The 255,082-nt window shown below is 36.3% G+C and overlaps 10 protein-coding genes, 1 long non-coding RNA gene and 12 pseudogenes across 12 annotated transcripts; 14 read left to right on the top strand and 9 right to left on the bottom strand.

The window, feature by feature from the left end:
- Positions 1 to 6,839: 6,839 nt before the first annotated feature.
- Positions 6,840 to 11,710, top strand: LOC129351388 (microfibril-associated glycoprotein 4-like; annotated as a pseudogene).
- A 12,814-nt stretch (positions 11,711 to 24,524) lies between these two features.
- On the top strand, positions 24,525 to 39,836 carry LOC129351387 (microfibril-associated glycoprotein 4-like; annotated as a pseudogene).
- A 4,769-nt stretch (positions 39,837 to 44,605) lies between these two features.
- Positions 44,606 to 55,904, top strand: LOC129351342 (microfibril-associated glycoprotein 4-like; annotated as a pseudogene).
- Positions 55,905 to 57,060: 1,156 nt separating this feature from the next.
- LOC129351341 (microfibril-associated glycoprotein 4-like) lies at positions 57,061 to 61,793 on the top strand (annotated as a pseudogene).
- Positions 61,794 to 68,716: 6,923 nt separating this feature from the next.
- On the top strand, positions 68,717 to 73,798 carry LOC129351362 (microfibril-associated glycoprotein 4-like; annotated as a pseudogene).
- A 3,725-nt stretch (positions 73,799 to 77,523) lies between these two features.
- On the top strand, positions 77,524 to 79,494 carry LOC129351340 (ladderlectin-like; annotated as a pseudogene).
- Positions 79,495 to 82,724: 3,230 nt separating this feature from the next.
- On the bottom strand, positions 82,725 to 86,174 carry LOC129351420 (type-2 ice-structuring protein-like; annotated as a pseudogene).
- Positions 86,175 to 90,243: 4,069 nt separating this feature from the next.
- Positions 90,244 to 91,794, bottom strand: LOC129351419 (type-2 ice-structuring protein-like). Its single transcript, XM_055020279.1, has 6 exons — positions 91,736 to 91,794; positions 91,544 to 91,637; positions 91,119 to 91,219; positions 90,870 to 91,004; positions 90,675 to 90,786; positions 90,244 to 90,477 (listed from the first exon to the last, which is right to left on the bottom strand). Exons 2-6 carry the CDS (start codon positions 91,602 to 91,604, stop codon positions 90,410 to 90,412), a joined length of 477 nt encoding a protein of 158 aa, XP_054876254.1. The 5' UTR covers positions 91,605 to 91,637; positions 91,736 to 91,794; the 3' UTR covers positions 90,244 to 90,409.
- A 5,138-nt stretch (positions 91,795 to 96,932) lies between these two features.
- LOC129351301 (microfibril-associated glycoprotein 4-like) lies at positions 96,933 to 202,524 on the bottom strand. The gene is made up of 8 exons (XM_055020194.1): positions 202,318 to 202,524; positions 99,604 to 99,732; positions 99,466 to 99,520; positions 98,864 to 99,022; positions 98,585 to 98,623; positions 98,207 to 98,303; positions 97,893 to 98,063; positions 96,933 to 97,291 (listed from the first exon to the last, which is right to left on the bottom strand). Exons 3-8 carry the CDS (start codon positions 99,469 to 99,471, stop codon positions 97,038 to 97,040), a joined length of 726 nt encoding a protein of 241 aa, XP_054876169.1. The 5' UTR covers positions 99,472 to 99,520; positions 99,604 to 99,732; positions 202,318 to 202,524; the 3' UTR covers positions 96,933 to 97,037.
- LOC129351339 (ficolin-2-like) lies at positions 109,642 to 111,497 on the top strand. The gene is made up of 4 exons (XM_055020218.1): positions 109,642 to 109,657; positions 109,900 to 109,938; positions 110,220 to 110,316; positions 111,355 to 111,497. The coding sequence occupies exons 2-4, from the start codon at positions 109,912 to 109,914 to the stop codon at positions 111,495 to 111,497; spliced, it is 267 nt and encodes an 88-aa protein (XP_054876193.1). The 5' UTR covers positions 109,642 to 109,657; positions 109,900 to 109,911.
- LOC129351305 (ficolin-1-like) lies at positions 120,943 to 132,539 on the top strand. Its single transcript, XM_055020196.1, has 3 exons — positions 120,943 to 120,982; positions 121,261 to 121,357; positions 132,380 to 132,539. The coding sequence occupies exons 1-3, from the start codon at positions 120,956 to 120,958 to the stop codon at positions 132,520 to 132,522; spliced, it is 267 nt and encodes an 88-aa protein (XP_054876171.1). The 5' UTR covers positions 120,943 to 120,955; the 3' UTR covers positions 132,523 to 132,539.
- LOC129351304 (microfibril-associated glycoprotein 4-like) lies at positions 122,410 to 123,677 on the top strand (annotated as a pseudogene).
- On the bottom strand, positions 136,685 to 138,833 carry LOC129351338 (ladderlectin-like). The gene is made up of 8 exons (XM_055020217.1): positions 138,782 to 138,833; positions 138,590 to 138,640; positions 137,994 to 138,035; positions 137,864 to 137,914; positions 137,749 to 137,790; positions 137,084 to 137,193; positions 136,862 to 136,996; positions 136,685 to 136,780 (listed from the first exon to the last, which is right to left on the bottom strand). The coding sequence occupies exons 1-8, from the start codon at positions 138,831 to 138,833 to the stop codon at positions 136,685 to 136,687; spliced, it is 579 nt and encodes a 192-aa protein (XP_054876192.1).
- Positions 142,653 to 143,959, bottom strand: LOC129351337 (ladderlectin-like). The gene is made up of 5 exons (XM_055020215.1): positions 143,752 to 143,959; positions 143,327 to 143,427; positions 143,078 to 143,212; positions 142,851 to 142,994; positions 142,653 to 142,685 (listed from the first exon to the last, which is right to left on the bottom strand). Exons 1-5 carry the CDS (start codon positions 143,810 to 143,812, stop codon positions 142,653 to 142,655), a joined length of 474 nt encoding a protein of 157 aa, XP_054876190.1. The 5' UTR covers positions 143,813 to 143,959.
- On the top strand, positions 176,419 to 180,485 carry LOC129351336 (microfibril-associated glycoprotein 4-like; annotated as a pseudogene).
- LOC129351335 (type-2 ice-structuring protein-like) lies at positions 182,240 to 188,150 on the bottom strand (annotated as a pseudogene).
- On the bottom strand, positions 189,446 to 190,967 carry LOC129351303 (ladderlectin-like; annotated as a pseudogene).
- Positions 199,442 to 202,295, bottom strand: LOC129351300 (microfibril-associated glycoprotein 4-like). The gene is made up of 7 exons (XM_055020193.1): positions 202,206 to 202,295; positions 202,068 to 202,122; positions 201,465 to 201,623; positions 201,183 to 201,221; positions 200,805 to 200,901; positions 200,489 to 200,659; positions 199,442 to 199,891 (listed from the first exon to the last, which is right to left on the bottom strand). The coding sequence occupies exons 2-7, from the start codon at positions 202,071 to 202,073 to the stop codon at positions 199,638 to 199,640; spliced, it is 726 nt and encodes a 241-aa protein (XP_054876168.1). The 5' UTR covers positions 202,074 to 202,122; positions 202,206 to 202,295; the 3' UTR covers positions 199,442 to 199,637.
- Positions 202,525 to 208,739: 6,215 nt separating the features above from the next.
- Positions 208,740 to 211,528, top strand: LOC129351302 (microfibril-associated glycoprotein 4-like; annotated as a pseudogene).
- A 5,614-nt stretch (positions 211,529 to 217,142) lies between these two features.
- Positions 217,143 to 221,103, top strand: LOC129351405 (ladderlectin-like). 2 transcript variants are annotated; one of them, XM_055020269.1, is made up of 6 exons: positions 217,143 to 217,609; positions 219,615 to 219,708; positions 220,067 to 220,167; positions 220,282 to 220,416; positions 220,500 to 220,611; positions 220,809 to 221,103. In XM_055020269.1, the coding sequence occupies exons 2-6, from the start codon at positions 219,648 to 219,650 to the stop codon at positions 220,874 to 220,876; spliced, it is 477 nt and encodes a 158-aa protein (XP_054876244.1). In that variant the 5' UTR covers positions 217,143 to 217,609; positions 219,615 to 219,647; the 3' UTR covers positions 220,877 to 221,103. The 2 variants fall into 2 exon arrangements, with proteins under 2 accessions (XP_054876244.1, XP_054876245.1); XM_055020270.1 differs by lacking the exon at positions 217,143 to 217,609 and adding an exon at positions 219,478 to 219,515.
- A 16,794-nt stretch (positions 221,104 to 237,897) lies between these two features.
- Positions 237,898 to 239,657, bottom strand: LOC129351380 (microfibril-associated glycoprotein 4-like). Its single transcript, XM_055020253.1, has 4 exons — positions 239,618 to 239,657; positions 239,239 to 239,335; positions 238,925 to 239,095; positions 237,898 to 238,355 (listed from the first exon to the last, which is right to left on the bottom strand). Exons 1-4 carry the CDS (start codon positions 239,642 to 239,644, stop codon positions 238,102 to 238,104), a joined length of 549 nt encoding a protein of 182 aa, XP_054876228.1. The 5' UTR covers positions 239,645 to 239,657; the 3' UTR covers positions 237,898 to 238,101.
- A 3,577-nt stretch (positions 239,658 to 243,234) lies between these two features.
- LOC129351269 (uncharacterized) lies at positions 243,235 to 244,205 on the top strand. The gene is made up of 3 exons (XR_008604719.1): positions 243,235 to 243,266; positions 243,921 to 244,032; positions 244,119 to 244,205. It is a non-coding gene; the product is annotated as an uncharacterized LOC129351269 (long non-coding RNA).
- A 3,855-nt stretch (positions 244,206 to 248,060) lies between these two features.
- On the top strand, positions 248,061 to 250,454 carry LOC129351396 (ladderlectin-like). Its single transcript, XM_055020263.1, has 6 exons — positions 248,061 to 248,090; positions 248,166 to 248,277; positions 248,971 to 249,083; positions 249,172 to 249,330; positions 249,404 to 249,515; positions 250,084 to 250,454. Exons 2-6 carry the CDS (start codon positions 248,202 to 248,204, stop codon positions 250,149 to 250,151), a joined length of 528 nt encoding a protein of 175 aa, XP_054876238.1. The 5' UTR covers positions 248,061 to 248,090; positions 248,166 to 248,201; the 3' UTR covers positions 250,152 to 250,454.
- The last annotated feature ends 4,628 nt before the right edge of the window (positions 250,455 to 255,082 follow it).

Here is a 255,082-nt window from a genome sequence, read left to right as displayed (position 1 = left end):
TAAATCCAGAGTTTGTTCTTATGGTTCTGAAGCAGGAAGATTGATGTTGGTAGTTAACAGCACAAAGTAAATTTAAATTGATCTCATTGATAATATCCCAGTAAGAAATTAACATAACTCATAATTTTTTTCACAAAACATTATCAACTTTTCACAAAGTCAGCATTTTTGTTAAATATTGAAATTACAATTTTATTGATGTTGGATCACGCAGAATTTGTATTTTTTTTTCACTATTCAAGCTTTCAACTGAATGTCTGTTTTATTCATATAGTTTTTGTATCCTATTATTATTTCTGCAGGAGACAGCCTTTCCTATCACCACCAACAGAAATTTACCACTTTTGACAAAGACCAGGATGAGTTGAGCGGCAACTGTGCCAAAAATATCTCGGTGCTTTCTGGTACAATAAGTGTCACTATACAAACCCTAACGGGGTTTATCGCTGGGGGGCTGACAACACACTCTATGCTATTGGAGTGGAATGGGGTACATGGAAGGGAGTTAATTACTCCCTGAAGAGCATCACCATGAAGATCCGTCCTGCCAAGTAAATCTGCAGGTCAAACATCCAGCAAAAAATAATGAGATGCTTTTTCTTATAATCAACCATCAACTTTTAGCTTCAAACATGAGTCAAAAGTTCACTTGATTTCTAATAAATATAATCCAGTTGATTAAATCATTGGAGAGAGTTTGCTACCTGTAATCAATTCATCTCTGATAATAAATAAGATGCCAGCAGCAATATTTGTGTGTCTGTATTTTTTTATATGTAAGAATTAAAATAAGCCAGTTTTAAAAACAAATTGGGCCAAATGGAAACATTTTTAGAATCAAACCTCTTGGTTAAATGCAATTAATTGAAAAACAACCAGGTCTTCCATAATTCTAAATTTTATGCTCAACTGTGTCAATGTCAACATCTATGTCTATTTAATGATCTGTTTATGTCACTCCCAGAGAAAATAAAGTATATCTGGTGTTAGCTAAGACAAAGAAATGGAGTGTAATATGATTTTTATCAGAAAACAATCAGGAAGTGAAACAAGAACAGCAGAAAGTCATCAATTAGTTTTTTCTTGCAATAAAATGTAAAAAAAAAAAGCACAAGAACTTGATCTAATAATATCAGGAGAACAATAAAATATTTATAGTTTGACCATTTATAATGACCATATGATGTGCGTCAATGTGTTGAAAAAACAAATTACATGATTTTTAGACTCTGGAGATGTGTTGATTGATTTGATCAGGTTGAAGAAAGTTTTGTTATTATATGAAGTGAAAGACTCACTGAATGCTCAGGCGTAGTGGATATTATACAATTCACTGATTGTTCCTTTTCTGATACATAGTGCAGATGTTTGGGAAATGCCTGTAATAATATTCAAATTCTATTTTTACTTTTGCAAATTATAGAAATTAAAAGCAGAAAATGCTGCAGAGCTCCAACAAATGCATTGTGCTTCAACTTAAAATTGATATTTATTGGTGGACTACTATATCCAAAGTAATGAAATGTAGTTTGAATGTTAATGGAAACTCCAGGTGTTAATCTGAAAAGAAAAAGTAATTTTGTTAAATGACTTTTAAGTTCTGATTATCAAGAAACTGGTGTTGGGTCTATTTTGGTTCCCAACCAAAGACACAAATTACTTTTCTACCACCGTCAAACACCGTGTTGTGTCTCCTCCACCGGCTCTCAACTGCCTTTTATTATGTTTACAAGAAAAAAGGTTGGGCTTTTTCACACAGTCACACAAACAATTGATCAATAACCTTAACCACAAGGTGTTTTGGGACCTTCTGTGAACATGCCCTTACCTGGACACAAGGCTGACCGTTATACCTGTGTTAGCAGGTAGCTGTTGGCACAGCTACCTGTGTTATTACCTGTGTATTATTATAATAATAACAACAACAACAAATAATAAATAATAATAATAATAATAATAATAATAATAATAATAATAATAACAACAGGTAGCTGTTAACACAGACAGCTAATGATCAAAGCAGCTGGTATCACAAGCATGTATAAACATTTCCAACCCCCAAGCAAACTTCTGAAAAAACAGTTAATATTGTACCACAAAAGAAAGGAGTCAAGTAAACAACACACAGAATAATAATATAAAAACATAGCCTTTCAAATAAACTCATAAGTAAATGAACTTAGACAATTTTTCTAAAAACTGGGCATGGGTCATTCTTTCAGAAGCTATTTATGCATTTTAATAACTTGGGAAGTTGCATATGGATCCATATGAATGAACCAGCTGGGCCTCAAACCCGAATTTGTATTTTTTCCAAGCTTATATGTGCCAATACAATTTATTTTATGGTTTGATTTGCAAACGCAACATGTAGTGCATTAATGTAGTGCATTAATACTAATTGAAAACCCTGCATTTTTTCAACAGTCTTATAAACAATTAAAAAGTATGGAATATATTGGTATAATTAGCCTTTTAAACATATAATTGAACCAAATCTCCAGTTTATGTTCATTTTTTGTGTAATATTTCACAATGAAGCTGCAAAGGTCTGGAAGAATTTTTACCTTTCAGTGCAAATATAAACTTTAAATGTTCAACTTTCATTGCAACTGGAAAGTTTTTGCAGCATAAATGTTGTATATCTGAATATTTAAGATAAAACAATAGGAACAGTTTTAAAGCCTGCAACCATATATATTGAATATATATGACTGATATATATTACAACCATTATCTAGGAAACTTGACACCTCGTAACTGACATTGGAAAAAAGAATTGAATGAACAGATTCACCAAGCGTGACTTGCTTAGTGAAAGTCGCAAATCTTCAAGTCATGCTGTTTCAATTTGACCTCTTACTCAGCATCAGTTCCCAATTTATGGACTCGAAATTTGAAATCAACTCTGCTTTATGTACTAGCTTCCTCTCCTGTGCTTCCATCTGAAGGCGAGGTAAAGGCCAAGGAGGCAACTGAGGTTCTGCAACCATTTGGGCAAAGCAAGACAACTTTATTTATTCATCTCCTTTCAGCCAAAGACTATTCAAAGTGCTTGTACAAGAAAGTAAAAACAACATTCAGCAAGAAGAGTCACAAAATAATAATAATAATAATAATAATAATAATTTAATAATAATTAATAATAATAATTTTAGTAAACGATCAAGCGGAGTAGAGAAAGTAAATTTTAAACAGTAAACGAGTAGAAGTTAAAAAAGAAAAGGCTAATTCAAAAAAGGTTTTAAATAAACTCAAGGTAGAGGTAGCCTTACAATGTGATTAGTATTAGTGTAAGCATTAATTCTTTAAGATAACATACAAGTTATACTAATTAATTTCCCAGTGATTGTTGTTATTCTGTTTTAAAGATATCTTCCTCTCATTCCATTCAATATGTTCACTATGTGATCAATTCAGTCTTTATGAGTTCATCCTTAACTTAATAGTGATTGATGAAATTATATTTCATTTAATTAGATTGGTATCACTAAAACATTGCAGAATTTCTCTGAGATTGTGAGAGCTTTTTATTAGACTTCATCTACATCCTGTCCCATTATTCTGCAGATTAGAAAAATGTTCCAAACATCTGACAGAAAATCAAACAGTTACACTTAGTGGTTATAAAACGGATGACAGCAACCTCTTCTTTCTTCCTTTCTTCCTTTCTTTTTCTTTCTTTTTTCTCTCATTGTTTGTGGTCAAAATCAGTGCATCTGTTTTCACCTCCTTATTTATTATTAAATCACACCAAATGCTGAATTATAATTGCGTCAATTAATTCATTATGTAAAGCTGCAAAGTTTAAACTACATTTTAAAGACTTAAGTTAAATGTTATGTATTGAGTGAAGCCATAAGCTTCATACAAAAAATACCTCTAACAGATTTCACTTGAACATTTTTCATTCCCCAGTTTCTAAAGATTGAATTTGTCTGATTTTCTGCAGTTTATGTGCAGAAATCTTTGCGCAAACATGTGATAAGTAATAACAGACACATCTTAGCAATATTAAAATGTCTCAATGTTTTTAAAACCTACCTGTCAATATCAGACATACACTTTTCCTGCTGTTGGATGGGAACCTTTTTAACTTTTTACAAGTTTTTAGTAAGAAAAAACAAAAGTGTAAATGTTCTGCAGATTGTTTTTCTGTAGATCATATATGTCACCATTAAAATTCAACCGTTCAGCATGACCTCCAGTGAAATATGATAAACCTGAATGAAAACAAACAGGTTTTATCCTCAGAGCTTCTTAGTTCATGACCTTGATCTGAAAACGTCTCTGCAGTCATAAACATTTACAGCCCACAGCAACATATTAAAGCACAACCTGCATATGCAGTTCAGGAAACTCATGAAAACCTTCATAGATGACATACTACACATTTATATTTCATCAATTTTCTTTTTACATTGATCATTCTGATATTAATTTATTCTGAGGAATCTTTTTTTTAAAACATTGCTTTATATCTGGATTTGCATGAATATTTAAACCGAATCTAAAGACCAGCTTTATTCCAGAAACCATCAATGTGAGCTATAGTTTATTATTTTATTCATTTCCTAACTTTTCCTCATTTTCTTTCATGGACCTAAACATAATAAGTATAAATATTTTCCTTCCATGGAACCGCAGAATAACCCTGTTCATGTTAACATTTACTGAGATTCTCTGAAACTCAGGTATCAATAATCAGCTGCAGGTATTAATGAACAACCTGACTGCTCTGACAACCATTTGAACTCCAGAAAAAGAGTTCAAAGCCACACACAAACTCTCTCCAATACATACGCACACATACACACACACCTGCCTCCGACCCCCCCCCACACACACATTAAAGAAACTGGATTGATGCACAAATTGAACTTGCATTTGACCTGCACCTGCCTTCTCAATCTGCTGCCAACCCCTCACACCAAGCTCCTCAGCACAACAAAAAACACTGAGACATAATGAAAACAAAAGAAGTATAGGAGAAGGGGCATAAATAGAAAATTAGGAACGCCCGAGGGTTAATGACATTGACCTGAAAATCTCTGGAGTCATAAACATTTACAGCCCACAGCAACAGATTAAAGCACAACCTGCATATGCAGTTCAGGAAACACTTGAAAATCTTCAAACATGGCATAATACACATTTATATTTCATCGTTTCTTTTCACATTGATCATTTATTTCTGAATATTTAAACAGAATGTAAAGACAGTTTTATGCCAGAACAAATCCATATGATCTGTAGTTTATTATTTTACTCATTTCCTGTGTTTTCTTGTTTTTTCTTTCATTCAATATAAAAAGTTTTTCCTTCCATGCGACCGTAGAAACACCCTGTTCGCGTTAACATTTCCTGAGATTCTTTGGAAACTCAGGTATCAATAATCAGCTGCAGGTATTAATGAACAACCTGACTACTCTGTCTCCAGAGTAACATGGCGAAGGTGCAGGCACTCAGTGTGTCGCACTCAAAATAAATTAAACAAATAAACATTTTCTTTGTTCGAATTTAATAAAGCAATTTAAACTAAATTGTGTTGATATTTATGTTTCTTTGAACAATTAAATTCACTTTTTGTGTTTTGCCCTATGACAGAAGAACCTCCTGACCAACCAGTCCTGGTCACCAATCCTTCCTTTGATTCCTGATTGTTGGGGCAGGAAGTCTTCCTGGTGTCCTGCAACTTTTAGATACTTAAGCACACCTGGCTCCAATAGCAGCTCATCAACAGAGTTCTGCAGAGCCTCACTGCATGCCAGTGAGACAGTTAAATTAAAGTCTTTAGGTCAAGGGACACATCTGAAACTTGCAGGACTCGGGTCCTGGAGGAATGCAGACTGAGGCCACTGCCTAGAGGAACCAAAGCTAACGTTCTGTTTTCTCAGAGCTCACAGGAAACACAGCACAGCTGAGACAATGTGGTCCCACAACATGCCTGATATAAGATGAGAGTTTTTATGGCAATATTAATTATTCTACATCAACAAACGGCTGCAGTGAATTGCAACAACTGAATCAAAGTTGATGATTCAGTTACATCTCTGTTTAGATGTAACAAAGATGTTACATCTTAACATCTCTGTTACTTTTTGACATTAGATGTTAAGTTGTAACAAATATGTTACATCTTAACATATTTGTTAAAATGTAACAGAGCTAAACATGTCAGGCTATCCTACAGAGATCTTTCAAGATCATTTACAGAATTAGATTCTTTTGGTCTCGACACACAAGAGGCAACATCAACCTGTTCATTTATGCAAAGAGGAGAAAATTGCTTTTCCCTCTGCAGCCAAGTGAATGGAAAATTTGGACATGTGAATTTTCAGGCTTGTATTCATAAACTAGCATAGTGTGTGTGCTAGTGAGCACACACTAGGAAATATGAAAAACGGGGCATTTTTTTAACTTTGTCAAGAAAGTTGAAAAATAACATTTTGTTCCTGTTGTTACTTCCTGCTTTGTATGGATCTATTTGTAACTTGGGCTTGTTAGGAATAAAATCCTAATTTCGTCAGATTAATATGTATCCTGGGACTTTTCACTGAAAACATCACAAAGGATTCAAAACATCACAACTCAGAACACAAAAACAGGAAATGAATTAACAAGGACAGGAAGTACAAGCTAAATCCTTTTTCCAAAAAATGTCATCAGTGAAAATAATCCCTGATGCTGAAGTCATAAAGTAAAATCACATCTTTGCTTTGATTTCACTGAAACATTATAGAGTCACTAGTGTATTATTGACAGGTCTGTCAGTGACTGTGTATAAGAGCAGCTGTTTCCAGGACCTCCAGACAGAAGAGCTGAAGCTTGTCTGATGCTGAAGTGAAGGAAAAAAGGTAATTTTGATTCTGCTTTGGTAAAAAGATTTGATCTAACTTCAACGACTTCTTTATTGAGTTGAGACTGTTTGTGTTTTTGAAGGTGATCTTCAATGACTCTGAATGTTCTGATGTTTCTTTGAGCTTGTTACACTGCATTATGTAATAATGTAATACAATTGGGTTTCATAATTATGTTATATATTGAATTATTATATTATTATAATGAACTATAGTTAACAACATATTTTACTGTATATTCACAAAAACTAATCAAGAAGAGCCTTTGCATTCAGATCATCGACCATTTCAGATTTTATGTACTTTCTTAAAATCCCTCAAATATTAAGTCCTTTTTTAAGCCAGAAGGGCAAATTATTTCACAAAGTTGATGGAAGAGCAGGAGAACATTTTTGGAAATTTCTACTAAAACTCTCAGAAAACAGTAAGTGGTTGCAAAACATGATTGAAATAATTTTACTACAGATGAATTTGAGGTGGCTCTCATCCATCAATTCAACCGCAAAATCCATGCAAGCCGCATCTCCAGTTATATTAATGTTACATTTTATTTTGCATTATTTGTGCAATTGAGACTCATTATCCAAAGTTCAGAAAGAAGTAAAATGTAAAATGAAGAAACCAAGCTCATGTTTTTCATCAGGTGATGTTTGATTTAGATTCCTGATCATCAAGGTGAGGTGACACATCAGCAGGTATAAATAACGGAGTCTGAACGTCGGAGACACAGAGGAGAAGCAGAAGTTTGGAATCAAGTTCATTCCAGCTGCAGGTGAGAGATGAACACATGAATTCATTTACAACTGAGTTTGTCCACTAAAGTTTCTCTATGTTTTACATTAACAGGGAATTTCATTGTGCTGCAAGTCAAACTCCAGATTTTCATCAAGTTTGATCAATTTATCCAGATCAACAGTAAAGATGAAGGTAAGCCTGTAACTTGCACTGTAAAAAAAAAAAAATAATTCATCTATCTTTATTTATTTTAACAAGGAAAGGTATTTTTAATGTTTAAAATCTTGTTAACAACAAATGACCAAAATAAAAATCAGCGCAGAGACATTGTACATAAAATGTACAAATTATGAAACATCAATAATGATTAGAATATGAACACAAACAACAACAAGATATTTCACTATGTAGTCAAAAAATGTAAAAATTAAACAACTTCTAGTGAGTTTGTTAATTATTTAAAATGTTTGATATTTTGTTCAGTCACTGAAATGTTGAGTAAATTTGAGTGTTTAAATTTATCCAAACACTCAATGCATGTAAACACTGTACATAGTTTTGGCTCTGGAAATAACATTTGTTAACAGGACTGATGAAATGAGTTGTTAAAAAATGGAGGATCAAACCAACCAGAAACCTTTGTTAAGGCAGAATTCAGCATAATTCTGACTGAAAATCTGGCAGCACAGCTTACAGGCCACATGCAGGACAAGATCAGGGATCAGGTTTAATCTGACTAAATGAACATTAATCAGAGTTTCTCTGATGATGTTCAGAAGGTGTCATGTTCTGTCTTCCAGCTGTTATCACTTCTCTTCCTCCTGGCTCCACTGCTGATCAGCTGTGAAGCGGCTGAGGACCAACTGCCACGTGATTGCAATGACATCTACAATACGAACAAGAACTTCCCAGTGGAGTTTACATCATCTATCCAAGTGGATATTCATCTGCTGTTAAGGTGAACTTTATGTTTGGTTTGTTCATAAAAATGAAGATCCAGATTAAAGTTCTGTGCAGGACCAAGACTGGAGGTTTATCTGTTAACAATGCTGAGGATGTTTTTACTTAATCTTCATACACATTACATAAACTGACTCTTTGAAACTGAACTTTCTTGATGTTTAGTATCTTGTTTCAGTTCAAGCTCCAGTTTTTTCTTCCTATAACCAAATCAGTTATTCATGGAGAAGAAATTTTATTTAATTATACGTTCACTTATTAGTGAGGCAATGATAGTATTTATTTTTCCACATAAAGTGTGACATTGCATTACATAATAAAAACTGTATCAATGTGTTTGTGTGAAGGCTTACTGCGACATGGACTCAGAGGGAGGACGCTGGACGGTGAGTCCATCTCTACATGAACTCTCTCTGTTTACACTTCAACTTGATTTATCTCAGGATTCTTGGGGGTTTTCATCCAACAAACATCAAGTTCTGTTGAAAGAAGAGTCTTTATTGTCCTTCCATTTTCACCTGCCTGAGATAAGATTTGATCAGTTTTGTCATGTTAAATATTGATTATTGATACCAATTCAGAGTTGGTACAAGCCACTTCCTTTTCACCCTGAGTGTGTCAGTGAGAACGTTGTTCACTTCTTGATCAGATTCCTTTGTTGTTCCAGGTTTTCCAGAGGAGGATGGATGGCTCTGTAAACTTCTACAGACCCTGGGCGGAGTACAAGAGAGGCTTTGGAAACGCTGCTGGAGAGTACTGGCTGGGTGAGACACCGACCTAAACAGTTAGTCAATGAATGGTTGGTTTATTTATTTACGATATTTATAACATAGTTATAGCCACATTTTTCAACACCTGTTTATTGTCTCGACTTTCTATATTACTATTGTGTTACTAAGTGATGGTGTGCAGGTGCAGGTCAAAAACTGTGAATATTATGGAAAAGTTTATTTCAATCAGTAATTAATTCAAAAAGTAACATTTGTATGTCATATTAATTCATTTCATACAGCTTGATATATTTAAAATGTTTACTTATTTTAGTGTTGATATTTGTTTCTGACAACTCATGAAAACTACAAATTCAGTATTTCAGAAAATTTTAATATTGTGAAAAAGTTCAATATTGCAGAGCTCTGGTGCTACACACTAATCAGTTTAAGTCAAAACACCTGCAAATGCTTCCAAATGGTCGCTGAGTCCAGGTCTGTAGGTTATTCAATCATGGGAATGACTGCTGACCTGACAGTTGTTCAAAAGATGACCTATGACCCCTTGCACAAGAGGTCAAGACAGAAACATCACAGCTAAAGAAGCTGGCTGTGCACAGAGCTGTTTTCACACACATTCATAGAGAAGTGAGGCAGAAGAAAAGATGTAGTGGAAAAAATTGGACAAGCAATCAGGATAACTGCACCTGGAGGGGATTATGAAACAAAACCATTTAGAAATGTAGAGTCGGCTGCAGATGGAGTCAGTGCTTGAAGAGCCACCACACACAGATATATGCAACATAGATTTCAGCTGTTGCTTTCCTTGTGTCGAACTGATGCTGATGCTGATCTTGAAGAAGAACCTAAACGTCGTAGAAAATCTGTCTTATTGTGAAGAGGAAGACGCGACAGTCAAGACCCAACAAGAGCTGCAGATGTTGGTCAGAGCCATGTGGGTTCTCATATCACCTGAGCAACACCACAGAGTGATCGACTCCATGCCACGGTGCATTAATGCAGTGATCTGGACAGTAATGTGTGTGCAAAAATCTCAGTAAAAATCCAACTTTAATAGTTTTCATGTCTGTGCAGGTCTTGATAACATCCATGAGTTGACATGGTATAAAGACTGTGAGCTGATGGTCGATATGGAGGACTTTGACGGAAACAAAGCCTTTGCCCGTTACTCTTCATTTTTCATCTCTGATGAGTTTGATGGTTACATTCTGCATGTGAGTGGTTTCAACAAAAAAGGGGGCGCTGGTGAGTCATGAGAAAAAACACATTCTAACTTTACTAGTCAGGATGAATTTATGGATGGATGGAATGATGCCCATCACTAATTATGTCTTTTTAAAATAAATAATTCAACTTGTGCTGGGTCTGAAAGTCGTGCAGTGAGTCTGGAAATGTAGAGCAAGGCACTGAGCATGGATCCTGGTGTGTAATATACACCAGGAGTGTATTATTACACACTCCTGGTGTATAATAATACACCACGAGTGTATTATTATACACTCCTGGTATTATAAGATATTATTATACACTCCTGGTGTATAATAATAATAATAATAATAATAATAATAATAATAATAATAATAATAATAATAATAATAATTAATAAAGCTAATTTACTGTTTTTAGACAAATCAGGATTAAGAGAAATAGACCTTGATTGGATTAAAGTTATATCTAAATCCAGAGTTTGTTCTTATGGTTCTGAAGCAGGAAGATTGATGTTGGTAGTTAATAGCACAAAGTAAATTTAATTGATCTCATTGATAATATCCCAGTAAGAAATTAACATAACTCATAATTTATTTCACAAAACATTATCAGCTTTTCACAAAGTCAGCATTTTTGTTAAATATTGAAATTACAATTTTATTGATGTTGGATCACACAGAATTTGTATTTTTTTTTCACTATTCAAGCTTTCAACTGAATGTCTGTTTTATTCATATAGTTTTTGTATCCTATTATTATTTCTGCAGGAGACAGCCTTTCCTATCACCACCAACAGAAATTTACCACTTTTGACAAAGACCAGGATGAGTTGAGCGGCAACTGTGCCATAAAATATCTCGGTGCTTTCTGGTACAATAAGTGTCACTATACAAACCCTAACGGGGTTTATCACTGGGGGGCTGACACCACACTCTATGCTACTGGAGTGGAATGGAGTACATGGAAGGGAGTTAATTACTCCCTGAAGAGCATCAGCATGAAGATCCGTCCTCTCATTTAAATCTGCAGGTCAAACATCCAGCAAAAAATAATGAGATGCTTTTTCTTATAATCAACCATCAACTTTTAGCTTCAAACATGAGTCAAAAGTTCACTTGATTACTAATAAATATAATCCAGTTGATTAAATCATTGGAGAGAGTTTGCTACCTGTAATCAATTCATCTCTGATAATAAATAAGATGCCAGCAGCAATATTTGTGTGTCTGTATTTTTTTATATGTAAGAATTAAAATAAGCCAGTTTTAAAACACAAATTGGGCCAAATGGAAACATTTTTAGAATCAAACCTCTTGGTTAAATGCAATTAATTGAAAAACAACCAGGTCTTCCATAATTCTAAATTTTATGCTCAACTGTGTCAATGTCAACATCTATGTCTATTTAATGATCTGTTTATGTCACTCCCAGAGAAAATAAAGTATATCTGGTGTTAGCTAAGACAAAGAAATGGAGTGTAATTTGATTTTTATCAGAAAACAATCAGGAAGCGAAACAAGAACAGCAGAAAGTCATCAATTTGTTTTTTCTTGCAATAAAATGTAAAAAAAAAGCACAAGAACTTGATCTAATAATATCAGGAGAACAATAAAATATTTATAGTTTGACCATTTATAATGACCATATGATGTGCGTCAATGTGTTGAAAAAACAAATTACATGATTTTAGACTCTGGAGATGTGTTGATTGATTTGATCAGGTTGAAGAAAGTTTTGTTATTATATGCAGTGAAAGACTCACTGAATGCTCAGGCTAGTGGATATTATACAATTCACTAATTGTTCCTTTTCTGATACATAGTGCAGATGTTTGGGGAAATGCCTGTAATAATATTCAAATTCTATTTTTACTTTTGCAAATTATAGAAATTAAAAGCAGAAAATGCTGCAGAGCTCCAACAAATGCATTGTGCTTCAACTTAAAATTGATATTTATTGGTGGACTACTATACCAAAGTAATGAAATGAGTAGTTTGAATGTTAATGGAAACTCCAGGTGTTAATCTGAAAAGAAAAAGTAATTTTGTTAAATGACTTTTAAGTTCTGATTATCAAGAAACTGGTGTTGGGTCTATTTTGGTTCCCAACCAAAGACACAAATTACTTTTCTACCACCGTCAAACACCGTGTTGTGTCTCCTCCACCGGCTCTCAACTGCCTTTTATTATGTTTACAAGAAAAAAGGTTGGGCTTTTTCACACAGTCACACAAACAATTGATCAATAACCTTAACCACAAGATGTTTTGGGACCTTCTGTGAACATGACCTTACCTGGACACAAGGCTGACCGTTATACCTGTGTTAACAGGTAGCTGTTAACACAGCTACCTGTGTTATTACCTGTGTATTATTATAATAAAAATAACAACAACAACAACAACAACAACAACAATAATAATAATAATAATAATAACAATAATAATAATAATAATAATAATAATAATAATAATAATAATAATAACAACAGGTAGCTGTTAACACAGACAGCTAATGATCAAAGCAGCTGGTATCACAAGCATGTATAAACATTTCCAACCCCCAAGCAAACTTCTGAAAAAACAGTTAATATTGTACCACAAAAGAAAGGAGTCAAGTAAACAACACACAGAATAATAATATAAAAACATAGCCTTTCAAATAAACTCATAAGTAAATGAACTTAGACAATTTTTCTAAAAACTGGGCATGGGTCATTCTTTCAGAAGCTATTCATGCATTTAATAACTTGGGAAGTTGCATATGGATCCATGTGAATGAACCAGCTGGGCCTCAAACCGAATTTGTATTTTTCCAAGCTTATATGTGCCAATACAATTTATTTTATGGTTTGATTTGCAAACGCAACATGTAGTGCATTAATGTAGTGCATTAATACTAATTGAAAACCCTGCATTTTTCAACAGTCTTATAAAAAGTATGGAATATATTGGTATAATTAGCCTTTTAAACATATAATTGACCAAATCTCCAGTTTATGTTCATTTTTTGTGTAATATTTCACAATGAAGCTGCAAAGGTCTGGAAGAATTTTTTACCTTTCAGTGCAAATATAAACTTTAAATGTTCTTAACTTCATTGCAACTTGAAAGTTTTTGCAGCATAAATGTTGTATATCTGAATATTTAAGATAAAACAATAGGAACAGTTTTAAGCCTGCAACCATATATATTGAATATATATGACTGATATATATATTACAACCATTATCTAGTGTTAGGTTAACACCTGTTAAACATACATTAACAAAGACAGAAAAGACAAAAGAGTTAGATTTTTTTTCACTCGCGAGGAGAAAGACAGAGATGTGCTTCAGTTACAATCTCCTACCGCTCTGAAGCACATTTTGTCTGCTCCTCTATTTTATTTTCTAGGATCCCTAATCACAAGGACGCTGTAGCTCTAAAGGGAGGGGGCAAACAGCTACAGCGTCTAATGTTATTCACTAACTAACACACAATCATTCTGTACTAGATAATGTCCTTCCAGGCACAAAGATTAATAAAATATGTAGTGATCTTAGCAATGATGGTTTTATTGGAGGCAGCAACTCACCGAAGCAGAGCTCTTCACCAAGAGGTAAACCTGCAGGAAGATTTTGTTTCTGCTCTTTGTCAGTGAAGCCTTCTGAGAAAAGAATCAGAGTAAATCAACAATACAAGAAACATTCTTAATTCTATAATGAGATTAACTTTAAGGAAAGCATCAATTAAAGATACATTATAAAGATCAATGAGAATAACAAATAATTGATTAATAATATCACAATTTCTCCAACATTTGCCCCCTGTTTATCAAATATTTGTTCTAATTCTCATATCCTTCCTAAACAGCCACTTCAAAACAATTTTCAACTAGAGTCATTTTTAAGAAAGCAAAACATGTTTACATTCAAGTTTATACTCAGTCCAAAACTTAGAATCAGGATACACATCAAAAGAGTCCTCATCAGAGCTTTCTCTGTCAGACTCAGGATCTTTTACTAGTAAAGGATACATCGACGTCATCTGGTTCCCCATGGGCTAAATTGCTGTAGTGATGAGACGATTAAACAAAGAACGCAGGCAAGGAATCAACAGCATCCACACAAGGTTAGAATGGCAGCAAAGACTGCCATCGACACTAAAGCAGAGGACACAAGGGTTCGGTACTTTCAAAAACATTCATCCAGTCATCCCACCTGGAAGTATTCACTCCAGTGAACTCCCTCATCTTACCATTAGGGTACGGAGCCCCTCAATGGCCTTCGTCAGGCTGCCAATCAGCCGCTGTGTTGTTGGGTAGAAAAGTGCAGCATCTTTCACCAAAGATTGCACACACTCCCCTCGTTCAGCCAGCACCATGTCAAGTGCAATACGGTTCTGGAAAGCCATCAGTGATGTAGCGGTCAGCTGCTCATGCACCGCCTCGAAGCCTGCCTGTGTCCAGTTGCCCAGTTTTTGTACATGTAATGGATGTAGTTGATTCTGTCAACGTTTTGTTTAATGTACACCACCAACAAATTGTGGACTCAAATCCTGCTGCAATTTGGTCGGCCAATTTATACTCATCTGGTACACCACGGGAACACCAATGGCATCGATGATGTATGTAGGATCATTGTTCCTCCAGGTCAGGTCTCGCTTCTGCAAATGACGCCACTGCTGAGGCACACATCAGTTAAAGCATGAATTAGATGATCAGCAGTCATTGGATAAACAGAAACAGGCAATAATAAAGAAATTAATGCAGACATCCCTGTTACCTTCCTAGGTAATCTATTAAAAATTTTGTCACCACTGCCACCACCACCAGACATCTGCACGAAAGACAGGGTTAAATTCATTGTTCACAGAGAGAACAGTCCAGTGTTAAAACATCATTTGTCATACATCAAGTTTAATCTCTGTATTTTGCCGAGTCCATACTTGCCCAGGCAGGAGACTAAAACAATGATAACAGAAACTAGGTGGAAACACACCTGAATACTCATCCTCATTCTGTAAACAGTGTTACAAGAAAACATTTTCATTTAGACATGAATTGTTCCCAGATAAAAACACAAAATAAAAAACAAAAAGATATTCACTTGTTATTTTCATTAATGTGCAAGTTCGTTCTGCTCCTAAAGACACTACAGGGTTGTGGACAATCTTCACCAGTTTTGAGACGGAAAAACTATTTGGTTTAACCCCCTTGTGTAACCTGGACTTTGCCCTGTAGGTCGGTGAGCGTCTTGAGCTTGCTTCCCAATTACTTTGAAATTAAATTACTTTTTGCAGTGTGTTAAATGTATCCAAGTGGCTTTTCTGCTGCATCTGGGTTTTTAGTGAAATGTTCAAACCATTTAGAAAAGCATCAATTATTTCTAAACAATACTTCACTTTTATTCAATTCTATGAAGTCCATGTGCATTATTGAAATGGATATTGCAGAGTAGGAAACTTTCCTCTAAGTGATCTTAGATTGCCTGAGAGTTATGTTTTGCACATATCAAACAGGTCCTACAGAATTTTTTTTAAATAAGAAATAAATCCATAAGTAGTGTAATGTGATGTATCCTACCATCCCCCCTGTTGAGACATGCGAAACGCCATGGCTCAATATTGCAGCCCATTTATACACATCTTTTTCTTGGTAAAATAGGTTCAGTTTCATATAATTTTCCAATTTTGCTCCATTTTTTTTATCCATAAATCCTTTTCATTTTGAGGACTTAATTGTTGCATGTCTCTAAAGTTTCTTTCATAAATTAATTTTACGTCCACATGTAATACATTTATCTCTCCCTCAGCTGCTTTTTTTTTTTTTTTTTTTGTCTTCGAAAGCATTCCCTAGGGGACACCTTATCTGTCCCTGCAGTGTGCGCCGCACATTTACAGATTGCTAGTTGTTTTGGTAGGTGCACGACTTGTAATAATTCTTTTAATAATTCTGCATGTGTTACATTTTAATGTTAATGGGTGAAACAGAACTGTAGGAGCTCTAACTTCTACTGCCATAGAAGCAGCAACTACAGCTCTCACACAATGTGGTAAGGCACATGCTACACTATCAAGTCTGGAAGAGAATATGCTATTGGTCTCATTTTATCACCATGCTGTTAGACTAGCACCGAGGTCATGGACATGACCTTTACAATCCACCATCTGAACAAAAGTTTTTTTTTATTGATAATCTGGTAACGCTAACACAGCGCATGACAAGCGGGCCTGTTTTAGTTTGCAAGGCTTCTTCTGCTTCATCTGCCCACAACAAAGAAGAAGACATTTTAAAATCTTTTTATACATTAATTTATTCAGAGCTGCACAATTTCTGCATAATTAGGCACCCAGTTTCGACAATAGTTAGTCAACCCAAAAAGGACATCATCTGTTTTTTTGTTTGTGGTTTGGGAGCTTGGAGAATTGTTGTTTTTCTATCCTCCACTATGGTTCGTCCTCCTTCACTCAAATTATGACCCAAATATTTTACTTGTCGTTTACACAGTTAAAGTTTATTTTGTTAACCTTATGACCTCTTTAGCTAAATGTTGCAGAAGCGCTAAAGTGTTTTGCTTACAGGTTTTCCTCTCTGGAGAAGCAATAAAACATCATCTATGTACAAAAAACTTGGCTCCCTCCTGGGGTTGAAAAGTTGACATACTTGCACTCATTACTTGAAAGAGAATTGTAGGGCTTTCACAGTAGCCTGAAGTAGTCTGGTGTATGTGTATCTTCCCCTTCAAAAGTAAAACCAAAATTGGCTCTCTTTCCAATTGGTATTGAGAAAAAGGCATTACTGATGTCTACAACGTGAATACTTTTGCATCTGATCTAAGAGAATTCAACAATGTGTGTGGATCAGGCACATGTTTTGTGTCTGTGTACAGATAGGTCACAGTTATCTTGGCTGGGGTGACCTTGTTGAGTCTGGGCTTCATAGTTCCTATCAGGCCCAGGAACTGTTTTGAACCAAAGTGTGACGTGCAAATCATCAGGAGACATTTGATCCCGTGGGGGCAGAAATGGCTTTATGCCCCTCTGCCAGAAGTGTTTGTGCAGTGTTGTGTGGGGGTTTGTTGGGCACATCCAATGAATAAAAGTAATACAGTTTCCTGTGTCCCTGGACAACAAGAAATCCCCTTCTTTTATTCCTGTAGCTGATCTTGACATTTTCACCACAAAAATTTATTTATTTTTTTTCTTTTTCTCGGGCAATCTCTGGCTAAATGTCCTTCCTGCCCGCAACACCAGCACCCCGAGTAACTGTGCCTGTAGTTTCCTCTCCCACGTCTCCCTTTTAACCTCTAAGGTTCTGACCTCTGCCCCTAAAGCCTTCTCTTCTCTCTCTCTCCTGATAGAACATTTGTTCCTCATCTGGAAAAAGGCTCTGGAACCTTTTCCTTTTCTTTGTAATTTCTTTCTCCCCACTTTCTCGTTTTTGCGCTACTTCTAACCAAAATTGTACATCATCATACCCTTCCTGTACAATTTTTTATTGAATTTGTTTTTTTTATCCTGATCTTTAATAACTTTCCAGTTATTTGATTTTAGACTGTCTGTTGGCTTAGTTTTACTTATTCATTTCCCCATTTTTTTTATTTAAATTTGGACCAGTTTTTGCCGACTCCTAGGGAGTCCTAGAAACTGGAGATCTGATTCAGTAGGCCAGCAATTGAAAGAACTGTTGTGGTAACTCTCACTTCAACTCTTTCGAGTGGAGAGTTCTTGCCTGTGCATCCACAAGAGGTTTGATGCTCACAATCCTACTGTTTTACATGAGATAAAATACCAAGTGGTATTTATACCTCCAATCACGCTCACATACACACACTTTTTTTGTTTCACGGATTTGAAGCGCCTGTTATCGCCGTCCGTTTAACCACGGGTATCGTCGGGCCCCGTTCCCACAACAGGTGGGGTTCGTAAGATCTCAAACCACGTGAGGTTGCAAAACCCGAACCAGGTGAGGTTTGCAAGTCCTCGTCCCAGTAGGGTTTTACAAGACCTCCAGCGAGGTAAGGTTTACCAACCCTTATTTCTAGTTATTTTATTTTATTTTTTTTTGTCTTTTATTTATTTATTTTTATCTCTTACATACTGATACGGAACTTAAGCGCCTGTTTTCGCCGGACTCCGCAATCCGTTTAGCCTGCAGGTACTAGTTGAGCTACTGTACTGCTCACAATAGTACAATTAGTAATTGGGCTGCTGTTACTGCCCAAAACAGTGCAGGTTTTGTTGGGCTACTGTCATTGCCCACAATAGTACAATTGTTGGTTCCCCAGAACAGGACAAGGCCTCCAGCCTTGAAGCACCAGGCTCCGTTAGCCTATCCACGGATTTGTGCATTACTTTTACCTGTTAGAGTCTAGAATTGACAGGGTTTTCACTTGTGCGCGCAACAACCTTCAGTCAAGAAAAAGTCACTCTTCTCTCACACAGAAGAATGACTTACTCTCTAAAACGTCATTCGCCACTTTTTAAAGAAGAATCATCACCCTCTCTTGTCTTTCCCTGGAGTGTCGTCAACCTTCAGATCCCAGCAGGCAGGCCGAACCCAGTCCTTTAAACAGGTTCTCTTGCCGTGCGCACGGTCTTACTGGGGTCCGCCACACCTGCCGGAATCTTTCCAGTATATGACATCCGGCTCGAAGGACCAAAAATGTTAGGGTTAACACCTGTTAAACATACATTAACAAAGACAGAAAAGACAAAAGAGTTAGATTCTTTTCACTCGCGAGGAGAACGGACAGAGATGTGCTTCAGTTACAATCTCCTACCGCTCTGAAGCACATTTTGTCTGCTCCTCTATTTTATTGTTTCTAGGATCCCTAATCACAAGGACGCTGTAGCTCTAAAGGGAGGGGGCAAACAGCTACAGCGTCAAATGTTATTCACTAACTAACACACACAATCATTTGTACTAGATAATGTCCTTCCAGGCACAAAGATTAATAAAATATGTAGTGATCTTAGCAATGATGGTTTTATTGGAGGCCAGCAACTCAACCGAAGCAGAGCTCTTCACCAAGAGGTAAACCTGCAGGAAGATTTGTTTCTGCTCTTGTCAGTGAGGCCTTCTGAGAAAAGAATCAGAGTAAATCAAAATACAAGAAACATTCTTAATTCTATAATGAGATTAACTTTAAGGAAAGCATCAATTAAAGATACATTATAAAGATCAATGAGAATAACAAATAATTGATTAATAATATCACAATTCTCCAACATCTAGGAAACTTGACACCTCGTAACTGACATTGAAAAAAGAATTGAATGAGCAGATTCACCAAGCGGTGACTTGCTTTAGTGAAAGTCGCAAATCTTCCAAGTCATGCTGTTTCAATTTGACCTCTTACTCAGCATCAGTTCCCAATTTATGGACTCGAAATTTGAAATCAACTCTGCTTTATGTACTAGCTTCCTCTCCTGTGCTTCCATCTGAAGGCGAGGTAAAGGCCAAGGAGGCAACTGAGGTTCTGCAACATTTGGGCAAAGCAAGACAACTTTATTATTCATCTCCTTTCAGCCAAAGACTATTCAAAGTGCTTGTACAAGAAAGTAAAAAACAACATTCAGCAAGAAGATAGTCACAAAATAATAATAATAATAATAATAATAATAATAATAATAATAATAATAATAATAATAATAATAATAATAATAATAATAATAATAATTTTAGTAAACGATCAAGCGGAGTAAAAATAGAGAAAGTAAATTTTAAACAGTAAACGAGTAGAAGTTAAAAATTAAGAAAAGGCTAATTCAAAAAAGGTTTTAAATAAACTCAAGGTAGAGGTAGCCTTACAATGTGATTAGTATTAGTGTAAGCATTAATTCTTTAAGATAACATACAAGTTATACTAATTAATTTCCCAGTGATTGTTGTTATTCTGTTTTAAAGATATCTCCTCTCATTCCATTCAATATGTTCACTATGTGATCAATTCAGTCTTTATGAGTTCATCCTTAACTTAATAGTGATGATGAAATTATATTCATTTAATTAGATTGATATACTAAAAACATTGCAGAATTTCTCTGAGATTGTGAGAGCTTTTTATTAGACTTCATCTACATCCTGTCCCATTATTCTGCAGATTAGAAAAAATGTTCCAAACATCTGACAGAAAATCAAACAGTTACACTTAGTGGTTATAAAACGGATGACAGCAACCTCTTCTTCTTCCTTTCTTCTTTCTTTCTTTCTTTCTTTCTTTCTTTTTTTTCTCTAATTGTTTGTGGTCAAAATCAGTGCATTTTTTTCACCTCCTTATTATTAAATCACACCAAATGCTGAATTATAATTGCGTCAATTAATTCATTATGTAAAGCTGCAAAGTTTAAACTACATTTTAAAGACTAAGTTAAATGTTATGTATTGAGTGAAGCCATAAGCTTCATACAAAAAATACCTCTAACAGATTCACTTGAACATTTTTTCATTCCCCAGTTTCTAAAGATTGAATTTGTCTGATTTTCTGCAGTTTATGTGCAGAAATCTTTGCGCAAACATGTGATAAGTAATAACAGACATCTTAGCAATATTAAATGTCTCAATGTTTTTAAAACCTACCTGTCAATATCAGACATACACTTTTCCTGCTGTTGGATGGGAACCTTTTTAACTTTTTACAAGTTTTTAGTAAGAAAAAACAAAAAGTGTAAATGTTCTGCAGATTGTTTTTCTGTAGATCATATATGTCACCATTAAAATTCAACCGATCAGCATGACCTCCAGTGAAATATGATAAACCTGATTGATAAACAAACAGGTTTTATCCTCAGAGCTTCTTAGTTCATGACCTTGACCTGAAAACGTCTCTGCAGTCATAAACATTTACAGCCCACAGCAACATATTAAAGCACAACCTGCATATGCAGTTCAGGAAACTCATGAAAACCTTCATAGATGACATACTACACATTTATATTTCATCAATTTCTTTTTTACATTGATCATTCTGATATTAATTTATCTGAGGAATCTTTTTTTAAAACATTGCTTTATATCTGGATTTGCATGAATATTTAAACCGAATCTAAAGACCAGCTTTATTCCAGAAACCATCATGTGAGCTATAGTTTATTATTTTATTCATTTCCTAACTTTCCTCATTTTGTTTCATGGACCTAAACATAATAAGTATAAAATATTTTCCTTCCATGGAACCGCAGAATAACCCTGTTCATGTTAACATTTACTGAGATTCTCTGAAACTCAGGTATCAATAATCAGCTGCAGGTATTAATGAACAACCTGACTGCTCTGACAACCATTTGAACTCCAGAAAAAGAGTTCAAAGCCACACACAAACTCTCTCCAATACATACGCACACATACACACACACCTGCCTCCGCCCCCCCCACACACACATTAAAGAAACTGGATTGATGCACAAATTGAACTTGCATTTGACCTGCACCTGCCTTTCAATCTGCTGCCAACCCCTCACACCAAGCTCCTCAGCACAACAAAAAACACTGAGACATAATGAAAACAAAAGAAGTATAGGAGAAGGGGCATAAATAGAAATTAGGAACGCCGAGGGTTAATGACATTGACCTGAAAACATCTCTGGAGTCATAAACATTTACAGCCCACAGCAACAGATTAAAAGCACAACCTGCATATGCAGTTCAGGAAACACTTGAAAATCTTCAAACATGGCATAATACACATTTATATTTCATCCTTTTTCTTTTTACATTGATCATTTTATTTCTGAATATTTAAACCGAATCTAAAGACCAGTTTTATGCCAGAACAAATCCATATGATCTGTAGTTTATTATTTTACTCATTTCCTGTGTTTCTTGTTTTCTTTCATTGACCTAAATATAAAAAGTGCAAAGATTTTCCTTCCATGCGACCGTAGAATAACCCTGTTCGCGTTAACATTTCCTGAGATTCTTTGGAAACTCAGGTATCATAATCAGCTGCAGGTATTAATGAACAACCTGACTACTCTGTCTCCAGAGTAACATGGCGAAGGTGCAGGCACTCAGTGTGTCGCACTCAAAATAAATTAAACAAATAAACATTTTCTTTGTTCGAATTTAATAAAGCAATTTAAACTAAATTGTCTTGATATTTATGTTTCTTTGAACAATTAAATTCACTTTTTGTGTTTTTCCCTATGACAGAAGAACCTCCTGACCAACCAGTCCTGGTCACCAATCCTTCCTTTGATTCCTGATTGTTGGGGCAGGAAGTCTTCTGGTGTCCTGCAACTTTTAGATACTTAAGCACACCTGGCTCCAATAGCAGCTCATCAAACAGAGCTCTGCAGAGCCTCACTGCATGCCAGTGAGACAGTTAAATTAAAGTCTTTAGGTCAAGGGACACATCTGAAACTTGCAGGACTCGGGTCCTGGAGGAATGCAGACTGAGGCCACTGCCTAGAGGAACCAAAGCTAACGTTCTGTTTTCTCAGAGCTCACAGGAAACACAGCACAGCTGAGACAATGTGGTCCCACAACATGCCTGATATAAGATGAGAGTTTTTATGGCAATCTTAATTATTCTACATCAACAAACGGCTGCAGTCAATTGCAACAACTGAATCAAGTTGATGATTCAGTTACATCTCAGTTTAGAGTAACAAAGATGTTACATCTTAACATCTCTGTTACTTTTTGACATTAGAGGTTAAGTTGTAACAAATATGTTAAATCTTAACATATTTGTTAAAATGTAACAGAGCTAAACATGTCAGGCTATCCTACAGAGATCTTTCAAGATCATTTACAGAATTAGATTCTTTTGGTCTCGACACACAAGAGGCAACATCAACCTGTTCATTATGCAAGAGGAGAAAATTGCTTTTCCCTCTGCAGCCAAGTGAATGGAAAATTTGGACATGTGAATTTTCAGGCTTGTATTCATAAACTAGCATAGTGTGTGTGCTAGTGAGCACACACTAGAAATATGAAAACGGGGCATTTTTTTAACTTGTCAAGAAAGTTGAAAAATAACATTGTTCTGTTGTTACTTCCTGCTTTGTATGGATCTATTTGTAACTTGGGCTTGTTAGGAATAAAATCCTAATTTCGTCAGATTAATATGTATCCTGGGACTTTTCACTGAAACATCACAAAGGATTCAAAACATCACAACTCAGAACACAAAAACAGGAAATGAATTAACAAGGACAGGAAGTACAAGCTAAATCCTTTTTCCAAAAAATGTCATCAGTGAAAATAATCCCTGATGCTGAAGTCATAAAGTAAAAATCACATCTTTGCTTTGATTTCACTGAAACATTATAGAGTCACTAGTGTATTATTGACAGGTCTGTCAGTGACTGTGTATAAGAGCAGCTGGTTCCAGGACCTCCAGACAGAAGAGCTGAAGCTTGTCTGATGCTGAAGTGAAGGAAAAAAGGTAATTTGATTCTGCTTTGGTAAAAAGATTTGATCTAACTTCAACGACTTCTTTATTGAGTTGAGACTGTTTGTGTTTTTGAAGGTGATCTTCAATGACTCTGAATGTTCTGATGTTTCTTTGAGCTTGTTACACTGCATTATGTAATAATGTAATACAATTGGGTTTCATAATTATGTTATATATTGAATTATTATATTATTATAATGAACTATAGTTAACAACACATTTTACTGTATATCACAAAAACTAATCAAGAAGAGCCTTTGCATTCAGATCATCGACCATTTCAGATTTTATGTACTTCTAAACTCTCTCAAATATTAAGTCCTTTTTAAGCCAGAAGGGCAAATTATTTCAACAAAGTTGATGAAAGAGCAGGAGAACATTTTTGGAAATTTCTATAAAACTCTCAGAAAACAGTAAATGGTTGCAAAACATGATTGAAATAATTTTGCTACAGATGAATTTGAGGTGGCTCTCATCCATCAATTCAACCGCAAAATCCATGCAAGCCACATCTCCAGTTATATTAATGTTACATTTTATTTTGCATTATTTGTGCAATTGAGACTCATTATCCAAAGTTCAGAAAGAAGTAAAATGTAAAATGAAGAAACCAAGCTCATGTTTTCATCAGGTGATGTTTGATTTAGATTCCTGATCATCAAGGTGAGGTGACACATCAGCAGGTATAAATAACAGAGTCTGAACGTCGGAGACACAGAGGAAGCAGAAGTTTGGAATCAAGTTCATTCCAGCTGCAGGTGAGAGATGAACACATGAATTCATTTACAACTGAGTTTGTCCACTAAAGTTTCTCTATGTTTTACATTAACAGGGAATTTCATTGTGCTGCAAGTCAAACTCCAGATTTTCATCAAGTTTGATCAATTTATCCAGATCAACAGTAAAGATGAAGGTAAGCCTGTAACTTGCACTGTAAAAAATAAAAAAATTCATATCTTTATTTATTTTAACAAGGAAAGGTATTTTAATGTTTAAAATCTTGTTAACAACAAATGACCAAAATAAAAATCAGCACAGAGACATTGTACATAAAATGTACAAATTATGAAACATCAATAATGATTAGAATATGAACACAAACAACAACAAGATATTTCACTATGTAGTCAAAAATATAAAAATTAAATAACTTCTACTGAGTTTGTTAATTATTTAAAATGTTTGATATTTTGTTCAGTCACTGAAATGTTGAGAAAATTTGAGTGTTTAAATTTATCCAAACACTCAATGCATGTAAACACTGTACATAGTTTTGGCTCTGGAAATAACATTTGTTAACAGGACTGATGAAATGAGTTGTTAAAAAATGGAGGATCAAACCAACCGGAAACCTTTGTTAAGGCAGAATTCAGCATAATTCTGACTGAAAATCTGGCAGCACAGTTTACAGGCCACATGCAGGACAAGATCAGGGATCAGGTTTAATCTGACTAAATGAACATTAATCAGAGTTTCTCTGATGATGTTCAGAAGGTGTCATGTTCTGTCTTCCAGCTGTTATCACTTCTCTTCCTCCTGGCTCCACTGCTGATCAGCTGTGAAGCGGATTACGTCAAACTGCCACTTGATTGCAATGACATCTACAATATGGACAAGAATCTTCCCAGTGGAGTTTACATCATCTATCCAACTGGATATTCATCTGCTGTTAAGGTGAACTTTATGTTTGGTTTGTTCATAAAAATGAAGATCCAGATTAAAGTTCTGTGCAGACCAAGACTGGAGGTTTATCTGTTAACAATGCTGAGGATGTTTTACTTAATCTTCATACACATTACATAAACTGACTGTTTGAAACTGAACTTTCTTGATGTTTAGTATCTTGTTTCAGTTCAAGCTCCAGTTTTTTCTTCCTACAACCAAATCAGTTATTCATGGAGAAGAAATTTTATTTAATTATACGTTCACTTATTAGTGAGGCAATGATAGTATTTATTTTTCCACATAAAGTGTGACATTGCATTACATAATAAAAACTGTATCAAGTCATGAATGTGTTTGTGTGAAGGCTTACTGCGACATGGACTCAGAGGGAGGACGCTGGACGGTGAGTCCATATCTACATGAACTCTCTCTGTTTACACTTCAACTTGGTTCATCTCAGGATTCTTGGGGGATTTCATCCAACAAACATCAAGTTCTGTTGAAAGAAGAGTCTTTATTGTCCTTCCATTTTCACCTGCCTGAGATAAGATTTGATCAGTTTTGTCATGTTAAATATTGATTATTGATACCAATTCAGAGTTGGTACAAGCCACTTCCTTTTCACCCTGAGTGTGTCAGTGAGAACGTTGTTCACTTCTTGATCAGATTCCTTTGTTGTTCCAGGTTTTCCAGAGGAGGATGGATGGCTCTGTAAACTTCTACAGATCCTGGGCGGAGTACAAGAGAGGCTTTGGAAACGCTGATGGAGAGTACTGGCTGGGTGAGACACCGACCTAAACAGTTAGTCAATGTATGGTTGGTTTATTTACTTAAGATATTATAACATAGTTATAGCCACATTTTTCAACACCTGTTTATTGTCTCAACTTTCTATTTTACTATTGTGTTACTAAGTGATGGTGTGCAGGTGCAGGTCAAAAACTGTGAATATTATGGAAAAGTTTATTTCAATCAGTAATTAATTCAAAAAGTAACATTTGTATGTCATATTAATTCATTTCATACAGCTTGATATATTTAAAATGTTTACTTCCTTTAGTGTTGATGTTTGTTTCTGACAATTCATGAAAACTACAAATTCAGTATTTCAGAAAATTTGAATATTGTGAAAAAGTTCAATATTGCAGAGCTCTGGTGCTACACACTAATCAGTTTAAGTCAAAACACCTGCAAATGCTTCCAAATGGTCGCTGAGTCCAGGTCTGTAGGTTATTCAATCATGGGAATGACTGCTGACCTGACAGTTGTTCAAAAGATGACCTTTGACCCCTTGCACAAGAGGGCAAGACAGAAACATCACAGCTAAAGAAGCTGGCTGTGCACAGAGCTGTTTTCACACACATTCATAGAGAAGTGAGGCGGAAGAAAAGATGTAGTGGAAAAGAATTGGACAAGCAATCAGGATAACAGCACCTGGAGGGGATTATGAAACAAAACCATTTAGAAATGTAGAGTCGGCTGCAGATGGAGTCAGTGCTTGAAGAGCCACCACACACAGATATATGCAACATAGATTTCAGCTGTTGCTTTCCTTGTGTCGAACTGATGCTGATGCTGATCTTGAAGAAGAACCTAAACGTCGTAGAAAATCTGTCTTATTGTGAAGAGGAAGACGCGACAGTCAAGACCAACAAGAGCTGCAGATGTTGGTCAGAGCCATGTGGGTTCTCATATCACCTGAGCAACACACAGAGTGATCGACTCCATGCCACGGTGCATTAATGCAGTGATCTGGACAGTAATGTGTGTGCAAAAATCTCAGTAAAAATCCAACTTTAATAGTTTTCATGTCTGTGCAGGTCTTGATAAACATCCATGAGTTGACATTTTATAAAGACTGTGAGCTGATGGTCGATATGGAGGACTTTGATGGAAAAAAAGCCTTTGCCCATACTCTTCATTTTACATCTATCCTGAGTTTGATGGTTACCTTCTGTATGTGAGGGGTTTCAACAACAACGGGGGCGCTGGTGTCATGAGAAAAAACACATTCTAACTTTACTAGTCAGGATGAATTTATGGATGGATGGAATGATGCCCATCACTAATTATGTCTTTTTAAAATAAATAATTTAACTTGTGCTGGGTCTGAAAGTTGTGCAGTGAGTCTGGAAATGTAGAGCAAGGCACTGAGCATGGATCCTGGTGTGTAATATACCAGGAGTGTATTATTACACACTCCTCGTGTATAATAATACACCACGAGTGTATTATTATACACTCCTGGTATTATAAGATATTATTATACACTCCTGGTGTATAATAATAATAATAATAATAATAATAATATAATAATAATAATAATAATAATAATAATAATAATAATAATAATAATAATAATAATGATTAATAAAGCTAATTTACTGTAGTTAGACAAATCAGGATTAAGAGAAATAGACTTGACTGGATTAAATGTGTTGTGTCAGTTATATCTAAATCCAGGTTTGTTCTTATGGTTCTGAAGCAGGAAGATTGATTTTGGTAGTTAACAGCACAAAGTAAATTTAATTGATCTCATTGATAATATCCCAGTAAGAAATTAACATAACTCATAATTTATTTCACAAAACATTATCAGCTTTTCACAAAGTCAGCATTTTTGTTAAATATTGAAATTACAATTTTATTGATGTTGGATCACGCAGAATTTGTATTTTTTTTCACTATTCAAGCTTTCAACTGAATGTCTGTTTTATTCATATAGTTTTTGTATCCTATTATTATTTCTGCAGGAGACAGCCTTTCCTATCACCACCAACAGAATTTTACCACTTTTGACAAAGACCAGGATAAGTTGAGCGGCAACTGTGCCAAAAAATATCTCGGTGCTTTCTGGTACAATAAGTGTCACTATACAAACCCTAAGGGTTTATCGCTGGGGGGCTGACAACACACTCTATGCTACTGGAGTGGAATGGGGTACATGGAAGGGAGTTAATTACTCCCTGAAGAGCATCAGCATGAAGATCCGTCCTGTCATTTAAATCTGCAGGTCAAACATCCAGCAAAAAATAATGAGTTGCTTTTTCTTATAATCAACCATCAACTTTTAGCTTCAAACATGAGTCAAAAGTTCACTTGATTACTAATCAATATAATCCAGTGATTAAATCATTGGTGAGAGTTTGCTACCTGTAACCAATTTATCTCTGATAATAAATAAGATGCCAGCAGCAATATTTGTGTGTCTGTATTTTTTATATGTAAAAAATAAAATAAGCCAGTTTTAAAACACAAATTGGGCCAAATGGAAACATTTTTAGAATCAAACCTCTTGGTTAAATGCAATTAATTGAAAAACAACCAGGTCTTCCGTAATTCTAAATTTTATGCTCAACTGTGTCAATGTCAACATCTATGTCTATTTAATGATCTGTTATGTCACTCCCAGAGAAAATAAAGTATATCTGGTGTTAGCTAAGACAAAGAAATGGAGTGTAATTTGATTTTTATCAGAAAACAATCAGGAAGTGAAACAAGAACAGCAGAAAGTCATCAATTTGTTTTTTCTTGCAATAAAATGTAAAAAAATAGCACGAACTTGATCTAATAATATCAGGAGAACATAAAATATTTATAGTTTGACCATTTATAATGACCATATGATGTGCGTCAATGTGTTGAAAAAACAAATACATGATTTTTAGACTCTGGAGATGTGTTGATTGATTTGATCAGGTTGAAGAAAGTTTGTTATTATATGAAGTGAAAGACTCACTGAATGCTCAGGCGTAGTGGATATTATACAATTCACTGATTGTTCCTTTTCTGATACATAGTGCAGATGTTTGGGGAAATGCCTGTAATAATATTCAAATTCTATTTTTACTTTTGCAAATTATAGAAATTAAAAGCAGAAAATGCTGCAGAGCTCCAACAAATGCATTGTGCTTCAACTTAAAATTGATATTTATTGGTGGACTACTATATCCAAAGTAATGAAATGAGTAGTTTGAATGTTAATGGAAACTCCAGGTGTTAATCTGAAAAGAAAAAAGTAATTTTGTTAAATGACTTTTAAGTTCTGATTATCAAGAAACTGGTGTTGGGTCTATTTTGGTTCCCAACCTGCAAAGAATCAACCAAAGACACAAATTACTTTTCTACCACCGTCAAACACCGTGTTGTGTCTCCTCCACCAGCTCTCAACTGCCTTTTATTATGTTTACAAGAAAAAAGGTTGGGCTTTTCACACAGTCACACAAACAATTGATCAATAACCTTAACCACAAGGTGTTTTGGGACCTTCTGTGAACATGCCCTTACCTGGACACAAGGCTGACCGTTATACCTGTGTTAACAGGTAGCTGTATTAACAGCTACCTGTGTTATTACCTGTGTATTATTATAATAATAACAACAACAACAACAACAGCAACAACAACAACAACAACAACAACAACAATAATAATAATAATAATAATAATAATAATAATAATAATAATAATAACAGGTAGCTGTTAACACAGACAGCTAATGATCAAAGCAGCTGGTATCACAAGCATGTATAAACATTTCCAACCCCCAAGCAAACTTCTGAAAAAACAGTTAATATTGTACCACAAAAGAAAGGAGTCAAGTAAACAACACACAGAATAATAATATAAAAACATAACCTTTCAAATAAACTCATAAGTAAATGAACTTAGACAATTTTTTCTAAAAACTGGGCATGGGTCATTCTTTCAGAAGCTATTCATGCATTTTAATAACTTGGAAAGTTGCATATGGATCCATATGAATGAACCAGCTGGCCTCAAACCCGAATTTGTATTTTTTCCAAGCTTATATGTGCCAATACAATTTATTTATGGTTTGATTTGCAAACGCAACATGTAGTGCATTAATGTAGTGCATTAATACTAATTGAAAACCCTGCATTTTTTCAACAGTCTTATAAACAATTAAAAAGTATGGGATATATTGGTATAATTAGCCTTTTAAAACATATAATTGAACGAAATCTCCAGTTTATGTTCATTTTTTGTGTAATATTTCACAATGAAGCTGCAAAGGTCTGGAAGAATTTTTTTACCTTTCAGTGCAAATATAAACTTTAAATGTTCTTAACTTTCATTGCAACTGGAAAGTTTTTGCAGCATAAATGTTGTATATCTGAATATTAAGATAAAACAATAGGAACAGTTTTAAAGCCTGCAACCATATATTGAATATATATGACTGATATATATAGTAAACCATATCTAGGAAACTTGACATCTCGTAACTGACATTGGAAAAAAGAATTGAATGAACAGATTCACCAAGCGGTGACTGCTTAGTGAAAGTCGCAAATCTTCCAAGTCATGCTGTTTCAATTTGACCTCTTACTCAGCATCAGTTCCCAATTTATGGACTCGAAATTTGAAATCAACTCTGCTTTATGTACTAGCTTCCTCCTGTGCTTCCATCTGAAGGCGAGGTAAAGGCCAAGGAGGCAACTGAGGTTCTGCAACCATTTGGGCAAAGCAAGACAACTTTATTTATTCATCTCCTTTCAGCCAAAGACTATTCAAAGTGCTTGTACAAGAAAGTAAAAAACAACATTCAGCAAGAAGATAGTCACAAATAATAATAATAATAATAATAATAATAATAATAATAATAATAATTAATTAATAATAATAATAATAATAATTTTAGTAAAAGATCAAGCAGAGTAAAAATAGAGAAAGTAAATTTTAAACATAGTAAACGAGTAGAAGTTAAAAATTAAGAAAAGGCTAATTCAAAGAAGGTTTAAATAAACTCAAGGTAGGCATAGTCTTACATTGTGATTAGTATTAGTGTAAGCATTAATTCTTTAAGATAACATACAAGTTATACTAATTAATTTCCCAGTGATTGTTGTTATTCTGTTTTAAAGATATCTTCCTCTCATTCCATTCAATATGTTCACTATGTGATCAATTCAGTCTTTATGAGTTCATCCTTAACTTAATAGTGATTGATGAAATTATATTTCATTAATTAGATTGATATTACTAAAACATTGCAGAATTTCTCTGAGATTGTGAGAACATTTATTAGACTTCATCTACATCCTGTCCCATATTCTGCAGATTAGAAAAATGTTCCAAACCTCTGAAAGAAAATCCAACAGTGACACCTAGTTGTTATAAAACGGATGACAGCAACCTATTCTTTCTTTCTTTCTTCTTCCTTCCTTTCTTTCTTTCTTTCTTTCTTTCTTCTTTTTGTTCTTTCTTTTTTCTCTCATTGTTTGTGGTCAAAATCAGTGCATCTGTTTTCACCTCCGTATTTATTATTAAATCACACCAAATGCTGAATTATAATTGCGTCAATTAATTCATTATGTATAGCTGCAAAGTTTAAACTACATGCAGGTTGGGAACCAAAAAAAAAGACTTAAGTTAAATGTTATGTATTGAGTGAAGCCATAAGCTTCATACAAAAAATACCTCTAACAGATTTCACTTGAACATTTTTAATTCCCCAGTTTCTAAAGATTGAATTTGTCTGATTTCTGCAGTTTATGTGCGGAAATCTTTGCGCAAACATGTGATAAGTAATAACAGACACATCTTAGCAATATTAAAATGTCTCAATGTTTTTAAAACCTACCTGTCAATATCAGACATACACTTTTCCTGCTGTTGGATGGGAACCTTTTAACTTTTTACAAGTTTAGTAAGAAAAAACAAAAAGTGTAAATGTTCTGCAGATTGTTTTTCTGTAGATCATATATATGTCACCATTAAAATTCAACCGTTCAGCATGACCTCCAGTGAAATATGATAAACCTGAATGATAAACAAACAGGTTTTATCCTCAGAGCTTCTTAGTTCATGACCTTGACCTGAAAACGTCTCTGCAGTCATAAACATTTACAGCCCACAGCAACATATTAAAGCACAACCTGCATATGCAGCTCAGGAAACTCATTAAAACCTTCATAGATGACATACTACACATTTATATTTCATCAATTTTCTTTTTACATTGATCATTCTGATATTAATTTATTCTGAGGAATCTTTTTTTTAAAACATTGCTTTATATCTGGATTTGCATGAATATTTAAACCGAATCTAAAGACCAGTTTATTCCAGAAACCATCAATGTGAGCTATAGTTTATTATTTTATTCATTTCCTAACTTTTCCTCATTTTCTTTCATGGACCTAAACATAATAAGTATAAATATTTTCCATCCATGGAACCGCAGAATAACCCTGTTCATGTTAACATTTACTGAGATTCTCTGAAACTCAGGTATCAATAATCAGCTGCAGGTATTAATGAACAACCTGACTGCTCTGACAACCATTTGAACTCCAGAAAAAGAGTTCAAAGCCACACACAAACTCTCTCCAATACATACGCACACATACACACACACCTGCCTCCGCCCCACACACACACACATTAAAGAAACTGGATTGATGCACAATTGAACTTGCATTTGACCTGCACCTGCCTTCTTAATCTGCTGCCAACCCCTCACACCAAGCTCCTCAGCACAACAAAAAACACTGAGACATAATGAAAACAAATGAAGTATAGGAGAAGGGGCATAAATAGAAAATTAGGAACGCCCGAGGGTTAATGACATTGACCTGAAAACATCTCTGGAGTCATAAACATTTACAGCCCACAGCAACAGATTAAAGCACAACCTGCATATGCAGTTCAGGAAACACTTGAAAATCTTCAAAAATGGCATAATACAATTTATATTTCATCCGTTTTCTTTTTACATTGATCATTTTATTTCTGAATATTTAAACCGAATCTAAAGACCAGTTTTATGCCAGAACAAATCCATATGATCTGTAGTTTATTATTTTACTCATTTCCTGTGTTTTCTCGTTTTCTTTCATTGACCTAAATATAAAAAGTGCAAAGATTTTCCTTCCATGCGACCGTAGAATAACCCTGTTCGCGTTAACATTTCCTGAGATTCTTTGGAAACTCAGGTATCGATAATCAGCTGCAGGTATCAATGAACAACCTGACTACTCTGTCTCCAGAGTAACATGGCGAAGGTGCAGGCACTCAGTGTGTCGCACTCAAAATAAATTAAACAAATAAACATTTTCTTGTTCGAATTTAATAAAGCAATTTAAACTAAATTGTCTTGATATTTATGTTTTCTTTGAACAATTAAATTCACTTTTTGTGTTTTTCCCTATGACAGAAGAACCTCCTGACCAACCAGTCCTGGTCACCAATCCTTCCTTTGATTCCTGATTGTTGGGGCAGGAAGTCTTCCTGGTGTCCTGCAACTTTTAGATACTTCAGCACACCTGGCTCCAATAGCAGCTCATCAACAGAGCTCTGCAGAGCCTCAATGCATGCCAGTGAGACAGTTAAATTAAAGTCTTTAGGTCAAGGGACACATCTGAAACTTGCAGGACTCGGGTCCTGGAGGAATGCAGACTGAGGCCACTGCCTAGAGGAACCAAAGCTAACGTTCTGTTTTCTCAGAGCTCACAGGAAACACAGCACAGCTGAGACAATGTGGTCCCACAACATGCCTGATATAAGATGAGAGTTTTTATGGCAATATTAATTATTCTACATCAACAAACGGCTGCAGTCAATTGCAACAACTGAATCAATGTTGATGATTCAGTTACATCTCTGTTTAGATGTAACAAAGATGTTACATCTTAACATCTCTGTTACTTTTTGACATTAGAGGTTAAGTTGTAACAAATATGTTAAATCTTAACATATTTGTTAAAATGTAACAGAGCTAAACATGTCAGGCTATCCTACAGAGATCTTTCAAGATCATTTACAGAATTAGATTCTTTTGGTCTCGACACACAAGAGGCAACATCAACCTGTTCATTTATGCAAAGAGGAGAAAATTGCTTTTCCCTCTGCAGCCAAGTGAATGGAAAATTTGGACATGTGAATTTTCAGGCTTGTATTCATAAACTAGCATAGTGTGTGTGCTAGTGAGCACACACTAGGAAATAAAAACGGGGCATTTTTTTAACTTTGTCAAGAAAGTTGAAAAATAACATTTTGTTCCTGTTGTTACTTCCTGCTTTGTATGGATCTATTTGTAACTTGGGCTTGTTAGGAATAAAATCCTAATTTCGTCAGATTAATATGTATCCTGGGACTTTTCACTGAAACATCACAAAGGATTCAAAACATCACAACTCAGAACACAAAAACAGGAAATGAATTAACAAGGACAGGAAGTACAAGCTAAATCCTTTTTCCAAAAAATGTCATCAGTGAAAATAATCCTGATGCTGAAGTCATAAAGTAAAAATCACATCTTTGCTTTGATTTCACTGAAACATTATAGAGTCACTAGTGTATTATTGACAGGTCTGTCAGTGACTGTGTATAAGAGCAGCTGTTTCCAGGACCTCCAGACAGAAGAGCTGAAGCTTGTCTGATGCTGAAGTGAAGGAAAAAAGGTAATTTTGATTCTGCTTTGGTAAAAAGATTTGATCTAACTTCAACGACTTCTTTATTGAGTTGAGACTGTTTGTGTTTTTGAAGGTGATCTTCAATGACTCTGAATGTTCTGATGTTTCTTTGAGCTTGTTACACTGCATTATGTAATAATGTAATACAATTGGGTTTCATAATTATGTTATATATTGAATTATTATATTATTATAATGAACTATAGTTAAACAACACATTTTACTGTATATTCACAAAAACTAATCAAGAAGAGCCTTTGCATTCAGATCATCGACCATTTCAGATTTTATGTACTTTCTTAAAATCCCTCAAATATTAAGTCCTTTTTTAAGCCAGAAGGGCAAATTATTTCAACAAAGTTGATGAAGAGCAGGAGAACATTTTTGGAAATTTCTATAAAACTCTCAGAAAACAGTAAATGGTTGCAAAACATGATTGAAATAATTTTGCTACAGATGAATTTGAGGTGGCTCTCATCCATCAATTCAACGCAAAATCCATGCAAGCCGCATCTCCAGTTATATTAATGTTACATTTTATTTTGCATTATTTGTGCAATTGAGACTCATTATCCAAAGTTCAGAAAGAAGTAAAATGTAAAATGAAGAAACCAAGCTCATGTTTTTCATCAGGTGATGTTTGATTTAGATTCCTGATCATCAAGGTGAGGTGACACATCAGCAGGTATAAATAACGGAGTCTGAACGTCGGAGACACAGAGGAGAAGGAGAAGTTTGGAATCAAGTTCATTCCAGCTGCAGGTGAGAGATGAACACATGAATTCATTTACAACTGAGTTTGTCCACTAAAGTTTCTCTATGTTTTACATTAACAGGGAATTTCATTGTGCTGCAAGTCAAACTCCAGATTTTCATCAAGTTTGATCAATTTATCCAGATCAACAGTAAAGATGAAGGTAAGCCTGTAACTTGCACTGTAAAAAATAAAAAAAATTTTCATCTATCTTTATTTATTTTAACAAGGAAAGGTATTTTAATGTTTAAAATCTTGTTAACAACAAATGACCAAAATAAAAATCAGCACAGAGACATTGTACATAAAATGTACAAATTATGAAACATCAATAATGATTAGAATATGAACACAAACAAGATATTTAACTATGTAGTCAAAAAATATAAAAATAAATAACTTCTAGTGAGTTTGTTAATTATTTAAAATGTTTGATATTTTGTTCAGTCACTGAAATGTTGAGTAAATTTGAGTGTTTAAATTTATCCAAACACTCAATGCATGTAAACACTGTACATAGTTTTGGCTCTGGAAATAACATTTGTTAACAGGACTGATGAAATGAGTTGTTAAAAAATGGAGGATCAAACCAACCAGAAACCTTTGTTAAGGCAGAATTCAGCATAATTCTGACTGAAAATCTGGCAGCACAGCTTACAGGCCACATGCAGGACAAGATCAGGGATCAGGTTTAATCTGACTAAATGAACATTAATCAGAGTTTCTCTGATGATGTTCAAAGGTGTCATGTTCTGTCTTCCAGCTGTTATCACTTCTCTTCCTCCTGGCTCCACTGCTGATCAGCTGTGAAGCGGCTGAGGACCAACTGCCACGTGATTGCGATGACATCTACAATAGGACAAGAAACTTCCCAGTGGAGTTTACATCATCTATCCAATGGACATTCATCTGCTGTTAAGGTGAACTTTATGTTTGGTTTGTTCATAAAAATGAAGATCCAGATTAAAGTTCTGTGCAGGACCAAGACTGGAGGTTTATCTGTTAACAATGCTGAGGATGTTTTTACTTAATCTTCATACACATTACATAAACTGACTGTTTGAAACTGAAATTCTTGATGTTTAGTATCTTGTTTCAGTTCAAGCTCCAGTTTTTTCTTCCTACAACCAAATCAGTTATTCATGGATAAGAAATTTTATTTAATTATACGTTAACTTATTAGTGAGGCAATGATAGTATTTATTTTTCCACATAAAGTGTGACATTGCATTACATAATAAAAACTGTATCAAGTCATGAATGTGTTTGTGTGAAGGCTTACTGCGACATGGACTCAGAGGGAGGACGCTGGACGGTGAGTCCATATCTACATGAACTCTCTCTGTTTACACTTCAACTTGGTTTATCTCAGGATTCTTGGGGGTTTTCATCCAACAAACATCAAGTTCTGTTGAAAGAAGAGTCTTTATTGTCCTTCCATTTTCACCTGCCTGAGATAAGATTTGATCAGTTTTGTCATGTTAAATATTGATTATTGATACCAATTCAGAGTTGGTACAACCCACTTCCTTTTCACCCTGAGTGTGTCAGTGAGAACGTTGTTCACTTCTTGATCAGATTCCTTTGTTGTTCCAGGTTTTCCAGAGGAGGATGGATGGCTCTGTAAACTTCTACAGACCCTGGGGAGTAGAGAGGCTTTGGAAACGCTGCTGGAGAGTACTGGCTGGGTGAGACACCGACCTAAACAGTTAGTCAATGTATGGTTGGTTTATTTACTTAAGATATTTATAACATAGTTATAGCCACATTTTTCAACACCTGTTTATTGTCTCGACTTTCTATTTTACTATTGTGTTACTAAGTGATGGTGTGCAGGTGCAGGTCAAAAACTGTGAATATTATGGAAAAGTTTATTTCAATCAGTAATTAATTCAAAAAGTAACATTTGTATGTCATATTAATTCATTTCATACAGCTTGATATATTTAAAATGTTTACTTCCTTTAGTGTTGATGTTTGTTTCTGACAATTCATGAAAACTACAAATTCAGTATTTCAGAAAATTTGAATATTGTGAAAAAGTTCAATATTGCAGAGCTCTGGTGCTACACACTAATCAGTTTAAGTCAAAACACCTGCAAATGCTTCCAAATGGTCGCTGAGTCCAGGTCTGTAGGTTATTCAATCATGGGAATGACTGCTGACCTGACAGTTGTTCAAAAGATGACCTTTGACCCCTTGCACAAGAGGGCAAGACAGAAACATCACAGCTAAAGAAGCTGGCTGTGCACAGAGCTGTTTTCACACACATTCATAGAGAAGTGAGGCGGAAGAAAAGATGTAGTGGAAAAGAATTGGACAAGCAATCAGGATAACTGCACCTGGAGGGGATTATGAAACAAAACCATTTAGAAATGTAGAGTCGGCTGCAGATGGAGTCAGTGCTTGAAGAGCCACCACACACAGATATATGCAACATAGATTTCAGCTGTTGCTTTCCTTGTGTCGAACTGATGCTGATGCTGATCTTGAAGAAGAACCTAAACGTCGTAGAAAATCTGTCTTATTGTGAAGAGGAAGACGCGACAGTCAAGACCCAACAAGAGCTGCAGATGTTGGTCAGAGCCATGTGGGTTCTCATATCACCTGAGCAACACCACAGAGTGATCGACTCCATGCCACGGTGCATTAATGCAGTGATCTGGACAGTAATGTGTGTGCAAAAATCTCAGTAAAAATCCAACTTTAATAGTTTTCATGTCTGTGCAGGTCTTGATAACATCCATGAGTTGACATATAAAGACTGTGAGCTGATGGTCGATATGGAGGACTTTGATGGAAAAAAAGCCTTTGCCCGTTACTCTTTTTTAATCTCTGATGAGTTTGATGGTTACCTTCTGCATGTGAGAATTTCAACAACAAAGGGGGCGCTGGTGAGTCATGAGAAAAAACACATTCTAACTTTACTAGTCAGGATGAATTTATGGATGGATGGAATGATGCCCATCACTAATTATGTCTTTTTAAAATAAATAATTTAACTTGTGCTGGGTCTGAAAGTCGTGCAGTGAGTCTGGAAATGTAGAGCAAGGCACTGAGCATGGATCCTGGTGTGTGTAATATACACCAGGAGTGTATTATTACACACTCCTCGTGTATAATAATACACCACGAGTGTATTATTATACACTCCTGGTATTATAAGATATTATTATACACTCCTGTGTATAATAATAATAACAATAATAATAATAATAATAATAATAATAATAATAATAATAATAATAATAATAATAATAATAATAATAATAATAATAATTAATAAAGCTAATTTACTGTAGTTAGACAAATCAGGATTAAGAGAAATAGACCTTGATTGGATTAAATGTGTTGTGTCAGTTATATCTAAATCCAGAGTTTGTTCTTATGGTTCTGCAGAAGATTGATGTTGGTAGTTAACAGCACAAGTAAATTTAATTGATCTCATTGATAATATCCCAGTAAGAAATTAACATAACTCATAATTTATTTCACAAAACATTATCAGCTTTTCACAAAGTCAGCATTTTTGTTAAATATTGAAATTACAATTTTATTGATGTTGGATCACGCAGAATTTGTATTTTTTTTCACTATCAAGCTTTCAACTGAATGTCTGTTTTATTCATATAGTTTTTGTATCCTATTATTATTTCTGCAGGAGACAGCCTTTCCTATCACAACCAACAGAAATTTACCACTTTTGACAAAGACCAGGATAAGTTGAGCGGCAACTGTGCCAAAAATATCTCGGTGCTTTCTGGTACAATAAGTGTCACTATACAAACCCTAACGGGGTTTATCGCTGGGGGGCTGACAACACACTCTATGCTATTGGAGTGGAATGGGGTACATGGAAGGGAGTTAATTACTCCCTGAAGAGCATCAGCATGAAGATCCGTCCTGCATTTAAATCTGCAGGTCAAACATCCAGCAAAAAATAATGAGTTGCTTTTTCTTATAATCAACCATCAACTTTTAGCTTCAAACATGAGTCAAAAGTTCACTTGATTACTAATAAATATAATCCAGTTGATTAAATCATTGGTGAGAGTTTGCTACCTGTAACCAATTTATCTCTGATAATAAATAAGATGCCAGCAGCAATATTTGTGTGTCTGTATTTTTTATATGTAAAAATTAAAATAAGCCAGTTTTAAAACACAAATTGGGCCAAATGGAAACATTTTTAGAATCAAACCTCTTGGTTAAATGCAATTAATTGAAAAACAACCAGGTCTTCCGTAATTCTAAATTTTATGCTCAACTGTGTCAATGTCAACATCTATGTCTATTTAATGATCTGTTTATGTCACTCCCAGAGAAAATAAAGTATATCTGGTGTTAGCTAAGACAAAGAAATGGAGTGTAATTTGATTTTTATCAGAAAACAATCAGGAAGTGAAACAAGAACAGCAGAAAGTCATCAATTTGTTTTTTCTTGCAATAAAATGTAAAAAAATAGCACAAGAACTTGATCTAATAATATCAGGAGAACAATAAAATATTTATAGTTTGACCATTTATAATGACCATATGATGTGCGTCAATGTGTTGAAAAAACAAATTACATGATTTTTAGACTCTGGAGATGTGTTGATTGATTTGATCAGGTTGAAGAAAGTTTTGTTATTATATGAAGTGAAAGACTCACTGAATGCTCAGGCGTAGTGGATATTATACAATTCACTGATTGTTCCTTTTCTGATACATAGTGCAGATGTTTGGGGAAATGCCTGTAATAATATTCAAATTCTATTTTTACTTTTGCAAATTATAGAAATTAAAAGCAGAAAATGCTGCAGAGCTCCAACAAATGCATTGTGCTTCAACTTAAAATTGATATTTATTGGTGGACTACTATATCCAAAGTAATGAAATGAGTAGTTTGAATGTTAATGGAAACTCCAGGTGTTAATCTGAAAAGAAAAAAGTAATTTTGTTAAATGACTTTTAAGTTCTGATTATCAAGAAACTGGTGTTGGGTCTATTTTGGTTCCCAACCTGCAAAGAATCAACCAAAGACACAAATTACTTTTCTACCACGTCAAACACCGTGTTGTGTCTCCTCCACCAGCTCTCAACTGCCTTTTATTATGTTTACAAGAAAAAAGGTTGGGCTTTTTCACACAGTCACACAAACAATTGATCAATAACCTTAACCACAAGGTGTTTTGGGACCTTCTGTGAACATGCCCTTACCTGGACACAAGGCTGACCGTTATACCTGTGTTAACAGGTAGCTGTTAACACAGGTACCTGTGTTATTACCTGTGTATTATTATAATAATAACAACAACAACAACAACAACAACAATAATAATAATAATAATAATAATAATAACAACAGGTAGCTGTTAACACAGACAGCTAATGATCAAAGCAGCTGGTATCACAAGCATGTATAAACATTTCCAACCCCCAAGCAAACTTCTGAAAAAACAGTTAATATTGTACCACAAAAGAAAGGAGTCAAGTAAACAACACACAGAATAATAATATAAAACATAACCTTTCAAATAAACTCATAAGTAAATGAACTTAGACAATTTTTCTAAAAACTGGGCATGGGTCATTCTTTCAGAAGCTATTCATGCATTTTAATAACTTGGAAAGTTGCATATGGATCCATATGAATGAACCAGCTGGGCCTCAAACCCGAATTTGTATTTTTTCCAAGCTTATATGTGCCAATACAATTTATTTTATGGTTTGATTTGCAAACGCAACATGTAGTGCATTAATGTAGTGCATTAATACTAATTGAAAACCCTGCATTTTTTCAACAGTCTTATAAACAATTAAAAAGTATGGGATATATTGGTATAATTAGCCTTTTAAACATATAATTGAACGAAATCTCCAGTTTATGTTCATTTTTTGTGTAATATTTCACAATGAAGCTGCAAAGGTCTGGAAGAATTTTTTTACCTTTCAGTGCAAATATAAACTTTAAATGTTCTTAACTTTCATTGCAACTGGAAAGTTTTTGCAGCATAAATGTTGTATATCTGAATATTTAAGATAAAACAATAGGAACAGTTTTAAAGCCTGCAACCATATATATTGAATATATATGACTGATATATATAGTACAACCATTATCTAGGAAACTTGACATCTCGTAACTGACATTGGAAAAAAGAATTGAATGAACAGATTCACCAAGCGGTGACTTGCTTAGTGAAAGTCGCAAATCTTCCAAGTCATGCTGTTTCAATTTGACCTCTTACTCAGCATCAGTTCCCAATTTATGGACTCGAAATTTGAAATCAACTCTGCTTTATGTACTAGCTTCCTCTCCTGTGCTTCCATCTGAAGGCGAGGTAAAGGCCAAGGAGGCAACTGAGGTTCTGCAACCATTTGGGCAAAGCAAGACAACTTTATTTATTCATCTCCTTTCAGCCAAAGACTATTCAAAGTGCTTGTACAAGAAAGTAAAAAACAACATTCAGCAAGAAGATAGTCACAAAATAATAATAATAATAATAATAATAATAATAATTTTAGTAAAAGATCAAGCAGAGTAAAAATAGAGAAAGTAAATTTTAAACATAGTAAACGAGTAGAAGTTAAAAATTAAGAAAAGGCTAATTCAAAGAAGGTTTTAAATAAACTCAAGGTAGGCATAGTCTTACATTGTGATTAGTATTAGTGTAAGCATTAATTCTTTAAGATAACATACAAGTTATACTAATTAATTTCCCAGTGATTGTTGTTATTCTGTTTTAAAGATATCTTCCTCTCATTCCATTCAATATGTTCACTATGTGATCAATTCAGTCTTTATGAGTTCATCCTTAACTTAATAGTGATTGATGAAATTATATTTCATTTAATTAGATTGATATTACTAAAACATTGCAGAATTTCTCTGAGATTGTGAGAACATTTTATTAGACTTCATCTACATCCTGTCCCATTATTCTGCAGATTAGAAAAATGTTCCAAACCTCTGAAAGAAAATCCAACAGTGACACCTAGTGGTTATAAAACGGATGACAGCAACCTATTCTTTCTTTCTTTCTTCCTTCCTTCTTCTTTCTTTCTTTCTTTCTTCTTTCTTTCTTTCTTTTTCTCTTCTTTTTTTCTCTCATTGTTTGTGGTCAAAATCAGTGCATCTGTTTTCACCTCCGTATTTATTATTAAATCACACCAAATGCTGAATTATAATTGCGTCAATTAATTCATTATGTATAGCTGCAAAGTTTAAACTACATGCAGGTTGGGAACCAAAAAAAAGACTTAAGTTAAATGTTATGTATTGAGTGAAGCCATAAGCTTCATACAAAAAATACCTCTAACAGATTTCACTTGAACATTTTTAATTCCCCAGTTTCTAAAGATTGAATTTGTCTGATTTTCTGCAGTTTATGTGCGGAAATCTTTGCGCAAACATGTGATAAGTAATAACAGACACATCTTAGCAATATTAAAATGTCTCAATGTTTTTAAAACCTACCTGTCAATATCAGACATACACTTTTCCTGCTGTTGGATGGGAACCTTTTTAACTTTTTACAAGTTTTTAGTAAGAAAAAACAAAAAGTGTAAATGTTCTGCAGATTGTTTTTCTGTAGATCATATATATGTCACCATTAAAATTCAACCGTTCAGCATGACCTCCAGTGAAATATGATAAACCTGAATGATAAACAAACAGGTTTTATCCTCAGAGCTTCTTAGTTCATGACCTTGACCTGAAAACGTCTCTGCAGTCATAAACATTTACAGCCCACAGCAACATATTAAAGCACAACCTGCATATGCAGCTCAGGAAACTCATGAAAACCTTCATAGATGACATACTACACATTTATATTTCATCAATTTTCTTTTTACATTGATCATTCTGATATTAATTTATTCTGAGGAATCTTTTTTTAAAACATTGCTTTATATCTGGATTTGCATGAATATTTAAACCGAATCTAAAGACCAGTTTTATTCCAGAAACCATCAATGTGAGCTATAGTTTATTATTTTATTCATTTCCTAACTTTTCCTCATTTTCTTTCATGGACCTAAACATAATAAGTATAAATATTTTCCATCCATGGAACCGCAGAATAACCCTGTTCATGTTAACATTTACTGAGATTCTCTGAAACTCAGGTATCAATAATCAGCTGCAGGTATTAATGAACAACCTGACTGCTCTGACAACCATTTGAACTCCAGAAAAAGAGTTCAAAGCCACACACAAACTCTCTCCAATACATACGCACACATACACACACACCTGCCGCCCCCACACACACACACATTAAAGAAACTGGATTGATGCACAAATTGAACTTGCATTTGACCTGCACCTGCCTTTTAATCTGCTGCCAACCCCTCACACCAAGCTCCTCAGCACAACAAAAAACAGAGACATAATGAAAACAAATGAAGTATAGGAGAAGGGGCATAAATAGAAAATTAGGAACGCCCGAGGGTTAATGACATTGACCTGAAAACATCTCTGGAGTCATAAACATTTACAGCCCACAGCAACAGATTAAAGCACAACCTGCATATGCAGTTCAGGAAACACTTGAAAATCAAAATGGCATAATACACATTTATATTTCATCCGTTTTCTTTTTACATTGATCATTTTATTTCTGAATATTTAAACGAATCTAAAGACCAGTTTTATGCCAGAACAAATCCATATGATCTGTAGTTTATATTTTACTCATTTCCTGTGTTTTCTCGTTTTCTTTCATTGACCTAAATATAAAAAGTGCAAAGATTTTCCTTCCATGCGACCGTAGAATAACCCTGTTCGCGTTAACATTTCCTGAGATTCTTTGGAAACTCAGGTATCGATAATCAGCTGCAGGTATCAATGAACAACCTGACTACTCTGTCTCCAGAGTAACATGGCGAAGGTGCAGGCACTCAGTGTGTCGCACTCAAAATAAATTAAACAAATAAACATTTTCTTTGTTCGAATTTAATAAAGCAATTTAAACTAAATTGTCTTGATATTTATGTTTCTTTGAACAATTAAATTCACTTTTTGTGTTTTTCCCTATGACAGAAGAACCTCCTGACCAACCAGTCCTGGTCACCAATCCTTCCTTTGATTCCTGATTGTTGGGGCAGGAAGTCTTCCTGGTGTCCTGCAACTTTTAGATACTTCAGCACACCTGGCTCCAATAGCAGCTCATCAACAGAGCTCTGCAGAGCCTCATGCATGCCAGTGAGACAGTTAAATTAAAGTCTTTAGGTCAAGGGACACATCTGAAACTTGCAGGACTCGGGTCCTGGAGGAATGCAGACTGAGGCCACTGCCTAGAGGAACCAAAGCTAACGTTCTGTTTTCTCAGAGCTCACAGGAAACACAGCACAGCTGAGACAATGTGGTCCCACAACATGCCTGATATAAGATGAGAGTTTTTATGGCAATCTTAATTATTCTACATCAACAAACGGCTGCAGTCAATTGCAACAACTGAATCAATGTTGATGATTCAGTTACATCTCTGTTTAGATGTAACAAAGATGTTACATCTTAACATCTCTGTTACTTTTTGACATTAGAGGTTAAGTTGTAACAAATATGTTAAATCTTAACATATTTGTTAAAATGTAACAGAGCTAAACATGTCAGGCTATCCTACAGAGATCTTTCAAGATCATTTACAGAATTAGATTCTTTTGGTCTCGACACACAAGAGGCAACATCAACCTGTTCATTTATGCAAAGAGGGAAAATTGCTTTTCCCTCTGCAGCCAAGTGAATGGAAAATTTGGACATGTGAATTTTCAGGCTTGTATTCATAAACTAGCATAGTGTGTGTGCTAGTGAGCACACACTAGGAAATATGAAAACGGGGCATTTTTTTAACTTTGTCAAGAAAGTTGAAAAATAACATTTTGTTCCTGTTGTTACTTCCTGCTTTGTATGGATCTATTTGTAACTTGGGCTTGTTAGGAATAAAATCCTAATTTCGTCAGATTAATATGTATCCTGGGACTTTTCACTGAAACATCACAAAGGATTCAAAACATCACAACTCAGAACACAAAAACAGGAAATGAATTAACAAGGACAGGAAGTACAAGCTAAATCCTTTTTCCAAAAAATGTCATCAGTGAAAATAATCCCTGATGCTGAAGTCATAAAGTAAAAATCACATCTTTGCTTTGATTTCACTGAAACATTATAGAGTCACTAGTGTATTATTGACAGGTCTGTCAGTGACTGTGTATAAGAGCAGCTGTTTCCAGGACCTCCAGACAGAAGAGCTGAAGCTTGTCTGATGCTGAAGTGAAGGAAAAAAGGTAATTTTGATTCTGCTTTGGTAAAAAGATTTGATCTAACTTCAACGACTTCTTTATTGAGTTGAGACTGTTTGTGTTTTGAAGGTGATCTTCAATGACTCTGAATGTTCTGATGTTTCTTTGAGCTTGTTACACTGCATTATGTAATAATGTAATACAATTGGGTTTCATAATTATGTTATATATTGAATTATTATATTATTATAATGAACTATAGTTAAACAACACATTTTACTGTATATTCACAAAAACTAATCAAGAAGAGCCTTTGCATTCAGATCATCGACCATTTCAGATTTTATGTACTTTCTTAAAACTCTCTCAAATATTAAGTCCTTTTTTAAGCCAGAAGGGCAAATTATTTCAACAAAGTTGATGAAAGAGCAGGAGAACATTTTTGGAAATTTCTACTAAAACTCTCAGAAAACAGTAAATGGTTGCAAAACATGATTGAAATAATTTTGCTACAGATGAATTTGAGGTGGCTCTCATCCATCAATTCAACCGCAAAATCCATGCAAGCCGCATCTCCAGTTATATTAATGTTACATTTTATTTTGCATTATTTGTGCAATTGAGACTCATTATCCAAAGTTCAGAAAGAAGTAAAATGTAAAATGAAGAAACCAAGCTCATGTTTTTCATCAGGTGATGTTTGATTTAGATTCCTGATCATCAAGGTGAGGTGACACATCAGCAGGTATAAATAACAGAGTCTGAACGTGGAGACACAGAGGAGAAGCAGAAGTTTGGAATCAAGTTCATTCCAGCTGCAGGTGAGAGATGAACACATGAATTCATTTACAACTGAGTTTGTCCACTAAAGTTTCTCTATGTTTTACATTAACAGGGAATTTCATTGTGCTGCAAGTCAAACTCCAGATTTTCATCAAGTTTGATCAATTTATCCAGATCAACAGTAAAGATGAAGGTAAGCCTGTAACTTGCACTGTAAAAAAATAAAAAATAATTCATCTATCTTTATTTATTTTAACAAGGAAAGGTATTTTTAATGTTTAAAATCTTGTTAACAACAAATGACCAAAATAAAAATCAGCGCAGAGACATTGTACATAAAATGTACAAATTATGAAACATCAATAATGATTAGAATATGAACACAAACAACAACAAGATATTTAACTATGTAGTCAAAAAATATAAAAATTAAATAACTTCTAGTGAGTTTGTTAATTATTTAAAATGTTTGATATTTTGTTCAGTCACTGAAATGTTGAGTAAATTTGAGTGTTTAAATTTATCCAAACACTCAATGCATGTAAACACTGTACATAGTTTTGGCTCTGGAAATAACATTTGTTAACAGGACTGATGAAATGAGTTGTTAAAAAATGGAGGATCAAACCAACCAGAAACCTTTGTTAAGGCAGAATTCAGCATAATTCTGACTGAAAATCTGGCAGCACAGCTTACAGGCCACATGCAGGACAAGATCAGGGATCAGGTTTAATCTGACTAAATGAACGTTATCAGAGTTTCTCTGATGATGTTCAGAAGGTGTCATGTTCTGTCTTCCAGCTGTTATCACTTCTCTTCCTCCTGGCTCCACTGCTGATCAGCTGTGAAGCGGCTGAGGACCACTGCCACGTGATTGCAATGACATCTACAATACGAACAAGAAACTTCCCAGTGGAGTTTACATCATCTATCCAAATGGACATTCATCAGCTGTTAAGGTGAACTTTATGTTTGGTTTGTTCATAAAAATGAAGATCCAGATTAAAGTTCTGTGCAGGACCAAGACTGGAGGTTTATCTGTTAACAATGCTGAGGATGTTTTTACTTAATCTTCATACACATTACATAAACTGACTGTTTGAAACTGAACTTTCTTGATGTTTAGTATCTTGTTTCAGTTCAAGCTCCAGTTTTTTCTTCCTACAACCAAATCAGTTATTCATGGATAAGAAATTTTATTTAATTATGCGTTCACTTATTAGTGAGGCAATGATAGTATTTATTTTTCCATATAAAGTGTGACATTGCATTACATAATAAAAACTGTATCAATGTGTTTGTGTGAAGGCTTACTGCGACATGGACTCAGAGGGAGGACGCTGGACGGTGAGTCCATCTCTACATGAACTCTCTCTGTTTACACTTCAACTTGGTTTATCTCAGGATTCTTGGGGGTTTTCATCCAACAAACATCAAGTTCTGTTGAAAGAAGAGTCTTTATTGTCCTTCCATTTTCACCTGCCTGAGATAAGATTTGATCAGTTTTGTCATGTTAAATATTGATTATTGATACCAATTCAGAGTTGGTACAACCCACTTCCTTTTCACCCTGAGTGTGTCAGTGAGAACGTTGTTCACTTCTTGATCAGATTCCTTTGTTGTTCCAGGTTTTCCAGAGGAGGATGGATGGCTCTGTAAACTTCTACAGACCCTGGGCGGAGTACAAGAGAGGCTTTGGAAACGCTGCTGGAGAGTACTGGCTGGGTGAGACACCGACCTAAACAGTTAGTCAATGTATGGTTGGTTTATTTACTTAAGATATTTATAACATAGTTATAGCCACATTTTTCAACACCTGTTTATTGTCTCGACTTTCTATTTTACTATTGTGTTACTAGGTGATGGTGTGCAGGTGCAGGTCAAAAACTGTGAATATTATGGAAAGGTTTATTTCAATCAGTAATTAATTCAAAAAGTAACATTTGTATGTCATATTAATTCATATCATACAGCTTGATATATTTAAAATGTTTACTTCCTTTAGTGTTGATGTTTGTTTCTGACAATTCATGACAACTACAAATTCAGTATTTCAGAAAATTTGAATATTGTGAAAAAGTTCAATATTGCAGAGCTCTGGTGCTACACACTAATCAGTTTAAGTCAAAACACCTGCAAATGCTTCCAAATGGTCGCTGAGTCCAGGTCTGTAGGTTATTCAATCATGGGAATGACTGCTGACCTGACAGTTGTTCAAAGATGACCTTTGACCCCTTGCACAAGAGGTCAAGACAGAAACATCACAGCTAAAGAAGCTGGCTGTGCACAGAGCTGTTTTCACACACATTCATAGAGAAGTGAGGCAGAAGAAAAGATGTAGTGGAAAAGAATTGACAAGCAATCAGGATAACTGCACCTGGAGGGGATTATGAAACAAAAACCATTTAGAAATGTAGAGTCGGCTGCAGATGGAGTCAGTGCTTGAAGAGCCACCACACACAGATATATGCAACATGGATTTCAGCTGTTGCTTTCCTTGTGTCGAACTGATGCGCTGATCTTGAAGAAGAACCTAAACGTCGTAGAAAATCTGTCTTATTGTGAAGAGGAAGACGCAACAGTCAAGACCCAACAAGAGCTGCAGATGTTGGTCAGAGCCATGTGGGTTCTCATATCACCTGAGCAACACCACAGAGTGATCGACTCCATGCCACGGTGCATTAATGCAGTGATCTGGACAGTAATGTGTGTGCAAAAATCTCAGTAAAAATCCAACTTTAATAGTTTTCATGTCTGTGCAGGTCTTGATAACATCCATGAGTTGACATGGTATAAAGACTGTGAGCTGATGGTCGATATGGAGGACTTTGATGGAAAAAAAGCCTTTGCCCGTTACTCTTCATTTTACATCGATGATGAGTTTATGGTTACCTTCTGCATGTGTGGGGTCAACAACAAAGGGGCGCTGGTGAGTCATGAGAAAAAACACATTCTAACTTTACTAGTCAGGATGAATTTATGGATGGATGGAATGATGCCCATCACTAATTATGTCTTTTTAAAATAAATAATTCAACTTGTGCTGGGTCTGAAAGTCGTGCAGTGAGTCTGGAAATGTAGAGCAAGGCACTGAGCATGGATCCTGGTGTGTAATATAAACCAGGAGTGTATTATTACACACTCCTCGTGTATAATAATACACCACGAGTGTATTATTATACACTCCTGGTATTATAAGATATTATTATACACTCCTGTGTATAATAATAATATAATAAATAATAATAATAATAATAATAATAATATAATAATAATAATAATAATAAATAATAATAATAATGATGATAATTAATAAAGCTAATTTACTGTAGTTAGACAAATCAGGATTAAGAGAAATAGACCTTGATTGGATTAAATGTGTTGTGTCAGTTATATCTAAATCCAGAGTTTGTTCTTATGGTTCTGAAGCAGGAAGATTGATGTTGGTAGTTAACAGCACAAAGTAAATTTAATTGATCTCATTGATAATATCCCAGTAAGAAATTAACATAACTCATAATTTATTTCACAAAACATTATCAGCTTTTCACAAAGTCAGCATTTTTGTTAAATATTGAAATTACAATTTTATTGATGTTGGATCACGCAGAATTTGTATTTTGTTTCACTATTCAAGCTTTCAACTGAATGTCTGTTTTATTCATATAGTTTTTGTATCCTATTATTATTTCTGCAGGAGACAGCCTTTCCTATCACAACCAACAGAAATTTACCACTTTTGACAAAGACCAGGATAGTTGAGCGGCAACTGTGCCAAAAAATATCTCGGTGCTTTCTGGTACAATAAGTGTCACTATACAAACCCTAATGGGGTTTATCGCTGGGGGGCTGACACACACTCTATGCTATTGGAGTGGAATGGGGTGCATGGAAGGGAGTTAATTACTCCCTGAAGAGCATCAGCATGAAGATCCGTCCTGCCATAAATATGCAGGTCAAACATCCAGCAAAAATAATGAGTTGCTTTTTCTTATAATCAACCATCAACTTTTAGCTTCAAACATGAGTCAAAAGTTCACTTGATTACTAATAAATATAATCCAGTTGATTAAATCATTGGTGAGAGTTTGCTACCTGTAACCATTTATCTCTGATAATAAATAAGATGCCAGCAGCAATATTTGTGTGTCTGTATTTTTTTATATGTAAAATTAAAACAAGCCAGTTTTAAAACACAAATTGGGCCAAATGGAAACATTTTTAGAATCAAACCTCTTGGTTAAATGCAATTAATTGAAAAACAACCAGGTCTTCCGTAATTCTAAATTTTATGCTCAACTGTGTCAATGTCAACATCTATGTCTATTTAATGATCTGTTTATGTCACTCCCAGAGAAAATAAAGTATATCTGGTGTTAGCTAAGACAAAGAAATGGAGTGTAATTTGATTTTTATCAGAAAACAATCAGGAAGCGAAACAAGAACAGCAGAAAGTCATCAATTTGTTTTTTCTTGCAATAAAATGTAAAAACAATAGCACAAGAACTTGATCTAATAATATCAGGAGAACAATAAAATATTTATAGTTTGACCATTTATAATGACCATATGATGTGCGTCAATGTGTTGAAAAAACAAATTACATGATTTTTAGACTCTGGAGATGTGTTGATTGATTTGATCAGGTTGAAGAAAGTTTTGTTATTATATGAAGTGAAAGATTCACTGAATGCTCAGGCGTAGTGGATATTATACAATTCACTGATTGTTCCTTTTCTGATACATAGTGCAGATGTTTGGGGAAATGCCTGTAATAATATTCAAATTCTATTTTTACTTTTGCAAATTATAGAAATTAAAAGCAGAAAATGCTGCAGAGCTCCAACAAATGCATTGTGCTTCAACTTAAAATTGATATTTATTGGTGGACTACTATATCCAAAGTAGAAATGAGTAGTTTGAATGTTAATGGAAACTCCAGGTGTTAATCTGAAAAGAAAAAAGTAATTTTGTTAAATGACTTTTAAGTTTTGATTATCAAGAAACTGGTGTTGGGTCTATTTTGGTTCCCAACCTGCAAAGAATCAACCAAAGACACAAATTACTTTTCTACCACCGTCAAACACCGTGTTGTGTCTCCTCCACCGGCTCTCAACTGCCTTTTATTATGTTTACAAGAAAAAAGGTTGGGCTTTTTCACACAGTCACACAAACAATTGATCAATAACCTTAACCACAAGGTGTTTTGGGACCTTCTGTGAACATGCCCTTACCTGGACACAAGGCTGACCGTTATACCTGTGTTAACAGGTACCTGTTAACACAGGTACCTGTGTTATTACCTGTGTATCATAAAAATAATAATAATAACAACAACAACAACAACAACAACTATAATAATAATAATAATAACAGGTAGCTGTTAACACAGACAGCTAATGATCAAAGCAGCTGGTATCACAAGCATGTATAAACATTTCCAACCCCCAAGCAAACTTCTGAAAAAAACAGTTAATATTGTACCACAAAAGAAAGGAGTCAAGTAAACAACACACAAAATAATAATAAAAACATAACCTTTCAAATAAACTCATAAGTAAATGAACTTAGACAATTTTTCTAAAAACTGGGCATGGGTCATTCTTTCAGAAGCTATTCATGCATTTTAATAACTTGGGAAGTTGCATATGGATCCATATGAATGAACCAGCTGGGCCTCAAACCCGAATTTGTATTTTTTCCAAGCTTATATGTGCCAATACAATTTATTTTATGGTTTGATTTGCAAACGCAACATGTAGTGCATTAATGTAGTGCATTAATACTAATTGAAAACCCTGCATTTTTTCAACAGTCTTATAAACAATTAAAAAGTATGGGATATATTGGTATAATTAGCCTTTTAAACATATAATTGAACCAAATCTCCAGTTTATGTTCATTTTTTGTGTAATATTTCACAATGAAGCTGCAAAGGTCTGGAAGAATTTTTTTACCTTTCAGTGCAAATATAAACTTTAAATGTTCTTAACTTTCATTGCAACTGGAAAGTTTTTGCAGCATAAATGTTGTATATCTGAATATTTAAGATAAAACAATAGGAACAGTTTTAAAGCCTGCAACCATATATAAATATATATGACTGATATATATAGTACAACCATTATCTAGGAAACTTGACACCTCGTAACTGACATTGGAAAAAAGAATTGAATGAACAGATTCACCAAGCGGTGACTTGCTTAGTGAAAGTCGCAAATCTTCCAAGTCATGCTGTTTCAATTTGACCTCTTACTCAGCATCAGTTCCCAATTTATGGACTCAAAATTTGAAATCAACTCTGCTTTATGTACTGGCTTCCTCTCCTGTGCTTCCATCTGAAGGCGAGGTAAAGGCCAAGGAGGCAACTGAGGTTCTGCAACCATTTGGGCAAAGCAAGACAACTTTATTTATTCATCTCCTTTCAGCCAAATACTATTCAAAGTGCTTGTACAAGAAAGTAAAAAACAACATTCAGCAAGAAGATAGTCACAAAATAATAATAATAATAATAATAATAATAATAATAATAATAATAATAATAATAATAATAATAATAATAATAATTTTAGTAAAAGATCAAGCAGAGTAAAAATAGAGAAAGTAAATTTTAAACATAGTAAACGAGTAGAAGTTAAAAATTAAGAAAAGGCTAATTCAAAGAAGGTTTTAAATAAACTCAAGGTAGGCATAGTCTTACAATGTGATTAGTATTAGTGTAAGCATTAATTCTTTAAGATAACATACAAGTTATACTAATTAATTTCCCAGTGATTGTTGTTATTCTGTTTTAAAGATATCTTCCTCTCATTCCATTCAATATGTTCACTATGTGATCAATTCAGTCTTTATGAGTTCATCCTTAACTTAATAGTGATTGATGAAATTATATTTCATTTAATTAGATTGATATTACTAAAACATTGCAGAATTTCTCTGAGATTGTGAGAACATTTTATTAGACTTCATCTACATCCTGTCCCATTATTCTGCAGATTAGAAAAATGTTCCAAACCTCTGAAAGAAAATCCAACAGTGACACCTAGTTGTTATAAAACGGATGACAGCAACCTATTCTTCTTTCTTTCTTCCTTCCTTCCTTCTTTCTTTCTTTCTTTCTTTCTTTCTTTCTTTCTTTCTTTTCTTTCTTTCTTTTTTTCTCTCATTGTTTGTGGTCAAAATCAGTGCATCTGTTTTCACCTCCTTATTTATTATTAAATCACACCAAATGCTGAATTATAATTGCGTCAATTAATTCATTATGTAAAGCTGCAAAGTTTAAACTACATTTTAAAGACTTAAGTTAAATGTTATGTATTGAGTGAAGCCATAAGCTTCATACAAAAAATACCTCTAACAGATTTCACTTGAACATTTTTCATTCCCCAGTTTCTAAAGATTGAATTTGTCTGATTTTCTGCAGTTTATGTGCAGAAATCTTTGCGCAAACATGTGATAAGTAATAACAGACACATCTTAGCAATATTAAAATGTCTCAATGTTTTTAAAACCTACCTGTCAATATCAGACATACACTTTTCCTGCTGTTGGATGGGAACCTTTTTAACTTTTTACAAGTTTTTAGTAAGAAAAAACACAAAAGTGTAAATGTTCTGCAGATTGTTTTTCTGTAGATCATATATATGTCACCATTAAAATTCAACCGTTCAGCATGACCTCCAGTGAAATATGATAAACCTGAATGATAAACAAACAGGTTTTATCCTCAGAGCTTCTTAGTTCATGACCTTGACCTGAAAACGTCTCTGCAGTCATAAACATTTACAGCCCACAGCAACATATTAAAGCACAACCTGCATATGCAGCTCAGGAAACTCATGAAAACCTTCATAGATGACATACTACACATTTATATTTCATCAATTTTCTTTTTACATTGATCATTCTGATATTAATTTATTCTGAGGAATCTTTTTTTTAAAACATTGCTTTATATCTGGATTTGCATGAATATTTAAACCGAATCTAAAGACCAGCTTTATTCCAGAAACCATCAATGTGAGCTATAGTTTATTATTTTATTCATTTCCTAACATTTCCTCATTTTGTTTCATGGACCTAAACATAATAAGTATAAATATTTCCTTCCATGGAACCGCAGAATAACCCTGTTCATGTTAACATTTACTGAGATTCTCTGAAACTCAGGTATCAATAATCAGCTGCAGGTATTAATGAACAACCTGACTGCTCTGACAACCATTTGAACTCCAGAAAAAGAGTTCAAAGCCACACACAAACTCTCTCCAATACATACGCACACATACACACACACCTGCCTCCGCCCCCCCCCCACACACACACATTAAAGAAACTGGATTGATGCACAAATTGAACTTGCATTTGACCTGCACCTGCCTTCTCAATCTGCTGCCAACCCCTCACACCAAGCTCCTCAGCACAACAAAAAACACTGAGACATAATGAAAACAAATGAAGTATAGGAGAAGGGGCATAAATAGAAAATTAGGAACGCCCGAGGGTTAATGACATTGACCTGAAAACATCTCTGGAGTCATAAACATTTACAGCCCACAGCAACAGATTAAAGCACAACCTGCATATGCAGTTCAGGAAACACTTGAAAATCTTCAAACATGGCATAATACACATTTATATTTCATCCGTTTTCTTTTCACATTGATCATTTTATTTCTGAATATTTAAACAGAATCTAAAGACCAGTTTTATGCCAGAACAAATCCATATGATCTGTAGTTTATTATTTTACTCATTTCCTGTGTTTTCTCGTTTTCTTTCATTGACCTAAATATAAAAAGTGCAAAGATTTTCCTTCCATGCGACCGTAGAATAACCCTGTTCGCGTTAACATTTCCTGAGATTCTTTGGAAACTCAGGTATCAATAATCAGCTGCAGGTATTAATGAACAACCTGACTACTCTGTCTCCAGAGTAACATGGCGAAGGTGCAGGCACTCAGTGTGTCGCACTCAAAATAAATTAAACAAATAAACATTTTCTTTGTTCGAATTTAATAAAGCAATTTAAACTAAATTGTCTTGATATTTATGTTTCTTTGAACAATTAAATTCACTTTTTGTGTTTTTCCCTATGACAGAAGAACCTCCTGACCAACCAGTCCTGGTCACCAATCCTTCCTTTGATTCCTGATTGTTGGGGCAGGAAGTCTTCTTGGTGTCCTGCAACTTTTAGATACTTCAGCACACCTGGCTCCAATAGCAGCTCATCAACAGAGCTCTGCAGAGCCTCACTGCATGCCAGTGAGACAGTTAAATTAAAGTCTTTAGGTCAAGGGACACATCTGAAACTTGCAGGACTCGGGTCCTGGAGGAATGCAGACTGAGGCCACTGCCTAGAGGAACCAAAGCTAACGTTCTGTTTTCTCAGAGCTCACAGGAAACACAGCACAGCTGAGACAATGTGGTCCCACAACATGCCTGATATGAGAGTTTTTATGGCAATCTTAATTATTCTACATCACAAACGGCTGCAGTCAATTGCAACAACTGAATCAATGTTGATGATTCAGTTACATCTCAGTTAAGATGTAACAAAGATGTTACATCTTAACATCTCTGTTACTTTTTGACATTAGATGTTAAGTTGTAACAAATATGTTAAATCTTAACATATTTGTTAAAATGTAACAGAGCTAAACATGTCAGGCTATCCTACAGAGATCTTTCAAGATCATTTACAGAATTAGATTCTTTTGGTCTCGACACACAAGAGGCAACATCAACCTGTTCATTTATGCAAAGAGGAGAAAATTGCTTTTCCCTCTGCAGCCAAGTGAATGGAAAATTTGGACATGTGAATTTTCAGGCTTGTATTCATAAACTAGCATAGTGTGTGTGCTAGTGAGCACACACTAGGAAATATGAAAACGGGGCATTTTTTTAACTTTGTCAAGAAAGTTGAAAAATAACATTTTGTTCCTGTTGTTACTTCCTGCTTTGTATGGATCTATTTGTAACTTGGGCTTGTTAGGAATAAAATCCTAATTTCGTCAGATTAATATGTATCCTGGGACTTTTCACTGAAACATCACAAAGGATTCAAAACATCACAACTCAGAACACAAAAACAGGAAATGAATTAACAAGGACAGGAAGTACAAGCTAAATCCTTTTTCCAAAAAATGTCATCAGTGAAAATAATCCCTGATGCTGAAGTCATAAAGTAAAAATCACATCTTTGCTTTGATTTCACTGAAACATTATAGAGTCACTAGTGTATTATTGACAGGTCTGTCAGTGACTGTGTATAAGAGCAGCTGTTTCCAGGACCTCCAGACAGAAGAGCTGAAGCTTGTCTGACGCTGAAGTGAAGGAAAAAAGGTAATTTTGATTCTGCTTTGGTAAAAAGATTTGATCTAACTTCAACGACTTCTTTATTGAGTTGAGACTGTTTGTGTTTTTGAAGGTGATCTTCAATGACTCTGAATGTTCTGATGTTTCTTTGAGCTTGTTACACTGCATTATGTAATAATGTAATACAATTGGGTTTCATAATTATTTATATATTGAATTATTATATTATTATAATGAACTATAGTTAAACAACACATTTTACTGTATATTCACAAAAACTAATCAAGAAGAGCCTTTGCATTCAGATCATCGACCATTTCAGATTTTATGTACTTTCTTAAACTCTCTCAAATATTAAGTCCTTTTTTAAGCCAGAAGGGCAAATTATTTCAACAAAGTTGATGAAAGAGCAGGAGAACATTTTTGGAAATTTCTACTAAAACTCTCAGAAAACAGTAAATGGTTGCAAAACATGATTGAAATAATTTTGCTACAGATGAATTTGGTGGCTCTCATCCATCAATTCAACCGCAAAATCCATGCAAGCCGCATCTCCAGTTATATTAATGTTACATTTTATTTTGCATTATTTGTGCAATTGAGACTCATTATCCAAAGTTCAGAAAGAAGTAAAATGTAAAATGAAGAAACCAAGCTCATGTTTTTCATCAGGTGATGTTTGATTTAGATTCCTGATCATCAAGGTGAGGTGACACATCAGCAGGTATAAATAACAGAGTCTGAACGTCGGAGACACAGAGGAGAAGCAGAAGTTTGGAATCAAGTTCATTCCAGCTGCAGGTGAGAGATGAACACATGAATTCATTTACAACTGATTTGTCCACTAAAGTTTCTCTATGTTTTACATTGACAGGGAATTTCATTGTGCTGCAAGTCAAACTCCAGATTTTCATCAAGTTTGATCAATTTATCCAGATCAACAGTAAAGATGAAGGTAAGCCTGTAACTTGCACTGTAAAAAAATAAAAATAATTCATCTATCTTTATTTATTTTAACAAGGAAAGGTATTTTTAATGTTTAAAATCTTGTTAACAACAAATGACCAAAATAAAAATCAGCGCAGAGACATTGTACATAAAATGTACAAATTATGAAACATCAATAATGATTAGAATATGAACACAAACAACAACAAGATATTTAACTATGTAGTCAAAAAATAAAAATTAAATAACTTCTAGTGAGTTTGTTAATTATTTAAAATGTTTGATATTTTGTTCAGTCACTGAAATGTTGAGTAAATTTGAGTGTTTAAATTTATCCAAACACTCAATGCATGTAAACACTGTACATAGTTTTGGCTCTGGAAATAACATTTGTTAACAGGACTGATGAAATGAGTTGTTAAAAAATGGAGGATCAAACCAACCAGAAACCTTTGTTAAGGCAGAATTCAGCATAATTCTGACTGAAAATCTGGCAGCACAGTTTACAGGCCACATGCAGGACAAGATCAGGGATCAGGTTTAATCTGACTAAATGAACGTTAATCAGAGTTTCTCTGATGATGTTCAGAAGGTGTCATGTTCTGTCTTCCAGCTGTTATCACTTCTCTTCCTCCTGGCTCCACTGCTGATCAGCTGTGAAGCGGCTGAGGACCAACTGCCACGTGATTGCAATGACATCTACAATACGAACAAGAAACTTCCCAGTGGAGTTTACATCATCTATCCAAGTGGATATTCATCTGCTGTTCAGGTGAACTTTATGTTTGGTTTGTTCATAAAAATGAAGATCCAGATAAAAGTTCTGTGCAGGACCAAGACTGGAGGTTTATCTGTTAACAATGCTGAGGATGTTATTACTTAATCTTCATACACATTACATAAACTGACTGTTTGAAACTGAACTTTCTTGATGTTTAGTATCTTGTTTCAGTTCAAGCTCCAGTTTTTTCTTCCTACAACCAAATCAGTTATTCATGGAGAAGAAATTTTATTTAATTATACGTTCACTTATTAGTGAGGCAATGATAGTATTTATTTTTCTATATAAGTGTGACATTGCATTACATAATAAAAACTGTATCAATGTGTTTGTGTGAAGGCTTACTGCGACATGGACTCAGAGGGAGGACGCTGGACGGTGAGTCCATCTACATGAACTCTCTCTGTTTACACTTCAACTTGGTTTATCTCAGGATTCTTGGGGGTTTTCATCCAACAAACATCAAGTTCTTTGAAAGAAGAGTCTTTATTGTCCTTCCATTTTCACCTGCCTGAGATAAGATTTGATCAGTTTTGTCATGTTAAATATTGATTATTGATACCAATTCAGAGTTGGTACAACCCACTTCCTTTTCACCCTGAGTGTGTCAGTGAGAACGTTGTTCACTTCTTGATCAGATTCCTTTGTTGTTCCAGGTTTTCCAGAGGAGGATGGATGGCTCTGTAAACTTCTACAGACCCTGGGCGGAGTACAAGAGAGGCTTTGGAAACGCTGCTGGAGAGTACTGGCTGGGTGAGACACCGACCTAAACAGTTAGTCAATGTATGGTTGGTTTATTTACTTAAGATATTTATAACATAGTTATAGCCACATTTTTCAACACCTGTTTATTGTCTCGACTTTCTATTTTACTATTGTGTTACTAAGTGATGGTGTGCAGGTGCAGGTCAAAAACTGTGAATATTATGGAAAAGTTTATTTCAATCAGTAATTAATTCAAAAAGTAACATTTATATGTCATATTAATTCATTTCATACAGCTTGATATATTTAAAATGTTTACTTCTTTAGTGTTGATGTTTGTTTCTGACAACTCATGAAAACTACAAATTCAGTATTTCAGAAAATTTGAATATTGTGAAAAAGTTCAATATTGCAGAGCTCTGGTGCTACACACTAATCAGTTTAAGTCAAAACACCTGCAAATGCTTCCAAATGGTCACTGAGTCCAGGTCTGTAGGTTATTCAATCATGGGAATGACTGCTGACCTGACAGTTGTTCAAAAGATGACCTTTGACCCCTTGCACAAGAGGGCAAGACAGAAACATCACAGCTAAAGAAGCTGGCTGTGCACAGAGCTGTTTTCACACACATTCATAGAGAAGTGAGGCGGAAGAAAAGATGTAGTGGAAAAGAATTGGACAAGCAATCAGGATAACTGCACCTGGGATTATGAAACAAAACAATTTAGAAATGTAGAGTCGGCTGCAGATGGAGTCAGTGCTTGAAGAGCCACCACACACAGATATATGCAACATAGATTTCAGCTGTTGCTTTCCTTGTGTCGAACTGATGCTGATGCTGATCTTGAAGAAGAACCTAAACGTCGTAGAAAATCTGTCTTATTGTGAAGAGGAAGACGCGACAGTCAAGACCCAACAAGAGCTGCAAATGTTGGTCAGAGCCATGTGGGTTCTCATATCACCACCCACAGAGTGATCGACTCCATGCCACGGTGCATTAATGCAGTGATCTGGACAGTAATGTGTGTGCAAAAATCTCAGTAAAAATCCAACTTTAATAGTTTTCATGTCTGTGCAGGTCTTGATAACATTCATGAGTTGACCTGGTTTCAAGACTGTGAGCTGATGGTCGATATGGAGGACTTTTATGAAAACAAAGCCTTTATCCGTTACGCTTCATTTTTCATCTCTGATGAGTTTGATGGTTACATTCTGCATGTGAGTGGTTTCAACAACACAGGGGGCGCTGGTGAGTCATGAGAAAAAACACATTCTAACTTTACTAGTCAGGATGAATTTATGGATGGATGGAATGATGCCCATCACTAATTATGTCTTTTAAAATAAATAATTCAACTTGTGCTGGGTCTGAAAGTCGTGCAGTGAGTCTGGAAATGTAGAGCAAGGCACTGAGCATGGATCCTGGTGTGTAATATACACCAGGAGTGTATTATTACACTCCTCGTGTATAATAATACACCACGAGTGTATTATTATACACTCCTGGTATTATAAGATATTATTATACACTACTTGTATAATAATAAATAATAATAATAATAATAATAATAATAATAATAATAATAATAATAATAATAATAAAATAAAATAATAATAATATGATAATTAATAAAGCTAATTTACTGTAGTTAGACAAATCAGGATTAAGAGAAATAGACCTTGATTGGATTAAATGTGTTGTGTCAGTTATATCTAAATCCAGAGTTTGTTCTTATGGTTCTGAAGCAGGAAGATTGATGTTGGTAGTTAACAGCACAAAGTAAATTTAATTGATCTCATTGATAATATCCCAGTAAGAAATTAACATAACTCATAATGTTTTTCACAAAACATTATCAGCTTTTCACAAAGTCAGCATTTTTGTTAAATATTGAAATTACAATTTTATTGATGCTGGATCACGCAGAATTTGTATTTTGTTTCACTATTCAAGCTTTCAACTGAATGTCTGTTTTATTCATATAGTTTTTGTATCCTATTATTATTTCTGCAGGAGACAGCCTTTCCTATCACGGTGCAATGAAATTTACCACTTTTGACAAAGACCAGGATAAGTTGAGCGGCAACTGTGCCAAAAATATCTCGGTGCTTTCTGGTACAATAAGTGTCACATACAAACCCTAACGGGGTTTATCGCTGGGGGACTGACACCACACTCCATGCTACTGGAGTGGAATGGGTACATGGAAGGGAGTTAATTACTCCCTGAAGAGCATCACCATGAATCCGTCCTCATTTAAATCTGCAGGTCAAACATCCAGCAAAAAATAATGAGTTGCTTTTTCTTATAATCAACCATCAACTTTTAGCTTCAAACATGAATCAAAAGTTCACTTGATTACTAATCAATATAATCCAGTTAATTAAATCATTGGTGAGAGTTTGCTACCTGTAACCAATTTATCTCTGATAATAAATAAGATGCCAGCAGCAATATTTGTGTGTCTGTATTTTTTTATATGTAAAAATTAAAATAAGCCAGTTTTAAAACAAATTGGGCCAAATGGAAACATTTTTAGAATCAAACCTCTGGTTAAATGCAATTAATTGAAAAACAACCAGGTCTTCCGTAATTCTAAATTTTATGCTCAACTGTGTCAATGTCAACATCTATGTCTATTTAATGATCTGTTTATGTCACTCCCAGAGAAAATAAAGTATATCTGGTGTTAGCTAAGACAAAGAAATGGAGTGTAATTTGATTTTTATCAGACAATCAGGAAGCGAAACAAGAACAGCAGAAAGTCATCAATTTGTTTTTTCTTGCAATAAAATGTAAAAAAAATAGCACACGAACTTGATCTAATAATATCAGGAGAACAATAAAATATTTATAGTTTGACCATTTATAATGACCATATGATGTGCGTCAATGTGTTGAAAAAACAAATTACATAATTTTTAGACTCTGGAGATGTGTTGATTGATTTGATCAGGTTGAAGAAAGTTTTGTTATTATATGAAGTGAAAGACTCACTGAATGCTCAGGCGTAGTGGATATTATACAATTCACTGATTGTTCCTTTTCTGATACATAGTGCAGATGTTTGGGGAAATGCCTGTAATAATATTCAAATTCTATTTTTACTTTTGCAAATTATAGAAATTAAAAGCAGAAAATGCTGCAGAGCTCCAACAAATGCATTGTGCTTCAACTTAAAATTGATATTTATTGGTGGACTACTATATCCAAAGTAATGGAATGAGTAGTTTGAATGTTAATGGAAACTCCAGGTGTTAATCTGAAAAGAAAAAAGTAATTTTGTTAAATGACTTTTAAGTTTTGATTATCAAGAAACTGGTGTTGGGTCTATTTTGGTTCCCAACCTGCAAAGAATCAACCAAAGACACAAATTACTTTTCAACCACCGTCAAACACCATGTTGTGTCTCCTCCACCGGCTCTCAACTGCCTTTTATTATGTTTACAAGAAAAAAGGTTGGGCTTTTTCACACAGTCACACAAACAATTGATCAATAACCTTAACCACAAGATGTTTTGGGACCTTCTGTGAACATGCCCTTACCTGGACACAAGGCTGACCGTTATACCTGTGTTACCAGGTAGCTGCTAACACAGCTACCTGTGTTATTACCTGTGTATTATTATAATAATAACAACAACAACAACAACAACAACAACAACAATAATAATAATAATAATAATAATAATAACAACAGGTAGGTTAACACAGACAGCTAATGATCAAAGCAGCTGGTATCACAAGGATGTATAAACATTTCCAACCCCCAAGCAAACTTCTGAAAAAACAGTTAATATTGTACCACAAAAGAAAGGAGTCAAGGAAACAACACACAGAATAATAATATAAAAACATAGCCTTTCAAATAAACTCATAAGTAAATGAACTTAGACAATTTTTCTAAAAACTGGGCATGGGTCATTCTTTCAGAAGCTATTCATGCATTTTAATAACTTGGGAAGTTGCATATGGATCCATTGAATGAACCAGCTGGGCCTCAAACCCGAATTTGTATTTTTTCCAAGCTTATATGTGCCAATACAATTTATTTTATGGTTTGATTTGCAAACGCAACATGTAGTGCATTAATGTAGTGCATTAATACTAATTGAAAACCCTGCATTTTTTTCAACAGTCTTATAAAAATTAAAAAATATGGGATATATTGGTATAATTAGCCTTTTAAACATATAATTGAACCAAATCTCCAGTTTATGTTCATTTTTTGTGTAATATTTCACAATGAAGCTGCAAAGGTCTGGAAGAATTTTTTACCTTTCAGTGCAAATATAAACTTTAAATGTTCTTAACTTTCATTGCAACTGGAAAGTTTTTGCAGCATAGATGTTGTATATCTGAATATTTAAGATAAAACAATAGGAACAGTTTTAAAGCCTGCAACCATATATATTGTATATATATGACTGATATATATAGTACAACCATTATCTAGGAAACTTGACACTTCGTAACTGACATTGGAAAAAAGAATTGAATGAACAGATTCACCAAGCGGTGACTTGCTTAGTGAAAGTCGCAAATCTTCCAAGTCATGTTTCAATTTGACCACTTACTCAGCATCAGTTCCCAAATTATGGACTCGAAATTTGAAATCAACTCTGCTTTATGTACTGGCTTCCTCTCCTGTGCTTCCATCTGAAGGCGAGATAAAGGCCAAGGAGGCAACTGAGGTTCTGCAACCATTTGGGCAAAGCAAGACAACTTTATTTATTCATCTCCTTTCAGCCAAAGACTATTCAAAGTGCTTGTACAAGAAAGTAAAAAACAACATTCAGCAAGAAGATAGTCACAAAATAATAATAATAATAATAATAATAATAATAATAATATAATAATAATAATAATAATAATAATATAATAATTTTAGTAAAAGATCAAGCAGAGTAAAAATAGAGAAAGTAAATTTTAAACATAGTAAACGAGTAGAAGTTAAAATTAAGAAAAGGCTAATTCAAAGAAGGTTTTAAATAAACTCAAGGTAGAGGTAGCCTTACAATGTGATTAGTATTAGTGTAAGCATTAATTCTTTAAGATAACATACAAGTTATACTAATTAATTTCCCAGTGATTGTTGTTATTCTGTTTTAAAGATATCTTCCTCTCATTCCATTCACTATGTGATCAATTCAGAGTCTTTATGAGTTCATCCTTAACTTAATTGTGATTGATGAAATTATATTTCATTTAATTAGATTGATATTACTAAAACATTGCAGAATTTCTCTGAGATTGTGAGAACTTTTTATTAGACTTCATCTACATCCTGTCCCATTATTCTGCAGATTAGAAAAATGTTCCAAACCTCTGAAAGAAAATCCTACAGTGACACCTAGTGGTTATAAAACGGATGACAGCAACCTCTTCTTTCTTCCTTTCTATCTTTCTTCCTTCCTTCCTTTCTTTCTTTCTGTCTTTCTTTCTTTCTTTTTTCCTCTCATTGTTTGTGGTCAAAATCAGTGCATCTGTTTTCACCTCCTTATTTATTATTAAATCACACCAAATGCTGAATTATAATTGCGTCAATTAATTCATTATGTAAAGCTGCAAAGTTTAAACTACATTTTAAAGACTTAAGTTAAATGTTATGTATTGAGTGAAGCCATAAGCTTCATACAAAAAATACCTCTAACAGATTTCACTTGAACATTTTTCATTCCCCAGTTTCTAAAGATTGAATTTGTCTGATTTTCTGCAGTTTATGTGCAGAAATCTTTGCGCAAACATGTGATAAGTAATAACAGACACATCTTAGCAATATTAAAATGTCTCAATGTTTTTAAAACCTACCTGTCAATACCAGACACACTTTTCCTGCTGTTGGATGGGAACCTTTTTAACTTTTTACAAGTTTTTAGTAAGAAAAAACAAAAAGTGTAAATGTTCTGCAGATTGTTTTTCTGTAGATCATATATATGTCACCATTAAAATTCAACCGTTCAGCATGACCTCCAGTGAAATATGATAAACCTGAATGAGAAACAAACAGGTTTTATCCTCAGAGCTTCTTAGTTCATGACCTTGACCTGAAAACGTCTCTGCAGTCATAAACATTTACAGCCCACAGCAACATATTAAAGCACAACCTGCATATGCAGATATAAGATGAGGAAACTCATGAAAACCTTCAAAGATGACATACTACACATTTATATTTCATCAATTTTCTTTTTACATTGATCATTCTGATATTAATTTATTCCGAGGAATCTTTTTTTTTAAAACATTGCTTTATATCTGGATTTGCATGAATATTTAAACCGAATCTAAAGACCAGCTTTATTCCAGAAACCATCAATGTGAGCTATAGTTTATTATTTTATTCATTTCCTAACTTTTCCTCATTTTCTTTCATGGACCTAAACATAATAAGTATAAATATTTTCCTTCCATGGAACCGCAGAATAACCCTGTTCATGTTAACATTTACTGAGATTCTCTGAAACTCAGGTATCAATAATCAGCTGCAGGTATTAATGAACAACCTGACTGCTCTGACAACCATTTGAACTCCAGAAAAAGAGTTCAAAGCCACACACAAACTCTCTCCAATACATACGCACACATACACACACACCTGCCTCCGCCCCCCACACACACACACATTAAAGAAACTGGATTGATGCACAAATTGAACTTGCATTTGACCTGCACCTGCCTTCTCAATCTGCTGCCAACCCCTCACACCAAACTCCTCAGCACAACAAAAAACACTGAGACATAATGAAAACAAATGAAGTATAGGAGAAGGGGCATAAATAGAAAATTAGGAACGCCCGAGGGTTAATGACATTGACCTGAAAACATCTCTGGAGTCATAAACATTTACAGCCACAGCAACAGATTAAAGCACAACCTGCATATGCAGTTCAGGAAACACTTGAAAATCTTCAAACATGGCATAATACACATTTATATTTCATCCGTTTTCTTTTCACATTGATCACTTTATTTCTGAATATTTAAACAGAATCTAAAGACCAGTTTTATGCCAGAACAAATCCATATGATCTGTAGTTTATTATTTTACTCATTTCCTGTGTTTTCTCGTTTTCTTTCATTGACCTAAATATAAAAAGTGCAAAGATTTTCCTTCCATGCGACCGTAGAATAACCCTGTTCGTGTTAACATTTCCTGAGATTCTTTGGAAACTCAGGTATCAATAATCAGCTGCAGGTATTAATGAACAACCTGACTACTCTGTCTCCAGAGTAACATGGCGAAGGTGCAGGCACTCAGTGTGTCGCACTCAAAATAAATTAAACAAATAAACATTTTCTTTGTTCGAATTTAATAAAGCAATTTAAACTAAATTGTCTTGATATTTATGTTTCTTTGAACAATTAAATTCACTTTTTGTGTTTTTCCCTATGACAGAAGAACCTCCTGACTAACCAGTCCTGGTCACCAATCCTTCCTTTGATTCCTGATTGTTGGGGCAGGAAGTCTTCTTGGTGTCCTGCAACTTTTAGATACTTCAGCACACCTGGCTCCAATAGCAGCTCATCAACAGGGCTCTGCAGAGCCTCACTGCATGCCAGTGAGACAGTTAAATTAAAGTCTCTAGGTCAAGGGACACATCTGAAACTTGCAGGACTCGGGTCCTGGAGGAATGCAGACTGAGGCCACTGCCTAGAGGAACCAAAGCTAACGTTCTGTTTTCTCAGAGCTCACAGGAAACACAGCACAGCTGAGACAATGTGGTCCCACAACATGCCTGATATAAGATGAGAGTTTTTATGGCAATCTTAATTATTCTACATCAACAAACGGCTGCAGTCAATTGCAACAACTGAATCAAAGTTGATGATTCAGTTACATCTCTGTTTAGATGTAACAAAGATGTTACATCTTAACATCTCTGTTACTTTTTGACATTAGATGTTAAGTTGTAACAAATATGTTACATCTTAACATATTTGTTAAAATGTAACAGAGCTAAACATGTCAGGCTATCCTACAGAGATCTTTCAAGATCATTTACAGAATTAGATTCTTTTGGTCTCGACACACAAGAGGCAACATCAACCTGTTCATTTATGCAAAGAGGAGAAAATTGCTTTTCCCTCTGCAGCCAAGTGAATGGAAAATTTGGACATGTGAATTTTCAGGCTTGTATTCATAAACTAGCATAGTGTGTGTGCTAGTGAGCACACACTAGGAAATATGAAAACGGGGCATTTTTTTAACTTTGTCAAGAAAGTTGAAAAATAACATTTTGTTCCTGTTGTTACTTCCTGCTTTGTATGGATCTATTTGTAACTTGGGCTTGTTAGAAATAAAATCCTAATTTCGTCAGATTAATATGTATCCTGGGACTTTTCACTGAAACATCACAAAAGATTCAAAAATCACAACTCAGAACACAAAAACAGGAAATGAATTAACAAGGACAGGAAGTACAAGCTAAATCCTTTTTCCAAAAAATGTCATCAGTGAAAATAATCCCTGATGCTGAAGTCATAAAGTAAAAATCACATCTTTGCTTTGATTTCACTGAAACATTATAGAGTCACTAGTGTATTATTGACAGGTCTGTCAGTGACTGTGTATAAGAGCAGCTGTTTCCAGGACCTCCAGACAGAAGAGCTGAAGCTTGTCTGACGCTGAAGTGAAGGAAAAAAGGTAATTTTGATTCTGCTTTGGTAAAAAGATTTGATCTAACTTCAACGACTTCTTTATTGAGTTGAGACTGTTTGTGTTGTTGAAGGTGATCTTCAATGACTCTGAATGTTCTGATGTTTCTTTGAGCTTGTTACACTGCATTATGTAATAATGTAATACAATTGGGTTTCATAATTATGTTATATATTGAATTATTATATTATTATAATGAACTATAGTTAAACAACACATTTTACTGTATATTCACAAAAACTAATCAAGAAGAGCCTTTGCATTCTGATGGAAGAGCAGGAGAACATTTTGGAAATTTCTACTAAAACTCTCAGAAAACAGTAAATGGTTGCAAAACATGATTGAAATAATTTTGCTACAGATGAATTTGAGGTGGCTCTCATCCATCAATTCAACTGCAAAATCCATGCAAGCCGCATCTCCAGTTATATTAATGTTACATTTTATTTTGCATTATTTGTGCAATTGAGACTCATTATCCAAAGTTCAGAAAGAAGTAAAATGTAAAATGAAGAAACCAAGCTCATGTTTTTCATCAGGTGATGTTTGATTTAGATTCCTGATCATCAAGGTGAGGTGACACATCAGCAGGTATAAATAACGGAGTCTGAACGTCGGAGACACAGAGGAGAAGCAGAAGTTTGGAATCAAGTTCATTCCAGCTGCAGGTGAGAGATGAACACATGAATTCATTTACAACTGAGTTTGTCCACTAAAGTTTCTCTATGTTTTACATTAACAGGGAATTTCATTGTGCTGCAAGTCAAACTCCAGATTTTCATCAAGTTTGATCAATTTATCCAGATCAACAGTAAAGATGAAGGTAAGCCTGTAACTTGCACTGTAAAAAAATAAAAAATAATTCATCTATCTTTATTTATTTTAACAAGGAAAGGTATTTTTAATGTTTAAAATCTTGTTAACAACAAATGACCAAAATAAAAATCAGCACAGAGACATTGTACATAAAATGTACAAATTATGAAACATCAATAATGATTAGAATATGAACACAAACAACAACAAGATATTTAACTATGTAGTCAAAAAATGTAAAAATTAAACAACTTCTAGTGAGTTTGTTAATTATTTAAAATGTTTGATATTTTGCTCAGTCACTGAAATGTTGAGTAAATTTGAGTGTTTAAATTTATCCAAACACTCAATGCATGTAAACACTGTACATAGTTTTGGCTCTGGAAATAACATTTGTTAACAGGACTGATGAAATGAGTTGTTAAAAAATGGAGGATCAAACCAACCAGAAACCTTTGTTAAGGCAGAATTCAGCATAATTCTGACTGAAAATCTGGCAGCACAGCTTACAGGCCACATGCAGGACAAGATCAGGGATCAGGTTTAATCTGACTAAATGAACGTTAATCAGAGTTTCTCTGATGATGTTCAGAAGGTGTCATGTTCTGTCTTCCAGCTGTTATCACTTCTCTTCCTCCTGGCTCCACTGCTGATCAGCTGTGAAGCGGCTGAGGACCAACTGCCACGTGATTGTATTGACATCTACAATAAGGATAATATCTTCCCAGTGGAGTTTACATCATCTATCCAAGTGGATCTACATCTGCTGTTCAGGTGAACTTTATGTTTGGTTTGTTCATAAAAATGAAGATCCAGATTAAAGTTCTGTACAGGACCAAGACTGGAGGTTTATCTGTTAACAATGCTGAGGATGTTTTACTTAATCTTCATACACATTACATAAACTGACTGTTTGAAACTGAACTTTCTTGATAGTATTTATTTTCCACATAAAGTGTGACATTGCATTACATAATAAAAACTGTATCAAGTCATGAATGTGTTTGTGTGAAGGCTTACTGCGACATGGACTCAGAGGGAGGACGCTGGACGGTGAGTCCATCTCTACATGAACTCTCTCTGTTTACACTTCAACTTGGTTTATCTCAGGATTCTTGGGGTTTTCATCCAACAAACATCAAGTTCTGTTGAAAGAAGAGTCTTTATTTTCCTTCCATTTTCACCTGCCTGAGATAAGATTTGATCAGTTTTGTCATGTTAAATATTGATCATTGATACCAATTCAGAGTTGGTACAACCCACTTCCTTTTCACCCTCAGTGTGTCAGTGAGAACGTTGTTCACTTCTTGATCAGATTCCTTTGTTGTTCCAGGTTTTCCAGAGGAGGATGGATGGCTCTGTAAACTTCTACAGACCCTTTGCGGAGTACAAGAGAGGCTTTGGAAACGCTGCTGGAGAGTACTGGCTGGGTGAGACACCGACCTAAACAGTTAGTCAATGTATGGTTGGTTTATTTATTTACGATATTTATAACATAGTTATAGCCACATTTTTCAACACCTGTTTATTGTCTCGACTTTCTATTTTACTATTGTGTTGCTAAGTGATGGTGTGCAGGTGCAGGTCAAAAACTGTGAATATTATGGAAAAGTTTATTTCAATCCAGTGGCGGAGCCGGAGGGGTGGCCGGGGTGGCACTTGCCTCCCCCAACAGAGCCCTGGCCACCCCTACTGCCACCCCACTGGAAATGGTCATTTTAAAATATAATACTTATGAGATCGGCAAAGATTTGCCAGGAAAACTGTGATTTCCGACTGTCCCTGAAGGCAACTCGATGCCCGATGCTGTTCATTGGTTAAACTGACATGTGGTTCCTGCTTGATCCAAAACACATCCGTGGCTTTAGAGTTACACCTTAAGGAGTTTTGCAGGTATTTACAACATTTTACTGCTCAGCAGTAACCGCTGTTACCTTCCTAATGAGAGGTGGCATTTTTCATACATTTCTAAAAAGAAAAAAAATGGTTGTGCACCGCTGCGTAGTGTCTCGTTTATTATATTAGCCATGCTAGTGCTGGTAGGTCGTGTTTTAGACAGATTCTTTTAACATAATGTTTTAGTGACATGCTGCCCTCTAATGTTTTATATCTCCCAGCTCTTGCTTGAAATGTGTGGTAAGAATATGTGAAAAACCATTAAGTTTTATAATAACTGAAATGTAAGCAGGCTATGTCATATGAAAGCTTTGAATTATAACCTCACTAGTTATATTAATTCATTTTGATCGAAAGGAAACAAATATTTGTTTCCTTTTGTTCCATGGAACGGTCCATTTGTATATGGACCCCTCTGATAAAGCCTTGCTCACCCTTTGGCCACCCCTTGAAAAAAAGTCTAGCTCCGCCACTGATTCAATCAGTAATTAATTCAAAAAGTAACATTTATATGTCATATTAATTCATTTCATACAGCTTGATATATTTAAATGTTTACTTTTTTAGTGTTAATGTTTATTTCTGACAACTCATGAAAACTACAAATTCAGTATTTCGGAAAATTTGAATATTGTGAAAAAGTTCAATATTGCAGAGCTCTGGTGCTACACACTAATCAGTTTATTAAGTCAAAACACCTGCAAATGCTTCCAAATGGTCGCTGAGTCCAGGTCTGTAGGTTATTCAATCATGGGAATGACTGCTGACCTGACAGTTGTTCAAAAGATGACCTTTGACCCCTTGCACAAGAGGGCAAGACAGAAACATCACAGCTAAAGAAGCTGGCTGTGCACAGAGCTGTTTTCACACACATTCATAGAGAAGTGAGGCGGAAGAAAAGATGTAGTGGAAAAGAATTGGACAAGCAATCAGCATAACTGCACCTGGGATTATGAAACAAAACCATTTAGAAATGTAGAGTCGGCTGCAGATGGAGTCAGTGCTTGAAGAGCCACCACACCAGATATATGCAACATAGATTTCAGCTGTTGCTTTCCTTGTGTCGGGTCAGAAGCGTCTCACTGGGCTAACGACTGCTGCTCTATGGTCCAAACTTATATTCTTTGATGAAAGTAAATTTTGCATTTCCTTTGGAAAACAAAGTCCTAAAGTCTGGAGGAAAAGAGGAGACGCGTAGAATTCATGTTGCTTGAGGTCCAGTCAAAGTTTTGGGTTGCCATGTCATCTGCTGGTGTTGGTCCACTGTATTTTCTGAGGTCAAATGTCAACACAGCTTTATACCAGGTAGTTTTAGGGCAATTCTAGCTGCTGACCAACTTTATGGAGATGCAGATTTAATTCTCAAACAGAACCTGGCACCTGCACACAGAGCCAAAACAACAGTACCTGGTTTAAGGACCATGGTATTCCTGTTCTTAATTGGTCAGCAAACTCGCCTGATCTTAACGTCATAGACAATCTTTGGGGCTTTGTGAAGAGGAAAACACGATAGTCAAGACCCGACAATGCAGAAGAGCTGCAGGTTACGGTCAGAGCCATGTGGTTCTCATATCACCTGAGCGACACCACAGAGTGATCGACTCCATGCTACGGTGCATTGCTGCAGTAATCTGGGCAGTAATGCTTGTTGAAAAATCTCAGTAAAAATCCAAATTTAATGGTTTTCATGTCTGTGCAGGTCTTGATAACATCCATGAGTTGACACGTTTTCGATCCTATCATCTGATGGTCGAGATGGAGGACTTTGAAGGAAACAAATCCTTTGCCTTTTACTATATATTTGATGTCGAATCGGAGACTAAGGGTTACCTCCTGAGTGTGGATAATTTCAACAACAATGGGGGCGCTGGTGAGTCATGAGAAAAAACACATTTTCTACCGTTACTAGTCAGGATGAATTTATGGATGGAATGATGCCCATCACTAATTATTTCTTTGTAAAATAAATAATTCAACTTGTGCTGGGTCTGAAAGTCGAGCAGTGAGTCTGGAAATGTAGAGCAAGGCACTGAGCATGGATCCCTGAGGAACTCCTGGTGAATAATAATAATAATAATAATAATAATTAAAAAAGCTAATTTACTGTAGCTAGACCATTCAGGATTAAGAGAAATAGACCTTGATTGGATTAAATGTGTTGTGTCAGTTATTCTAAATCCAGAGTTTGTTTCTTATGGTTCTGAAGCAGGAAGATTGATGTTGGTAGTTAACAGCACAAAGTAAATTTAATTGATCTCATTGATAATATCCCAGTAAGAAATTAACATAACTCATTATTTATTTCACAAAACATTATCAGCTTTTCACAAAGTCAGCATTTTTGTTATATAGTAAAATTACATTTTCATTTCTGTCGGATCACGCAGATTTTTTTTTCACTATTTAAGCTTTCAACTGAATGTCTGTTTTATTCATATAGTTTTTGTATCCTATTGTTATTTCTGCAGGAGACAGCCTTACACATCACAATGGAATGAAATTTACCACCTTTGACAAAGACCAGGACCAATCGCCCGACAACTGTGCCAAAAAATTTCTCGGTGCTTTCTGGTACAGATCTTGTCACCAGGCAAACCCCAACGGGATTTATCGCTGGGGGGCTGACAACACACACCCTGGTGTTGGAGTGGAATGGCTTCAATGGAAGGGAAATAATTACTCCCTGAAGAGCATCAGCATGAAGATCGGTCGTCTCATGTAAATCTGCAGGTCAAACATCCAGCAAAAAATAATGAGTTGCTTCTTCTTATAATCAACCATCAACTTTTGGCTTCAAACATGAGTTAAAAGTTCACTTGATTACTAATCAATATAATCCAGTTGATTGTGCTTTAAATCTTTGATGAGAGTTTGCTACCTGTAATCAATTTATCTCTGATAATAAATAAGATGCCAGCAGCAATATTTGTGTGTCTGGATTGTTTTATAAGTAAAAATTAAAATAAGCCAGTTTTAAAACAGAAATTGGGCCAAATGGAAACATTTTTAGAATCAAATCTCTTGGTTAAATGCAATTAATTGAAATTAATTGTGTTATTATATGAAGTGAAAGATTCACTGAATGCTGAAGCGTAGTGGATATTACACAGTTCACTGTTTGTTCCTTTTCTGACCCATAATGCAGATGTTTGGGGAAATGCCTATAATGCAGATTCAAATTCTATTTTTATTTTTTCAAATTATAGAAATTAAAAGCAGAAAATGCTGCAGAGCTCCAACAAATTCATTGTGCTTCAACTTACAATTAATATTTATTGGTGGACTACTATATCCAAAGTAATGAAATGAGTAGTTTGAATGTCATTATAAACTCCAGGTGATAATCTGAAAAGAAAAAAGTAATTTGGTTAAATGACTTTTAAGTTTCGATTATCAACAGCCATTTGAACATATAATTGAACCAAAGCTCCAGTTTATGTTCATTTTTTGAGTAATATTTCACAATGAAGCTGCAAAGGTCTGGAAGAATTTTTTACCTTTCAGTGCAAATATAAACTTTAAATGTTCTTAACTTTCATTGCAACTGGAAAGTTTTTGCAGCATAAATGTTGTATATCTGAATATTTAAGATAAAACAATAGGAACAGTTTTAAAGCCTGCAACCATGTATATCAAATATATATGACTGATATATATAGTACAACCATTATCTAGGAAACTTGACACCTCGTAACTGACATTGGAAAAAAGAATTGAATGAACAGATTCACCAAGCGGTGACTTGCTTAGTGAAAGTCGCAAATCTTCCAAGTCATGCTGTTTCAATTTGACCTCTTACTCAGCATCAGTTCCCAATTTATGGACTCGAAATTTGAAATCAACTCTGCTTTATGTACTGGCTTCCTCTCCTGTGCTTCCATCTGAAGGCGAGGTAAAGGCCAAGGAGGCAACTGAGGTTCTGCAACCATTTGGGCAAAGCAAGACAACTTTATTTATTCATCTCCTTTCAGCCAAAGACTATTCAAAGTCCTTGTACAAGAAAGTAAAAAACAACATTCAGCAAGAAGATAGTCACAAAATAATAATAATAATAATATATAATAATAATAATAATAATAATAATAATAATAATAATAATAATAATAATAATAAAAAATTTAGTAAAAGATCAAGCAGAGAAAAATAGAGAAAGTAATTTTAAACATAGTAAACAAGTAGAAGTTAAAAATTAAGAAAAGGCTAATTCAAAGAAGGTTTTAAATAAACTCAAGGTAGGCATAGTCTTACAATGTGATTAGTATTAGTGTAAGCATTAATTCTTTAAGATAACATACAAGTTATACTAATTAATTTCCCAGTGATTGTTGTTATTCTGTTTTAACAATATCTTCCTCTCATTCCATTCAATATGTTCACTATGTGATCAATTCAGTCTTTATGAGTTCATCCTTAACTTAATTGTGATTGATGAAATTATATTTCATTTAATTAGATTGATATTACTAAAACATTGCAGAATTTCTCTGAGATTGTGAGAACTTTTTATTAGACTTCATCTACATCCTGTCCCATTATTTTGCAGATTAGAAAAATGTTCCAAACCTCTGAAAGAAAATCCAACAGTGACACCTAGTGGTTTATAAAACGGATGACAGCAACCTCTTGTTTCTTCCTTTTTTTCTTCCTTTCTTTCTTTCTTTCTTTCTATCTTTCTTTCTTTCTTTCTTTCTCTCTTTCTTTCTTTCTTTGTTTTGTTCTTTCTTTTTTTCTCTCATTGTTTGTGGTCAAACTCAGTGCATCTGTTTTCACCTCCTTATTTATTATTAAATAGCACAAAATGCTGACTAATAATTGTATCAATTAATTCATTATGCAAAGCTGCAGTGTTTTAAACTACATTTTAAAGACTTAAGTTAAATGTTATGTATTGAGTGAAGCCATAAGCTTCATACAAAAAATACCTCTAACAGATTTCACTTGAACATTTTTCATTCCCAGTTTCTAAAGATTGAATTTGTCTGATTTTCTGCAGTTTATGTGCAGAAATCTTTTGCGCAAACATGTGATAAGTAATAACAGACACATCTTAGCAATATTAAAATGTCAATGTTTTTAAAACCTACCTGTCAATATCAGACATACACTTTTTCTGCTCTTGGATGGGAACCTTTTTAACTTTTTACAAGTTTTTAGTAAGAAAAACAAAAAGTTTCAACCGTTCAGCATGACCTCCAGTGAAATATGATAAAGCTGAATGATAAGCAAACAGATTTTATCCTCAGAGCTTCTTAGTTCATGACCTTGACCTGAAAACGTCCCTGGAGTCTTAAACATTTACAGCCCACAGCAACATATTAAAGCACAACCTGCATATGCAGCTCAGGAAACTCATGAAAACCTTCATAGATGACATACTACACATTTATATTTCATCCTTTTTCTTTTTACATTGATGAATTTGATATCTGATATGGTCCCACAACATGCCTGATATAAGATGAGAGTTTTTTTGTCAATCTTAATTGCTCTACATCGACACACGGCTGCAGCAAAATGTTCAGATGGAACACAGGTAAATATGTCAGGCTATCCTACAGAGATCTTTCAAGATCATTTACAGAATTAGATTCTTTTGGTCTCGACACACAAGAGGCAACATCAACCTGTTCATTTATGCAAAGAGGAGAAAATTGCCTGTCCCTCTCCAGCCAAGTGAATGGAAATTTGTACATGTGGATTTTCATGCTTGTATTCATAAACATGCACACACACTTCCCAGTGATAACACAAGTGATAGATATTTTTCTCAACCTACATAAAAAGAGTTTATGAGTTTTCAATCAAGTCTTTAGCAAAGGTAGAAGACATAGCAAACCACTTCTTCAAGGTGTCTGCCATGCATTCTGACTTTCTGCATCAGAATTGGTCTTTTATTACAAAGCATAGTAGGAAGGAAAGAAAGTGGATGAATGACAAAGGAAGATCTACACACAGGCCGTTTAAGGAGTATCCTAAGATAAGAAGCAGCTGCTGCTTCAAGGTCTAACAAGTTCCTTCTCTCTGGGATGTGAACACTACATCTATGAATGAAAAACCAACTAGTAAAACAACAAATGTAAGAATCATAACAAAACATAATCATTCTAACAACAAGAAAGCAGAAAAATAAATTTTGTTGCTGTTGTTACTTCCTGGTTTGTATGGATCTATTTGTAACTTTGCCTTGTTTAAAATAACATTCTAATTTCTTCAGATAAATTTGTATCCTGTGACTTTTCAGTGAAACTTCTCACAAAGGACTTAAAACATCACAACTCAGAACACAAAAACAGGAAATGAATTAATCAGGACAGGAAGTACAAGCTAAATCCTTTTCCACAAAACTTTATCAGTGAAAATAATCCCTTACACTGAAGTCATAAAACACAAATCACGTCTTTGCTTGGATTTCCCTGGAACATTGTCCTGTTATCAGTGTATTATTGACAGGTGTATTTCGTGGTCCTCCAGTGACTGTATATAAGAGCAGCTGTTTCCAGACAGAAGAGCTGAAGCTTGTCTGACGCTGAAGTGAAGGAAAAAAGGTAATTTTGACTCTGCTTTGGTAAAAAGCTTTTCTAACTTCAATTATTTCTGCATTGAGCTGAGACTGTTTGTGTTTTTGAAGGTGATCTTCAATCTGCATCATGATGACTCTGAATGTGCTGATGCTTCTTTGTGCCTTGACGGCTCTGAGTCAAGCTGCAGGTGAGTTTCTCTGACTTGCTGTCGATTCACATTAAGGGAGACATTTATTTAGAATCAGAAGGAGATAAAACTGTTTGTGTTTTATCCAGTAAGCTAAAAAAACTGTTACTGATAACAATTCTTCATTTCTACAGTCTATAGTAATAACAAGAAATCTTTCAAAACCTATAATAAATAGATATAAATCCTTGAATGTTTTATAATTGTAAAGATATTCAGTGAACACAACCTGTACCTTTCCCAGGTGCCAGTGAAGAAACTAACATTGAGGAAACTTTTTATGAAGGTATGTTCATGGGGTTTATTTTCAAATGCGTCAATTTTACTTAAAATGAGTCAAATTAATTATTTTAGGGGATAAAGTCTAACTCTGACCTTTGCTAAACTAATCTCTTCTTCCTGATGCTGAAGCTGGAAACTGGACAGATTCAGCAGGTCAGCAACTTTTTCACCTCATTTTAGATATATTTGTTATTCTCTGCTATATTAAGATTAAAATAATGTTAGGCTTATTTTTTGTATATATTTTAGATGTAGAAAATGAACCAGAAGTGGAGGAGGCTGCTCCAGAGGGTGAGTTAAAGTTTCCATTAATATCTCTGATTTTACCCCTGGAATTACTTCCATCTACAGAAACTCTGAACTGTTGTCAGTCACTAACAGTCAATGTGGTCAACAACTTTGAATAATTTTGTTTCTCTACTCCAAAGAAAAATGGGAAATAAATATTTACATCTTTGATAAATTTGGGATCATCTCTGGCAGAAGAAAGTAGAAGAAAATTATAGCCTAAGAAAAAACTTTTATACTGCTGGAGTAATACATCTCATCCATATGACTTCATACCTTCCTTGTAGATTTTGGGTCTGGTGAATTATTTCTGTAATATTGTTGCATGCTATGGAGAATAATTTTGTTAAAAGATGCAATTATGAACTATTGTCAGTTTTACTGAGTTCCACAGCATCATAGATCCTCCTCCATGCTTACATTTTCCTTGTTTTAGCTCATATGTTGGAGAGTTGTAGCTTTGAGCCCAGTTGAGTTTAATAAACTCCATGTTAGGATGTTGTTACTCTGTCATTATGAAGTGTAATAAATATCTTTCTTTGTACATTATGTCTGGAATATGATGATCTATGTGAAGAGTTGGGCTGAGTCTGCATCTGTTTGTCTGCAGAAGCAAATAATCTGTTTAGGAGTTATTGTCCTGCTGGTTGGAGCCAGTTCAACCGTCGCTGCTTCATCTTCATCCCAAGAACCATGAGTTTGGGCGATGGCCCAGGTGATCTGAGTCTAAATGTTTCCTTAAACATTTTCTGATACGGTTTATCATTCCTGCTTTAACTCATGAACTCTCTGTTTGTCTCGGCTGCAGAGAAACTGTGTGTCTTTGCAGGGAACCCTTGCATCCGTCCACAGCTTTCAGGAGTACCATTTCATTCAGAGGGTGATAACAGCTGCAACTCACAGATCACCAGAAACATGGATTGGAGGCTCTGATGCTCAGGAGGTAATTTCACCCAGGATTAAAGGACTGTCAGGTAATCTGTGAAATTGATTTTCACATTTATAATTTGTTAAATTCCAGGAGGGCGTTTGGCTGTGGAGCGATGGGAGACCCTTCTTCTACTCAAACTGGTGCAGTGGAGAGCCAAATAATTACAGAGACCAGGATTGCCTTCAAATGAACTATGGAGGTGAATAAAATTAATTTCCACATGAGGTTTATGATGCCTGGCATCTGGTGGATGGTAAAAATGACCCATTTTTGGATGAGCTGTGCAGAAAGCTTCACAGCTTTGCTTTGAGTGATGTTTCAGTGACTGTTGTTGTTTCTTGCAGGATCCAAGTGCTGGGATGACGTGTGGTGCAACAATCATCGTCCTTCAGTCTGTGCCAAAAACATCTGAGGTCACAGCGACACAAATCCAACAAACAGGACTGGATGTCTTGTTATGTCTCTGCTTTTTACATTTTAAAGATCAACTTGATTCAAAATTGAAAACGTTTTAAATGATTTTCTATGTATGACAATTAAATAATCAAGAATCAACTTGTATTTGTATCTAAAACAGACCTATATGTATTTGTATTTGTGTCATTATGTCTCATGTTTCTGGTATGTATTTTAGAAATAAAACCTTTGGCTGCACTGTACATTATAGAAGCGTTTTTAATTAGCATGTTTGTTTGTTTTTTTCTTTTCTTGAAATAAAAATGACTCTCAAGTCTTGTTGAGCTCCTTTTGTATAACTTTACAGTGATGTCTCTCATCTACTGGCTGTTGGCTTTGATAAATAGATAATGATAATGGATTCTACGTCCTAGACTGAAATGAATAAAGTAATGAGCCATTTGGGCTCAAGATTTAAGAAGCATTGGGTTTTCCTATTTCTGCTGCCGAATTTTAATCTTGTATTTTATTTTATTTTATCAGGAATAAATGTTTTATAATAATTTAAACATCAAAAGTGGATGGATGTTTAAATTTGAGGTTTAAAGAAAAATGTGAACTGTTTTTTCTGTTGTTGAACGAAGCTACAAATGAATAAATATACATTTATTAACGTATTATAAATTTTTCTGCATCTAATCCACTAATTTTACTAGTTGGGCGTTTATTCAGAGTTACTTACGTCATTTAAACTCATGATCAAATGTTCAGGAAGTTAAGCTTAAAAAAATAGTGGAATATTAGCATGATGGGACCCATATCATCTATCACCGCTGGTGTCAGATGAGATCTGACACACCTTGGTGTCACATATCATGTCATTGGTTTGTTCACACTAATGGTGCCATCCCATATCATCTGACACCACTGGGTGCTCCAGTGTTGCAGTTAAATAAATACTGCTTGTACGAAAATGTCAACACTTTTCCAGTAACCTGTCTTGGACTGTTTGACAAGCATTGTGGTTTTCTGTTATTACACTGCCAAGTTCCTGCATGTAGAATTTGCTTTAATAATATGAAAAAAGTCTTCAGTGAGTGACGAAACTTAAACATTAAAGATTAAAGATTAAACAGCTTCATTATTTTTGTAGATAGTATAATTATGGCTTTTGTGTTTGGGGTGATGTTTGTGTGTTGGATGGGAAAGCCATGTGGGGGAATTCATGTTGAGGCTTGTTACACTGCATTATGTAATAATGTAATAAAATTGAGTTTCATAATTATTATATTATTATAATTAAACACATTCGTCTTTGTATTCAATAGTGACTCAAGAAGCCTTTGCATTGAGATCATCAACCATTTCAGATTTTACGTACTTTCTTAAACTCTCAAATATTAAGTGCTCTTATAAGGGCAAATTTTTTCAACAAAGCTGATGGAAGAGCTGCAGAATATATTTCTGCTTTGACTCTCATAAACAGTAAATGGTTGCAAAACAGTTTTAAAACACAAATTGGGCCAAATGGAACATTTTTAGAATCAAACCTCTTGGTTAAATGCAATTAATTGAAAAACAACCAGGTCTTCCATAATTCTAAATTTTATGCTCAACTGTGTCAATGTCAACATCTATGTCTATTTAATGATCTGTTTATGTCACTCCCAGAGAAAATAAAGTATATCTGGTGTTAGCTAAGACAAAGAAATGGAGTGTAATTTGTTTTTATCAGAAAACAATCAGGAAGCGAAACAAGAACAGCAGAAAGTCATCAATTTGTTTTTTCTTGCAATAAAATGTAAAAAACAAAATCTCATGAATTTGATATTGTACTTTTAGGAGCACAGTAAAATATTCATAGTTTGACCATTTATAATGACCATATGATGCGTCAATGTTTTGAAAAAACAAATTACATGATTTTTAGACTCTGGAGATGTGTTGATTGATTTGATCAGGTTGAAGAAAGTTTTGTTATTATATGAAGTGAAAGACTCACTGAATGCTGAGGCGTAGTGGATATTTATACAATTCACTGATTGTTCCTTTTCTGATACATAGTGCAGATGTTTGGGGAAATGCCTGTAATAATATTCAAATTCTATTTTTACTTTTGCAAATTATAGAAATGAACAGCAGAAAATGCTGCAGAGCTCCAACAAATGCATTGTGCTTCAACTTAAAATTGATATTTATTGGTGGACTACTATATCCAAAGTAATGGAATGAGTAGTTTGAATGTTAATGGAAACTCCATGTGATAATCTGAAAAGAAAAACTAATTTTGTTTAATAGCTTTTACGTTTTGAGTAGCAAGAACTGGATATGGGTCATTCTTTTGAAAACTTTTCATGCATTTTAATAACTTTGCTGAGTAGGTTTTTTTTTCCAGGTAAAAGTTGCAAATGGATCCATATGAATAAACCAGCTGGGCCTCAAAACCACATTCGTATTTTTCCCAAGCTGATATGTGCCAATACAATTTATTTTATGATTTTATTTGCAAACGCAACATAATGTAGTGCATTAATACTAATTGAAAACATTGCACTTTTTTTACAGTCTTACAAATAACCAGTTGAAAATATGGAATATATTGGTATAAAAAAATGGTAAATGTTCTGAACTCAAAGCGCTTTACACTAGAGTCACATTCACAAACGAACTCACATTCATACACCGATACGCAGACCGGTAGGCAATATGGGATTTAGTTGCCCAGAGGTACATCGACATGTAGTCAAAAGCAAAAAAATAATTATTTCATATACTATTAGAAGATGCCCATTTTCAAGTCACACGTTTTTTTTTAATTCTATTATTTGTGAACCACATAATTATCCCAATGTTTAATATTCACTCCAAAAGCTGCATTTACATGCAACCTAAACTAAATATTTTACATCTCCTGGTACTTTGTTTTCCACTCAGTCACAATCAACAGCATGCAACTATGAAGTATTAATCATGTGTTGATGTGGCCTGAGAATATATATGATTAATCTCAAATGATCAAATCAAAGTTGAGTTTTTATTCAGATCATTTTTGTCAAGATAAAACAGGAGGAGGATCTTCTAAAGTTGAAAGTAAAAACATAATGTAAAAGCCTTAACACCTCATATCTGATGTTGAGCAAAAGGAAAAGGCTGCCATACGTAAATAAATTACATTTCCTTTTTTGACAACAGATTTTATGTGATAGTTATGCAGAAATAATAAGTAACACTGGTTTACACATTAAACATTTTTATTTATTGTAACGTTTGATCAAACAATCTGACAAATACATTTAAACGAGTTTCTTTTTTGTCTTTAATATCTGTATTTAAATACAGATATTCATACTTTTTATCCTTGTTATTGTCTTGACACTCTGTAAGAAAAACACCAACATTGATCACCAACGCCTCTGTGTTTTTGACACACAAAGTGCATCATTTCTAATCAAATAGCCATCAGAAGTTTCTGACACAGATAAATGGTCTTTGAAAGTAACACTGCGCATCGTCCCAGCATCTGTGCCCTGCAGGAAAACAAACAAAAACATTGAATTGTAGAAAGATCTGAAATCTAAAATGTAGAAACAATCAGTAAATTTGTGGTAAGAGCCTGATCATCTCTACAATTAGAACCAAAAGAGGAGAAGCAGCTTTCAGCATCTATGCACCAAAAATTTGGAACAAACTTCCAGAAAACTGTAAAACAGTGGAAACCCCGACTTCCTTTAAATCTCAACTAAAAACACACTTGTTCAGAATTGTATTTGAAATGTAATATGTACAATGTTTTTTTTCCTAGGTTGGTGTCCTTGTCATAAGTATTTTGACTAAAGTACCAAAGGGTTGGAGGCCCAGCTGATAGTTCTCAGCTAAACTCCCAGGTTGGAGGCCTTGTCAGAACACCTTGACTAAATTCCCAGAAGGTGTTGAATCCCAGTTGGTTCAACTAAAATCTACAAGAGAGGTGTTTTTAGAGCCCCTCTTTTTATGAGGACTTCCCATCAGGAAGAATCCTCGCACTGATAGGAAATTGTTTGTTGTGTATTGCTGTGTCATTGCTGTGTGTGTGTGTATGTGTGTGTGTGTGTGTGTGTGTGTGTGTGTGTGTGTGTGTGTGTGTGTGTGTGTGTGTGTTTGTGTGTGTGTGTGTGTGTGTGTGTGTGCATACAAGAGTGAGTGGTGCTCATCTCTCTCTGTGAGTAAAACTTTCTGTCCTCGGAATTAGAATCCTACGTGAAGAACCGGACTGAGGCTAGTCTTTATTCTATGTTACATGACTTTATGTTTTGTGTTTTTGATGTAAAGCACTGAAATGTGAAATCAATCAATATTATTGATTGATTGTTGATTGATTTACAATTAGCGTCACTTAGATGGGATCATTTCACTTACGACTGAAGTTCATCTGCAAACAGTCCTGATCAAAGAAGTTGTTGGGTTCGAATCGACACCAGTTTCTATAGCGAAAAGGCTTCCGTCCACCCAGCGCCAGCGGCCATCCTGGAAGGTGAAGCAGTCTGAGCTTTACCTTAAATGTATTTTTCTGAAGGACTGACACATAAGGTGCACATGTGAAATTACCCATTGTATGTCATTGCCTCCAATCCAGACTGCAGATCGCCCCCGGCCTGCAGCTATTATCATCCTCACAAGCTGATTATTCACCTCGTAGTCATGGACTGATGCAAGGTGTGCAAGTATGGACCTGCAGTTCGACTGCAGTGGACAAGAGGAGACCAGTTACACTAATGCAAGAAGGAGATGGTTGGTGAGAAAATTAAAGTGAAGTTAATCAAAGGTCACCTGAGCTCTGTGCCAAGTGGCAGCGAATGGAAAGACGTGGTAGCAGCGACCTTTGACCCGGGTCCAGCCAGAAGAACAGGATCCTGAACGTTGGACTGTTCCATTCAGAGCTTAAAACAAACAATCAAAGTCCCAGGTAAATTATTTCTAATATTCAGCTGGTAGCTTTAATTATGCACTGCTGGGACAAAAACGTCGAGGAAAAAGCAACTCAGCCGGGAACTGGAAAAAATTCATCCAGTCTTAATAAAATCAACAATCATTGCTTTCTGATATAAATGCATGGGAATATTTCATGCAATAAAAGACATAAAAATAAGCATGGATACAAAAACTGAACCTGAACTGTTAAAAAACTGATTTCATATTTAAGTTTGCTTCACCGTGTCCCTGAGGAAACGTCTCAGTCTGATTTAGTCGCCACTCTGCAACATTCAGATGTTTAAAAACCAACATCAGGATTAGGGCTAATGAAAAGACTAGTGATTGTTTTATTGTTATTTATTTTTGATGATTTTAGTTATTTAAGTTATTCACTTGCTAGAGAGCCTTTCTTCAGGAAGGAAGCTGAACTTTCTGAATTCAGGTGTCTTGGTTGAAACTAAATTGTTCCTCTTGCTGCAAAACAAAACTTTAACCCACATTATCAGGAAAGGTAAACTCACCCTTCAGGTAAGCTTCCTCATCCACAGGTTCAAAGGTTGGTTCTGCAAAAAACACGAGGAGAAGAGGATGAAAATCACTGTGTTTTTTTTAATGAAGCAGAAGAAAAAAAGCACCAACCTTCTGCATCTGTCCAGTTTCCAGGTTCCTCTTCATGAAGAGTCAAATGATCTGGCAAAGTTTGAATGGTAAATTCATTTTGTTGGTTTATTCAGAATGTAATGCTTATAATTGGCAAACGTAGACTTACCTTCTGCAAAAATGTCCTCAGTCTCAGGATTTTCTCTGGTGTCTGGATATAATTCAAATTTTTAACATTAATAATATGTACAAGGAAAATATGAACTAAAAATCACAGTATTTTAGTGTTTATGCTCAGTATTGGGTCTACTTCACAAAACGTGTCTGATTTGCTATTCTGTCTCCTAAAATCTTCTGTTAAAATTTTATTCTAGCCTGTTTTGTTGGCATTATGTTCACAATAACTGCTCTGGGTGTAGCAAACAAGTCCATCAGAGCCAAAACAGAATCCATAAATGTTGTACAATACAAGCATAAAGCACTTAGTTCAAAAGGCAGAAAAAGTCGAATTTGCAACGCAGATGGATAAACCGATCTGCGTATCGGTTTATCCATCTGAAATATGTTTTTCACTGTTTATATTAAAACAGAGAAGAGTCGCTAATTAAAGCACTTCATCAAACTACTCTGGATGAAAACATCAGCAGCAAGAAAAGGCCTGTTTCTAACACTGGATGTAGTCAGAAAGACAGATGTTTAGAAATACATCTGGAAGCTGTTTCAAAAAACATAAAAAATAATGAATCTGATGAAATACAGCCTCACCTTCTGGAAGAGCCTCATGGCTCTCAGCCCCATCCACAGCAACTGGAAGCACTGCATTAAACACAGCAATGAATTACAGAATTATACCAGATATAAAAATATCATAATTTAAGATTAGATTAAAGGTGGGAATAATATTTATTGGTGAAGCAGTAGTAATAATATGCATACAAACCAGCAGGTTGACTCAAAGGCAACAAGGCACAAAGAAGCAGCAGGAGACACATCATGGCGTTGATGATGCAGGTTGAAGACAGTAAAGAGATAATAATTTCGACCAATCACACCACAGGAAGTTTCCACGTTTACAGTCGGTCTGCAGGTTGAATGCGCTGCACCAGAAACACAGCGGCTCTTATATTCTGTTTCTTCCAGCCTCAAAACAAGGAAGCTGGCGTCTGAATTTCTGAAAAAATATCCCCCTCTTGATTTCTTATCTTTTGAACAAACATTGTTTACATCTATCAGTTATCAAAGTCCAAATGTGGTTTTTAAACGTGCCTTGTGCAAACTTTTATATTGCAACACTTTATTTTTCAGAGGTGATCTTGTCATTTTTACTTGATCAGTGACAATTTGCATTGAATCAAAGTGTAGTAATGTTTAATAATACATGCACACTGCTAAGATCTCCATTAACTGGAGCCACTGATTGTCTAATTAATGTCACACCCAGATTGACACGTAGGACTGCAAATGTTTAATCCTCATAAAAAGGGTCATGATTCAAACTAACTGAACATTATCACAATATGGAACTTTATTCATAAAACTTGCAACACCTGGAAGCAGGAAGTACATTTTTTCTCTTTCTAAATTAGTATCAATTGTTTGTTGGTATATATTTTATACATTTACAAATGATTCATATCTTTAAATAACTGTTGATTCCCTGATAACTCATAAAATGGACAGTTTACATGGAAAACAAAAACAGAGTTATTGCATCTGCGAGTCACGTTTAGCACATTTTGCAAGTCAATAAAGTTCTCGTTATTTTTGAAGAACATAAATGTTCCATTGTTTAATTTTAAATTATATCATTAAAGTAGCATTAACATGCAACCTTAATGAAATATTTAGCATTTTGATTTCAGCTCAGTCACACAACACAACAGAATGCAACAATGTTGATGCATATCATCATACAGTCATTATAAAAGGCCAACTTAACAAAAACATCGAACAAAAACATAAAATGTTGCTTTATATGTATTTTAAACAGGAGTTTCTGTGAATGTCTCACATTCCTCTGAAATGTCAGGATCAAACCAGAATAATCTTTTCTGCATGATCAAATACAAACTTTAGATTTTCTAAGTCTGCATTGCAACCAGGACGTTTACAGTTTAACTGCTTATGTCTGAATATTTGATATAAAACAAGAAGAGGAGTTTATGACCATCCTGCAGAACGTCGTGTCTGACCTTGGGGAAAAGGGAAATCCTTCCACAGGGAAATAAATCACATTTCCTTGATTGATAAGAGACGTTATCTGGAAATAATGGCAAAACAAGAACTCTGGTTTACACATTAAACATTTGTGTTTATTAAAACTTTTGATCAAACAAACTGACAAATGAGTTTGTTTTGAGGTTTTTTGCCTTGATTGTGTATTTTAGTATATTATTCTTTTATGACATGGATTCTTGCTTTGCTTTGTTTTTCCTTTCATGGAAAATAAATCACTGTAATTAATTAGCTTGTGAATAAATGGGGCAGCATGAACCATCCTGCCTTGCCTCAACAAATCATCAGCCTGTCATTATCCCCTTTATTTAGAACAGATGGGACGTCTGTAACACATTAAACTTAATAAAACTACAGTAGGAAACTTTTATAAAATATTTGTTAAGTTGATGTCCCACATTTTTATAAAAGCTGCCTACTGCATTGAGAGTAATAACTTTGTTGCTATGAGTTTACAACTTCTCTCATTTAATAATTAGAACAAAATTTTATATATAATTCTAATAATTTAGAATAAATACTCAAGTTTGATAAACATCCATTTAGGCTTTAGGGTGTTGATATTACAGCAAATATATCAAATTGTTCATTTCTTAGCTGTTATCTTTTAAATTAAGATCAAATGGATGATATAAAAGTATAAAAACTTTTCTGAACCACTAGAGGGAGCAGTTCACTGATCAATAACCTGGTTAAAGCATCCAGTTATTGTTGCCTTTGTTTCTAAAGAATGAATTAGTTTAGAACAGGAAAAAACTGTTTCAACTAAAATTCATAATGTCAAACCTGAAAAATTAAAGCATATAATAAATACCCATTAAAAACATCCTAAGCAGATGTCCCAGTGTGTATTTAACATGATGACTTCAACATAAAGTGAATACAGTGGAAGTCTTCAGTCAGATTATCTTTAATATTGGTTCTTTTTTAAGTTTGTTCAAATTTGCTCATCACCACTTTTGTATTCTTAAAATAACTTAGCAATCTTCGTTTAGCTTCAACTAAAAATAATCAGCTATTTATACAGGTGAGATTTAACAATACAGTAAATGTTGGTTTCACAATAACCGTATCAATGTCATTTCAGTCTTTGAACTTTTTTTTTTTTAGCTTTTTGTACTTCTTCCATTAGCCCACTTTCATTCACTCTTTGTCATGACTTCAGCATTTCTGCTCCACCCTCTGTGCTGAATGCTCATCACTCTCACCTGCACTGTGCTGCTTTTCACCTGCTCAGTGCGAGATCGTCTGTTGCTCTAGTCACAGCTTTCAAGCCATTGTTTCATGTTTCGAAGAGTTTTGTGGTTTTCTGATCCTGCCTGTCCTTGACCACAGATTCTGCCTTGTCCCTCGGCTGCTGCAAGTTTTCGGACCTCCTGTTGAAGAACCCTGCCTGTTGCTGACCCTGCCTCCTGCTTGCTGTTTGCTGGATTATCTTTGCCTGTGGCTCTACCGTGCATGACCCCAGATCGTCTCACTACTCTGTCTCGGGTTGGTGGATTTTGCCCCTGTCGTCCGTTTGTTCCCTGAGCCCCCAAGACTTTCCGTAGTCCATTCTTCCTACTTGGTCCCACCCCTGGCTGGATCCCTGTCCCCTGTGGATTCCTCCTCCCTTATCCGCTCGTCTCATCCCACCCCGTTCAGCCCCGTCTATACTATTATTTTGTCATTAAAACATCTGGTGAAACTCACTTCTGTGTTGGCTGCGTTTTGGGTTCTGGCTGAGTTTGCTTTATCGTTACACTCTTCTAGGAAACAATATATTAATATTATAGTTGACCTTTTCAACTTTGACCATTTACTAAGTTAGCCTGAACATCGATGATAGTAGAATGGTTTTCCTCTGTAGGAAGTTATTTTTCCACCATTTTCATTCAGATCAGTGTAAAGGAGGTTGATTGACAGCGCTAAGACCCGCCTCCTGGCTCTGATTGGTTGTTTTTGGTGCTTTTTGCAGACAACGGTAGTAACACTGGGAGGTCGTGGGGGAGTTCAATGTCTTTACAGATTATCTGTCTCATATGAAAATCTCACAACACGGTGATATTTTTTTAAAAATATAGAAAAATTTCAGAAATTACATACTGCAGGCTTAATAATCAGGAGAGAAACTGGATTTTAGTTTCATACAAGACGGAAGAATTTATTGTTTGAACAAAGTAAAAAAAAAAAAAATATATTCTGCATTCTGTGTTTCTGACTGGCCACAGTCCCTCCCGAATCCCAGTTTATTGTTCCTAACTGCTACATTCAACATTTTTCATCCAATGCACTGAAGAACAGAATCTATGATCTGAATTGCAAAAAATATTTTGCTGCACCAGTAGAGGGCGCACCTGTACGGGCAGTTCAGTGGTCAGTAATCTCCTCAAAGCAACAAGTTATTTTTGCCCTTTTTCAAATAAAATTAGTCTTTAACAGCCAAACCAATTTTATCCATCCTTAAAATTTTCTTTTCTTTTTCTTGTGAAACCTAAAGGAGTAAAACTAAATAATTCAAACAAAAGTTTTTTGGTTTAGTCCATCCCAGATCCTTCACTGCTACAGAACTGGTCCATGTTTTGTGTAAAGGTTTAAACTCAACTTTCAGATTGATTGCATTAGCCTCACAATGACATTTTAATGAGTCTTTTTTTTTTTGTTTTTTACAAACACACATTTCAATTCAAAATGTCAAATTTGCAAGATTTATTTGATGTATAGTCTAGAAGTTAGTAGAAACAACTAAATGTGCCTCAAACCTTTTACAGTGTTTGCTCATTGTGTTATGGTTTCATAATGTAAAGCACTTTGATCTGCTTTGTTGCTAAAATGTACAATAAAAATAAAGTTAACTTGATTGAGCTGCAGCTGAGAACCCAGCCTGCTGAAACTAATAAAACATTTTACACACCAAACACAAACACATCCAGACCAGCATATTTTAATGCCTGCCATTTAATTTTGCAAAGAACAAGAATGAAAGTTCAATCAGCAAGAAAGTACATGAAGGAGTTACGTTACAGTACATTTGTTCTGATCGCATGAGAAGCAAGACAGAGTTCCTCTGTCGATGTGCTGCGTCGCGTCATCCGTCAAGCAGCATAGATGGAAAATAAAAGACGTGAAATGAGGAAGATTCTTCATGTCTTCAGCTCAGCCCTGCTTCATTTCTTCAAAACGCAGACAGAGGGTAGGCGGACCGTACATGTGTAATCGTCCCAGCACTTTTCTCCTGTAAGAGAAAAAGACAGAAAACAGTTTTAGACCAAAAAAAGCCTGAAGCTTTTCAAAAGTAACAGGGGCATTCAAACTGAAAAAACTTTCCACCACTAAAAATAAAATATATCTTTATTTATTTTATGTTTTTGCATGTGATCAGAAATCTATAAGAAGTGACTTTATCGTGCTTAAAAGAAAGAACAGTTTTACCTGCGTCATTCATTTGCATGCAGTGCTGGCGATAAGCAGCATTGTTGGGTTCTCCGGGACACCAGTATGTAAACGTCATCAGCGTCCCATCAGACCAATGCCAATGATTTTCCTGCAAGACGCATCAAGAGAAAACCTCTTAGAGTCTGTGTTGAGGAGGTTTTGATGAATAGAGTAATACTGGGTAATGCTAACCTCAGCTGCATCAGTGCCGCCGATCCACGCTTCTCTCATCTCATGTGTGACCTGCAAAATGAGCCCCTGAATCCCATGGTATTCATCAGAACTGTGCACAGATGCAAGGTTTCCTCCCATGGAAATGCAATTTCTCTGCCAATCAATCGGAAGAAAGAAGAGTAAACAATTGTGAATATAATTATCTGCTTTTTATTTAGGAAGATGCAACATTAAAGAATATAAACATGAGTCATAGTCCAGTCGTACCTCAGCTTTGATCCAAGTCATACGTCTCGGGACATACTTGAAACAGCGTCCATGGATCAGACGCCAACCATGAGGGCAGTAAGTTCTATGTCCATTGATCTCTTTGTGGGAAAAAATATAAAAAACATTATCTATGACACCATTTATCTCATAGTGAATACTGCCCTGAAAAATATCAAACTAATCTTCACTAATATGGCATAAAAGTTCTAATTTTCACACTGCAGTACTATAGTACTTTTGACTCGGTGTAAGAAAATCCTGAAAAGAAAGTGAACCAATAATATAGAAATATAGAGTCTCAGGAACTATAAATGATGGAAATTTTTAATGTTAAAAATGACATTCATTTTCTTCAGTCAAATCATTTTAGTTGCACAACTCAAAGGATTGTTGCTTCTCACACTTACTGACAGAATACTCACCATTAACGCTGCTCAGAAGCATCAAGCCACAGAGAAGCAGAGGCAGAGGCAGGATCCTCATGGCTGCAGGTCACTGGGAGATAATTATCACCTCCTGAAAAAGAAACATACAAAATCAAAGTACAACCAAGAACCAGAAAAACAGGACGAGGTTAAGCAAAAAGGGCTTGCAGAAAAGAATCAGCCTCTCACTCTGAGCTCTGAATCAGGAAGTTTCAGGTCAGATACAGAAACGGTAAGTCGGCTTTTATAGACACATTTATCTTAACATCACATCTTAAAGGAGGAAACTGAAACATTAAAGAAGGGGTGATCGTATGCAAATTGCATACTCTGATCAACAATCACTTATGGAACATGAAGTGTTTTGTTTCTTCCTCAGAGAGTAAATTAAATTTCTTCTAAGTTACAGAGTGAAAACATTCCTGTTTTTTTAAAGTCTGTTATTGTTATTCATGCACATGCACACAGTTGTTGGCAACCCCAGGTTATGAAACACTGACAGAGTAACTGTCCACAAGTATTCAGGCCAAACTGCTTTCAGGTTTGAAGTTTGTTTTTCGGTTTGTCCTCAGATGTTCAGTAGCATTTGCAGAAAAGTCCGTTGTTTTGCTTTTGCGTGTTTTTGGCTGCATGTTTCAGGTCATTATCCTGCTGGAAGGCCTTTGATTGTGACGGAGGTCAAGCTTTCTGACACCAGGAAGAACATTTCTGTCCCTAAGGCCTTTTATGGTCTTGAGATTTTATTGTATCCTGAACAGATTAAAGATGCAGCAAAGCAGCCCAGAACATAGCCAAGACTCCTCCATGTTTCTCAGTGGGACAGAGTTTTCACTCTTCATTTTGAGTTTGTGGTCATAAAGTTTTGTTTCATTTGACAAAAGAACATTTTCCCAGAAGTTTTGTGGCTTGTCAATATGCATTGTGGCAAATTCCAGTCCTGCTTCCTTCATGTTTTGGATAAATCATAAAGGAAGCATGTTTTAAGCATGGAAGCATCTCTCTCTCTCTTTCTCTCTCTCTCTCTCTCTTTCTCTCTCTCTTTCTCTCTCTCTTTCGTTCTCTTCTTTTATCTAATGAGTATTTGACCTGAGTTCACATCCTTAAATGGAAATGTTTCATTTGACCCAGGGAGGAGACAATGAACAGTACAAAAATGTTTCACATGCATTGTGCAATCGATTTGCTAAAATATTTAATGAGCAAAGGAATGACTCAATAAGCTAGTGGAAGTACGGTTGTGAAACAAACTTCTCTTTTGTGAGATCCTCTTTTTATTTTGTGAAATGTTTTTTCCAGGCCTGGACTGGAACTTGGCCCAGAACAGGACCACCAACCCCACAGCTCTGTTGTCCCAATGTCCACAGATCTTACAACCAAACACTAAGCTGCTGGTGCTTTGCTCCTCTAATCTTCAACTGAAATGCTACTTGTGTTTTGTTCCTCTAACATAATTTCATATCTATGTTGTTTCATCTGAAGGAGCAAACAAAGCAGCTGAAACTTTCTTTATGACTAGAGGACTCCACCATCTCAGCTCCAGCCTCTCCATCATCTCCAGCACCAACTCCAACCGCCAGGTGTGTTGAAGTAGAAACGCATCTTAAAGTGACAGGACACCGGCCCTCGAGGCCTGGAGCTGCCCACCCAGAGACTCTACTGCATCAGGGAAAAACAAGGTTTTACAAACACTCAAAATTAAAAGGACTAAAACAAAGAGTTACTTGTAACTCCAGCAAATAAACAAGTTAATCTGAATTAAATTCAAAAGGACAATTTCAAGGCGTTAAATAAGGAAGTAAGATTTTGTTTGTCATATTTGAGATATAGTATTTGATAACTGAAGGTAACATAGGTATTTAATTATTCTATAAAACAGAGCACACATATTCCTACCCCTTTAAAATGCAGCTTGAAATAGAAAACAATTTGCAATAGTGCAGCACAAAGTGCTTTACAAACCAAAATCCAACTAAAACACAAAAGGATGCAACCAGAATATAAAAAACCATAAAAGCGTTGAGTGCTTGCTGGCTGCAGTAATGTGGCAGCACTGCCCCCTGCTGGGTGGAAACTCAGACATTTAACACACGTCTCACTCCTCACCTCACAGTGCAGGTACTGGAGTCAAGTTTATTTGTACAGCACATTTCAGAAGCAAGGCAGTTTAAAGGGCTTTGCAAAAGAAAACCAGGTGAGTGAATGTAGTGTGAAGTGCTTTAGTTTTCTCTGGATTTGAGAAAGTCTGATACAAATACAGGATATTCCCCATTTATTGCTGCTTCTGGAGATTAATCATTTGCTTTGTTAGAGTCTGATGTGTGCTCAGATTCATGTCTGCAAATAAATCTGATAAGGTCTGTTGAGTTAAGTCAACATCTGCAGTGCCTGTTGGCACAACAATGAAATCTGTCTCTGTATCATGTGAAACTCCTAACTTCTAATCTGCAAGTCAAATAAACCTCACAAGTTCAGATTTTAGACTCAACTGTGAAATGAAAAAACAATTTTGAAAACTTGTCAAGAAGTTAAAGAAGGATAAGAAGTTTGCAGCGTAAACTCAACATGGCGTCGAGGTGGCGGCGTTTGGATTTTGGTTCATCAACATCAAACTTCAGCTGAACATTTTCCTCCTTCTCTCAATTCTCACTCACTGAAAATAAAAATAAAACACAGACAGAATTTTAAACAAATGTCTGGTGAAGGACATTTAATAAATGTCACCAATTTCTATTGTTTCTCTAACTTTGTGTCTGGTAGCTTTGGAGTCTTCAGCCTGTTTGAATACAGAACAGCAGAAGACTTAATCTCACACTATAACATCAAGGTTTCGTAAAAAGCATTTAATTGTGTCGGTTTGTTAAATCTATGCCCTTGATTTTATTTATCTTACTGAAAACTAGAGTCAATTCTGAATGACCACAATCACAGGTTGATGGTTCAAATGCAATGTTTTGCTAACTCACGACAGAAGGAAGCTGCGACTTGAGATCAATGAATTTGTGTTCTTGCTTGAGGCCCAGATGTTGCAGCACACTGACATGTGGCGCAGTCAGATTGAGTGGGCCGATGTTTGAACCCGCAGTGTAAAGGTGTGGCTCCTTACTGAATCAAAAATGCACAACATTCAACCAAGGGTGAAAATCCCATCTCATTATTGGGGATCAAAAATAGGAAAAATCTCCTAAGACCAATTTTTTGGGGGTCAGCAGAGTTACAGTGAAATGTAATAGAAAATGTTTAAAACGTTTTTAAACCCCGTTCAAGCTGCAGGAGCAAAAATAACTAGAAATGCAAATCAAACATGTTTTTCTCAGTAAGATTCCTGTTGAGAAGTAAAATTAAATTCAAATGTTGCTTGGATACGTTTTGTTCAGTCTCACTGATCTAATCTCTGCTACAAAAAGTTAAAGTTCTAAATAAAAAGAAAAGCAGCTAATCAGCAACTGCTCTTAATAAAATTCCTCATAAACATATTGTAATGGCTCCCAATGCAAGCCACGGGATATTTAAATTATAACTTAAGTTGCTTTATTTTAAAGCCTTTTTTAGTTTCGTCATGTCCTGGATGATGGAGAACCAACAGGCAGATAGAAATTAATATCTGAGGAGTCTTATAACTTAAATGGGACATTTAAATCTCCTGGATTTACAGCTATAGTTAAATCAAGACTAAATCAAGACGCCTGTTCATTGTTGCCTTTGAACCATAATAACTGGAACATGGACCAACATATTAGATGTTCATTGATGATTTGATGTTACTAATTTTAAATAATGTTAATGCATTTGTGATGGTTTTGTTGACCATTTTAACTCCACAAAACCTTGCAGCCAGTGGGAGAGAAACATCACATCATTCTGACTGCAACATGTTTTATTCACCAAGAGCAGCTTTAAAAGAAAATACAATAAATTCAGCTGTGATTCTGAATGATTTGACATTCAAGATGTTATTCAGAAAAAAGAAACATTTGATAAAAGTATAATATTAAGACCAAACAGACAGTTATTTTTATGAGTTAATAGTTTTTTTCTCCACTTTTCTGACATATCTTCCATGTTGTAACTCAGAGAAAAGTCTGATCTCTTTTTATATCTCCTTTTCTCCTGTCATTGTTTGGCAACTTCTATAACATCCGAAACACAGGATATTTTTGTTGTTGCATATGATGCCACAAGTTTTAGTCTATATTTAATATAGAAATATCATTCTGTTTAGTTCCTTTTTGTTTTATTTTTGGAAGAGGGCATGATTAGACATTTTATGTAAAAAATGTGTTTTCTTGATATGGGTTAAAGGTGAACAACAGAGAAACATGTGGAAAAAAAAGTTTTTATTTCCCATCACACCACAATCATTCTGTATTGTTGTCAGATATTTGGACACATTTAAGCTACATAATCCAGTCATTTCTCCTCTTTATCACATCAGTGGAGTCAGCCTGAAGCCACTGCAGCAAACATTTATACACCACATGCTTTTGTAATTGTTCTTAATGACGGTCAGTTTTATTTGAACCAGAGAAAAAAATAAAATGTTAAAATTATCCTAATAAGTTTCCTGCTCTCTTGATCAGGAATGGTTAAAACCACAAACATCGGTTCATTTTTACAGGAACGTCATTTATTTGCACATTGAAATCATAAAATAAAATGTTTTGCAAGGAATAATTCTACAGCTATTTAATAATGCAGATATAGATAAGTTTACATTTAAAGTAAAATATTAAGTGTAATTATGATGCCGTCATCTTTTGGTATAAATAAGTCAGTAGGTTGGGACAATTGCTCACACTTTTTAACTGCTTCTTCTTTTCTGCCACCTGCTGGTCGTTACTAGTTACTGCAGGGAGTTCTGCACGTCAGCTTTCTGTTTATTCTGGGGTTTGTCCAAAGTGCGGTCTGCGGGCCATTTGCTGTCCATAGACTGATTCTATGGAGTCCCGGAGGACAACTACATGTGATCAATGTGTATTGACTTTATTTAAACTAATTACAGGAAAATAGTTGAGCACAACAAAGTATTTTAAGAAGCTCATTAATTAAACTCATTTTATTTGTCTAACATCAGATATACTTTATTTTCTCTGGGAGTGACATAAACAGATCATTAAATAGACATAGAGGTTGACATTGACACAGCTGAGCGTAAAATTTAGAATCATGGAAGATCTAATTTTTTACACTTAATTGCATTTAATGAAAATATTTGGTTCTAAAACGTTTCCATTTGGCCCAATTTGTGTTTTGAAACTGGCTTATTTTAATTTTTACATATAAAAGAAACAGACACACAAATATTGCTGCTGGCATCTTATTTATTATCAGAGATGAATTGATTACAGGTAGCAAACTCTCACCAATGATTAATCAACTGGATTATTTATTAGTAATCAAGTGAACTTTTGATTCATGTTTGAAGCTAAAAGTTGATGTTTGATTATAAGAAAAAGCAACTCATTATTTTTTGCTGGATGTTTGACCTGCAGATTTAAATGAGAGGACGGATCTTCATGCTGATGCTCTTCAGGGAGTAATTAACTCCCTTCCATGCAGACCATTCCACTCCAATATAATGGAGTGTGTTGTCAGCCCCCCAGCGATAAACCCCATTGGGGTTTGTATAGTGACCCTGATTGTACCAGAAAGCACCGAGATATTTTTTGGCACAGTTGCTGCTCCACTGGTCCTGGTCTTTGTCAAAGGTGGAAAATTTCATTCCACCGTGATAGGCAAGGCTGTCTCCTGCAGAAATAATAATAGGATACAAAAACTATATGAATAAAACAGACATTCAGTTGAAAGCTTAAATAGTGAAAAAAAAAAAATCTGCGGGATCTGAAAACAAAATAAAATTGTAATTTCAATATGTAAAAAAAAATGCAGGCTTTGTGAAATATTGTTAATATTTTGTGAAATAAATAAAAAGTTATGTTAATCTCTTACTGGGATATTATCAATGAGATCAATTAAATTTACTTTACTCAGATTTTGTGCTGTTAACTACCAACATCAATCTGTTTCCTTCAGAACCATGAGAACAACTCTGGATTTAGATATAAATGACACAACACATTTAATCCAACCAGGGTGGTTTTTATTTTTATTTAATCCTGTAGTTAGAATAGACTAGCTACAGTAAATTATCTTTATTATTATTATTGTTGTTATTATACACCTGCACTAACACAGGAGTTCCTCAGGGATCCATACTCAATGCCTTGATCTTTACTTTCCAGACCCAGCACAAGTCGAATTATTTTATTTGCCAAGGGATAAACAGTGATGGGCATCATTCCATCCATCCTGTCTAGTAAAGCTTTGATGAGGTTTTCTCATGACTCACCAGCGCCCCCTTTGTTGTTGAAACCGCTCACATGCAGAAGGTAACCCTCACACTCAGCATCGACTTTAAATGAAGAGTAAAGAGCAAACTTTTTGTTTCCTTCAAAGTCCTCCATGTCGACCATCAGTTCATAATTCTGACTCCGTGTCAATTCATGGATGTTATCAAGACCTGCACAGACATGGAAACCATTAAATTTAGATTTGCATTAAACACCTGGTTAATCTGGGTTTGCAGGAACTGAGTTATAACTATGTTATAAGTAATATATAAACCAACCATACATTGACTAACTGTTTAGGTCGGTGTCTCACCCAGCCAGTACTCTCCAGCAGCGTTTCCAAAGCCTCTCTTGTACTCCGCAAAGGGTCTGTAGAAGTTTACAGAGCCATCCATCCTCCTCTGGAAAACCTGGAACAACAAAGGAATCTGATCAAGAAGTGAACAACGTTCTCACTGACACACTCAGGGTGAAAAGGAAGTGGGTTGTACCAACTCTGAATTGGTATCAATAATCAATATTTAACATGACAAAACTGATCAAATCTTATCTCAGGCAGGTGAAAATGGAAGGACAATAAAGACTCTTCTTTCAACAGAACTTGATGTTTGTTGGATGAAATCCCCCAAGAATCCTGAGATAAACCAAGTTGAAGTGTAAACAGAGAGAGTTCATGTAGAGATGGACTCACCGTCCAGCGTCCTCCCTCTGAGTCCATGTCGCAGTAAGCCTTCACACAAACACATTCATGACTTGATGCAGTTTTTATTATGTAATGCAATGTCACACTTTATGTGGAAAAATAAATACTATCAAGAAAGTTCAGTTTGAAAGAGTCAGTTTATGTAATGTGTATGAAGATTAAGTAAAACATCCTCAGCATTGTTAACAGATAAACCTCCAGTCTTGGTCCTGCACAGAACTTTAATCTGGATCTTCATTTTTATGAACAACCAAACATAAAGTTCACCTGAATAGCAGATGTAGATCCACTTGGATAGATGATGTAAACTCCACTGGTAAGATTATTATCCTTATTGTAGATGTCATCACGATCTCGTGGCAGTTGGTCCTCAGCCGTTTCACAGCTGATCAGCAGTGGAGCCAGGAGGAAGAGAAGTGATAACAGCTGGAAGACAGAACATGACACCTTCTGAACATCATCAGAGAAACTCTGATTAACGTTCATTTAGTCAGATTAAACCTGATCCCTGATCTTGTCCTGCATGTGGCCTGTAAAATGTTCTGCCAGATTTTCAGTCAGAATTATGCTGAATTCTGCCTTAACAAAGGTTTCTGGTTGGTTTGATCCTCCATTTTTTAACAACTCATTCATCAGTCCTGTTAACAAATGTTATTTCCAGAGCCAATGATATGCAGGAAGTGTTTAAACAAATGGTAAACATTTACGATGTTGAAAAAGCTCAATGCAAATGTTTAGACTGGAAAATCTTTGGATTAAACCGATAAATATGTTGTGGACGTTTTCCTTTTCATTGTACCGACTATATTCATTATAAAAGTGATAATCGATTCACTTATGAATCTTTATAGGTCAAGACACAAACTTACCTTCATCCTTACTGTTGAACTGGACAAACTGAAAATCTGTGGTCAGTGTGGTTCACTGTTAATATCCAATACAATAAAGATAAATTAACTTTAGTGGCTAAACTCAGTTGTAAATGAATTCATGTGTTCATCTCTCACCTGCAGCTGAATGAACTTGATTCCAAACTTCTGCTTCTCCTCTGTGTCTCAGACGTTCAGACTCCGTTATTTTATACCTGCTGATGTGTCACCTCACCTTGATGATCAGAAATCTAAATCAAACATCACCTAATGAAAAACATAGCTTGGCTTCTTCAACTTGAAAATAAATACCGGATCCAGGATCTGGGCTGAGTGTCAATAACACTGGAAGATCAGTGAACCCAAAGAAGATAGAACAATCATCATTTCAGGCTTCCAAGATCTATTTGCTGTTTTCTCTTATACATATTTGTTCAGTTGTGACATCAGGCCTTTCAGTAAATGTATCAGGGACCTGGTTCTGTGTCCTGGTACCAGTGTGACCCAACTGTTCAAGCAATGTAAATAAACTGTGATAGTTCAGAAACTATTTATTAAAAACATTTAATTTGGCAAATGAGCTTCATCCGGATGTCTGTTCTAGTTCAGGAATTTGACTGAACACAAAACGTTATGTTGTCAACATGTAGGAAGTTTCTGAAAGAGGAAACTGATCCACTCCATAAGCTCAGCTCCATCCCGGCTCCAGTTTCGCCTCCAGTTGCCCACTGTCTGCTCGTCTCTAGTTCTGTCATCACCTCCCACTGCTAAAGCTTACTGGTTTCTCACTGCTACAGCTCCAGGGTTTGGGGTTTCCCCTCTGGTACTCGGTGTTCCTGGGCGTCAGGCTGCATGACTGGGTTCCAGGTCAGAACAGCCGGCTTTGGGGAGCCGAGCCGCACAGAAAGTTTCCTGCTCCCCAGGCTGCAGAGCTATCCTCTGATAAACACGCTGGTTCCCAGTCCCCAGTAAGTGGGTTCTCCACCCCAGTAAGCCCCATCCTGTGCCGGCCCTTCTGAGCCCTTTAGTGCAGGGGAGCTCAAACTTTTTGAGACCAAGATCTACTTTTTCTCTCACCAGTCTGCTGTCATGGCCAAAGGTTTTGAGAATGATTCAAATGTTAATATTTACAAAATCTACTGCTTCAGTTTTTATAATGGCAATTTGCATACACTCCAGAATGTTATAAAGAGTGATCAGCGTAACAGCAATTAATTGCAAAGTCAATATTTGCCTAGAAAATGAACTTTATCCCCCAAAACACATTTCAACTTCATTGCAGCCCTGTCTTAAAAGGACCAGCTAACAACGTTTCATTGATTGCTCCATTAACACAGGTGTAGGTGGTGATGAGGACAGGGCTGGAGATCAATCTGTCATGATTAAGTAAGAAGGACACCACTGGACACTTTAAAAAGAGGCTGGTGCTTGGCATCTTGTTTCTCTTCTGTGAACCATAGTTATCTCTAAAGAAACACATGCAGTCATCATTGCACTGCAACAAAAATGGCCTAATAGGAAAGAGAATCGCAGCTAGAAAGATTGCACCTCAGTCAACAATCTATTGTATCATCAAGAACTTCAAGGAGAGGTTCCTGGAGAGAAGGAACCTCTCTCCTTGTTGCCAAAAAGGCTCCAGGCGCCCAGAAACCAGCAAGCACCAGTACCGTCTCTTAAAAGTGTTTCAGCTCTGTTAGTAATAATAATAATAATAATAATACACCAGGAGTGTATTATTATACACCCATGTGTATAATATATAATAATATAATAATAATATAATAATAATAATAATAATAATGATAATTAATAAAGCTAATTTACTGTAGTTAGACAAATCAGGATTAAGAGAAATAGACCTTGATTGGATTAAATGTGTTGTGTCAGTTTATATCTAAATCCAGAGTTTGTTCTTATGGTTCTGAAGCAGGAGATTGATGTTGGTAAGTTTAACAGCACAAAGTAAATTAATTGATCTCATTGAATATATCCCAGTAAGAAATTAACATAACTCATAATTTATTTCACAAAACATTATCAACTTTTCACAAAATCAGCATTTTTGTTAAATATTGAAATTACAATTTTATTGATGTTGGATCACGCAGAATTTGTATTTTTTTTTCACTATTGAAGCTTTCAACTGAATGTCTGTTTTATTCACATAGTTTTTGTATCCTATTATTATTTCTGCAGGAGACAGCCTTTCCTATCACCACCAACAGAAATTTACCACTTTTGACAAAGACCAGGATGAGTTGAGCGGCAACTGTGCCAAAAAAATATCTCGGTGCTTTCTGGTACAATCAGGGTCACTATACAAACCCTAACGGGGTTTATCGCTGGGGGGCTGACAACACACTCCATTATATTGGAGTGGAATGGTCTGCATGGAAGGGAGTTAATTACTCCCTGAAGAGCATCAGCATGAAGATCCGTCCTCTCATTTAAATCTGCAGGTTAAACATCCAGCAAAAAATAAGGAGTTGCTTTTTCTTATAATCAACCATCAACTTTCAGCTTCAAACATGAGTCAAAAGTTCCACTTGATTACTAATAAATATAATCCAGTTGATTAAATCATTGGTGAGAGTTTGCTACCTGTAATCAATTCATCTCTGATAATAAATAAGATGCCAGCAGCAATATTGTGTTCTGTATTTTTTTTATATGTAAAAATTAAATAAGCCAGTTTTTAAAAACACAAATTGGGCCAAATGGAAACATTTTTAGAATCAACCTATTGGTTAAATGCAATTAATTGAAAACAACCAGGTCTTCCATAATTCTAAATTTTATGCTCACTGTGTCAATGTCACATCTATGTCTATTTAATGATCTGTTTATGTCACTCCCAGAGAAAATAAAGTATATTCTGTGTTAGCTAAGACAGAGAATGGAGTGTAATTTGATTTTTATCTGAAAACAATCAGGAGCGAAACAAGAACAGCAGAAAGTCATCAATTTGTTTTTTTCTTGCAATAAAATGTAAAAAAAATAGCACAAGAACTTGATCTAATAATATCAGGAGAACAATAAAATATTTATAGTTTTGACCATTTATAATGACCATATGATGTGCGTCAATGTGTTTGAAAAAACAAATTACATGATTTTTAGACTCTGGAGATGTGTTGATTGATTTGATCAGGTTGTAGAAAGTTTTGTTATTATATGAAGTGAAAGATTCACTGAATGCTGAGGCGTAGTGGATATTATACAATTCACTGATTGTTCCTTTTCTGATACATGGTGCAGATGTTTGGGGAAATGCCTGTAATAATATTCAAATTCTATTTTACTTTTGCAAATTATAGAAATTAAAAGCAGAAAATGCTGCAGAGCTCCAAACAAATGCATTGTGCTTCAACTTAAAATTGATATTTATTGGTGGACTACTATATCCAAAGTAATGGAATGAGTAGTTTGAATGTAATGGAAACTCCAGGTGTTAATCTGAAAAGAAAAAAACTAATTTTGTTAAATGACTTTTAAGTTTTGATTATCAGAACTGGTGTTGGTCTATTTTGGTTCCCAACCTGCAAAGAATCAACCAAAGACACAAATAACTTTTCTACCACCGTCAAACACCGTGTTGTGTCTCCTCCACCGGCTCTCAACTGCCTTTTATTATGTTTACAAGAAAAAAGGTTTGGGCTTTTTCACACAGTCACACAAACAATGATCAATAACCTTAACCACAAGGTGTTTGGGACCTTCTGTGAACATGCCCTTACCTGGACACCAAGGCTGACCGTTATACCTGTGTTAACAGGTAGCTGTTGACACAGCTACCTGTGTTATTACCTGTATTATTATAATAATAACAACAACAACAACAGCAGCAACAACACAACAACAACAACCAACAACAATAATAATAATAATAATAATAACAACAGGTAGCTGTTAACACAGACAGCTAATGATCAAAGCAGCTGGTATCACAAGGATGTATAAACATTTCCAACCCCCAAGCAAACTTCTGAAAAAACAGTTAATATTGTACCACAAAGAAAGGAGTCAAGCAACAACACACAGAAATAATATAAAAACATAGCTTTCAAATAAACTCATAAGTAAATGAACTTAGACAATTTTTCTAAAAACTGGTCATGGGTCATTCTTTCAGAAGCTATTCATGCATTTTAATAACTTGGGAAGTTGCATATGGATCCATATGAATGACCAGCTGGGCCTCAAACCCGAATTTGTATTTTTTCCAAGCTTATATGTGCCAATGCAATTTATTTTATGGTTTTGATTTGCAAACGCAACATGTAGTGCATTAATGTAGTGCATTAATACTAATTGAAAACCCTGCATTTTTTCAACAGTCTTATAAACAATTAAAAAGTATGGGATATATTGGTATAATTAGCCTTTTAAACATAATTGAACCAAATCTCTAGTTGATGTTCATTTTTTGTGTAATATTTCACAATGAAGCTGCAAAGGTCTGGAAGAATTTTTACCTTTCAGTGCAAATATAAACTTTAAATGTTCTTAACTTTCATTGCAACTGGAAAGTTTTTGCAGCATAAATGTTGTATATCTGAATATTTCAGATAAAACAATAGGAACAGTTTTAAAGCCTGCAACCATATATATTGAATGACTGATATATATATTACAACCATTATCTAGGAAAACTTGACACCTCGTAACTGACATTGGAAAAAGAATTGAATAACAGATTCACAAGCGGTGACTTGCTTAGTGAAAGTCGCAAATCTTAAGTCATGTTAATAATAAAAATTTTAGTAAAAGATCAAGCAGAGTAAAAATAGAGAAAGTAAATTTTAAACATAGTAAACGAGTAGAAGTTAAAAATTAAGAAAAGGAATTCAAAGAAGGTTTTAAATAAACTCAAGGTAGGCATAGTCTTACAATGTGATTAGTATTAGTGTAAGCATTAATTCTTTAAGATAACATACAAGTTATACTAATTAATTTCCCAGTGATTGTTGTTATTCTGTTTTAAAGATATCTTCCTCTCATTCCATTCAATATGTTCACTATGTGATCAATTCAGTCTTTATGAGTTCATCCTTAACTTAATAGTGATTGATGAAATTATATTTCATTTAATTAGATTGATATTACTAAAACATTGCAGAATTTCTCTGAGATTGTGAGAACTTTTTATTAGACTTCATCTACATCCTGTCCCATTATTCTGCAGATTAGAAAAATGTTCCAAACCTCTGAAAGAAAATCCAACAGTGACACCTAGTTGTTATAAAACGGATGACAGCAACCTCTTTCTTTCTTCCTTCCTTCTTTCTTTCTTTCTTTCTTTCTTTCTTTGTTTGTTCTTTCTTTTTTTCTCTCATTGTTTGTGGTCAAAATCAGTGCATCTGTTTTCACCTCCTTATTTATTATTAAATCACACCAAATGCTGAATTATAATTGCGTCAATTAATTCATTATGTAAGCTGCAAAGTTTAAACTACATTTTAAAGACTTAAGTTAAATGTTATGTATTGAGTGAAGCCATAAGCTTCATACAAAAAATACCTCTAACAGATTTCACTTGAACATTTTTCATTCCCCAGTTTCTAAAGATTGAATTTGTCTGATTTTCTGCAGTTTATGTGCAGAAATCTTTGCGCAAACATGTGATAAGTAATAACAGACACATCTTAGCAATATTAAAATGTCTCAATGTTTTTAAAACCTACCTGTCAATATCAGACATACACTTTTCCCTGTTGGATGGGAACCTTTTTAACTTTTTACAAGTTTTTAGTAAGAAAAAACAAAAAGTGTAAATGTTCTGCAGATTGTTTTTCTGTAGATCATATATATGTCACCATTAAAATTCAACCGTTCAGCATGACCTCCAGTGAAATATGATAAACCTGAATGATAAACAAACAGGTTTTATCCTCAGAGCTTCTTAGTTCATGACCTTGACCTGAAAACGTCTCTGCAGTCATAAACATTTACAGCCCACAGCAACATATTAAAGCACAACCTGCATATGCAGCTCAGGAAACTCATAAAACCTTCATAGATGACATACTACACATTTATATTTCATCAATTTTCTTTTTACATTGATCATTCTGATATTAATTTATTCTGAGGAATCTTTTTTTTAAAACATTGCTTTATATCTGGATTTGCATGAATATTTAAACCGAATCTAAAGACCAGCTTTATTCCAGAAACCATCAATGTGAGCTATAGTTTATTATTTTATTCATTTCCTAACTTTTCCTCATTTTGTTTCATGGACCTAAACATAATAAGTATAAATATTTTCCTTCCATGGAACCGCAGAATAACCCTGTTCATGTTAACATTTACTGAGATTCTCTGAAACTCAGGTATCAATAATCAGCTGCAGGTATTAATGAACAACCTGACTGCTCTGACAACCATTTGAACTCCAGAAAAAGAGTTCAAAGCCACACACAAACTCTCTCCAATACATACGCACACATACACACACACCTGCCTCCCCCCACACACACACATTAAAGAAACTGGATTGATGCACAAATTGAACTTGCATTTGACCTGCACCTGCCTTCTCAATCTGCTGCCAACCCTCACACCAAGCTCCTCAGCACAACAAAAAACACTGAGACATAATGAAAACAAATGAAGTATAGGAGAAGGGGCATAAATAGAAAATTAGGAACGCCCGAGGGTTAATGACATTGACCTGAAAACATCTCTGGAGTCATAAACATTTACAGCCCACAGCAACAGATTAAAGCACAACCTGCATATGCAGTTCAGGAAACACTTGAAAATCTTCAAACATGGCATAATACACATTTATATTTCATCCGTTTTCTTTTACATTGATCATTTTATTTCTGAATATTTAAACGAATCTAAAGACCAGTTTTATGCCAGAACAAATCCATATGATCTGTAGTTTATTATTTTACTCATTTCCTGTGTTTTCTCGTTTTCTTTCATTGACCTAAATATAAAAAGTGCAAAGATTTTCCTTCCATGCGACCGTAGAATAACCCTGTTCGCGTTAACATTTCCTGAGATTCTTTGGAAACTCAGGTATCAATAATCAGCTGCAGGTATTAATGAACAACCTGACTACTCTGTCTCCAGAGTAACATGGCGAAGGTGCAGGCACTCAGTGTGTCGCACTCAAAATAAATTAAACAAATAAACATTTTCTTTGTTCGAATTTAATAAAGCAATTTAAACTAAATTGTCTTGATATTTATGTTTCTTTGAACAATTAAATTCACTTTTTGTGTTTTTCCCTATGACAGAAGAACCTCCTGACCAACCAGTCCTGGTCACCAATCCTTCCTTTGATTCCTGATTGTTGGGGCAGGAAGTCTTCCTGGTGTCCTGCAACTTTTAGATACTTCAGCACACCTGGCTCCAATAGCAGCTCATCAACAGAGCTCTGCAGAGCCTCACTGCATGCCAGTGAGACAGTTAAATTAAAGTCTTTAGGTCAAGGGACACATCTGAAACTTGCAGGACTCGGGTCCTGGAGGAATGCAGACTGAGGCCACTGCCTAGAGGAACCAAAGCTAACGTTCTGTTTTCTCAGAGCTCACAGGAAACACAGCACAGCTGAGACAATGTGGTCCCACAACATGCCTGATATAAGATGAGAGTTTTTATGGCAATTAATTATTCTACATCAACAAACGGCTGCAGTCAATTGCAACAACTGAATCAATGTTGATGATTCAGTTACATCTCAGTTAAGATGTAACAAAGATGTTACATCTTAACATCTCTGTTACTTTTTGACATTAGAGGTTAAGTTGTAACAAATATGTTAAATCTTAACATATTTGTTAAAATGTAACAGAGCTAAACATGTCAGGCTATCCTACAGAGATCTTTCAAGATCATTTACAGAATTAGATTCTTTTGGTCTCGACACACAAGAGGCAACATCAACCTGTTCATTTATGCAAAGAGGAGAAAATTGCTTTTCCCTCTGCAGCCAAGTGAATGGAAAATTTGGACATGTGAATTTTCAGGCTTGTATTCATAAACTAGCATAGTGTGTGTGCTAGTGAGCACACACTAGGAAATATGAAAACGGGGCATTTTTTTAACTTTGTCAAGAAAGTTGAAAAATAACATTTTGTTCCTGTTGTTACTTCCTGCTTTGTATGGATCTATTTGTAACTTGGGCTTGTTAGGAATAAAATCCTAATTTCGTCAGATTAATATGTATCCTGGGACTTTTCACTGAAACATCACAAAGGATTCAAAACATCACAACTCAGAACACAAAAACAGGAAATGAATTAACAAGGACAGGAAGTACAAGCTAAATCCTTTTTCCAAAAAATGTCATCAGTGAAAATAATCCCTGATGCTGAAGTCATAAAGTAAAAATCACATCTTTGCTTTGATTTCACTGAAACATTATAGAGTCACTAGTGTATTATTGACAGGTCTGTCAGTGACTGTGTATAAGAGCAGCTGTTTCCAGGACCTCCAGACAGAAGAGCTGAAGCTTGTCTGATGCTGAAGTGAAGGAAAAAAGGTAATTTTGATTCTGCTTTGGTAAAAAGATTTGATCTAACTAACTTCTTTATTGAGTTGAGACTGTTTGTGTTTTGAAGGTGATCTTCAATGACTCTGAATGTTCTGATGTTTCTTTGAGCTTGTTACACTGCATTATGTAATAATGTAATACAATTGGGTTTCATAATTATGTTATATATTGAATTATTATATTATTATAATGAACTATAGTTAAACACACATTTTACTGTATATTCACAAAAACTAATCAAGAAGAGCCTTTGCATTCAGATCATCGACCATTTCAGATTTTATGTACTTTCTTAAAATCCCTCAAATATTAAGTCCTTTTTTAAGCCAGAAGGGCAAATTATTTCAACAAAGTTGATGAAGAGCAGGAGAACATTTTTGGAAATTTCTACTAAAACTCTCAGAAAACAGTAAATGGTTGCAAAACATGATTGAAATAATTTTGCTACAGATGAATTTGAGGTGGCTCTCATCCATCAATTCAACCGCAAAATCCATGCAAGCCGCATCTCCAGTTATATTAATGTTACATTTTATTTTGCATTATTTGTGCAATTGAGACTCATTATCCAAAGTTCAGAAAGAAGTAAAATGTAAAATGAAGAAACCAAGCTCATGTTTTTCATCAGGTGATGTTTGATTTAGATTCCTGATCATCAAGGTGAGGTGACACATCAGCAGGTATAAATAACAGAGTCTGAACGTCGGAGACACAGAGGAGAAGCAGAAGTTTGGAATCAAGTTCATTCCAGCTGCAGGTGAGAGATGAACACATGAATTCATTTACAACTGAGTTTGTCCACTAAAGTTTCTCTATGTTTTACATTAACAGGGAATTTCATTGTGCTGCAAGTCAAACTCCAGATTTTCATCAAGTTTGATCAATTTATCCAGATCAACAGTAAAGATGAAGGTAAGCCTGTAACTTGCACTGTAAAAAAATAAAAAATAATTCATCTATCTTTATTTATTTTAACAAGGAAAGGTATTTTTAATGTTTAAAATCTTGTTAACAACAAATGACCAAAATAAAAATCAGCGCAGAGACATTGTACATAAAATGTACAAATTATGAAACATCAATAATGATTAGAATATGAACACAAACAACAACAAGATATTTAACTATGTAGTCAAAAAATATAAAAATTAAATAACTTCTAGTGAGTTTGTTAATTATTTAAAATGTTTGATATTTTGTTCAGTCACTGAAATGTTGAGTAAATTTGAGTGTTTAAATTTATCCAAACACTCAATGCATGTAAACACTGTACATAGTTTTGGCTCTGGAAATAACATTTGTTAACAGGACTGATGAAATGAGTTGTTAAAAAATGGAGGATCAAACCAACCAGAAACCTTTGTTAAGGCAGAATTCAGCATAATTCTGACTGAAAATCTGGCAGCACAGCTTACAGGCCACATGCAGGACAAGATCAGGGATCAGGTTTAATCTGACTAAATGAACGTTAATCAGAGTTTCTCTGATGATGTTCAGAAGGTGTCATGTTCTGTCTTCCAGCTGTTATCACTTCTCTTCCTCCTGGCTCCACTGCTGATCAGCTGTGAAGCGGCTGAGGACCAACTGCCACGTGATTGCAATGACATCTACAATACGAAAAGAAACTTCCAGTGGAGTTTACATCATCTATCCAATGGATATTCATCTGCTGTTAAGGTGAACTTTATGTTTGGTTTGTTCATAAAAATGAAGATCCAGATTAAAGTTCTGTGCAGGACCAAGACTGGAGGTTTATCTGTTAACAATGCTGAGGATGTTTTTACTTAATCTTCATACATATTACATAAACTGACTGTTTGAAACTGAACTTTCTTGATAGTATTTTTTTTTCCACATAAAGTGTGACATTGCATTACATAATAAAAACTGTATCAAGTCATGAATGTGTTTGTGTGAAGGCTTACTGCGACATGGACTCAGAGGGAGGACGCTGGACGGTGAGTCCATCTCTACATGAACTCTCTCTGTTTACACTTCAACTTGGTTTATCTCAGGATTCTTGGGGGTTTTCATCCAACAAACATCAAGTTCTGTTGAAAGAAGAGTCTTTATTGTCCTTCCATTTTCACCTGCCTGAGATAAGATTTGATCAGTTTTGTCATGTTAAATATTGATTATTGATACCAATTCAGAGTTGGTACAACCCACTTCCTTTTCACCCTGAGTGTGTCAGTGAGAACGTTGTTCACTTCTTGATCAGATTCCTTTGTTGTTCCAGGTTTTCCAGAGGAGGATGGATGGCTCTGTAAACTTCTACAGACCCTGGGCGGAGTACAAGAGAGGCTTTGGAAACGCTGCTGGAGAGTACTGGCTGGGTGAGACACCGACCTAAACAGTTAGTCAATGTATGGTTGGTTTATTTACTTAAGATATTTATAACATAGTTATAGCCACATTTTTCAACACCTGTTTATTGTCTCGACTTTCTATTTTACTATTGTGTTACTAAGTGATGGTGTGCAGGTGCAGGTCAAAAACTGTGAATATTATGGAAAAGTTTATTTCAATCAGTAATTAATTCAAAAAGTAACATTTGTATGTCATATTAATTCATTTCATACAGCTTGATATATTTAAAATGTTTACTTCTTTAGTGTTGATGTTTGTTTCTGACAATTCATGAAAACTACAAATTCAGTATTTCAGAAAATTTGAATATTGTGAAAAAGTTCAATATTGCAGAGCTCTGGTGCTACACACTAATCAGTTTAAGTCAAAACACCTGCAAATGCTTCCAAATGGTCGCTGAGTCCAGGTCTGTAGGTTATTCAATCATGGGAATGACTGCTGACCTGACAGTTGTTCAAAAGATGACCTTTGACCCCTTGCACAAGAGGGCAAGACAGAAACATCACAGCTAAAGAAGCTGGCTGTGCACAGAGCTGTTTTCACACACATTCATAGAGAAGTGAGGCGGAAGAAAAGATGTAGTGGAAAAGAATTGGACAAGCAATCAGGATAACTGCACCTGGAGGGGATTATGAAACAAAACCATTTAGAAATGTAGAGTCGGCTGCAGATGGAGTCAGTGCTTGAAGAGCCACCACACACAGATATATGCAACATAGATTTCAGTTGCTTTCCTTGTGTCGAACTGATGCTGATGCTGATCTTGAAGAAGAACCTAAACGTCGTAGAAAATCTGTCTTATTGTGAAGAGGAAGACGCGACAGTCAAGACCCAACAAGAGCTGCAGATGTTGGTCAGAGCCATGTGGGTTCTCATATCACCTGAGCAACACCACAGAGTGATCGACTCCATGCCACGGTGCATTAATGCAGTGATCTGGACAGTAATGTGTGTGCAAAAATCTCAGTAAAAATCCAACTTTAATAGTTTTCATGTCTGTGCAGGTCTTGATAACATCCATGAGTTGACATCATATAAAGACTGTGAGCTGATGGTCGATATGGAGGACTTTGATGGAAAAAAAGCCTTTGCCCGTTACTCTTCATTTTACATCTATCCTGAGTTTATGGTTACCTTCTGCATGTGAGGGTTTCAACAACAAGGGGGCGCTGGTGAGTCATGAGAAAAAACACATTCTAACTTTACTAGTCAGGATGAATTTATGGATGGATGGAATGATGCCCATCACTAATTATGTCTTTTTAAAATAAATAATTCAACTTGTGCTGGGTCTGAAAGTCGTGCAGTGAGTCTGGAAATGTAGAGCAAGGCACTGAGCATGGATCCTGGTGTGTAATATACACCAGGAGTGTATTATTACACACTCCTCGTGTATAATAATACACCGAGTGTATTATTATACACTCCTGGTATTATAAGATATATAACATATGTATAATAATAATAATAATAATAATATAATAATAATAATAAATAATAATAATAAATAATAATAATAATAATAATAATATAATAATGATGATAATTAATAAAGCTAATTTACTGTAGTTAGACAAATCAGGATTAAGAGAAATAGACCTTGATTGGATTAAATGTGTTGTGTCAGTTATATCTAAATCCAGAGTTTGTTCTTATGGTTCTGAAGCAGGAAGATTGATGTTGGTAGTTAACAGCACAAAGTAAATTTAATTGATCTCATTGATAATATCCCAGTAAGAAATTAAACATAACTCATAATTTTTTCACAAAACATTATCAGCTTTTCACAAAGTCAGCATTTTTGTTAAATATTGAAATTACAATTTTATTGATGTTGGATCACGCAGAATTTGTATTTTTTTTCACTATTCAAGCTTTCAACTGAATGTCTGTTTTATTCATATAGTTTTTGTATCCTATTATTATTTCTGCAGGAGACAGCCTTTCCTATCACAACAGAAATTTACCACTTTTGACAAAGACCAGGATAAGTTGAGCGGCAACTGTGCCAAAAAATATCTCGGTGCTTTCTGGTACAATAAGTGTCACTACAAACCCTAACGGGGTTTATCGCTGGGGGGCTGACAACACACTCTATGCTACTGGAGTGGAATGGGGTACATGGAAGGGAGTTAATTACTCCCTGAAGAGCATCAGCATGAAGATCCGTCCTCATTTAAATCTGCAGGTCAAACATCCAGCAAAAAATAATGAGTTGCTTTTTCTTATAATCAACCATCAACTTTTAGCTTCAAACATGAGTCAAAAGTTCACTTGATTACTAATAAATATAATCCAGTTGATTAAATCATTGGTGAGAGTTTGCTACCTGTAACCAATTTATCTCTGATAATAAATAAGATGCCAGCAGCAATATTTGTGTGTCTGTATTTTTTTATATGTAAAAATTAAAATAAGCCAGTTTTAAAACACAAATTGGGCCAAATGGAAACATTTTTAGAATCAAACCTCTTGGTTAAATGCAATTAATTGAAAAACAACCAGGTCTTCCGTAATTCTAAATTTTATGCTCAACTGTGTCAATGTCAACATCTATGTCTATTTAATGATCTGTTTATGTCACTCCCAGAGAAAATAAAGTATATCTGGTGTTAGCTAAGACAAAGAAATGGAGTGTAATTTGATTTTTATCAGAAAACAATCAGGAAGGAAACAAGAACAGCAGAAAGTCATCAATTTGTTTTTTCTTGCAATAAAATGTAAAAAAATAGCACAAGAACTTGATCTAATAATATCAGGAGAACAATAAAATATTTATAGTTTGACCATTTATAATGACCATATGATGTGCGTCAATGTGTTGAAAAAACAAATTACATGATTTTTAGACTCTGGAGATGTGTTGATTGATTTGATCAGGTTGAAGAAAGTTTTGTATTATATGAAGTGAAAAGACTCACTGAATGCTCAGGCGTAGTGGATATTATACAATTCACTGATTGTTCCTTTTCTGATACATAGTGCAGATGTTTGGGGAAATGCCTGTAATAATATTCAAATTCTATTTTTACTTTTGCAAATTATAGAAATTAAAGCAGAAAATGCTGCAGAGCTCCAACAAATGCATTGTGCTTCAACTTAAAATTGATATTTATTGGTGGACTACTATATCCAAAGTAATGAATGAGTAGTTTGAATGTTAATGGAAACTCCAGGTGTTAATCTGAAAAGAAAAAAGTAATTTTGTTAAATGACTTTTAAGTTTGATTATCAAGAAACTGGTGTTGGGTCTATTTTGGTTCCCAACCTGCAAAGAATCAACCAAAGACACAAATTACTTTTCTACCACCGTCAAACACCGTGTTGTGTCTCCTCCACCAGCTCTCAACTGCCTTTTATTATGTTTACAAGAAAAAAGGTTGGGCTTTTTCACACAGTCACACAAACAATTGATCAATAACCTTAACCACAAGGTGTTTTGGGACCTTCTGTGAACATGCCCTTACCTGGACACAAGGCTGACCGTTATACCTGTGTTACCAGGTAGCTGTTAACACAGCTACCTGTGTTATTACCTGTGTATTATTATAATAATAACAACAACAACAACAACAACAACAACAACAATAATAATAATAATAATAATAATAATAATAATAACAACAGGTAGCTGTTAACACAGACAGCTAATGATCAAAGCAGCTGGTATCACAAGGATGTATAAACATTTCCAACCCCCAAGCAAACTTCTGAAAAAACAGTTAATATTGTACCACAAAAGAAAGGAGTCAAGTAAACAACACACAGAATAATAATATAAAAACATAACCTTTCAAATAAACTCATAAGTAAATGAACTTAGACAATTTTTCTAAAAACTGGGCATGGGTCATTCTTTCAGAAGCTATTCATGCATTTTAATAACTTGGAAGTTGCATATGGATCCATATGAATGAACCAGCTGGGCCTCAAACCCGAATTTGTATTTTTTCCAAGCTTATATGTGCCAATACAATTTATTTTATGGTTTGATTTGCAAACGCAACATGTAGTGCATTAATGTAGTGCATTAATACTAATTGAAAACCCTGCATTTTTTCAACAGTCTTATAAACAATTAAAAAGTATGGGATATATTGGTATAATTAGCCTTTTAAACATATAATTGAACAAATCTCCAGTTTATGTTCATTTTTTGTGTAATATTTCACAATGAAGCTGCAAAGGTCTGGAAGAATTTTTTACCTTTCAGTGCAAATATAAACTTTAAATGTTCTTAACTTTCATTGCAACTGGAAAGTTTTTGCAGCATAAATGTTGTATATCTGAATATTTAAGATAAAACAATAGGAACAGTTTTAAAGCCTGCAACCATATATATTGATATGACTGATATATATAGTACAACCATTATCTAGGAAACTTGACACCTCGTAACTGACATTGGAAAAAAGAATTGAATGAACAGATTCACCAAGCGGTGACTTGCTTAGTGAAAGTCGCAAATCTTCCAAGTCATGCTGTTTCAATTTGACCTCTTACTCAGCATCAGTTCCCAATTTATGGACTCGAAATTTGAAATCAACTCTGCTTTATGTACTGGCTTCCTCTCCTGTGCTTCCATCTGAAGGCGAGGTAAAGGCCAAGGAGGCAACTGAGGTTCTGCAACCATTTGGGCAAAGCAAGACAACTTTATTTATTCATCTCCTTTCAGCCAAAGACTATTCAAAGTGCTTGTACAAGAAAGTAAAAAAACAACATTCAGCAAGAAGATAGTCACAAAATAATAATAATAATAATAATAATAATAATAATAATAATAATAATAATAATAATAATAATAATTTTAGTAAAAGATCAAGCAGAGTAAAAATAGAGAAAGTAAATTTTAAACATAGTAAACGAGTAGAAGTTAAAAATTAAGAAAAGGCTAATTCAAAGAAGGTTTTAAATAAACTCAAGGTAGGCATAGTCTTACAATGTGATTAGTATTAGTGTAAGCATTAATTCTTTAAGATAACATACAAGTTATACTAATTAATTTCCCAGTGATTGTTGTTATTCTGTTTTAAAGATATCTTCCTCTCATTCCATTCAATATGTTCACTATGTGATCAATTCAGTCTTTATGAGTTCATCCTTAACTTAATGTGATTGATGAAATTATATTTCATTTAATTAGATTGATATTACTAAAACATTGCAGAATTTCTCTGAGATTGTGAGAACTTTTATTAGACTTCATCTACATCCTGTCCCATTATTCTGCAGATTAGAAAAATGTTCCAAACTCTGAAGAAAATCAACAGTGACACCTAGTTGTTATAAAACGGATGACAGCAACCTCTTCTTTCTTCCTTTCTTCTTCCTTCCTTCCTTCCTTTCTTCTTTCTTTCTGTTTCGTTCTTTCTTTTTTTCTCTCATTGTTTGTGGTCAAAATCAGTGCATCTGTTTTCACCTCCTTATTTATTATTAAATCACACCAAATGCTGAATTATAATTGCATCAATTAATTCATTATGTAAAGCTGCAAAGTTTAAACTACATGCAGGTTGGGAACCAAAAAAAAAAGACTTAAGTTAAATGTTATGTATTGAGTGAAGCCATAAGCTTCATACAAAAAATACCTCTAACAGATTTCACTTGAACATTTTTCATTCCCCAGTTTCTAAAGATTGAATTTGTCTGATTTTCTGCAGTTTATGTGCAGAAATCTTTGCGCAAACATGTGATAAGTAATAACAGACACATCTTAGCAATATTAAAATGTCTCAATGTTTTTAAAACCTACCTGTCAATATCAGACATACACTTTTCCTGCTGTTGGATGGGAACCTTTTTAACTTTTTACAAGTTTTTAGTAAGAAAAAACAAAAAGTGTAAATGTTCTGCAGATTTTTCTGTAGATCATATATATGTCACCATTAAAATTCAACCGTTCAGCATGACCTCCAGTGAAATATGATAAACCTGAATGATAAACAAACAGGTTTTATCCTCAGAGCTTCTTAGTTCATGACCTTGACCTGAAAACGTCTCTGCAGTCAAACATTTACAGCCCACAGCAACATATTAAAGCACAACCTGCATATGCAGCTCAGGAAACTCATGAAAACCTTCATAGATGACATACTACACATTTATATTTCATCAATTTTTTTACATTGATCATTCTGATATTAATTTATTCTGAGGAATCTTTTTTTAAAACATTGCTTTATATCTGGATTTGCATGAATATTTAAACCGAATCTAAAGACCAGCTTTATTCCAGAAACCATCAATGTGAGCTATAGTTTATTATTTTATTCATTTCCTAACTTTTCCTCATTTTGTTTCATGGACCTAAACATAATAAGTATAAATATTTTCCTTCCATGGAACCGCAGAATAACCCTGTTCATGTTAACATTTACTGAGATTCTCTGAAACTCAGGTATCAATAATCAGCTGCAGGTATTAATGAACAACCTGACTGCTCTGACAACCATTTGAACTCCAGAAAAAGAGTTCAAAGCCACACACAAACTCTCTCCAATACATACGCACACATACACACACACCTGCCTCCGCCCCCCACACACACACATTAAAGAAACTGGATTGATGCACAAATTGAACTTGCATTTGACCTGCACCTGCCTTCTCAATCTGCTGCCAACCCCTCACACCAAGCTCCTCAGCACAACAAAAAACACTGAGACATAATGAAAACAAATGAAGTATAGGAGAAGGGGCATAAATAGAAAATTAGGAACGCCCGAGGGTTAATGACATTGACCTGAAAAAATCTCTGGAGTCATAAACATTTACAGCCCACAGCAACAGATTAAAGCACAACCTGCATATGCAGTTCAGGAAACACTTGAAAATCTTCAAACATGGCATAATACACATTTATATTTCATCCGTTTTCTTTTCACATTGATCATTTTATTTCTGAATATTTAAACAGAATCTAAAGACCAGTTTTATGCCAGAACAAATCCATATGATCTGTAGTTTATTATTTTACTCATTTCCTGTGTTTTCTCGTTTTCTTTCATTGACCTAAATATAAAAAGTGCAAAGATTTTCCTTCCATGCGACCGTAGAATAACCCTGTTCGTTAACATTTCCTGAGATTCTTTGGAAACTCAGGTATCAATAATCAGCTGCAGGTATTAATGAACAACCTGACTACTCTGTCTCCAGAGTAACATGGCGAAGGTGCAGGCACTCAGTGTGTCGCACTCAAAATAAATTAAACAAATAAACATTTTCTTTGTTCGAATTTAATAAAGCAATTTAAACTAAATTGTCTTGATATTTATGTTTCTTTGAACAATTAAATTCACTTTTTGTGTTTTTCCCTATGACAGAAGAACCTCCTGACCAACCAGTCCTGGTCACCAATCCTTCCTTTGATTCCTGATTGTTGGGGCAGGAAGTCTTCCTGGTGTCCTGCAACTTTTAGATACTTCAGCACACCTGGCTCCAATAGCAGCTCATCAACAGAGCTCTGCAGAGCCTCACTGCATGCCAGTGAGACAGTTAAATTAAAGTCTTTAGGTCAAGGGACACTGAAACTTGCAGGACTCGGGTCCTGGAGGAATGCAGACTGAGGCCACTGCCTAGAGGAACCAAAGCTAACGTTCTGTTTTCTCAGAGCTCACAGCTGAGACAATGTGGTCCCACAACATGCCTGATATAAGATGAGAGTTTTTATGGCAATCTTAATTATTCTACATCAACAAACGGCTGCAGTCAATTGCAACAACTGAATCAAGTTGATGATTCAGTTACATCTCTGTTTAGATGTAACAAAGATGTTACATCTTAACATCTCTGTTACTTTTTGACATTAGATGTTAAGTTGTAACAAATATGTTAAATCTTAACATATTTGTTAAAATGTAACAGAGCTAAACATGTCAGGCTATCCTACAGAGATCTTTCAAGATCATTTACAGAATTAGATTCTTTTGGTCTCGACACACAAGAGGCAACATCAACCTGTTCATTTATGCAAAGAGGAGAAAATTGCTTTTCCCTCTGCAGCCAAGTGAATGGAAAATTTGGACATGTGAATTTTCAGGCTTGTATTCATAAACTAGCATAGTGTGTGTGCTAGTGAGCACACACTAGGAAATATGAAAAAACGGGGCATTTTTTTAACTTTGTCAAGAAAGTTGAAAAATAACATTTTGTTCCTGTTGTTACTTCCTGCTTTGTATGGATCTATTTGTAACTTGGGCTTGTTAGGAATAAAATCCTAATTTCGTCAGATTAATATGTATCCTGGGACTTTTCACTGAAACATCACAAAGGATTCAAAACATCACAACTCAGAACACAAAAACAGGAAATGAATTAACAAGGACAGGAAGTACAAGCTAAATCCTTTTTCCAAAAAATGTCATCAGTGAAAATAATCCCTGATGCTGAAGTCATAAAGTAAAAATCACATCTTTGCTTTGATTTCACTGAAACATTATAGAGTCACTAGTGTATTATTGACAGGTCTGTCAGTGACTGTGTATAAGAGCAGCTGTTTCCAGGACCTCCAGACAGAAGAGCTGAAGCTTGTCTGACGCTGAAGTGAAGGAAAAAAGGTAATTTTGATTCTGCTTTGGTAAAAAGATTTGATCTAACTTTTTTATTGAGTTGAGACTGTTTGTGTTGTTGAAGGTGATCTTCAATGACTCTGAATGTTCTGATGTTTCTTTGAGCTTGTTACACTGCATTATGTAATAATGTAATACAATTGGGTTTCATAATTAGTTATATATTGAATTATTTATTATTATAATGAACTATAGTTAAACAACACATTTTACTGTATATTCACAAAAACTAATCAAGAAGAGCCTTTGCATTCAGATCATCGACCATTTCAGATTTTATGTACTTTCTTAAAATCCCTCAAATATTAAGTCCTTTTTTAAGCCAGAAGGGCAAATTATTTCAACAAAGTTGATGGAAGAGCAGGAGAACATTTTTGGAAATTTCTACTAAAACTCTCAGAAAACAGTAAATGGTTGCAAAACATGATTGAAATAATTTTGCTACAGATGAATTTGAGGTGGCTCTCATCCATCAATTCAACCGCAAAATCCATGCAAGCCGCATCTCCAGTTATATTAATGTTACATTTTATTTTGCATTATTTGTGCAATTGAGACTCATTATCCAAAGTTCAGAAAGAAGTAAAATGTAAAATGAAGAAACCAAGCTCATTTTTCATCAGGTGATGTTTGATTTAGATTCCTGATCATCAAGGTGAGGGGACACATCAGCAGGTATAAATAACGGAGTCTGAAACGTCGGAGACACAGAGGAGAAGCAGAAGTTTGGAATCAAGTTCATTCCAGCTGCAGGTGAGAGATGAACACATGAATTCATTTACAACTGAGTTTGTCCACTAAAGTTTCTCTATGTTTTACATTAACAGGGAATTTCATTGTGCTGCAAGTCAAACTCCAGATTTTCATCAAGTTTGATCAATTTATCCAGATCAACAGTAAAGATGAAGGTAAGCCTGTAACTTGCACTGTAAAAAATAAAAAATAATTCATCTATCTTTATTTATTTTAACAAGGAAAGGTATTTTTAATGTTTAAAATCTTGTTAACAACAAATGACCAAAATAAAAATCAGCGCAGAGACATTGTACATAAAATGTACAAATTATGAAACATCAATAATGATTAGAATATGAACACAAACAACAACAAGATATTTAACTATGTAGTCAAAAAATGTAAAAATTAAACAACTTCTAGTGAGTTTGTTAATTATTTAAAATGTTTGATATTTTGTTCAGTCACTGAAATGTTGAGTAAATTTGAGTGTTTAAATTTATCCAAACACTCAATGCATGTAAACACTGTACATAGTTTTGGCTCTGGAAATAACATTTGTTAACAGGACTGATGAAATGAGTTGTTAAAAAATGGAGGATCAAACCAACCAGAAACCTTTGTTAAGGCAGAATTCAGCATAATTCTGACTGAAAATCTGGCAGCACAGCTTACAGGCCACATGCAGGACAAGATCAGGGATCAGGTTTAATCTGAAAATGAACGTTAATCAGAGTTTCTCTGATGATGTTCAGAAGGTGTCATGTTCTGTCTTCCCAGCTGTTATCACTTCTCTTCCTCCTGGCTCCACTGCTGATCAGCTGTGAAGCGGCTGAGGACCAACTGCCACGTGATTGATGACATCTACAATACGACAAGAAACTTCCCAGTGGAGTTTACATCATCTATCCAATGGATATTCATCTGCTGTTCAGGTGAACTTTATGTTTGGTTTGTTCATAAAAATGAAGATCCAGATTAAAGTTCTGTGCAGGACCAAGACTGGAGGTTTATCTGTTAACAATGCTGAGGATGTTTTACTTAATCTTCATACACATTACATAAACTGACTGTTTGAAACTGAACTTTCTTGATGTTTAGTATCTTGTTTCAGTTCAAGCTCCAGTTTTTTCTTCCTACAACCAAATCAGTTATTCATGGAGAAGAAATTTTATTTAATTATACGTTCACTTATTAGTGAGGCAATGATAGTATTTATTTTTCCACATAAAGTGTGACATTGCATTACATAATAAAAACTGTATCAAGTCATGAATGTGTTTGTGTGAAGGCTTACTGCGACATGGACTCAGAGGGAGGACGCTGGACGGTGAGTCCATCTCTACATGAACTCTCTCTGTTTACACTTCAACTTGGTTTATCTCAGGATTCTTGGGGGTTTTCATCCAACAAACATCAAGTTCTGTTGAAAGAAGAGTCTTTATTTGTCCTTCCATTTTCACCTGCCTGAGATAAGATTTGATCAGTTTTGTCATGTTAAAATTGATTATTGATACCAATTCAGAGTTGGTACAACCCACTTTTTCACCCTGAGTGTGTCAGTGAGAACGTTGTTCACTTCTTGATCAGATTCCTTTGTTGTTCCAGGTTTTCCAGAGGAGGATGGATGGCTCTGTAAACTTCTACAGACCCTGGGCGGAGTACAAGAGAGGCTTTGGAAACGCTGCTGGAGAGTACTGGCTGGGTGAGACACCGACCTAAACAGTTAGTCAATGTATGGTTGGTTTATTTACTTAAGATATTTATAAACATAGTTATAGCCACATTTTTCAACACCTGTTTATTGTCTCGACTTTCTATTTACTATTGTGTTACTAAGTGATGGTGTGCAGGTGCAGGTCAAAAACTGTGAATATTATGGAAAAGTTTATTTCAATCAGTAATTAATTCAAAAAGTAACATTTGTATGTCATATTAATTCATTTCATACAGCTTGATATATTTAAAATGTTTACTTCTTTAGTGTTGATTTGTTTCTGACAACTCATGAAAAACTACAAATTCAGTATTTCAGAAAATTTGAATATTGTGAAAAAGTTCAATATTGCAGAGCTCTGGTGCTACACACTAATCAGTTTAAGTCAAAACACCTGCAAATGCTTCCAAATGGTCGCTGAGTCCAGGTCTGTAGGTTATTCAATCATGGGAATGACTGCTGACCTGACAGTTGTTCAAAAGATGACCTTTGACCCCTTGCACAAGAGGGCAAGACAGAAACATCACAGCTAAAGAAGCTGGCTGTGCACAGAGCTGTTTTCACACACATTCATAGAGAAGTGAGGCGGGAAAAGATGTAGTGGAAAAGAATTGGACAAGCAATCAGGATAACTGCACCTGGAGGGGATTATGAAACAAAACCATTTAGAAATGTAGAGTCGGCTGCAGATGGAGTCAGTGCTTGAAGAACCACCACACACAGATATATGCAACATAGATTTCAGCTGTTGCTTTCCTTGTGTCGAACTGATGCTGATGCTGATCTTGAAGAAGAACCTAAACGTCGTAGAAAATCTGTCTTATTGTGAAGAGGAAGACGCGACAGTCAAGACCCAACAAGAGCTGCAGATGTTGGTCAGAGCCATGTGGGTTCTCATATCACCTGAGCAACACCACAGAGTGATCGACTCCATGCCACGGTGCATTAATGCAGTGATCTGGACAGTAATGTGTGTGCAAAAATCTCAGTAAAAATCCAACTTTAATAGTTTTCATGTCTGTGCAGGTCTTGATACATCCATGAGTTGACAAGGTTTCAAGACTGTGAGCTGATGGTCGATATGGAGGACTTTGATGGAAACAAAGCTTTTGCCCGTTACTCTTCATTTTACATCTATGCTGAGTTTGAGGGTTACCTTCTGCATGTGAGTGGTTTCGACAACAAAGGGGGCGCTGGTGAGTCAGGAGAAAAAACACATTCTAACTTTACTAGTCAGGATGAATTTATGGATGGATGGAATGATGCCCATCACTAATTATTCCTTTGTAAAATAAATAATTCAACTTGTGCTGGGTCTGAAAGTCGTGCAGTGAGTCTGGAAATGTAGAGCAAGGCACTGAGCATGGATCCTGGTGTGTAATATACACCAGGAGTGTATTACTATACACTCCTGGTGTATAATAATAATAATAATAATAATAATAATAATAATAATATAATATAATAAATAATAATAATAATAATAATGATGATGATAAATTAAAAAAGCTAATTTACTGTAGTTAGACAAATCAGGATTAAGAGAAATAGACCTTGATTGGATTAAATGTGTTGTGTCAGTTTTATCTAAATCCAGAGTTTGTTCTTATGGTTCTGAAGCAGGAAGATTGATGTTGGTAGTTAACAGCACAAAGTAAATTTAATTGATCTCATTAATAATATCACAGTAAGAGATTAGCATAACTCATAATTTTTTTCACAAACATTATCAACTTTTCACAAAGTCAGCATTTTTGTTAAATATTGAAATTACAATTTTATTGATGTTGGATCACGCAGAATTTGTATTTTTTTTTTCACTATTCAAGCTTTCAACTGAATGTCTGTTTATTCATATAGTTTTTGTATCCTATTATTTCTGCAGGAGACAGCCTTTCCTATCACGACCAACAGAAATTTACCACTTTTGACAAAGACCAGGATGAGTTGAGCGGCAACTGTGCCAAAAAATATCTCGGTGCTTTCTGGTACAATCAGGGTCACAATGCAAACCCTAACGGGTTTATCGCTGGGGGGCTGACAACACACTCCATTATATTGGAGTGGAATGGTCTGCATGGAAGGGAGTTAATTACTCCCTGAAGAGCATCAGCATGAAGATCCGTCCTCTCATTTAAATCTGCAGGTCAAACATCCAGCAAAAAATAATGAGTTGCTTTTTCTTATAATCAACCATCAACTTTTAGCTTCAAACATGAGTCAAAAGTTCACTTGATTACTAATAAATATAATCCAGTTGATTAAATCATTGGTGAGAGTTTGCTACCTGTAATCAATTCATCTCTGATAATAATAAATAAGATGCCAGCAGCATATTTGTGTGTCTGTATTTTTTTATATGTAAAAATTAAAATAAGCCAGTTTTAAAACACAAATTGGGCCAAATGGAAACATTTTTAGAATCAAACCTCCTGGTTAAATGCAATTAATTGAAAAACAACCAGGTCTTCCATAATTCTAAATTTTATGCTCAACTGTGTCAATGTCAACATCTATGTCTATTTAATGATCTGTTTATGTCACTCCCAGAGAAAATAAAGTATATTTGGTGTTAGCTAAGACAAAGAAATGGAGTGTAATTTGATTTTTATCAGAAAACAATCAGGAAGTGAAACAAGAACAGCAGAAAGTCATCAATTTGTTTTTTCTTGCAATAAAATGTAAAAAATAGCACAAGAACTTGATCTAATAATATCAGGAGAACAATAAAATATTTATAGTTTGACCATTTATAATGACCATATGATGTGCGTCAATGTGTTGAAAAAACAAATTACATAATTTTTAGACTCTGGAGATGTGTTGATTGATTTGATCAGGTTGAAGAAAGTTTTGTTATTATATGAAGTGAAAGACTCACTGAATGCTCAGGCGTAGTGGATATTATACAATTCACTAATTGTTCCTTTTCTGATACATAGTGCAGATGTTTGGGGAAATGCCTGTAATAATATCAAATTCTATTTTTACTTTTGCAAATTATAGAAATTAAAAGCAGAAAATGCTGCAGAGCTCCAACAAATGCATTGTGCTTCAACTTAAAATTGATATTTATTGGTGGACTACTATATCCAAAGTAATGGAATGAGTAGTTTGAATGTTAATGGAAACTCCAGGTGTAATCTGAAAAGAAAAAAGTAATTTTGTTAAATGACTTTTAAGTTTTGATTATCAAGAAACTGGTGTTGGGTCTATTTTGGTTCCCAACCTGCAAAGAATCAACCAAAGACACAAATTACTTTTCTACAACCGTCAAACACCGTGTTGTGTCTCCTCCACCGGCTCTCAACTGCCTTTTATTATGTTTACAAGAAAAAAGGTTGGGCTTTTTCACACAGTCACACAAACAATTGATCAATAACCTTAACCACAAGATGTTTTGGGACCTTCTGTGAACATGCCCTTACCTGGACACAAGGCTGACCGTTATACCTGTGTTAACAGGTAGTGTTGATACAGCTACCTGTGTTATTACCTGTGTATTATTATAATAATAACAACAACAACAATAATAACAATAAATAAATAATAATAATAATAATAATAATAATATAATAATAATAACAGGTAGCTGTTAACACAGACAGCTAATGATCAAAGCAGCTGGTATCACAAGCATGTATAAACATTTCCAACCCCCAAGCAAACTTCTGAAAAACAGTTAATATTGTACCACAAAAGAAAGGAGTCAAGTAAACAACACACAGAATAATAATATAAAAACATACCTTTCAAATAAACTCATAAGTAAATGAACTTAGACAATTTTTCTAAAAACTGGTCATGGGTCATTCTTTCAGAAGCTATTCATGCATTTTAATAACTTGGGAAGTTGCATATGGATCCATATGAATGAACCAGCTGGGCCTCAAACCCGAATTTGTATTTTTTCCAAGCTTATATGTGCCAACAATTTATTTTATGGTTTGATTGCAAACGCAACATGTAGTGCATTAATGTAGTGCATTAATACTAATTGAAAACCCTGCATTTTTTCAACAGTCTTATAAACAATTAAAAAGTATGGGATATATTGGTATAATTAGCCTTTTAAACATATAATTGAACCAAATCTCCAGTTTATGTTCATTTTTTGTGATATTTTCACAATGAAGCTGCAAAGGTCTGGAAGAATTTTTTATCTTTCAGTGCAAATATAAACTTTAAATGTTCTTAACTTTCATTGCAACTGGAAAGTTTTTGCAGCATAAATGTTGTATATCTGAATATTTAAGATAAAACAATAGGAACAGTTTTAAAGCCTGCAACCATATATATTGAATGACTGATATATATAGTACAACCATTATCTAGGAAACTTGACACCTCATAACTGACATTGGAAAAAAGAATTGAATGAACAGATTCACCAAGCGGTGACTTGCTGAGTGAAAGTCGCAAATCTTCCAAGTCATGCTGTTTCAATTTGACCTCTTACTCAGCATCAGTTCCCAATTTATGGACTCGAAATTTGAAATCAACTCTGCTTTATGTACTTCCTCTCCTCTTGTGCTTCCATCTGAAGGCGAGGTAAAGGCCAAGGAGGCAACTGAGGTTCTGCAACCATTTGGGCAAAGCAAGACAACTTTATTTATTCATCTCCTTTCAGCCAAAGACTATTCAAAGTCCTTGTACAAGAAAGTAAAAAACAACATTCAGCAAGAAGATAGTCACAAAATAATAATAAATAAATAAATAATAATAATAATAATAATAATAATAATAATAAATAATAATAATAATATAATAATAATAAAAATTTTAGTAAAAGATCAAGCAGAAAAATAGAGAAAGTAAATTTTAAACATAGTAAACGAGTAGAAGTTAAAAATTAAGAAAAGGCTAATTCAAAGAAGGTTTTAAATAAACTCAAGGTAGGCATAGTCTTACAATGTGATTAGTATTAGTGTAAGCATTAATTCTTTAAGATAACATACAAGTTATACTAATTAATTTCCCAGTGATTGTTGTTATTCTGTTTTAAAGATATCTTCCTCTCATTCCATTCAATATGTTCACTATGTGATCAATTCAGTCTTTATGAGTTCATCCTTAACTTAATAGTGATTGATGAAATTATATTTCATTTAATTAGATTGATATTACTAAAACATTGCAGAATTTCTCTGAGATTGTGAGAACTTTTTATTAGACTTCATCTACATCCTGTCCCATTATTCTGCAGATTAGAAAAATGTTCCAAACCTCTGAAAGAAAATCAACAGTGACACCTAGTGGTTATAAACGAATGACAGCAACCTCTTCTTTCTTTCTTCCTTCCTTCCTTCCTTTCTTTCTTTCTTTTTGTTCTTTTTTTTTTCTCTCATTGTTTGTGGTCAAAATCAGTGCATCTGTTTTCACCTCCTTATTTATTATTAAATCACACCAAATCCTGAATTATAATTGTGTCAATTAATTCATTATGTAAAGCTGCAAAGTTTAAACTACATTTTAAAGACTTAAGTTAAATGTTATGTATTGAGTGAAGCCATAAGCTTCATACAAAAAATACCTCTAACAGATTTCACTTGAACATTTTTCATTCCCCAGTTTCTAAAGATTGAATTTGTCTGATTTTCTGCAGTTTATGTGCAGAAATCTTCGCGCAAACATGTGATAAGTAATAACAGACACATCTTAGCAATATTAAAATGTCTCAATGTTTTTAAAACCTACCTGTCAATACCAGACATACACTTTTCCTGCTGTTGGATGGGAACCTTTTTAACTTTTTACAAGTTTTTAGTAAGAAAAAACAAAAGTGTAAATGTTCTGCAGATTGTTTTTCTGTAGATCATATATATGTCACCATTAAAATTCAACCGTTCAGCATGACCTCCAGTGAAATATGATAAACCTGAATGATAAACAAACAGGTTTTATCCTCAGAGCTTCTTAGTTCATGACCTTGACCTGAAAACGTCTCTGCAGTCAAAACATTTACAGCCCACAGCAACATATTAAAGCACAACCTGCATATGCAGTTCAGGAAACTCATGAAAACCTTCATAGATGACATACTACACATTTATATTTCATCAATTTTCTTTTTAAATTGATCATTCTGATATTAATTTATTCTGAGGAATCTTTTTTTAAAAACATTGCTTTATATCTGGATTGCATGAATATTTAAACCGAATCTAAAGACCAGCTTTATTCCAGAAACCATCAATGTGAGCTACAGTTTATTATTTTATTCATTTCCTACTTTTCCTCATTTTGTTTCATGGACCTAAACATAATAAGTATAAATATTTTCCTTCCATGGAACCGCAGATTAACCCTGTTCATGTTAACATTTACTGAGATTCTCTGAAACTCAGGTATCAATAATCAGCTGCAGGTATTAATGAACAACCTGACTGCTCTGACAACCATTTGAACTCCAGAAAAAGAGTTCAAAGCCACACACAAACTCTCTCCAATACATACGCACACATACACACACACCTGCCTCCGCCCCCCCACACACACATTAAAGAAACTGGATTGATGCACAAATTGAACTTGCATTTGACCTGCACCTGCCTTCTCAATCTGCTGCCAACCCCTCACACCAAGCTCCTCAGCACAACAAAAAAAACACTGAGACATAATGAAAACAAATGAAGTATAGGAGAAGGGGCATAAATAGAAAATTAGGAACGCCCGAGGGTTAATGACATTGACCTGAAAACATCTCTGGAGTCATAAACATTTACAGCCCACAGCAACAGATTAAAGCACAACCTGCATATGCAGTTCAGGAAACACTTGAAAATCTTCAAACATGGCATAATACACATTTATATTTCATCCGATTTCTTTTTACACTGATCATTTTATTTCTGAATATTTAAACCAAATCTAAAGACCAGTTTTATGCCAGAACAAATCCATATGATCTGTAGTTTATTATTTTACTCATTTCCTGTGTTTTCTCGTTTCTTTCATTGACCTAAATATAAAAAGTGCAAAGATTTTCCTTCCATGCGACCGTAGAATAACCCTGTTCCCGTTAACATTTCCTGAGATTCTTTGGAAACTCAGGTATCAATAATCAGCTGCAGGTATTAATGAACAACCTGACTACTCTGTCTCCAGAGTAACATGGCGAAGGTGCAGGCACTCAGTGTGTCGCACTCAAAATAAATTAAACAAATAAACATTTTCTTTGTTCGAATTTAATAAAGCAATTTAAACTAAATTGTGTTGATTTTATGTTTCTTTGAACAATTAAATTCACTTTTTGTGTTTTTCCCTATGACAGAAGAACCTCCTGACCAACCAGTCCTGGTCACCAATCCTTCCTTTGATTCCTGATTGTTGGGGCAGGAAGTCTTCCTGGTGTCCTGCAACTTTTAGATACTTCAGCACACCTGGCTCCAATAGCAGCTCATCAACAGAGCTCTGCAGAGCCTCACTGCATGCCAGTGAGACAGTTAAATTAAAGTCTTTAGGTCAAGGGACACATCTGAAACTTGCAGGACTCGGGTCCTGGAGGAATGCAGACTGAGGCCACTGCCTAGAGGAACCAAAGCTAACGTTCTGTTTTCTCAGAGCTCACAGGAAACACAGCACAGCTGAGACAATGTGGTCCCACAACATGCCTGATATAAGATGAGAGTTTTTATGGCAATCTTAATTATTCTACATCAACAAACGGCTGCAGTCAATTGCAACAACTGAATCAAAGTTGGTGATTCAATTACATCTCAGTTAAGATGTAACAAAGATGTTACATCTAAACATCTCTGTTACTTTTTGACTGAGATGTTAAGTTGTAACAAATATGTTACATCTTAACATATTTGTTAAAATGTAACAGAGCTAAACATGTCAGGCTATCCTAAGAGATCTTTCAAGATCATTTACAGAATTAGATTCTTTTGGTCTCGACACACAAGAGGCAACATCAACCTGTTCATTTATGCAAAGAGGAGAAATTGCTTTTCCCTCTGCAGCCAAGTGAATGGAAAATTTGGACATGTGAATTTTCAGGCTTGTATTCATAAACTAGCATAGTGTGTGTGCTAGTGAGCACACACTAGGAAATATGAAAACGGGGCATTTTTTTAACTTTGTCAAGAAAGTTGAAAAATAACATTTTGTTCCTGTTGTTACTTCCTGCTTTGTATGGATCTATTTGTAACTTGGGCTTGTTAGGAATAAAATCCTAATTTCGTCAGATTAATATGTATCCTGGGACTTTTCACTGAAACATCACAAAGGATTCAAAACATCACAACTCAGAACACAAAAACAGGAAATGAATTAACAAGGACAGGAAGTACAAGCTAAATCCTTTTTCCAAAAAATGTCATCAGTGAAAATAATCCCTGATGCTGAAGTCATAAAGTAAAAATCACATCTTTGCTTTGATTTCACTGAAACATTATAGAGTCACTAGTGTATTATTGACAGGTCTGTCAGTGACTGTGTATAAGAGCAGCTGTTTCCAGGACCTCCAGACAGAAGAGCTGAAGCTTGTCTGACGCTGAAGTGAAGGAAAAAAGGTAATTTTGATTCTGCTTTGGTAAAAAGATTGATCTAACTTTTTATTGAGTTGAGACTGTTTGTGTTTTGAAGGTGATCTTCAATGACTCTGAATGTTCTGATGTTTCTTTGAGCTTGTTACACTGCATTATGTAATAATGTAATACAATTGGGTTTCATAATTACGTTATATATTGAATTATTATATTATTATAATGAACTATAGTTAAACAACACATTTTACTGTATATTCACAAAAACTAATCAAGAAGAGCCTTTGCATTCAGATCATCGACCATTTCAGATTTTATGTACTTTCTTAAAATCCCTCAAATATTAAGTCCTTTTTTAAGCCAGAAGGGCAAATTATTTCAACAAAGCTGATGGAAGAGCAGGAGAACATTTTTGGAAATTTCTACTAAAACTCTCAGAAAACAGTAAATGGTTGCAAAACATGATTGAAAAATTTTGCTACAGATGAATTTGAGGTGGCTCATCCATCAATTCAACCGTCCAAAATCCATGCAAGCCGCATCTCCAGTTATATTAATGTTACATTTTATTTTGCATTATTTGTGCAATTGAGACTCATTATCCAAAGTTCAGAAAGAAGTAAAATGTAAAATGAAGAAACCAAGCTCATGTTTTTCATCAGGTGATGTTTGATTTAGATTCCTGATCATCAAGGTGAGGTGACACATCAGCAGGTATAAATAACGGAGTCTGAACGTCGGAGACACAGAGGAGAAGCAGAAGTTTGGAATCAAGTTCATTCCAGCTGCAGGTGAGAGATGAACTCATGAATTCATTTACAACTGAGTTTGTCCACTAAAGTTTCTCTATGTTTTACATTAACAGGGAATTTCATTGTGCTGCAAGTCAAACTCCAGATTTTCATCAAGTTTGATCAATTTATCCAGATCAACAGTAAAGATGAAGGTAAGCCTGTAACTTGCACTGTAAAAAAATAAAAAATAATTCATCTATCTTTATTTATTTTAACAAGGAAAGGTATTTTTAATGTTTAAAATCTTGTTAACAACAAATGACCAAAATAAAAATCAGCACAGAGACATTGTACATAAAATGTACAAATTATGAAACATCAATAATGATTAGAATATGAACACAAACAACAACAAGATATTTCACTATGTAGTCAAAAAATGTAAAATTAAACAACTTCTAGTGAGTTTGTTAATTATTTAAAATGTTTGATATTTTGTTCAGTCACTGAAATGTTGAGTGAATTTGAGTGTTTAAATTTATCCAAACACTCAATGCATGTAAACACTGTACATAGTTTTGGCTCTGGAAATAACATTTGTTAACAGGACTGATGAAATGAGTTGTTAAAAAATGGAGGATCAAACCAACCAGAAACCTTTGTTAAGGCAGAATTCAGCATAATTCTGACTGAAAATCTGGCAGCACAGCTTACAGGCCACATGCAGGACAAGATCAGGGATCAGGTTTAATCTGACTAAATGAACGTTAATCAGAGTTTCTCTGATGATGTTCAGAAGATGTTCTGTCTTCCAGCTGTTATCACTTCTCTTCCTCCTGGCTCCACTGCTGATCAGCTGTGAAGCGACTGACGACAAACTGCGACGTGATTGCAATGACATCTACAATACTAACAAGAAACTTCCCAGTGGAGTTTACATCATCTATCCAACTGGATATTCACTGCTATTAAGGTGAACTTTATGTTTGGTTTGTTCATAAAAATGAAGATCCAGATTAAAGTTCTGTGCAGGACCAAGACTGGAGGTTTATCTGTTAACAATGCTGAGGATGTTTTTACTTAATCTTCATACACATTACATAAACTGACTGTTTGAAACTGAACTTTCTTGATAGTATTTATTTTTCCACATAAAGTGTGACATTGCATTACATAATAAAAACTGTATCAAGTCATGAATGTGTTTGTGTGAAGGCTTACTGCGACATGGACTCAGAGGGAGGACGCTGGACGGTGAGTCCATCTCTACATGAACTCTCTCTGTTTACACTTCAACTTGGTTTATCTCAGGATTCTTGGGGATTTCATCCAACAAACATCAAGTTCTGTTGAAAGAAGAGTCTTTATTGTCCTTCCATTTTCACCTGCCTGAGATAAGATTTGATCAGTTTTGTCATGTTAAATATTGATTATTGATACCAATTCAGAGTTGGTACAACCCACTTCCTTTTCACCCTGAGTGTGTCAGTGAGAACGTTGTTCACTTCTTGATCAGATTCCTTTGTTGTTCCAGGTTTTCCAGAGGAGGATGGATGGCTCTGTAAAACTTCTACAGACCCTTTGCGGAGTACAAGAGAGGCTTTGGAAACGCTGCTGGAGAGTACTGGCTGGGTGAGACACCGACCTAAACAGTTAGTCAATGTATGGTTGGTTTATATATTTACTTATAACATAGTTATAACTCAGTTCCTGCAAACCCAGATTAACCAGGTGTTTAATGCTCTCAGTAAAATCTAAATTTAATAGTTTCCATGTCTGTGCAGGTCTTGATAACATCCATGAATTGACACGGAGTCAGAATTATGAACTGATGGTCGACATGGAGGACTTTGAAGGAAACAAAAAGTTTGCTCTTTACTCTTCATTAAAGTCGATGCTGAGGTTGATGGTTACCTTCTGCATGTGAGTGGTTTCAACAACAAAGGGCGCTGGTGAGTCATGAGAAAAAACACATTCTAACTTTACTAGTCAGGATGAATTCATGGATGGACGTAATGATGCCCATCACTAATTATTCCTTTGTAAAATAAATAATTCAACTTGTGCTGGGTCTGAAAGTCATGCAGTGAGTCTGGAAATGTAGAGCAAGGCACTGAGCATGGATCCTGGTGTGTAATATACACCAGGAGTGTATTATTACACACTCCTGGTGTATAATAATACACCAGGAGTGTATTACCATACACTCCATAATAATAATAATAATAATATAATAATAATAATAATAATAATGATAATAATAATAATAATAATAATAATAATAATAATAATAATAATAATAATAATGATAATTAATAAAGCTAATTTACTGTAGTTAGACAAATCAGGATTAAGAGAAATAGACCTTGATTGGATTAAATGTGTTGTGTCAGTTTTTATCTAAATCCAGAGTTTGTTCTTATGGTTCTGAAGCAGGAAGATTGATGTTGGTAGTTAATAGCACAAAGTAAATTTAATTGATCTCATTGATAATATCCCAGTAAGAAATTAACATAACTCATAATTTATTTCACAAAACATTATCAACTTTTCACAAAGTCAGCATTTTTGTTAAATATTGAAATTACAATTTTATTGATGTTGGATCACGCAGAATTTGTATTTTTTTTCACTATTCAAGCTTTCAACTGAATGTCTGTTTTATTCATATAGTTTGTATCCTATTATTATTTCTGCAGGAGACAGCCTTTCCTATCACAACAGAAATTACCACTTTTGACAAAGACCAGGATGAGATGAGCGGCAACTGTGCCAAAAATATCGGTGCTTTCTGGTACAAAATCTTGTCACTATACAAACCCTAACGGGGTTTATCGCTGGGGGCTGACAACACACTCCTTGATGTTGGAGTGGAATGGGTTCAATGGAAGGGACTTGGTTACTCCCTGAAGAGCATCAGCATGAAGATCCGTCCTGTCATTTAAATCTGCAGGTCAAACATCCAGCAAAAAATAATGAGTTGCTTTTTCTTATAATCAACCATCAACTTTTAGCTTCAAACATGAATCAAAAGTTCACTTGATTACTAATAAATATAATCCAGTTGATTAAATCATTGGTGAGTTTGCTACCTGTAATCAATTCATCTCTGATAAAATAAGATGCCAGCAGCAATATTTGTGTGTCTGTATTTTTTTATATGTAAAAATTAAAATAAGCCAGTTTTAAAACACAAATTGGGCCAAATGGAAATTTTTAGAATCAAACCTCTTGGTTAAATGCAATTAATTGAAAAACAACCAGGTCTTCCGTAATTCTAAATTTTATGCTCAACTGTGTCAATGTCAACATCTATGTCTATTTAATGATCTGTTTATGTCACTCCCAGAGAAAATAAAGTATATCTGGTGTTAGCTAAGACAAAGAAATGGAGTGTAATTTGATTTTTATCAGAAAACAATCAGGATGTGAAACAAGAACAGCAGAAAGTCATCAATTTGTTTTTTCTTGCAATAAAATGTAAAAAACAAAATCTCATGAATTTTATATTGTACTTTTAGGAGCACAGTAAAATATTCATAGTTTGACCATTTATAATGACCATATGATGTGCGTCAATGTGTTGAAAAAACAAATTACATGATTTTTAGACTCTGGAGATGTGTTGATTGATTTGATCAGGTTGAAGAAAGTTTTGTTATATGAAGTGAAAGACTCACTGAATGCTGAGGCGTAGTGGATATTATACAATTCACTGATTGTTCCTTTTCTGATACATAGTGCAGATGTTTGGGGAAATGCCTGTAATAATATTCAAATTCTATTTTTACTTTTGCAAATTATAGAAATTAAAAGCAGAAAATGCTGCAGAGCTCCAACAAATGCATTGTGCTTCAACTTAAAATTGATATATTGGTGGACTACTATATCCAAAGTAATGAAATGAGTAGTTTGAATGTTAATGGAAACTCCATGTGATAATCTGAAAAGAAAAAAGTAATTTTGTTTAATAGCTTTACGTTTTGAGTAGCAAGAACTGGATATGGGTCATTCTTTTGAAAACTTTTCATGCATTTTAATAACTTTGCTGAGTAGGTTTTTTTTTCCAGGTAAAAGTTGCAATGGATCCATATGAATAAACCAGCTGGGCCTCAAAACCACATTCGTATTTTTCCCAAGCTGATATGTGCCAATACAATTTATTTTATGATTTTATTTGCAAACGCAACATAATGTAGAGCATTAATACTAATTGAAAACATTGCACTTTTTTTACAGTCTTACAAATAACCAGTTGAAAAATATGGAATATATTGGTATAAAAAAAAATGGTAAATGTTCTGAACTCAAAGCGCTTTACACTAGAGTCACATTCACAAACGAACTCACATTCATACACCGATACGCAGACCGGTAGGCAATATGGGATTTAGTTGCCCAGAGGTACATCGACATGTAGTCAAAAGCAAAAAAATAATTATTTCATATACTATTAGAAGATGCCCATTTTTCAAGTCACACGTTTTTTTTAATTCTATTATTTGTGAACCACATAATTATCCCAATGTTTAATATTCACTCCAAAAGCTGCATTTACATGCAACCTAAACTAAATATTTTACATCTCCTGGTACTTTGTTTCCACTCAGTCACAATCAACAGCATGCAACTATGAAGTATTAATCATGTGTTGATGTGGGCCTGAGAATATATATGATTAATCTCAAATGATCAAATCAAAGTTGAGTTTTTATTCAGATCATTTTTGTCAAGATAAAACAGGAGGAGGATCTTCTAAAGTTGAAAGTAAAAACATAATGTAAAAGCCTTAACACCTCATATCTGATGTTGAGCAAAAGGAAAAGGCTGCCATACGTAAATAAATTACATTTCCTTTTTTGACAACAGATTTTATGTGATAGTTATGCAGAAATAATAAGTAACACTGGTTTACACATTAAACATTTTTATTTATTGTAACGTTTGATCAAACAATCTGACAAATACATTTAAACGAGTTTCTTTTTTGTCTTTAATATCTGTATTTAAATACAGATATTCATACTTTTTATCCTTGTTATTGTCTTGACACTCTGTAAGAAAAACACCAACTTGATCACCAACGCCTCTGTGTTTTTGACACACAAAGTGCATCATTTCTAATCAAATAGCCATCAGAAGTTTCTGACACAGATAAATGGTCTTTGAAAGTAACACTGCTCATCGTCCAGCATCTGTGCCCTGCAGGAAAACAAACAAAAACATGTTGAATTGTAGAAAGATCTGAAATCTAAAATGTAGAAACAATCAGTAAATTTGTGTAAGAGCCTGATCATCTCTACAATTAGAACCAAAAGAGGAAAGCAGCTTTCAGCATCTATGCACCAAAAATTTGGAACAAACTTCCAAAAAACTGTAAAACAGTGGAAACCCGACTTCCTTTAAATCTCAACTAAAAACACACTTGTTCAGAACTGTATTTGAAATGTAATATGTAACAATGTTTTTTTTCCTAGGTTGGTGTCCTTGACATATAGTATTTTGACTAAAGTACCAAAGGGTTGGAGGCCCAGCTGATAGTTCTCAGCTAAACTCCCAGGTTGGAGGCCTTGTCAGAACAACTTGACTAAATTCCCAGAAGGTGTTGAATCCCAGTTGGTTCAACTAAAATCTACAAGACGGGTGTTTTTAGAGCCCCTCTTTTTATGAGGACTTCCCATCAGGAAGAATCCTCGCACTGATAGGAAATTGTTTGTTGTGTATTGCTGTGTCATTGCTGTTGTGTGTGTGTGTGTGTGTGTGTGTGTGTGTGTGTGTGTGTGTGTTGTGTGTGTGTGTGTGTGTGTGTGTGTGTGTGTGTGTGTGTGTGTGTGTGTGTGTGTATGTGTGTGTGTGCATACAAGAGTGAGTGGTGCTCATCTCTCTCTGTGAGTAAAACTTTCTGTCCTCGGAATTAGAATCCTACGTGAAGAACCGGACTGAGGCTAGTCTTTATTCTATGTTACATGACTTGTGTTTTGTGTTTTTGATGTAAAGCACTTTGAAATTTAATTGATTGATTGATTGATTGATTGATTGATTTACAATTAGCGTCACTTAGATGGGATCATTTCACTTACGACGGAAGTTCATCTGCAAACAGTCCTGATCAAAGAAGTTGTTGGGTTCGAATCGACACCAGTTTCTATAGCGAAAAGGCTTCCGTCCACCCGCCAGCGGCCATCCTGGAAGGTGAAGCAGTCTGAGCTTTACCTTAAATGTATTTTTCTGAAGGACTGACACATAAGGTGCACATGTGAAATTACCCATTGTATGTCATTGCCTCCAATCCAGACTGCAGATCGCCCCCGGCCTGCAGCTATTATCATCCTCACAAGCTGATTATTCACCTCGTAGTCATGGACTGATGCAAGGTGTGCAAGTATGGACCTGCAGTTCGACTGCAGTGGACAAGAGGAGACCAGTTACACTAATGCAAGAAGGAGATGGTTGGTGAGAAAATACAAGTGAAGTTAATCAAAGGTCACCTGAGCTCTGTGCCAAGTGGCAGCGAATGGAAAGACGTGGTAGCAGCGACCTTTGACCCGGGTCCAGCCAGAAGAACAGGATCCTGAACGTTGGACTGTTCCATTCAGAGCTTAAAACAAACAATCAAAGTCCCAGGTAAATTATTTCTAATATTCAGCTGGTAGTTTTAATTATGCACTGCTGGGACAAAAACGTCGAGGAAAAAGCAACTCAGCCGGGAACTGGAAAAAATTCATCCAGTCTTAAAAATCAACAATCATTGCTTTCTGATATAAATGCATGGGAATATTTCATGCAATAAAAGACATAAAAATAAGCATGGATACAAAAACTGAACCTGAACTGTGTTAAAAAACTGATTTCATATTTAAGTTTGCTTCACCGTGTCCCTGAGGAAACGTCTCAGTCTGATTTAGTCGCCACTCTGCAACATTCAGATGTTTAAAAACCGACATCAGGATTAGGGCTAATGAAAAGACTAGTGATTGTTTTATTGTTATTTATTTTTGATGATTTTAGTTATTTAAGTTATTCACTTGCTAGAGAGCCTTTCTTCAGGAAGGAAGCTGAACTTTCTGAATTCAGGTGTCTTGGTTGAAACTAAATTGTTCCTCTTGCTGCAAAACAAAACTTTAACCCACATTATCAGGAAAGGTAAACTCACCCTTCAGGTAAGCTTCCTCATCCACAGGTTCAAAGGTTGGTTCTGCAAAAACACGAGGAGAAGAGGATGAAAATCACTGTGTTTTTTAATGAAGCAGAAGAAAAAAAGCACCAACCTTCTGCATCTGTCCAGTTTCCAGGTTCCTCTTCATGAAGAGTCAAATGATCTGGCAAAGTTTGAATGGTAAATTCATTTTGTTGGTTTATTCAGAATGTAATGCTTATAATTGGCAAACGTAGACTTACCTTCTGCAAAAATGTCCTCAGTCTCAGGATTTTCTCTGGTGTCTGGATATAATTCAAATTTTTAACATTAATAATATGTACAAGGAAAATGAACTAAAATCACAGTATTTTAGTGTTTATGCTCAGTATTGGGTCTACTTCACAAAACGTGTCTGATTTGCTATTCTGTCTCCTAAAATCTTCTGTTAAAATTTTATTCTAGCCTGTTTTGTTGGCATTATGTTCACAATAACTGCTCTGGGTGTAGCAAACAGAACCCATCAGAGCCAAAACAGAATCCATAAATGTTGTACAACACAAGCATAAAGCACTTAGTTCAAAAGGCACAAAAAGTCGAATTTGCAACGCAGATGGATAAACCGATCTACGTATCGGTTTATCCATCTGAAATATGTTTTTCACTGTTTATATTAAAACAGAGAAGAGTCGCTAATTAAAGCACTTCATCAAACTACTCTGGATGAAAACATCAGCAGCAAGATTAGGCCTGTTTCTAACACTGGATGTAGTCAGAAAGACAGATGTTTAGAAATACATCTGGAAGCTGTTTCAAAAAACATTACAAAAATAATGAATCTGATGAAATACAGCCTCACCTTCTGGAAGAGCCTCATGGCTCTCAGCCCCATCCACAGCAACTGGAAGCACTGCATTAAACACAGCAATGAATTACAGAATTATACCAGATATAAAAATATTTATATCTGGTATAATTTAATTTAACATTAGATTAAAGGTGGGAATAATATTTACTTTGGTGAAGCAGTAGTAATAATATGCATACAAACCAGCAGGTTGACTCAAAGGCAACAAGGCACAAAGAAGCAGCAGGAGACGCATCATGGCGTTGATGATGCAGGTTGAAGACAGTAAAGAGATAATAATTTCGACCAATCACACCACAGGAAGTTTCCACGTTTACAGTTGGTCTGCAGGTTGAATGCGCTGCACCAGAAACACAGCGGCTCTTATATTCTGTTTCTTCCAGCCTCAAAACAAGGAAGCTGGCGTCTGAATTTCTGAAAAAATATCCCCCTCTTGATTTCTTATCTTTTGAACAAACATTGTTTCCATCTATCAGTTATCAAAGTCCAAATGTGGTTTTTATAACGTGCCTTGTGCAAACTTTTATATTGCAACACTTTATTTTTCAGAGGTGATCTTGTCATTTTTACTTGATCAGTGACAATTTGCATTGAATCAAAGTGTAGTAATGTTTAATAATACATGCACACTGCTAAGATGTGCATGTATCTTAGCAGTGCATGTGAATGTCTCACATTCCTCTGAAATGTCAGGATCAAACCAGAATAATCTTTTCTGCATGATCAAATACAAACTTTAGATTTTCTAAGTCTGCATTGCAACCAGGACGTTTACAGTTTAACTGCTTATGTCTGAATATTTGATATAAAACAAGAGGAGGAGTTTATGACCATCCTGCAGAACGTCGTGTCTGACCTTGGGGAAAAGGGAAATCCTTCCACAGGGAAATAAATCACATTTCCTTGATTGATAAGAGACGTTATCTGGAAATAATGGCAAAACAAGAACTCTGGTTTACACATTAAACATTTGTGTTTATTAAAACTTTTGATCAAACAAACTGACAAATGAGTTTGTTTTGAGGTTTTTGCCTTGATTGTGTATTTTAGTATATTGTTCTCTTATGACATGGATTCTTGCTTTGCTTTGTTTTTCCTTTCATGGAAAATAAATCACTGTAATTAATTAGCTTGTGAATAAATGGGGCAGCATGAACCATCCTGCCTTGCCTCAACAAATCATCAGCCTGTCATTATCTCGTTTATTTAGAACAGATGGGACGTCTGTAACACATTAAACTTAATAAAACTACAGTAGGAAACTTTTATAAAATATTTCTCAAGTTTTTCACAGATTATGTCCCATATTTTTATAAAAGCTGCCTACTGCATTGAGAGTAATAACTTTGTTGCTATGAGTTTACAACTTCCCTCATTTAATAATTAGAACAAAATTTTATATATAATTCTAAAAATTTAGAATAAATACTCAAGTTTGATAAACATCCATTTAGGCTTTAGGGTGTTGATGTTACAGCAGATATATCAAATTGTTCATTTCTTAGCTGTTATCTTTTAAATTAAGATCAAATGGATGATATAAAAGTATAAAAACTTTTCTAAACCACTAGAGGAAGCAGTTAACTGATCAATAACCTGGTTAAAGCATCCAGTTATTGTTGCCCTTGTTTCTAAAGAATGAATTAGTTTAGAACAGAAATAAAACAGTTTCAGCTAAAACTCATAATGTCAAACCTGTTTTTTATTTTGCTATTCAAGAAAAATTAAAGCATATTAAAAACATCATCAGCAGTTAAAGTGAATACAGTGGAAGTCTTCAGTCAGATTATCTTTAATATTGGTTCTTTTTTACGTTTGTTCAAATTTGCTCATCACCACTTTTGTATTCTTAAAATAACTTAGCAATCTTCGTTTAGCTTCAACTAAAAATAATCAGCTATTTATACAGGTGAGATTTAACAATACAGTAAATGTTGGTTTCACAATAACCGTATCAATGTCATTTCAGTCTTTGAACTTTTTTTTTTTTTTAGCTTTTTGTACTTCTTCCATTAGCCCACTTTCATTCACTCTTTGTCATGACTTCAGCATTTCTGCTCCACCCTCTGTGCTGAATGCTCATCACTCTCACCTGCACTGTGCTGCTTTTCACCTGCTCAGTGCGAGATCGTCTGTTGCTCTAGTCACAGCTTTCAAGCCATTGTTTCATGTTTCGAAGAGTTTTGTGGTTTTCTGATCCTGCCTGTCCTTGACCACAGATTCTGCCTTGTCCCTCGGCTGCTGCAAGTTTTCGGACCTCCTGTTGAAGAACCCTGCCTGTTGCTGACCCTGCCTCCTGCTTGCTGTTTGCTGGATTATCTTTGCCTGTGGCTCTACCGTGCATGACCCCAGATCGTCTCACTACTCTGTCTCGGGTTGGCCCTGTCGTCCGTTTGTTCCCTGAGCCCCCAAGACTTTCTGTAGTCCTTTCTTCCTACTTGGTCCCACCCCTGGCTGGATCCCTGTCCCCTGTGTGGATTCCTCCTCCCTTATCCGCTCGTCTCATCCCACCCCGTTCAGCCCCGTCTATACTATTATTTTGTCATTAAAACATCTGGTGAAACTCACTTCTGTGTTGGCTGCGTTTTGGGTTCTGGCTGAGTTTGCTTTATCGTTACACTCTTCTAGGAAACAATATATTAATATATAGTTGACCTTTTCAACTTTGACCATTTACTAAGTTAGCCTGAACATCGATGATAGTAGAATGGTTTTCCTCTGTAGGAAGTTATTTTTCCACCATTTTCATTCAGATCAGTGTAAAGGAGGTTGATTGACAGCGCTAAGACCCGCCTCCTGGCTCTGATTGGTTGTTTTTGGTGCTTTTTGCAGACAACGGTAGTAACACTGGGAGGTCGTGGGGGAGTTCAATGTCTTTACAGATTATCTGTCTCATATGAAAATCTCACAACACGGTGATATTTTTTTAAAAATATAGAAAAATTTCAGAAATTACATACTGCAGGCTTAATAATCAGGAGAGAAACTGGATTTTAGTTTCATACAAGACGGAAGAATTTATTGTTTGAACAAAGTAAAAAAAAATAAAAAAACTATTCTGCATTCTGTGTTTCTGACTGGCCACAGTCCCTCCCAAATCCCAGTTTATTGTTCCTATAACTGCTACATTCAACATTTTTATCCAATGCACTGAAGAACAGAATCTATGATCTGAATTGCAAAAAATATTTTGCTGCACCAGTAGAGGGCGCACCTGTACGGGCAGTTCAGTGGTCAGTAATCTCCTCAAAGCAACAAGTTATTTTTGCCCTTTTTCAAATAAAATTAGTCTTTAACAGCCAAACCAATTTTATCCATCCTTAAAATTTTCTTTTTCTTTTCTTGTGAAACCTAAAGGAGTAAAACTAAATAATTCAAACAAAAGTTTTTTGGTTTAGTCCATCCCAGATCCTTCACTGCTACAGAACTGGTCCATGTTTTGTGTAAAGGTTTAAACTCAACTTTCAGATTGATTGCATTAGCCTCACAATGACATTTTAATGAGTCTTTTTTTTGTTTTTTACAAACACACATTTCAATTCAAAATGTCAAATTTGCAAGATTTATTTGATTTATAGTCTAGAAGTTAGTAGAAACAACTAAATGTGCCTCAAACCTTTTACAGTGTTTTCTCATTGTTATGGTTTCATAATGTAAAGCACTTTGATCTGCTTTGTTGCTAAAATGTACAATAAAAATAAAGTTAACTTGATTGAGCTGCAGCTGAGAACCCAGCCAGCTGAAACTAATAAAACATTTTACACACCAAACACAAACACATCCAGACCAGCATATTTTAATGCCTGCCATTTAATTTTGCAAAGAACAAGAATGAAAGTTTAATCAGCAAGAAAGTACATGAAGCAGTTACTTTACAGTACATTTGTTCTGATCGCATGAGAAGCAAGACAGAGTTCCTCTGTCGATGTGCTGCGTCGCGTCATCCGTCAAGCAGCATAGATGGAAAATAAAAGACGTGAAATGAGGAAGATTCTTCATGTCTTCAGCTCAGCCCTGCTTCATTTCTTCAAAACGCAGACAGAGGGTAGGCGGGTCACACATCTGTAATCGTCCCAGCACTTTTCTCCTGTAAGAGAAAAAGACAGAAAACAGTTTTAGACCAAAAAAAGCCTGAAGCTTTTTAAAAGTAACAGGGGCATTCAAACTTAAAAAACTTTCCACCACTAAAAATAAAATATATCTTTATTTATTTTATGTTTTTGCATGTGATCAGAAATCTATAAGAAGTGACTTTATCGTGCTTAAAAGAAAGAACAGTTTTACCTGCGTCATTCATTTGCATGCAGTGCTGGTGATAAGCAGCATTGTTGGGTTCTCCGGGACACCAGTATGTAAACGTCATCAGCGTCCCATCAGACCAATGCCAATGATTTTCCTGCAAGACGCATCAAGAGAAAACCTCTTAGAGTCTGTGTTGAGGAGGTTTTGATGAATAGAGTAATACTGGGTAATGCTAACCTCAGCTGCATCAGTGCCGCCGATCCACGCTTCTCTCATCTCATGTGTGACCTGCAAAATGAGCCCCTGAATCCCATGGTATTCATCAGAACTCTGCACAGATGCAAGGTTTCCTCCCATGGAAATGCAATTTCTCTGCCAATCAATCGGAAGAAAGAAGAGTAAACAATTGTGAATATAATTATCTGCTTTTTATTTAGGAAGACGCAACATTAAAGAATATAAACATGAGTCATAGTCCAGTCGTACCTCAGCTTTGGCCCAAGTCATACGTCTCGGGACATACTTGAAACAGCGTCCATGGATCAGACGCCAACCATGAGGGCAGTAAGTTCTATGTCCATTGATCTCTTTGTGGGAAAAAATATAAAAAACATTATCTATGACACCATTTATCTAATAGTGAATACTGCCCTGAAAAATATCAAACTAATCTTCACTAATATGGCATAAAAGTTCTAATTTTCACACTGCAGTACCATAGTACTTTTGACTCGGTGTAAGAAAATCCTGAAAAGAAAGTGAACCAATAATATAGAAATATAGAGTCTCAGGAACTATAAATGATGGAAATTTTTAATGTTAAAAATGACATTGATTTTCTTCAGTCAAATAATTTTAGTTGCACAACTCAAAGGATTCTTGCTTCTCACACTTACTGACAGAATACTCACCATTAACGCTGCTCAGAAGCATCAAGCCACAGAGAAGCAGAGGCAGAGGCAGGATCCTCATGGCTGCAGGTCACTGGGAGATAATTATCACCTCCTGAAAAAAGAAACATACAAAATCAAAGTACAACCAAGAACCAGAAAAACAGGACGAGGTTAAGCAAAAAGGGCTTGCAGAAAAGAATCAGCCTCTCACTCTGAGCTCTGAATCAGGAAGTTTCAGGTCAGATACAAAAACGGTAAGTCGGCTTTTATAGACACATTTATCTTAACATCACATCTTAAAGGAGGAAACTGAAACATTAAAGAAGGGGTGACCGTATGCAAATTGCATACTCTGATCAACAATCACTTATGGAACATGAATGTTTTGTTTCTTCCTCAGAGAGTAAATTAAATTTGTTCTAAGTTACAGAGTGAAAACATTCCTGTTTTTTTAAAGTCTGTTATTGTTATTCATGCACATGCACACAGTTTTGGCAACCCCAGGTTATGAAACACTGACAGAGTAACTGTCCACAAGTATTCAGGCCAAACTGCTTTCAGGTTTGAAGTTTGTTTTTCGGTTTGTCCTCAGATGTTCAGTAGCATTTGCAGAAAAATCCGTTGTTTTGCTTTTGCGTGTTCTTGGCTGCATGTTTCAGGTCATTATCCTGCTGGAAGGCCTTTGATTGTGACGGAGGTCAAGCTTTCTGACACCAGAAGAACATTTCTGTCCCTAAGGCCTTTTATGGTCTTGAGATTTTATTGTATCCTGAACAGATTAAAGATGCAGCAAAGCAGCCCGAACATAGCCAAGACTCCTCCATTTTCTCAGTGGGACAGAGTTTTCACTCTTCATTTTGAGTTTTGTGGTCATAAAGTTTTGTTTCATTTGACAAAAGAACATTTTCCAGAAGTTTTGTGGCTCGTCAATATGCATTGTGGCAAATTCCAGTCCTACTTCCTTCATGTTTTGGATAAATCATAAAGGAAGCATGTTTTAAGCCTGGAAGCATCTCTCTCTCTCTCTCTCTTTCTCTCTCTCTTTCATTCTCTTCTTTTATCTAATGAGTATTTGACCTGAGTTCACATCCTTAAATGGAAATGTTTCATTTGACCCAAGGGAGGAGACAATGAACAGTACAAAAATGTTTCACATGCATTGTGCAATCGATTTGCTAAAATATTTAATGAGCAAAGGAATGACTCAATAAGCTAGTGGAAGTACGGTTGTGAAACAAACTTCTCTTTTGTGAGATCCTCTTTTTATTTTGTGAAATGTTTTTTCAGGCCTGGACTGGAACTTGGCCCAGACAGGACCACCAACCCCCACAGCTCTGTTGTCCCAATGTCCACAGATCTTACAACCAAACACTAAGCTGCTGGTGCTTTGCTCCTCTAATCTTCAACTGAAATGCTACTTGTGTTTTGTTCCTCTAACATAATTCATATCTATGTTGTTTCATCTGAAGGAGCAAACAAAGCAGCTGAAACTTTCTTTATGACTAGAGGACTCCACCATCTCAGCTCCAGCCTCTCCATCATCTCCAGCACCAACTCCAACCGCCAGTGTTGAAGTAGAAACGCATCTTAAAGTGACAGGACAACCGGCCCTCGAGGCCTGGAGCTGCCCACCCAGAGACTCTACTGCATCAGGGAAAAAACAAGGTTTTACAAACACTCAAAATTAAAAGGACTAAAACAAAGAGTTACTTGTAACTCCAGCAAATAAACAAGTTAATCTGAATTAAATTCAAAAGGACAATTTCAAAGAAGTAAGATTTTGTTTCATATTTGATATATAGTATTTTGATACCTGAAGGTAACATAGGTATTTAATTATTATTATTATTATTATTATTATTATTATTATTATTATTTTATAAAACAGAGCACACATATTCCTACCCTTTAAAATGCAGCTTGAAATAGAAAACAATTTGCAATAGTGCAGCACAAAGTGCTTTACAAACCAAAATCCAACTAAAACACAAAAGGATGCAACCAGAATATTAAAGCTGCAAGCAGCTCGAACGGCCCTCGCAGCCAAGCGCCGCTCCGGCCTATTGCCACCGCGGGGTACGAGCAACCGCCGCCTCACGCCAGCCACCACAGAAGCTCTCACGCAGTTTTCAGCGCCTCCGCCCGCACCGCGGAAGCTGTTGCTCAGTTTCCATCAACGCTGCGCACGTGCTAAGACAGAAGTTGTTGCGCAGTTTTCCGCGCCCGTCCACCAGGCGGTACGCATCTATGCATTCGGCGGCTATCCTTCAAGATGCAAAAAAATGTGGTATAGATTCATTGGTTTAGCGAAGAAATATAGCTGCGGATTAATGTAGGGGCGCAGTGGAGTCAAAATACATTTCAATGCTGTTTTGCTCTTTAGAGGTCAACAAAGGTCATACGTTTTCAATTTGGCGCCAGTCCGATGATCCACGTGTCATTAGAGCCGATCATATGCACGTGGCGAAGTAATGCAGTTCGTCATTTCTACACCCCAATGCTGTTCGGTCAGCAGGCAGCATTCATAGAGTTCATCATGTTATCGTTTTTTAGTCAGTATTCACATGATGAAAACCCATATAAATTATAGAATAACAGTAAAACATTCAGCAGAAAAAACATGTGACTGCCTCTTAAAAGTGGGCGGGCTACAGTGAGGTCATCAAGTGACCATGGAAATGTGTTCAGGGCTGTTCTCTAGAAAGACAGAGGAAGTGTGATGATGCAGCTGTGATCTTGCATTTGGAAGTCATTTAATGTTGATGTTTCATGGTAAATAGTGAAAGTTTTACACTAACCCACACCCACATGCTTGATGTTAACTACAACTGAGATGTAAATGCAGTGCAACTTTGACGTTATCGTGAAATGAGTCAGGAAAATGGTGAAGGTTAAGATGTATCAGTTTAATAAACCGTACTGTTCAGTAATAAACCAAGGGCAATGCACAATAACAGAGCACAGTTAACTTCAGCACTTTAGAACAATAGCACAGGCTCAATCCCACCCATTAATTAGGTATTAATCACAGGAAGTGCTGCAACTAAATATTACAACCCCAATGGATCTGTAAAAAGATACTTAGCATTTTCTCAGAGCTCTTTCAAACGACATTTTAAACATCTTCTATACATAATAACAAACAACTCTGAATGTATGAAACTGGATGTATCAAACACACTATTCAGTTTATTGAATTAGTAAAGCGCTTCGTTAGCATTAAAAACGTTGCAGGCCTCAGGCATTGGGTTAGCATCCTCCTCAGAATAACTGTTCCAAACATGACGGCTTCCAGAACCAGCAGGAAGAATAAATTACTCACCGCACCGCGAGTTACGACTGTTTAAACGAACAGCAATGGGCTCTTTGCACCTGCCGCGCTGACGTCACAACTGTATACCCGAATGCGGCTCTTTATTCCACTTTCAGAAACTATGACTGCTATAAAAGACAAAGTCGTACTTAAGACACAAATAAAACAATACTATGTACTTTGTTTAAGTTTTCATGGATTTCCAAGCGATCCTCAATTAAGACAGCTTGTAAATATTCGTTGCTACAAGTTAAAGCTACCACTTGAAGCTAACGCCGTACACACCGCTCTAAACACTGTCTTAATGAGCCCTTCACAACAAGCATGCAAAAGTATAAAACGAAATAACACAGAAACCTTAAGCAACACGGCCATATTTTTCTAAAAGTAATAACTCTGAATCTGAACAGTCAGCTGAACTAGAACTCCGATACCAGAGTAAGCTCTGGGCTCGTTTTTTCTTCGTCATACTTCAAGCAAAAAGTCTGAACTGTAATCTGCTCCCCCTCCCCCTCCCCGCTGCTTTATTGTAGTTAACAATAAACACACGTAATATGCTTGAAAATAAGGCACAAACAGTGTCCGTTAGAATGGCTGAGAAATCTTTAGATAATTAAATAGCAGATTTTTCCTAGAAAGCTAGCAGGCTTGTGCTAGCAGTTTAAAGAAAATAAAACTCACCTTCATATCTGTGAATGTATAACGAGGCGAACATCTTAAACCTTTCTTTGCCTTACTTGTTGGGTTTCGGATCGATGTACATTATTAATTGTTACCTTGGAAAAAACATTTCAGCCGTGTTTCCCGAACGTGTAAGCTGAGGTGCAAAGAGCCCATTAAACTTCTCCAACTCCAGTCCAACAGAGCCTTCTTGCTCCAAAGCGTGGTTCGTATTTGCAACTCCAAAATCCAAGCAAAATGTTGAGCGTAGTCCAGTTCTGTGGCTCCAAAAAGCAAGCAAAATGTTCAGGAAAACTTTGCAGCTCCAGCTGTCGCCGGCTGACTGTTATTACGTAGCGTCGATCTGTTTTCTCATTGATGGAGTACCACTGCCTCCTGCTGTCGCAATACTGGTATTGCACTAGCAGTACCAGTATTTCTCCACAAGGTGCCAGTGGTACTCCATCAACACTGACCCCAGTGTGTTCTTACTTCGCTGTGTCATAAGTTTTGCTGAATGACTTTGTTTGTATTATTTCTAGCAAAAATGAATGAATGTTTGTACTTTAACCCACAAAATAAACTTATATATATATATATAAAAGTTATAATAATGTATATTTAAATAATTAATAACAACATAACCTATGGGCTGCTGTTTTCTAGGGGGCGCTATAGAGAAATTAGGCCATGCCCTACAAATATTGTGATGGATTCCAGTCGGGGAGTGGATAAATATTCATCCTTGTGAGTTTGCAGCAGCTGAGCCCGAAAATGTGGTATTGAGAGCCAAACGTATGGCGATGGCGTTACAGGTAACTTCGCCACGCCGCCATGCCCACCTGCTCTATCGTAGCTGGTCGGGGTTGGAATCCTCAATACACCAACATGTCTTCGGTGTCTGGGCACAGTTTCATGTTGATGAGGTCAAAGGGGTCGGATAGCGAACGTTCACAGTAAAACATTACACTTCCTGTTCTCAGGGGGCGTGGCCTAAGTGATGTCATCATTCGACCATAGGGTAATGTAGGAGACCCGATGATGATCAATCACAGAAACTTTGGTGCCTCTGTGAGTTTCTGTGTAGGAGATATAGCAGTTTATGTTTTTATGGCGAGTAGGTGAACTTTGACCCCTGCTAACCCCCTTCAGCATACTCAAAAACTCACCGTTTAGATAACTTTAGATGAGACATGCCTTATGAACAGACTGACCGAGTTTGAAGCCGATCAATCAAAATCCCTAGGAGGAGATAGATCAAATATGAAAGCTGTAAACGGCAAAAATGGGGTCAAAAACCGAACTTGAATCCAAAATGGCCGACTTCCTGTGGGGTTTAGACCATGGCTCCAAGAGACTTTTTGTACGTCCTGACAAGGTACACATGTGTACAAAGTTTCGTATTTGTAGGTTAAAGCATGGCTTGGGGCTGATCATTTAAAGTTTTCTAGGGGGCGCTATAGAGAAATTAGGCTACGCCCACCAAATATTGTGATGGATTCCTGTTGGGGAGTGGATGAGGGTCCATCCTTATGAGTTTGCAGCAGCTGGGCCCGAAAATGTGGAATTGAGAGCCAAACGTATGGCGATGGCGTTACAGGTGACTTCGCCACGCCACCACGCCCACCTGCTCCATCGAAGCTGGTCGGGGTTGGAATCCTCAATACACCAACATGTTCTCTGTGTGTGGGCACAGTTTCATGTTGATGAGGTCAAAGGGGTCAGATAGTGACAGTTCACAGTAAAACATTACACTTCCTGTTCTCAGGGGGCGTGGCCTAAGTGATGTCATCATTCGACCATAGGGTATTGTAGAAGACCCGATGATGATCAATCACAGAAACTTTGGTGCCTCTGTGAGTTTCTGTGTAAGAGATATAGCAGTTTATTTTTTTATGGCGAGTAGGTGAACTTTGACCCCTGCTAACCCCCTTCAGCATACTCAAAAACTCACCGTTTAGATAACTTTAGATGGACATGCCTTATGAACAGACTGACCGAGTTTGAAGCCGATCAATCGAAATCCCTAGGAGGAGATAGATCAAATACAAAGGCTGTAAAAGGCAAAATCGGCAAAAATGGGGTCAAAATGGGAACTTCAATCAAAAATGGCTGACTTCCTGTGATACTTGCACTATGACATTAATTGTAAATTTTGAGCGTCTTGGGGAGCTCTACAAGTGTACCAAATTTCATGTGTCTACGATAAAGTAAGTGAATAGCAGAGGGTAAAAAAGGGTGTTTTTCCAATTTCTAGGAGGCGCCGTAGAGACATTTCTGTTGCAATTTTTGCTACTTTAAAATACGTAAATTTTAAACAGGTTTAAGGCCTCCGCCAAGTTTGGTGAGTTTTTGAATATGATAAAGCCCCCAAAAAGCCAATTCATTTGGGTGGAAGAATAATAATAATAATAATAATTAAAGCTGCAAGCAGCCTCGAACGGCCCTCGCAGCCAAGCGCCGCTCCGGCCTATTGCCACCGCGGGTACGAGCAACCGCCGCCTCACGCCAGCCACCACAGAAGCTCTCACGCAGTTTTCAGCTCCTCCGCCCGCACCGCGGAAGCTGTTGCTCAGATTCCATCAACGCTGGCCACGTGCTAACACAGAAGTTGTTGCGCAGTTTTCCGCGCCCGTCCACCAGGCGGTACGCACTGATGCGTTCGGATGCGCTCCTTGACGATGCAAAAAATGTGGTGCAGATTCATTGGTTTAGCGAGGAAATATAGCTGGCGGATTAATGTAGGACGCGCAGTGGAGTCAAAATATATTTCAATGCTGTTGTTCTCTTTAGAGGTCAACAAAGGTCATACGTATCCAATTTGGCGTCAGTCGGATGATCCACGTGTCATTTACAGCCGATCATATGCACATGACGAAGTATTACAGTTCGTCATTTTTCATCATTTTCAGCTGTGTTTCTAAAGAACTCTATTTCATTGTTGGAGTAATACTTACTCAGAGTGGCGAATTACTGAAATGGTTTGTAAGAAGTAAGAAAACGCTACATTTACTGCATGATTTAATTCAACAAAATTATCTGAGACATTTCTATCCTTTTAGAAATTTCATGGCAACGCTCTCACAAAGTTTTCGCGCCCATCCGCCCGTGGATCTGTCATTGGTGGAGGAACACTGACACCTACTGGCGAAATACTGATATTGTTCTTCATTCTGTTTATCTGCTGTTTCATTTGTGGAGCAATACTGACCCCAAGTGGCGAATTACTGAAATGGTTTATAAACGCCAAAAATGGGATCAAAATCTGAACTTCAATCTAAAATGGCTCACTTCCTCTGGGGTTTAGACCATGGCTCCAAGAGACTTTTTGTAAGTCCTGACAAGGTACACACGTGTACAAAGTTTCGTAATTGTAGATTAAAGCATGCTGGGGCTGATCATTTAAAATTTTTCTAGGGGCGCTATGATAAATTAGGCCACACCCTACAAATATTGTGATGGATTCCTGTCGGGGAGTGGATGAAGATCCATCCTTGTGAGTTTGGAGCAGCTGTGCCCAAAAATGTGGAATTGAGAGCCAAACGTATGGCGATGGCGTTACAGGTCACTTCGCCACGCCGCCACGCCCACCTGCTCCATCGTAGCTGGTAGGGATTAGAATCCTCAATACACCAACATGTCTTCTGTGTTTGGGCACAGTTTCATGTTGATGAGGTCAAAGGGGTCAGATAGCGACCGTTCAGAGTAAAACATGACACTTCCTTTTCTCAGGGGGCGTGGCCTAAGTGATGTCATCATTCGACCATAGGGTATTGTAGGACACCCGATGATGATCAATCACAGTAACTTTGGTGCCTCTGTGAGTTTCTCTGTAGGAAATATAGCAGTTTATGTTTTTATGGCGTGTAGGTGAACTTTGACCCTGCTAACCCCCCTTCAGCATTCTCAAAAACTCACCGTTTTGATAACTTTAGATGGGACATGCCTTATGAACAGACTGACCGAGTTTGAAGCCGATCAATGGAAATCCCTAGGAGGAGTTCGATCAAATACGGAGGCTGTAAACGGCAAAAATGGGGTCAAAATCTGAACTTCAATCTAAAATGGCCGACTTCCTGTGGGGTTTAGACCATGGCTCCAAGAGACTTTTTTGTAAGTCCTGACAAGGTACACATGTGTACAACGTTTCGTAATTGTAGGTTGAAGCATGGCTTGGGGCTGATCATTTAAAATTTTCTAGGGGGCGCTATAGAGAAATTAGGCCACGCCCACCAAATATTGTGATGGATTCCTGTCGGGGAGTGGATGAAGATCCATCCTTGTGGTTTGGAGCAGCTGGGACCGAAACTGTGGAATTGAGAGCAAACGTATGGCGATGGCGTTACAGGTCACTTCGCCACGCCGCCACGCCCACCTGCTCCATCGTAGCTGGTAGGGATTAGAATCCTCAATACACCAACATGTCTTCTGTGTCTGGGCACAGTTTCATGTTGATGAGGTCAAAGGGGTCAGATAGTGAAAGTTCACAGTAAAACATTACACTTCCTGTACTCAGGGGGCGTGGCCAAAGTGATGTCATCATTCGACCATAGGGTATTGTAGGACACCCGATGATGATCAATCATAGAAACTTTGGTGCCTCTGTGAGTTTCTGTGTAGGAGATATAGCATTTTATTTTTTTACGGCCAGTAGGTGAACTTTGACCCCTGCTATCCCCCTTCAGCATACTCAAAAACTCACAGTTTTGATAACTTTAGATGGGACATGCCTTATGAACAGACTGACCGAGTTTCAAGCCGATCAATCGAAATCCCTAGGAGGAGTTCGATCAATACGGAGGCTGTAAACGGCAAAAATGGCCTCAAAATTGAACCTTCAATCCAAAATGGCTGACTTCCTGTGATACTTGCACTATGACATTAATTGTAAATTTTAAGCGTCCTGGGGAGCTCTACAAGTGTACCAAATTTCATGTCTCTAGGATAAAGTAAGTGAATAGCAAAGGGTCCTTTGAAAATTTCTAGGTGGCGCTATGAGCCATTTCTTGTGGATTTTTGTGATGACCTTAAAAATCAAAATTTTTAAACAGGCTTAAGGCCTCCGCCAAGTTTGGTGAGTTTTCCAATATGATAAGGCCCCCAAAAAGCCCCCCAAAGAGGTGGGAAGAAAAATAATAATAATAATAATAATAATAATAAACAGTAGGAAAACAATAGGCCTTCGCAGCGCTTAGCTGCTCGGGCCTAATTAAAGCTGCAAGCAGCCTCGAGCGGCCCTCGCAGCCAAGCGCCGCTCCGGCCTATTGGCCTCCGCGGGGTACTAGCAACCGCCGCCTCACGCCAGCCACCACAGAAGCTCTCACGCAGTTTTCAGCACCTCCGCCCGCACCGCGGAAGCTGTTGCTCAGTTTCCATCAACGCTTGTTGTTGCGCAGTTTCCGCCCGTCCACCAGGCGGCACGCATCGACGCGTTCGGCGGGCGCTCCTTGACGATGCAAAAAATGTGGTGCAGATTCATTGTTTAGCGAGGAAATATAGCTGGCGGATTAATGTAGGGGGCGCAGTGGAGTCAAAATACATTTCAATGCTGTTTTGCTCTTTAGAGGTCAACAAAGGTCATACGTATTCAATTTGGTGCCTGTCGGATGATCCACGTGTCATTTAGAGCCGATCGTATGCACATGGCGAAGTAATACATTTCGTCATTTCTACACCCCAATGCGGTTCGGTCAGCAGCCAGCATTCATAGAGTTCATCATGTTATCATTTTTAGTCAGTATTCACATGATGAAACCCATATAAATGATAGAATAACAGTAAAATATACAGCAGAAAAAACATGTGACTGCCTCTTAAAAGTGGGCGGGGCTACAGTGAGGTCATCAAGTGACCATGGAAATGTTTTCAGGGCTGTTTCTAGAAAGACAGAGGAAGTGTGATGATGCAGCTGTGATCTTGCATTTGGAAGTCATTTAATGTTGATGTTTCATGGTAAATAGTGAAAGTTTTACACTAAGCCACACCCACATGCTTGATGTTAACTACAACTGAGATCTAAATGCAGTGCAACTTTGACGTTATTGTGAAATGAGTCAGGAAAATGGTGAAGGTTAAGATGTATCAGTTTAATAAACCGCACTGTTCAGTAATAAACCAAGGGCAATGCACATTAACAGAGCACAGTTAACTTTCAGCATTTTAGAACAATAGCACAGGCTGAATCCCATCCATTAATTAGGTGTTAATCACAGGAAGTGCTGCAACTAAATATTACAATCCCAATGGATCGGTAAAAAGATACTTAGCATTTCTCAGAGCTCTTTGAAACGACATTTTAAACATCTTCTATACATAATAACAAACAAGTCTGAATGTATGAAACTGGATGTATCAAACACACTATTCAGTTTATTGAATTAGTAAAGCGCTTCGTTAGCATTAAAAACGTTGCAGGCCTCAGGCATTGGGTTAGCATCCTCCTCAGAATAACTGTTCCAAACATGACGGCTTCCAGAACCAGTAGGAAGGAATAAATTACTCACCGCACGACTGTTTAAACGAACAGCAATGGGCTCTTTGCACCTGCCGCGCTGACGTCACAACTGTATACCTGAATGCGGCTCTTTTTTCCACTTTCAGAAACTATGACTGCTATAAAACACAAAGTCGTACTTAAGACACAAATAAAACAATACTATGTACTTTGTTTAAGTTTTCATGAATTTCCAAGCGATCCTCAATTAAGACAGCTTGTAAATATTCGTTGCTACAAGTTAAAGCTACCACTTGAAGCTAACGCCGTACACACCGCTCTAAGCACCGTCTTAATGAGCCATTCACAACAAGCATGCAAAAGTAATAAAATGAAATAACACAGAAATCTTAAGCAACACGGCCATATTTTTCTAAAAGTAATAACTCTCAATCTGAACAGTCAGCTGAACTAGAACTCCGATACCAGAGTAAGCTCTGGGCTCGTTTTTGTTCGTCATAATTCAAGCAAAAACTCTGAACTGTAATCTGCCCCCCCCCCCCCCCCCTCCCCGCTGCTTTATTGTCGTTAACAATAAACACACGTAATATGCTTGAAAATAAGGCACAAACAGTGTCCGTTAGAATGGCTGAGAAATCTTTAGATAATTAAATAGCAGATTTTTACAAGAAAAATGTCAGAGAATAATCCTGCTAGCACAAGCTAGCTGGCTTGTGCTAGCAGTTTAGAGAAAATAAAACTCACCTTCATATCTGTGAATGTATAACGAGGCAAACATCTTAAAACTTTTCTCCGGCTTACTTGTGTGGGCTTCGGATCGATGTACATTATTAATTGTTACCTTGGAAAAACATTTGAGCCGTATTTCCGGAACGCGGAAGCTCAGGTGCAAAGAGCGCATTAAAACTGCTCCAACTCCGGTCAAACAGAGCCTTCTTGCTCAAAAGCGTGGTTCGGATTTCCAACTCCAAAACACAAGCAAAATGTTGAGCGTAGTCCAGTTCTGTGGCTCCTAAAAGCAGGCAAAATGTTCAGGAAAACTTCGCAGCTCCAGCTGTCGCCGGCCGACTGCTATGACGTAGCAGCTCCACGACAGTTACACTTAACTGACCAGTAAGGCACAGACGACTGGAATTGATGCATTTACTTGCGGTAGTAAATAACAGTTATTAACAAAACGCTACATGTACTCCGTGTTTTAAGCCAACAAAAATTATCTGAGGGCTTACATATAACATTTCAGGTTAAATGTAACAGCTTTCTTTTGGAAATCTCACGGCAGACGCGCTCGCAACGTTTTCATGGCCATCCGCCGTCGATCTGTTTGTCATTGGTGGAGTAACACTGACCCTGCTGACGCAATACTGGTATTGTTCTTCATCCTGTTTGTCTGCTGTTTCATTCGTGGAGTAAGACTGACCCCTGCTGGCGGAATACTGATATTGTTCGTCATCCTGTTTATCCGCTGTTTCATTCGTGGAGTAAGACTGACCCCAAGTGGCGAATTACTGAAATGGTTTATAAACAGTTTTGCTGAATTACGTTTTCTTTTATTTCTAGCCAAAATTAATTAATATTTGTACTCTCACCCACAAAATAAACTTATATATATATAAAAACTTATAATACTATATATTTAAATAATTAATAACATAACATAACCTGTATTTCATGGGCTGCTGTTTTCTAGGGGGCGCTATAGAAAAATTAGGCCACGCCCTACAAATATTGTGATGGATTTCTGTCGGCGAGTGGATGAGGATCCATCCTTGTGAATTTGGAGCAGCTGGGCCCGAAAATGTGGAATTGAGAGCCAAACGTGGCAATGGCGTTACAGGTCACTTCGCCACACCACCACGCCCACCTGCTCCATCGTAGCTGGTCGGGGTTGGAATCCTCAATACACCAACATGTCTTCTGTGTCTGGGCACAGTTTCATGTTGATGAGGTCAAAGGGGTCAGATAGCGACCGTTGACAGTAAAACATGACACTTCCTATTCTCAGGGGGCGTGGCCTAAGTGATGTCATCATTCGACCATAGGGTATTGTAGGAGACCCGATGATAATGAATCACAGAAACTTTGGTGCCTCTGTGAGTTTCTGTGTAGGAGATATAGCAGTTTATGTTTTTACAGCGAGTAGGTGAACTTTGACCCCTGCTAACCCCCCTTCAGCATACTCAAAAACTCACCGTTCAGATAACTTTAGATGAGACATGCCTTATGAACAGACTGACCGAGTTTCAAGCCGATCAATCGAAATCCCTAGGAGGAGATAGATCAAATATGAAGACTGTAAACGGCAAAAATGGGGTCAAAACCGAACTTGAATCCAAAATGGCCGACTTCCTGTGGGGTTTAGATGGCTCCAAGAGACTTTTTTGTACGTCCTGACAAGGTACAGATGTGTACAAAGTTTCGTATTTGTAGGTTAAAGCATGGCTTGGGGCTGATCATTTAAAGTTTTCTAGGGGGCGCTATAGAGAAATTAGGCCACGCCCACCAAATATTGTGATGGATTCCTGTCGGGGAGTCGATGAGGATCCATTGTTGTGAATTTGGAGCAGCTGGGACCGAAAATGTGGAATTGAGAGCCAAACGTATGGCGATGGCGTTAGAGGTCACTTCGCCACGCCGCCACGCCCACCTGCTCCATCGTAGCTGGTCGGGGTTGGAATCCTCAATACACCAACATGTTTTCTGTGTCTGGGCACAGTTTCATGTTGATGAAGTCAAAGGGGTCAGATAGCGACAGTTCACAGTAAAACATTACACTTCCTGTTCTCAGGGGGCGTGGCCTAAGTGAGGTCATCATTCGACCATAGGGTATTGTAGAAGACCCGATGATAATGAATCACAGAAACTTTGGTGCTTCTGTGAGTTTCTGTGTAGGAGATATAGCAGTTATTTTTTTACGGCGAGTAGGTGAACTTTGACCCTGCTGACCCCCCTTCAACATACTCAAAAACTCACCGTTTAGATAACTTTAGATGGGACATGCCTTATGAACAGACTGACCGAGTTTGAAGTCGATCAATCAAAATCCCTAGGAGGAGATAGATCAAATACAAAGGCTGTAAACGGCAAAAATTGGCAAAATGGGTCAAAATGGGAACTTCAATCAAAAATGGTTGACTTCCTGTGATACTTGCACTATGACATTAATTGTAAATTTTGAGCGTCTTGGGGAGTTCTACAAGTGTACCAAATTTCATGTCTCTACGATAAAGTAAGTGAATAGCAGAGGGTAAAAAAGGGTGTTTTTCCAATTTCTAGGTGGCGCCGTAGAGACATTTCTGTTGCAATTTTTGCGACGACTTTAAAATACGTAAATTTTAAACAGGCTTAAGGCCTCTGCCAAGTTTGGTGAGTTTTTGAATATGATAAAGCCCCCAAAAGCCAATTCATTTGGGTGGAAGAATAATAATAATAAACAATAGGAAAACAATAGGCCTTCGCAGCGCTTAGCTGCTCGGGCCTAATAAACAATAGGAAAACAATAGGCCTTCGCAGCGCTTAGCTGCTCGGGCCTAATAAAAAACTATAAAAGCGTTGAGTGCTTGCTGGCTGCAGTAATGTGGCAGCACTGCCCCCTGCTGGGGGAAACTCAGACATTTAACACACATCTCACTCCTCACCTCACAGTCCAGGTACTGGAGTCAAGTTTATTTGTACAGCACATTTCAGAAGCAAGGCAGTTCAAAGGGCTTTGCAAAAGAAAACCAGGTGAGTGAATGTAGTGTGAAGTGCTTTAGTTTTCTCTGGATTTGAGAAAGTCTGATACAAATACAGGATATTCCCCATTTATTGCTGCTTCTGGAGATTAATCATTTGCTTTGTTAGAGTCTGATGTGTGCTCAGATTCATGTCTGCAAATAAATCTGATAAGGTCTGTTGAGTTAAGTCAACATCTGCAGTGCCTGTTGGCACAACAATGAAATCTGTCTCTGTATTATGTGAAACTCCTAACTTCTAATCTGCAAGTCAAATAAACCTCACAAGTTCAGATTTTAGACTCAACTGTGAAATGAAAAAACAATTTTGAAAACTTGTCAAGAAGTTAAAGAAGGATAAGAAGTTTGCAGCGTAAAGTCAACATGGCGTCGAGGTGGCGGGCGTTTGGATTTTGGTTCATCAACATCAAACTTCAGCTGAACATTTTCCTCCTTCTCTCAATTCTCACTCACTGAAAATAAAAATAAAACACAGACAGAATTTTAAACAAATGTCTGGTGAAGGACATTTAATAAATGTCACCAATTTCTATTGTTTCTCTAACTTTGTGTGTCTGTAGCTTTGGAGTCTTCAGCCTGTTTGAATACAGAACAGCAGAGAAGTGACTTAATCTCACACTATAAACATCAAGGTTTCGTAAAAAGCATTTAATTGTGTCGGTTTGTTAAATCTATGCCCTTGATTTTATTTATCTTACTGAAAACTAGAGTCAATTCTGAATGACCACAATCACAGGTTGATGGTTCGAATGCAATGTTTCTGCTAACTCACGACAGAAGGAAGCTGCGACTTGAGATCAATGAATTTGTGTTCTTGCTTGAGGCCCAGATGTTGCAGCACACTGACATGTGGCGCAGTCAGATTGAGTGGGCCGATGTTTGAACCCGCAGTGTAAAGGTGTGGCTCCTTACTGAATCAAAAATGCACAACATTCAACCAAGGGTGAAAATCCCATCTCATTATTGGGGATCAAAAATAGGAAAAATCTCCTAAGACCAATTTTTTGGGGGTCATCAGAGTTACAGTGAAATGTAATAGAAAATGTTTAAAAGTTTTTAAACCCCGTTCAAGCTGCAGGAGCAAAAATAACTAGAAATGCAAATCAAACATGTTTTTCTCAGTAAGATTCCTGTTGAGAAGTAAAATTAAATTCGCAAATGTTGCTTGGATACGAGTTTGTTCAGTCTCATGATCTAATCTCTGACTACAAAAGTTAAAGTTCGAAATAAAAAGAAAAGCAGCTAATCAGCAGCAATGCTCTTAATAAAATTCCTCATAAACATATTGTAAGGCTCCCAATGCAAGCCATGGGATATTTAAATTATAACTTAAGTTGCTTTATTTTAAAGCTTTTTTAGTTTCGTCATGTCCTGGATGATGGAGAACCAACAGCAGATAGAAATTAATATCTGAGGAGTATATAACTTAAAAAGGGAAATTTCCTCAAAGGCTCTTATTCCTCAGGAAACTGAGACGGGCTGGACTTTCCTCACGGCTGCTCGTGAACTTTACAGGGCGACGATCGAGAGCGTCCTCTGCCTCAACGTGACTGTGTGGTATGGTAGCTGCACAGACTGGAGAGGAACAGCACAAGGCATTGTGGGATGCCCCCTCCCGACCTGGACTCTATTTACATAGCCGGGTCAAGAAGAGAGCTGGATCCATAGCCATGGATTCCAGCCACCGGGCCACAGTCTGTTTGTGCCGCTGCCATCAGGCAAGCGCGTTCAGGAATATACGGATGACAACAAACAGACTGAGAAACAGTTTCTTCCCCACAGCCGTCAGAGCCATTACTCCCTGCCGCCCCTGCTGCCCCCCGCCACCTCCTCCCACACATACATAATCATAACCTCACATACTCCCACCCCACACAGCCATTGCACTTGCACTGTCACATCATCTGCACTTTACAATAATTGGACTGCTGCTTTTCTTTGGTGTGGTTGAGTGCCTTTAGTTTAGTTAATTTTAGTTGTATATATTATTATTATTGTGTGTTTGTTTATTTATATTGTATATATTAGACTTATAATCAACCATCAACTTTTAGCTTCAAACATGAGTCAAAAGTTCACTTGATTACTAATAAATATAATCCAGTTGATTAAATCATTGGTGAGAGTTTGCTACCTGTAATCAATTCATCTCTGATAATAAATAAGATGCCAGCAGCAATATTTGTGTGTCTGTATTTTTTATATGTAAAATTAAAATAAGCCAGTTTTAAAACACAAAATTGGGCCAAATGGAAACATTTTTAGAATCAAACCTCTTGGTTAAATGCAATTAATTGAAAAACAACCAGGTCTTCCATAATTCTAAATTTTATGCTCAACTGTGTCAATGTCAACATCTATGTCTATTTAATGATCTGTTTATGTCACTCCAGAGAAAATAAAGTATATCTGGTTAGCTAAGACAAAGAAATGGAGTGTAATATGATTTTTATCAGAAAACAATCAGGAAGTGAAACAAGAACAGCAGAAAGTCATCAATTAGTTTTTTCTTGCAATAAAATGTAAAAAAAAAAGCACAAGAACTTGATCTAATAATATCAGGAGAACAATAAAATATTTATAGTTTGACCATTTATAATGACCATATGATGTGCGTCAATGTGTTGAAAAAACAAATTACAGATTTTTAGACTGGAGATGTGTTGATTGATTTGATCAGGTTGAAGAAAGTTGTATTATATTGAAGGAAAGACTCACTGAATGCTCAGCATAGTGGATATTATACAATCAATGATTGTTCCTTTTCTGATACATAGTGCAGATGTTTGGGGAAATGCCTGTAATAATATTCAAATTCTATTTTACTTTGCAAATTATAGAAATAAAAGCAGAAAATGCTGCAGAGCTCCAACAAATGCATTGCTTCAACTTAAAATTGATATTTATTGGTGGACTACTATATCCAAAGTAATGGAATGAGTAGTTTTGAATGTTAATGGAAACTCCATGTGTTAATCTGAAAAGAAAAAACTAATTTGTTAAATGACTTTTAAGTTTTGATTATCAAGAAACTGGTGTTGGGTCTATTTGGTTCCCAACCTGCAAAGAATCAACCAAAGACACAAATTACTTTTCTACCACGTCAAACACGTGTTGTGTCTCCTCCACCGGGCTCTCAACTGCCTTTTATTATGTTTACAAGAAAAAAGTTGGGCTTTTTCACACAGTCACACAAACAATTGATCAATAACCTTAACCACAAGGTGTTTTGGGACCTTCTGTGAACATGCCCTTACCTGGACACAAGGCTGACCGTTATACCTGTGTTAACAGGTAGCTGTTAACACAGCTACCTGTGTTATTACCTGTGTATTATTATAATAACAACAACAACAACAACAACAACAACAATAATAATAATAATAATGACAACAGGTAGCTGTTAACACAGACAGCTAATGATCAAAGCAGCTGGTATCACAAGGATGTATAAACATTTCCAACCCCCAAGCAAACTTCTGAAAAAACAGTTAATATTGTACCACAAAAGAAAGGAGTCAAGTAAACAACACACAGAATAATAATATAAAAACATAACCTTTCAAATAAACTCATAAGTAAATGAACTTAGACAATTTTTCTAAAACTGGTCATGGGTCATTCTTTCAGAAGCTATTCATGCATTTAATAACTTGGAAGTTGCATATGGATCCATATGAATGAACCAGCTGGGCCTCAAACCCGAATTTGTATTTTTTCCAAGCTTATATGTGCCAATACAATTTATTTTATGGTTTGATTTGCAAAACGCAACATGTAGTGCATTAATGTAGTGCATTAATACTAATTGAAAACCCTGCATTTTTTCAACAGTCTTATAAACAATTAAAAAGTATGGATATATTGGTATAATTAGCCTTTTAAACATATAATTGAACCAAATCTCCAGTTTATGTTCATTTTTTGTGTGATATTTCACAATGAAGCTGCAAAGGTCTGGAAGAATTTTTTACCTTTCAGTGCAAATATAAACTTTAAATGTTCTTAACTTTCATTGCAACTGGAAAGTTTTTGCAGCATAAATGTTGTATATCTGAATATTTAAGATAAAACAATAGGAACAGTTTTAAAGCCTGCAACCATATATATTGAATGACTGATATTATAGTACAACCATTATCTAGGAAACTTGACACCTCATAACTGACATTGGAAAAAAGAATTGAATGAACAGATTCACCAAGCGGTGACTTGCTTAGTGAAGTCGCAAATCTTCCAAGTCATGCTGTTTCAATTTGACCTCTTACTCAGCATCAGTCCCAATTTATGGACTCGAAATTGAAATCAACTCTGCTTTATGTACTGGCTTCCTCTCCTGTGCTTCCATCTGAAGGCGAGGTAAAGGCCAAGGAGGCAACTGAGGTTCTGCAACCATTTGGGCAAAGCAAGACAACTTTATTTATTCATCTCCTTTCAGCCAAAGACTATCAAAGTGCTTGTACAAGAAAGTAAAAAACAACATTCAGCAAGAAGATAGTCACAAATAATAATAATAATATAATAATAATAATAATAATAAATAATAATAATAATAATAATAATAATAATAATAATAATAATAATAATAATAATAATTAATTTAGTAAAAGATCAAGCAGAGTAAAAATAGAGAAAGTAAATTTTAAACATAGTAAACGAGTAGAAGTTAAAAATTAAGAAAAGGCTAATTCAAAGAAGGTTTTAAATAAACTCAAGGTAGGCATAGTCTTACAATGTGATTAGTATTAGTGTAAGCATTAATTCTTTAAGATAACATACAAGTATACTAATTAATTTCCAGTGATTGTTGTTATTCTGTTTTAAAGATATCTTCCTCTCATTCCATTCAATATGTTCACTATGTGATCAATTCAGTCTTTATGAGTTCATCCTTAACTTAATAGTGATTGATGAAATTATATTTCATTTAATTAGATTGATATTACTAAAACATTGCAGAATTTCTCTGAGATTGTGAGAACATTTTATTAGACTTCATCTACATCCTGTCCCATTATTCTGCAGATTAGAAAAATGTTCCAAACCTCTGAAAGAAAATCCAACAGTGACACCTAGTGGTTATAAAACGGATGACAGCAACCTCTTCTTTCTTCCTTTCTTTCTTTCTTCCTTCCTTCCTTCCTTCCTTCCTTCCTTTCTTTCTTTCTTTGTTTTGTTCTTTCTTTTTTTCTCTCATTGTTTGTGGTCAAAATCAGTGCATCTGTTTTCACCTCCTTATTTATTATTAAATCACACCAAATGCTGAATTATAATTGCGTCAATTAATTCATTATGTAAAGCTGCAAAGTTTAAACTACATTTTAAAGACTTAAGTTAAATGTTATGTATTGAGTGAAGCCATAAGCTTCATAAAAAAATACCTCTAACAGATTTCACTTGAACATTTTTCATTCCCAGTTTCTAAAGATTGAATTTGTCTGATTTTCTGCAGTTTATGTGCAGAAATCTTTGCGCAAACATGTGATAAGTAATAACAGACACATCTTAGCAATATTAAAATGTCTCAATGTTTTTAAAACCTACCTGTCAATACCAGACATACACTTTTCCTGCTGTTGGATGGGAACCTTTTTAACTTTTTACAAGTTTTTAGTAAGAAAAAACAAAAAGTGTAAATGTTCTGCAGATTGTTTTTCTGTAGATCATATACATGTCACCATTAAAATTCAACCGTTCAGCATGACCTCCAGTGAAATATGATAAACCTGAATGATAAACAAACAGGTTTTATCCTCAGAGCTTCTTAGTTCATGACCTTGACCTGAAAACGTCTCTGCAGTCATAAACATTTACAGCCCACAGCAACATATTAAAGCACAACCTGCATATGCAGTTCAGGAAACTCATGAAAACCTTCATAGATGACATACTACACATTTATATTTCATCAATTTTCTTTTTACATTGATCATTCTGATATTAATTTATTCTGAGGAATCTTTTTTTTAAAACATTGCTTTATATCTGGATTTGCATGAATATTTAAACCGAATCTAAAGACCAGCTTTATTCCAGAAACCATCAATGTGAGCTATAGTTTATTATTTTATTCATTTCCTACCTTTTCCTCATTTTCTTTCATGGACCTAAACATAATAAGTATAAATATTTTCCTTCCATGGAACCGCAGAATAACCCTGTTCATGTTAACATTTACTGAGATTCTCTGAAACTCAGGTATCAATAATCAGCTGCAGGTATTAATGAACAACCTGACTGCTCTGACAACCATTTGAACTCCAGAAAAAGAGTTCAAAGCCACACACAAACTCTCTCCAATACATACGCACACATACACACACACCTGCCTCCGCCCCCCCACACACACACATTAAAGAAACTGGATTGATGCACAAATTGAACTTGCATTTGACCTGCACCTGCCTTCTCAATCTGCTGCCAACCCCTCACACCAAGCTCCTCAGCACAACAAAAAACACTGAGACATAATGAAAACAAATGAAGTATAGGAGAAGGGGCATAAATAGAAAATTAGGAACGCCCGAGGTTAATGACATTGACCTGAAAACATCTCTGGAGTCATAAACATTTACAGCCCACAGCAACAGATTAAAGCACAACCTGCATATGCAGTTCAGGAAACACTTGAAAATCTTCAAACATGGCATAATACACATTTATATTTCATCCTTTTTCTTTTTACATTGATCATTTTATTTCTGAATATTTAAACCAAATCTAAAGACCAGTTTTATGCCAGAACAAATCCATATGATCTGTAGTTTATTATTTTACTCATTTCCTGTGTTTTCTCGTTTTCTTTCATGACCTAAATATAAAAAGTGCAAAGATTTCCTTCCATGCGACCGTAGAATAACCCTGTTCGCGTTAACATTTCCTGAGATTCTTTGGAAACTCAGGTATCAATAATCAGCTGCAGGTATCAATGAACAACCTGACTACTCTGTCTCCAGAGTAACATGGCGAAGGTGCAGGCACTCAGTGTGTCGCACTCAAAATAAATTAAACAAATAAACATTTTCTTTGTTCGAATTTAATAAAGCAATTTAAACTAAATTGTGTTGATATTTATGTTTCTTTGAACAATTAAATTCACTTTTGTGTTTTTCCCTATGACAGAAGAACCTCCTGACCAACCAGTCCTGGTCACCAATCCTTCCTTTGATTCCTGATTGTTGGGGCAGGAAGTCTTCCTGGTGTCCTGCAACTTTTAGATACTTCAGCACACCTGGCTCCAATAGCAGCTCATCAACAGAGCTCTGCAGAGCCTCACTGCATGCCAGTGAGACAGTTAAATTAAAGTCTTTAGGTCAAGGGACACATCTGAAACTTGCAGGACTCGGGTACTGGAGGAATGCAGACTGAGGCCACTGCCTAGACTAACCAAAGCTAACGTTGTCAGGTTTGGTGTTTTTCTGTGTTTTATTCTGTTTCTGTGTCCTGAGTCTCCTCGTTGTCCTGTCTTCCCCTTGATTGTTCCCAGGTGTGTCTTGTTCCCTTGATTACCCTCAGTGTATTTAGTCCCTCCTGTGTCCTTTGTCCTCGTCGCGGGTCTTCGTACTTTTGCCTTTGTCTGCCATTGTGTGTTTAGCCTGATGTATGACCAGTTGCTACCGGCGTTGAGCCCTGGCTTCCGCTCAGACGTGCTGCTGGCCGCGGACTCTGTTGACTGTGTTTTTGTGGATTATTTTCATTAAATTACTCACCATTCACCTACCTGGGTCTCCAGCGTCTGCCTCACCACCTCACCACTTCACCACTTCATGACAGAAGGACCCGACCAAGAAAGGAATTATGGTGAGGCGTAAGAGATACAGAGCCCAGATGGACCATGAGGACTGGATCCAGCAGCAGTTGGAGCTGGCACAGAAGAATCTCTACAAGGATGTGGAGATCCTGCCTTCTCCGCTGCTGCTGGAGGAAATGGGACTACCGTCGGACTATGACATGGCGAATTCACAAATTCACGCCCCGACAGCCACCATCAACGCTCCTCCGTTTCTAACTCCAGCCGGTTTCCAAATAAATTCAGAGGAAGATTTCAATCACCTCTTCAAGTTGTTTAAAAGAGACTCTTCCATGCTGGAGCTAGTTTTTGAACTTTATGATGAGTTCGTCCAGCAAAAACATTGGGCTCCAGTTCCAGCCCCAGCTCCATCCTCAGCTCCTCGTGCTCCGCCGGACCCCGCTCCGGCTGGCGTTCCTGCTCCGCCGGACCCCGCTCCGGCTGCCGTTCCTGCTCCGCCGGACCCCGCTCCGGCTGCCGTTCCTGCTCCGCCGGACCCCGCTCCGGCTGCCGTTCCTGCTCCGCCGGACACCGCTCCGGCTGCCGTTCCTGCTTGGCCGGACTCCGCTCCGGCTTCGGCTCCTGCTCCGCCGGATCCCGCTCCGGCTTCGGCTCCTGCTCCGCCGGATCCCGCTCCGGCTTCGGCTCCTGCTCCGCCGGACCCCGCTCCGGCTTCGGCTCCTGCTCCGCCGGATTCCGCTCCGGCTTCGGCTCCTGCTCGGCCGGATTCCGCTCCGGCTTCGGCTCCTGCTCCGCCGGATACCGCTCCGGCTTCGGCTCCTGCTCCGCCGGACCCCGCTCCGGCTTCGGCTCCTGCTCCGCCGGATTCCGCTCCGGCTTCGGCTCCTGCTCCGCCGGATTCCACTCCGGCTCCTGGCGGATTCCGCTCCGGCCTCCGTGGACTCTGCTCCTCGTGCTGCTGCTCCGGCAGCCTCTATCCCTAGTGCTCCTTCCGAGATCCCTAGTGCTCCTTCCGAGATCCCTAGTGCTCCTTCCGAGATCCTAGTGCTCCTCCAGTGTCCCCTAGTGCTCCTCCAGTGTCCCCTAGTGTTCCTCCAGTGTCCCCTAGTGTTCCTCCAGTGTCCCTAGTGTTCCTCCAGTGTCCCCTAGTGTTCCTCCAGTGCCCCCTAGTGTTCCTCCAGTGCCCCCTAGTGTTCCTCCAGTGCCCCCTAGTGTTCCTCCCGTGCCCCCTAGTGTTCCTCCCTTGCCCCCCTGTTCCTCCAGTGCCCCCTAGTGTTCTTCGGCATCATGGACGCCCTCCGGACCTCCCCGTGGGGTCTGGCTCGGGCGCCGCGGACGCCCTCCGGACCTCCCTCAACGTCTCCGCCCACGTTGTGGGTAGTTTTTCTGTTTATTCTTGGACTTTTGGACTCTTAGCCCCTCTTTTTTTCGCCCACCCTTTGTGGGTATTTTATGTTTCTGGACTGACCCTCCTTCCGTCACCCCTCCGCCCTCCCTGGTTGTGTTTTTGGGCGTCTGGTAGCCACCCTTTAAGGGGGGGGGTACTGTCAGGTTTGGTGTTTTTCTGTGTTTTATTCCGTTTCTGTGTCCTGAGTCTCCTCGTTGTCCTGTCTTCCCTTGATTGTTCCCAGGTGTGTCTTGTTCCCTTGATTACCCTCAGTGTATTTAGTCCCTCCTGTGTCCTTTGTTCCTCGTCGGGTCTTTGTCATACTTTTGCCTTTGTCTGCCATTGTGTGTTTAGCCGCCTGTATGACCAGTTGCTACCGGCGTTGAGCCCTGGCTTCCGCTCAGCCGTGCTGCCTGGCCGCGGACTCTATTGACTGTGTTTTTGTGGATTATTTTAATTAAATTACTCACCATTCACCTACCTGGGTCTCCAGCGTCTGCCTCACCACCTCACCACTTCACCACTTCATGACAAACGTTCTGTTTTCTCAGAGCTCACAGGAGCTGACAGCTCCTGCTGAGAGCTCACAGCTGAGACAATGTGGTCCCACAACATGCCTGATATAAGATGAGAGTTTTTATGGCAATCTTAATTATTCTACATCAACAAACGGCTGCAGTCAATTGCAACAACTGAATCAAAGTCGGTGATTCAATTACATCTCAGTTAAGATGTAACAAATATGTTACATCTTAACATATTTGTTAAAATGTAACAGAGCTAAACATGTCAGGCTATCCTACAGAGATCTTTCAAGATCATTTACAGAATTAGATTCTTTTGGTCTCGACACACAAGAGGCAACATCAACCTGTTCATTTATGCAAAGAGGAGAAAATTGCTTTTCCCTCTGCAGCCAAGTGAATGGAAAATTTGGACATGTGAATTTTCAGGCTTGTATTCATAAACTAGCATAGTGTGTGTGCTAGTGAGCACACACTAGGAAATATGAAAACGGGGCATTTTTTTAACATTGTCAAGAAAGTTGAAAAATAACATTTTGTTCCTGTTGTTACTTCCTGCTTTGTATGGATGTATTTGTAACTTGGGCTTGTTAGGAATAAATCCTAATTTCGTCAGATTAATATGTATCCTGGGACTTTTCACTGAAACATCACAAAGGATTCAAAACATCACAACTCAGCACACAAAAACAGGAAATGAATTAACAAGGACAGGAAGTACAAGCTAAATCCTTTTTCCAAAAAATGTCATCAGTGAAAATAATCCCTGATGCTGAAGTCATAAAGTAAAAATCACATCTTTGCTTTGATTTCACTGAAACATTATAGAGTCACTAGTGTATTATTGACAGGTCTGTCAGTGACTGTGTATAAGTGCAGCTGTTTCCAGGACCTCCAGACAGAAGAGCTGAAGCTTGTCTGACGTTGAAGTGAAGGAAAAAAGGTAATTTTGATTCTGCTTTGGTAAAAAGATTTGATCTAACTTATTATTGAGTTGAGACTGTTTGTGTTGTTGAAGCGAAACAAGAACAGCAGAAAGTCATCAATTTGTCACAAAAATCCCATAAAATGGCTCAATAGCGCCACCTATAAATTTTCAAAGGACCCTTTGCTATTCACTTACTTCATCGTAGAGACATGAAATTTGGTACACTTGTAGAGCTCCCTGAGATGCTCAAAATGTACAATTAATGTCATAGTACAAGTATCACAGGAAGTCAGCCATTTTGGATTGAAGGTCCAATTTTGACCCCGTTTTTGCCGTTTACAGCCTTCGTATTTGATCGAACTCCTCCTAGGGATTTCGATTGATCGGCTTCAAACTTGGTCAGTCTGTTCATAAGGCATGTCCCATCTAAAGTTATCAAAACTGTGAGTTTTTGAGTATGCTGAAGGGGGGTTAGCAGGGGTCAAAGTTCACCTACTCGCCATAAAAACATAAACTGCTATATCTCCTACACAGAAACTCACAGAGGCACCAAAGTTACTGTGATTGATCATCATCGGGTGTGCTACAATACCTTATGATCGAATGATGACATCAGTTAGGCCACGCCCCCTAAGAACAGGAAGTGTAATGTTTTACTGTGAAGGGTCGCTATCTGACCCCTTTGACCTCATCAACATGAAACTGTAGCCAGACACAGAAGACATGTTGGTGTATTGAGGATTCCAACCCCAACCAGCTTCGATGTAGCAGGTGGGCGTGGCGGCGTGGCGAAGTGACCTGTAACGCCATCGCCATACGTTTGGCTCTCAATTCCACATTTTCGGGCCCAGCTGCTCCAAACTCACAAGGATGGATCCCCATCAACTCGCCGACAGGAATCCATCACAATAATTGTTGGGCGTCGCCTAACTTCTCTATAGCGCCCCCTAGAAAACTTTAAATGACCAGCCCCAAGCCATGCTTTAACCTACAATTACGAAACTTTGTACACACGTGTACCTTGTCAGGACTTACAAAAAAGTCTCTTGGAGCCACGGTGTAAACCCCACAGGAAGTCGGCCATTTTGGATTGAAGTTCGGATTTTGGCCCCATTTTTGCCGTTTACAGCCTTCGTATTTGATCGAACTCCTCCTAGGGATTTCGATTGATCGGCTTCAAACTCAGTCAGTCTGTTCATAAGGCAGGCATGTCCCATCTAAAGTTATCAAAACGGTGAGTTTTTGAGAATGCTGAAGGGGGGATAGCAGGGGTCAAAGTTCACCTACACGCCATAGAAACGTAAACTGCTATATTTCCTACACACAAACTCACAGAGGCACCAAAGTTACTGTGATTGATCATCATCGGCTGCCTGACAAAACCCTATGGTCGAATGATAACATCACTTAGGCCACGCCCCCTGAGAACAGGAAGTGTAATGTTTTACTGTCAATGGTCACTATCTGACCCCGTTGACCTCATCAACATGAAACTGTGCCCAGACACAGAACACATATTGGTGTATTGAGGATTCCAACCCCGACCAGCTTCGATGGAGCAGGTGGGCGTGGCGGCGTGGCGAAGTGACCTCTAACGCCATCGCCATACGTTTGGCTCTCAATTCCACATTTTCGGGCCCAGCTGCTCCAAACTCACAAGGATGGATCCCCATCAACTCCCCGACAGGAATCCATCACAATATTTGGTGGGCGTGGCCTAATTTCTCTATAGCGCCCCCTAGAAAAACTTAAATGATCAGCCCCAAGCCATGCTTTAACCTACAATTACGAAACTTTGTACACACGTGTACCTTGTCAGGACGTACAAAAACGTCTCTTGGAGCCATGGTCTAAACCCCACAGGAAGTCGGCCATTTTGGATTGAAGTTCGGATTTTCACCCCATTTTTGCCGTTTACAGCCTTGGTATTTGATCGAACTCCTCCTAGGTATTTCGATTGATCGGCTTCAAACTCGGTCAGTCTGTTCATAAGGCATGTCCCATCTAAAGTTATCAAAACGGTGAGTTTTTGAGTATGCTGAAGGGGGCTATCAGGGGTCAAAGTTCACCTACTCGCCATAAAAAATAAACTGCTATATCTCCTATACAGAAACTCACAGAGGCACAAAAGTTTCTGTGATTGATCATCATCGGGTGTCCTACACTCTGCGCTCTTCGTTGAGGAGCGCCACCGAACGCATCGATGCGTACCGCCTGGTGGACGGGCGCAGAAACTGCTCAACAACTTCTGTGTTAGAACGTGGGAAGCATTGATGGAAACTGAGCAACAGCTTCCGCGGTGCGGGCGGAGGTGCTGAAAACTGCGTGAAAGCTTCTGTGGTGGCTGGCGTCGGCCGGCGGTTGCTAGTACCCCATGGTGGACAATAGGCCGGAGCGGCGCTTGGCTGCGAGGGCCGTTCGAGGCTGATTGCAGCTTTAATATTCAAATTCTATTTTTACTTTTGCAAATTATAGAAATTAAAAGCAGAAAATGCTGCAGAGCTCCAACAAATGCATTGTGCTTCAACTTAAAATTGATATTTATTGGTGGACTACTATTTCCAAAGTAATGGAATGAGTAGTTTGAATGTTAATGGAAACTCCAGGTGTTAATCTGAAAAGAAAAAAGTAATTTTGTTAAATGACTTTTAAGTTTTGATTATCAAGAAACTGGTGTTGGGTCTATTTTGGCTCCCAACCTGCAAAGAATCAACCAAAGACACAAATTACTTTTCTACCACCGTCAAACACCGTGTTGTGTCTCCTCCACCGGCTCTCAACTGCCTTTTATTATGTTTACAAGAAAAAAGGTTGGGCTTTTCACACAGTCACACAAACAATTGATCAATAACCTTAACCACAAGGTGTTTTGGGACCTTCTGTGAACATGCCCTTACCTGGACACAAGGCTGACCGTTATACCTGTGTTAACAGGTAGCTGTTAACACAGTTACCTGTGTTATTACCTGTGTATTATTATAATAATAACAACAACAACAATAATAATAATAATAATAATAATAACAACAACAGGTAGCTGTTAACACAGACAGCTAATGATCAAAGCAGCTGGTATCACAAGCATGTATAAACATTTCCAACCCCCAAGCAAACTTCTGAAAAAACAGTTAATATTGTACCACAAAAGAAAGGAGTCAAGCAAACAACACACATAATAATAATATAAAAACATAACCTTTCAAATAAACTCATAAGTAAATGAACTTAGACAATTTTTCTAAAAACTGGGCATGGGTCATTCTTTCAGAAGCTATTCATGCATTTTAATAACTTGGGAAGTTGCATATGGATCCATATGAATGAACCAGCTGGGCCTCAAACCCGAATTTGTATTTTTTCCAAGCTTATATGGCAATACAATTTATTTTATGGTTTGATTTGCAAACGCAACATGTAGTGCATTAATGTAGTGCATTAATACTAATTGAAAACCTGCATTTTTTCAACAGTCTTATAAACAATTAAAAAGTATGGGATATATTGGTATAATTAGCCTTTTAAACATATAATTGAACCAAATCTCCAGTTTATGTTCATTTTTTGTGTATATTTCACAATGAAGCTGCAAAGGTCTGGAAGAATTTTTTACCTTTCAGTGCAAATATAAACTTTAAATGTTCTTAACTTTCATTGCAACTGGAAAGTTTTTGCAGCATAGATGTTGTATATCTGAATATTTAAGATAAAACAATAGGAACAGTTTTAAAGCCTGCAACCATATATTGAATATATATGACTGATATATATAGTACAACCATTATCTAGGAAACTTGACACCTCATAACTGACATTGGAAAAAAGAATTGAATGAACAGATTCACCAAGCGGTGACTTGCTTAGTGAAAGTCGCAAATCTTCCAAGTCATGCTGTTTCAATTTGACCTCTTACTCAGCATCAGTTCCCAATTTATGGACTCGAAATTTGAAATCAACTCTGCTTTATGTACTGGCTTCCTCTCCTGTGCTTCCATCTGAAGGCGAGGTAAAGGCCAAGGAGGCAACTGAGGTTCTGCAACCATTTGGGCAAAGCAAGACAACTTTATTTATTCATCTCCTTTCAGCCAAAGACTATTCAAAGTGCTTGTACAAGAAAGTAAAAAACAACATTCAGCAAGAAGATAGTCACAAAATAATAATAATAATAATAATAAAAATTTTAGTAAAAGATCAAGCAGAGTAAAAATAGAGAAAGTAAATTTTAAACATAGTAAACGAGTAGAAGTTAAAAATTAAGAAAAGGCTAATTCAAAGAAGGTTTTAAATAAACTCAAGGTAGGCATAGTCTTACAATGTGATTAGTATTAGTGTAAGCATTAATTCTTTAAGATAACATACAAGTTATACTAATTAATTTCCCAGTGATTGTTGTTATTCTGTTTTAAAGATATCTTCCTCTCATTCCATTCAATATGTTCACTATGTGATCAATTCAGTCTTTATGAGTTTCATCCTTAACTTAATAGTGATTGATGAAATTATATTTCATTTAATTAGATTGATATTACTAAAACATTGCAGAATTTCTCTGAGATTGTGAGAACTTTTTATTAGACTTCATCTACATCCTGTCCCATTATTCTGCAGATTAGAAAAATGTTCCAAACTTCTGAAAGAAAATCCAACAGTGACACCTAGTTGTTATAAAACGGATGACAGCAACCTCTTCTTTCTTCCTTTCTTTCTTCCTTCCTTACATTCCTTTCTTTCTTTCTTTCTTTGTTTTGTTCTTTCTTTTTTTCTCTCATTGTTTGTGGTCAAAATCAGTGCATCTGTTTTCACCTCCTTATTTATTATTAAATCACACCAAAAGCTGAATTATAATTGCGTCAATTAATTCATTATGTAAAGCTGCAAAGTTTAAACTACATTTTAAAGACTTAAGTTAAATGTTATGTATTGAGTGAAGCCATAAGCTTCATACAAAAAATACCTCTAACAGATTTCACTTGAACATTTTTCATTCCCCAGTTTCTAAAGATTGAATTTGTCTGATTTTCTGCAGTTTATGTGCAGAAATCTTTGCGCAAACATGTGATAAGTAATAACAGACACATCTTAGCAATATTAAAATGTCTCAATGTTTTTAAAACCTACCTGTCAATATCAGACATACACTTTTCCTGCTGTTGGATGGGAACCTTTTTAACTTTTTACAAGTTTTTAGTAAGAAAAAACAAAAAGTGTAAATGTTCTGCAAATTGTTTTTCTGTAGATCATATATATGTCACCAATAAAATTCAACCGTTCAGCATGACCTCCAGTGAAATATGATAAACCTGAATGATAAACAAACAGGTTTTATCCTCAGAGCTTCTTAGTTCATGACCTTGACCTGAAAACGTCTCTGCAGTCATAAACATTTACAGCCCACAGCAACATATTAAAGCACAAACCTGCATATGCAGATATAAGATGAGGAAACTCATGAAAACCTTCATAGATGACATACTACACATTTATATTTCATCAATTTTCTTTTTACATTGATCATTCTGATATTAATTTATTCTGATGAATCTTTTTTTAAAAACATTGCTTTATATCTGGATTTGCATGAATATTTAAACCGAATCTAAAGACCAGCTTTATTCCAGAAACCATCAATGTGAGCTATAGTTTATTATTTTATTTATTTCCTAACTTTTCCTCATTTTCTTTCATGGACCTAAACATAATAAGTATAAATATCTTCCTTCCATGGAACCGCAGAATAACCCTGTTCATGTTAACATTTACTGAGATTCTCTGAAACTCAGGTATCAATAATCAGCTGCAGGTATTAATGAACAACCTGACTGCTCTGACAAACATTTGAACTCCAGAAAAAGAGTTCAAAGCCACACACAAACTCTCTCCAATACATACGCACACATACACACACACCTGCCTCCGCCCCCCCACACACACACATTAAAGAAACTGGATTGATGCACAAATTGAACTTGCATTTGACCTGCACCTGCCTTCTCAATCTGCTGCCAACCCCTCACACCAAGCTCCTCAGCACAACAAAAAACACTGAGACATAATGAAAACAAATGAAGTATAGGAGAAGGGGCATAAATAGAAAATTAGGAACGCCCGAGGTTAATGACATTGACCTGAAAACATCTCTGGAGTCATAAACATTTACAGCCCACAGCAACAGATTAAAGCACAACCTGCATATGCAGTTCAGGAAACACTTGAAAATCTTCAAACATGGCATAATACACATTTATATTTCATCCTTTTTCTTTTTACATTGATCATTTTATTTCTGAATATTTAAACAGAATCTAAAGACAAGTTTTATGCCAGAACAAATCCATATGATCTGTAGTTTATTATTTTACTCATTTCCTGTGTTTTCTCGTTTTCTTTCATTGACCTAAATATAAAAAGTACAAAGATTTTCCTTCCATGCGACCGTAGAATAACCCTGTTCGCGTTAACATTTCCTGAGAGTCTTTGGAAACTCAGGTATCAATAATCAGCTGCAGGTATTAATGACACAACCTGACTACTCTGTCTCCAGAGTAACATGGCGAAGGTGCAGGCACTCAGTGTGTCGCACTCAAAATAAATTAAACAAATAAACATTTTCTTTGTTCGAATTTAATAAAGCAATTTAAACTAAATTGTCTTGATATTTATGTTTCTTTGAACAATTAAATTCACTTTTTGTGTTTTTCCCCATGACAGAAGAACCTCCTGACCAACCAGTCCTGGTCACCAATCCTTCCTTTGATTCCTGATTGTTGGGGCAGGAAGTCTTCCTGGTGTCCTGCAACTTTTAGATACTTCAGCACACCTGGCTCCAATAGCAGCTCATCAACAGAGCTCTGCAGAGCCTCACTGCATGCCAGTGAGACAGTTAAATTAAAGTCTTTAGGTCAAGGGACACATCTGAAACTTGCAGGACTCGGGTCCTGGAGGAATGCAGACTGAGGCCACTGCCTAGAGGAACCAAAGCTAACGTTCTGTTTTCTCAGAGCTCACAGGAAACACAGCACAGCTGAGACAATGTGGTGCCACAACATGCCTGATATAAGATGAGAGTTTTTATGGCAATCTTAATTATTCTACATCAACAAACGGCTGCAGTCAATTGCAACAACTGAATCAAAGTTGATGATTCAGTTACATCTCTGTTAAGATGTAACAAAAATGTTACATCTTAACATCTCTGTTACTTTTTGACTGAGATGTTAAGTTGTAACAAATATGTTACATCTTAACATATTTGTTAAAATGTAACAGAGCTAAACATGTCAGGCTATCCTACAGAGATCTTTCAAGATCATTTACAGAATTAGATTCTTTTGGTCTCGACACACAAGAGGCAACATCAACCTGTTCATTTATGCAAAGAGGAGAAAATTGCTTTTCCCTCTGCAGCCAAGTGAATGGAAAATTTGGACATGTGAATTTTTCAGGCTTGTATTCATAAACTAGCATAGTGTGTGTGCTAGTGAGCACACACTAGGAAATATGAAAACGGGGCATTTTTTTAACTTTGTCAAGAAAGTTGAAAAATAACATTTTGTTCCTGTTGTTACTTCCTGCTTTGTATGGATCTATTTGTAACTTGGGCTTGTTAGGAATAAAATCCTAATTTCGTCAGATTAATATGTATCCTGGGACTTTTCACTGAAACATCACAAAGGATTCAAAACATCACAACTCAGAACACAAAAACAGGAAATGAATTAACAAGGACAGGAAGTACAAGCTAAATCCTTTTTCCAAAAAATGTCATCAGTGAAAATAATCCCTGATGCTGAAGTCATAAAGTAAAAATCACATCTTTGCTTTGATTTCACTGAAACATTATAGAGTCACTAGTGTATTATTGACAGGTCTGTCAGTGACTGTGTATAAGAGCAGCTGTTTCCAGGACCTCCAGACAGAAGAGCTGAAGCTTGTCTGACGTTGAAGTGAAGGAAAAAAGGTAATTTTGATTCTGCTTTGGTAAAAAGATTTGATCTAACTTTTTATTGAGTTGAGACTGTTTGTTTTTGAAGGTGATCTTCAATGACTCTGAATGTTCTGATGTTTCTTTGCTTGTTACACTGCATTATGTAATAATGTAATACAATTGGGTTTCATAATTATGTTATATATTGAATTATTATATTATTATAATGAACTATAGTTAAACAACACATTTTACTGTATATTCACAAAAACTAATCAAGAAGAGCCTTTGCATTCAGATCATCGACCATTTCAGATTTTATGTACTTTCTTAAACTCTCTCAAATATTAAGTCCTTTTTTAAGCCAGAAGGGCAAATTATTTCAACAAAGCTGATGGAAGAGCAGGAGAACATTTTTGGAAATTTCTACTAAAACTCTCAGAAAACAGTAAATGGTTGCAAAACATGATTGAAATAATTTTGCTACAGATGAATTTGAGGTGGCTCTCATCCATCAATTCAACCGCAAAATCCATGCAAGCCGCATCTCCAGTTATATTAATGTTACATTTTATTTTGCATTATTTGTGCAATTGAGACTCATTATCCAAAGTTCAGAAAGAAGTAAAATGTAAAATGAAGAAACCAAGCTCATGTTTTTCATCAGGTGATGTTTGATTTAGATTCCTGATCATCAAGGTGAGGTGACACATCAGCAGGTATAAATAACAGAGTCTGAACGTCGGAGACACAGAGGAGAAGCAGAAGTTTGGAATCAAGTTCATTCCAGCTGCAGGTGAGAGATGAACACATGAATTCATTTACAACTGAGTTTGTCCACTAAAGTTTCTCTATGTTTTACATTAACAGGAAATTTCATTGTGCTGCAAGTCAAACTCCAGATTTTCATCAAGTTTGATCAATTTATCCAGATCAACAGTAAAGATGAAGGTAAGCCTGTAACTTGCACTGTAAAAAAATAAAAAATAATTCATCTATCTTTATTTATTTTAACAAGGAAAGGTATTTTTAATGTTTAAAATCTTGTTAACAACAAATGACCAAAATAAAAATCAGCGCAGAGACATTGTACATAAAATATACAAATTATGAAACATCAATAATGATTAGAATATGAACACAAACAACAACAAGATATTTAACTATGTAGTCAAAAAATGTAAAAATTAAACAACTTCTAGTGAGTTTGTTAATTATTTAAAATGTTTGATATTTTGTTCAGTCACTGAAATGTTGAGTGAATTTGAGTGTTTAAATTTATCCAAACACTCAATGCATGTAAACACTGTACATAGTTTTGGCTCTGGAAATAACATTTGTTAACAGGACTGATGAAATGAGTTGTTAAAAAATGGAGGATCAAACCAACCAGAAACCTTTGTTAAGGCAGAATTCAGCATAATTCTGACTGAAAATCTGGCAGCACAGTTTACAGGCCACATGCAGGACAAGATCAGGGATCAGGTTTAATCTGACTAAATGAACGTTAATCAGAGTTTCTCTGATGATGTTCAGAAGGTGTCATGTTCTGTCTTCCAGCTGTTATCACTTCTCTTCCTCCTGGCTCCACTGCTGATCAGCTGTGAAGCGGCTGAGGACCAACTGCCACGTGATTGTATTGACATCTACAATAAGGATAATAATCTTATCAGTGGAGTTTACATCATCTATCCAAGTGGATCTACATCTGCTATTCAGGTGAACTTTATGTTTGGTTTGTTCATAAAAATGAAGATCCAGATTAAAGTTCTGTGCAGGACCAAGACTGGAGGTTTATCTGTTAACAATGCTGAGGATGTTTTTACTTAATCTTCATACACATTACATAAACTGACTGTTTGAAACTGAACTTTCTTGATAGTATTTATTTTTCCACATAAAGTGTGACATTGCATTACATAATAAAAACTGTATCAAGTCATGAATGTGTTTGTGTGAAGGCTTACTGCGACATGGACTCAGAGGGAGGACGCTGGACGGTGAGTCCATCTCTACATGAACTCTCTCTGTTTACACTTCAACTTGGTTTATCTCAGGATTCTTGGGGAATTTCATCCAACAAACATCAAGTTCTGTTGAAAGAAGAGTCTTTATTGTCCTTCCATTTTCACCTGCCTGAGATAAGATTTGATCAGTTTTGTCATGTTAAATATTGATTATTGATACCAATTCAGAGTTGGTACAACCCACTTCCTTTTCACCCTGAGTGTGTCAGTGAGAACGTTGTTCACTTCTTGATCAGATTCCTTTGTTGTTCCAGGTTTTCCAGAGGAGGATGGATGGCTCTGTAAACTTCTACAGACCCTGGGTGGAGTACAAGGGAGGCTTTGGAAACGCTGCTGGAGAGTACTGGCTGGGTGAGACACCGACCTAAACAGTTAGTCAATGTGTGGTTGGTTTATTTATTTAAGATTTTTATAACAGTTATAACTCACTTCCTGCAAACCCAGATTAACCAGGTGTTTAATGATCTCAGTAAAATCTAAATTTAATAGTTTCCATGTCTGTGCAGGTCTTGATAACATCCATGAATTGACACGGAGTCAGAATTATGAACTGATGGTCGATATGGAGGACTTTGAAGGAAACAAAAAGTTTGCTCTTTACTCTTCATTTAAAGTCGATGCTGAGTTTGATGGTTACCTTCTGCATGTGAGTGGTTTCGAACAAAGGGGGCGCTGGTGAGTCAGGAGAAAAAACACATTCTAACTTTACTAGTCAGGATGAATTCATGGATGGACGTAATGATGCCCATCACTAATTATTCCTTTGTAAAATAAATAATTCAACTTGTGCTGGGTCTGAAAGTCGTGCAGTGAGTCTGGAAATGTAGAGCAAGGCACTGAGCATGGATCCTGGTGTGTAATATACACCAGGAGTGTATTACTATACACTCCTGGTGTATAATAATAATAATAATAATAATAATAATAATAATAATAATAATAATAATAATAATAATAATAATAATAAAATAATAATAATAATGATAATTAATAAAGCTAATTTACTGTAGTTAGACAAATCAGGATTAAGAGAAATAGACCTTGATTGGATTAAATGTGTTGTGTCAGTTATATCTAAATCCAGAGTTTGTTCTTATGGTTCTGAAGCAGGAAGATTGATGTTGGTAGTTAACAGCACAAAGTAAATTTAATTGATCTCATTGATAATATCCCAGTAAGAAATTAACATAACTCATAATTTTTTTCACAAAACTTATCAACTTTTCACAAAGTCAGCATTTTTGTTAAATATGAAATTACAATTTTATTGATGTTGGATCACGCAGAATTTGTATTTTTTTTTCACTATTCAAGCTTCAACTGAATGTCTGTTTTATTCATATAGTTTTTGTATCCTATATTATTTCTGCAGGAGACAGCCTTTCCTATCACGACCAACAGAAATTTTCCACTTTTGACAAAGACCAGGATAAGATGAGCATCAACTGTGCCAAAACATGTCTCGGTGCTTTCTGGTACAAATCTTGTCACTATACAAACCCTAACGGGGTTTATCGCTGCGGGGCTGACACCACACTCCTATATTGGAGTGGAATGGTCTGCATGAAGGGATTTAATCCTCCTGAAGAGCATCAGCATGAAGATCCGTCCTGCCAGTAAATCGCAGGTCAAACATCCATCAAAAAATAATGAGATGCTTTTTCTTATAATCAACCATCAACTTTTAGCTTCAAACATGAGTCAAAAGTTCACTGATTTCTAATAAATATAATCCAGTTGATTAAATCATTGGTGAGAGTTTGCTACCTGTAACCAATTTATCTCTGATAATAAAAAGAGCCAGCAGCAATATTTGTGTGTCTGTATTTTTTTTATATGTAAGAATTAAAATAAGCCAGTTTTAAAACACAAATTGGGCCAAATGGAAACATTTTAGAATCAAACCTCTTGGTTAAATGCAATAATTGAAAAACAACCAGGTCTTCCGTAATTCTAAATTTTATGCTCAACTGTGTCAATGTCAACATCTATGTCTATTTAATGATCTGTTTATGTCACTCCCAGAGAAAATAAAGTATATTGGTGTTAGCTAAGACAAAGAAATGGAGTGTAATTTGATTTTTATCAGAAAACAATCAGGAAGCGAAACAAGAAAGCAGAAGTCATCAATTTGTTTTTTCTTGCAATAAAATGTAAAAAAACAAAATCTCATGAATTTGATATTGTACTTTAGGAGCACAGTAAAAATATTCATAGTTTGACCATTTATAATGACCATATGATGTGCGTCAATGTTTTGAAAAAACAAATTACATGATTTTAGACTCTGGAGATGTGTTGATTGTTTTGATCAGGTGAAGAAAGTTTTGTTATTATATGAAGTGAAAGACTCACTGAATGCTCAGGCGTAGTGGATATTATACAATTCACTGATTGTTCCTTTTCTGATACATAGTGCAGATGTTTGGGAAATGCCTGTAATAATATTCAAATTCTATTTTTACTTTTGCAAATTATAGAAATTGAAAGCAGAAAATGCTGCAGAGCTCCAACAAATGCATTGTGCTTCAACTTAAAATTGATATTTATTGGTGGACTATTATATCCTGTAGTAAAGCAATGAAATGAAGAGAGTAGTTTGAATGTTAATGTAAACCATGTGATAATCTGAAAAGAAAAAGTAATTTGTTTAATAGGTTTTACGTTTTGAGTAGCAAGAACTGGATAGGGTCATTCTTTTGAAAACTTTTCATGCATTTAATAACTTTGCTGAGTAGGTTTTTTTTCCAGGTAAAAGTTGCAAATGGATCCATATGAATAAACCAGCTGGGCCTCAAACCCACATTCGTATTTTCCCAAGCTGATATGTGCCAATACAATTTATTTTATTGATTTTATTTGCAAACGCAACATAATGTAGAGCATTAATACTAATTGAAAACATTGCACTTTTTTTACAGTCTTACAAATAACCAGTTGAAAAATATGGAATATATTGGTATAAAAAATATGGTAAATGTTCTGAACTCAAAGCGCTTTACACTAGAGTCACATTCACAAACGAACTCACATTCACACACCGATACGCAGACCGGTAGGCAATATGGATTTAGTTGCCCAGAGGTACATCGACATGTAGTCAAAAGCAAAAAAATAATTATTTCATATACTATTAGAAGATGCCCATTTTCAAGTCACACGTTTTTTTTAATTCTATTATTGTGAACCACATAATTATCCCAATGTTAATATTCACTCCAAAAGCTGCATTTACATGCAACCTAAACTAAATATTTTACATCTCCTGGTACTTTGTTTTCCACTCAGTCACAATCAACAGCATGCAACTATGAAGTATTAATCATGTGTTGATGTGGTCTGAGAATATATATGATTAATCTCAAATGATAAAATCAAACTTGAGTTTTTATTCAGATCATTTTGTCAAGATAAAACAGGAGGAGGATCTTCTAAAGTTGAAAGTAAAAACATAATGTAAAAGCCTTAACACCTCATATCTGATGTTGAGCAAAAGGAAAGGCTGCCATACGTAAATAAATTACATTTCCTTTTTTGACAACAGATTTTATGTGATAGTTATGCAGAAATAATAAGTAACACTGGTTTACACATTAAACATTTTATTTATTGTAACGTTTGATCAAACAATCTGACAAATACATTAAACGAGTTTCTTTTTTGTCTTTAATATCTGTATTAAATACAGATATTCATACTTTTTATCCTTGTTATTGTCTTGACACTCTGTAAGAAAAACACCAACATGATCACCAACGCCTCTGTGTTTTTGACACACAAAAGTGCATCATTTCTAATCAAATAGCCATCAGAAGTTTCTGACACAGATAAATGGTCTTTGAAAAGTAACACTGTCATCGTCCCAGCATCTGTGCCCTGCAGGAAAACAAACAAAAACATGTTGAATTGTAGAAAGATCTGAAATCTAAAATGTAGAAACAATCAGTAAATTTGTGGTAAGAGCCTGATCATCTCTACAATTAGAACCAAAAGAGAGGAGAAGCAGCTTTCAGCATCTATGCACCAAAATTTGGAACAAACTTCCAGAAAACTGTAAAACAGTGGAAAACCCCGACTTCCTTTAAATCTCAACTAAAAACACACTGTTCAGAACTGTATTTGAAATGTAATAGTAACAATGTTTTTTTCCTAGGTTGGTGTCCTTGACATATAGTATTTTGACTAAAGTACCAAAGGGTTGGAGGCCCAGCTGATAGTTCTCAGCTAAAACTCCCAGGTTGGAGGCCTTGTCAGAACAACTTGACTAAATTCCCAGAAGGTGTTGAATCCCAGTTGGTTCAACTAAAATCTACAAGACGGGTGTTTTTAGAGCCCCTCTTTTTATGAGGACTTCCCATCAGGAAGAATCCTCGCACTGATAGGAAATTGTTTGTTGTGTATTGCTGTGTCATTGCTGTGTGTGTGTGTGTGTGTGTGTGTGTGTGTGTGTGTGTGTGTGTGTGTGTGTGTGTGTGTGTGTGTGTGTGTGTGTGTGTGTATGTGTGTGTGTGCATACAAGAGTGAGTGGTGCTCATCTCTCTGTGAGTAAAACTTTCTGTCCTCGGAATTAGAATCTACGTGAAGAACGGACTGAGGCTAGTCTTTATTCTATGTTACATGACTTTGTGTTTGTGTTTTTGATGTAAAGCACTTTGAAATTTAATTGATTGATTGATTGATTGATTGATTGATTTACAATAGCGTCACTTAGATGGGATCATTTCACTTACGACGGAAGTTCATCTGCAAACAGTCCTGATCAAAGAAGTTGTTGGGTTCGAATCGACACCAGTTTCTATAGCGAAAAGGGCTTCCGTCCACCAGCGCCAGCGGCCATCCTGGAAGGTGAAGCAGTCTGAGCTTTACCTTAAATGTATTTTTCTGAAGGACTGACACATAAGGTGCACATGTGAAATTACCCATTGTATGTCATTGCCTCCAATCCAGACTGCAGATCGCCCCCGGCCTGCAGCTATTATCATCCTCACAAGCTGATTATTCACCTCGTAGTCATGGACTGATGCAAGGTGTGCAAGTATGGACCTGCAGTTCGACTGCAGTGGACAAGAGGAGACCAGTTACACTAATGCAAGAAGGAGATGGTTGGTGAGAAAATACAAGTGAAGTTAATCAAAGGTCACCTGAGCTCTGTGCCAAGTGGCAGCGAATGGAAAGACGTGTAGCAGCGACCTTTGACCCGGGTCCAGCCAGAAGAACAGGATCCTGAACGTTGGACTGTTCCATTCAGAGCTTAAAACAAACAATCAAAGTCCCAGGTAAATTATTTCTAATATTCAGCTGGTAGCTTTAATTATGCACTGCTGGGACAAAAAACGTCGAGGAAAAAGCAAACTCAGCGGGAACTGGAAAAAATTCATCCAGTCTTAATAAAATCAACAATCATTGCTTTCTGATATAAATGCATGGAATATTTCATGCAATAAAAGACATAAAAATAAGCATGGATACAAAAACTGAACCTGACTGTGTTAAAAAACTGATTACATATTTAAGTTTGCTTCACCGTGTCCCTGAGGAAACGTCTCAGTCTGATTTAGTCGCCACTCTGCAACATTCAGATGATGTTTAAAAACCGACATCAGGATTAGGGCTAATGAAAAGACTAGTGATTGTTTTATTGTTATTTATTTTTGATGATTTTAGTTATTTAAGTTATTCACTTGCTAGAGAGCCTTTCTTCAGGAAGGAAGCTGAACTTTCTGAATTCAGGTGTCTTGGTTGAAACTAAATTGTTCCTCTTGCTGCAAACAAAACTTTAACCCACATTATCAGGAAAGGTAAACTCACCCTTCAGGTAAGCTTCCTCATCCACAGGTTCAAAGGTTGGTTCTGCAAAAAACACGAGGAGAAGAGGATGAAAATCACTGTGTTTTTTTAATGAAGCAGAAGAAAAAAAGCACCAACCTTCTGCATCTGTCCAGTTTCCAGGTTCCTCTTCATGAAGAGTCAAATGATCTGGCAAAGTTTGAATGGTAAATTCATTTTGTTGGTTTATTCAGAATGTAATGCTTATAATTGGCAAACGTAGACTTACCTTCTGCAAAAATGTCCTCAGTCTCAGGATTTTCTCTGGTGTCTGGATATAATTCAAATTTTTAACATTAATAATATGTACAAGGAAAAATATGAACTAAAAATCACAGTATTTTAGTGTTTATGCTCAGTATTGGGTCTACTTCAAAAACGTGTCTGATTTGCTATTCGGTCTCCTAAAATCTTCTGTTAAAATTTTATTCTAGCCTGTTTTGTTGGCATTATGTTCACAATAACTGCTCTGGGTGTAGCAAACAGAGTCCATCAGAGCCAAAACAGAATCCATAAATGTTGTACAACACAAGCATAAAGCACTTAGTTCAAAAGGCAGAAAAAGTCGAATTTGCAACGCAGATGGATAAACCGATACGTAGATCGGTTTATCCATCTGAAATATGTTTTTCACTGTTTATATTAAAACAGAGAAGAGTCGCTAATTAAAGCACTTCATCAAACTACTCTGGATGAAAACATCAGCAGCAAGATTAGGCCTGTTTCTAACACTGGATGTAGTCAGAAAGACAGATGTTAGAAATACATCTGGAAGCTGTTTCAAAAAACATTACAAAAATAATGAATCGATGAAATACAGCCTCACCTTCTGGAAGAGCCTCATGGCTCTCACCCCCATACACAGCAACTGGAAGCACTGCATTAAACACAGCAATGAATTACAGAATTATACCAGATATAAAAATATCATAATTTAACATTAGATTAAAGGTGGAATAATATTTACTTTGGTGAAGCAGTAGTAATAATATGCCATACAACCAGCAGGTTGACTCAAAGGCAACAAGGCACAAAGAAGCAGCAGGAGACGCATCATGGCGTTGATGATGCAGGTTGAAGACAGTAAAGAGATAATAATTTCGACCAATCACACCACAGGAAGTTTCCACGTTTACAGTCGGTCTGCAGGTTGAATGCGCTGCACCAGAAACACAGCGGCTCTTATATTCTGTTTCTTCCAGCCTCAAACAAGGAAGCTGGCGTCTGAATTTCTGAAAAAATATCCCCTCTTGATTTCTTATCTTTTGAACAAACATTGTTTCCATCTATCAGTTATCAAAGTCCAAATGTGGTTTTTAAAACGTGCCTTGTGCAAAACTTTTATATTGCAACACTTTATTTTTCAGAGGTGATCTTGTCATTTTACTTGATCAGTGACAATTTGCATTGAATCAAAGTGTAGTAATGTTTAATAATACATGCACACTGCTAAAATCTCCATTAACTGGAGCCACTGATTGTCTAATTAATGTCACCCAGATTGACACGTAGGGACTGCAAATGTTTAATCCTCATAAAAAGGGTCATGATTCAAACTAACTGAACATTATCACAATATGGAACTTTATTCATAAAACTTGCAACACCTGGAAGCAGGAAGTACATTTTTCTCTCTTCTAAATTAGTATAAATTGTTTGTTGGTATATATTTTATACATTTACAAATGATTCATATCTTTAAATAACTGTTGATTCCCTGATAACTCATAAAATGGACAGTTTACGTGGAAAACAAAAACAGTTATTGCATCTGCGAGTCACGTTTAGCACATTTTGCAAGTCAATAAAGTTCTCGTTATTTTTGAAGAACATAAATGTTCCATTGTTTAATTTTAAATTATATCATTAAAGTAGCATTAACATGCAACCTTAATGAAATATTTAGCATTTTGATTTCAGCTCAGTCACACAACACAACAGAATGCAACAATGTTGATGCATATCACTATACAGTCATTATAAAAGGCCAACTTAACAAAAACATCAAACAAAAACATAAAATGTTGCTTTATATGTATTTTAAACAGGAGTTTCTGTGAATGTCTCACATTCCTCTGAAATGTCAGGATCAAACCAGAATAATCTTTTCTGCATGATCAAATACAAACTTTAGATTTCTAAGTCTTCATTGCAACCAGGACGTTTACAGTTTAACTGCTTATTCTGAATATTTGTTATAAAACATGAGGAGGAGTTTATGACCATCCTGCAGAACGTCGTGTCTGACCTTGGGGAAAAGGGAAATCCTTCCACAGGGAAATAAATCACATTTCCTTGATTGATAAGAGACGTTATCTGGAAATAATGGCAAAACAAGAACTCTGGTTTACACATTAAACATTTGTGTTTATTAAAACTTTTGATCAAACAAACTGACAAATGAGTTTGTTTTGAGGTTTTTTGCCTTGATTGTGTATTTTAGTATATTATTCTTTATGACATGGATTCTTGCTTTGCTTTGTTTTTCCTTTCATGGAAAATAAATCACTGTAATTAATTAGCTTGTGAATAAATGGGCAGCATGAACCATCCTGCCTTGCCTCAACAAATCATCAGCCTGTCATTATCTCGTTTATTTAGAACAGATGGGACGCCTGTAACACATTAAACTTAATAAAACTACAGTAGGAAACTTTTATAAAATATTTGTTAAGTTGATGTCCCACATTTTTTATAAAAGCTGCCTACTGCATTGAGAGTAATAACTTTGTTGCTATGAGTTTACAACTTCCCTCATTTAATAATTAGAACAGAATTTTATATATAATTCTAATAATTTAGAATAAATACTCAAGTTTGATAAACATCCATTTAGGCTTTAGGGTGTTGATGTTACAGCAGATATATCAAATTGTTCATTTCTTAGCTGTTATCTTTTAAATTATGATCAAATGGATGATATAAAAGTATAAAAACTTTTCTGAACCACTAGAGGGAGCAGTTAACTGATCAATAACCTGGTTAAAGCATCCAGTTATTGTTGCCCTGTTTCTAAAGAATGAATTAGTTTAGAACAGGAAAAAACTGTTTCAACTAAAATTCATAATGTCAAACCTGAAAAATTAAAGCATATAATAAATACCCATTAAAAACATCCTAAGCAGATGTCCCAGTGTGTATTTAACATGATGACTTCAACATAAAGTGAATACAGTGGAAGTCTTCAGTCAGATTATCTTTAATATTGGTTCTTTTTTAAGTTTGTTCAAATTTGCTCATCACTACTTTTGTATTCTTAAAATAACTTAGCAATCTTCGTTTAGCTTCAACTAAAAATAATCAGCTCTTTATACAGGTGAGATTTAACAATACAGTAAATGTTGGTTTCACAATAACCGTATCAATGTCATTTCAGTCTTTGAACTTTTTTTTTTTTAGCTTTTTGTACTTCTTCCATTAGCCCACTTTCATTCTCTCTTTGTCATGACTTCAGCATTTCTGCTCCACCCTCTGTGCTGAATGCTCATCACTCTCACCTGCACTGTGCTGCTTTTCACCTGCTCAGTGCGAGATCGTCTGTTGCTCTAGTCACAGCTTTCAAGCCATTGTTTCATGTTTCGAAGAGTTTTGTGGTTTTCTGATCCTGCCTGTCCTTGACCACAGATTCTGCCTTGTCCCTCGGCTGCTGCGAGTTTTCGGACCTCCTGTTGAAGAACCCTGCCTCCTGCTTGCTGTTTGCTGGATTATCTTTGCCTGTGGCTCTACCGTGCATGACCCCAGATCGTCTCACTACTCTGTCTCGGGTTGGCCCTGTCGTCCGTTTGTTCCCTGAGCCCCCAAGACTTTCTGTAGTCCTTTCTTCCTACTTGGTCCCACCCCTGGCTGGATCCCTGTCCCCTGTGGATTCCTCCTCCCTTATCCGCTCGTCTCATCCCACCCCGTTCAGCCCCGTCTATACTATTATTTTGTCATTAAAACATCTGGTGAAACTCACTTCTGTGTTGGCTGCGTTTTGGGTTCTGGCTGAGTTTGCTTTATCGTTACACTCTTCTAGGAAACAATATATTAATTTTATAGTTGACCTTTTCAACTTTGACCATTTACTAAGTAGCCTGAACATCGATGATAGTAGAATGGTTTTCCTCTGTAGGAAGTTATTTTTCCACCATTTTCATTCAGATCAGTGTAAAGGAGGTTGATTGACAGCGCTAAGACCCGCCTCCTGGCTCTGATTGGTTGTTTTTGGTGCTTTTTGCAGACAACGGTAGTAACACTGGGAGGTCGTGGGGGAGTTCAATGTCTTTACAGATTATCTGTCTCATATGAAAATCTCACAACACGGTGATATTTTTTTAAAAAATATAGAAAAATTTCAGAAATTACATACTGCAGGCTTAATAATCAGGAGAGAAACTGGATTTTAGTTTCATACAAGACGGAAGAATTTATTGTTTGAACAAAGTAAAAAAAAAAAAAAAAAACTATTCTGCATTCTGTGTTTCTGACTGGCCACAGTCCCTACCAAATCCCAGTTTATTGTTCCTATAACTGCTACATTCAACATTTTTATCCAATGCACTGAAGAACAGAATCTATGATCTGAATTGCAAAAAATATTTTGCTGCACCAGTAGAGGGCGCACCTGTACGGGCAGTTCAGTGGTCAGTAATCTCCTCAAAGCAACAAGTTACTTTTGCCCTTTTTCAAATAAAATTAGTATTTAACAGCCAAACCAATTTTATCCATCCTTAAAATTTTCTTTTTCTTTTCTTGTGAAACCTAAAGGAGTAAAACTAAATAATTCAAACAAAAGTTTTTTGGTTTAGTCCATCCCAGATCCTTCACTGCTACAGAACTGGTCCATGTTTTGTGTAAAGGTTTAAACTCAACTTTCAGATTGATTGCATTAGCCTCACAATGACATTTTAATGAGTCTTTTTTTTTGTTTTTTACAAACACACATTTCAATTCAAAATGTCAAATTTGCAAGATTTATTTGATTTATAGTCTAGAAGTTAGTAGAAACAACTAAATGTGCCTCAAACCTTTTACAGTTTTCTCATTGTTATGGTTTCATAATGTAAAGCACTTTGATCTGCTTTGTTGCTAAAATGTACAATAAAAATAAAGTTAACTTGATTGAGCTGCAGCTGAGAACCCAGCCAGCTGAAACTAATAAAACATTTTACACACCAAACACAAACACATCCAGACCAGCATATTTTAATGCCTGCTGTTTAATTTTGCAAAGAACAAGAATGAAAGTTTAATCAGCAAGAAAGTACATGAAGGAGTTACTTCACAGTACATTTGTTCTGATCGCATGAGAAGCAAGACAGAGTTCCTCTGTCGATGTGCTGCGTCGCGTCATCCGTCAAGCAGCATAGATGGAAAATAAAAGACGTGAAATGAGGAAGATTCTTCATGTCTTCAGCTCAGCCCTGCTTCATTTCTTCAAAACACAGACAGAGGGTAGGCGGACCGTACATCTGTAATCGTCCCAGCACTTTTCTCCTGTAAGAGAAAAAAGAAAACAGAGACCAAAAAAAGCCTGAAGCCTATTAAAAGTAACAGGGGCATTCAAACTGAAAAAACTTTCCACCACTAAAAATAAAAATATATCTTTATTTATTTTATGTTTTTGCATGTGATCAGAAATCTATAAGAAGTGACTTTATCGTGCTTAAAAGAAAGAACAGTTTTACCTGAGAAATTCATTTGCATGCAGTGCTGGTGATAAGCATGATTGTTGGGTTCTCCGGGACACCAGTATGTAAACGTCATCAGCGTCCCATCAGACCAATGCCAATGATTTTCCTGCAAGACGCATCAAGAGAAAACCTCTTAGAGTCTGTGTTGAGGAGGTTTGATGAATAGAGTAATACTGGGTAATGCTAACCTCAGCTGCATCAGTGCCGCCGATCCACGCTTCTCTCATCTCATGTGTGACCTGCAAAATGAGCCCCTGAATCCCATGGTATTCATCAGAACTGTGCACAGATGCAAGGTTTCTCCCATGGAAATGCAATTTCTCTGCCAATCAATCGGAAGAAAGAAGAGTAAACAATTGTGAATATAATTATCTGCTTTTTATTTAGGAAGACGCAACATTAAAGAATATAAACATGAGTCATAGTCCAGTCGTACCTCAGCTTTGGCCCAAGTCATACGTCTCGGGACATACTTGAAACAGCGTCCATGGATCAGACGCCAACCATGAGGGCAGTAAGTTCTATGTCCATTGATCTCTTTGTGGGAAAAAATATAAAAAACATTATCTATGACACCATTTATCTAATAGTGAATACTGCCCTGAAAAATATCAAACTAATCTTCACTAATATGGCATAAAAGTTCTAATTTTCACACTGCAGTACCATAGTACTTTTGACTCGGTGTAAGAAAATCCTGAAAAGAAAGTGAACCAATAATATAGAAATATAGAGTATCAGGAACTATATATGAAAATTTTTAATGTTAAAAATGACATTCATTTTCTTCAGTCAAATAATTTTAGTTGCACAACTCAAAGGATTGTTGCTTCTCACACTTACTGACAGAATACTCACCATTAACGCTGCTCAGAAGCATCAAGCCACAGAGAAGCAGAGGCAGAGGCAGGATCCTCATGGCTGCAGGTCACTGGGAGATAATTATCACCTCCTGAAAAAAGAAACATACAAAATCAAAGTACAACCAAGAACCAGAAAAACAGGACGAGGTTAAGCAAAAAGGGCTTGCAGAAAAGAATCAGCCTCTCACTCTGAGCTCTGAATCAGGAAGTTTCAGGTCAGATACAGAAACGGTAAGTCGGCTTTTATAGACACATTTATCTTAACATCACATCTTAAAGGAGGAAACTGAAACATTAAAGAAGGGGTGACCGTATGCAAATTGCATACTCTGATCAACAATCACTTATGAACATGAAGTGTTTTGTTTCTTCCTCAGAGAGTAAATTAAATTTCTTCTAAGTTACAGAGTGAAACATTCCTGTTTTTTTAAAGTCTGTTATTGTTATTCATGCACATGCACACAGTTGTTGGCAACCCCAGGTTATGAAACACTGACAGAGTAACTGTCCACAAGTATTCAGGCCAAACTGCTTTCAGGTTTGAAGTTTGTTTTTCGGTTTGTCCTCAGATGTTCAGTAGCATTTGCAGAAAAATCCGTTGTTTTGCTTTTGCGTGTTCTTGGCTGCATGTTTCAGGTCATTATCCTGCTGGAAGGCCTTTGATTGTGACGGAGGTCAAGCTTTCTGACACCAGGAAGAACATTTCTGTCCCTAAGGCTTTTTATGGTCTTGAGATTTTATTGTATCCTGAACAGATTAAAGATGCAGCAAAGCAGCCCAGAACATAGCCAAGACTCCTCCATGTTTCTCAGTGGGACAGAGTTTTCACTCTTTATTTTGAGTTTGTGGTCATAAAGTTTTGTTTCATTTGACAAAAGAACATTTTCCCAGAAGTTTTGTGGCTTGTCAATATGCATTGTGGCAAATTCCAGTCCTACTTCCTTCATGTTTTGGATAAATCATAAAGGAAGCATGTTTTAAGCATGGAAGCATCTCTCTCTCTCTTTCTCTCTCTCTCTCTCTCTCTTTCTTTCTCTCTCTCTTTCGTTCTCTTCTTTTATCTAATGAGTATTTGACCTGAGTGCACATCCTTAAATGGAAATGTTTCATTTGACCCAAGGGAGGAGACAATGAACAGTACAAAAATGTTTCACATGCATTGTGCAATCGATTTGCTAAAATATTTAATGAGCAAAGGAATGACTCAATAAGCTAGTGGAAGTACGGTTGTGAAACAAACTTCTCTTTTGTGAGATCCTCTTTTTATTTTGTGAAATGTTTTTTCCAGGCCTGGACTGGAACTTGGCCCAGAACAGGACCACCAACCCCACAGCTCTGTTGTCCCAATGTCCACAGATCTTACAACCAAACACTAAGCTGCTGGTGCTTTGCTCCTCTAATCTTCAACTGAAATGCTACTTGTGTTTTGTTCCTCTAACATAATTTCATATCTATGTTGTTTCATCTGAAGGAGCAAACAAAGCAGCTGAAACTTTCTTTATGACTAGAGGACTAGAGGAAAGGCTGTTTAATGCAGGAACTTGTAAAAGTCTTCATGCCCCTTAAACTTATTCACAATTTCTCATGTTATGAAACAAATACTTTTTTCTTCTCCACACTTTATGTACATGTTTCTTAAGTTACATTTCAGGAAGCTTTACCTTTTTATTGTGTTATTAGCTCTTAACATTGTAAACAATTCTGCTGCTCTCTTTCTATTATTTTATTCTTTTTATGTAAATATGTTTGCTGCCACTGATCTTTCTTTTGCTCCTGTGCCACCTGAAGATTATCTCCATTATTTTCTTTTTTAAAATCTTGTACCTATTAGCAATAATCTATCATTATCTTGTGGTTTCTGGTCATAAAATTACATTCACAACATCATCATTCTATATTTTGCATCATAAAATGCTCATATTCAACAGAAGCATCTATTATTATTAGGTCATTTGTAAATTTGGCTAAAAGTTTTTCTCATGTTTTCTCACTGTCAGTTTGCTTGTTATTCCTTAACTGAATTATTTATTTGACTCACAGGAGGAAGTATTGAACAAGACAGAAATGTTGCACATACATTTCTGTATGTTGCACAATAGCTTTGCTGTCATGCAGTAGTGAATACTCTAACTCACATGTATGTTTGCTCCTCTTCTCTTGGTCCTGTGTTTGTTTCGTGAAATGTTTTTACCCAGATGTGGACGTGGACACCAAGGACGCCAAACGTCACCTCACCTTTGACCTGATATCTGTGCATCTTGCAAAAGAAAAACAATGTTTTAGTTGTTTTTGTTCTTCTTTAAAGTATCAGAAATAGGACTCACTAAGCCTCACTCATCTCAGTTTCCCTTCGTCATGTTCGGTCTCACACCCACATCTGCAGTCATTGTGACTCTGTTTTACATAAAGTCCTTCTCTGCTGATCTAAACTACCAGAGCCTCTGACATATTCCTACAACCTTAAATGGTCATTAATTAAATAACTCAATTTAATGAAGCCTTTTCTTGGCTCAGCTTCTTCCCGTTCATCTGTGTGGATTATTAATGTTTCATCCAATCAGATTTCAGTCTCTATCTCCTTCCAGGGCCCAAATATGTGGCTTTAATGTAGAGCCACATATTTTGCAACATGATGGGTTCTGGCAAGGATTAGGGGCGAAATCCATCATCTCTGCAGAGATGACATCATTTCCCAGAAGATCCTATGACTGACAGCACAGCATGCTTTTTAAATCATTTACTAATCAATACGCAGTCTGCTGTATCTCTCATCTCCTTGTCCAAGTGTCAGTAATGGTTCACTTATAGTCACCTTGTCAATGATTAAAATCATTTCTCAGAATATCTCATTTTTGCTTGGCAATGCCAATATGCATAATTAGATAAGATTATAGTCTCACTAGAGTGAGACACATTGTAAAAATGATTTATATTTGTAAGTACTTTCAATACCTGCATATTTTTTAAAGCAGATACTCCAGGATGTAAGTGCATTAGATCTGCCAACAGCCTGGATCATTTTAAATCGCTTCTCAAAACTTATTTTTATTCGTCGGCATTTATTTGAAGTAGTGTTTTGATACTCTGTTTTTATCAATTTGTGTTGTTGTCGTTCTTGTACCGCACTTTGCTGCAGTTTTACATCTGTTTTTAAAGTGCTGTATGAATAAATTTGTCATTGAGATTGACCTAACCTTTACTTGAGTTATACTTGACCGGTCAGATCAGAACTCAGAGCATTTTGTCCACTTTTGCTCCTTCATCCTAGAACGTTTGGAAAGTCTCTTCATATCTAAACTTGGAAATAATTGAGCTGATGAAGTTGCACCTTCAAGCATCTGTGAACCAAACTGCAGCAGCTCCATGATTCTCTTCCTGATAATTCAAAATAAAAAATTATTGGCTGATATTTTCTAGCAGTCCCATTGTGCTGAACATCAAAACATTTCTATTTTTAATGTGACCCTAAAATCCATTTACAATTACCTTAAATGTGTTGGTCACCCTATCAGATCGTCCCAAAACCATGACATCATCATGTGGGCTTCCTCCTTTTTTAAAGTGACAGTCACCACTATTTATGTATGTATATAAACGAACCTCTGTCTCACGATATATTTCTTATCGACAAAAGGCCTTGTATAGATATTTTTCTGATATTATTTTTGACGTTTGGCCTGAGAACAAAATGTCTATATGATAAACTTTAAGATTACAAGATAAAACCTGTTTTCCTTTAGAACATTAGATAGCAGTGGTTTTTAACCTTAACTAACTAATAAGTTATACTGAATTTTGAGTCTAGTTGTTTTTTATACAAGATGCAAAACTGTTAATTAAAGCTGTAGTGACCAGTGAAGCTCAGCAGAGAGCGCTCCATACTGTTTGTGACCTATTCAGGTGACGGGTCATCATAGGAAATGTATAGAACTGTAAACTTCTACCACACAATAACACACCGCAGCCGTGTTCCTTGTTTTCTTAATGTGTTTAAAAGTCATTCAAGGTATAAAAACACTCAAAATCCAACTTGTTTCAATGCTTCAGAAACTTTATTTTGCAATAAAGAAGAGAAGAAGGTTAAGCTGAGAGAAAAGCATTCTATCCACAACACATCCAGTTTCCTCTCTGGCTCACGACCAAAGAGAAAATCCACCTCCTCAATCTTGTCGCGTCTCTCATTTTGTAGCGTTACAGCAGAGGGAGAGAAGTGAAGAAAAGTCAGATTGGTGAGACATCTTCATTGGACGTTCCTTCATTTCTGTGTTTATTTCCTAACACAGATGAATGGGTGATGGTTGTTGCATGGGAGGGCAGCACCGCAATAGCAACCTGCAAGCACGAAGTGATTCAATGGTTTTAACAGTAAATTGATTCCTCTGTGTATGATTTAAGTTATTGATATTATTATTATTTGATATTATTTCAAAACATTATTTCAATGTTTACGAGGTTAATCTCGTAAACATTTCAGCAGTTTACGAGAGTTATGATTCATTGCCAGGCAGTTGTAAGTGCTGCTGCTTGGAGGCCCTGAATTGCACAAAGTCTCTGAAGTCGAACCGGGATCCGTCGCTCCAGAGCCACAGGCGGTCCTACAAGGACGGAGCACAAGGAGAGAGAAGAAGTAAAGGCTGAATGTTTGAAATCTATAAATAATCTGTTGGGTTTAAAATAAAAATAATTCCTTCAATTAGCAACTTTGTTCATTAATTTATTATCTAATGAATTTCTGGTAATTTCATCTAAAATGGGCAAAAAATTTAAAATAATTTTTCTGAAGTCTCACAAATTCTGCAGAACAATAATTGCAATGAGCATCAGAACCTCTGATCCAAATCAATCTGTACGTCCTGGCCTGGCTGTAGCTGTAGCTTCTCAGCCAATCATATTCACTGTTGGTTGGTGCAGTTGCCAGGTTTCCACCTTGTGATGTACAGAAGCTCTAGAGAGGAGAAACAGAGAAGAAGAAAAACACACAGAAACATAAAAATATGAATACATTATATTAAAAAACAGAAGTAAAAAATTTGAACAGCTTGTTACCTCAGCCTGAGCCCAGCCTCCACTCCACCATCTCAGCTCCAGCCTCTCCATCATCTCCAGCACCAACTCCAACCGCCAGGTGTGTTGAAGTAGAAACGCCTCTTAAAGTGACAGGACACCGGCCCTCGAGGCCTGGAGCTGCCCACCCAGAGACTCTACTGCATCAGGGAAAAACAAGGTTTTACAAACACTCAAAATTAAAAGGACTAAAACAAAGAGTTACATGTAACTCCAGCAAATAAACAAGTTAATCTGAATTAAATTCAAAAGGACAATTTCAAGGCGTTAAATATGGAAGTAAGATTTTGTTTGTCATATTTGATATATAGTATTTTGATACCTGAAGGTAACATAGGTATTTAATTATTCTATAAAACAGAGCACACATATTCCTACCCCTTTAAAATGCAGCTTGAAATAGAAAACAATTTACAATAGTGCAGCACAAAGTGCTTTACAAACCAAAATCCAACTAAAACACAAAAGGATGCAACCAGAATATAAAAAACCATAAAAGCGTTGAGTGCTTGCTGGCTGCAGTAATGTGGCAGCACTGCCCCTGCTGGGGGAAACTCAGACATTTAACACACGTCTCACTCCTCACCTCACAGTCCAGGTACTGGAGTCAAGTTTATTTGTACAGCACATTTCAGAAGCAAGGCAGTTCAAAGGGCTTTGCAAAAGAAAACCAGGTGAGTGAATGTAGTGTGAAGTGCTTTAGTTTTCTCTGGATTTGAGAAAGTCTGATACAAATACAGGATATTCCCCATTTATTACTGCTTCTGGAGATAAATCATTTGCTTTGTTAGTGTCTGATGTGTGTTCAGATTCATGTCTGCAAATAAATCTGATAAGGTCTGTTGAGTTAAGTCAACATCTGCAGTGCCTGTTGGCACAACAATGAAATCTGTCTCTGTATCATGTGAAACTCCTAACTTCTAATCTGCAAGTCAAATAAACCTCACAAGTTTAGATTTTAGACTCAACTGTGAAATGAATAAACAATTTTGAAAACTTGTCAAGAAGTTAAAGAAGGATAAGAAGTTTGCAGCGTAAAGTCAACATGGCGTCGAGGTGGTGGAGATTAAGTGACTTAATCTCACACTATAAACATCAAGGTTTCGTAAAAAGCATTTAATTGTGTCGGTTTGTTAAATCTATGCCCTTGATTTTATTTGTCTTACTGAAAACTAGAGTCAATTCTGAATGACCACAATCACAGGTTGATGGTTCGAATGCAATGTTTCTGCTAACTCACGACAGAAGGAAGCTGCGACTTGAGATCAATGAATTTGTGTTCTTGCTTGAGGCCCAGATGTTGCAGCACACTGACATGTGGTGCAGTCAGATTGAGTGGGCCGATGTTTGAACCCGCAGTGTAAAGGTGGCTCCTTACTGAATCAAAAATGCACAACATTCAACCAAGGGTGAAAATCCCATCTCATTATTGGGGATCAAAAATAGGAAAAATCTCCTAAGACCAATTTTTTGGGGGTCAGCAGAGTTACAGTGAAATGTAATAGAAAATGTTTAAAACGTTTTTAAACCCCATTCAAGCTGCAGGAGCAAAAATAACTAGAAATGCAAATCAAACATGTTTTTCTCAGTAAGATTCCTGTTGAGAAGTAAAATTAAATTCAAATGTTGCTTGGATACGAGTTTTGTTCAGTCTCACTGATCTAATCTCTGCTACAAAAAGTTAAAGTTCGAAATAAAAAGAAAAGCAGCTAATCAGCAACTGCTCTTAATAAAATTCCTCATAAACATATTGTAATGGCTCCCAATGCAAGCCATGGGATATTTAAATTATAACTTAAGTTGCTTTATTTTAAAGCCTTTTTTAGTTTCGTCATGTCCTGGATGATGGAGAACCAACAGGCAGATAGAAATTAATATCTGAGGAGTATTATAACTTAAATGGGACATTTAAATCTCCTGGGATTTACAGCTATAGTTAAATCAAGACTAAATCAAGACGCCTGTTCATTGTTGCCTTTGAACCATAATAACTGGAACATGGACCAACATATTTGATGTTCATTGATGATTTGATGTTACTAATTTTAAATAATGTTAATGCATTTGTGATGGTTTTGTTGACCAGTTTAACTCCACAAAACCTTGCAGCCAGTGGGAGAGAAACATCACATCATTCTGACTGCAACATGTTTATTCACCAAGAGCAGCTTTAAAAGAAAATACAATAAATTCAGCTGTGATTCTGAATGATTTGACATTCAAGATGTTATTCAGAAAAAAGACAAAACATTTTGATAAAAGTATAATATTAAGACCAAACAGACAGTTATTTTTTATGAGTTAATAGTTTTTTTCTCCACTTTCTGACATATCTTCCATGTTCTAACTCAGAGAAAAGTCTGATCTCTTTTTATATCTCCTTTTCTCCTGTCATTGTTTGGCAACTTCTATAACATCCGAAACACAGGATATTTTTGTTGTTGCATATTATGCCACAAGTTTTAGTCTATATTTAATATAGAAATATCATTCTGTTTAGTTCCTTTTTGTTTTATTTTTGGAAGAGGGCATGATTAGACATTTTATGTAAAAAATGTGTTTTCTTGATATGGGTTAAAGGTGAACAACAGAGAAACATGTGGAAAAAAAAGTTTTTATTTCCCATCACACCACAATCATTCTGTATTATTGTCAGATATTTGGACACATTTAAGCTACATAATCCAGTCATTTCTCCTCTTTATCACATCAGTGGAGTCAGCCTGAAGCCACTGCAGCAAACATTTATACACCACATGCTTTTGTAATTGTTCTTAATGACGGTCAGTTTATTTTAAACCAGAGAAAAAAATAAAATGTTAAAATTATACTAATAAGTTTCCTGCTCTCTTGATCAGGAAATGGTTAAAACCACAAACATCGGTTCATTTTTACAGGTAACGTCATTTATTTGCACATTGAAATCATAAAATAAAATGTTTTGCAAAGGAATAATTCTACAGCTATTTAATAATGCAGATATAGATAAGTTTACATTTAAAGTAAAATATTAAGTGTAATTATGATGCCGTCATCTTTTGGTATAAATAAGTCAGTAGGTTGGGACAATTGCTCTCACTTTTTAACTGCTTCTTCTTTTCTGCCACCTGCTGGTCGTTACTAGTTACTGCAGGGAGTTCTGCACGTCAGCTTTCTGTTTATTCTGGGGTTTGTCCAAAGTGCGGTCTGCGGGCCATTTGCTGTCCATAGACTGATTCTATGGAGTCCCGGAGGACAACTACATGTGATCAATGTGTATTGACTTTATTTAAACTAATTACAGGAAAAATAGTTGGGTACAACAAAGTATTTTAAGAAGCTCATTAATTAAACTCCTTGTATTTGTCCAACATCAGATATACTTTATTTTCTCTGGGAGTGACATAAACAGATCATTAAATAGATATAGATGTTGACATTGACACAGCTGAGCGTAAAATTTAGAATTATGGAAGATCTAGTTTTTTTCAGTTAATTGCATTTAACCAAAAGATTTGGTTCTAAAAATGTTTCCATTTGGCCCAATTTGTGTTTTAAAACTGGCTTATTTTAATTTTTACATGTAAAAAAATCCAGACACACAAATATTGCTGCTGGCATCTTATTTATTATCAGAGATAAATTGATTACAGGTAGCAAACTCTCACCAATGATTTAATTAACTGGATTATATTTATTAGTAATCAAGTGAACTTTTGATTCATGTTTGAAGCCAAAAGTTGATGGTTGATTATAAGAAAAAGCAACTCATTATTTTTTGCAGGATGTTTGACCTGCAGATTTACTTGGCAGGACGGATCTTCATGCTGATGCTTTTCAGGGAGTAATTAAATCCCTTCCATTGACGCCATTCCACTCCAATATGATGGAGTGTGTTGTCAGCCCCCCAGCGATAAACCCCATTGGGGTTTGCATTGTGACATTCTTTGTACCAGAAAGCACCGAGATATTTTTTGGCACAGTTGCTGCTCCACTGGTCCTGGTCTTTGTCAAAGGTGGAAAATTTCATTCCACCGTGATAGGCAAGGCTGTCTCCTGCAGAAATAATAATAGGATACAAAAACTATATGAATAAAACAGACATTCAGTTGAAAGCTTAAATAGTGAAAAAAAAAAATCTGCATGATCTGACAAAAAAATAAAATTGTAATTTCAATATGTAAAAAAAAATGCAGGCTTTGTGAAATATTGTTAATATTTTGTGAAATAAATAAAAAGTTATGTTAATCTCTTACTGGGATATTATCAATGAGATCAATTAAATTTACTTTACTCAGGTTTTGTGCTGTTAACTACCAACATCAATATGTTTCCTTCAGAACCATGAGAACAAACTCTGGATTTAGATATAAATGACACAACACATTTAATCCAACCAGGGTGGTTTTTATTTTTATTTAATCCTGTAGTTAGAATAGACTAGCTACAGTAAATTATCTTTATTATTATTATTGTTGTTATTATACACCTGCACTAACACAGGAGTTCCTCAGGGATCCATACTCAATGCCTTGATCTTTACTTTCTAGACCCAGCACAAGTCGAATTATTTCATTTGCCAAGGGATAAACAGTGATGGGCATCATTCCATCCTGTCTAGTAAAGCTTTGATGAGGTTTTCTCATGACTCACCAGCGCCCCCTTTGTTGTTGAAACCGCTCACATGCAGAAGGTAACCCTCACACTCAGCATCGACTTTAAATGAAGAGTAAAGAGCAAACTTTTTGTTTCCTTCAAAGTCCTCCATGTCGACCATCAGTTCATAATTCTGACTCCGTGTCAATTCACGGATGTTATCAAGACCTGCACAGACATGGAAACCATTAAATTTAGATTTTGCATTAAACACCTGGTTAATCTGGGTTTGCAGGAACTGAGTTATAACTATGTTATAAGTAAATAAATAAACCAACCATACATTGACTAACTGTTTAGGTCGGTGTCTCACCCAGCCAGTACTCTCCAGCAGCGTTTCCAAAGCCTCTCTTGTACTCCGCCCAGGGTCTGTAGAAGTTTACAGAGCCATCCATCCTCCTCTGGAAAACCTGGAACAACAAAGGAATCTGATCAAGAAGTGAACAACGTTCTCACTGACACACTCAGGGTGAAAAGGAAGTGGGTTGTACCAACTCTGAATTGGTATCAATAATCAATATTTAACATGACAAAACTGATCAAATCTTATCTCAGGCAGGTGAAAATGGAAGGACAATAAAGACTCTTCTTTCAACAGAACTTGATGTTTGTTGGATGAAATCCCCCAAGAATCCTGAGATGAACCAAGTTGAAGTGTAAACAGAGAGAGTTCATGTAGAGATGGACTCACCGTCCAGCGTCCTCCCTCTGAGTCCATGTCGCAGTAAGCCTTCACACAAACACATTCATGACTTGATGCAGTTTTTATTATGTAATGCAATGTCACACTTTATGTGGAAAAATAAATACTATCAAGAAAGTTCAGTTTCAAACAGTCAGTTTATGTAATGTGTATGAAGATTAAGTAAAAACATCCTCAGTATTGTTAACAGATAAACCTCCAGTCTTGGTCCTGCACAGAACTTTAATCTGGATCTTCATTTTTATGAACAAAACCAAACATAAAGTTCACCTGAATAGCAGATGTAGATCCACTTGGATAGATGATGTAAACTCCACTGGTAAGATTATTATCCTTATTGTAGATGTCATCACAATCAACTGGCAGTTGATCCTCAGCCGCTTCACAGCTGATCAGCAGTGGAGCCAGGAGGAAGAGAAGTGATAACAGCTGGAAGACAGAACATGACACCTTCTGAACATCATCAGAGAAACTCTGATTAACGTTCATTTAGTCAGATTAAACCTGATCCCTGATCTTGTCCTGCATGTGGCCTGTAAGCTGTGCTGCCAGATTTTCAGTCAGAATTATGCTGAATTCTGCCTTAACAAAGGTTTCTGGTTGGTTTGATCCTCCATTTTTTAACAACTCATTTCATCAGTCCTGTTAACAAATGTTATTTCCAGAGCCAATGATATGCAGGAAGTGTTTAAACAAATGGTAAACATTTACAATGTTGAAAAAGCTCAATGCAAATGTTTAGACTGGAAAATATTTGGATTAAACCGATAAATATGTTGTGGACGTTTTCCTTTTCATTGTACCGACTATATTCATTATAAAAGTGATAATCGATTCACTTATGAATCTTTATAGTTCAAGATACAAACTTACCTTCATCCTTACTGTTGAACTGGACAAACTGAAAATCTGTGGTCAGTGTGGTTCACTGTTAATATCCAATACAATAAAAATAAATTAACTTTAGTGGCCAAACTCAGTTGTAAATGAATTCATTCGTTCATCTCTCACCTGCAGCTGAATGAACTTGATTCCAAACTTCTGCTTCTCCTCTGTGTCTCAGACGTTCAGACTCCGTTATTTATACCTGCTGATGTGTCACCTCACCTTCATCAAACATCACCTGATGAAAAACATGAGCTTGGCTTCTTCAACTTGAAAATAAATACCGGATCCAGGATCTGGGCTGAGTGTCAATAACACTGGAAGATCAGTGAACCCAAAGAAGATGAGAACAATCATCATGACAGGCTTCCAAGATCTATTTGCTGTTTTCTCTTATACATATTTGTTCAGTTGTGACATCAGGCCTTTCAGTAAATGTATCAGGGACCTGGTTCTGTGTCCTGGTACCAGTGTGACCCAACTGTTCAAGCAATGTAAATAAACTGTGATAGTTCAGAAACTATTTATTAAAAACATTTAATTTGGCAAATGAGCTTCATCAGGATGTCTGTTCTAGTTCAGGAATTTGACTGAACACAAAACGTTATGTTGTCAACATGTAGGAAGTTTCTGAAAGAGGAAACTGATCCACTCCATAAGCTCAGCTCCATCCCCGGCTCCAGTTTCGCCTCCAGTTGCCACTGTCTGCTCGTCTCTAGTTCTGTCATCACCTCCCACTGCTAAAGCTTCCTGGTTTCTCACTGCTACAGCTCCAGGGTTCGGGGTTTCCCCTCTGGGACTCGGTTTCCAAGCCGCTCTGTTAGTTCCTGGGCGTCAGGCTGCATGACTGGCTTCCAGGTCAGAACAGCCGGCTTTGGGGAGCCGAGCCGCACAGAAAGTTCCTGCTCCCCAGGCTGCAGAGCTATCCTCTGATAAACACGCTGGTTCCCAGTCCCCAGTAAGTGGGTTCTCCACCCCAGTAAGCCCCATCCTGTGCTGGCCCTTCTGAGCCCTTTAGTGCAGGGGAGCTCAAACTTTTTGAGACCGAGATCTACTTTTTCTCTCACCAGTCTGCTGTCATGGCCAAAGGTTTTGAGAATGATTCAAATGTTAATATTTACAAAATCTACTGCTTCAGTTTTTATAATGGCAATTTGCATACACTCCAGAATGTTATAAAGAGTGATCAGCGTAACAGCAATTAATTGCAAAGTCAATATTTGCCTAGAAAATGAACTTTATCCCCCAAAACACATTTCAACTTCATTGCAGCCCTGTCTTAAAAGGACCAGCTAACAACGTTTCATTGATTGCTCCATTAACACAGGTGTAGGTGGTGATGAGGACAGGGCTGGAGATCAATCTGTCATGATTAAGTAAGAAGGACACCACTGGACACTTTGAAAAGAGGCTGGTGCTTGGCATCATTGTTTCTCCTCTGTGAACCATAGTTATCTCTAAAGAAACACATGCAGTCATCATTGCACTGCACAAAAATGGCCTAATAGGAAAGAGAATCGCAGCTAGAAAGATTGCACCTCAGTCAACAATCTATTGTATCATCAAGAACTTCAAGGAGAGAGGTTCCTGGAGAGAAGGAACCTCTCTCCTTGTTGCTAAAAAGGCTCCAGGCGCCCAAGAAAGACCAGCAAGCACCAGTACCGTCTCTTAAAAGTGTTTCAGCTGCGGGATCGGGCTGCCAGCAGTGCAGAGCTTGCTCAGGAATGGCAGCAGGCAGGTGTGAGTGCATCTGCACGCACTGTGAGGCAGAGACTCTCGGAGCAAGGCCTGGTCTCAAGGAGGGCAGCAAAGAAGCCACTTCTCTCCAGGAAAAACATCAGGGAGACTGATATTCTGCAAAACGTGCAGGGAGTGGACTGCTGAGGACTGGGGTGAAGTCATTTTCTCTGATGAATCCCCTTTCCGATTGTTTGGGACATCTGGAAAACGGTTTGTTCGGAGAAGACGAGGTGAGCGCTACCACCAGTCTTGTCTCATGCCAACTGTAAAGCATCCTGAAACCATTCATGTGTGGGGTTGCTTCTCAGCCAAGGGAGTCGGCTCTCTCAGTCTTACCTAAAAACACAGCCATGAATAAAGAATGGTACCAGAATGTCCTCCGAGAGCAACTTCTCCCAACCGTCCAAGATCAGTTTGGTGATGAACAATGCCTTTTCCAGCATGATGGAGCACCTTGCCATAAAGCAAAGGTGATATCTAACTGGCTCAGGGAACAAAACATAGAGAGTTTGGGTCCATGGCCTGGAAACTCCCCTGATCTTAATCCCATTGAAAACTTGTGGTCAATTATCAAGAGACGGGTGGACAAACAAAAACCTAGGAATTCTGACAAAATGCAAGCATTGATTGTGCAAGAATGGACTGCTATCAGTCAGGATTTAGTCCAGAAGTTGATTGAGAGCATGGCAGGGAGAATTGCAGAGGTCCTGAAGAAGAGGGGTCAACACTGTGTTACAAAAACTGGTATGAGGAGGTGAGATCTGTCCAGGGTTCATGCAGAAACAGATCATAACGGGCCTGAGAGACTGAAGTAATCTTGTATTATGATTCAATGTTGATTATGGGAATATGTGTATTTTATATATCATGTAAAAGTGTTGATGATGATTATGAAGTGAGTAAATTCTGAAGTTGTTTATAAACCAGTTAAACAGGAAATCACAACTGAATGTGTTATCATACCGAATCAAAATGATAAGTATTAAGGAGTAATGACTGAAGGAATGTATTAATCATGATTATGTTGATAAAGTTATGATTCTGTTTAACATATAAAGACTGAAATCAGAATAATGGTGAAATAGGGACAGGCTTTGGGTGCAGAGAGAAAAGCTTTTTACAAGTTCTGGTGAAGAGGAACAGGCCTGGTCTGAATGTATTCTGGGAAATCAGCCAGGAACCTATATTTAATCAAACCAGAGCAGAAGGGAGCAACTGATGACCAAATATGGAAGAACGGGGAGTCTGGTATGAGGTAATCACATACTTATAAATTTCTGTCAAAAAGAAAACTTCTCAGTTTTAACTGTAAAACCTTCAGAACAAAATGTCTAATTTTCCTTTCACTTGAAAAACTTGCGCAGCTGCATTTCTTGTCTGTTTTGTTGCATCCTCGCCTCTGTTCGATGCATTTCCTCCACCTGTTCCTCACATGGCTCCTCAACTCCTTCACCTTCTGTGCCAGAAATCGAGATCGCTGTCGTAGCTCCGAGGTTCTTGGCCAGTTTGTCGTCACTTTCCACAAACTTCAGTTCTGAAACTAACACAAAATCCAGCTTTATGTTATTTATTCCAAAAAGCCTAAACTGAACACTTTGTGTGAATCTTAACTGTATCTGTTGACCATGACTCTGCGGTTGGAGTTGTAGATGTGCGTCATCTCCGTCATGGACTTCTCCATTGATTTCATAAAGACTTGACTTTTGACAGAACATGTGCAGCTTTTCTCCACATCACTTTCCATTTGTGACATCAAACCCTGCAGCCTGCAGCCAGACGGGCATTTGGAGACCTGAGGAGGAGGAGATGAGAGCTGGATGTGAGAAAGTTGGGGCCAATGGCTCCTAACAAAAGAAAACACTGATCCAGTTTAAAGGTGGAGCACCACAAGGCTCTATCCACGGTCCTGCATTATTCTTTAGTCATAAAAAGGATTATCAATAAATTAAAGGATATTACTAGAAACAAATCTTTAGAAACAAACCTACCACTTTCAGTTGCCAGTAACTACACATCTATTTCATTTCACAGTTATTGATCTGTTTAAAACTGATCAATAACTGCTTAAAGGAGCACTTCCTCAGACTCAGACTTCTCACCCAATCATCATCTGAACACAGAGAGAGATGCGATCCAGTCGAGCACTGTTGCATCCTGTACATGCTGGTGCCACTTGCAGAGTGGCGGCCATCTTGTTTCTGCTGTTTGAACCTCTGGCACACTAAAGAGGAAGAGAAAAACAAGGCAGAGGTCGGTTTGTGTTGACAAGCCAGGAGGTCAAACAGAACGAAGGAGATAGCCGTGTTTGTTTTTGTCTCTTGTTCAGACCAGAAAGGACCTTTGGACCAGTCAAAGATCCTGTTGAACCTTTTCAGTGTTTGATTTGCATTTATATAACATGTTTTTTTCCATTCTTATCTTATTAGAACATTAAAACACAACATGCAACTTCATAAACTTGTTTGAGACAAAATGTGACATAGAAACAAATTTTACTTTCCTCAGTCGCCTGCAGCTTTCACAGCAATAAAGAACATAAAGACATTCACTTATTGTATACTTCAACACTAAAGCGAACACCTGCAGTTTCATGTACTTCCTGCCACAAAATACTAATAATTAGTATATCTTGACTCATGTTTACATTTAGTTTATAACAGAGATGCAGCTTCAGTTGAACCATTTTATTTACATTTTTTAAGAAAGTGCATCTTTTTCTCTCCATTTTTGACAGATTTGACTTTTTAGAGAATATTGCTTACATTTTTATATGAAAAGTCTTGGATCTTTTCATTTTTTTATTTAAAAGTGCTGCATTTTATAAAGGATCTCATTTTAAAATGATATCCATAAATAGACTATATGGTATATTTTAAAACATTATATTCTCATTCTTTCTTGTGATTTTGTAAGAATATAATTCAGTGTACATCCAGTATGGCTTAACTTCAGGAATACTTTAAGAAGCACATTAGCTTCGGCTGATTTTATTTGCATTATTAACACATTAGAGTTTCTGTAACTGTACAGTTTCAAAATGTTGCCTTTAAAGTTTTTAAGTTGGAAAAAACAAGACAACGAACAGCAGTTAGGACTAAATCCTGACTGATAGCAGTCCATTCTTGCACAATCAATGCTTGCATTTTGTCAGAATTCCTAGGTTTTTGTTTGTCCACCCGTCTCTTGATAATTGACCACAAGTTTTCAATGGGATTAAGATCAGGGGAGTTTCCAGGCCATGGACCCAAACTCTCTATGTTTTGTTCCCTGAGCCAGTTAGATATCACCTTTGCTTTATGGCAAGGTGCTCCATCATGCTGGAAAAGGCATTGTTCATCACCAAACTGATCTTGGACGGTTGGGAGAAGTTGCTCTCGGAGGACATTCTGGTACCATTCTTTATTCATGGCTGTGTTTTTAGGTAAGACTGAGAGAGCCGACTCCCTTGGCTGAGAAGCAACCCCACACATGAATGGTTTCAGGATGCTTTACAGTTGGCATGAGACAAGACTGGTGGTAGCGCTCACCTCGTCTTCTCCGAACAAACCGTTTTCCAGATGTCCCAAACAATCGGAAGGGGATTCATCAGAGAAAATGACTTCACCCCAGTCCTCAGCAGTCCACTCCCTGCACGTTTTGCAGAATATCAGTCTCCCTGATGTTTTTCCTGGAGAGAAGTGGCTTCTTTGCTGCCCTCCTTGAGACCAGGCCTTGCTCCGAGAGTCTCTGCCTCACAGTGCGTGCAGATGCACTCACACCTGCCTGCTGCCATTCCTGAGCAAGCTCTGCACTGCTGGCAGCCCGATCCCGCTGAAACACTTTTAAGACTTTTATTACACTTTTATACACTTTTATTGACTTTGCAATTAATTGCTGTTACGCTGATCACTCTTTATAACATTCTGGAGTGTATGCAAATTGCCATTATAAAACTGAAGCAGTAGATTTTGTAAATATTAACATTTGAATCATTCTCAAAACCTTTGGCCATGACAGCAGACTGGTGAGAGAAAAAGTAGATCTTGGTCTCAAAAGTTTGAGCTCCCCTGCACTAAAGGGCTCAGAAGGGCCGGCACAGGATGGGGCTTACTGGGGTGGAGAACCCACTTACTGGGGACTGGGAACCAGCGTGTTTATCAGAGGATAGCTCTGCAGCCTGGGGAGCAGGAACTTTCTGTGCGGCTCGGCTCCCCAAAGCCGGCTGTTCTGACCTGGAAGCCAGTCATGCAGCCTGACGCCCAGGAACTAACAGAGCGGCTTGGAAACCGAGTCCCAGAGGGGAAACCCGAACCCTGGAGCTGTAGCAGTGAGAAACCAGGAAGCTTTAGCAGTGGGAGGTGATGACAGAACTAGAGACGAGCAGACAGTGGCAACTGGAGGCGAAACTGGAGCCGGGGATGGAGCTGAGCTTATGGAGTGGATCAGTTTCCTCTTTCAGAAACTTCCTACATGTTGACAACATAACGTTTTGTGTTCAGTCAAATTCCTGAACTAGAACACACATCCTGATGAAGCTCATTTGCCAAATTAAATGTTTTTAATAAATAGTTTCTGAACTATCACAGTTTATTTACATTGCTTGAACAGTTGGGTCACACTGGTACCAGGACACAGAACCAGGTCCCTGATACATTTACTGAAAGGCCTGATGTCACAACTGAACAAATATGTATAAGAGAAAACAGCAAATAGATCTTGGAAGCCTGAAATGATGATTGTTCTCATCTTCTTTGGGTTCACTGATCTTCCAGTGTTATTGACACTCAGCCCAGATCCTGGATCCGGTATTTATTTTCAAGTTGAAGAAGCCAAGCTCATGTTTTTCATCAGGTGATGTTTGATTTAGATTTCTGATCATCAAGGTGAGGTGACACATCAGCAGGTATAATAACGGAGTCTGAACGTCTGAGACACAGAGGAGAAGCAGAGTTTGGAATCAAGTTCATTCAGCTGCAGGTGAGAGATGAACACATGAATTCATTTACAACTGAGTTTGGCCACTAAAGTTAATTTATTTTTATTGTATTGGATATTAACAGTGAACCACACTGACTACAGATTTTCAGTTTGTCCAGTTCAACAGTAAGGATGAAGGTAAGTTTGTGTCTTGACCTATAAAGATTCATAAGTGAATCGATTATCACTTTTATAATGAATATAGTCGGTACAATGAAAAGGAAAACGTCCACAACATATTTATCGGTTTAATCCAAAGATTTTCCAGTCTAAACAAATGGTAAACATTTACGATGTTGAAAAAGCTCAATGCAAATGTTTAAACACTTCCTGCATATCATTGGCTCTGGAAATAACATTTGTTAACAGGACTGATGAAATGAGTTGTTAAAAAATGGAGGATCAAACCAACCAGAAACCTTTGTTAAGGCAGAATTCAGCATAATTCTGACTGAAAATCTGGCAGCACAGCTTACAGGCCACATGCAGGACAAGATCAGGGATCAGGTTTAATCTGACTAAATGAACGTTAATCAGAGTTTCTCTGATGATGTTCAGAAGGTGTCATGTTCTGTCTTCCAGCTGTTATCACTTCTCTTCCTCCTGGCTCCACTGCTGATCAGTTGCCAGTTGATTGCAATGACATCTACAATAAGGATAATAATCTTACCAGTGGAGTTTACATCATCTATCCAAGTGGATCTACATCTGCTGTTCAGGTGAACTTTATGTTTGGTTTGTTCATAAAAATGAAGATCCAGATTAAAGTTCTGTGCAGGACCAAGACTGGAGGTTTATCTGTTAACAATGCTGAGGATGTTTTTACTTAATCTTCATACACATTACATAAACTGACTATTTGAAACTGAACTTTCTTGATAGTATTTATTTTTCCACATAAAGTTTGACATTGCATTACATAATAAAAACTGTATCAAGTCATGAATGTGTTTGTGTGAAGGCTTACTGCGACATGGACTCAGAGGGAGGACGCTGGACGGTGAGTCCATCTCTACATGAACTCTCTCTGTTTACACTTCAACTTGGTTTATCTCAGGATTCTTGGGGGTTTTCATCCAACAAACATCAAGTTCTGTTGAAAGAAGAGTCTTTATTTTCCTTCCATTTTCACCTGCCTGAGATAAGATTTGATCAGTTTTATCATGTTAAATATTGATTATTGATACCAATTCAGAGTTGGTACAACCCACTTCCTTTTCACCCTGAGTGTGTCAGTGAGAACGTTGTTCACTTCTTGATCAGATTCCTTTGTTGTTCCAGGTTTTCCAGAGGAGGATGGATGGCTCTGTAAACTTCTACAGACCCTGGGTGGAGTACAAGAGAGCCTTTGGAAACGCTGCTGGAGAGTACTGGCTGGGTGAGACACCGACCTAAACAGTTAGTCAATGTATGGTTGGTTTATTTATTTACTTATAACATAGTTATAACTCAGTTCCTGCAAACCCAGATTAACCAGGTGTTTAATACAAAATCTAAATTTAATAGTTTCCATGTCTGTGCAGGTCTTGATAACATCCGTGAATTGACACGGAGTCAGAATTATGAACTGATGGTCGACATGGAGGACTTTGAAGGAAACAAAAAGTTTGCTCTTTACTCTTCAATTAAAGTCGATGCTGAGTGTGAGGGTTACCTTCTGCATGTAAGCGGTTTCAACAACAAAGGGGGCGCTGGTGAGTCATGAGAAAACCTCATCAAAGCTTTACTAGACAGGATGGATGGAATGATGCCCATCACTGTTTATCCCTTGGCAAATGAAATAATTAGACTTGTGCTGGATCTGGAAAGTAAAGATCAAGGCATTGAGTATGGATCCCTGAGGAACTCCTGTGTTAGTGCAGGTGTATAATAACAACAATAATAATAATAAAGATAATTTACTGTAGCTAGTCTATTCTAACTACAGGATTAAATAAAAATAAAAACCACCCTGGTTGGATTAAATGTGTTGTGTCATTTATATCTAAATCCAGAGTTTGTTCTCATGGTTCTGAAGGAAACAGATTGATGTTGGTAGTTAACAGCACAAAACCTGAGTAAAGTAAATTTAATTGATCTCATTGATAATATCCCAGTAAGAGATTAACATAACTTTTATTTATTTCACAAAATATTAACAATATTTCACAAAGCCTGCATTTTTTTTACATATTAAAATGACAATTTTATTTTGTTTTCAGATCCCGCAGATTTTTTTTTTCTTTCACTATTTAAGATTTCAACTGAATGTCTGTTTTATTTATATAGTTTTTGTATCTTGTTATTATTTCTGCAGGAGACAGCCTTACCTATCAAAATGCAACGAAATTTACCACCTTTGACAAAGACCAGGACCAGTGGAGCGGCAACTGTGCCAAAAAATTTCTCGGTGCTTTCTGGTACAACGGTTGTCACTATACAAACCCCAATGGGGTTTATCGCTGGGGGGCTGACAACACACTCCATGCTGTTGGAGTGGAATGGGTTCAATGGAAGGGAGTTAATTACTCCCTGAAGAGCATCAGCATGAAGATCCGTCCTGCCAAGTAAATCTGCAGGTCAAACATCCAGCAAAAAATAATGAATTGCTTTTTCTTATAATCAAACATCAACTTTTAGCTTCAAACATGAGTCAAAAGTTCACTTGATTACTAATCAATATAATCCAGTTGATTGTGCTTTAAATCATTGGTGAGAGTTTGCTACCTGTAATCAATTTATCTCTGATAATAAATAAGATGCCAGCAGCAATATTTGTGTGTCTGGATTGTTTTATAAGTAAAAATTAAAATAAGCCAGTTTTAAAACACAAATTGGGCCAAATGGAAACATTTTTAGAATCAAATCTTTTGGTTAAATGCAATTAACTGAAAAAAAACTAGATCTTCCTTAATTCTAAATTTTACGCTCAACTGTGTCAATGTCAACCTCTATGTCTATTTAATGATCTGTTTATGTCACTCCCAGAGAAAATAAAGTATATCTGGTGTTAGACAAAGAAAATAAGTTTAATTAATGAGCTTCTTAAAATACTTTGTTGTACCCAACTATTTTTCCTGTAATTAGTTTAAATAAAGTCAATACACATTGATCACATGTAGTTGTCCTCCGGGACTCCATAGAATCAGTCTATGGGCAGCAAATGGCCCGCAGACCGCACTTTGGACAAACCCCAGAATACACAGAAAGCTGACGTGCAGAACTCCCTGCAGTAACTAGTAACGACCAGCAGGTGGCAGAAAAGAAGAAGCAGTTAAAAAGTGAGAGCAATTGTCCCAACCTACTGACTTATTTATACCAAAAGATGACAGCATCATAATTACACTTAATATTTTACTTTAAATGTAAACTTATCTATATCTGCATTATTAAATAGCTGTAGAATTATTCCTTTGCAAAACATTTTATGATTTCAATGTGCAAATAAATGACGTTTCCTGTAAAAATGAACCGATGTTTGTGGTTTTAACCATTTCCTGATCAAGAGAGCAGGAAACTTATTAGTATAATTTTAACATTTTATTTTTTTCTCTGTGATTCAAATAAACTGACCGTCATTAAGAACAATTACAAAAGCATGTGGTGTATAAATGTTTGCTGCAGTGGCTTCAGGCTGACTCCACTGATGTGATAAAGAGGAGAAACAACTGGATTATGTAGCTTAAATGTGTCCAAATATCTGACAATAATACAGAATGATTGTGGTGTGATGGGAAATAAAACTTTTTTTCCACGTTTCTCTGTTGTTCACCTTTAACCCATATCAAGAAAACACATTTTTTACATAAAATGTCTAATCATGCCCTCTTCCAAAAATAAAACAAAAAGGAACTAAACAGAATGATATTTCTAGATTAAATATAGACTAAAACTTGTGGCATCATATGCAACAACAAAAATATCCTGTGTGTCGGATGTTGCAGAAGTTACCAAACAATGACAGGAGAAAAGGAGATATAAAAAGAGATCAGACTTTTCTCTGAGTTAGAACATGGAAGATATGTCAGAAAGTGGAGAAAAAAACTATTAACTCATAAAAAATAACTGTCTGTTTGGTCTTAATATTATACTTTTATCAAAATGTTTTGTCTTTTTTCTGAATAACATCTTGAATGTCAAATCATTCAGAATCACAGCTGAATTTATTGTATTTTCTTTTAAAGCTGCTCTTGGTGAATAAACATGTTGCAGTCAGAATGATGTGATGTTTCTCTCCCACTGGCTGCAAGGTTTTGTGGAGTTAAACTGGTCAACAAAACCATCACAAATGCATTAACATTTTTGAAAATTAGTAACATCAAATCATCAATGAACATCAAATATGTTGGTCCATGTTCCAGTTATTATGGTTCAAAGGCAACAATGAACATGCGTCTTGATTTAGTCTTGATTTAACTATAGCTGTAAATCCCAGGTTATTTAGAATAGAATAGCATTTATTGTCATTGAACAGGATTCAACGATATTTCTATTGCAACTCCCGTGCAAAAAGTCTAATATATACAATATAAAATAAACAAACACACAATAATAATATATACAACTAAAATTAACTAAACTAAAGGCTCTCAACCACACCAAAGAAAAAGCAGCAGGTCCAATTATGGTAAAGTGCAGATGATGTGACAGTGCAAGTGCAATGGCTGTGTGTGGGGTGGGGAGTATGTGAGGTTATGATATGTGTGGGAGGAGGTGGCGGGGGACAGCAGGGGGCGGCAGGGAGTAATGGCTCTGACGGCTGTGGGGAAGAAACTGTTTCTCAGTCTGTTTGTTGTCATCCGTATATTCCTGAACCGCTTGCCTGATGGCAGCGGCACAAACAGACTGTGGCCCGGGTGGCTGGAATCCATGGCTATGGATCCAGCTCTCTTCTTGACCCGGCCTATGTAAATAGAGTCCAGGTCCGGGAGGGGGCATCCCACAATGCCTTGTGCTGTTTCCTCTCCAGTGCTGTGCAGCTACCATACCACACAGTCACGTTGAGGCAGAGGACGCTCTCGATCGTCGCCCTGTAAAAGTTCACGAGCAGCCGTGAGGAAAGTCCAGCCCGTCTCAGTTTCCTGAGGAAGAAGAGCCTTTGAGGAAATATCCCTTTTAAGTTATAAAACTCCTCAGATATTAATTTCTATCTGCCTGTTGGTTCTCCATCATCCAGGACATGACGAAACTAAAAAAGGCTTTAAAATAAAGCAACTTAAGTTATAATTTAAATATCCCGTGGCTTGCATTGGGAGCCATTACAATATGTTTATGAGGAATTTTATTAAGAGCAGTTGCTGATTAGCTGCTTTTCTTTTTATTTAGAACTTTAACTTTTTGTAGCAGAGATTAGATCAGTGAGACTGAACAAAACTCGTATCCAAACAACATTTGAATTTTATTTTACTTCTCAACAGGAATCTTACTGAGAAAAACATGTTTGATTTGCATTTCTAGTTATTTTTGCTCCTGCAGCTTGAACGGGGTTTAAAAACGTTTTAAACATTTTCTATTACATTTCACTGTAACTCTGCTGACCCCCAAAAAATTGGTCTTAGGAGATTTTTCCTATTTTTGATCCCCAATAATGAGATGGGATTTTCACCCTTGGTTGAATGTTGTGCATTTTTGATTCAGTAAGGAGCCACACCTTTACACTGCGGGTTCAAACATCGGCCCACTCAATCTGACTGCGCCACATGTCAGCGTGCTGCAACATCTGGGCCTCAAGCAAGAACACAAATTCATTGATCTCAAGTCGCAGCTTCCTTCTGTCGTGAGTTAGCAGAAACATTGCATTCGAACCATCAACCTGTGATTGTGGTCATTCAGAATTGACTCTAGTTTTCAGTAAGATAAATAAAATCAAGGGCATAGATTTAACAAACCGACACAATTAAATGCTTTTTACGAAACCTTGATGTTTATAGTGTGAGATTAAGTCACTTCCCTGCTGTTCTGTATTCAAACAGGCTGAAAACTCCAAAGCTACCAGACACACAGTTAGAGAAACAATAGAAATTGGTGACATTTATTAAATGTCCTTCACCAGACATTTGTTTAAAATTCTGTCTGTGTTTTATTTTTATTTTCAGTGAGTGAGAATTGAGAGAAGGAGGAAAATGTTCAGCTGAAGTTTGATGTTGATGAACCAAAATCCAAACGCCCGCCACCTCGACGCCATGTTGAGTTTACGCTGCAAACTTCTTATCCTTCTTTAACTTCTTGACAAGTTTTCAAAATTGTTTTTTCATTTCACAGTTGAGTCTAAAATCTAAACTTGTGAGGTTTATTTGACTTGCAGATTAGAAGTTAGGAGTTTCACATAATACAGAGACAGATTTCATTGTTGTGCCAACAGGCACTGCAGATGTTGACTTAACTCAACAGACCTTATCAGATTTATTTGCAGACATGAATCTGAGCACACATCAGACTCTAACAAAGCAAATGATTTATCTCCAGAAGCAGCAATAAATGGGGAATATCCTGTATTTGTATCAGACTTTCTCAAATCCAGAGAAAACTAAAGCACTTCACACTACATTCACTCACCTGGTTTCTTTTGCAAAGCCCTTTGAACTGCCTTGCTTCTGAAATGTGCTGTACAATAAACTTGACTCCAGTACCTGCACTGTGAGTGAGGAGTGAGACGTGTGTTAAATGTCTGAGTTTCCCCAGCAGGGGGCAGTGCTGCCACATTACTGCAGCCAGCAAGCACTCAACGCTTTTATGGTTTTTTATATTCTGGTTGCATCCTTTTGTGTTTTAGTTGGATTTTGGTTTGTAAAGCACTTTGTGCTGCACTATTGTAAATTGTTTCCTATTTCAAGCTGCATTTTAAAGGGGTAGGAATATGTGTGCTCTGTTTTATAGAATAATTAAATACCTATGTTACCTTCAGGTATCAAAATACTATATATCAAATATGACAAACAAAATCTTACTTCTTTGAAATTGTCCTTTTGAATTTAATTCAGATTAACTTGTTTATTTGCTGGAGTTACAAGTAACTCTTTGTTTTAGTCCTTTTAATTTTGAGTGTTTGTAAAACCTTGTTTTTCCCTGATGCAGTAGAGTCTCTGGGTGGGCAGCTCCAGGCCTCGAGGGCCGGTGTCCTGTCACTTTAAGATGCGTTTCTACTTCAACACACCTGGCGGTTGGAGTTGGTGCTGGAGATGATGGAGAGGCTGGAGCTGAGATGGTGGAGTGGAGGCTGGGCTCAGGCTGAGGTAACAAGCTGTTCAGATGAGCAAACCATTTTTTACTTCTGTTTTTTTATATAATGTATTCATATTTTTATGTTTCTGTGTGTTTTTCTTCTTCTCTGTTTCTCCTCTCTAGAGCTTCTGTACATCACAAGGTGGAAACCTGGCAACTGCACCAACCAACAGTGAATATGATTGGCTGAGAAGCTACAGCTACAGCCAGGCCAGGACGTACAGATTGATTTGGATCAGAGGTTCTGATGCTCATTGCAATTATTGTTCTGCAGAATTTGTGAGACTTCAAAAAATTATTTTAAATTTTTTGCCCATTTTAGATGAAATTACCAGAAATTCATTAGATAAAAATTAATGAACAAAGTTGCTAATTGAAGGAATTATTGTTATTTTAAACCCAACAGATTATTTATAGATTTCAAACATTCAGCCTTTACTTCTTCTCTCTCCTTGTGCTCCGTCCTTGTAGGACCGCCTGTGGCTCTGGAGCGACGGATCCCGGTTCGACTTCAGAGACTTTGTGCAATTCAGGGCCTCCAAGCAGCAGCACTTACAACTGCCTGGCAACGAATCATAACTCTCGTAAACTGCTGAAATCACTTTGAAATAATATCAATAACTTAAATCATACACAGAGGAATCAATTTACTGTTAAAACCATTGAATCACTTCGTGCTTGCAGGTTGCTATTGCGGTGCTGCCCTCCCATGCAACAACCATCACCCATTCATCTGTGTTAGGAAATAAACACAGAAATGAAGGAACGTCCAATGAAGATGTCTCACCAATCTGACTTTTCTTCACTTCTCTCCCTCTGCTGTAACGCTACAAAATGAGAGACGCGACAAGATTGAGGAGGTGGATTTTCTCTTTGGTCGTGAGCCAGAGAGGAAACTGGATGTGTTGTGGATAGAATGCTTTTCTCTCAGCTTAACCTTCTCTCTTCTTTATTGCAAAATAAAGTTTCTGAAGCATTGAAACAAGTTGGATTTTTTTTTTATACCTTGAATGACTTTTGAACAGATTAAGAAAACAAGGAACACGGCTGCGGTGTGTTATTGTGTGGTAGAACTTTATAGTTCTATACATTTCCTATGATGACCTTTCACCTGAATAGGTGAAAGGTGACCTTTCACCTAAATAGGTGAAAGGTCATCTACATTAAAGCCACATATTTGGGCCCTGGAAGGAGATAGAGACTGAAATCTGATTGGATGAAACATTAATAATCCACACAGATGAACGGGAAGAAGCTGAGCCAAGAAAAGGCTTCATTAAATTGAGTTATTTAATTAATGACCATTTAAGGTTGTAGGAATATGTCAGAGGCTCTGGTAGTTTAGATCAGCAGAGAAGGACTTTATGTAAAACAGAGTCACAATGACTGCAGATGTGGGTGTGAGACCGAACATGACGAAGGGAAACTGAGATGAGTGAGGCTTAGTGAGTCCTATTTCTGATACTTTAAAGAAGAACAAAAACAACTAAAACATTGTTTTTCTTTTGCAAGATGCACAGATATCAGGTCAAAGGTGAGGTGACGTTTGGCGTCCTTGGTGTCCACGTCCACATCTGGGTAAAAACATTTCACGAAACAAACACAGGACCAAGAGAAGAGGAGCAAACATGCATGTGAGTTAGAGTATTCACTACTGCATGACAGCAAAGCTATTGTGCAACATACAGAAATGTATGTGCAACATTTCTGTCTTGTTCAATACTTCCTCCTGTGAGTCAAATAAAATAATTCAGTTAAGGAATAACAAGCAAACTGACAGTGAGAAAACATGAGAAAAACTTTTAGCCAAATTTACAAATGACCTAATAATAATAGATGCTTCTGTTGAATATGAGCATTTTATGATGCAAAATATAGAATGATGATGTTGTGAATGTAATTTTATGACCAGAAACCACAAGATAATGATAGTATTATTGCTTATAGGTACAAGATTTTAAAAAAGAAAATAATGGAGATAATCTTCAGGTGGCACAGGAGCAAAAGAAAGATCAGTGGCAGCAAACATATTTACATAAAAAGAATAAAATAATAGAAAGAGTGCAGCAGAATTGTTTACAATGTTAAGAGCTAATAACACAATAAAAAGGTAAAGCTTCCTGAAATGTAAATTAAGAAACATGTACATAAAGTGTGGAGAAGAAAAAAGTATTTGTTTCATAACATGAGAAATTGTGAATAAGTTTAAGGGGCATGAAGACTTTTACAAGTTCCTGCATTAAACAGCCTTTCCTCTAGTCCTCTAGTCATAAAGAAAGTTTCAGCTGCTTTGTTTGCTCCTTCAGATGAAACAACATAGATATGAAATTATGTTAGAGGAACAAAACACAAGTAGCATTTCAGTTGAAGATTAGAGGAGCAAAGCACCAGCAGCTTAGTGTTTGGTTGTAAGATCTGTGGACATTGGGACAACAGAGCTGTGGGGTTGGTGGTCCTGTTCTGGGCCAAGTTCCAGTCCAGGCCTGGAAAAAACATTTCACAAAATAAAAAGAGGATCTCACAAAGAGAAGTTTGTTTCACAACCGTACTTCCACTAGCTTATTGAGTAATTCCTTTGCTCATTAAATATTTTAGCAAATCGATTGCACAATGCATGTGAAACATTTTTGTACTGTTCATTGTCTCCTCCCTTGGGTCAAATGAAACATTTCCATTTAAGGATGTGAACTCAGGTCAAATACTCATTAGATAAAAGAAGAGAATGAAAGAGAGATGCTTCCAGGCTTAAAACATGCTTCCTTTATGATTTATCCAAAACATGAAGGAAGTAGGACTGGAATTTGCCACAATGCATATTGACAAGCCACAAAACTTCTGGGAAAATGTTCTTTTGTCAAATGAAACAAAACTTTATGACCACAAACTCAAAATGAAGAGTGAAAACTCTGTCCCACTGAGAAACATGGAGGAGTCTTGGCTATGTTCTGGGCTGCTTTGCTGCATCTTTAATCTGTTCAGGATACAATAAAATCTCAAGACCATAAAAGGCCTTAGGGACAGAAATGTTCTTCCTGGTGTCAGAAAGCTTGACCTCCGTCACAATCAAAGGCCTTCCAGCAGGATAATGACCTGAAACATGCAGCCAAGAACACGCAAAAGCAAAACAACGGATTTTTCTGCAAATGCTACTGAACATCTGAGGACAAACCGAAAAACAAACTTCAAACCTGAAAGCAGTTTGGCCTGAATACTTGTGGACAGTTACTCTGTCAGTGTTTCATAACCTGGGGTTGCCAACAACTGTGTGCATGTGCATGAATAACAATAACAGACTTTAAAAAAACAGGAATGTTTTCACTCTGTAACTTAGAACAAATTTAATTTACTCTCTGAGGAAGAAACAAAACACTTCATGTTCCATAAGTGATTGTTGATCAGAGTATGCAATTTGCATACGGTCACCCCTTCTTTAATGTTTCAGTTTCCTCCTTTAAGATGTGATGTTAAGATAAATGTGTCTATAAAAGCCGACTTACCATTTCTGTATCTGACCTGAAACTTCCTGATTCAGAGCTCAGAGTGAGAGGCTGATTCTTTTCTGCAAGCCCTTTTTGCTTAACCTCGTCCTGTTTTTCTGGTTCTTGGTTGTACTTTGATTTTGTATGTTTCTTTTTTCAGGAGGTGATAATTATCTCCCAGTGACCTGCAGCCATGAGGATCCTGCCTCTGCCTCTGCTTCTCTGTGGCTTGATGCTTCTGAGCAGCGTTAATGGTGAGTATTCTGTCAGTAAGTGTGAGAAGCAAGAATCCTTTGAGTTGTGCAACTAAAATTATTTGACTGAAGAAAATGAATGTCATTTTTAACATTAAAAATTTTCATATATAGTTCCTGATACTCTATATTTCTATATTATTGGTTCACTTTCTTTTCAGGATTTAGTTACACCGAGTCAAAAGTCAATCCAAAAATCTTTTTATAGGCTTTTTGGGTCAGTACTATAGTATTGCGGTTTAAAAGTTCAAACTTTTATGCCATATTAGTGAAGATTAGTTTGATAATTTTCAGGGCAGTATTCACTATTAGATAAATGGTGTCATAGATAATGTTTTTTATTTTTTTTCCCACAAAGAGATCAATGGACATAGAACTTACTGCCCTCATGGTTGGCGTCTGATCCATGGACGCTGTTTCAAGTATGTCCCGAGACGTATGACTTGGGCCAAAGCTGAGGTACGACTGGACTATGACTCATGTTTATATTCTTTAATGTTGCGTCTTCCTAAATAAAAAGCAGATAATTATATTCACAATTGTTTACTCTTCTTTCTTCCGATTGATTGGCAGAGAAATTGCATTTCCATGGGAGGAAACCTTGCATCTGTGCACAGTTCTGATGAATACCATGGAATTCAGGGGCTCATTTTGCAGGTCACACATGAGATGAGAGAAGCGTGGATCGGCGGCACTGATGCAGCTGAGGTTAGCATTACCCAGTATTACTCTATTCATCAGAACCTCCTCAACACAGACTCTAAGAGGTTTTCTCTTGATGCGTCTTGCAGGAAAATCATTGGCATTGGTCTGATGGGACGCTGATGATGTTTACAAACTGGTGTCCCGGAGAACCCAACAATCATGCTTATCACCAGCACTGCATGCAAATGAATTTCTCAGGTAAAACTGTTCTTTCTTTTAAGCACGATAAAGTCACTTCTTATAGATTTCTGATCACATGCAAAAACATAAAATAAATAAAGATATATTTTATTTTTAGTGGTGGAAAGTTTTTTCAGTTTGAATGCCCCTGTTACTTTTAAAAGGCTTCAGGCTTTTTTTGGTCTAAAACTGTTTTCTGTCTTTTTCTCTTACAGGAGAAAGGTGCTGGGACGATTACAGATGTACGGTCCGCCTACCCTCTGTCTGCGTTTTGAAGAAATGAAGCAGGGCTGAGCTGAAGACATGAAGAATCTTCCTCATTTCACGTCTTTTATTTTCCATCTATGCTGCTTGACGGATGACGCGACGCAGCACATCGACAGAGGAACTCTGTCTTGCTTCTCATGCGATCAGAACAAATGTACTGTAAAGTAATTCCTTCATGTACTTTCTTGCTGATTAAACTTTCATTCTTGTTCTTTGCAAAATTAAACGGCAGGCATTAAAATATGCTGGTCTGGATGTGTTTGTGTTTGGTGTGTAAAATGTTTTATTAGTTTCAGCTGGCTGGGTTCTCAGCTGCAGCTCAATCAAGTTAACTTTATTTTTATTGTACATTTTAGCAACAAAGCAGATCAAAGTGCTTTACATTATGAAACCATAACACAATGAGAAAACACTGTAAAAGGTTTGAGGCACATTTAGTTGTTTCTACTAACTTCTAGACTATACATCAAATAAATCTTGCAAATTTGACATTTTGAATTGAAATGTGTGTTTGTAAAAAACAAACAAACAAAAAAGACTCATTAAAATGTCATTGTGAGGCTAATGCAATCAATCTGAAAGTTGAGTTTAAACCTTTACACAAAACATGGACCAGTTCTGTAGCAGTGAAGGATCTGGGATGGACTAAACCAAAAAACTTTTGTTTGAATTATTTAGTTTTACTCCTTTAGGTTTCACAAGAAAAGAAAAAGAAAATTTTAAGGATGGATAAAATTGGTTTGGCTGTTAAATACTAATTTTATTTGAAAAAGGGCAAAAATAACTTGTTGCTTTGAGGAGATTACTGACCACTGAACTGCCCGTACAGGTGCGCCCTCTACTGGTGCAGCAAAATATTTTTTGCAATTCAGATCATAGATTCTGTTCTTCAGTGCATTGGATAAAAATGTTGAATGTAGCAGTTATAGGAACAATAAACTGGGATTTGGGAGGGACTGTGGCCAGTCAGAAACACAGAATGCAGAATAGTTTTTTTTTTTTTTACTTTGTTCAAACAATAAATTCTTCCGTCTTGTATGAAACTAAAATCCAGTTTCTCTCCTGATTATTAAGCCTGCAGTACGTAATTTCTGAAATTTTTCTATATTTTTTAAAAAATATCACCGTGTTGTGAGATTTTTATATGAGACAGATAATCTGTAAAGACATTGAACTCCCCCACGACCTCCCAGTGTTACTACCGTTGTCTGCAAAAAGCACCAAAAACAACCAATCAGAGCCAGGAGGCGGGTCTTAGCGCTGTCAATCAACCTCCTTTACACTGATCTGAATGAAAATGGTGGAAAAATAACTTCCTACAGAGGAAAACCATTCTACTATCATCGATGTTCAGGCTAACTTAGTAAATGGTCAAAGTTGAAAAGGTCAATTATAATATTAATACATTGTTTCCTGGAAGAGTGAATGAAAGTGGAGCAATGAAAGAAGTACAAAAAGCTAAAAAAAAAAAGTTCAAAGACTGAAATGACATTGATATAGTTATTGTGGAACAAACATTTACTGTATTGTAAAATCTCACCTGTATTCATAGCTGATTATTTTTAGTTCAAGCAAAACAAAGATTACTAAGTTATTTACCAAAATAAAATGAATGAATGAATGAATTTTAAGAATACAAAAGTGGTGATGAGCAAATTTTAACAAACGTAAAAAAGAACCAATATTAAAGATAATCTGACTGAAGACTTCCACTGTATTCACTTTATGTTGAAGTCATCATGTTAAATACACACTGGGACATACCCATTAATGTTTTTAATGGGTATTTATTATATGCTTTAATTTTTCAGGTTTGACATTATGAATTTTAGTTGAAACAGTTTTTTCCTGTTCTAAACTAATTCATTCTTTAGAAACAAGGGCAACAATAACTGGATGCTTTAACCAGGTTATTGATCAGTGAACTGCTCCCTCTAGTGGTTCAGAAAAGTTTTTATACTTTTATATCATCCATTTGATCATAATTTAAAAGATAACAGCTAAGAAATGAACAATTTGATATATCTGCTGTAATATCAACACCCTAAAGCATAAATCGATGTTTATCAAACTTGAGTATTTATTCTAAATTATTAGAATTATATATAAAATTCTGTTCTAATTATTAAATGAGGGAAGTTGTAAACTCATAGCAACAAAGTTATTACTCTCAATGCAGTAGGCAGCTTTTATAAAAATGTGGGACATCAACTTAACAAATATTTTATAAAAGTTTCCTACTGTAGTTTTATTAAGTTTAATGTGTTACAGACGTCCTATCTGTTCTAAATAAAGGGGATAATGACAGGCTGATGATTTGTTGAGGCAAGGCAGGATGGTTCATGCTGCCCCATTTATTCACAAGCTAATTAATTACAGTGATTTATTTTCCATGAAAGGAAAAACAAAGCAAAGCAAGAATCCATGTCATAAGAGAACAATATACTAAAATACACAATCAAGGCAAAAAACCTCAAAACAAACTCATTTGTCAGTTTGTTTGATCAAAAGTTTTAATAAACACAAATGTTTAATGTGTAAACCAGAGTTCTTGTTTTGCCATTATTTCCAGATAACGTCTCTTATCAATCAAGGAAATGTGATTTATTTCCCTGTGGAAGGATTTCCCTTTTCCCCAAGGTCAGACACGACGTTCTGCAGGATGGTCATAAACTCCTCCTCTTGTTTTATATCAAATATTCAGACATAAGCAGTTAAACTGTAAACGTCCTGGTTGCAATGCAGACTTAGAAAATCTAAAGTTTGTATTTGATCATGCAGAAAAGATTATTCTGGTTTGATCCTGACATTTCAGAGGAATGTGAGACATTCACAGAAACTCCTGTTTAAAATACATATAAAGCAACATTTTATGTTTTTGTTCGATGTTTTTGTTAAGTTGGCCTTTTATAATGACTGTATGATGATATGCATCAACATTGTTGCATTCTGTTGTGTTGTGTGACTGAGCTGAAATCAAAATGCTAAATATTTCATTAAGGTTGCATGTTAATGCTACTTTAATGATATAATTTAAAATTAAACAATGGAACATTTATGTTCTTCAAAAATAACGAGAACTTTATTGACTTGCAAAATGTGCTAAACGTGACTCGCAGATGCAATAACTGTTTTTGTTTTCCACGTAAACTGTCCATTTTATGAGTTATCAGGGAATCAACAGTTATTTAAAGATATGAATCATTTGTAAATGTATAAAATATATACCAACAAACAATTGATACTAATTTAGAAAGAGAAAAAATGTATTTCCTGCTTCCAGGTGTTGCAAGTTTTATGAATAAAGTTCCATATTGTGATAATGTTCAGTTAGTTTGAATCATGACCCTTTTTATGAGGATTAAACATTTGCAGTCCCTACGTGTCAATCTGGGTGTGACATTAATTAGACAATCAGTGGCTCCAGTTAATGGAGATCTCAGCAGTGTGCATGTATTATTAAACATTACTACACTTTGATTCAATGCAAATTGTCACTGATCAAGTAAAAATGACAAGATCACCTCTGAAAATAAAGTGTTGCAATATAAAAGTTTGCACAAGGCACGTTTAAAAACCACATTTGGACTTTGATAACTGATAGATGGAAACAATGTTTGTTCAAAAGATAAGAAATCAAGAGGGGGATATTTTTTCAGAAATTCAGACGCCAGCTTCCTTGTTTTGAGGCTGGAAGAAACAGAATATAAGAGCCGCTGTGTTTCTGGTGCAGCGCATTCAACCTGCAGACCGACTGTAAACGTGGAAACTTCCTGTGGTGTGATTGGTCGAAATTATTATCTCTTTACTGTCTTCAACCTGCATCATCAACGCCATGATGCGTCTCCTGCTGCTTCTTTGTGCCTTGTTGCCTTTGTGTCAAACTGCTGGTTTGTATGCATATTATTACTACTGCTTCACCAATGTAAATATTATTCTCACCTTTAATCTAATGTTAAATTATGATATTTTTATATCTGGTATAATTCTGTAATTCATTGCTGTGTTTAATGCAGTGCTTCCAGTTGCTGTGGATGGGGCTGAGAGCCATGAGGCTCTTCCAGAAGGTGAGGCTGTATTTCATCAGATTCATTATTTTTTTTATGTTTTTTGAAACAGCTTCCAGATGTATTTCTAAACATCTGTCTTTCTGACTACATCCAGTGTTAGAAACAGGCCTTTTCTTGCTGCTGATGTTTTCATCCAGAGTAGTTTGATGAAGTGCTTTAATTAGTGAATCTTCTCTGTCTTAATATGAACAGTGAAAAACATATTTCAGTTCAATTCCAGTTACTTATATCTTCTGCAAATTCAATTTTTTCCTGCCTTTTGAACTAAGTGCTTTATGCTTGTGTTGTACAACATTTATGGATTCTGTTTTGGCTCTGATGGACTCTGTTTGCTACACCCAGAGCAGTTATTTAGTTAAAAATAAATAACAATAAAACAATCACTAGTCTTTTCATTAGCCCTAATCCTGATGTTGGTTTTTAAACATCTGAATGTTGCAGAGTGGCGACTAAATCAGACTGAGACGTTTTCCTCAGGGACACCGGGAAGCAAACTTATAAATGAAATCGTTTTTTAACACAGTTCAGGTTCAGTTTTTGTATCTATGCTTATTTTATGTCTTTTATTAGATGAAATATTCCCATACATTTATATCAGAAAGAAATGATTGTTGATTTTATTAAGACTGGATGAATTTTTTTCAGTTCCCAGCTGAGTTGCTTTTTCCTCGATAGAGAGACTATATGGACACCCTTTCATCAAACTCAATTTGACAGGTGGCCACGCCCCTTTTTAACCGGAAGTCCCGCCTTCCAGCCCATCCCCCCCTCTGCTGGTAAAAGGTCGTGCCCTAGAGAGGTTTTCTCACGACCCTAGCTGCTGGGAATGACCCAAAAGAGGTTTTCTCACGACCCCCAGGTCAGCGTTCAGATTACTCAGCGTTCAGATTACATCCCCTCCCTATCTGTCATGAGTCTGAATGAGTCTGAATGAGCCAATAGAAAGAGAGTGGGTTTGGTCTTTAGTATTTCTGCTATAAATAATCCTGGAAAAATGGAGTACTCTACTTGCAGCAGTCACTCCTAGTAGAACTTTACAATGAATGGGAATAAACGAGTTCATTCTGCTATTGAGAAAAATGAAGCTATCTCCCCTGCATCATGTATTGCAGATTCGGAGGTACCTAAACCGATCGATATCTTTGAGATAATGACGAAAACTCCGGTAGTGAATAAGGCCTGGCTTGCTGAACAAGAACCTGCTATTTTGTATGAGATCCCAATAGCGGTGAATCCTAACCTGCAACCTGTGAAGGGTAAACCTACAAGCTCACCTTCATCGCCTGATGCATTAACCTCAGAAATGCCGGATAAAAGAGAAGTATTGACGAGCGGGACATCTGTTCTATGCGAGACACCAATATCCATCTATGACGACTCAAGGCTGGGATCGGATGCTCCCAGGAAATCGACATATTTTTTATGTCGTGTGCAGAAGCCGGTATGGGAAACCCTTAAGGAAGACTGGTCTTTGGAACCTCACGGACTTTGGGGTTCATGGGGTTATGTCTTTCGCTATGAAACTGGGGAGCTTCTCTTCTACCAACTGGATAAGGATGAGGAGCTTGCACGTATAACGAATACCTGCAGCCTTACCTATAATGACTGGGCGGTGCTAAGGCTGGCTATTCCTCGTGCCAATGAGGAAATGGAATTACGGCGCTCGGAGGAAGATACAGAAGAAGATGAAGCTGACCCACGATCTGCAAAGAAAAGCAGAAGACAATGCTTCCCGACCGATACTGAAATTGGAAGGGGACGAGTTCTCTTTAGCGCCATATGGGAATCGAAAACTACTGAATCCGGCCGCTGGTCTTTTCGGGCAAGAAGGGTTGCAAGGATTTCAGACGCCAGACCTCAAGAATGGAAGAAGAAGCAGGACGTTATGGACCATGAGGGACATACTGGGGGGAGCCCTGTTATTCGACAGAGAGCCTCTTCTGTCCGCCATCTCCCGGAAGCTACTACATGGGTCCATATCACCCATATCATCCGCCTTCTCCTGTTTTGTATTCCTCTTCTTCGGAATCATCCCCCGCTCTCTCTCCTACTAATTTTCTGATACCAAGTACCATTGCTGAAGAGGGGATCCCTCTAACATCGGCGGCGACGGACTCTAAAGACCCTGCTACCGGTTCTACCGGTTCTATCGGTTCTACCGACTCTATCGGGTACTCCCAACCTCCAGCACCGGCGATGGAACATTCTGGAGAGTCTGCTACCGGCTATGCTACCGGCTACAGCCAAACCCCGCCTTCTCCCATGGAACAAGAACAACTAGAACAACAAGAACAACAAGAAGATGAAATTGACGGTTGGATACAGAGTAGGTTAATTGCTAATGTAAAAACAGCCTTGCTGCATCTATTCAATTTGATTTGTGTGAAATATGTCAAGGAGACCTGTTACGGTTGTGAAATTCAACACCCATCGCAGAGGCAACACCAGTGTTTAGAAATTCCTGAGGAAGATAACTACCAGCTCAACTTTCATCGCATCAAGCAGCGACTTCTAACTCCACGCTTCATACCGGCTATCCAGCAGCTCCTGAGCCACTGCCGCATTCAGGCAGAGGATGCAATAGTGAAGGTGATTGCAGAGACTGTTTTACACAAACTCAAATCGGCAAACAGAATCCAATCCGCAATTAATGAGATGTATCAAAATATGGACAGTGATGAAAACATCAAGCAACTTCGTTCTGTTTCAGAATGTTACACTCTGAATGAAAAGTAATCTCTCTCTCTCTCTCTCTCTCTCTCTGGAGTACGCATGCGTGAGCGTCTGCTGCTGCATGTGTGGAGTGGAAGGAGGACGAGTGTGAGGTTTTCCAAAGGTTTAAACTTTCACTTTTCACAGTGGTTTTCACTTTTTTTTCGCACTTTAACACATTCTGTTTTTATTGGTGTTTTTGATAGGTTTTTTTTCGGCTGCACCAAGCTTTTTAGCTTGGTGCGATGGCCGGGAAAAGTTATGGTTCTGCAGGCTTTAGGAGCCTTTCACGAAGACACGGTATTAAAATACCGGTTGGCGTGGATTTCTCGGTTGAGGAGTGTGGTTTGGCTGTTGGGGAAATTGTCGGATGTGAAAGTGTGAAAGCAGCGTCCAGAATGAACAATGCAGTGGTTTTATTTTTGGACTCAATTGAAAAGGTGAACAGCGTAGTTGAGAGGGGAATTGTTTTGAGAAATACACAAACTACTGTTTTCCCTTTAATAAACCCTGCAAAAAAGATCATCTTGTCTAATTTGCCACCTTTCATTAGTGACGAAGTGTTACTGAAGGAATTGTCACGTCACGGTCAGATCGTGTCAGCAATGAAAATGCTCCCTTCCGGTTGCAAATCACCGAAGTTGAAACATGTTGTGTCTTTTAGAAGACAAGTGTTTATGATTCTTAAAAATGATATTGAGGAACTGAGCATAGTGATGAAATTTAAGGTTGACGGTTTTGATTATACTATTTTTGCGACAACGGAAACGATGAGGTGTTTTGGATGTAATCAGGAGGGACATTCGGTCCGAAACTGCCCTGAAAAGGTTCAAAAGGAGACTGTTCAGGTTAACGAAAATCCAGAGCTGATGACACCAGCGGATACGGTGAATGGAGCTCCAGTGGGCGCAGTTGGGGAGGGAGCTCCGGAGGCTGATGCTGGGGAGGCAGACCCGGTTTGCTGCCGGTGGGGAAGGAGCTCAAGAAATTGATGAGGAAGGAGTTTCACCTGGAGCAAAAGCTGTCAAATGTTGCAGAACGTGACATTGAGGATGTCATTAGTTCTGTTGAAAGAACTGAAGAGTCAAACGACCACACCTGAAGGATTACAAGAAGAAATGGATTTTGATGATTTAGTTCACAGTGAAGGAAGTCTGATTAGGGATGATGAAGTGTTTTCAAAGTGCCAAACACTAAAAGAAATCTAAAGGACCGAAAGGGGTGAAACCTAAAAAGAGTCAGTTTGAAAAAAGTGGGAAAGAAAGTGATTCAGAGACCTTTTGTGACTCTGATAGTGACAGAGAATCTTCTGATTCCTCTATTCCTGATGGCCAGAGTACTAATGGCTACAGTCTAGAACAGATTAGAAGGTTTTTGGAAGTGACAAAAGGGAAACGGGATGTGGCCATAGATTATTTTTTTCCTAATAAAAAATTGTTTGTTGACTCAGTTAAATGGTTAATGAGACAAAGGACTTCTGATGGGCTAAGGGACACTGAAGTATATAGACTTCGAAAACTTGTGCAAAAAGTCAGAGCTCGTATTAAGTAATATGAAAATTAAAAAGCAGTTTAGATGCTGTTTTTTCTTGTTTCTTTGGATCTTTTTCTATGTGATTATGAGTAGATTTAAAATATCATCTTTGAACCTTAATGGTGCAAGGGATGTGAAAAAAAGGGCTGTGTATTTTGAACTTTTAAAGTCTAAAGGCGTTGACATAGCTTTTGCTCAAGACTCAGCAACGTTGATAATGAAGTTGATTGGAACAAAGAATGGGATGGAAATCTTTTTCTGAGTCATAAAACTTCACTAAGTGCAGGAGTAGCTATTCTTTTCTCAAGAAATTTTCTTCCAGTGTCTATTGAAATTGAAGATGTTGTATCTGGAAGATTGTTAAAAGTTATTGTTAAATATGAAAATATAAAGTTGATTTTACTAAATGTATATGCTCCTGTGAATCCAAGTGAACGCTGTGTTTTCTTAGAAAGTTGGCAAATACACTTTTAAAGTGTGGGTCAACAGAATATTTAATTTTAGGGGGTGATTTTAATTGTACAATAGATGATTTAGATAGGAATCATTTGGAGCCACATTTACATTCAAGGAGAATTTTGAAACGTATTATTGAAACTTATGATTTAGCTGATGTATGGCGTCTTAAAAATGGAAACATAAGGCAATATTCCTGGGCTCATTATAAAGAATTATATAAATTTGGCAAGGTTAGATAGATTTTATTGTTTTGGACATCAGTCACAAATATTTAGATCATGCACTATGTGTCCAGTGGGTTTTTCTGATCATTGTATGATCATAGGGAATGTGTTTATAAATAATTTTAAACTTAAGAGTGCATATTGGCATTTTAACACCGTTTTGTTAAATGATGGTTGTTTTAAAAAAGGATTTTTGTATTTTTGGAAACAGTGGAGACGTATGAAATGTCAATTTACATCTGTACAGCAGTGGTGGATATTGGTAAAATTAAAATTCAGCAGTTTTGTAATCAATACACTCACAATGTCACAAGAGAAATGGTGAAATCTATTGAAAAATTAGAGACTGAAATTGTGGAACTTCAGGTTTTTGTGAGTCCACAGAAAATCGAGGCCATATTCAGGCGCTCAAACAAAAAAAGCTGCTTTGGCTGATCTGCTTGGGCTCAGAGCACAGGGAGCTCTGGTACGTTCACGTTTTCAAAATATCTCTGAAATGGATGCTCCTTCAAAATTCTTCTTCAGTTTGGAGAAAAAAAATGGACAAAATCGTTTCATCCATTGCTTAAGATCTGAAGAAGGGAAAGAATTGATGGATCCTACTGACCTGCGGAAAAGAGCTGTGGACTTTTTCTCAACATTATATGCCAGATTACAGAGAAAACTCTGTGATAACAGAAGAATTTCTTAAAGACTTGCCAAAGGTGTCAGACAATGACGATGTTGTTTTGGAGCATGCCATAACGTTGGATGAACTGCAGGAGGCGCTGCTGAGCATGGAAAATGCTCAGCAGCATTTTCTGGAGCAAAGCTCCAGGAATAGACGGCTTGCCTGTGGAGTTTTATAAGTCGTGTTGGCCTGTTCTGGCTGAAGATCTCTTGGAAGTCCTCAATGACAACGTGGCAAGGGGAATGTTACCCCTTAGTTGTCGAAGAGCTGTGCTCACTCTTCTTCCTAAGAAGGGTGATCTTTATGAATAAGGAACTGGAGACCGGTCAGTCTTTTGTGTACAGACTATAAGATCTTCTCAAAGGTTCTGGCATGCAGATTGAGAAAAGTGATGGATCAAGTTGTACATATTGATCAGTCCTATTGCATCCCTGGCAGATCAATAAGAGACAACATAACTTTAATTCAAGATTATTTGGACCTCTCTAATTTATTGGATTTAAACTTTGGTCTAATTTCTATTGACCAAGAAAAGGCATTTGATCGAGTGGAGCGCCAGTATTTATGGAATAGTTTGAAGGCTTTTGGTTTCTCCTCTGGGTTCATTGCCATGATTAAAACCCTTTATTGTGGCATTGAAAGTGTATTGAAAGTCAATGGTGGTTTAAGTGCACCTTTTAATGTAAAGAGAGGTATTCGCCAAGGTTGTGCAATGTCAGGAATGTTGTATTCTTTGAGCATTGAACCTTTGTTATGTCAAATCAGGAAAAAGTTACAGGGGGTGAATTTAAATGAAATATCTTTACCTTTTAAACTTTCTGCATATGCGGATGATATTATTGTGGCAATCACAAAAGAGTCAGATGTCTTTATTTTAAACAAAATTATTGAGTGTTTTGGGAAAATTTCTTCATCCAAAGTCAATTGGAGCAAGAGTAAAGCTTTGTTAGTTGGTAAATGGACAAAACAAGAACCTAAATTACCTGATGAATTAAAGTGGTCGAAAAATGGTTTTAAATATTTGGGTGTTTATCTGGGAGATCAATTTGAAGTAATGAAAAATTGGGAAGGTTTTCTTGAACTGATGGAGGGTAAATTAAAGAAATGGCACTGGCTTTTGCCACGGTCTCCTACAGAGGTCGTACACTAATTATTAATAATTTGGTAACTTCAACTCTGGGCACCGCTTATCTGTTCTAGAACCCCACCAGGTCTTCTGGTAAAACTTCAGACAATCATTTTGAATTTCTTTGGGACAGATTACATTGGGTCCCTCAGTGTGTTTTGTTTTTGTCAAAGGAAGAAGGAGGGCAAGGTTTGATTCATTTAGAAAGTCGGAAAGCAGCATTTAGGTTACAGTTTTTACAGAGTTTTTTGTATGGTGATCAAAATGTTTTGTGGAGGCATGTCACAGAGTTTATTTTTTCAAAAGTTGGTAATTTAGGTTTTGGTAAAATGTTGTTCATTATGGACCTTTCAAAATATTGTGTAAAGTGTTTATCACCGTTTTATGTGAGTGTGTTAAAAGCTTGGAACCTCATGGAAACAAAGAGAGATGGGACATCCACATCTTTACATTGGTTGTTACGTGAACCCGTGCTCAAGGGATCTCGTTTGGGTTCAGCTTGGGACAACATGGTTATGATTCCTGAACTGTTGATGAAAATAGGGGTGGTTACGTTGAGACATCTGCTTGAACTTGTTGGATCTGAAATGAATGATGCTGTTTCCCTGGCTCGAAGATTGGAGATTCACTCTTTAAGAACTGTAGGCACTATGCTGGCGACATTTAACCGGATGTTATCAGAAGATGATAAAAGACTCATAAAGGATGGTTTGATGGCGTTTTAACGCCTGATAAAAGCTGATCCATTCTTTAAGTTGTGTTTAAGCCACAATTGAAAGATCTTGAATGTTCTGGACTCTTTTTACAGAAATATAAAAAAATGGACACTTTTGGACTCTGTGAATGGAAAGATATTATATATGAAATGTGTAAAGGCTTTGAACAAAGTAAAATTAAAAGATAAAAAAGATACTCCTTGGAGAGATTTTTTCAAAGTCGGTTTTGAGTTTAAACCTGTATGGGGATTACTTTATAAACCCCATTGACTAAAAATGTTGGTGATCTACAGTGGAGAATTTTGCATGGAATTATTGCAGTTAATGCTTTTGTTTCCATTATTAATTATTATTAATGTGTCAGATAAATGTCCTTTTTGTTCATTAAGAGAAACAATCTTTCATTGTTTTGTACAATGTTTTAGGTTAATAGATTTATTTACATTATTAAGAAATATTTGGAAATTATTTGGAGAAAGCTTTACAGAACAGTCTTTTATTTTTGGTTTCTTATATAGAAAAAAAAAGAAGAAATTGGACGACTGTTAAATTTTTTTCTTGGTCAATCAAAGCTTGCAATCTATTTGAGTAGGAAATTTAAAATTAATAATGAACAAAATACTGATTGTGCAAAACTCTTTAAGAGTATGGTCAGAGCAAGAGTGATGTTAGAGTATAAATATTATTTAAATGTGGATGAACTAAATGTTTTTAAAAATATTTGGGATTATGAAGGTGTTTTATTTACTTTAAATAATTCCGAATTATCATTTATGAATGTGTTAATTTGAAATTGTGGTGAATGTTTATGTTATGTGTATCATCACTGAGTGAATAATGAGTTTTTAAAAATCAAAATCAATCTTATTCAGTGTAATTTTCTAGTTCTATAGATTTAGTTCAAGTATTTTATTCATACTTTCATTATTTTTCATCTTATTATGCATGCTTATGTATTTGTATTCGTTACTGATTTTTTTTTTAAATAAAAAAAAAATAAAAAAATTACCAAGTTTTATAACTATTTGACTAGCATTAAAGAAAAAATCTTTATACATGTATTATCGGTTAACATTTAATTGTAATTTCTAGAAAATAAATGTATTGTTTATGACTTCTCACTATTCAAGAAAAAAAAAAATCCTTTGTACCACGATCTTGTTTTCTCATTATTTAAGAACCGGTTGCTAAAGCGGGTGACAGGATGGCGGAGAAAAGGTTAATGAAGAAGGTGTATTACACTCCGTCACATCCCGGTAGTTTAGGAGGAATCGAAAGATTGAAAAGAGCTTTGGAGGATGAAACGGGGGAGAAGGTTAAGACGGAAAAAGTCCAAGATTTTTTTATCTGAAGAAGACGCGTACACTCTTCACAAGCCTGCACGCATTCATTTCCCAAGTACAAAGTGATGCAATGGTTTTAACAGTAAATTGATTCCTTTGTGTATGATTTAAGTTATTGATATTATTTCAAAGTGATTTCAGCAGTTTACGAGAGTTATGATTCATTGCCAGGCAGTTGTAAGTGCTGCTGCTTGGAGGCCCTGAATTGCACAAAGTCTCTGAAGTCGAACCGGGATCCGTCGCTCCAGAGCCACAGGCGGTCCTACAAGGACGGAGCACAAGGAGAGAGAAGAAGTAAAGGCTGAATGTTTGAAATCTATAAATAATCTGTTGGGTTTAAAATAACAATAATTCCTTCAATTAGCAACTTTGTTCATTAATTTATTATCTAATGAATTTCTGGTAATTTCATCTAAAATGGGCAAAAAATTTAAATAATTTTTCTGAAGTCTCACAAATTCTGCAGAACAATAATTGCAATGAGCATCAGAACCTGATCCAAATCAATCTGTACGTCCTGGCCTGGCTGTAGCTGTAGCTTCTCAGCCAATCATATTCACTGTTGGTTGGTGCAGTTGCCAGGTTTCCACCTTGTGATGTACAGAAGCTCTAGAGAGGAGAAACAGAGAAGAAGAAAAACACACAGAAACATAAAAATATGAATACATTATATAAAAAAACAGAAGTAAAAGATGGTTTGCTCATTTGAACAGCTTGTTACCTCAGCCTGAGCCCAGCCTCCACTCCACCATCTCAGCTCCAGCCTCTCCATCATCTCCAGCACCAACTCCAACCGCCAGGTGTGTTGAAGTAGAAACGCATCTTAAAGTGACAGGACACCGGCCCTCGAGGCCTGGAGCTGCCCACCCAGAGACTCTACTGCATCAGGGAAAAACAAGGTTTTACAAACACTCAAAATTAAAAGGACTAAAACAAAGAGTTACTTGTAACTCCAGCAAATAAACAAGTTAATCTGAATTAAATTCAAAAGGACAATTTCAAGGCGTTAAAATGGAAGTAAGATTTTGTTTGTCATATTTGATATATAGTATTTTGATAACTGAAGGTAACATAGGTATTTAATTATCCTATAGAATGGAGCACACATATTCCTACCCCTTTAAAATGCAGCTTGAAATAGAAAACAATTTACAATAGTGCAGCACAAAGTGCTTTACAAACCAAAATCCAACTAAAACACAAAAGGATGCAACCAGAATATAAAAAACCATAAAAGCGTTGAGTGTTTGCTGGCTGCAGTAATGTGGCAGCACTGCCCCCTGCTGGGGGAAACTCAGACATTTAACACACGTCTCACTCCTCACCTCACAGTCCAGGTACTGGAGTCAAGTTTATTTGTACAGCACATTTCAGAAGCAAGGCAGTTCAAAGGGCTTTGCAAAAGAAAACCAGGTGAGTGAATGTAGTGTGAAGTGTTTCAGTTTTCTCTGGATTTGAGAAAGTCTGATACAAATACAGGATATTCCCCATTTATTGCTGCTTCTGGAGATTAATCATTTGCTTTGTTAGAGTCTGATGTGTGCTCAGATTCATGTCTGCAAATAAATCTGATAAGGTCTGTTGAGTTAAGTCAACATCTGCAGTGCCTGTTGGCACAACAATGAAATCTGTCTCTGTATTATGTGAAACTCCTAACTTCTAATCTGCAAGTCAAATAACCTCACAAGTTCAGATTTTAGACTCAACTGTGAAATGAAGAAACAATTTTGAAAACTTGTCAAGAAGTTAAAGAAGGATAAGAAGTTTGCAGCGTAAAGTCAACATGGCGTCGAGGTGGCGGGCGTTTGGATTTTGGTTCATCAACATCAAACTTCAGCTGAACATTTTCCTCCTTCTCTCAATTCTCACTCACTGAAAATAAAAATAAAACACAGACAGAATTTTAAACAAATGTCTGGTGAAGGACATTTAATAAATGTCACCAATTTCTATTGTTTCTCTAACTTTGTGTGTCTGGTAGCTTTGGAGTTTTCAGCCTGTTTGAATACAGAACAGCAGAGAAGTGACTTAATCTCACTATAAACATCAAGGTTTCGTAAAAAGCATTTAATTGTGTCGGTTTGTTAAATCTATGCCCTTGATTTTATTTATCTTACTGAAAACTAGAGTCAATTCTGAATGACCACAAACACAGGTTGATGGTTCGAATGCAATGTTTCTGCTAACTCACGACAGAAGGAAGCTGCGACTTGAGATCATGAATTTGTGTTCTTGCTTGCTTGAGGCCCAGATGTTGCAGCACTGACATGTGGCGCAGTCAGATTGAGTGGGCCGATGTTTGAACCCGCAGTGTAAAGGTGTGGCTCCTTACTGAATCAAAAATGCACAACATTCAACCAAGGGTGAAAATCCCATCTCATTATTGGGGATCAAAAATAGGAAAAATCTCCTAAGACCAATTTTATGGGGGTCAGCAGAGTTACAGTGAAATGTAATAAAATGTTTAAAACGTTTTTAAACCCCATTCAAGCTGCAGGAGCAAAAATAACTAGAAATGCAAATCAAACATGTTTTTCTCAGTAAGATTCCTGTTGAGAAGTAAAATTAAATTCAAATGTTGCTTGGATACGAGTTTTGTTCAGTCTCACTGATCTAATCTCTGCTACAAAAAGTTAAAGTTCTAAATAAAAGAAAAGCAGCTAATCAGCAACTGCTCTTAATAAAATTCCTCATAAACATATTGTAATGGCTCCCAATGCAAGCCACGGGATATTTAAATTATAACTTAAGTTGCTTATTTTAAAGCCTTTTTTAGTTTCGTCATGTCCTGGATGATGGAGAACCAACAGGCAGATAGAAATTAATATCTGAGGAGTATTTATAACTTAAATGGGACATTTAAATCTCCTGGGATTTACAGCTATAGTTAAATCAAGACTAAATCAAGACGCCTGTTCATTGTTGTATTTGAACCATAATAACTGGAACATGGACCAACATATTTGATGTTCATTGATGATTTGATGTTACTAATTTTCAAAAATGTTAATGCATTTGTGATGGTTTTGTTGACCAGTTTAACTCCACAAAACCTTGCAGCCAGTGGGAGAGAAACATCACATCATTCTGACTGCAACATGTTTATTCACCAAGAGCAGCTTTAAAAGAAAATACAATAAATTCAGCTGTGATTCTGAATGATTTGACATTCAAGATGTTATTCAGAAAAAAGACAAAACATTTTGATAAAAGTATAATATTAAGACCAAACAGACAGTTATTTTTTATGAGTTAATAGTTTTTTTCTCCACTTTTCTGACATATCTTCCATGTTGTAACTCAGAGAAAAGTCTGATCTCTTTTTATATCTCCTTTTCTCCTGTCATTGTTTGGCAACTTCTATAACATCCGACACACAGGATATTTTTGTTGTTGCATATGATGCCACAAGTTTTAGTCTATATTTAATATAGAAATATCATTCTGTTTAGTTCCTTTTTGTTTTATTTTTGGAAGAGGGATTAGACATTTTATGTAAAAAATGTGTTTCTTGATATGGGTTAAAGGTGAACAAAGAGAACATGTGGAAAAAAAGTTTTTCTTTCCCATCACACCACAATCATTCTGTATTGTTGTCAGATATTTGGACACATTTAAGCTACATAATCCAGTCATTTCTCCTCTTTATCACATCAGTGGAGTCAGCCTGAAGCCACTGCAGCAAACATTTATACACCACATGCTTTTGTAATTGTTCTTAATGACGGTCAGTTTATTTGAACCAGAGAAAAAAATAAAATGTTAAAATTATACTAATAAGTTTCCTGCTCTCTTGATCAGGAAGTGGTTAAAACTACAAACATCGGTCCCGGAGGACAACTACATGTGATCAATGTATTGACTTTATTTAAACTAATTACAAGAAAAATAGTTGGGTACAACAAAGTATTTTAAGAAGCTCATTAATTAAACTCATTTTATTTGTCTAACATCAGATATACTTTTTTCTCTGGGAGTGACATAAACAGATCATTAAATAGATATAGAGGTTGACATTGACACAGCTGAGCGTAAAATTTAGAATTATGGAAGATCTAGTTTTTTTCAGTTAATTGCATTTAACCAAAAGATTTGGTTCTAAAAAATGTTTCCATTTGGCCCAATTTCTGTTTTAAAACTGGCTTATTTTAATTTTTACATATAAAAAAATACAGACACACAAATATTGCTGCTGGCATTTTATTTATTATCAGAGATAAATTGGTTACAGGTAGCAAACTCTCACCAATGATTTAAAGAACAATCAACTGGATTATATTGATTAGTAATCAAGTGAACTTTTGACTCATGTTTGAAGCTAAAAGTTGATGGTTGATTATAAGAAAAAAGCAATTCATTATTTTTTGCTGGATGTTTAACCTGCAGATTTACTGGGCAGGACGGATCTTCATGCTGATGCTCTTCAGGGAGTAATTAACTCCCTTCCATGTACCCCATTCCACTCCAATAGCATAGAGTGTGTCATCAGCCCCCCAGCGATAAACCCCATTGGGTTTTGTACCATGACAAGCATAGTACCAGAAAGCACCGAGATGAATTTTGGCACAGTTGCCGCCCGACTCGTCCTGGTCTTTGTCAAAGGTGGAAAATTTCATTCCATTGTGACGGACAAGGCTGTCTCCTGCAGAAATAATAATAGGATACAAAAACTATATGAATAAAACAGACATTGTGTTGAAAGCTTCAATATTGAAAAAAACAAAATAAAATTGTAATTTCAATATGAAAAAAATACAGGCTTTGGGTTAGGGATTTATTTCACAATGTTTTGTGACATAAATCACAAACATTGCGAGTTAATCTCTTACTGGGATATTATCAATGAGATCAATTAAATTTACTTTGCTCAGGTTTTGTGCTGTTAACTACCAACATCAATCTTCCTGCTTCAGAACCTTCAGAACAAACTCTGGATTTAGATATTATTGACACAACACATTTAATTCCATCAAGGCGTTTTTCTCTTAATCTGAATGGTCTAGCTACAGTAAATTATTTATTATTATTATTATGGTTATTATACATCTGCACTAACACAGGAGTTCCTCAGGGATCCATACTCAATGCCTTGATTACTTTCCAGATCCAGCACAAGTCTAATTATTTCATTTGCCAAGGGATAAACAGTGATGGGCATCATCCATCCATCCTGTCTAGTAAAGTTAGAATGTGTTTTTTCTCATGACTCACCAGCGCCCCCTTTGTTGTTGAAACCGCTTACATGCAGAAGGTAACCCTCACACTCAGCATCGACTTTAAATGAAGAGTAAAGAGCAAACGTTTTGTTTCCTTCAAAGTCCTCCATGTCGACCATCAGTTCATAATTCTGACTCCGTGTCAATTCATGGATGTTATCAAGACCTGCACAGACATGGAAACTATTAAATTTAGATTTTGCATTAAACACCTGGTTAATCTGGGTTTGCAGGAACTGAGTTATAACTATGTTATAAGTAAATAAATAAACCAACCATACATTGACTAACTGTTTAGGTCGGTGTCACCCAGCCAGTACTCTCCAGCAGCGTTTCCAAAGCCTCTCTTGTACTCCGCCCAGGGTCTGTAGAAGTTTACAGAGCCATCCATCCTCCTCTGGAAAACCTGGAACAACAAAGGAATCTGATCAAGAAGTGAACAACGTTCTGACTGACACACTCAGGGTGAAAAGGAAGTGGGTTGTACCAACTCTGAATTGGTATCAATAATCAATATTTAAACATGACAAAACTGATCAAATCTTATCTCAGGCAGGTGAAAATGGAAGGACAATAAAGACTCTTCTTTCAACAGAACTTGATGTTTGTTGGATGAAATCCCCCAAGAATCCTGAGATGAACCAAGTTGAAGTGTAAACAGAGAGAGTTCATGTAGAGATGGACTCACCGTCCAGCGTCCTCCCTCTGAGTCCATGTCGCAGTAAGCCTTCACACAAACACATTCATGACTTGATGCAGTTTTTATTATGTAATGCAATGTCACACTTTATATGGAAAAATAAATACTATCAAGAAAGTTCAGTTTCAAATAGTCAGTTTATGTAATGTGTATGAAGATTAAGTAATAACATCCTCAGCATTGTTAACAGATAAACCTCCAGTCTTGGTCCTGCACAGAACTTTAATCTGGATCTTCATTTTTATGAACAAACCAAACATAAAGTTCACCTGAATAGCAGATGTAGATCCACTTGGATAGATGATGTAAACTCCACTGGGAAGTTTCTTGTTCGTATTGTAGATGTCATTGCAATCACGTGGCAGTTGGTCTCAGCCGCTTCACAGCTGATCAGCAGTGGAGCCAGGAGGAAGAGAAGTGATAACAGCTGGAAGACAGAACATGACACCTTCTGAACATCATCAGAGAAACTCTGATTAACGTTCATTTAGTCAGATTAAACCTGATCCCTGATCTTGTCCTGCATGTGGCCTGTAAGCTGTGCTGCCAGATTTTAAGTCAGAATTATGCTGAATTCTGCCTTAACAAAGGTTTCTGGTTGGTTTGATCCTCCATTTTTTAACAACTCATTTCATCAGTCCTGTTAACAAATGTTATTTCCAGAGCCAAAACTATGTACAGTGTTTACATGCATTGAGTGTTTGGATAAATTTAAACACTCAAATTCACTCAACATTTCAGTGACTGAACAAAATATCAAACATTTTAAATAATTAACAAACTCACTAGAAGTTGTTTAATTTTTACATTTTTTGACTACATAGTTAAATATCTTGTTGTTGTTTGTGTTCATATTCTAATCATTATTGATGTTTCATAATTTGTACATTTTATGTACAATGTCTCTGTGCTGGTTTTTATTTTGGTCATTTGTTGTTAACAAGATTTTAAACATTAAAAATACCTTTCCTTGTTAAAAAATAAAGATAGATAAATTATTTTTTATTTTTTTACAGTGCAAGTTACAGGCTTACCTTCATCTTTACTGTTGATCTGGATAAATTGATCAAACTTGATGAAAATCTGGAGTTTGACTTGCAGCACAATGAAATTCCCTGTTAATGTAAAACATAGAGAAACTTTAGTGGACAAACTCAGTTGTAAATGAATTCATGTGTTCATCTCACCTGCAGCTGGAATGAACTTGATTCCAAACTTCTGCTTCTCCTCTGTGTCTCCGACGTTCAGACTCCGTTATTATATACCTGCTGATGTGTCACCTCACCTTGATGATCAGGAATCTAAATCAAACATCACCTGATGAAAAACATGAGCTTGGTTTCTTCATTTTACAGAGCAAATACTCGATCCAGGATCTGGACTAAGGTGTGGATGAAATAGAACTAGTGAACTCAAAGAAGATGTGAGCAAACAATATTTATGCCTGGTTTCTAAAATTGTTGTATCTTTTCTAATAGACATATTTACTCAGTGTTTTCATCAGGCCATTTAGTCAATACATCTGTATCCTGGAAGAAACCTGACCCAACATGCCACACACAAGCAAAACATTGGCCAGCATCCTGTTGGTATTGGATTAGAATTGATCATATTGATCATATCTAATGTATTTCATATCGATTAGATCCACATTCAGCCGATCAAACATCTTGCTGTTGCATGTCATTATGTCTGACTTCGTCATGCTGCTTCGCGCTGATGAACGCAGGCCTGAGAACAGTGTTTCTTCTTCTTTAGGTTTTAACGGCAGCTTGCATCCATTTATTGTTGCACTACTGCCATCTATTGGATCCCAATATCTATCTCTTAAATTCTCAAAATAATCCCAATGTTAGAACAGGTGTTTATTGAGGGATCGGCTTTTTCACAGTCACATGGCAGCAGCTGGACATCAGGGTGATGATGATCAGGTGTGACTTGTCAAAGCTCAGCAGCAGCTGTGACGACTCTCATGCAAACTAGTTATCTTAAACAACACAGGTAAATGTCTGCAGGACAGAGAAACATTTCCCTGCAGCCAGAAGAAAGAAACTTGATTTGTTTTCAGGCAAACGCTGAACTAAGCCGACTATCATGAAACCTTCAGGTAAGATTGTTATTTTGGTTGTTCAAAGGTAAGAAAAATAAATTTACACAATTTTGCCTAGAAAGTTCATTCGCTCTAATTTAACAGGAAATTTTTATTGACTCTCTTTAACACAGATAAAAAAAAAAACTATCAGTGATAATTTAGAGAGTATTCCAAGTTATAATTTTTTATTACAATAAAATATTAAATCTATTTCTATGAAAGACACTGGCTCATGAAGAAAACAAATCAAATGAGTGTTGCATAACATTATCAAGGTTTAAAGTTACTGTGAAACATTTTAAGGCCAATTAATTCAGGAGACATTTTGATGCAAAATCTAAGTTGTACAACTTGTAGTCAGACTCCATAGATTAGGAATTTTATTATATCTGATATATTTAAAACAAGGCAAATAAACATTGCTTTTACAAGCACTGCTTGTTTGAAACAGAATTAACAAAGTAAAGCTGTTTTTATGTCTGTTTGGAGCAACATAAATTCATATTGTAGTATCAGGAGCTTTCAGGAAGAGAATAACACCAACAAAAGGATTTATGATTTAAATCTCAGGTTAATTTTTTTTCTCAGACATATTTCAACAGGATGTTCATCATAATTTATTACCTGTTGCAATTTACCTGGTTATCGATCGTTCTGGCAGCAGCTATGCACATTTAGTTTCAGTTTCGTCAAGCCAAACTTTCACAGGCCTTTTAGGATCAGCATGAGGCAAAGTTTAGATGAGCCTCTGCTGCACCACCTGGGTATAATAATTAGGTCATTAAGACGCTGGAGATCTGATCCACACAAGGAGGTAATTCAGACAATTCATTCCAGTGTTTATCTAAAAACTGGAGGTCTGGAGTTTGACACCCCTGGCATGTATAGTATGTCTAAAAAGTGAGACGGGACATTTAAAAAAGTAAAACCAAATACTTTTTATATTCATCAGGAACCTGAAAAAAAAGTCAAAGTATCAGACAGAAGAATAATTTTGCTTGTAATGTTGAGTTTTGTCAGAGTTGACAGAAATTGCTCTCTAGTGAAAGGACTCATTATCAACCTTCCTCCAATCAACTCAATCAGTTTAAATTCAACCTTCCAACTTAAGGAAGTGAATGTAAAGTTTGGAAAAAGGAACTAAAACTCATCTCTGTAATTTTGCTGATTGAAATAATTCTGATCATCCTATCAGAAAAAGGGTTGTACTGATTTGAGATATTGTGAAAAAGGGAAAGGAACTTTCACAACGTAATTAGTTTTTGTCACACTTTTGGATTCAGATATTTTCTGGCCTCACCTTTATAATATGTAGATGTCAGAATATTGTTTCTTCCTTGACCAATTCTAAGTTGTGTATATAAGATAATCCAATATCTGGTAAATAATCTCCTGGTTTTGTTTCTTCACAGCTTCTGAAATGGAATTCTGGATCCACATCATTGTGCTGGTGACGGTTCTCACTTTCTCATTCTTGGGCATGTTTCATTTTGCGGGTCTTGCTTTATCAAATCCACAGATTTGCAAGACATGAAACCAGCACTGGTACGGTTCGATGTTCCTGTTTCACCCCAGTAACACTGAAAATGATGCTTCCTGTTCGACAAAAGGTCGAATTAAAACCAGGAGAATGAAAAATGAAAGTTTAATTGTGCAGCCGGGAGGTCTCGGGCTTTGAGGCAAAAAGTGTGAATCAGATTAAGTACTGGACTATTAGTAATATAGTAGGAATATAGTAGGAATATTAGTCTTGTTTAGCCTTTCAGCCCAATCCTGACTAAACCTTTGACATTTAAATATTCCTGTGAAGCGGTGAGCTTAAGTCCACCAGACTGTAACTATTATTGGGAGTTTTTTTTTTCTTTTTTTTCTGAGCACCAGAATCAAATGTCTTAATTCCCTCATCAGCAGTCGGTCACTCAGACCTGGAATAAGCCTTTAGTGTGAACTAAAGTGTTGGAGCAGAGAGGCGGGAAATGGACATGGGCTCCCCAACAGGAAGTCAGGAGTTTCTGCAGAGACACAATCGAACCATTGTTTGTCTAGTTTCTACTGAAAATATCTTATTACACTTCAAATAAGATATTTAGTAACTTTTCAGCTAGTTGATTGCATAATTCTGCTAGTTGAACTGGAAGTTTTACAATTTTCCCCGTTATAAGTGAAATGTGTAACTTGTTTCTTCTGATTTGTTCACAGCCGTCTTTTCCTTCCACTTATTATTTTGCATCCCGCCTTTGATGGGTTTCCTTATATTCCTGTTCCACACTTTCAAGTACATGATTGAATCATCTAGTCAGGCATATATTCAGTAAGTCAAACGCCTTCTCGTCGTTGTCTGTGTTCAGTGAGATGATTTTAAAGGCTGTCTCACAGCTTCGTTTTGTTGGCACACAGATGGATGAAAGTGGTGATGGAGAATCGGAGGGATAAAGAGCCTCAACCCTTGGCTTTCTGAAGCTGCTGCCTGCAACTTCAATTCATCTGGCATGAAAAAAGCTGTTCTATTAGATAGCATGTGATGAATGTACTTTAACTTTTAGGCTTGAATTTTCTCTGGAAATGATGAGGGTTGATTCTCATTCTCTGTACACATTTATGAATTAAAAGTAAAAAAATAAACTTTTTCTTAAATTCTTCATTCTAAGTAATTTAGTTTCTTAAACCACTGAGGCAAAAGGGAAACAATTCCTGTGCAATTCTTTTACATCTCTTTCCTACTACATAGTTTTGCTTAAGATGGCAGAACTTCCAGATTTAAATCATGACCTGCTATGTTTTGACCTCCTGGGGGAAAATTGTGCCATCTGGTGGTCAAACAGAAACGCTGAAAGCTAAAACAAGTTCTTGTATTTTTTATCATTTTTTATTTTTTTTTTTTTTTTTTACTTGAACCAGCACCTGTTACATTATGGGAAACTGGCAATAACAAGAGGAAATGTTGATGAAATAAACAGAGTAACTGGGAAACGACAGAGGGAAAAAAGCCCAAACAATGAATGGAAAAAGAAAAGCTTCAAACTGTCTTGCAAAGCCAAATGAGAGGGAAAAAACTGTTATGATTTATGTTGGGAGTTAATTAGGCAGAGGATCTAGTATAGCTTGTATTTAGAAGACATGTTGGATATAAATCAGGTGTTGAATTTAATGTATTTTACTATTTAATTTGTAAATATTTAGTTCCATGTAAATTTCCACATAGGAAATTTGGATTACTTTTGATGACTATAAAGAAATAGTCAAATGGCAGGTTTGTTTTTTCTTCCATTCAGCAGCAGCTTCATGCATGGGGTGGGAGACAGTCCTTCTGTCTGCCACCTGTACTGGGTCAAAGATCATTGTAGGACAGAGCTGAACATAAATCCCATGATGCCACAGAGTTGATCTGCATCAACACCGCAGTTGAAACTGATGCCGTCTGGACCTGCAGCTTTTTGCACCTTGAACTTTCACAGCTTGTTCTTCACATGAAAACACTAAAACCATTGTCAGAGTTCACCTCCTTCTCTCTGCCAACACCGAGACGCCAACGCCTGTTTTTACCATTTAGATACAAACTGTGCATATTTTACTGGTTTCTATAAAAACTGTCCAGCATTCAGCTGCTGCAAAACTCTAAAAACGGCTGCAAGGATCTAGATTACGGTTTTTAGTTTCGCACAGTGCATTGAGTTGCTTGCCACTGTTGAATGACGTCCTGCAACCCCGGTCCAACACGCTTCAATAAAAGCCCTGAATCACCTCCTTGATGTTTTTCTGTTTCTGGACAACACTGAGACTCTGATGCATGTTTTTTTTGTTTTGTTTATTTGCCATTTAAACTACTTCTGGGCTGGTTTCATTCAGCTTGTACAGAACTCAACTGCTCATGTGTCGACCACGATGAGGGTGCAGGATATTAAAGGGATCCACAATTAGATGTAACAATTCACTTTATTCATGAAATATGTATTTTAGATGTAAGTACAATACAGTAAGAGTACTGCAGGGTATTTTAAAAATTTTCAATAAAATATTGTCATACGAGTTACAAGTTTGTTCACACCACAATGCATTCTGGGTAATTGACATCTAATGGTCCAGCAGCCAAAACAGAGAAGAGTAATGTTATTGAGCCTTTTCAATTGAACCTTTGAAATCGATCTGTCAGTAGAAGATCAACGGTCGATGTCCCCGAGAGTGGAGAAGATGATTTCCACTGTGCATATCAATGCTTATTAGGGTGAAAGTGGTTCATCTATTCAAATAGTAGTTCCAAGCAACTAGAAGAGGTTGTTTGAAGGTGAAGCCTCAATATTTCCTCTAATCTACGTTTCAAACTGGGGAAGTGAAGACTACGCGTTGTGCTTCTGGCAGAAGGCCAGCAGATGGGGCTGGTATTTGTGGGATGCCATTTCATGTAGAAATGATTTACATATGTAAACTAAATTAAAATGTTATGATCAAAGGTTTGGCTTTCCATTACACTTTTGTCTTTTAGAAGCTAAACTTGGACTTTGGTGTTGCTAAAATCTTTTTTGTTTTTTTATTTCTGCAGCTCAGCAATAACAGCCTTCAACAAAGATGCAATCAGACACAAGAGTGGCAACTAGTACCAGCATGAGCTGTGCTTCAGATGTGAATGATGAGTTGGAGCAAAGTCAGAACATTTACCAGTAAAATGAGACTGACAAAGGTCAACGAAGGTCGCGACAGGATTCTGCTTTCAACTAGAATGAACCAACAAACCTGCGGAGTTTCTCCAAATCATTCCCAGAGCCCCACCAGACATCTTCAGACGTTACCACAGACACCCCAAACTTCCAAAACAATATATTTAAGAACTGTCAGTTTTCCTTCTCAAACTGGGTTAAAAATGTGAGAGTCAAAGGTCAAGATGCAACCAGCAAATCCCAAAGTGAACATCAGAATAAAAACTGATGGCTTCAGTTTCTTCAACCAGCTGCAGAAAATAACAAGAGTTTCCTTAACGACTGACTTCAACACCCAGAAGAGCGGCCTGGTCAACTTTCCACTCTAACAACTCTTACAATCTTTGGCAGATTTCCCAAAAGACATGATATCAATCAACAAGCTCAATAAAATGCCACCATTTTTGGTTTTGGGAATCTGCCTGGCAGATGTAGTTTGAGGTGATACACATTCATCTTTCCATTTTCAGGCAACAGAGGCTAAACTAAGATGATATATGAACATGACATTTGCATGTTAATACTATTGAAAGCATGAAAGAATATATTAGTGAAATTCAAACTGTAGTTTTGCAAAGCACTAATGAACGATATGAATATTCATGTTTAGATGCCTCCTAGTCTAGACCTTAGTAAGGACGACTCAGCGATTTGTGAAACCCTGAGAAGGTGAAGCAACACAAAATGACAGTTTTAATTTATATTCTGATTTTATCTTAGGCATGTTTCTTCACCCAGCACTCAATTGTATGTTAAGTCAATAAGTCACTCTAAAACATGTGTCAAACTCAAGGCCCGGGGGCCAAATCCAGCCCGCATAGCTTTTTATGTGGCCCTCCACAGTCTAGACTAAACACTAAGAGTGATTAAATATTATATTATCATTCATATCAATACAGTTTTTATCTGTTTACTGCCAATATATATCAATCAATCCCTCCAGTTTCTTGAGAATTTAGTTGATGTATGATCATAGTCCATGATTTATACAGCGACTAAATAAATAGTCGCATTTAGGGACTGAAAAGATCTTCAATAATATTATGTCATTTTAAGAATTCATTGACATATTATCAGTTTGTGAACAGGTTTTATCAACACATTCTGGCACAACCGGCCCTTTAAGAACCTTCATGATCTTGATTTGGCCCAAAACAAAAATGAGTTTGACACTTTAGACTCTAAACTGTCCCTAAGTGTCTATGAGTCTGAATGATTTTATGTCCTGTGTTGTCCTGTGATGGACTGGTTCCCTGTCCCCAATACTCACTGGAGAGACACCAGTGTGGAGAATAATCATTTCATCATTTCTCCTGGCTAAATTACAGACTTTGACCTTTGGAAAATGTTCATAGAAATAAAAACTACCAATAAATGGTTAAAAACCAGCAGTGTTAAAGTACAGGCCTTAGTCGCTACTCTTTCAGTTAATATTCATGCAACCTTCTTGCTGCAACTGTCACATCCATGACAAGCACAAATTTGAGGTTTGGTTTTGGTCAATGGTGATGAAGCAAGGTGTGAACTAGATCTGGTTATGTCGTGCAATTCTGTGGACTTTTTATCAGAATCATTTCCTCATGTTGTGTCAAGATTAGAAGCTCTATAAATATCCAGTGATTCTGCAGTGAAGGCTGCAGGAGCTGCCTGGCTAAGAACACGGATCACTCTTCATCAGGTTCGCTGAACAAATTTCTGCTCATCTTTTTTACCAACATGTTTGGATTTTATTAACACGTATGCTTTATTTCAGTTTGCCTTCAGCTTGCCCCATCACTTCATCTCCATCATGAAGTTGTCGGCTGTGTTCCTGATGGTTTTCTCCATGATGGCTCTGACCAGTGGTTTCCAGTACCACATTTGCAGTGAGTATTTCTTCCTTATCAAGCCCTGCTTAAGTTACTAAAACACAGAAACACAAACCAACTCTAGTTTAGATTATCTACAGCTGCTCCAGATTGTAGCTCTACTGATAAACATTATCTGGTGTTTTTGTCATTGTTTTCTGATTTCCTCAGTGTGACTGCTTGGAATCACAATTCTGATCCTTAGTAAATGTGACACATCTTCTTTAATAAAACAATACTTTTTCTTCAGTATATTTCCTATATTTATGATTTGAATGTCGTCACTGTTCATTGTACACTGTACACACATCCTGGTTGTGATCTGCACAAGAGTCACTGGTTTTCCTGTCATTGAGGGAGTTAGCTTCTTTATAATAAGTGTAATGTTGCATCATTAAGACGAATGCCATGAACACTAGAGGTGATGATAAATCAGCAGAGGTCAATAGATCAACCACTGTCCTCCTCTGATCTGCCATGACAGAGATTTGACTGAAATACCCGTGTCCAGCAGGTCATGGTTGCTCATTTTCATTAAACAATGGTCGCCCATCTGTTGCCAATTCTGTGACTTTCTAACTATATTTGGCAAATAGGATATTTAAGACAAAAAAAACGGTCAGACTTTTTAAATGTTGATCAGACAGAAAACTGGAATCAGTGAACCACCGACATACAGCTGTTGACTGGAACTCTGCTTTTGTTTGGCAGGTTACCGACCTTTCTACTTCCCTCGTGTTAAGTTGTGTCCTCCTGGCTGGACGAAAATCAGAGGTCGCTGCTTTCTCTATGTTGCCAGAGCCAGGACTTGGGCTGATGCTGAGGTGATTTCCAACATAAATATTCTCTTTTTTCCTCTTGCTCTCTTTTATTTCACTGATCTTAATGAACAAAATCCACTTCATACCTCAGAAAATTGTTGTGCATTTTTTTGTAGAAAAATGTCTGTCCATGGGAGCAAACCTTGCATCAGTTCGTAACGCGTATGAGTATCGATGGGTTCAGGCTCTGATACGTGCAAGAAGTCGCAGGTCTGGAGAAACATGGCTGGGAGGCTCTGATGCACAGCAGGTATTTCCATTACACTTTCTGTGTGTATTTTGTGACTCTGAATGAAATGTGTCATCTGCTGACACCATTCTAGGAGAGAACGTGGCTGTGGAGCGATGGAACTCCGATGAGGTACACAAACTGGTGTCGAGGGCAGCCTGATAATGCCAGACGCAGCCAGCACTGTTTGCAGATGAACTGGTCAGGTAAAAGACAATATCACACGTCTGTTTTCTGAGTTGATGAATGGACTTGTGGGTGACTGGATTATTTACTCTCCATATTGTAAACACACATCTGAAGTTAAATCTGACAAAACTTATGTTGTTTTTGGTTGGTTAGAATCACCCAAATTATTGCAAAAAATATATATTTGTTTTAGATTCATTTGTAATTTTCTTCTCAATCAGATGTTTTCATACATTTTGGTCAGTATCAGGGATAAACTGTATGAACCCTTAGGCTTTCTGACCAAAATGTGTAAACTTCTGAATTTGAATAAATTACAGAAACGGTCTCTCACAAGGTTCAGTTTTCTGGCATTTAGCAAAAATAAATAATTCTAACTGACCTAAAAAAGAGAAGTTTGAACTTATTTAACTTCAGATAAGATAAAAATTGTGGATGTTTTCAACAGCAGGAGTTTATATTCATTTTTTGTTGCAAGATGATTCATTTCATCATCCTTTCCAATCATTTTCATAATCCTGCGTCGGTGACTTCAGGGATTTCAGTACGTGATATTTCACTGATAATTTGTTCTCTTTCTCCTAGGCCGCAAGTGCTGGGATGACTTGTGGTGTAATTACAAGCGTCCTTCGGTCTGCATGAAGAAACTCTGAAAACTGTGAAGTTACTAAAAAGGCCTGATGTGTTGAACAGAACCAGTGGAGGATCAGAGCTGCTGTTTCTGTTTTCCTGCCTTTTTGCATCTTCATAGAAAACCCAAAAGATATTCTGCTTCTCTACTTTCTATCATTTCTCTGTTTAATGCAACCTAAGCAATGAAGCGACAAGCAAACAGCAGCTGGATTGTCTCTCTGTAATAAAATCAGACTGAATGAGTTTTAAGAAAGAACCTTTTATGCAAAACTTTCTTCTATTCTTTGGCTGAGCAAAAATAAAACTTTGAGCAATCAAAACAAGATGATGTGTGTTTTATTCTGTCCATGTGTTGTTCTGATGTTTTCATTATTTTTAACACAATCAATCATGTATGAGTTATTAAAACAAATATCACATTATAACAAAGAACTTTTCACATTCTTAATATAAAGTATTTCTGTGTGAATGTGATTTATTGTTCCAGCATAAAAAGTTTTCTTGTACATTTCCTGTTCACGTAAAAATTGCTTCTTTGTATCTATACAACATTTAAGTTCAGCTTTTTCCTCTTCCATCATCACCCATATAAAATGTCACAGATGTGATACTTGCACTGAATCACTGCAAAGAAACGTACTAAATAATATATTCATGATTCTGAAAACTTAGTTGAAGGTTTTACGTCATCTGCATCACTCTAATGACAAACTTTCTAGAATAAACCTCAGTCCATCTGAGATGCTACATCAGCTCATGTATTTTGGTGTTTTCTACTATTAAACAGTTTTTTGGGGAACTTGTTTCTTTGTTTTCCGGGAGCTTTGCCCGTGCCAGAGCTTCTCCCCATGATCTTCCCACTAAAGTTGGAGTTACTGATTAAAGGCTCACAGACTCAATCTTCTCCAGTGGACGTCTAACAAGCCCCCTGATTACAGACATGCTATCCATGTGTATATACAAAAATCTATATATACACATTTATTGATTTTTTATTTTCTTTTTTTCTTGGGTTTTATTCTGTCAAAGAGACTGAACATGTTGTTGCTTTGTTTATGTTTTGTTAATATCTTATCTGACTGTATTTTACTCCTTTAGGTTATTTGTAAAATATACAAATAAGGTTAAAAAAAATCTCGTCTGTCTTGTTTGAGATTTGGAATAAAAGTAAGTGCAGAGTTAAAATGCATATAAAGGCATATGTAGAGTTTGAACAATTAAAATGGCAGCTATAAACGTTTTTAGAGGAGATCTCAAACATGTGGATCTAAACTTGTGACCAGTTCTGGTCTCTAATCCCAGTGGTACCAGGGATCCATTGTATTTTTTTGTAGTGTGCATTTATGCTGACATCTAAAATCACTAAATAAATTACAAAAGCCAGCAAAAGCATGGTAAATAGTTCATCTGTTTGTAATTTAATCACTGTTTTAATCCAGATATTTCTTGATTTTCTTTGGTGTTGAAGAAAATCCAGTCTGAGACATCGAGGTCAGGATTTGGCCTGCAGTGCAGGAAACACTAAGATGTGATCTAGAAGAGGTTGAATGAAGGTAAAGATGTTTGCGAATGTAGCAAACATCTTCACACTTCAACACAGACAGCTCAACGGTCCTGAGGCTTCGTCAGTGGCTCCAGAGAATATCAGGATCCACTGGATCAGAAACACAACTAGATCCAGCAGGACCAGTAGAGACACAGGTCCATTATCTTAAGTCATCAGAGAATCATTAATGACTTTTAAAAGTGCAGCCAGTGCAGTGAAGGGCTCTAAATCCAGACAGAAACTTTCCAAACTGTTTCTCTGCTAACTGTCTTATTCCAGTCTGTTAGGTAGGAAGGGAAGGTGACTCAGCGGTTTCTAACGGTTCTGTTCAAATGAACCAAAGTTAGCTTTCAAGTGTCTGATTCATTTGTAAGTTCATATTATGAAAGCATGAAAGAATATATTAGTGAAATTCAAACTGTAGTTTTTGCAAAGCACTAATGAACGATATGAATATTCATGTTTAGATGCCTCCTAGTCTAGACCTTAGTAAGGACGACTCAGCGATTTGCGAAACCCTGAGAAGGTGAAGCAACACAAAAGACAGTTTTAATTTATATTCTGATTTTATCTTAGGCATGTTGTCTTTACCTAACACTCCTTATTTCATAGCAGGTTATTAAGCAAAATTAAACTCAATTTTATCAATTGAATATGTTTTAACTATATTTGAATCTTTTTATGTTTCTTGCTTTGTAGCTCAATAGAGCAGTTGATGGGATTGTTGTCTTGCGACAGTTTCCTCATGTTCTCTGGGTACAGCCTCTTCCTCTGACGCCTAAATATGACTGTTGGGTCAACAGGTCACTCAAACTGACCCTTTGTCTCTATGAGTCTGCATGATTGTATGTCCCATGTGTTTGTTTTGTTCTGTGATGGACTGGTGACCTTTCCAGGTGACCTTTCCAGGGTCCCCCTGCTTTGTCCCCAATGCTCACTGGAGAGACACCAGCAACACAGAGCCTGCACTGATATCTGATGAGGAGAGTAACCATGCATGTTCTGACCTGAATGAACTGATAACGTACTGAACAGTGAGTTTTCTACACCTCTACCTGACATGTGTTTAGGAATTTTTGAGGGAGGCCAGAAATCATAGTTGGTTTGCTCTTTGACTAGGCCACTCCAGAACTTTTGCTTTGATGGCCATCAAATCATATCTGCTGTGTAGATCAGTTGGATGCTTTGGATTCTTGTTTTGCTGGAAAGTAAATATTCTCTGAAGCTGTAGTTCTTTTGCAGATTAAATAAATAATCATCCAGGATGTTTTTGGCATTTTGCTGCTTTCATTTTATCTATCTCAGGATTGACTTTCTTTTTTGCCAAGTAGACTTTTTCTATTCCACTTTCCCAAAAGTCATAGATGAGCGAGATCCGTCTCATATCTGAGCTGCTGAAGCTTTTGGCTCCTTCATCCTGTGTCCTAATTTCTCCTGTTGCGTTCCCTCAGTTTCTGAAGATGACCCCAGAAGCAGCAAACTGCTGTTTTCTATGTTTATGTGCTCAACATGGAAATTGAAACATGCAGACACTAGGAGGAAAATAAATTGCTCTTACAATTGTCAGTGGAGGCAAAGATTTGCTTTGTGACCTTTGACACGGTGCACATAGAAACAATGCCTGCCGACAAACATTTAATAAAAATTAGCATTAAAGAATAGGCCTTTAGTTGCTACACTTTCAGTTAAGTTTGCTCAATTACCAAAACCCTTCTTGCTGCAACTGTCACAGCCATGACAAGTACAAAGACCAGGAGAGGTTTTGGTCAATGGTGAATGATGAGGCAAGGTGTGGACTGCATATGTTAATGGAGTGCAATTCTGTGGCAATTCTGTGAAATTGCCCCGAGTCATAATAAGTTAGAAGCTCTATAAGTATCCAGTGATTCTGCAGCGAAGGTAGAAGGTGCTGCCTGGCTAAGAAACATCATCCTTCATCAGGTTTGCTGACCAATTTTCTGACCATCTTTTTTTCAACACATTTGAATTTTACTAACATGTTTGCTTTACTTCGATTCGCTTTCAGTGTGCAAATTTGCATCAGCGCGTCATCTCCATCATGAAGCTGCTGGCCAGACGGCTAAGAGCAGTGGTGACAGTGAGTATTTTAAGTATAATGAAATCATAAAGTGACTAAAACACAAATTAACATCAGTTTCAAATATACGTATAGAGCTTCTGGCTCTGCTGATAAACATTATTTGATGTTTGTTATCTTTTTTGTTTGGCTCTAGTGGCTTTTTATTTGAAAGTGGTTTGACAGGAAACAGGGTAAAGAGAGAGGAGGAAGACATGTGGAAAATGTCACCAGGTTGGGAATTGAACTTGTGACCACCATCAATACGTGGGTCGTGGTTTGACCCCACGCCAACACAGCACCTCATATTTGGTGTTTTATGTCATTGTCTCCCAAATGTAACTGCTTGCAGCCTCGGTTCTGATCCGTAGTACTTTTGACACATCTTCTTGTGGTACACTTTACTAAAACACATACTTTTCCTTCAATTTTGGGAGATCAATGAACTGTTGATAGTTACAGATGAAACTGATCTTTTCCACCTGGCTTCTCTACCTCAGCAGAGGCCTAAAGACCACCGCTGTCCTCTTCTGCTCTGCCAGGTCTATCAGAGCCACCAGGTCATGTCTGCACATTTGCATTAAACAATAGTCGCCCTTCTGTTGCCAAACCGTGACTTTCTTGGTATATTTAGCAACATTTCAGACAAAAGGGTAAAAAATCTGCATCAGGTCAGGCTTCTGAAAGTTTTTGACTGGCGATTGGCCAGAAAACTGCAATCGGTGCAGGGTCCTGTCAGACCCCTCTTGACTCAAAGTCTCCTTTCTGTTTTTGCCATCAGAACGACTTGCATTGCTCCAGAGGTTTAATTGCTGTCCTTCTGGCTGGACTCCAATCAACAGTCGCTGCTTTCGCTATGTTGTCAAACGCATGTCTTGGGCTAAAGCCGAGGTGATTTTAAACCCCATTGTTCTCTTATTTTCTTTTATTTCACTGTTCTTTTAAACCAAACTAGCTGACAAGTTTCTACGCATTTTTCTATAGAAAAACTGCCTGTCCATGGGAGCAAACCTTGCATCAATTCACACCATGAACGAGTACCATCAGGTTCAAGCTCTGATACATAAAGCAAGTGGTAAATCTGGACGAACATGGATTGGAGGCTCTGATGCACAGCAGGTACTTTTGCCACTGCGCTTTATTTGTCGTGTGTTTTGTGAAACATTGAATGAAATGTGTCATCTGCTGAACACTTTTCTAGAGGGAATTTGGTTGTGGAGCGATGGAAGTCCCATGCTGTATAAACACTGGTGTCGAGGAGAGCCTAGTAAGAAGCCAGCACTGTTTACAGATGAACTGGTCAGGAAAAAGAAAATATCACACCAGTC

This window comes from Poeciliopsis prolifica, unplaced genomic scaffold (assembly GCF_027474105.1).
Source record: "Poeciliopsis prolifica strain line A6 unplaced genomic scaffold, Auburn_PproV2 SCAFFOLD066, whole genome shotgun sequence".
Classification (NCBI taxonomy): Eukaryota; Metazoa; Chordata; class Actinopteri; order Cyprinodontiformes; family Poeciliidae; genus Poeciliopsis; species Poeciliopsis prolifica.
The sequence above is the reverse complement of the archived record's forward strand: the minus strand, read 5'-3'. Positions and strand labels throughout refer to the sequence as shown.

Excerpts from the sequence above, each read along its gene's own strand:
- LOC129351419 (XM_055020279.1), bottom strand. The coding sequence starts at position 91,604 with ATGAGGATCCTGCCTCTGCCTCTGCTTCTCTGTGGCTTGATGCTTCTG. Across the intron at positions 90,787-90,869 it reads GCGGCACTGATGCAGCTGAG|GAAAATCATTGGCATTGGTC; the intron begins GTTAGCATTACC and ends TGCGTCTTGCAG. Across the intron at positions 90,478-90,674 it reads CATGCAAATGAATGACGCAG|GAGAAAAGTGCTGGGACGAT; the intron begins GTAAAACTGTTC and ends TTTCTCTTACAG.
- LOC129351301 (XM_055020194.1), bottom strand. Across the intron at positions 98,064-98,206 it reads TGCTGGAGAGTACTGGCTGG|GTCTTGATAACATCCATGAA; the intron begins GTGAGACACCGA and ends ATGTCTGTGCAG. Across the intron at positions 97,292-97,892 it reads CAACAACAAAGGGGGCGCTG|GAGACAGCCTTGCCTATCAC; the intron begins GTGAGTCATGAG and ends TTATTTCTGCAG.
- LOC129351339 (XM_055020218.1), top strand. The coding sequence starts at position 109,912 with ATGGACTCAGAGGGAGGACGCTGGACG. Across the intron at positions 109,939-110,219 it reads CAGAGGGAGGACGCTGGACG|GTTTTCCAGAGGAGGATGGA; the intron begins GTGAGTCCATCT and ends TTGTTGTTCCAG. Across the intron at positions 110,317-111,354 it reads TGCTGGAGAGTACTGGCTGG|GTCTTGATAACATCCATGAG; the intron begins GTGAGACACCGA and ends ATGTCTGTGCAG.
- LOC129351305 (XM_055020196.1), top strand. The coding sequence starts at position 120,956 with ATGGACTCAGAGGGAGGACGCTGGACG. Across the intron at positions 120,983-121,260 it reads CAGAGGGAGGACGCTGGACG|GTTTTCCAGAGGAGGATGGA; the intron begins GTGAGTCCATCT and ends TTGTTGTTCCAG. Across the intron at positions 121,358-132,379 it reads TGCTGGAGAGTACTGGCTGG|GTCTTGATAACATCCATGAA; the intron begins GTGAGACACCGA and ends ATGTCTGTGCAG.
- LOC129351338 (XM_055020217.1), bottom strand. The coding sequence starts at position 138,833 with ATGCGTCTCCTGCTGCTTCTTTGTGCCTTGTTGCCTTTGAGTCAACCT. Across the intron at positions 137,915-137,993 it reads TGAGGACATTTTTGCAGAAG|ATCATTTGACTCTTCATGAA; the intron begins GTAAGTCTACGT and ends AAACTTTGCCAG. Across the intron at positions 136,781-136,861 it reads GAGGCAATGACATACAATGG|GATGGCCGCTGGCGGGTGGA; the intron begins GTAATTTCACAT and ends TTCACCTTCCAG.
- LOC129351337 (XM_055020215.1), bottom strand. The coding sequence starts at position 143,812 with ATGAGGATCCTGCCTCTGCCTCTGCTTCTCTGTGGCTTGATGCTTCTG. Across the intron at positions 143,428-143,751 it reads GCTTCTGAGCAGCGTTAATG|AGATCAATGGACATAGAACT; the intron begins GTGAGTATTCTG and ends TTTCCCACAAAG. Across the intron at positions 142,686-142,850 it reads TTTCTTTTAAGCACGATAAA|GAGAAAAGTGCTGGGACGAT; the intron begins GTCACTTCTTAT and ends TTTCTCTTACAG.
- LOC129351300 (XM_055020193.1), bottom strand. Across the intron at positions 200,902-201,182 it reads CAGAGGGAGGACGCTGGACG|GTTTTCCAGAGGAGGATGGA; the intron begins GTGAGTCCATCT and ends TTGTTGTTCCAG. Across the intron at positions 200,660-200,804 it reads TGCTGGAGAGTACTGGCTGG|GTCTTGATAACATCCGTGAA; the intron begins GTGAGACACCGA and ends ATGTCTGTGCAG.
- LOC129351405 (XM_055020269.1), top strand. The coding sequence starts at position 219,648 with ATGAGGATCCTGCCTCTGCCTCTGCTTCTCTGTGGCTTGATGCTTCTG. Across the intron at positions 220,417-220,499 it reads GCGGCACTGATGCAGCTGAG|GAAAATCATTGGCATTGGTC; the intron begins GTTAGCATTACC and ends TGCGTCTTGCAG. Across the intron at positions 220,612-220,808 it reads CATGCAAATGAATTTCTCAG|GAGAAAGGTGCTGGGACGAT; the intron begins GTAAAACTGTTC and ends TTTCTCTTACAG.
- LOC129351380 (XM_055020253.1), bottom strand. The coding sequence starts at position 239,644 with ATGGACTCAGAGGGAGGACGCTGGACG. Across the intron at positions 239,096-239,238 it reads TGCTGGAGAGTACTGGCTGG|GTCTTGATAACATCCATGAA; the intron begins GTGACACCGACC and ends ATGTCTGTGCAG. Across the intron at positions 238,356-238,924 it reads CAACAACAAAGGGGGCGCTG|GAGACAGCCTTGTCCGTCAC; the intron begins GTGAGTCATGAG and ends TTATTTCTGCAG.
- LOC129351396 (XM_055020263.1), top strand. The coding sequence starts at position 248,202 with ATGAAGTTGTCGGCTGTGTTCCTGATGGTTTTCTCCATGATGGCTCTG. Across the intron at positions 249,331-249,403 it reads GAGGCTCTGATGCACAGCAG|GAGAGAACGTGGCTGTGGAG; the intron begins GTATTTCCATTA and ends ACACCATTCTAG. Across the intron at positions 249,516-250,083 it reads TTTGCAGATGAACTGGTCAG|GCCGCAAGTGCTGGGATGAC; the intron begins GTAAAAGACAAT and ends TCTTTCTCCTAG.